The 266034-nt window shown below is 43.6% G+C and overlaps 5 protein-coding genes and 1 long non-coding RNA gene across 18 annotated transcripts; 3 read left to right on the forward strand and 3 right to left on the reverse strand.

Annotated features, from left to right (window-relative positions):
• The first annotated feature begins 7245 nt into the window (after positions 1-7245).
• RASSF6 (Ras association domain family member 6) lies at positions 7246-29458 on the forward strand. 5 transcript variants are annotated; one of them, XM_054203871.1, is made up of 12 exons: positions 7246-7423; positions 7667-7744; positions 15525-15614; positions 20558-20636; positions 21545-21696; positions 23590-23681; positions 24131-24315; positions 25458-25559; positions 26317-26368; positions 27217-27335; positions 27422-27519; positions 28124-29457. In XM_054203871.1, exons 3-12 carry the CDS (start codon positions 15544-15546, stop codon positions 28197-28199), a joined length of 1026 nt encoding a protein of 341 aa, XP_054059846.1. In that variant the 5' UTR covers positions 7246-7423; positions 7667-7744; positions 15525-15543; the 3' UTR covers positions 28200-29457. The 5 variants fall into 5 exon arrangements, with proteins under 5 accessions (XP_054059846.1, XP_054059847.1, XP_054059849.1 ...); XM_054203872.1 differs by lacking the exons at positions 7246-7423; positions 7667-7744 and adding an exon at positions 10638-10662; XM_054203869.1 differs by lacking the exons at positions 7246-7423; positions 7667-7744 and adding an exon at positions 10683-10821 and having other exon boundaries at positions 28124-29456.
• A 3084-nt stretch (positions 29459-32542) lies between these two features.
• LOC128910082 (alpha-fetoprotein-like) lies at positions 32543-44205 on the reverse strand. The gene is made up of 14 exons (XM_054202919.1): positions 44091-44205; positions 42596-42656; positions 42270-42405; positions 41096-41298; positions 40405-40552; positions 40109-40206; positions 39426-39555; positions 38602-38816; positions 37554-37686; positions 36826-36923; positions 35531-35669; positions 34542-34765; positions 33584-33716; positions 32543-32587 (listed from the first exon to the last, which is right to left on the reverse strand). Exons 1-14 carry the CDS (start codon positions 44173-44175, stop codon positions 32543-32545), a joined length of 1848 nt encoding a protein of 615 aa, XP_054058894.1. The 5' UTR covers positions 44176-44205.
• A 13059-nt stretch (positions 44206-57264) lies between these two features.
• Positions 57265-69856, reverse strand: LOC128910510 (albumin-like). 2 transcript variants are annotated; one of them, XM_054203843.1, is made up of 15 exons: positions 69700-69856; positions 68164-68224; positions 67220-67352; positions 66182-66396; positions 65351-65483; positions 64380-64477; positions 63190-63319; positions 62048-62262; positions 61381-61513; positions 60481-60578; positions 60183-60321; positions 59426-59649; positions 58773-58905; positions 57706-57759; positions 57265-57458 (listed from the first exon to the last, which is right to left on the reverse strand). In XM_054203843.1, exons 1-14 carry the CDS (start codon positions 69782-69784, stop codon positions 57709-57711), a joined length of 1848 nt encoding a protein of 615 aa, XP_054059818.1. In that variant the 5' UTR covers positions 69785-69856; the 3' UTR covers positions 57265-57458; positions 57706-57708. The 2 variants fall into 2 exon arrangements, with proteins under 2 accessions (XP_054059818.1, XP_054059817.1); XM_054203842.1 differs by having other exon boundaries at positions 57703-57759.
• A 909-nt stretch (positions 69857-70765) lies between these two features.
• Positions 70766-90239, reverse strand: LOC128910541 (uncharacterized). Its single transcript, XR_008466753.1, has 3 exons — positions 90037-90239; positions 85654-85818; positions 70766-71281 (listed from the first exon to the last, which is right to left on the reverse strand). It is a non-coding gene; the product is annotated as an uncharacterized LOC128910541 (long non-coding RNA).
• A 184-nt stretch (positions 90240-90423) lies between these two features.
• Positions 90424-178705, forward strand: ANKRD17 (ankyrin repeat domain 17). Of its 7 annotated transcripts, none has more exons than XM_054202930.1 (34): positions 90424-90976; positions 132888-133041; positions 133650-133806; positions 135814-135961; positions 136265-136412; positions 137508-137741; positions 138317-138411; positions 143442-143679; positions 144232-144423; positions 144795-144904; positions 145713-145800; positions 146840-146967; positions 147438-147581; positions 148145-148247; positions 149796-150551; positions 157344-157489; positions 159213-159324; positions 159501-159646; positions 161598-161740; positions 162490-162703; positions 163175-163350; positions 164155-164317; positions 165105-165200; positions 165780-165896; positions 166716-166887; positions 167671-168118; positions 168524-168679; positions 168913-169062; positions 169471-171119; positions 172692-172889; positions 173952-174200; positions 175827-176002; positions 176346-176510; positions 178120-178705. In XM_054202930.1, exons 1-34 carry the CDS (start codon positions 90617-90619, stop codon positions 178177-178179), a joined length of 7791 nt encoding a protein of 2596 aa, XP_054058905.1. In that variant the 5' UTR covers positions 90424-90616; the 3' UTR covers positions 178180-178705. The 7 variants fall into 7 exon arrangements, with proteins under 7 accessions (XP_054058905.1, XP_054058906.1, XP_054058904.1 ...); XM_054202931.1 differs by having other exon boundaries at positions 133692-133806; positions 157341-157489; XM_054202929.1 differs by having other exon boundaries at positions 90425-90976; positions 157341-157489.
• A 1888-nt stretch (positions 178706-180593) lies between these two features.
• LOC128910090 (cytochrome c oxidase assembly protein COX18, mitochondrial) lies at positions 180594-185952 on the forward strand. 2 transcript variants are annotated; one of them, XR_008466599.1, is made up of 7 exons: positions 180594-180908; positions 182232-182332; positions 183079-183242; positions 184126-184238; positions 184742-184849; positions 185416-185508; positions 185621-185719. XR_008466599.1 is itself a non-coding variant. In XM_054202937.1 (6 exons), the coding sequence occupies exons 1-6, from the start codon at positions 180597-180599 to the stop codon at positions 185792-185794; spliced, it is 972 nt and encodes a 323-aa protein (XP_054058912.1). In that variant the 5' UTR covers positions 180595-180596; the 3' UTR covers positions 185795-185952. The 2 variants fall into 2 exon arrangements, 1 of the variants encoding a protein (XP_054058912.1); XM_054202937.1 differs by lacking the exon at positions 185416-185508 and having other exon boundaries at positions 180595-180908; positions 185621-185952.
• The last annotated feature ends 80082 nt before the right edge of the window (positions 185953-266034 follow it).

Consider the following 266034-nt stretch of genomic DNA (forward strand, 5'->3'; position numbering starts at 1 on the left):
TTCTCCCAGGAGCGCACTCTGGGTTTCATCCCGCCCTGTCTCTGCTGTTAAATAAAACCAGCCTTAGCAAGTCCCGGAGGGTAGCCCTCTTGGCGACTGCTTTAGGCTTTCTGTGGGCCCACACTTCCACCTGGTGGCCATATCTGATACAGCGACCTCTTGTCACAGAGCTTGCTCTCAACGATACCGAGAGACAGTTCAACACCAAATCCCAAATCCGTACGTCTGGCCCTGCGCTTTTCATGCACCGAGCTGGTTCCACCTGACCATCACCTATGTGCAAGAATGCTTTGCTGTTGCCCTGGAAGCTACCGCTGTGTTGTGACTGCAGCTGTTCCCCGGTTATCCCTGGCTATAATCACATCTTAGTATTATTAGATGGGATCAGAAGGTCAGTGATGGGAGACTCGATTGATAGGTGCCATACCATACTTTTATTGTATGTGAAGAGTTTTAGAGGACAAGGAGAATCGTTTCCTCGTTATGTGTAACTCAGCTCTTGAAGATGGAAGTTTTCACCTTCCTGATTCACTGCACGTCAAAGAGCAGGGGTCCCAAAGCAGTTCTGTCTGACTCAGACCACCGCTCTCCAATAAGAAAAGTAAATTTAGTCCTGCCTTCTGTTTCTAACCTTTTGTTCTTCTGCGTAAGTCATCTCTCCTCCCCTCTCGAGGAATCTTTGGTGCTGGACATTGTTGACTCCCTCCAGGGAGCCAGAGCATCCCCACCACCTGGGTCCCAGCTGCCTGCAGGCATCCTACCATGTCCCAAGCCACAGTTTTGCCAACAGAAGCTATGTGAACCCTTCTCCAATGTTTTACGTGCAGTCCTTTGTTCATTGACTCTATTCTTTATTCTCTTTTCTACTCATTTGCCTGGTAAAGGCATCAACTTACTGGTTTGTAGTTTGCCAGATATTCAGAAGACTTACCTTTAAAACCGGGCCATTTTCAAATCTGGCACGAGGGCAGGTGTAAATGAGAGGTTTGGCATCATTGGCCAATCAAAACATTTGGTGTTTTATCTCCACGTGTAGCACGCTAGAGTCAGTACTCCTTTAATCTTTTCTCCCTTTGCCCATTCCTTAAACCTTGGAAGCTACCTTCCATTCTAACAGCCTCCTTGACGCTGTTTAATTCCATGGGCCCTTAAAACATCTTTCCAACACAGATTTAACAGTTATTTGTTCTGCACTCTGGAGTCATTGGAGCATCCTCACGAGTGGAAACTCCAATAGACAACTGCTGATGGGTCTGACGCCCCCTCTGCCAGTGGGACAGTAAATTCATTTCCGCTTTGCCAAGTTAAATAAAAGCTTTTATTGAGAATTCTGACAGCCAAATCGATGCGTCCTTGAGCTCCGCCACCTTGTGGTAATTCGCTCCCCTGCACCCTACTTGTCCCAGAGTTACAGGGCAGGCACTACTCGAAGGTCATAAGCGTTTTCCTTTATTACGGTGTTGTTGACTTCAATTAGATGTCGTTACTAGTGCTTAGGTTGGAAGGGTGATTTTTTTTCAGTTCTTTAGAGACCAGGAAAACGGCTAACAAGTGTGTTATCCGAAACATTCATAGTCTGAAGAGGCAAGAAAGGTGAAGTACTAAGGAACACGCCCAGTGTAAAATAAACAGCTGGCATATCAAATAACTTTATTAGTATATCATCTTCACATACATCTTTTGAATGCAACATCATTTACTCAGTTTATGTACCAGGGAAGGCTTGCAATAACATGTTGTTCTGGAAACAGACTTGGTAGAAAATAAAGAAAATCAGTAGAGATCAAAATAGACAAAGTACATGAGCTGGCAGAACTTATTCTTGCATTCATAAGAACTTGTAACAAAATCCAATAGCCATTTTAGTTTTGTTTCAAATGGTAAGTTTAATACAAAATTATACAGTTTGCAAGACAAATTTAAAGTTAAGAAATTTATTTCCTAACATCAGTGTTTGGACAGATACTTCATTAATTTAAAAAATTACTCCACTTTTGTAAATATTTTAACAGCATATGATGAAAATTGTTTTTACTCCGCAGACGCCCTGGCAGCTTGTAAAAGTTAAGTGCTGGAGTGACAAGCACAGTTGAACCACAGATCTAAGTTCCTGGATATACAAAACATGAGGATTTGAGTGTCTTAGTCTTTTTTATTTGCCATGATGTTTGCTTTCTGTGATAAAATAAAAAAGCCAAACCCCCAGTTTAAATAAAGATCTTTGAGTAGGTATGTCTGGGACACAGCATCTGGTATAACAGCCCCAGGCACATGGAGCAATGGTAGCCAGGACTCTCGCTAGGTTTCTGGTGCACATTTTGGTGCAGGAGCCAGTAGGGCCAGCACAGGGTCCCCACGTTAGGCTGCAGACCACCTACAGCCCAAGCCCAGCCAGCACCAGCAGGCACCCTACCCCACCGCTTCCCTGGCAGATGCTCAGGGCAGCCCTTGGTCATCTCACCTGCTAAACATCTCCCTTGGAACCTTAGCAAAGCAAGCTGAGCAGAACCAGAGACTGCAGCCACGCTGAACCAAGAGCCCAGGTACCAGACAAGGTCATAGTAATGAAACAAGACCTAAATAAAACCCAAAAAATCAATTCTCAAGTCCCCCCCCCGACCATCCAATAACTACCTATCAAGCCTAGACAGACATAAACACAATCCAGCCTACCGATAAGGATGAACAGGGTCGATAACCAAGCATAGACATATTGACCACTAAGAGAGAGACCAACACTCCTACAGCACAGCTCAAAAAAGAGAAGCTTCTCCAGGCTGAGCTTAAATAGGGTCACAGGCCCATGGGTGTGGGCCAGGGGGTGGGGAGGTTCCAGGTGTGGCAAATCAGGATCATTAAGGTGAACTGGTGCCCTCAGAGTGCAGGCACTTAAAGAGATCTTACTTTTCATTTTGCAGCATGGAGTTATGCGTGTGTCATTGCCGTATGAAGTCTGTTTCGCTGAAAAAAGCACATCCTGCACCTGGCAGGGCCTTCCCCATTGCTGTGGGGTAGAGGAAGCAGAAGGATCCACCCCCAGAAGAATGCCACCCCTGATGAAATTTCAGGTAAGAAAGGCAGCTGTCCGTGAACAGCAGAGGCAAAGGACCGTCCCTCCTTGAAAAACATTGTCATTTAAGTGCAAATGTGTGGTGTTCAATGTCAAGAGAGTGGTGCCAGGCTTGAACATTCACACCAATCTTGTAAAAACAGTTGTTGATCTCTGTGTCTTCAGTTTCAGGGTATTTCACTAGATATTCCTTCATTTTCACAAAGGTGTCTGAAATTCTGGAATTTATTGCTGTAAATGAAGGGTTGACAGTTCAACTGCCGACTTCTGCAGCACTACTGAGCTGCCTGCTACAGCAGCGCACAGGGGCCAGAGGGGATCTCTGCGGATAGCAGGTGCCCTGGGCAAGCAGCGTTCAGCTCCCTGGCCGTGTGCCTCCAGGGACAGCTGGACACGTACTGCTCAGATGCGGTTCCTGTTTCTGCAATAACTTTTGCATAAAATTTCACGCCTGGAATTGCTTCCATTCCTGCACCTGTTAGAACCTGTGCTCTCCGCAGACCTGGGCGAGCATACCGCCCAACTTACAGTCCTAAAAATGCTCCTTTCTCTACAGCTTCGTAGCGGGTTGAACATCCTCTTGTTGGAGACTGCCTCCCTCACCCAGCAGCCCGTGGTTTCCTGCGGTAAGGATTGCCTCCTGCAAGCGTGGTACGTTTCCCCCATGCGGCGTGTGCTCTGGAAGCTGGGACAACACCGTCCCGGAGGCTGAATCTGCATTTCCAGTGGGCAGCTTGTTCAGATTCTTCACTTGCAAGGACATGTGTACTGGCTAGAAGCAAGGTATCGCCTGCAGGGCTGAGAATAATGGTTTCAGATGGATCAAATTCCAAACTGGAAGACACACCCTCCCAACAACTGTGCAGAGAAGAATCTTTCCAGAATTTCAGCATCTCCCAAACAGCTATTGACTTGTTCACGTTGCCTTACACAGGAACACACGGAGCTCATAGTCCAAATCAGATAGTGATTTTATAAACCGCTGTGTTCCATATGCCTCCGTTCTCATCTGGCTTTGGTTTTCCAAAGCACTTCTAGACCAGAAAGACATTCAGATGTCCTCAACGATGAGATCAGGTTTTAGCCTTGTTAATTCCCATGAAACCTAGCGTAGGTTGTAAATGAGCTAGCCAAGCACTGAGGGAAGATTCAGCCCTTCAAAGTTAGAGACACCATTGTTTCATCCAGCGCCACTGAAATGCCACCGCCTCTGCCATCGAGCTGACGCGTAACTGCCAGCCATCGCACGCAGCGCTCACGGTGCGCTAGCGCTCTACACAGAAGAGTTCGGGCCTTGGATATCTGAATGAGAAGAAAAATGTGATCCATACAATCAGACACTCGGGAGAAAAATATGAGTATGACACAGTAAGTACAGAAACGTATTTACTCTTGGTAAAATATGCTAGACAGCTGGGTGCCCAAAGGGGTTATTTGATACTGTAGTAGAAAAGCAGCCTTATGGAGGGACAGGAGCGATCCAGAGCAAGCAGTTGCAGTGTCTGTGGGGTGATTTTCAGCAAGAAGACTGAGCACGCTTGAGGAATGTCTCAGTGTCAGAGGGTGAACTGTCTTAGAGAGAACTGGGGAGTCACAGAGGCCTCTTCAAACCACCAAACCCAAGGCAGAGCCTCTGTGAGTCAGCCTGATCTGGTTTGCTTTGCGCTTGCTCCTTTGCAGCGCTCTCTGTGCTCGTGTGAGATTTTCAAGAGCAAATTAATAAATAAATGTTACAGACGCTTATAGATCATCTGCTCTACTGTCTGTTTAGATATCTCATGCAGCACATAATTAAAAAGTCAGTTCTCTCTCAGAACAATTTTTATGAAGCACTTCGGCAACGGTACTTGCTTACACCATCAATAGTCATTATGGAAATGGGTTTAAGCCTCAGATGTCGCTGGTTTTATGCTGGCTTCCCAGCAGTTTGATGGATCGCTCCAGTTAGTTGTGCTTAGCAGCATACAATGAGAACTGCATGCCATGCAGAGACGCCGGGACGCAATGTGAGGAATGTATCGCTGCGCAGCGACCGCGAGCGAGGGAGCGTGGGCTGCTCAGAGACAGGCGTCAGTTGCCACGCATTCCCCCCATGCCCACCAGCTTCTCATTGCTCACTTACAGGCCAAAAATGAGAGTACTGTTTCTCACGCTATTCCTTATCAACCTGAACACTTTTATTGCGCAAAGATTTATATATGTAAGCATAAATGAAACTTATTTCAGTGTGCTTTGCTGCAGTGACAAATGACGTCCTCATCTGTACAGGAGAAGCTCTGATGTCCAATGGCTCTTTAAGGAAATCGGATTTTCTTCTAGAATGGATGCTAGAATAAATGAGGTGGCATAAGTGCGAGTGTGCTCTTTGTACTGTTTGTCTGGGCACCTGATATAAGAACACATTACAGGAGCTGAGCTCTTGCTAGGTGACTTGTGGGTCAGTCTCCTTGGTCCCCTAATGACGCTATGTACACTAAAAGGTTATTTTTCTTCAGTATTGACAGCACTTCATCATTTTATGCCATCAGGAAACTCGGTCCAGTACAGTCATGTAAAATACAGTGATGTCACACAGTTTTGTATCACACGTTCTTTCCTAAAATGTCTTTATAATCTCAATCTCAGTAAAACATCTGCTAAATCCAGTTTCCATGTCCTCTCTCATCCTTACCATTTTCTTGAAGTTTGTAAGTCGTAGCAACGCTGGCTAGTGCGGGCTGTCATTCTTTCTTAAAGCGTCTTCCCTCTAGTGCCCCAGAGCAGAATATTGTGTGAAAAACTTGTACTTTCTGATGGCAAGTGTGAGGAGAATGGTATCTGGAAATCTGGGCTACTTTTTTTAACCACTGAAGTGTTTACATAGACAATGGCAAGGTATTTGCATGAGCGCTCTTTAACCAGTATCCAGCCTAGCATTAAGCTTATTTAACATCAGGAGGGTTTTGCTTCATAATTATGACTCGGCGTCAATTGCTATGAAGCAGGAATATTCGTCTTAGTTTAGTAGTACATTACACTGCATTTAGGTAGTACATTGTAGAATAGTGACAGTCCTGAGGTGCCGCTTACTTCAAACTTTTTTTTCAAATATATCTTGCAGTTTGCACACAAAAAAATTTTGCTGCCGAGCTCTTCTCCGAAATTTGCCAGAGACTTGCCCATGCTCAGAGCATCTCAGGATCTGGCAGTGTGTGCATTTTCAGAAGAGGAAAGTCTGATGCAGAAGAGAGAATATCTTTGACAGACCAGTAGGGTAGGGAACAGCGAGAGCAGGTCAGTAAACAGCCTCCCAGATCCCCTTGAATTCGGTAACGCAGGCACGTTCAGCGGGGCTGAGACAGCGCTGCAGACCGTGTGCTGGAGATCCTTCATCATTTCATGACACAGCGCCATGTACTGCAGCAAAGGCAAGACAACAATGTCTGATTTGCATTGTGTTCATTAGAAATTAAACTCAGACTGATTACTGGTAGGCTTTTTTGTGTAAAGTCCAGGTATTTATAATGTGACTCGAGGACTGATCTTCAGTGGAGCCGAGACGTTTCCCATTTTTTCACTGAGATCATGGAGAAAATATAGACTTGCATACATATTTCTGTGATGCAAATTATATTGCAATTAGAGTTATTGCTGACGTTTGCTTTACAACTTAGGGTGTCTTAAAATGAGAAGAATGGGGAAAATTTTGGCACAACAATTGTCCCTTCTCAAATAGTTCTACAACACTTTGCAGATCGAACCTTCCCATTTGTACACAATCTAAAGGCAAGCGTAGAAATAACAGGAAAATAACTGGTTGTTCTGCAAGAGCAGTTCCAACTGCAGCAGGCGTGTGCGGCTTCAAGGAACGATGGCAATAGCTTCGAGTCAGAATTAGGATCTGAAACTCCCTCAAAAGTCTAGTTTACATCCAGTATGACCTTTTGATTGTGGAGAGTACTGAACCGGTGTTTTAAAAGGGACAGAAAATAAGAGACAGACCACATTAGGACTCAGCTGCTTTAAGAAACAAGTAATTAAAGAAAAATCATTAGCATATTGGGAATGGGAGTCAGGTGCTACAGTCACATGTCCCTCAATTGACCATTCTTGAGGAGTGGCCGGGGCATAAAAAGATCCTGTATTGCAAATAGGATGGTTTTGTGCTGGGGGAATGTGAGAGGGTTTTGATTGTGGCTCTCCAAGGAAATAGGGACCAGGGAGTTTGCGCTGTGAAAACAGGGGAGCCCTGATACAGAGCAGCACATAGAGAGAAATTGAAGGAAGCAATCTTTTATGGAAAACCTTGAATTTGAAGAAAAATCTGGGTCTGGAGACCTGGAGTGTGGAGGAATTAGGGCTTATAAGTGCTGTGTAAGGTGGCTGGGTGTGGTGAGGTTGTGATTTTACTGCTGGCTGAGCTGTAATGGGAGGGAGAAGCTGTGACTGTAGCTCTTTGGGACAGGGCAGTTCCAGCTGGTTCTGCCCTTTGTAATATTTTGTAGCTCCCGGCAATGAAAATCCTTGTATGGGTTTATAAAGCTTCTACGATATCAAATGGATGACTTCATGGGCGTATCTAACCAATGTGTCACTAGCGGTGTTTCACATGCTTAGGTAGGATCTGTCCCTCTGACAGTGGCTTGTGAGGATAAAGACAGTGATATCTGCAAGCGGCTTTTCACAGAGGCAAAGGTCAGTACTTGGGAAGTTCCACCTCTTTAAATGATGTCAAAAACCATAGCCTCTAGCACATGTGCTGCTGCAGACATCAGCCCTGCTTCTCTTCTATTCCTTAAAAAACTGTGGCCTTCAAAATTCACACAGTGGTGTGTGTGAGGGGTGATGGCCCATGATAGATAACCAGGCAGTGTAATGGATGCGTACAGTACATATTTAGGGATTTGGGCTTGTCATCTGTTTCCTAGTTTCTGTTTTCCATGCTTATCAGTTCTGTCTGCAAAACATGTCCTGGCACACGAGGTTTGCTCTTGGCACTTTGGTGTGGTGACAGAAAATAATCTTACCAAAGAGTGGGAGGTCCCTTGCAGAGTAAATCCAGTTGTTTTAAATTCCTTGATTTGTTGCTATTATCAACACAATCCTCTTGGTAACCTGTGTAATCTAAAGGAAAGAACCGATCACTTGCTTTGTGTTCATTTCAGATCTTGTCAGCCAAGGCTCTGCCTTTGCACTGCAGTAGCTGCCTCAGAAAGTCCAAGAAGGATTTCCCGTGTTTGGAGTTAATGATCTGAAGCTGTGCAGAAACAGTTCTTTGCAAACAGTGTTAGGGATTTTCCTTTTCACTGTAAAGCACAGAAATCTGTTGTGAGCTCGTGTGTATCCTGTTGTGTTTATCAAAACACTTCCACTGAGCTCCAGCATGCCTGGATGATCTTGCCATGGCCAGGTGACCGTGTACTACAAAAATAGAACAGGAATCTCTTAGTTTTTTCTGTTTGAGGTATTCTTCTAGCTTTAGCAATCTGTTAATGATTTGAGACCAAGTTATTCAACAGCTGAACTCCAACTTCCAATTATTTATTAACTTAAAATTATTTGAATATTAATCATGCAAGGAGCCTGAAATGAAAACAGCCTTTAAAGACTCAAGGATTGTCACATTCCCTGCCTGTTTGAAGCAAAACATTATGCTTTTACTTAACAGGTGAAATAATATAACCAAGTTGTGACTTGTTCTTAGCCTTCCAGGGCATATAAACTATGCCTATTATGAAAGACAAAAAAATAACGCTTCCTGTGCATTGAGTATTTACTATGAAAGGAACAGAAGCATTCTGTTTCTTGGAATTTCCAGTAAACTTCCTTCTGCTATGTGGCCCTAAAGACATCTTTTCTTTTTGTGATGTGGTACCCGTTCCTAGTCTGCACTGACAGGTCTGCTCGTGGTACTTACCGGGTAACTGTGTGTGACTGAAATGAGATCAGAACTAGGCCTTTGGTGGGAGTAGTGCAGCTGTGAGAGTGAAAACTAGAAACCAGCCCGAGCCACGCTCCGCACGCCAATGTAAAAACCAACGCACCTGGTTTAACTGGGAATGAGAACTACACGCCTTTACTACATCCGGGTTTTTTACAGCTTTATTGTATTAATTTCTTACTGAGATATCTTTGCATGAATCTAAGTAATTTAAGCATTGGGTTTTTAAAACTTGCTTGTAAACTTAAAAAAAGCTATCCCTAAAAATTTAAATTAATCTTAAAAAACAGACAAAGACTCAAAACTGTGGAGTCAGGATGGAGCTTGAGATACACTGAAGGGTTAACGTTAGATTGCCCTATTGTAAGCTAATAATGTGGTCTTCAGTTCTAAAAATACTCCATACTTTCTGGTATGGTAGAGCTTTACAGTGTGAGTGTGCAGCAGCGGAGCACAAGTGTCACCAACAGATTAGACGTTATCTCGGTTTAGAGGCTGGCAGGTGCCAGGCTGTGCCTGCTCTCTGCTCTAGCCCTCTCATCAAGCGTCTGAAGCTGTGACAGGAAAAATGAAACCTCTGGTGTTAAACGGGTTGGGAAGTTGTATGGGTTTGTGTTAAACAATTGCAAAAAAGATGGAGCAGCTCCAGATGTTGAGCTTGGCCTGAAGCTCCAAGCCCACCACAGCACGGAGCTCCTCTGAGAACTGAGCAAAAATCTCTTATGTTGACTCCTTCCTGTGGTTTGAAAGGCTTCTCAATGTTATATATACCAAGGAAAGCTTTATTTAAATATTTTTTTGGTGCAGAGGTAGAAACTGCAGCATAAACTGTAATCCCAAATACCGAGTATGTTGTGTTGTGCGTACAGCAATGCGTCCAGCTCTTGAGAGGAAAACCACCACAGGATAACGATGTGATCAGGAATCAAATATTTATGGGTCTGTTCTACCTCCCCTTAACATAAAATTATATAAAGCAGAAATAACTTGATGTAAATCACAGTACAATAAGATGGGTATAAAGGCAAATTCAGGCTCAGTATTTTTCGTGCTCTTCTCTCTGTGGCCCAATAACTTCCAGTTTTAGGGTTAATCATGTGAATAAATTGCTTGCTATAAATGGATGGGCAAACAGGAGAAACTTGGAAGGTATGTGTGGTTCATATGTTTTTTTACAGCTTAAACATCTGCTTATACAATTAGCTACTGAGCAATTAGGCTAAGCAGCAATGCCTTCTCTCTTGCCCAATGAATAATATTCATAAGTCTATTAGACAGTTAAGCAAGAAATTGAATATACAGCTGTATGTAATTAAGTGAACAAGTTGCATTGTCAGAATTTTTGTCATAATGTTATAAATCCATATATTCATATTTAGGCATGATCTGATTGTATGTCTTGGTTATTCCCCTAAACTCCAGTGAGTATCTGGAGAAGGAAAAATGTCCTAACCCTCTAGATTAGAAAACAGACAAGAGAAAAGGTTAAAGCATAACAGTGCTTTCAGCACAGGATGTTTCAGGGCGCGTCCTGTCAGCAAATAATTACTAAGAGTCAGCAGGTTGCCTCTCATTATAAAGTTAGTGATTAAAGTGTTAACTGGAGCCTCCCCGTAGGTGTAACCGTGACTAAGGGAGCGCTCCTCTCAGCCGCTTGGAGGAAGGAAAGTGGGTAGGTAAATATTCCCGACATGCACCGAAATGCGGGGAGTGTCCTGGGCTTCCAGCACTCCCAGTTTAAGGCAAAGAGTAATTAACAGCTCTGTGGGTTCCATGAAGTAGCTGTCAGCCAGTGCCATGCTGTCATGCCTCGTCCAGGGCTCAGTGAAAGGTACGTGAAACTCCTCCTCTGCTTCTCCGTCTCTGCTGAGCTGTACAGGTGAGGGGAATGGCAAGCCGGAGCTGCTCCCCTGCTTGCCGTGTAACCTGCCGTGTCAGTAGAAAGCGAGGTCCTTCGCAGCCACCACAACTGCAGTCACATTCCTTTCGGGTAATTAGGGTGCCGGAGGGAAGGAGACATATTCGGTCAGAAACCCTCGTCAAAGTAGTTCCTAAATCTCAAGGTGGCTTTGGGTGAGTGGGTTGTGACTAAAGTGGGCAGATAATAGGTAGTGCTGCTGCTCTGTGTGTACGTGGGCATGAGCCTCCGCTGCCCTTCATTCAGTGCCGGCGTGATTTAAAAGGTTATGTCGGTGACCTTGTCTGTTCTTTTTGGCGGGTAAAAGCTGTCTAAGTGACCTGAAATAGAAAGTAACTTCTTTTCATAGTAATGCATCCCTCACTGTCTGAAATACATTTGGTGCAAGCCCTGCTCTGTCATCGTTGTTTGTGTGAAGGGAGCTTGTGTATCTCTGTGACTCGGAGAGTGAAGGGGCCATATTCACAGATAAATACCGACTTGCTTTTGGTTTCGGCAATCAAAGCCCATTCTGCACCTGCCTGAGCAGAGGGGTGACGCTGTGTTTTGTATCCAAGTCGTGCTGTTACTGCTCTGTACTGGAGCAGTTAATTTTTAAAATGAAGTGTAAAGAAGTCTGCAAGACAAAGAAAAAAGCCCCCTTGTTTGCAGTGGGGAAAATGCAAGTGTTTGCAATGAGTACTTCCTCCGGATTAGACAGTTGCTTTGGTGGTAGCACATCTAACGTACAAACCCAAACGAAATCACCAAAGAGAAACCCAGCGTGAAGGCTCATACAACTACAGTGTCTGTCTGGGTAAAGACCAGTAAAATTATTCTGCTGATCCTGAGTTTCTTATGCATGTGAATAAATCCTAAACTCATTTTTATAGTAACAGATAACGGTCCAAAATTTTGCTAAACACCAGACGCTTCCAAGTTTAGCAAATGCCTCAGGTACCTGTGCTGTTGTGCCGAAGCTCTTTGTGCTGTACAAAATATCAGCTGTGTAAATTGGCAATAGCTAATTCAATAGGCAGCTAAGCCTTGTTGCTTCTGTATGAGAAACTGAGAAGCTTCACCCCATCCTGGCTTGCTGTGTCTTTGGAACAGCTCTGGGAAGCACTGGGCGAAAATAACTGGAAATTTTGGGGCAGGTTTGGGGTTTTAGTTTTTCCTACTGCTGGTAGGAGCTCTGGGTAGCACACTGCTCACTCTGCTGTCCCCACCTTAATGTTACATGGATGCGCCAAAAGGCACATCCAGGCTGTTACATACAAATAAAAATGCTGCTGTGCTGCTCCTGCTTGGCTCAAGTCCAGGTGCTGAGCGTCCCTCTCCTTCCAGCCCTCCTCTACAGTTGCCTGCTTTCATCCGTGTGTAAAAATCTGCCTGGCCTTTTGCTCTTACCTTTGCTTTGTCATTGCTGCGCCGGCCTGTCCCTGTGCTGTCCCCTTAAGCAAATAACTTAAAAATCACTCTGCTTCATAAAATTAAGCAAGTCCTGTCATCTGCCTCTCCACTAACACTTTGACTTTTTCTTGGGGGGGGGACAACCAACCAACAAACAAACAAAAAACCAAACCCCATTTCAAGTAAAATATAAATCTTACAGAAAAGTAAAGCTCGCTACTTCTGCTAGATTTGTCTTGTGCCCTGATGTGGCTATTGATCTCTCGCAGCTTTGGGCTCGTGCAGTGCTCTTCTTTTTCCCCTTTTCCTTTTCCCAGACCTCTCCAATAGTTGCAGTCTCCCTCTAGAGCTGCTTATTTTGCGTTTGCCCCACTTGTGATTTACTCCTGTCTTGCCCTTCTGTTTCTTTTCTTCCCTTCCAAAAGTCCTTTAGGCATCAGTCAGTCTTCCTCCAAGCACCGAGTGTCGTCTTGCTTAAGTTTCAGCCAGGAGGTCAGTCCAGCCGAGGTCCAGCTTCCAAGGTCTTGCCTGCCCGAGAGAAGGCTGTGGTTCCAGTCCAGTTTAGCGTCATGCTGAAGACACCAAACCAGTCAGGAGGCAGCTTTGAGTAGATGGCCACTACCATGTGCTGTTGGGAGAGCTAGGAAATTAGCACGTATTAGTTCAAATCAAAGGGAACAATGGAAAAACCATGCTTCTCCTCTTCTCCTCTTTGGTTCCTCAAAAGAGCTACAAGGAAGTGACATGGGAAACAATAAAATACTGGGAGGTGATAGGAAATGTGCCAGCTTTGTGGACTTCTGGAGCGCCAGTGTAAATATACTGTCATTTGGGGTGTCACAGAGTTGTGCTGGGGAAGTCACTGGGTGGTCCCAACCTGCAGGTGTCCCGGTTAACTAAAAGTACGGGCTGCGAGATTGCGTAGCCGGTATGGGCTGATGGGAAGGGTCCACGGGGAAGTGTGTTATCTCTGGGGTGAGCTGGCAGGGTGGGAGTGTTTTGTACCAGCCTGATAAGCAGAGCTGGACACAACTGAGGAAAATGTAACAAGCATTTTTTGTGCTTCTGTGGCAGCTGTAGGAGAAAAGGCCAGTCTTTGTCCAGGCGCGTGGGCAGCCAGGGAGAGGGAAGGGGGAGGTGTTGGTGAAGAATTGTTCCCATCACCAGCTACTGCTCCAGTTTTTGTTGTCAGCATTTTAATGGCGTCCGGCTGATTTAAGATATGCTCAAGGTTTTTAAGGCAAAGAATTTAGTAAGAGCCATTCACTGTATAACAAAACAGGTAGTCCACTGGTAATCTTTTTTTTTTTTTTTTTGCGTAAAGATCACTTCTCTGAATCTGTAGAGATCAGCTTTTTCTTTCACATGAAACATTTTAAGGTCAAATTATATTGAAGAGAATTCAACCACGAGCAGTGAAGCGGTGCTGGAGCTTGCCAGAGTCGCTGCGCTACGTTTAACAGTGGTGACTTGGCTATCTGCTCTTCCTAACGTGTTGTTTCCTGACAGATGGGAGGGAGCTTAAGCGTGCATCCAGTTATTCGGGTGCCAATGTACATAAACTCCTCTGCGGCTTTTGAAATTGTTTTGCAATTCCATTGGCATGGACAGAGGATTCAGTCAGAGGTATTAGTAAATCACATCAGCGCAGATTTCAAGGTGTGGCCAATGGTTACTGAACTCGGAGGCAAAGAAACACCGCTGTTATACTGCCGTACCGCCATCTCCTCCTCCTGTACAAACTCATGTCTGTACAGAAGTCCCTGGGCCTATTTGGCTTTCAGGTATGTTTTTTACCTCGATGGATGTCACCCAAAGGACAATGGGTATGTGGGATCCTTCCTGCTCTTCGCGGTGCGCTGCTGATCCAGCTCTGTTAGGAAGCCCAGCTGCTCACGTAGAGCTTATTTTGGTAGTGTGCTCTGGTTTTAGAGGTTGTGAAATAACTTCCTATATGCTTTGTAGGTTGAAGATAATGTATTTTTATGTAAAACTTCTCTTTTGTCCACATACATTTTTTTAGAAGTTGTTCATCTATGTGGAAACTTTATGCAACTTCTGCTAAAAAAGAATCCCGGTAGTGAAGGATCACTTGCGCAGAAGCTAGGCGCTAACTCGCTAGCTAGCCCTGATCTTTTCAAGCTTGAACTTCTTTTCTAAAGAGATTTCTGAAGGCTACCTGTCAGTACTGTAGACAATAAACTGCTTTTCAGATGTCTGTGACCAGGGTCTGTCCCATGCAGTCTGAAATCAGACTGGAGTCAATCTCCTCGCCTAAGGGAGGATGGACGTCAAGTGCTGTTAGGAACGTTCCTTGGTCGTCATGCCGAAGTGAGAGAGAGAAATAAAAGTGTAATAATCAACTTTCAGTGCAGTCCTTGGAGATTTTACTGCTTTCCACGGGATTCATTTTTTTCTACCCATCTGTGTGATGCCACTTGGGCTGAGACTAAGTTTTTTCCAGTGCAGTATCAGTTGTCAGTCTTGAGTCTGAGTCTCTTCTCTTACTTTCCTCAGTCTGCCTTTTCTTCTAGTACCTGAGGGGGAATGGAAGCAGCCAAGACTCCATAATTAAACTTATTGAAGAATGCATTGTTGGAGTCTCGTGGGTCTGGCTCGTTGCCTACATAACATGCTGGAATCACTACGTGGTGATCTGTAAATTATATTGCTACATCACTTTAATTATAGCCTTGTTCTCTCTTTAATATCTCAGCTGCTTTCTTTGTGTGCTGCAGGACTCTGGTGAGGATCAACGCTTCTTCTCCTGTCTAGTTTTATGAACCTGGTTTAGGGTGGTTTGCTGAGTCACTCTTTTTTTTTTTTTTTTTTTTTGGTGACCCTGGGCAATGCTCTATCCATAATTAACAAATGAATCCCAACCAGTAAATGGGTTGCAGTCGCAGTGTACTAACAAGTGAAGCATAATCATGGAGTTGTAGAGTATCTAAAAACTACTTGGAAAGTCCTGGTATATGTAGTACTTGGGATTTAAGGTACTGTGATATCCTTGGTGGGAATGGCTTATGGCTTTTTTACTAGGAGTGGGAAATACTTGGGTATTAGAGCTAAATATAAAGTAGTCAAAATATGGTGTAGTTAGCCCTTAGCTTGAGTGTCTGAGCCTGTTTCACTTGGCAAACTAAGGCTTTGTTGTTGTGTTTGCCATCTAGTCTTTCTTAGTGGCATTAGTGGATATAATGATTTTTTAACCTTTTGCTTAGATTCATCTCTTCTGAATAAATGAAGAAAGTGACTATGAAAGCACAGCATCTGCCTTCTGTTTCCATCAATGAGGAGAAGTTCATAACCAGGTAAATTATTAACGAAATTGTTTATGACTTTGATGCTTTCATTCAAGTTACTCCATATTTATTCATAACCAGGGGATCTCATCTCGTAGAGAGCTGAGCCTGTAGCAGCAGCAGTTCCTGCCACTTGCTTTCTGCAACGTGTATACAGAACAAAGTTACTGTTTATATGGATTTCACAGAACAGAGCATTAAACCTTTTGGTCTTTGTTCGAGGCACGGGGTCTGGCCTCTAGTCCCGGATGGCAGGGTTTCTTTGCAGAAGGACCTATGGGGCTGCCAGCTCTTTCCTGTGGAGAGCGAAAGGGGTTCTTTAACCTACTTGTAAAAAGCTTGGAATTGCAGTCAAACTCTATTTCGTAGGCTGCTTTTCCACAGTTAAATCTGCTGGTAGGAATTTTTCCTGATGCTGCCATAAACCCTGAGCCTCCTGGCGTAGAGCTCCATGCCTTTTTCAGGGCATTGATTTTCCCCTTGTTGTCCAGAGCACAGGAGCTGGAAGAGGGGGCTCTTCTCTCACTTCATTTCCATCCCTCTTGCTGTTCCTGTGGGAAGCAGCTAGTGGTTAATTCCCCCCGGGGATGGGGCCTGTGATAGGATTTCTCGTGCTGCAAATAGGTATTTGCATCTGAATCCTGATACTTTGATATGTGGCTTGAACAGAACTGTTGATTTCTCCCTTTCTAAGGAAGGGCGTCAGAGCTTTGCCCAGAGCACACAGGTAATAAATGCGTCCCTCTCCTTCCCTGAAGAGCTGTTCCTTTTGTACTGCTACTAATTTCGGACGTAGTGGTTTTGTGTCAGAGGTAATTAATCTGTGTGAACTTTCATATACTTGGCATACAAAAGCATTTGGAAATGTTCCAGATGAACCAGTGTCTCTGGGGTTTTATTCCCCTATATATTTACCTGTTCCAGTGGTGAAATGGGGATCCTGGTTGAGACACCTCTGCATCAGTGTCACGGTTTCAAGTACTGTTCAAGTTTGTGTGTTGTTTTTTTTTACCTTGCAAAAAAAACCCGAATAAGCATTTCAAATATCACTAACACAGTCTGCATACATTCAAGCTGCAATACATTCATTGCTTCCAATGCAATTTTCAGAGTATTGTCCCTCATCTACACCTTGAATCTGCTGTTACGTTACTCCTCTTTCGGTTGTATCATGCAGGTCCTGCTGACAAGGCAAGCCTGCTGCTGGGGAGTTGCACAATGGCGGGATCAAAAGGCTGACCAAAACGTGTGGGATTATTTGGCTGGCTGAACTATTGCGTCTTTAAGCATAAGTGCCATAGATATCTGTGGAGAAGTGTGTAGGGCTCAGGAGAGGAGAGGACACAGGTGAATTGTCCTGGGTCAGTGTTTTGAGTGAACACCATCTGGGCTTTGTTGTGGTTTACCACTGGGGCGCTGGACCTTACAGCCTTCATTACTGGACAAAGTGGTGAATCTGCAGTAAATGTTACCTTTTTGGAGTTTGTCTCTAAGTTGTTCTACCAGTTACTTGGCTCTGGCTTCCACGACTGGCTGCTTTTGGCTGTTGTCACAAAGGCGAGCTGTGAGGAACTGTCTTGCAACACAACAGAGCTGATGATTTTCTGTCAGCATAGCTCTGCAGAGGTGGCCATCTGCCTTTGGTTAGGGTGGTCTTTGGGCCTTTGTAGCGAAGATGTGCAACGCTGAGACTCCTCCTGCAACTGGTAGGTTGGTGCACGTGTTACTGCTTTCTGAGGATAAAAGAAGAAAAATTTTCTAATTTTTTTTTCTTATGTCTCTCGGCTACATAAGGACAAACAAGTCAGTGAGACCTGCTGTTAAATCTCTCCCTCGGGGCTTTTCTAATGGCTTGTGTGGTTCGTCATCTTTGGCCACACTGATGCGAGACTAAAACCCAAAAGATTTATTTGTGCAAACTTCTCTGCACGTTAATGGGAAGTTTTCCTAGACAAGGCAAGAAACCAACTGCAAGTCTTCAGAGCTTGCTCTGAGAAACTGAGTCTGCCTCGGAGACAGCCCTTAGCACAGCACTTAGTGCTTCTAGCCTGCGATTTTAGTTGCCTTTGCAGCCAACACGGACTAAGGGGAATAGATGGGCCTCAGAGCGTGACCCGAGTCCTTATGTATTCCTAATCTCTCTGCAGGGAACTGATCTCCCCAGTTTCCTACCTGGAAAAAGCTTGCAAAGTAACAGCTGTCAATAAAATGATTGCCAAAGGTATTAGGCTGCAAAGTATAAAAAGACTTATGTTAGAAGCCCCTCGCAAGCAGGACCAGCAGGTCTGTCACAACACCCGTCAAACTAAATGAGGTGTCTCCTACTTGTGTGTTAATCTTAGATTGCATCTGGATTTTGCCTGTGTATGAGGCCAGGACGTGCTTAATCTTGCTTACCTTTAGCCAGCATGAGCAAACTTTTGCTTCTACGTGATTCATATCTAAGTCTATTAAAACTTTGCCTTTTGGTGGGATGACCTGAATACAATCCCTCATAGCTCAGGAGGCGCGAAGGACGTGGAAGGAGCTATTCCAACACGATGCAGAGAGAGGCGTTCACCGCCTGTATTACCAGGATTTAAGAGCGGAGCTGAAGGAAGTCTTGAAAATGCTGGTTTGGACCCCAGCACTTTGTTGATTAAGACACTTTAAAAATATTTGGGGGGGAGTTGCAGTAAGTTAACAACATAAATAATTTACAAGCAGAGTTTCAGACAGGAATGCAGTTAACCTTGTTGAGTTTAGTGGTGCGGCCCTTGTCCTAATGTTACCCGCTGAGTAAATCTTTTCCCTTCTCATCATGGGAAAAGGCTCCCCAAGCATCAGGACACAGCTGAATTCTGGTTAAGTGGAGCAAGGGAGGGATAGGTTATGCCAGGGAAAGCTTTTCGCTCGCACACTGCATACAGCAAATCCACGTTTGCTGCCCTCCCTGCTCCCTCCGAGCAACACTGACTTGGTTATTTTTCAAGTTTACGCAGTCAGCTGTGCAGCCCTTTGAACAGAAGTCTGAGTAAATTGAGTCACAACCTGATCAGAGAGATGCTCTGAAATAGCACCCGTTTCACCCCTGCACGTATCCTTCTGCACTGCGGTGATGGACAAGCTGATCCTGCTGCTCAGGGAGAGATCACTCTCGGGTTTGTCATCTCTGGTGAGGGTGCCGCTGTCACCACTGATAATGCCCTCGCCTTCTGGGACGTGGGTGTGTTGTGACACAACGGTTTAAAGTTCTGCTGCCACTATTCATGCCAGGGTTTCCGATGCCCCACGGCTGTGCTCTAAAGTTCCTCTCTCAGAAGGTGGAGTGTAAAACTGTGCGTATGCTCTGGATCCATGTATTCCTGCACCTCCCATGTGGTTTCTTTGATGTTCGTGGTGAACTCTTGACTGCTGAAATAGTGAAACTTAATTTCTACTGAGCATTATTCCTATGTGTGATTTGGTTTTTCAGTGACGGTGCTAGAATCCAATTCTTGGATTTGGGGTAGGGTTTTCCTTTTGTTTTTTTGGGGTTTTTACTGAAATTGGTGTCATTGTAATAGAACTTCTGATGGTACATGAGTCTTGAACAGTTTTGGTAGGGCTAGGGCTCTGTGGAACTTAGTGTGAGAAGAGCTTGCAAATGCTGCCTGTTTTGCCTGTGGTTGAGCTGTTGTAGTATCTCATGCTAGGCAAAAACAAGGAAATAATAGGCACCATTTGGAAACAAACGTGGTGTCTTCACTCACCACTGCAAGACCGTACGTTAACCCGTCTTGATAGTCAGCTCAGTAGGTGTTTAAAGATGGTCTGTGAGGAAGAATGTGTGTGCTTCCTTGCAATTGTTGCCCATGCTTAATTATCTCTGCTGGTGGAAATTGCTTTCTCGGTGTGGGGAAGAGCCTTTCACTCTTGATGTTCCTGAAATACATTTCACTTAATTCTGTCTTTTTTTCGGTCCTCCTGAGCCTGAGCTGCGAAGTGCTGGCTGTGCCCCTGCTGGGGTCTCGGGGTGCTGAGTGGCCCCGTCTCTGCTGACATTCCCCGGGAGGTTTGGAAATCACCTAGTTAAAATCCCATAGCTAAAGTTTGTTCTTGCCAGACAAAGTTGCCAAAGGCAGGAGGTGGCGGCTGTGGCCTAGTAAATGGGTGTGTGGTAGCTTTAATTTGGTTATTTTGAGATGCCACCAAATTTGAAACTTTTTCTGAAACGCTCTTCTCCTGCAGTGCTGTGAGTTTATCAAGGATGGAGACAGGTGTAGTTGCGTCTGGTGGTGGTTCTTAAATAGTAAGTTTTAACCATCGTTAGCAGCAGTGTGCCTCTCGCTGCCTTCCTCCCTCGACGCAGTCAATTCAAAGCGCAATGCTATGCTGCTTTTTAACTGCATCATGAATTTTTGTTTGAAACCTGAGACGATGGGCCCGATTATAATCCTCGCTTGTTGGCAGAGGTTCTCTTCATCTCCATCCTTTCTCCTCCAAGCAAAGATTTAGTGCAAAGCTGTTAGGTTTCAAGCAGAAGGAAACTGAAATGTTTTGTCTAGGCTTACTGTAGAAATTCTGAAGTAATAAGAGTATCTGAAAACACATGAAAACCCAATGAAAACCAGCATGCAGGGAAAACACAGTGTAAGCTAACTCAACTCATCGGCCACGTTGGTGCATGGGAGTGTTGATCCTGTTTGCTTCCCCCTCATGACTACAACACGAGTCCAAAGTACAAGTTCTGGGGCAGTGTTAACGTCACATCAGGCCATGCCTAATTAATTTCCTCTGTGTATCAGGTCTCTACAGAAGCAACCTGTGAGCAACCCAGAATCCTGACAAGATTTTACTCAAAGAAAATGATGCGTTAATCATTAACGAACCTGTACACAGATACAGGCTGGTACCCTGCTACTTAGTACCTGGATTTTACAGTGATCGAGAGGCTTAAAAATGATTCTTTTCATTGTGATCTTTTGTTCTAGGGAGCAGCTCACTTCTCTTCTGAAGACTTACAACTCTTACTATTCTGATCAAGAAAATCTCCAACTGACACACAATCAGGTAAGGATCGTGTAAAAATAAACCCAAAAGCACAACATAATAGTAGGAAAAGCACTAATGGGTGATGTTTAATGTGGCAGACTGAACCACGTGGGATACCAGTTCTGTGTCAGTATATTAGATGGAATATATCACTGTAATAAAACTGCCACAGCAAGTGCTGGAGTCAAGTGCTGTGAGAAGAGGTGGCTGCTCTCTGCTCAAGCGTGACCCTTTAGTGCAGAGAAAATGCTCGTATGCGTGGCCCCAGGAACACATCCTCTTGGAGACCGGAGGGGCCTAAAACATGAATCGTGTCTCCTACCAGAGTCCCTGCTTTAGAGGTCTGAACTTCCTTCTCCTTCACAAGCTGGTTTTGCTGCTATCAAGACCCAAAAGGCCATCAGAGCAATTCTGGGCAGTCCCCACTGCTCTGTCCCAGCCCATTCTGCAGTGACGGAGTTCTGTGTCGGCAAGAATGGGGACTGATAAGGGGGTTTGGACTGATGCAGCGCCCTGCATCAACAAGGACCATGAACTGCACCTTCCCCCTTTGCCAGCAGCTGGTCTTCCCCTTTAGCACCTTCTTAGCACACTGGTTTCAGAAGAGCTGGTCATCCAAGTAGAACAAATAGCATTTGATGTGTAATTGTATGGAATTAGGGACGCATTGGTTGGAAAACCTCCTGGTCAAAGTCAAGCTAATGCTGACACAAGACCAGGTCAGCTGCAGCTTTAGCTACCTGTTTTGGAAATATCTTACATACGGAGATGACGCAGCCTCTCTAGGTGACCTGTTTCGGGGCTGTGTTAAGCCTCGGCAATTTCAATGTATTCCTGTGACTCTGAGGGGAAATCAATTATTATTACTTGATTATTATTACTCAATTATTATGCAGCACTCCTTAGTCCTTTTTTTTTTTCTCCAGCGAGAAGGAAGCAAACCATTTATTGAAGGAATCTTGTCAATATTTTGGGGAGTCCGGCATCCTATCCGATTAAAAATTCAGGATGAGAAGCAGATACCCTCTTTTGTAACCCTGAAGTCAACAGAGAACGTGGGTTTGTTCCCTGGCAAAAGGTAAGATATTAACGTCCCGAAGGAGGAGGCAGGCCAGTATGTCAAGACAGCCCATGTGGGTGGCTGCAATGGCCGTGGCTGGCTGTTTATCCCCGGTTGCCCAAAGGCTGTGGTGGCTGCTTGCCCGGGGGTGCTCTAACTGCTGTGGTCTTTCAGCAGCTGCAGCTGGGCAGAAAGATGCATCTTGGTGGCATCTTTGGCTTTCAGCTGAAGAACAGTTGGGAAGGTAGAGGAGGCTGCTCTTGTCTCTATGTATGGAAATGTATATATAAAAACGTACACCCCCCCATGTATGTCCATCCACCTAATAATGGTGGTAGCCCCCAAAAGACCTGTGTCATGCACGTTCTCCAGCGTGAAGCAAAAAGCTGGTAGATTGGTGCTGAGTGATTGTCTATGGCATGTTACCTTCCTGGGCACTCCAAGTGGGACACCGTGGCTTCTCGGGGCAGAGTTGAAGCCAAGGAACGAAGACTGGCTGTGTGCAAGATGTGGTATTAGAACCCCTCATAAATACAGACGAATCAGCTGCTCCTTCAGGCCGCTGCCTGCGACGTCTTGTATCGGAGCACCTTGTGCTGATCTGACTCCTGCTGGATTGGCCATATCTTTAAAAACTGATGTAGGTTCTTTGAGTGTTTCTTCTTTCTGTTTTGAAAGCTATTTCCCAGGCCTTGGTCGGTGAATTCGGAATTGTATCTGATGAGCTGAAGCCGAGTGATGTGTAATATGGAGGCTGAGCCAATACTTACCCTGAATGGCTCCCTGATAAATTCTGTATTTCAGAGCTCATGTTCTTAATTTTCTGTTGTCTTAGATTGCATGTGGTACATGTTTGATTTGTCGATTTAATGCTACCGCTGTTGCAGCCATGGAGTTCCAGTAAAGTCAGGGACAGTCTTGCTCCCTGTCTCTGGCCAGGAGAAACCAGCCAAGAACTCGAGTCTGAGGCAAATCTGGTTCTCTCGTTCCCTTGGCCACCTCTGCTGGTACGGGCTGTGTGTGGCCAGTGGGATAGGCTCCACTCCGGCAGTTAGTTGTGCTTTGCCTTTTATTTCTTGCAAAAACTTATGACTGGTGGAGATCTGAATCTTAAAGTAAATGTTAATTCATGATCACAGCCATGCGGAGCTGCCCTGACATGCTGTAAGGTATGCACAGCAGCTTCACTGTTTGATCTTAAATGAACTTTTTAAATGCACGGAACACAACTGAGAGCGTCGCTTGGCGTGTTCATTGGAGTTAGTTGTATATTGTTTTGAATATATGTAGGAAATGATTTTTTTAATATTTTTTCCTGCAAACTGGTTTATTCTCAGTCAGAGCAGTAACTGGCCAAAGACTTTCTGCTGGAGAGTTTATGCAATGACTTGTGGAAATAGTGGCATAAAGAAAGTTGGGTTTTAAAACAGGCTGGGCTGAATTCCCTGCTCTCGTACAGCAGGGGGTTGGGTAGCGCCGGGGGTTTGTGTGGGAACTTCATCTTTTATGTCTGTGTAACTGACATGGTGCACCCTGTGACTGTTGAAACCACAATATGTGTGTTTTCTATACGCCTGCCTGGTACCCTCCACATGATTAACCCAGGGCATTGCTATAAAATAGATAAACTACCGCAAATTATTTAAGGGACATCATGGTTGTTGTTCAACAAGGTCTAAATAGTATTATGTTACATTTTGGCATCCCTAGTCATACCACGTTTTACTAATTCATTTTATTATGACATAAACTGAAGTTACTGACTGTATACCACATTGAAGCCTGTCGTCGTGTTCTGCGAAGTTTTGAACGGGGATAGGAATGTATTACATAAAGCCTGGCTACAGGAGAAATTGAAATCACTGAGTTAATGAGGAGTAATCAACTAGAAATGTGTGCTTGGCATTTCAGGGGAATGACGCGCTGGGGAGAATTTGATGACCTACATCATATTAGTGGGGAGACACTGAAATCTACTGAAGAAAAGCCAGACCTCGAGAAAGGTGAGCGTTGGTGCTTTTACGTTAGCTAAACGTTCTGTGTTCTGGGACTGTGCACAAATAATCTGACGCATTAGGCCTTCCCTACCAGGGAAGGGAAATCTTTTTCTGTCTGTTCAACATGCATTACGTGCTGGTGAAGCACTCCTGTATCACTGGTTAGGGAAAACATTGCTGTGCACGTTGACTTTGCAGATGGCCAGTGCTAATGGGCTGTGCTTTCGCCAAGGAATCCTTCCCAAAGGGCGACCAAAACAGCAAACTGTGGCCTCTGCAGACAGCCTGCTGCTCTTCGTCATACGCCCGTGCCCTCTCCTCTCCCACTCCTCCCACCCACCCAAAAAATGATTAAAAATATAAATCCCTGCACGGAGAACCTTCTTCCTGTGGGGGTGCTGGCAAGGAGGGGAGAGCAGCTGTGCAATACGCTGATGTGGTTTTGTTTTGCGCAGGTCATTCATGTTACGAGAGCTGCACTCTGAAGCCCGTCAGCGAGCAGGACCACAACTGCGCTACCCTGCCACGGGCCGGCAGCCGCGCCGCGGACGTGCCCAAGGGGACCAGGCTGCGCATGATAGCCAGGACAGAAGTGGAAACTCACAGGTTTTCGATTAATGGCCACTTCTACAACTACGAGGTAGGAATGTTTGTGTTTGCCTTTCATCCCCTGAGGTTGGGTGCTGGGACAGGTCATGTGGGGTGAGCTTCTGGCCTCCCCCACACCCCTGTAGCCGAGGGGGGGCTCCCCACCGGCCCCCTGCGTGGCCAGGCCAGTGTCATAGAATCATAGAATTGTTGAGGTTGGAAGGGACCTTAAAGATCGAGTCCAACCTTTAGCCTACCCTGACAAGAGCCACTTCTAAACCATGTCCCTAAGTGCCCCATCTACCCTTTTTTTAAACACCTCCAGGGATGGTGAATCCACCACCTCCCTGGGCAGCCTATTCCAATGTTTAATAACCCTTTCAGTGAAAAAATGTTTCCTAATATCCAATCTAAACCTCCCCTGACGTAACTTGAACCCGTTTCCCCTCGTCCTATCACTTGTCACCAGGGAGAAGAGGTCAGCCCCCATCTCTCTACAACCTCCTTTCAGGTAGCTGTAGAGGGTGATAAGGTCTCCCCTCAGCCTCCTCTTCTCCAGGCTAAACAACCCCAGCTCCCTCAGTCGTTCTTCATAAGGTTTGTCCTCCAGACCCCTCACCAGCTTTGTAGCCCTTCTCTGGACACGCTCCAACACTTCAATGTCCCTCTTGTAGCAAGGGGCCCAAAACTGAACGCAGTACTCGAGGTGGGGCCTCACCAGTGCCGAGTACAGGGGGATGATCACTTCCCTAGTCCGCCTCACCACACTGTTCCTGATATAGGCTAGGATGCTGTTGGCCTTCTTGGCCACCTGGGCACACTGCTGGCTCATATTCAGCCGGCTATCAACCAACACTCCCAAGTCCTTTTCTGTCAAGCTGCTTTCGAGCCACTCTGCCCCAATCCTGTAGCGCTGCATGGGGTTGTTGTGACCCAAGTGCAGGACCCGGCATTTGGCCTTGTTGAACCTCATACCATTGGTCTCAGCCCATCGGTCCAGCCTGTCACCAGGATTTGGGCTCAACCCCGACCGGGGCTGCTCTTCTGAGGACACCCTTTGCTTTGGGGCAGTGGTGGCAGACACCTGGCAGCGTGCCGTGTCCCCGAGCTGGGCTGGCTTATCCCCTCTGAGTGCCAGCCATTGGGCACAGCAGTCCTATGCTCATGCCGTTTCCCTGCTGTTTTTGTCCCTAGACATCAGTTTTTACTCCAGCTTTTGGATCCGAAACCAAAATAAGAATAAACAGCCAGATGAGAACGAGACAAGTGATAGAACAATTGCTTCGGAAGTTTAAGGTAACGCTGCGTGTTTGCAGCAGCAGCTGCAGCTGTGTTGCAGGAATGCTAACTCCGTGTCACACCAGCGTTGTGTGAAGGACAGGAGGCACCCGGGAGGGGACAGTGCATAGGATGGAGCATGGAAAAAATCCACACAGGCCTTTTTTAAGGAACAGGTTGGCATTATTTCACGAATGTCTCAGGGCTGTTTGAGTCTAGAGAAGGTGTACGGGGTGTGCAGGGGAGGAAGAACTGCAGAACGGCTTCTCCCTGAGCTCCCGCACGGCAGGGGAACGCTGCTGCGCTCCCAGCACGTCCCAGCGCAGGGAGAGGCAGTTGGGTTCATGGCCATGGCCGGGCTTCCCTCTAGCGACCGGCAGGAGCAACCGGGCTTTGCTGCAAACAAACGGGAATTCTCTCCTGGCCTGGGGGCTGGGACACACGTCCTGTTTGATCCAGGCACACAGAAAGCTCTACGGAGTCAGAGTTAAAACTAGTGCTCCACAGCAGTGCCATGCTGTCTGAAACTACTTTTTTTTCCTTGGAGTTTCTTTGGTACCATCTGCCATTAACTTATGATTATACCTAGTCAGAAACATATTTACCATTGCTGCTGTGTGCTTCTCCAGTATCTTTATTCTACATAGCTTCTTACTGTACAGTTTTTTATCATTCTCCACTCGACTTCTCTAGAGGCTTTGCTCTTGCGGAATTAGCTCTGCTGCTACCGAGTACCGGTCAGTCTGAGGAGACTTTTTCTGTTTGTGTGTCACAGATAGAGAACAGCCCACACGAATTTGCACTCTACATTATCCATGCCTCCGGAGGTAAGTGTGGATCGCTTCCCTGGGAGTGACGGGATTCATGGCGGGCATCCATCCTGTTCAGACAGCGGGGGCTCAGTGGGGCAGTGGAGCTTTTCAGGAGACCCCTTAGACATGTGGTATGTTCTGATGGAGGGCAAAAACCGAACGCTTGTGTTCTGGGCGCTTTCAGCGTGCTGCCACATGGCTGGTTCAGCTGAGCAGGCCTCCGTTCGTCCTGTAGTTAAAGGCCATGTTTAAGATGCCTTTCTGCGCTGACTCTTGCTCTGCGCAGCCGCACTGCACCCGGGGGATGCCGGGCTCCCGCTGGGAGCGCTGTGGGATGTTTTAACTGCCAGGTTGGGATGGCAGTCCTGAGTCACAGATGCCTAGTTGAAACTGATTTTTCAGTGGAAAGTGTTTAGTTCTGCAACAGAGTGTCTACTCTGTTCCTTCAGGAAAAAAGAGATTTTTATGTTTATTGAAAGGAAGAGCTGAAAGAGTGGGAGAGAACTGGGGGGCAAATACCGTACATGTCAAGTTGTGAAGTTGAAATGATTTTTGAGAAGTATAAAGGTTTTGCTTTAGGAAATCGTGGTTGAGCTGATGGGCCTGGGCTGAGTCTCCTACATGCTTCCTTGTTCACCAGAATTGCAACTTATTTGTGTTGCATCTACCGATTTCTTTCAAAATGCATCGTGTGAGGTGCCACATCCTTCTGCAAATGTGCCGGGGGGACTTGTTAGGTCTCTAATAATTGCCCGTCAGTCAAACACAGGAGCTCTAGACAGAAAAAAGACTTCTGATGGTGTGAGGTATCTGGAGGCACTGTTGTGTGTTCTGTGCACCACGACGTTTCTTTCCAATCCCAGAAAAGAAGCAGCTGAGGAGTGGAGACGTTCCCTTACTGCACAGGCTCTTGCAGGGGCCCTCGGAGAAGGTTGCCAAGTTTTTTCTGATGGACAGGGATGTGGAAGAGATTAGCAGTGATGTACGTATATCGGCAATTCTAATGATTCGCAGTATTTTTCCCAGTTGGCATTTCTCGCTAATGGGCATTTCTTGTCTCTGTGGCAGGTTGCTCAGTATATTCAATTTCATCTTCCCTTTTTGGAGTCAATTCTGCACAGAATAAATGAAGAAGAAGAACAGGAGATTCAACAGACAATTGCAAGGTGAAGAGCAGTAACATGAGGGGGGTCCCTTTGAGTCCAGGAGAGTATTCACAGTTACAGGTTGGCTCAAGAGGTGAATGCGTTGGTGTAACGAAGTGGAGGTAGAACACGCTGGGATTATGTCAGTGAAACCAGGTGGGATTTATAACCCTTCTATATGCTGCTTGCCCAGATGAGCTGCTGCTGTTGAAGAATCCCGAGTAAATACCGACTACATACGCCACATTCTTAATGTCCCCGTAAAATGTCGGTTGTGATAAATGGCGAGTTCTGACAGCAGCTCAAAATGCACAAACGGGTACAAGGTAGAAACACTCCGCTATTTCTGAACATAGAAATTTGAGTCCTGAGGTCAAGAGCCGTGAGAGTCTGTACCAGCTGTGTATCTGTTACCAAATGACCATCTGATAATCACTCTGGATTGAAGTGGTGGGGAAATGTGAAGAAAAAAAATAAATAGCAATTGCCATTTTCTATCAGAAAAACTTTCCTTCAGACGTTTTTCAGGCATTCAACTAGCACAGTAGAATTTGGGTTCAAGTTTTGCAGGATTCTCTGTTACTTACATGCATTCTCTCTCTCTTCGTCTCTCTCTTCGTCTCAGGTACCTGAAAGAGAAGAGTTTGATACGCCAGCACCTTCGGAGCCGAACCGTTAAGAAAACGGAGACGACAGTTTGATGAGAAGGGGCTGCTGCGAATACCCCGCGGCCCGCCTTGGCCCAAGGGAGGTCGGGACGTTTGCTTGAAGGTGCCAGGACTGGAGAGCGCATAAAGCCCGGGGGGGTTCAAAGAGCTGAAGTTTCTCGTGATAATTACACAGCCCAAGCTGAACCCACTCCTCTCCAGCCCTTGGAATCCAAGCTGGGCACCACCTACGGAAAGGCACCGGATCCCTCAAAAGACAGATGCTGAATCTTGCTTGAAACTTAGGATAGGGAAAAAAAACCACCTGTGAAGAGCACAAGGCTTTAAAACCTACAAATTTACAAACTATTACCGAAAGTCTAGCATATAAGAAAAATATTGCAATAACCAATGTGTTAATCATTCAGAAAATACTAAAATTAAGTATATGGTTTTCCTTCTATTAGAGAAATGTTGAATTCTATTAGGAGGAAGCTCTTCAGTAGAGGTAAGTGGCAAGAAGTATTTCTGTATCTAAGATTGCAGTTAGGCCTATCACTTACCTTAAATACCTGTGCGAGAGACCTGAAATCTCACTTGCTCTGCATTGCTCGGCGCCCAGCTTCCTTCGGCTTTGAGCTAGCGTTAGATCTTGCTCCGAAATACCTCCAGAGCTGCGGAGTCAGAGCTCTCACTAAATCCTGCTGCGTCTGCTCGAGTGGGTCCTGGGAGACACCTGGGCACTGGTGATTGTTGGAGGAATGATTTGGTGTTGTTTCCTGCGGTTTCTGTGTGCAGAGGGAAATGAGGAGCGTCCAGCGAGGGCTGGAGCATAGCAGCCCCGGCGGGGCCGGGCTGGCCCTTCCCGCGGGGGCTGTTTTGGGACAGTGGCCCCAGCGCAGCGTGCAGTAGCCACCTGTCGGGTCCTGTCTGCTTCAGGCCTGCTGAATATTGAAGCTCAAATTGTAGAGATGTAAATAAAATCCAAATCGTGCACCATTAGTTGCCCTCCTGTATTAGTTCGTCATCTTTACATGGTATCTGCGTCTCGCCCCGGCTACCTTTGGCTTAGGCAGGTGACAAGATAAACACCGTGACAGGGGGGAAATCAACGTGCAGAAAATATTGCCTGGAAATCAAGTGGAATAAATCGAATGTGAAAAGCTTTCCGTTCCCCGAGATGATGTTACTTGGATGGTAATTAAAAATGAGAAGTCAATGTGCTAATTGAAGCTATTGTGGTTGGGGCAAGGGGTTTATTTTAATGTATGGTCTGTTATAATCCTGCCCAGGGAAAATAATTATGGGTGAGGGAGCACGGAGGGCAGAAAGTAACTGGGCAGTGAAGGCGTGTGGTGTTAAATAAGAGGTGCCTCAGGGGCGCGGATCGAAGCTCCTTGAAGCAGGAGCAGGGAGTGCCCAGGCTGGGGCTGGGGGGGCACTGGGGGATGGGGCTGCGCTGGGACTGGAACAGACCCCGCGCTGCGCTGGTGGCCGCCTTCTGCTTCAGCGGCTGTAAGGAACCCAGAAGCCTTTCACAACGCCATGTTGAGGTGGCTCAAGTTCACGAGCAGGGAAAGGAGCTGCTCTGGGCCCACTAGGAAATGGTAAGTATTTTTACGCAGAAGAGGCTGTTTCTGTAACATTCTGTTGTGTAAAATGTCTGAAGGTGCAGTGTGAAAATATTGCAATATGAAATAGAATTCTTTGGGCTGTGATAAAAAGACAAAGCAACGCACAGACCGTATGGTAAAGGAAATGTTTTCAAGTACCTTTATGTACACAATTCCTAAACTGAGCCATTTTTTGCCACCACCTGATGTTAAATCCTTGAATTGTTTTTATTTCACTTGTCCTGCTGAACTGGGGCTGAAAGATGCTGGAAAAGAAGTATGGAGCCTGGCACGGGGGCCCGGAGTCTGCTGGGTTTAAGGGCTACTGGAATCAAGCGGTGCCTGCCGTGGCCTTGGTTCTTGTGAGCCCCGTGCTCGTTGAAATGAGTTGTTTCAGACAAATACAGCCACGAACAGGGGAAGAATTTATTCCAAATCATTATCGGGTATTCAATGTTACACAGCAATGGAAAACAGAGGAGACAGAGGAAAGGGGGGTTGCATTTGAGTTCAGAGCCCAAGCCATGGACCACAGAGACAGGAATTGGAGTACGGATCTCACCTGAGCTTGTGCTGCCCACCTCCCCCAGGAGAAAAATCTCACCTCAGCACAGGGTTTCTAAAAACAGCTGGAAACCCAAATCACCCCCCAAATTCCAGCAGACCGATCTTAATCGGAACACAAACTCCTGAGAAAACCCCGTGCGGAGAGAAGCCCGTGGTGCCCCCCCAGCCCTTGGTTTGGCACTGGAGTCAGCGCGGCTGCTCGGGTGCAGCCTGTTGTGTGTCCGTGTGTCTCCGGCAGCTCCCCACCTTGCCCCGATGCATGATCCTGGTGTTTTGTTCCCCTTCCCAGGCACCCACTGGCTGCTGTTTGCCCTGGGATCAGTGTTTTTTGGCATATGAAGATTTCCAAGTCCCTGCAGCCTTGCTCATGATACCAGGCACTCCCAATCTATTTTAGCTTTCTTTTTCGTGTTTTCTGGATCGTTGACTGTTACCCTTGTTCTCTTTTCACTGAAATGCTCTCCAGGTACCCGAGATTTCTCCCAATGCTCCGGCAAAGTCCTTAGCAGAGGTGGGGAAAATGGAACCGTGACCCGTGTGTGACACAGCTCCTGATTCTGTTTTATCTGAGGTTGTGCTTGTACCCCCGACACACGAGCACGAACTCGGACTTTAATTGTCAGCAAAGGGCTGGCGACGCTCTGTCAGTGTGTGATTCGTTCTGAGGGTGTTGTTACCGCCCAGCTCCCTCCACTGGAAGGGCGCAGCTGCTTCGTCCTTCCTGCGGTGTCTGGCAAATTCGGCCTCACAGAATGTAGCTGGTTTTTCTTCTAGGCAGTTTCTCTAATTTGCCAAACTGTTTTTGACACAGAAATGCTGCGAAGGGATTCACAACGGCGTGTCTCCGTCTTGCTGGCAGCCACCCGTCTAACGAAAGGTTTTTCTTCTCTTTATTTATAGCCTTAATGAAAGCATTGCCCAGCCGTGTACACAGGACAGGTTCTGCTGGGACTCGGTTTGGTCAAGTTCTCCAACCTGACTCTGAAACCTTCTCCCTGCTGGTCTGATTGCAAGCTGTTTGGGCAACGTTTCTTTTATCGTACAGATATTAACAAATACCTCGTGGATAATTGCTGCTCGGTTCGTCCACTGAAGGAATCGGGTACTCGGGTGTCTCTTCCTTCAAGCCAAAGGTTTCCAGAAAAAACATTTCTTTATTTTAGTACTGGTTTTGACATATGATTTTTAACATGCCTTCTAATTTCTTTTAAGGTAAAAAGAAAGTAAAAACCCAAAAGCTGCTTCTGTGTCAAGCCCTGGAGTGTGGGTCTGGCAGCCTCCCGGGGCTTTCTCTGAGCGTTGCTCTGCTGAGCCGCTGTGGCAGCAGCTCCTGCTCTGCCCTTTCCATCGCATTTTGCTCATTTTTCATCTTTTTCTGTGCTTAAAGGCAACTCTACAACTCCCCAAGAGCAGCCCAATTACTGAGTACGTGTGTTGTCTTTCAAGGACAGTGCTATAAAAATGCAAAAATAATTATTTGGTGATTGAAAAATAATTTAGAAGTGGTTACAGGCAGATTTTCTTAATTTGATCTCATTTGTGCTTATGGTTCATAAGCTTAAGATTTAAAATGCCTGCCTTTTTTTTTTTTATGTGTGATTATTTGGTATAAGCAAAATAATATTCCATAATGTAAGACGGTGGCCACAGCTCAACCCTGAATTTTCATCCATTGAACTTATTCTTCCAGTGGATTTCTTTAAGGTGCTGCACCCCTCGCCCCGTGCTTAAACTGGCTTTGAGTTCAATTGGTGTAAATTTTGTGTTCTTGATCATTTTGAATCAGCGATAGGAGCCAGGAAGGAGGTGTTTGCCTATGGGTTTCTCCTCCATTGGGATAAAATGAGCGCAGACATTTAATTTGCAGGTAAGCTGAGCGCTGCGCGCATCTGGGTTTGCAGCTCGCAGTCCCAGTGGGGTCCAGGTTCAGATCCGGGCTCAGCGGATCCTATGCGGGAGTTGGATGTTTCATTGGGAGGCACCGCGTTTACCTTGTTCGCGGCGGCAGATGGGACGGTGGCAGAGCTGCAGCTGGTGCAAACAGTCGGGACTTGGTTAGATTCGTGAGTAAAGAGCCACAACTTTGTTTTCTCCGCTGTGACAAATCATCTGTTCCTGTTTATATGTCAGGAACTTTTAGCAAAGATACGCTCCCTGTTGAGTTTGTGAGACTTCCCGTCATTCAGCAGGTATCTTCCACTGTGCTGCGAAAGCGCTTTATGCCGACAACAGTTTTTCACTTCTTTTTATAAGTTCTGGACCCTGTGGGGGGAAAAAAAAAAGGCAAAATATGTGTGAGTGATAGGTTCAGGCGATGGCGTACTTGTGAACAAGGTAACGGAGTGTGGCAGCAGTGGGTGGTGGCTGATAATCTTTGCAAGTTGTGTACAAACAGTGTATGTGTGGAGTGCGTAAGTGCATATTGCTACGTTTAACAGATGGGTCGCTTTCACTGTTCAGCTCAGATGGCCTTAAAAGATTCGGTATTTGTCAGAAAAAATCCCGAAATAGTTCAATTGGGAAGAGTTAGTAGAATGGTTCTTTGTAGGTAGGCTGTTGGGCATATTCAGAGGTGGAAATTTGTCACTAATAAAAGAGAGAATTGTATGTAATTTTATCATTTAAAGCAAAGGGAAGACTTGGGAAAAGAGAGAGCACGGCCCAAGGGTTGTGGGTGGTTTGTTGAAGTCCAGTTAAGGAATATCTGGGAGAGAGCGAGATGAGAAGTAGGCAAAAGCACGTTTACTGGAGGGTACAGAGAAGCCAAAGTAGCTCTGCGGCATGAAGTTCAGCGAGCTAAAATAATGCAGGAAAGGCGAGGTAGGGAGAATGAACAGGGAAAATGCTTTGACCTAGAATTTGAATATCTCCTCTCTCCCTGTTGCAGAGGAGCTTTTCAAGAGGGATTCAGTCAAGAGGTGTCGGCCAGGGAAAGACCTTGGCCCGCGTCCTCCAGCTGGGCAAGTGCCAGTCACTCCCCAGAAGCAGCAGATGTAGCTGCCTCTCGGTGTACAAACTGCTGCAGGTAAAGACCAGGCTAATTAGACACATGCTCTAGTGATCACTCAACCGGTCACAGATCTACTTGTGCGGGCAAGAAAGTTTGTCTTTGGAAATGTGACGGCAGGAATTCTGGCTTAGCCCAGGCTTTGCGTTTGCTGCTTAATAGAGACATTTACGCTCCTGCGTGTACCCTGTTTTTTGATTTTATACTCTGCGTTTTGATTCAGAAAGTGTGGGTGAGAACAGACACGCTACCTCTTGCCCGAAACACGCCTGGCGGTTTTCTTCTCTGCAGCAGCGCTCCCTCATGGCAGTGAAGGCGGCCGTGACGGAGGTCAGCTGCTCCTGGCTGATCTGGGGCTTGTATTTGATGAGGGTGACGAGCATTCTGCGGGAAAAGCACAGCCAGCCCTGTGAAGCTGGGAGGGGAGTGCAGGGCGTAGGAAGCACTTCCCAAACGCTACTCCTGCCGAGCCCCTCTTTTGCTACCGCACACTGCAGTTTTGCAGCTTGGTCACTTTTATTCGCCACCCAAACACCTATTTGCAGCAGGGAGCAAAGATGCGCCCCGTTCCCCTCTGACATACATCATCACTGCTTGTTTTTGGAGTTGCTCCCCCATGAATAAACCGCGCAGATGGTGTCTGTGGTGTGCACCGCTCCACAGGCTCCAGGACAGGGTGAGTTTTCTTTTCTTGAAAGTTTTCCCTGAGCAAGGCAACCAAACCCCCAGGCTCGTCAGAGACGGAAGGAGTGCACGGGATGAGGGAAAGCGTATGGGCTTTCCCGTTCTGGGAAATGAGCCCTAATTAAGCCATAAAGGTCATGCCGTACTTGAGGCAGCAGCTTCCTTGTTCTTCTGCTGTCTTTTATGCCGAGCCTCCTGCGGTTCCCGTCCAGGCCGGTGGGAGGGCAGGGGTAGCAGACCTGGCTTTGGACACCTATGGCTTCCGTTCTGGAGGGGCGTATACCGTACTTCCTTCTAACCCAAGGCACATAAATGTAGGTTGAAGCAGATAGCAGACGAAACTGGGACCAACGTGAGCGGTTTAAAAAAGGAGCTTGGAAGAGGGGTTGAGGGGGGTGTGGCTGTTTTTCCAACGGCGTATTGCTGCACAAGAAGGCCAGCCAGGGTGGAGAGGGGAAAGGCGAGCATTGCCAGGGTAAGAATAGGAAGAAGAGGGGCAACAGAGAAAAAACGGGCATCTCTTACTCCTGCTTCTTGTGCTGTAACTTCTCCTCTTCAGTCGTACACAAATCTTCATGGAAAGTGAACAGACCAGGAGTCAAGGATAAGGGCACGTAATTCTCATCCACTTCCAGTTTCCCCATGCACGGCCTCCGGAAAGCATAGGAACTGCTACAGCACTGGCAAACTCCTGGGTTTATGGGGTCGGTCAGGTGTCTTCGGCATATTTCTCCAAGCACGAGATCCAGCTTTACCAAGAGAAGGGAAAAAAACAATTTCACATTATTTTTCATTTTCAAAAATCCCTGAAATACATGCTGCTCTTAGTAAAGTTATAGAACGTAACTGAGAATTTAAATTAAACTTTGTTCGTAAGACAGACAACAGTTTGTATTTCTGCCGATTGCTGAGTGCTGTCAGTGCAAAAACGGCTCAGACTGTTCAGAATCAATATGTATATGCAGTTTTAGGGACTGTCCTTTGGGCATAGAAACGATGAGATTGCTTCGTGAAACCACGCCTGTGTTTGACTTGTTTTCACTGGCAGGGTTTCTGCGGGTATGGGCTGCTCCTGGGAACCTGACGTTGTACAGATGGGTGGCTGCAGAACAGGAGGAAGCTTCTGAGGAACTTGGGCTTACGGGCCTGGAGAATTCTTATGGAAGAGCTGTACAAAATTGATCCTTTTCCTAGAGCACTATGACTTCAGGCATCTAGAAAGGATGAACTCAGACAAGAGATTGTTGGCTTCAGAGGGAGCAGAGTCGGTGGCCCGCGCTGCGTAACCCTTAACTGCCGCACACTACCCTGTCCATTTCCTGATCCTCCTCTAGTTTAATTCAAGCTTTAACTTCAGTGATGCCGAGTTACGCTCACTTCAGGCGTGGGAGTACATCTTCAGGCCAGCTCAACAGCTCAGTGAATATTTTCCTCATTTACCTTTACTGCAGGCAGCAGAATTTGTGACACTTTCAAGAAAAAGCAGGACCAAGATACAGAAGAAAAACACTCACGTTTTCCTCGGCGCAAGGCAGCAGCTTGTCCTGGCTTAACTGGCAGCATTTGGAGCCGATTGTAGTCATTTGCTTGGTGAATTTTATCAGCTCTGCGGATGTCAGCTGAGGCATCTTCTTGGTGAAGCTCATGAGAAGCCTGAAATGACAATTTCTTTGATGTTGGTGTGTGTGTTCCAGCTGGCAGCAGTGAGCGAGCTGCTGCGCAAAGCTCCAGCTGAAGCCCACAGAAGGGCAGGACTAAGCCTGGGGTCTATAAACTCACGGAGGCAAGTGTAAGCCTGCTCTGTTTGCTTGAGCTCTTGCCTTTTTCTGACCAGTCTCTTACCAGGTTAAACAAATAAAATGAGGGATAGCATGGCCAGTTACGTGTTGGTGCGCCCTCTCACCAGATGGTACGCATGTCTTCCCTTTGTTCATTTCCCTGGGAGCGTAGGGAGCTTGTCTAACAGCAAAACTGAACCCGAGCGACTTCTTGGCAGAAGGTAAGCTCAAAAAAGTTCACTTGTTTGGTTTTTTTTTTTCTTTAAAAAACCCTGTGCTTATTAACCATCACGGCCAGGAAAACCTTAACAACTGATACAAAAGGCGGCATCAGCCCACCAGGTTTGTTGGAAACCTCTAGTCCCAAAGGTCTTTTAAAGATCAAACATGCATGGGAGAGCAAAAAGCCCGATATACCTCCCCAGAGGAGGCTCGCTGAAGCCTGACTTTAAGTACGCAAGCAGTTTAGGGGTTTCATTGAGATTGCTCACATGCTTCAAGTTAGGCATGTGCTAATTAACATTGCAAATCAGGGCCAAAGTTCCTCCAGGAGGCTTGTGCCTGCACGTTGCATTTAAGCATAGTATATGGTTCAGCTAGTCGTGTTTTTTCTGTCTGCTGGAGTCAGATTTTTGTTGGGATTGTTAATGTTTACATCTGCTGCGGGAGCTGGATAGAGCAAAGTCTTTTGCAAAAGACACAGCAACTGGCTTTTGGGCAAATTTATGACTCTTAAGTTACAGCTCACAGCTGAAAATGCAGCTATAAAGTAAGAACATCATAGGAAACATGGACAGGAAGTTGATCAAGTTGTTGCTTTAACGCTTCATGAGTTGAGTTAAGGAGAGAACTCATGAGAGGCTGCAACATTGTCTTGGAAAAGAGGAAAAAAACCCTAGAAGCTGTTAATATATTGATCCAACATTCACGTGGTGTCTTTTAGCCTAGCTTTTTTGAGACGCTGGCTTGACTTCAGCCCGGGTTGTGCCCAGCTGGTACAGGAGTCGTGTAAGGATATAAAAAAGTAATACTCGTTTTGGAAATAGTAATCTCCTTTCTCCTTGTAAATGTCACAGCTTGTCTTCATGACACTTTCAGTTTCATAAATATGTTTCTTCAGTTCTTCCTCCTGAAAAAAAAAAAAGTTAATTTGACGAGTCGTTGTCTCAGGGGAAATGCAGAATGTCCTACTGCCTCTTGATAAGGCCTGGGTATCTAGAGCTTCCTCTCACCTGACATATACCACCCGTTTTTAATTCCATTACAAAGTCTTCATCTGTCTGAAGCCTCTATAAACTGCCTGAATGTGATAAATGTCCACCTTCAATCCCCTTGAAAGATTCAATTTTGTATAACTGACGGAGGGCTAGGCCTGAGGCACAGGGTGGCTCCTAACTTCACATAATTACAGCGCCACTGTGTCTCTGGGACAATAACCATAAGCGCCTTTTCCATTTGTAAGGGGGCAACTGGCAGCACGAGGGAGCCCAAACAAGAGCAGGGCTCACAGAACTGTTAGCTCCATTCCTTTCCCTGGCATTTCTGTTCATCCACGTTAAATTGCTTCGCAAAGGCTCTGCTGATGTTTTTTTCCATACGGGAGTCAGTCGGGCCTTGTAATATTTTCAGGATTTGTTACAGGAGCTGTGGGTGCCCACTATAGACCTGGGTTGGGGATGTTCTCTGTTTAGCCAGAACCAGCTGTGTGGTCACACGCGTGAATCCACGGGTGCGTTGTGTGAAGCCGGACGGCACCCACCCCTCTGCTGCAGCAGTTGTCTGGAGCACCGGCTTTGCAGCACTCCTTCAGCAGGTCCTCGTATCCTTTACCAATTCTTAAAAGCATTTGAGCAGAAAATTCAGGGTGTCTCCTGGAATATTCGTACAGAAACCTGCAACAGGCAGAGAATCAGGAATTAGAGATAAGCCAAAACAACTGCCCTCCAGAGGTGGGGGATGGGAAGGACGGCAGGGGTGCTTTTGGGGTGGTTTTGTCTGATGTCCGGTGGAACAGAGAGGATTTTACAGCATCTGAACCGGAGCAAGACGTGGCTGGCTGAGCACAGCAGCGCCTGAGCACGTCCTGTGCCTGTAACACTCCCAGCTGCTGTTAGCTTGGGTCAGGCTCGGCCTGCAGCTTTGCAGGGCTTGGGGTTTTGCTCCTTTTGTAATCCTATCTAAATGATAATGAAATCGTTTCCAGTAACAGGCCCATCTCTCAGTGGACGCTGAAGGGATTAGCTCAGCTGGGGCAGCCACCCCGCACAGCAGTTGCGCCCATCGATTAGCTGCACTTTTCATAGAGAACGGGAGTGACGCATGTTATTCGAATGAATTCTCTGTCTTTGGGACTCCATGCTGTCTCTGTTGCAGCCTGTGGCATTCGTTCCCAAGTTCACTGCAGGTAGGATCAGGGCTTTGTTGCACAAGGGAACGCGGCTAGAACAGAAGTGGACCGATCCTGTTTGAATCAAGACATGAGCCTGACTTAAATGACTGTTTTCCAATTCCCGCTTAAGAGGGGATCAAAGGTATATTTTGGGCCTCAGAGCAGAACTGATAGTAGTTACATTTCACATGTGTTTCTTCAGTTTTGTCTGTGACTCTGTGTTTCTCTCCCTGTGCCCTCTTCGGCATTTGTTCCCATCCCACGCTTCCCGAGATCGACTTGCGCGCTGTCCCGCGCTACGGGCTCACAGAGCAGACAAAGCCGAGGCTGAAGACCTGGGCTTCAGCATCCAAACTGTCATCTTCTGACCCAAGTATGGAAACCGGCCAACTGAAGAGCAGAGGAAGACCCACGTTACCTGGCTAAGTGCATATCTCTTTCCTGGGCAAAACGTTCACATATTGCTTTGTCTTCTATAAACTCCCTGACGTGGGGGGACAAGCCTGCAGGTTTGTCATCATTTTCCGCATTAACTATGCATTCACTTCTCTGTAACAGAGGCTTTTCACAGCACTTCTTGATTTTACTTGATAGGATGTCTTGGTTGGTGCAGACATAGTGTAGAATCTCTTCCTGTAAAGCAAAAAAGGGAATGAAGGGCATTGTACTAGATTTTGGTCTCTTTTTTTTTTTTTTTTTTTAATCACTGTTTCTATCTCCATTTTACAGAGAGAGAAGGTGACTCCCTAAGAGCGGAGGTGGCTGGCAGAACAAGGAGGAAAGCTGAAGGCCTGGTGATGTGTTTGCTGCAGTCCCTTGATAGGTGCTTCCCCTTTGATAGGTGCTACGAGGGAACCACCCAAACCAAGTTCGCTGTCTCGCTTGAAACCACAGGCAGGCGGAGAGATAAATGGATTTGGTGTGCGAGACAAAGGCAAAAAACCGAGGAGGGGCAGACGCTGTGTTCTGCTGAAAGTTGCCCGGAAAATACATGGCACAGCGAGGAGCTGCAGGCAGATCTGGTGAAGCGGTATTAAATCACTTCAGTCGCAGAGTGATCTTTCTGCCCTTCTTGACTGACACCAGGAAAAGGCAAATGGGAAGATCAACCAGGTTTTTAGACTGAAGAGTTAAACTCCAGTTTTGGAGAGCAATCAGTACAGCAGAGGAGAAAAAAGAAATTTGAAAACAACAAAAAAACATTCAGTTTCTGCAAACATGTAACTATTAAATGACTTTTACCCGATCGTGCATACAGTCCAGCATATCTCCACGACAGCAGTCCTTGTGCATGTTAGCAATGTCCATCACTAGTTTGTTAACAGTAGCAAAATCAGCTTTAGGGAATTTTTGGCTTATCTGAGCAAGTTTCCTACAACGAAGAAGAATAGTTATTGTCTATATTCACAGCGTGAGACCGTGATGGCTACCATCATTTTTCTGGGCAGGGGATATCCAAACTGCTCAGGAATGGTCTCTTCCCTGCTCCCACTGAAGTTAACAAATAAACGTCCCTAGAAGCCAATAGCTGAGGTTTTCAGAGTTATCTAAGGACCCTGCGTGAATTTGGGTGTGCGATGGTGGAAAGAAATGTGATAGGTGAGCATGAAATTACAGGAGCAAGAGAAACAAGTTGTATTTTGCTCACAATCTCTTGAACTTTCATCAGAGAGAGATGCGTTCCTTTCAAATTTTGGGCTTAGATTTTGAAAGCTAATGGCAGCTTGTAAGGAAACGGTGACTGTTGTCATGCATAAATTTCTATTCTGAATCTGTCTTCCTTATTAGATGGTACTAGTGACCTGCATACAAAAAGGACACGGCTGGTATTCCGGGGTACTGTGTGTAGGTGTGGAGCCCCCCACAGCTAACATGCAACAGCCACGCTTGATTTCAAAATAATAAACAACACGGGGAAGACTCACAGAGCCTTTAAGGTCCTTTCTCCAAACTTCTTCAGGATTCCGCATGTGTGTTCCTGCCTCAGGCCGTCTTCTTTTACTGGCTTCATCACCTTTGGTGCCTGGTAGAAACAAGATGCAGACCAGGAAAGTGCAAGAAAAGACAAGACAACGCTTTATGCTAAAGCTACTGTGATGGTGTTTTTCTGCACAGGGATTTTTTAATAGTGGAAGAAAAACGCTGTCTAAGCTGCGCTATGAACTAACTGTTGTGCTTGTCACCAGTGACATGAATAAACTAAAACCCTGCCCTGGAGTACCTGTCTGCGAAAGCATTCCTCCAGGTTACGAGTGGGGTCTTCAGCACTTCCGCAGCAGTTCTTCATCATCTCATCGTACCGGATAGCGACAGAAAGGATTGTTGGGGCATAGAGGAAAGGATGCCTTCTGGAAACCTCGTAGATAAAGCTAAAACCCAGAGAAAAATGTCTTTAGTTTCGCAGTAGGCCCCTACATGCAGGGGGCAGCAGTGTTACTGCAGCATCTGCCGTATATTAGAATGATAGCTGCTATTAAAATGATACTGCTGTCGTAACAGCAAGCTGTATAGTGTGGCGTTTATCTTGGAAAATTCTGATGGGGCTGACGGTTTCCAGGAAACCGGAAGTCTCGAATCCTGCCGGTTCTGGCTTAGAGGCAGCAAAACTTCTGCTTGGCTTTTAAGGACTAAAGGGAGGCCCTTGGTTTCAGATGAGTCCTTTACATAGATTACAATAAGCTTGGCCAGCTTGTTTGTCATTTGGACCTATATCCAGAGCAGGAGGTGGCGGAACGGGCTTCACATAGTGACAATTACAGCTAGATGAATGATGCGAATAATTCACGTTAGGAAGGAAAACAAGTGGGAGATTACAGAGAACCTGAGACTGAGCTTTTTGGTTGATACTGCGTTTGCTGTCTCCAGGCTCGTATCTTATACCTTGGCAACGACTTTCTGATATATTTACTTACTATCCTGTTAATGGATGTTGATGCTGTGAATGATTTTTGCAGGCAGCTTCAGCATTTGGCCTTTCAAAAGGAGAAACGAACCCTCTTGATGAATTTTTAAGGGAGAGGAAGCAGTCATTTCTTTCAGGATCCTTTTTAGCACAGCAATCAGTAAACCTGGGAAGATTTTCCTCCTGGCATATTGTATCAAGGAAAATCCTGTCCTGTGAAGAATGAGAAAAAAATTAATTTATGTGTGGATTCTATGTTACTTCTCTGTGCCCTCTGAGGAGGCTACTTTAAGCCAACAAGCCCCAGCTTGTGTGAACTCCCAGTTTCTCTCGTTATTACCTCCTGCTTTGACTGCAGTGCAAATCAGAGTGACCTCTCAAACCTCTAAGTGATGACTTCTCAAACTCTGATACCTACTGTTATGCCAAGGCAGACTCCGAAGTGGAATGCCTTTGAAACCCTTGCACCTTGTAACGTTACTCAGACCCTTTTTCTTGATAACAATCACGATGATTGTGCACACTGCAGGTTGCAGCCCGGGCAGGTCTGTGCTTTTCTAGCTACACTTGGGTTCGTACAATGTAAAGCATCTTGTTTCTTGTTCATCAAGTGGCAGCGCTCAGGGCGAGCTGCCAGCCAGGCCGCAGCTGGGGACTGTTTTAACTCAGGGTTTGTTTCGGCGTGCCTAACAAATCAGAAATGAGCCCCGACACAGACTGATGTCCATGTTTCACAAGCCAATCTGCCAGCTCCAAATCTGCCAGCGTGTGGGAGCAGACACCATCGAAACCCAGGCCTGTGAGTTAATGCAGTGGAGGAAATGCCTAAATACATCACATTTGCTAGAAACCCCTAATTTTTCTTCTCATTAATTTTGTTACACCAGCAGTAAAAGCACAACTTTCTGAACATCTTTTACAAAGATACAGGTCAAGGATTTAAAAAGATGCTTTGATATTTGGGGTGGGGGGAAGAGAGGGCCTTTTTTTCCTCCTCTGATCTTGAGATGCTTTATAGACGGGAGCCTGGCAAACGACAGAGTCAGTAAGGCCAACGATGCATCCACAAAGCAGGCACGTCTCTCAATGTATTCCTGCCTCTCTGGAAAAACGCAGACCGGGGCTCTGAAATTACAAGCCACTTCTGGAAATGTTTGCCACACTGGAGGCATAGAGGTGCTTACCAAAGGCTTCAGGCAGTCGGGGCTGTCCCTGGCGGCGGCAGCGCACCTTTTGGCGAGGTCTGTGACGTCTTCAGCCATTTCCACTGCTCTTCCGAACGTGCCTCCTGGCACGTACTGAGCAAACATGATCATGGCACTGTGAGAAGAACACACAGCGTTAAACCTGTTGCTGGCTACCTAAAAACTAATTATTTAATGTTTACGTGCGACACAGTAAGAGGGCCCATATCATGCCGGGCTGACTTGGGGCGGGCTGGCAGAATGGCTGAGTGCTTGACGTACCGCGCGGCAAATTTGCAAATAGACGCTTTACCTGGACAACTTACATGGCTTTAAAGTTATTCTCCTGCAGCTGCGAAAAACGCTGGCCAATGCTGTTTTTTTCCTCTGAAAAACAAGATAATTTGAATAAAAAATGTTTACTAAATGCTTCATCAAATATCTTTGTTGTTGTTACTGGAGTCTTGCAGAAAGACTGGGGTACTGGCACTGGGAGTAGGAAGACGTAAGATTTAACCTCCTACTTGACTTAAGCCTGCAAAACTATTTGTTTCTGACCTACAATACAATAGGGCCAATGCCATTTCCCTGCCCAGGTGAAGCGTGGTGGGGAGGAATACGCTAGAACCTGGAGGGCATTTTGAGCTGCTTTGATGATGCACTTCACATAATTAAATAAGCAATAAGCACCTTACAAAACACCTTTTAACCTTGCCTTAGCTATTTAGAGATGTGCTTGATCACTCTTTAGCTACAGATGAAGGATTTTCTCTGCAGAAAATGTGTGATAAACTGAGAACTATGTCGGCAGGCAAAGTTCCGCAAAAATTCACAGAGCTGCATCCTTCTGTCCATGTTGTAAGCCGGTCCAGAGGAAAACAAACGTGTCCAATATTTTTCCTTTGCCACTGTGCCTTTATTAATGGGCAAACCTAAACACAATGACTTCTTGTGTCCCTTCTTTGTCAGAGAATATTCTGAGAGATTAATTTTAAAATAAGAGTCCTGTTCCCAAATCAAGATGTTACTGTCTCACCCTTGTGTCGGTAGGGCCGAGATCAGTGTAAAAGCATCAAATAAATTAAAGAAATAAGCCAAGTTCACCCTCTGAGCAATGCGAGGGTGTCAACTGAGACAATAACATGAGATAAATAACACAAACATAGGCTCTCTTTTACACTGTTGGGCCATTTAGTGCATTTGGAAGTTATAAAGATGAAAAAAAGTTGATTAATGATAACAATATGTAATGTGAAGGAATTACGTGAACCACACCCTGTTGGAGGTTTTCACTTGTCTCCTTTTAGGCACTTAACCTTAGTGAGAGTGTGGTCACCGTAGGCTCCTTCAGTAGTCAAAAAAGAGAGTGAAACCCCTCCAAAGGATAGTAAGGAGCAATAGCGCAACTTGGTGACTCTGAATAGCCACCCGGAGGTAGCAGCCCTCTTGGGAGGTCTCTGTCTCCCTTCCTCATGGACTATGGAGGGAGGCTGGAAGAACCACAGCCTTTACTTCAGCAGTTTTTGGAGCAACTAAAATCAGTGTCACAACCCCATCCCTGGGGATTAAATTACCCTTCAATAGACGGGCCGTCCTGCGCTCTACAGAGATTCTCAAGCCATAAAGAAGCAACACTTATAAGGTTGATCATAAAAAATTTCTACAGATATAAAAATTTATACAGATGTATATAGTTGTATACCTTTGACCCATAAGAAAATACCGAGTGGCGATGTGACCTGCCAAATAACCATGCATGCTAAATTGCAGCCAGCAGTGTTATACAAAAGAATAGAGTAAAAATACAAGATATATTCTTACCTATATCCCGATAACTTCTAGGCAGGGCTTTGACTACATTAAGGCTCACCAATAAAATAACATAAATTATTGTTCTCCAATTCATACTGTCAGATTTTGGCAGGGGCCTGGGGTGAGCTTCGTTCATCTGTGAAAGGCAGAAAGAATTAAGGGTAAAGAGTTTCTTTTATACTCTCCCAAACGTTTTCTGGTTAATCGAAACCCTTTTACTGTCATGGCTAGCATTAGCCCTTTTGGAATATTCCCACAATAATTAGACATGCCATTATTTGCTCAGTATGATGAACTGACCAGCTTGTTGCAAAGGAAGGACCTTGGAGATTCTTTTTTTTTCCTAAAATTCAGACTTACAGACATTTTTAACTTATCGCACTTCAAACAAGAAGTTTAAACAGTCCCTGGGCTTTTTGTTGTGCATACTGATCTCATCTACTTACACATTTGTTCAAAGGTGGTTGCTGGGCAGAAGATGCCTTCGTAACACATTGTTGACTAAGAAATCCCAAGTTCAACTATTGACCTGGTATTTTGCATCCCTCCTTGCTGAACAAGCCATCTCTTGCTCCCAGCTCCCAAGGTGCCACGGTGAAAAGGCTGAATTAAGCACCCCCTACAATATTTTTGCTGCATTAACAATTACCATCAAAATGTCTCCGAATCTTGAAACAAAATAATCTCCAAAACTGTAGAATGAAGGGGAAAATTCCAGTTAATACAGTTATTTTACTGACATTAAGAAAGGTATGCTGTAAGGATAAGCATGATAAAAAAAATGTCAAATTTTTGGAGATAGAATGGCTTTAGAGAGCCGCGGATGTTTGTAACAAAGCAGTAGGTGAGCAAGGACACATGTATTCGGTCTGAAGGAAGAGGCAGAGACAGACTTTTTATTTCTTTAGAGCAAAAATGGCAATACTCATTGTTCCGTGCTGCAGGAAGACGATGAGAGTTGTTACCGCATGAGATGGTATCAAAAGGAAAAGGAATTCTGAGTGGGAAGATGGGAACATGGTCATCAGAGCAGGTGTGCAATCTAAGGTGAAAGCACATCTGTTGAGGAAGACACAAATATGCTCTGGCACTCTGATAACTAAAAGCCCCATGGGAAATAGGGAAATCTACTTGGAAGAAAGAGGGCGGGAGGTGACGGACCGCATTCCTGCATGTATGATCCTCATTAAGTGCACAGGAGCAGATCAGAGAAAGCTTTTCTCATCCAGCTGTTTCAAAAAAGCCAATTCCGCCCCGCTCTTGGGGGCCAGCGCTACCTCCCGCCTGGTAGCTGCGGATTCCTCCCTCCAGCCCCTGGGCTCAGCAGCCCCCTGTCCTGAGGCTGCCAGAGCCTGGGGGACCCCCTGGGGTGCTCCCGATTCCGTTTCCCTGGGTGGAGCGGGCAGAGATGCAGACTGATCCTCTCCTTTTTGGAATAACACCTTCATACAACCTCGTTACTATAAACTATAAAAATAAAGGGAGGGGGTGTATTACTTGAGGTGGAGCTGCAGGAATAGCTGAGGCAGTGATGTCAGAGACTCTGCATAGCAGGTTCTCCTTTGGCTAAGAAGATTGTGTTTCAGAGATTATGTATGTGTAATGTGTTGTCCTAACTATTTCTGGAAGCTGCATTTGGCTGCTGCACTTAAAAGCCTTTAAATTCAATTTCTCCCCTGCCCTTTTGCACGCTCAGCTGGATGGTTAACTGCGTTTCACTTTGCTTTGAAAACACTTGCCACTACTTACAGTGAACCCGCTCTCATTTGCAGGAGGAAAATGTATGTACAGTGTTTAACTGGAAAGACAGAGTGTGGCAATCACTAGAAATGAAGAGCTTATGTCCTCGTTAAGAGTTCCTGTTGTCTTTCAAAGGATGCAAATCACGTTGACCTGTTCAGTTTTACACCTAACAAGGGCCCAGCTGTTTCCAGAACCTCTTAGAAACGTATCTTGCAAGGTCCAGGTAGAGCCAAAAGCAGCTGATGGCCCTCAGGGTGTGGAGTTGTGAATTCCCATCACCTGGGGGTGGCTGGTGGGAGATGCCCAGAACACTCTTGAAATTCCCCAGCAGTTGTTCCTTGGGAGTTTTTTTGCTGGCTCTGATATGCAGCAGAGAGGTGAGGTAGTTTTTACTGGATATTTCTTTTTGATGAAACTCACCCATTATAGGGGAAGGTTCCTGTGTCTTAGGCTGGTGTATGTTCCTGACAGGCTGCAGCCCTTGATTGTCTTTTTAAACTAGGCCCACAAAGTGCAAATGCATGTTCCCGGAGCTCAGCTAGTTTGTTTCCATTCTTACTCATGAGAGCAGAATTTGTGAAGTCCCGTTTTGCTTGGGTTGGCTTCCTCATGATTGTATCAACCCTTTAATCCTTTTTCTTGAAAAAGAAGTTGGAAACTTGATATTGAGGTAAGTTGCATGTTATTAACGCTTCTGTAACTCCCAGGGATCCATCTCCACAGAAAGTTGCCCGGTATGATGAGTGTCTCTTAAACCTGGAGGTTATCGAACCCTCGTTATTCAAACCATTTGTCTGCACAGCCAAGAAAAAGGAGGTTTAGCTCATACTCTGGGGAGATGATCTGTTTTTCCCAGGCCTGTTAATTCTCTGGGTCTATGTTTCACTCCTGAGGTCTCCCTACTTTGACTTCCTGCTCCATCGAGCAGGAGTGAGACTCTTTTGCTGCTCATGAAAGCTTTATCCATGTTTAATTTAGTTCTGCCTTTGCGGGACTGAGCCTGCTGCTTCCTGTGTTCAGTAAAGGCTTTGAGTCCTGCCTTACCTTACGTGCTATTTTGGCTTTTCGAGGAAAGGGAAGAAAATCATAAAACGTGACCATTAGAGAACGAGGGGTTGCTGATGCAGTTCTTCACTGCCTTCCTGGAAATAGTTGTGTCAAAAGACAAAAGTAAATAAATACTTAGACACACAGATGGATTTATCTGTGTGTATACATGTATAAAAGTCCTAGCTCTTGTAACTCTTTACTCTGACAAGATTGTAAAGCTGAGGTGGTTACAGATTGCCCTTGAAAAAAATCTCATCCATAGGGAGTTTCCTTCTGCATTATCGAAAATAAAGAATCCAGCTGGTGCGGAGGTTGGTTGATGTGTATGGAAACAGCCTGTGTTGTCTACAAGGCATCTAGCACTGCCGGTAAATATTGTGATTGGCTTGTCTGTAATGACTGGAGCTTGCACATACCCTGCTTGATCAAGAAATACAGCCGATGTGCAAGATGCAGCTTGTACTTGTCGATCTGTCGCGGTTGGGCTGGGGGTGGGAGCTCTTCTGCCCCAGCAGCAGAACCCTCTGCTGTTTAGGAAATGACAAATAATTCCCTGGTATGAAGAATGAGAACTTGTAATGACCAGTTTTAAAAATAGAAGGATAAAAGTATTGTTTTAAGTGCTAAAAATGCAACAAAGAAACTCCGGTTCATTTTTGCAGGTTTGCTTTGTTTAGTTTCCATTGAAAACCCTGACTTCTTTCCCCCTTGTCTCCCAGTAATTGCTTTGTGGTTGAATACACAGAATTTTCCATTGAAAGCCAAAAACTATTTCAGCTTTTCCATGTTATTCAGTTAGTTAGCTGCAGATTCCCTAAGAAAACTCAATTTCATAGAATGTATTTGAGTCTTTCCTGCAAATATTTAGCTCAAAAATCAAGAGCAGTTCTGCTCTTGCACGTGTGTGTGAAAGGCATTCCGAGTGCTCTGAACTGGGACGATGCTCAGCTCCTCTTGCTAAAATGGGCCAAATTTACCATGTGTAGGATGGCAGTACGGGCCAGATCCAGACGAATTCACCTGAGAGCCTTTGGCTGGAGTGTTCCAACTCCAGGCTTACTGAAGGCGAGCAGAGTTTTGTACTTGGCACTTAGGGTCTACTTTGAACCTTATGGAAGACAGTGGAAGGGTTTCTCTTAAGATCCCTTGCGACAGTATGACAACTGGCACTCATCGTTGAATCTGTGCCTCAAAACTTAAGGTGTGGCATGGGCCATGTTCTATAAAAGCTTATTAGCTGTATATTCAGCAAGTCTCTTGCAGTGTATGTAGCCTGGAGGCAATACAGGGAGGAAAACCGAGTTGCTCACTTCACCGATGCCAATGATTTAAGAGATTATTTAGCAATGCTGGGAAGTCTGATGGTAAGAATTGCTCTTTTCAGCCCCTAAATGACTAATTATATCAAAATCACTTGTGAACTTCTGTTTGACCTGGAGATTATTTCCTGAATGGATATAGTTTGCCAAAAATGGATGTCTTAACCTGTTTTCTGACTACATATGTAATCTGGACCTTGTTATTTTTAAAAGGCTTTATAAATTCATGGACTATCAGTACATGGAGGAGTACGACCTGTTTCATGAAAAACAGGCAATTTTTGACATGGTATTAAAGTATTCTCTTGCTCCCCAGTCATGCCTATCTGCCATTAGATATTGAAAAGGTATACGTGGTGTAACACGAAGCGTAATTTGTCTAGCTAAAGGGATCCCATTCAAATTCTTTTAACTTGAGGGAATGAAAAGATTTCTATATTATCCTTTTTTTTTTTTTTTTGAAGTCACTCTCAGGTGCTTTGTGTAGCCCCTTAGTTTGATATGAATTGATAGTTTTTTCCTTGATTCCTTGTTTTTGGGAGTGTTTACCCTGTGGGTGTATAAGCATGTCGGCACAGGACACAGGATAACCTCTTGCAGTACCGGTGGGAGCATGCCCAGGCCACGCACGCCTACGTGCTGCTGTAAGCTGGCAACCAATTCCTCTGTCCTTTGGTTCCTTTGAGTCACTTGGCTGGGAATGAAACAACTTCCCTCACCTCTTTTCTGGCAGTGCTCCTCTCTATCCTGTTTGTCTCTGGGCTTGCGAGGACACATTCGCTGTGCGTTTTAGGTCAGAGTGGCGTGTGGGTGGAAGGTGCACAGGGTGCTTTGCGTGGTCCCAGTGTTGGAAACAAACCATGAGTTGTCCCAGGAGGACTGGTCTGTGTGGGTGTTTGTAGTGTAGGTCTCAGTGTGCCAACGCAGGAGAAAGTTTTGCTTTTTTTTTTTTTTTACAGTCCAGATCTGTTTAACAAATCTCCCTTCTGAGAGGCAGAAAATGGCATAGAACAAGGTGCCAATCGCAGGTTACTCCCAAGAGGGGGGCTCCGAGGCAGTCTAGTGTTGGCAAACTGGGCTCTCCTCCTTTGTCCTGGTGCACCAGCTCTAAGACCTGGCCCATTACGGGGGCTGGAGAATCTCACCAGACTAGTGGGCTGCCAGTCACACTGTTGGTCCTTCGGTGTTACTGCAGCTAAGGTCAAGCACTAGAAATCCTGCCTTGTCTGCAACTTATTAGATTCTGGGAAACTTTTGTGGAGTACTATAAAGAGATATAAGAAGGAACAAAGCCTTTCAACAAAATGACAGACAAAATCTTCATGTACATGATATATTAACTTGCTTCAGACTCTGTAGCCCTTTTCACAATATAAATTCACACAAAACTCACAACCTTTCTTGCTGTGTGGCTTCTCTTTTCATTCATACCCCTTCTCTTCCCCTTCACTCTTGCTGTGACACTGACGGGATGCTGGAAGAGGGATGGCGGCTCTCCAGGATGTCTGCAGGCCATGTAATACCCTGCGGGTAGCAGGATGACAGAGCCATCTAGTCTTCTTGAAGAAGTTCCGTCAGTGACCGATATGCCATGAAAGGTCACCTTATCGCCCTAACAGATGTGATCGTTATTTAGACATGGTGAAGGATTCCTGGGTGACCTGTTCTTGAGGGAATTACTCCTGAGCTTCTAAGAAAGATCCAGGTTTCATCCATACTTTAGGCTATTGTCCCAGCTTCAGTTGTGTGAAGCTGAGCCTTTCTCCCTGGCATGTTGTTAAGGGGCAAGAGGGTAAGAGAAAAAGCAGCCATCCCACCACACAATGAAATGGCCTCATTGGCTATAACTTTACTCTGGCTTAGGTGAGGATTATTCCCAGGAGAGGCTCTTCCACTTTGTGTATTCTGTCCTTCTGGAGATTCTGTACTGAAGGAGTTATCGCCTCCTAAGAGGGAGGAAAAACGTAATCGTTGATCCTGGGTATTGGGAGGGGGATCTGCAGCCCAGTATTTAGTGTGAAAGCTTTAAAGGAGTGTTGCTTGGTAGAGTCTGCTACATATATGTTTGTTACCAACACAAGATGCCCTTTATTGGGAAGTAAAGCTTATAGATTTATTAAAGATTTATTATGAGAGCATAAGATGAACCTAAAACATCTGTAATAGAATAAGTAAGAAATTCCTCAAGTTAAAATCCTTGGCCCCAGACCCACCCTCCCCTTAACTTCCTAAGCAAACCATTCCTGCTTTTATCTATGTTCCAAATCCCACCGTGGGTTGATTGCAAGGGAACTGGACACAGCAAAGTACAAAGGGTGATATTTACAACTTGTCCTTGTCTTTATCTGACACCTGTAGGCGTGATGGTCTAGCCAAGTGAAACACCATCGCTGAATGTCAAAACAAGTTATCTTAATACAACAGAATCACTGTTATCTTAACACAACACAAAGTTGGGTTGCAGTGACCTGCTTACATAGCACTTCTGAGTAAGGCAGGGAACTTACTATATCTGCCCACAGGTAAGGAAACAAAATGCATGTGCTTTGGAGAAGGCCCCAAGTAATTCCTTGCAGCTGCTTTGTGAAAGGCACTGCTCCTAGGACGTACAGCTCACTCTGGATCTAGTGGAGTTTTAATTTTGGGAGTATAAATTCTCCCTTGACTCCTGAAGTCAAGTGTCTGGCATTGCCTCCTCCAGGCTTTCTCTTCTATCAGTTTTCCTTTAGTTATGTCAGGTTTTTACACTAGTAATTCTCCTGAGATGACTCCATTTGCTGCCCACCCCTTGTGTCTGACAAACACAACAAACAGAAGTGCTCAACAAAACCAAAATACAATTTGTTTTGGATGGAGAAAACTATAATACCTTTAGATTCAAGTAAAAGCTGGGAATAGGCTGTTTGCAGCACTTCTCAACTGCACACTCATAGTCGATAACCAGAACAACCGTAGGAGCATAACGAAAAGCAGACCTTCTCGCAACCATGGGAATATAACTGTAATGAAAAGAAAATTTAGAAGCCATTGTAATGCTACTCAAAGCTTCTAAGAGCAATATTTTACCAAGAAAATAAACAAGATCTATTTTTGCCTCATCCAATGGCCCACATTAGTCATGAAAGTCATCATATGTCTCCTTGTGTTTTCAGACCCAAATGGTTATCCATGTTCCATATTTTAAAACTATATATATATATACACATAAAAATATGATGACAGCCAAAGATTTCAAACTGCTTTACAGTTTACAAAAATGCAGTTTCACCAACACTAGACAGGAGTGGTACCATTACCTTCAGCTGGTATAGCACAAAATGTTCCTAAACGTGTCATAAAATGTCATCCTTTTACTGCCTGGTCCCAAGGCATGCATGTTTGTTACCTCGATGTCTGAAAAAGGAAAAGCTCAAGCCCACCCTCAAAATGTTTATAATACAGTTACAGGAAATAATTGGTGCAGGTCAGCAAGGACTGTATACAAGTATTGGTTTGGGTTGGTTTTGTTACTGTTTTTTTCCACCCAGCCACCCCCCTGTGCTATTTTAGCCAATAGTGTCAAATAAACTCATGTATCCACACTTCATTTGGAAACCACGGGTAGGCTTTTCTTTTTGGAGATCCTGAAAATAAAGACCTATCAGATTGGAATGTGGTTTCATTTGGTACAAATCACCACTGTAAGCCTTCTGTAAGAGAGAGGATCAGCTGGAAGTTTTCAATTTGTGTTTAAAAAAGGCAGGTCTCTGCATACAGCTGCGTGTATCTGTATGTAAATTTGTAGCCCTTTAGCATTCATTGAAAAATTTGCAACGTGTAGAAAGCAATAGCTAGACCTTGTAAGTTAATGATTCCCATAGGCTGAAAAATGACATTTAAAATGATGCTATTTAGGGGTTTTGTTGATTACTGTAAACTTTTTTTACTTAAAAACCCACTTGTGTCTAGAAGTAGTGAATGTTTGTGAATGTTTCATTGAAAATGAAGATTCTTACATTTAGCTGATCTTTTTTCTTTTTTTTTTTTTTAATGCAAAATCAGAATCTTTAAAGTACAGATTCCTCCTGTTTTTTGGGGGGAAAACCCAACAACAAAATCCCAAACCAAAACCCCCAAACTATAATGTTTAATTCATCATAGTTAGCATATTGTATGTATTCCAGTAGGCTGAAAATAAGGGTGTTTCACTTCATGTTCATTATGAAATTATGCAAAATTAACTCTAACCATTTATTGACCCAGCTGTAAAGCTTGTAAGGACATCTATAAGGAAAGCCATTTAACTAGAATGTTCTTAACTGCATCTCAATCTTTTCTGATTTTTGCATGTAGCAAAACTGTAGAAAATAAAGGAAACAAACAGTATCTGCTTCCTTATTGTAGATTATTTGCAGGTGCAGACCATGCAGGGGAGCTTGGAAACCAAGAAGATTGAAGGCAATGAAATCATTAGCATGCTCTTATCAACCAGTGTCTGTAAACAATTAAGCGTACAAATGTAAATGGCTGCCAATTTCCATTAAGACTTGGCGAGGGCACCCAGACTGAGCCACCCTTGCTAAAAGGGAGTGTGAAAAAATATTAGGTTTGTGATGCAGAGGGGGCAGTTTTGAGAAGACCTTGTAAATTCAGATTTTTGCTTTGCCCAGCTACATAAGAAATTGTGCAAGTTAAGAACCAGGTTACAAGACTTGATGTAAAATATAACTTGATTTAATCTTGGAATTGTGTTCTCTTCCTTCCCTCCTTTTTTTGGGGGTGTGTGGTGTGGTGCCAGTGATGAAGACAGTATTTGTTGAATAGTGTTCTGTATTAGCAGTAAATGGTTGAGGCGGAGGTGAGAACTGCTGTCACAGTCCACTTAGGACTGCAAATCATTAGAAAGTTAATTTACAATTTCAACTGCTTTAGGTGAGCTGAGGAACAGTTTCCTTACCGTGTTCCTGGTACTTTACATGCTTCTACTGCAGGAATTTAAGCAGAGATTCATTTTTGTTCCCGGGGAAGCCCGGAGGAGACAGAGAATGCGCTTGTGGAGCTCGTTCAATACTTGCATCCAGTTAAATTGGGCAGATTCAAATGAGCCACTGCTGCAACCAAAGCAAAATACCGTGTGCTTTAATCCTGGTACCCCTGGCATGGAGTAGTTCTCTATTAGTTGAAGTGCAATTTATTTTCAGTATTAGGGCAAAGACAGTAATACATCATGAATCAGGAAACACCAAAACTGTAGGTCTTTAGATGGCATTGACTACTAAAGTATGGTCCTCTAATTAACACAAAAGGCACATCCCCTGCTGGCAGTGAGGGAAGTGATACCCTTCATATAAGGTAACAGAGAGCAGCCCTGGGCAGACACACAGGTGGTGGAGATTTACATAAAAAAAATGTACTCCCGAATGCACTAGTGGACCTTCTTGTACATTTTAAAACTTTGCATGTCTTCAATCTGAGGCAGTCGGAAAGGTTTCACAACACTTATCTGACAGCAGAAGAACACTAAGCCCTCAAATAACCAAGAGGATTTTTTTTGGAATGCCAGGAATATGCCCTGGCCCAAAACCCCTGCCCATTCCCAAGCCCTGGACATGCTCTATTGTATTTTTCCTAAAGCCGAGTGCTGTGAGATCGGCATGGCAAGCTGGTACACAGAGCTGGAAGAACATTCTTGCTGCCCGATCATTTTTGTATTTGCATTGTCATGAACCGGATATAAATGTTTCCACATGTTCAGGTGAAAGCTGAAGCTTTCGTTGAAGGAATTTTTGTTGAAGATTTCGTTGAAGGAATTCCCGTAAAGGAAGACCACAGCTAGCACCCTTACCAGAGACGTGATGCCAACCCTGGCTCCCAAACACCAGCAATGAATGCAGAGCAATGGGGGCCTAAAAGTCACGGCATCTCATCAACCTCAGAGGGACCATGAGAAACCAAGGAATAACATGGAAATGCCACAAGATCCAGCTTACCGCGGGGACCTAGAGATGACAAAACCTTTTAGGGATGCCCCTAAAAACACCGTTACTAATAGCCACTGTTTTAAAAGATGTCGGAAACTGTGCTTGCAGACAGGACAACTGTCACTTTGTGACTCAGAGCGTGGTAGAGGAATGGAGGGGAGAAGGTGGTTGAATATTCAGGGATGAAGAAAGCACGGAGCTGAGGACAGGTGGGAGGGGAGTCTGATGGATGCAGAGGATGTGTGGTCAGCTGAAGGAATTAAAGACTGAAGGAGAAGGCAGAAGGAAAGGGATGTAGCCCCTTTCACACCAGGAGCAGCAGGATAAAGACCTTGCATTCTCATTGCCTGAGAGACAAGTAGCGCTTTGAACTTCTGCATCTAGCTGATACTTTGAAAACTTCGGAATCCGCAGGAAGACCTTCTTTGTCTAGCAATGGTAGGTTTTGCATTTGTTAAGAATGAATGTTTTTGTGTTTGCTTATTTCTCTTAGCATAAGAAATCTACATATAGCAAATAAGTTAATTTAGAGGAGTTGAGTCTGAGGAGATTTTTATCAGTTACTGTGAATGGCTGGTGCTGTCAAAATTGTGATTCCTGTAAAGGATGGGTATGCAGCTCCCATTGGGCTTTCTCCAAAGACTGGAAAACTTGATTTGTAGTAGTAGATTTTGTGAGTATTGGAAGTTCAGTGGTCATGGCTTTACTAACTTTTATAGAGGAAATATGAGAAAGACATATGGGCATACAAAAAAATGAAAGCGCGAAAGTAAAAATTAGCTTGTGTATTACTGAGGGGTACAAGTAGATGACAAACTACAACTACATATTCATGATGTTGTGCTTTAGAGGAAAGGGAAGGTAAATGGGGCACAGAAACAGGGGCCTTCAAAAAACTTGTGTCTTTCTTCAAATTCCTGGATTTTCTTTTGTTTTCCCCCTTGAATGCTCAGGAATTTACAGTGACTTCTAGGGACTAAAGTTGCAAAAGAAAGAATATAAAACCTAAAAGACCCTTGAAATAACCTAAAAAAAGCTTCTGCATGAAGTCAAGTCACAGGTGTCATGCTAATAGTTATCATAACAGGTGGCCCTTCTGAAATTTGAAGCCGTCATGCAGGTTTGGTAGCAGAAATTTAAATCTGTTCCAGGTAACTAGGGGGAGGTTTCCCTACCTCTTTAGGTGACGCTTAAGTGGTTAAAGAATACTTTTGTACAAGTGCAGTCTTAGTTACAGCTGCAGGTGTGCTTACTCCTGTTCCTTCTGGACTCAGACTCTAGGAGGGAAAAAGTCACCTTGTTACAAAGAAACCCAGATGAACAAAAACATATCAGCTGTGGAAAACCAGAGCCCAAAAGAGAGCCCCAGGAATACAAGGCAGATTGCTCAGTGTGGCAGCAAAAGCTCTTAAGAAGTAATTTTCAAGACCACACCAACATCGAGGCTTAAGACACTTCTTTAAGCGCTGCAGCTTGGCTGCATTGCTCTATCTTTATGCAAACTGAAAGACAGTGACACCCCAGAATGAAATAGGTGGGTTCCGATGAATTGTAGAAATGGGGGTGGTGTGGAGGGTACTCAGTTCTTCTCACATATTTTTGGTATGTTGATGTTTGACTTGACTCCAGTCTCTTGACACATTACTCTTTTCAGCGTTGATAAATGGTAACTGCAGCGTTGATAAATGATAACTGATATATATTAATTCTGTGTCTCTCTGGAGCCAGCAAAATTACAAACACATTAATTAGAAACACATTTTCAATTACTAAATCTTAACGGAATCATTAACCTGCTTTGTGTTTGGAGTTATTCAACATGCAGCCAAAAAGCTGCAGCAGATGCAACAGGAAGCTAACCAGCACACCTGAGCATCGTGCTGTGGTACAGTGTGGGGATTAGCTGGAAATCTAAGGAGAAACCCCACTTCTTGATAGATTTGTGGCACTGGCGCTGATTTCTGTGCCTCAGAATCTTCACCGAACCTCTTCCTGCAACAAGCTTAACTTGTCCTAATGAACTACAGCTACACTGTCCTACAGCAGGTTCATTTTAGCTGCAGCGAACGGCAGCCAGCTTTTTGGACAGTGAATTAGATAACGGCAATGGTCTCTATAAGGACTGTTTGTGCTCCCTCAAACTAAGGGAAAAGGTGCTTAACTGCACCTGATGCTTGCTCCAATTCACAAAACTTTAAATCTTGAACGAGATGTTTTTGAATGCCTTGAGGGTCACATAAACTCTTCTAAACCAACACATAACTATGACTCACAGGCATTGAATGTTCAAACCTTTCAATCCTAACAAGACTGATGATTCCTCCTTTTAAATTTTTGACGTGCTATCTCTGAACGTTTCATTCTGAGTGTACTTCTACGGTTATGGAGAAGATTCCCAGTTCGTGAAGCATAGGCACAAAGAGTTTCAAGGCCAAGAAACCTGCCCTTATGAAATGCTTTATTATGCAAGGGCTCTTATAACGAGGCAAGGGTTATGCAAGGGTCCTTGTTAAAGTGTAGAAGATTCGGGGGGTTTTGTGTTCATGGACTGAAACTAAACAGGTACTAGAAAATCACACTGCTTTAGTGGTGTAGAACGGAAAAGTTTCTCTCTTAAGAGCTTCCTGCAATGAAGGGCATGATTTAGATGGTGGGCTTTCCTAGAGACATCTCTAAAGTCAAAAACTGTTGTAAAAACAACTTAAGACATGAAAAGAACTGTCTAAAAGCAGATCTGTTTGCAACTCTTTGCAAGCGAAGAGATACTCACTTGTGGCTGATGTAAAAAAAAAAAAATCTTTTTTCTTTTTAGAAGAGCTCATTACTAGTCATCTTATTTAGACTGATCAGTTCCTTTGAACGTTCTCTTAATATGTAATTATAATTGCTGAAGTAAGGTGTAAAATGAACCTGTAATTGAATTGGAGCACTAAAGTCTAGCTAAATGTCTTGTCACCTCTCATATTCTTTCATACATATCTTGCAAGAGCAAGAAACAGAAAAAAGTCCAATGGAATCCCTGACCATATATACTACTTATAGCAACCATTTTGTGTAGGGAGCGCTGCAGAGCTTTGCCTTATGGTAGTCACCAGCAGACATGGACAGATGGAGATTTATACAGCTTTTATTTATTATTCATTTTTTTTTTCAAAGAAATAGAATTGAAAAGTTTCTGGAAAAGTATGTGGTTTGACAAAACACTGAAGATTTACGAAATAGTCATTCAATACCAAAGGTAAAAAGGTAATGGGCGGGAGCAGTTACACGGAAGTATTTTTCTTCATATTTTTCCCACTGGCATCCTAGATTAGAGAAACAAAAAGGATAATTTTATAAAATGGTAGCACACTAGCAGTACTTCAACTTTCTGTGTGCTAGGTAATGGCAGATGGTGAACCACCCGTTAGAAAAAGCAAACGCCTGGTGGTTACAGGGAAGCAAGATGCATTTTTGAGTTGAAGGGGTTAAATGGGTGGAAGGGCGGGCAGATGGGGGGAGATAGATAGATAGATGACCCAATAAATAGGCGTTATTGCTGTTACCTACCACGTTTTAAGCACCAATTCCTAGTGTGGCTCTGCCCTGGACTATTAGGTTTGCACCCTAGAAAAAGGAATACAAACAGTTGTGAGAGAGAAACCAAGGGAGCAAAGTATGTAGCGCTTGAGCAGGAATTTTTATAAACTTGTGTTTTATAAACATTGTGGTTCGAAGGATAATTCTAATGGTACTTTCTAACCTTAGAATCGGTGCGCTCCTGTATGTTGGGTATTTTTCAATTTTGCAAAGGTAGACAATAAACTTCTAGAGTGAGTTAGAGACAAAATAATTCTTTCCTAACTCTTCCTGATATACTTATCTATGCAATACTTTGGACACAAATAAAAAAAGGATTTGATCAATAAGCAGTGTAAGATATTAGTAGTTCTATGCTTCAAGTGATGAGGTTGCTGTTGGAAACGGTCATTCATACTCCTGTAAATGCTTTGCGCTTGCTCAGCAATACGGCTACAGATAAACTTCTCCCGTGGTTATTTCACAGACAAGTAAACGTTGAATGAATGAATGAATGTATTTGTGGTTGATAAGTTTGAAAAAACTGGAATGACTGTTCACAGGACATAATCACCTGGACTCGCCCTGCCAGTATATCTATATTTGCTAGGCATCTCTGATAATTGATCCAGATGCACTTTTTTCGGGTAATCTTTCAGACTTCTATAAGAATCTGTAGCACATCAGGAAGTTTACATATGCTACAGATACAGTTTAAATTCTACACATATGTATTTTTCAACTATGGCTTGTAGATATTCAACTCTTTTGGACAAGGTCCTGAAGAACCTTACTGACCTAGAATTTAGCCGTGCTTTGAGTAGATGACTGGACTACATTACCTCCAGACAACCTTTCCACACGAAATTGTTCAATGACTATAATCTGTACAGTCAAGATATGTTATGCTCTGCAGGCAAATCTATTGTAAGCGCACATGGACAAGTAACTGTAGCAGTTTGCAGAACCACTTCCGTAGCGCGTGGTTTCGCAGGGAGTTTCCAGTTTCCTGTATATGTTTTTTATTTTGATTTTTTTTTTTTAAAGGAGATAGGAAATACCTCTTCCCCAAAGCATGTCTCGATATCTGATTGCTTGCAGCACTTGTCTACCATGGCAGTGAAACCATCAGCAATTGTCTTGATTTGTTCTTCTGTCATCTGGGGCTTGCGTTTAATGAGGTTGATGAGCAATCTGAAAACAAAGCCACAGTACACAATTAATGCTACCTGTTGTAGTTTGATTCCCCAATTTAAAATACACCATTCTATGCAGGTACAGCTTGTTTATGAGTTTTTGGTGTTTTTTTTTTTTTTTTTGGTCATATCTAGAGGAGTCTGTGCGTATTTGTGGCTCTAAACTCCCAGTCTAGCACAAGCATCTATTCGCTTTTTGTTATCCTGGTTACAGGTGGGAAAAAACTTATTTAAATGATCTGTATGTTGTCTTCATTAAGTACATCGTAAGACTTGCAGTGGCAGTGGACCTACATGAAACTGGTCAGCTAACACACTGATTTTATTTGAAGGAAAGACCCTATTTTGCCTCTTCCAAAGTACGTAATGTTATGCACTGACAAGCTCAGTCCCACCTGGTTTTCTCTATGTCGCTAGTGAAATCCCAGTCAGATGACAAAACAGGGGGATTTTAGCTTCCTTCACCCCCCCTAAAGTGTTACGCTTCAGAATTTTTTCTACAAGGTATTCTAGCTTACTTCATCTGCCCTAATTCCTGTTCAGCAGGAGGAGCAGTGCACAGTTTTTCATCAAAGCTGAACATCTCAGGGTCAAATGCTGGAGGCACGTATTTGGTATCTACTCCCATGGCAGTGAAACACGGTCTCCTGTAAGCGTAGGAGTCGCTGCAGCAGTGTGAAACGTTGTCATTTACAGGTGTGGTCTCCTGTCTCCTGCACATATCCTGAATCACAATGCTCAGCTGAAAAGAGAAGGAAGGAAGGACAAACATGAGTCACACCTTCTACAATAACAGAAGAACTATGTGATGTTTGTGTGACAATAGCATAGCTGGAAGTAGAAGCTGTCAGATCTAAACACCTGCTCAGAAATGGCATGGTCTTAAATTTTAAAATAAATATGTATCCACGATGCTTGGTATTTCTTAATCTGCAAACACTCCGCCCATTGGGCTGCAATCGGTAATTTTTTGGGGGGGTTTTCTAAGAGAGCTGTTGAGCTTTTCCAAATGCAAGCTGCCGCAGACCCAACCAACTTAGTGTAGCTTTCTGAGGGACAGTAAAGTTTAGGTAAAATTTTCACAGGCTACCATCAGACAACTCTTTACGTTCTCACATCCACTAAAAATGAACAGACTGTGAATTCTGTTACGCAGATGTTTAGTTTTGGGTTTATGAAAAATCACTGTGAGTTTACCATCTGAACAGAATTCAACATTTTTGAGAACAGAAGAAATGTCTGAGAAGAGCAGAGAGAATAAACAAATGTACTCACGTATCCCTCAGAACAAGGTAGGCGCCTGTCTTCAGGAAGCTGGCAGCACTTAGTACCAACGGCTGTCATTTTCTTGCCAATTTCAAGCAAGGTATCGGTTGATACCTGAGGCATTTTCTTGGTGTAGCGGATCAGAAGTCTGAAAAAGTCATATCAAAATGACTGTCTGCTCACATTGGAAGAATGCTCTACTGAGCTGCACCACGGAAGGGAAAATAGAAGTGAAGACCAAATAAAGTGGCCCAAAGCACCCTGCGTCACACTTTACGCTCAAGAATATTTATCAGCAAGTACTTACGCTTTAAGAAAGTCTGCCTCGCCGTGGGTAGTGAGAATCTTACAGTTTGTCTCTACGACATCCTGAGTTTCTTTGATATGTTTGTTCAGTTCCTCTTGCTGCAAGCAAGTATAAAGTTATTAGTAACGTTAGAGCAGGACATCCCGGTAACAGTCATACAAATATACCTTTTGACCTCTTCTAAATCTTACTAGCTGTAAGATACCCATTTTGCAAGGCTGGTCACTTCCGTATAGCCTGGATGGCGTAGGGAGGATTTGATTCTCATGTGACTCTTAAGTTCTAACAAAAATTCTGTTAAAAAGGCAGCAAGATTTTTTGACATTTAATTTAAATTAATTACCCACTGGACTTACTTTCTAGACAATGGGGTATTTGTTTGTTTGTTTTAATCGGGTGAATATTTTTCAAGTATAGGATTATCAACCGCGAGGGGAACATCATCTGTCTATCCCTTGGCCAAACCTGTCAGTGACTCAACTTGTGCTGTGACTTGCGTGCCATTCAGTTGAAGGTTAGGAGACCTAAGTCTAGGCATCTCTACGTGAGCCGGCCATGCAGGTTCCCTTCATAATCCACGAGCAGCCATACTTAGTACAGGCAGTGGAGCCCATGGAATAATTCATCTAACCAGCTATTAATCATCTTCAGGATAAGCGGACTCCCTTCTGAGAGACAGAGGCAGGAGACAGGGAGCTGAGTCAGACTAGTCTGAAAACTCCTAAAGTGACAGATGAGGTTACTCTGTGATGGGAGAAAACTCTATATCCTTGTCATGGGTCCTGGACTGCTTCATCTCCCATCAGAACACTAACTTTCCCTGGGATTAGTCTCTCAAAATGCTTTCTGTCTGCAAAATGCTCTTCTGTAGGACCTTCTCAACCCAAGCTTTGCACCTACAGCATTTCCGTAGCACTCAGCAGGGTTGTCTGTTTTGCAGCACTTGTCCAGGAGTGTTTCATAGCCCTTAGTAATTCTCAGAATCAGCTGTGTGGAGAACTCGGGGTGTCTTCGTGAGTATTCATAAACAAACCTGAAAGACATGCAAGCTGACAGAATTAGAGCTCCCGAATAACATGCTGCTTTCTTCACGCACAACAGAGTAATTGACAATGACAGTTCCTCAGGTGAGATCAAGTAAGGTGGACGATGAGCTTGGAACGCTGTTTACTTGTTTTGGAATAATTTTTTGGTCATTCTGTCGTCTTCCATCAGGGCAAATGTGTTAGGAACAAAATAGTTGCCCAGGACAGAATATTTCTTAAGGAGATAATGTACGTGGGCAGGCACAGAGCCCTCAAATAAAAGAAAGGCACTGACTAATTCAGCTTTGATAAGTAGGACAGTGCTGAACAGAAACATGAATGAGAAACTAGGGGTTCAAGTAGGGCTGAAGCTACATTAGATACATCAGATTTCCATGTGGTCATCTCTCTTCTCCATAAGTGCTTGAAACACCCAGGAGGACAGTTTTTGCAGTGATGCAAAAGGCTGTAGTCCAGAAAAGACAGAGGATGATTTGCAGGAACGTTCAAATAGAAGCAGGCATACCATTGGCACTACTTACTCTGACAAGAATTCGTCATGGCCTGCCTCGTAGCTTTTACACACTTCCTTATCTTGTATGTATTTTTCAACTAGTGAAGGAAGATCTTCAGGTTTGTCATCGAACTCTGCTTCAATAATGCACTGGCTTCGTTCCACAACTGGCTTCTCACAGCAGTGTTTGATTTTACTTGAGAAAACATCTTGTTTAGAGCACATATAGGTGACAAGCTCTGCCTGTAAAATTAAAACATATTATCAGACAAGCAATGAAATAATAACTTAAAGATAGATTAATTCATGTCCTCTCTCTTTTTCAGACTCTTCCCTTTTCATTCAGGCCACCTATTTACCTAGCACTTTCCTGAAGAAATGCTATCCCCATACAAAAAGAAATAATCAGAGGGACGGGGACATCACGTGCATTGCATGTTGAGCACGATGTTCACAGGCACGTGGGAGAATGCCGTTCCCTCCCTGATCTTAGAAACTTTGAGAAGACAAACTCTGGAAAGCCAAAGCAAGTCGTTGAGTGGTCTGTGACAAGGATGCCTGATTGATCTTGTCAGTCCTGTGAGGTGCCCAGCTTTGATAGCTTTTTCATGATAGAGACACAAAAAACCCCAGAGCTTCAAAAAGCCAGCACTGGACACCAGCTGTATAACAAGTGTGTCTAAGTTCCAGCCAGGCAATATTTAAATTGAGTCACTATTGCACAGTTTTGCTAATCCTGCCATGAAAGCTGTTTTCTAGAGTTCATTGGCACTACGGGAAAGCTGGCTTGATGGCAGTACACACAACAGGACAGCAAAAAAAATGTGGCCTTTTTGCCTCTGCTTTCTTCTGCTTTGTTTATGATGGATTTGAAGTGAGTAAATACCATTAAACAATCTCCCTGATAGATGTTTTGATTTCAACCATACACACATGCTATGCTATAAGTAACAGCTCCGTGTCCTCATGATCATAAAGGGCTAGATCCGAAACCGGTCCAAAACCTAGTTCCAGTCAGCTGAGCTTGCCATGAGCTCTTCTGTGGCCAAGGAACCTTCCACCAGCATTGAGTACAAGTTCTCGGGACTGTGGATGACTAGCTGCACAAATTATTGTCTTCCTAAACAGTTTTCAAGTGTGTAAACATTTTTGAAAAAATACTTAGCTTACCCTGTCATCCATACACTCTAGCATGTCCCCTTCACAGCACTCTTTGTAGATGCCTTTCATGTCACCTAGAATTTTAATAATTTCTGAGAATGGAGCCTTGGGATATTTCTGGCTCAGGCGAGCAAGTTTACTAGGTAGAAAAGAAGAAAAAATACACTTGTTTTAAAGCTTTGTATTGAACAGAAACCTTGCAAGTCACTAACACTTATGATACTGTAGATCAGCATTGTTTCAAGTAAATTCCTTCGTTCTTCTCATCTAATTATTGGCGGCTAGAAAAAAACGTCATCGACGCCTGCACCAGAAACCCAGCGCTCCTTTAAAGTGGACAGAAAACAAGCCTGTGATTTTTCTGTTCTGAGCTGTCTACGTAAGAAGCACACCCTAGAATTCCCCATCGCTCTCGAGTGACTGTAAAGCATCTCTAGATTACTTAGCACAGGCGTATAAAGTTCTAATTAAACCGTTAAATCAAAGCTGACTATATCTACTAAGGTAATCCTAGTCAATGTTAGTGTATTAGACTAGCTACAGAATGAAAGCAGTTCTCTGTGCTTGGGCAGCCGATCCACTTATTAATTGCAAAAGTATTTTTTAATGTCAAAGAAGCACCTTTGACAGGAAATGTGATTCTGCAAATTTGACTCTCTGATTGCTTTAAGGTCCAAACTAACAACTTAGTTTGCTGATTGCCGCTGTGCCTATCGCTAAAAGCTGCGGGCATCAGAATGGGGCACAGCTTTGGCAAAAATATAGATTAAACACACTGGAATGTCTGGTTCTGAGTGATGCTCCACCAGTTAACTCTGCATCTCCTGGATTGGTTCTAGAGACAGTTTCATTTCTCTCTGACTCTCACAGCTGATCTTTTTACTGCTACTCCCTATCAGCGTGGAATACACAGGTTCCCCTTTGCGTCTAGTCTTTATACAGAAACCTGACCAGGATTAAATTCTACATTTAAATAAACAGGCTAAGAAATCGCTGTCAGCCTAGTGTTGAAAGACTGACCCTGATCTCTATTTTGTCAGACAATGGTCCTCAGTCAAAAGTATGCTAGGAAGTACCGTGAGTGCCGTTTTCAAACTCAGCATATAGAGATGAATTACATACGCTGATATTTTCCTCTAGAGTAGTTTCAGGTTTAGGTTAACAAGCCTACTTTTTATAAAAAGCTGATTGGAACTTACTTTGCTTTGAAAGTTCTCTCGCCAAACTTCTTGAGGATTCCACAAGAATACTGCTGCTTCACACTTACTTTCTTGGCTTTTTCTTTGATGGCAGTTGCCTATAAGAACAGGATGCACGTTGTCACGTTAAACTGATTACACCTAATGGACTGAGAAATAAAGCAAATCTGAAAATCCCACTTCAGAAACACAGCAGGTTCTGGTCCAGTTAGCTCTGATGAAAAGCCAAGCAAACTGAGAATTGCTTAGGCAGTCCTAACCAGGTCGCAATCCAGCATTTAACTTCTAGTCTATACACTATACTTTATCGCAGGGTGCAGTTCTTCTACAGATATGCTGCTGTCCACCGAATACTTCAAATTCATTGAAACCTTGTGACTTAAAGGAGCCTAAGTTGTCTTTCAAAGCACCACAGTGACTACACAGAAGTCACTGGGACTGCGTTTGAGACAAAGGGAAAGTTTGCCTCATGCCGTTCTCAAGGTTAACAGGAAATCTTGGCTTCAGTTCTCTAAAAGGCAAAGCTACGAGGAAGTCATCTGCTATCGATTCATAGGGCTAACACGTGATTAATCCTGACCCTTCTCTACAAGTTCTTCAGACAAAGATTTGCATGAACAGGAAGATTCTACCCATTCCTCACTCTTTCTCCTCCACTTGCTTGGGCAACGAATAGGGGAAGAATAGGAGAGATCTCTCATACACCTACAGGTTGGATATGGAGGTGGCACGTTAGGCTGCCAAGTGAGATCTGTCTTTCCCTAGCACCTCTTCGGTAGCGTGCCTTCTCGCTATAGTTTACCACAGACAGAAAATCCCAAGTGCTACACCTTATTTGGATTCTGCACAATACTCAGAGCTGCCTGATAAGGTATTAGCAAAGGGACAAAAAGACAAGCTTAACTATCCACGCTTTGAATCTTTTGTTTTGTTGCTTAAAAAAAAATCAAACAGTGAAAAATTTGATATACCTTTTCATCCAAGCAAGCACCGACATCAGCCTCTGCGCAACAGCTTTGAAGTGCATGTTCATAATCAGCAGCCAGACCGAGGATCGTTGGGGCGTACAAGAAGGGGTTTCTTCTTGCAACAGAATAGATGAAACTAGAAGGAAAAGGAAAACATAAGTTACATATTCCAATGACAACAGCAAATGGCCTTAAATCTCTTTTATAACTTCTATTTCTGGTTTGGAAATATAATCTACTTTCCTAACGTAATGCCTACCACTGGTAAATGCTCTGTTAAACCCCACTGTTTCCAAAGCGGGACTCAATAACAATAACGGAAGGATGAACTCCTCGTATTGTCATCTGCTTAGTTTGATGTTCATATGCTTTTTTAGAATGTGTTATCAAATACGTGAAAATTCTGGTTTTGAGTGTGAAAAAAATTAACCTATGGTCATTTCACCGACATTTTATTGCAAATTTCTCTTCTTTTTACTGTTATCTTTCTCCATCCTTTCAAATTACAGACGAGGTAGTGGGAAGCCAAAGCAAGTAAATTATTAAATCGATATTGGAAATGCTGTGGTCTTGCAGGGCTTCTGGGGCAAAAAAAAAAAGTCCCCCAAGATTTATAAAACGTGATCCCTTCAAGTCCATTTTCGAATGCAAAAACCTGCCCAAAAAAGGATTGAAAAAATGTGATCAGAGCAACTGTTTTATATATGCAGATATGAGGTTGAATACTTGCAACTTTTTCAAATGTCCTGCATGTCCACAAACTCTGTATAGCCTGGGGATCCCTCTTCTGCACGACTAAATACTTAACCAGTAAAAAATGGCCATTTTTCTTACTGTCCCAAGAATGGCACCCGGTTGTCCTGGTACTCCTTGCATATCACATCAGAAGCTGGTCTTTGGTACGGCTGAATGAAGTCTGGTTGGGGAACTTTAAATGACAGGAAACACTCGTTTCTTTCAGGATCAGCTTTACTACAGCAGTCAGCCATGGCTCCATATGAGTCGCGGAGCTTTTCAACTTGGCAGATTTCATCCAGGAAAATGGAGGGCTGTAAGGGAAATGCTGAAGGTCAGAACTGTTGTTTATAGAAAGTGTAATGTACATTCTATTTATCTGTAAAAGAAAACCCAGATTGAAAAGTAAATACGTTTTTACTGGATAAGAAAAAAAAATTTAATTATAATTTAAAATACTGTGTGCAAGATGGTGATCTTTTATTTATAATCTGGCTAAAATGAATTTTCACATGAATTGAAGCAAGATTTGATATTCTACCTGATGATCAGCTTGGGAAACCTTTAGGGAGAACTACTGCAGTCCTGTCATTTTGTCTGAATGTTAGAGCTCATAAGAACACAAGCACCTAACTTTCTGAAGGGCCGGGCTGAACCTGCTGGACATCCCAGGGATCTTATGTACCTGCAAACTTCTTTTGATACCTGATCTTAGAGGAGTTTTAAAAAAACTTCTTAAATTACCTTAAATTAGCACAGATAATTTTTCAGTTCACCCCAGTGTGAGTGTGAAAACCCACACGCTTTGGTCTTCAATACTCAGAATTAGACCTGTATTTTACAGCTGGGGTATTTGTACTAAATGCTAACGTCGATTTCCAGGCAATGCTACATGTAATGTGCCAAAGTGTGGTGTTTGGGCTCCAATATATGGCTCCAGGGATCATTTAGGCACTTCTGAAAAGCAGAGTTTCAGAACCTGACAAAAACAAGTGCTTTGTTTCATCACTAAAATCTGCGCATTGGCCGATGAGAAGAGCAACACCTGAAAGGATCAGGTATCAATGCTGAATGAGGGTGATTCTGGTAGCTGCACAGAACGAGGAGAAACACAATCCCAAAGGATTCGCTGCCTACCAGTGATTTTGAGCACTCGGGAGCATCCTCATTGGCCACGCACTTCTGTGCCAGATCAACAACATCCTTCACCAGCTTAGACAGTCCGTCATAAGAACATCTCTGGAGATACTGGGCAAACGTGATCATGGTACTGAAACACAAAGCACGGTTTGGAATATGGAGATAAGAAACGTAACACTCAATATTTTCAAAGGTGCTTCTGGATTCAAATTGTTTGTTCAAATGACACGCACAATTGCTTAACCAGACTACCACGAAGAGCACAGTACCGGCTCCCGTATCCTTCCTCTTCTCACGTTCTTTCTGAAAAATGTTTGTAACTTTACTTCCCAAGAACAAAGGTCTTGAATAACGGATTAGAAACAAAACAGAAAAGACTGGGATTTGAGTTTTCTGCCACTTCTGCCAGCATATTTGCAAATGCCATGAACTAAGCAGGTTTTTGCCATCGTTACAAATGACGATCTTCAGGCTGCCTTCTTTCAGAAGTAGTTATGTTCCTGTCAGGGCCCTCTGCCATTCCCAAAACCAGTTTCCAAAGAAAACCATTGAACTGTCTCAGAAAACCTGTTGCAGGTTTGTTTTTTGAGGTTGGTGGTTTGGTTTTGGTTTTTTTCATATGTCTCAATCCAGCACAACTCCTCTCAGTCCTAAGGTTATAAAAACTGTCTTACTCGTGCCTATTTTCTTTTCACATAAGGAACACAGGTTTTCTCCTAAGGTTTGCAGGCAGTTGTATTCCCAGAGTGAAAGAAAGTCATCGTGACTTCTGCAGGTCTTAAAATATTTCTAGGCTTTGTATGCTAACAGCAAGAAGGCTAATTTCAGTGAGACATACACACTCTTCACTAGTTCATACACTGTGTTTTGGTTTTCCTTTTCTATCCAGTATCAACAGAGATGGAAAACAAGGAGAAAACGTAAGCTGAATATCCACTTACACTGCCTTGAATGTCTCTTCCTTCAAATCATTGTAGCGATGGGCAATCTCACTCTTGTGCTCTGGGAAGAAAAACAAAGAGAACAATGATGCTCGCTGTCACGATGGCTGTGCTAGACCCCTTAAAGAACACATTCTGGGCACCACGGGCCAGATTTCCAGAAGTGTTTGTCATTCACCTAGCTCTTATGCTTAGGGGAGTAATATCATTGCTTTGAAACAGACCAAGCTAATGCTGAGCACTTGTAAAATCCCACTTTTGGGTACACCACCCTGGGTAATCTCTACTGCTTTTCCAGGAACTTCAATATAAAGCTTTCTTCAGGCCACCTCGAACTCTTTGTCCCAGATGACCATTCTTGTCATTTGTCAGTAGATACCTAACTCTTGTGCACGCTCATCTCTCTGAAGGGACGCAAGCATGTGATTTTCAGGATTCTAATACAATATTTACCTCTGTAAGCACATATTTAATTCAAATAGTCAAAATTACTGCTGTAGCTTACTATTAAGGGTTAGCAAACATGCCTACATTACAAACAAAGGAATTCAGCTGCAGTTTGATTAGAGCATGCATTAGAATTTTCTCTCTTGGAACACAAAATTATTAGCTTGGCAGATTCATATTCTCGTTCCACCCACTGCATATCATCTGTGCTCTTCCTGAGAAGGAGAGCAGATAAATGCCTTCACTTGGTTGTGAATACAGGTTGTAGTTATACCTCGCTCTTGGCGAGAGGACTCCCACAAGATTTTCCCAGCAGATACCGAGGCATATGGGCACACTAGTGAATGAGCTAGAACGAGGCAGTCCTTTGGTTCTAGAAATAGCATTCAGCACCATTTAGAAAACATGAAGAGTAATTCTTTTACGTAATGGAATATACCTTCTTTGATAATAAGGGTTCCAGTGCAGAAAAGGGTAATTTAAAGATTTCTTTTTGCTGCTGTTCACTGGCATTTCCAGTCAGCTCCTGAAAGCTCAGTTTTGTTAAATTTGGGTATTTTCATGTTTCAAATAAAAAAATATCAGTGGAAAAACTTCCAGGACTGCCTGCAGAAATATTTGTTTGACTAAAGTCTAAAGTTTTGTAGTACAAGGAGAAATGGCACAATGAGGAGTTTTCAGCTAGCCTTCTTATAGCCCAGACTGAGATGTAGATTTTTGGATTTTTGACCTACTGGTGTGAAAACCGCTGCCTTTAATTGGTGAGGAGCTCGCTTCCGAACTACCATCCAAAAGGCAGCCTGTCCAAAAGCACAGTGCAGCCGCTTCCTCCATGCTGGAAACTAACAGATTCTGAATAGTCAACATCTGTTCATGCACTACGCTGACGTTGCAAAGGGACGTCGCCCAGTTAAGTTGTCTGGAGCCTTCCACCCATCTCCTCACCACTTCATTTAGTTTCTTTTCAAGTCAACCCAATTTTTCTGTTCTCTTTGGATCAGGCTTGCAAGAATTGTTCGTGGAATTGCATTGAAGTCATCAAATTGATATAACAAAGACTGCAAAGACAGCCAATTAGCGCTTTCTTACCTGAGTCTCGAGCAACTCTTTGCAGATTCCTGGATGTAGCGGAACTAAAGAGGAAAATAAATGAAATTAATGTTACCCACTTCATGGTTGCAAATTATGGTGTGGGCTAAATTATTCAGAAATGCTAGGAAGATTGAAGGGAAAGCATTTGCTTATATACTCTTTACTACTCATGTCTGTAAAATATTAACAATAGAGCTGGCATTTGTAGATTTCCATTTGGTCTGAAAAAGGTTACAAAACTTGGACTGTCCTTGCCAAAAATGAATTTGATATTATTTGTTTATTATGTGTTACTCGGGGCCTTTTTGTCCTGAAAAAGTCGAACCTTCCAGCACCCAAATAGATAAAGTTTTGCGTAAATTTCCTTATCAAATGACAAACAAGGAGTTCAAGGCATCAGACAAAAAAGTCATCAAGTCTAATCCTATAGCCGTGCTTCTTTTTTTTTTTTTTTCCTTTTTTTTTTTTGGCAAATATTTGTCCAGAAGCAAAGCAGGTTGATATTGTACAGTAAGAATTCACCCAGATAGGACTCAGTCCACATACATGCTTGCAATGAGAGAAGTTTAATTTTAAATCACTTTACAAAGTTGAGATGGCTTACCTAGACTTTGGTATAAAAAAATAGAGATTGGTAAAACACAGCCATGAGCACAAAGATACAGGTAAACAGGATCTCCATTTTCAACTGGCTTCTGAATTCATACAGAAACAGAAGGCAGAGGTGTGGAACGGGTACCAAGGAATCTGAATCTCCCAGTACCTGTAGCTCCGTAGTGGAACGATTTCATGCAGATTTCATGCAGGTCTGTGTCAGTAAACTGGAAGTGATACTTCTATGCTGTATAAGACTGTATCTCACTCCAAATTTTGGGATGCATACCTAGGGTAACATCCAAGAGGAAGGCTGCTCAAGCGGCCACGGGCTGATTTGAGCGCCTTACTTGTTAGGTTCCCTTCTGGTTTTCTGTGGGTACTGCTATTCACCAGGATTCAGAAAACTGTGTAAACATTTGCAAGAGCCGTCATTTCATAATTTTTGCAATTCCTCATTTACGCTGACGTCTTCCTGAGAATAATCTCTTAATTAAGCACCGTTCTCTAACAATTTTTTTATTGATTTGCCCATAACCTAGGAGATCAGACACAGGAAGAATTGTGAAGTTTGCACAGAGTGCCAGGACATGGAATAGAACTGTAATTATTTTCCAGAACCTGGAAATGAGGGGCTTAAAAAAAAAATAACAAGTATAAGTTTGGATGCTTACTGAGTGCGAAGTGATGTAGTTCCACAGTGGGGAATATTATGATTTACTTTTAAAGAATTTCTCTCTCTGGTGGCTGGATGTCAACCCACCCAACTATTCTCAGTGCGTTGCTGGAGGTCGTGCTCTGCCCTGCAACACGTTGCTTCCAGTAGCAAGTACCCACCTGGTATAAGTTAGAGAGAGGTCTTCTAACACTTCCTTAGTCCTTAAGCTTTCCTTTTCTACTCTGCTTTTTTCTCAAGTGGGCAGTTTTACTACAACTCTGTATTATTCCTACTGGGAGTAGTTCGAATAATTCATTTTTCAGTTTTCTGGAAAAGTGACAAAACAAACAAACTAACAAAAAAGACTTCACTTTGTGTCTGAACTTGAGTTTTTAAACATGTCTTAAATAAATTCAATGAGGTGTCAAATATTTACAGGCAATTTTTATTTAGAAAAATGTCAGGGCAATGCATTTTGTCTTTCAGAAAGACCATTCTGTTCTCCATGAATAACCACATAAAACTTAGATAGGTTTACAGAATAGTTTGATACAATGAAATTTGTACTTAGCTGCTGCTTTTGCAAAGAAGTTTTGCATTTTCCCAAGTCTGCTCCCGTTATCTTTGTAGGTGAAACACAGCCTTCTTGTTAGTGATTTAAAGGAACAAGGCTCTGTTTTGGCAAGTAAAGGTTATCTGGATAACTCTTACATGAAGCGTGGTGGGGAAAAGCCAAACTTGCAGAAAAACACCCCTGTTTTGTCATAATGTTAGAAATAGGGATTATTTTCAGGTGCTTGTAGCAAAATCCCAACTTTCTGGAGAACAATGGGAATTGTGATGACACAATCTGGACCTTTCAGAACTGTGCTGCTTTAGCCTAACAAAATCCCAGGGAAAAGCTGGTTAAACACTTGAGTCTGTAATTGGCTTTACTGACCATATCCCTCTGTCAAAGAAGAACCCATGGCTACAACACGGATCTCTTGATTAACCTGTAACCTTCAGAATGCCTGAAGATTGCCTAGCATTTTTTCGCGCAGTCCCTTAAATGACTGACATTCGGATACATCAGTGTTCTGAGTTTGCAAACTTCAGCAAGCATTTTGTGTTGATATAAATGGTGATATAGGGAATGGTGGATACAGGGGCTTAACAACACTTTGTCTAAGATCTCCGATAGAAGGGATGCAAAGAGCTAACTCAGGAATCTGGCAAGCACCTTCTGACCCAATGAAAGCTACTGTAAAAATGGAATATAACTTTCCTACCAACGTCAGCTTGATTTACTTGTGTCTTGAACCTGTGTCTCTGCAAATCTTAACAGAGCGTTCAGTGAGATATAAACACACATTCAGGTGTCTTGTTGATAACCATAAAGTGACTGTAAAATGCAACCAGACATTGCCCAAGCCAAAGTGGTGAAAAAAGGTGGTAGTGGTAAATCATGCCTTAGCAGAGGTCTTCAAATGCTTTCGGCTAAGGACTGGGAGGGGAAAGTATTTTCTGTTACACTGAAATTTAGCACAAGAAAAAGTCTTGATATAGAACGTCGCATCTTGAAAGCTATCTGGAATTTTCCCCTGCAGCATTGTGCAGTGTTAGCAAGAACACTACTGGTCCCCTAGAGTTAATATGTAAGTTTGTAATACAGGGTCCATGTTTATTTCTAGATATCTTCTGTTGTCTGTCCTGTACTTCATGCCAACATTTCATATAACTGCTGAGAGATCTGAACTCCAATGCTGATGTTTGTTTAACGATATTAAATATTATACTGGGCTTCCTGTTACTCAATTCTTCCATACCGCATTGAGTACACTTTCAACAAAGTTGTCCTGGTATTACAGAAAGGGACATATCCGTTGCATTTTAAGATGAATGCATTTTCACGCACATGTATGTCTAAAGGTACAGATGGTAATTAGTGTTATTTCAGATGTGGAGGACCAAAGGACAGGAATTCCAAGAGTAACAGACCTGGAAAAAAAAGGACGCATCATTTTTAAATATTCCATCATACAATGCTGTGCAAAGTGAAAGAGTTGATACAAAGGGAATTACTTCATTCTCAGACCCCCACTGGAGAAATACTTTCAGAGACACCTCTTTAACTGACTTCTGTTTGCATATGGCCAGGCTTCATTTTGTGCTGTGTGCTCTCTTAAGCTGGATGCAACGTAATCAGTAAGGATGAAGAGATGCCATGGTAGAGCCATAGCTCTTAAGGAATTTCTGAGCCATGAATTTCACAATAACACCTCCTTTATCAGAAAAAAACCATCCATTCACCTCTGTGTTCAGGTGGCTTGCACTTGAAGGAGATTGCAGGAGAGTGGAAAGCATTCAAAAATTGAAGGGAAAGCTGTTCATATTTCATGGGAATTCATGTTCCTACTGAAAGTTACACATATGTGGATCAAAATGTACTAAAATTGCATGAGACTTTGGAGTAACAAATTTGATGTATGTTCATAAGAACAACTGCCAGAGCACTTTTGGAGAGTAAGTCCTCTTCAAAGTGCTCTCTCAAAAAACAAAGACAATTAGTAACCCTCTAATTTTGCGGCCCCTGATTTTATTTACTGCTGTTTCTTCTTTGTTTTGAAGATCAAAAGTTTGTTTGCATGAATGGACCGTGACACATACACCAAACCTGGAGACCTTTACGTGCCAGGATCACACCCGCTGCCAGTAACCACAGTTCTGTTTGGGGGGTGGTTTTTTCTTTGTTTTTTTGGCTTTTTAAATATCTAATGATAACACGAAGGAGGGCAGCCAGCTAGCGATTTTTTTTCTTCCTCAAAATGAAAAATAGCCTTCTGCCAAAGTGGATGGAACCAGCAAAAAAGCACTACTTCTCTGCATCTGTCTGCAGGCGCAGGTGAGATAATGCTGAAAAAAGTGTCGCCGCCTCCTATTTCCAGTCCTGCGCCTACAGACATGTGGCTTAGCTGTTATTTTTTCCCTTTGGACAGTTGCTCTTTTTTGAAATAAATGTAATAATCACTATATTTCAAAATAATTGTCTGTATTTCTGGACATGTGGTCAGGTACCAGTCTTTTCCTGCCCAGGTGCATTATGTTTGCTATTCTTATCACTGATGTTTGGCTCCCATGTAAAACAAGTCAAACATCTCAAACAGACATATGCCTTTTATTTGAACAGAGATGGACCCATAGATATAAAATGAGCAAGAAGGCCCACCTGATGGGCAAACATAAATGTGGAAACGATGCGATCGCTGTAGCTGAATAGGCAGAGACCTGCTAAGGGGTAGCTAACAGCATTCCAGGACAGGGCATATCTTCTGGGCACATCCTCAGTTCTGATGCTAAGCCATGTATCTGGGGTGATGTGCCACTCCTCCAGAGTTTTACGGAGTTTTCTCTCATTAAAATAAGCATTTTTAAATCGGCCAGAATGACTGTCCATTGAAATGCTACGTTGCTTTGCCTGCAGTAATCACTGCAGCAGTAATCACTGCAGCAGTATCTGACAATATGTATCACTTCCAAACCCCTAGATAATGGTTTAGGATAATGAGAGAATTTCTGTGCGTTCCTAATGTATACTGAGCTCTACTGGGAACGTTGCACGTTTCCAATGTCTGGCTCTGGATGTTCCTATGTATGACATAGCTATTTACCAGGTCTTTCATCTCTCTTATAGTTGCCTGCATATGAGAAATCAAAATGGCTCTAATGAATGTTTTCAAGAATAACTTTTCTGAAGAGTATATGTTTAATAGTATATTGCTTATATATGATGCCTCTTTTGTTTATGCAGATTATGCAGATCTTCCAAGTATCCTTAGGATGCTAGTAGCAATTGTGACCCTCTGGTCAGAACTTGTTCTTTTAAGTTCCTGCCTTCAATTTCCTATATAGTTGCTTTAAATGATGCTTTGCCTTAGGAAGAAAAATGCATTTTTCATAGCTTTCTCGTCGCGATTGCTGTGTGAGAAATCATCTATATGCATCTTGTAGTATCTCAGTTTTAGCTCTGCTATTCCAAGAACATCAGGTAACAGTGTTCTGGGGGTGTGTAATAGGGTACTTCATAAATATGCCTTCTAATTATTTACAGTAGTTTCTGAAGACTTTCCTTCCCCGCTGTGCTGGTGGCGCTTATTACACATGCAGGTGATGGTAAGATACTTTAGTTGCGGGGAGGTTTTTCTGTGGGTATTAGTAAGATTAACGTGAAAGCTCCCGGTTGCCTTATTTCTAGAAACAATGTCCCAATCCCCATCTCGGCAGCAACATGCTGTCTGCTCGTGCACGCTGCAGAATATCACTGAATTTCAGAATGGGCTACCCCTGCTCTTTGCTTTATTGTTTAGATGAACTGCATCTCTTGCATTTCCATCTTCTACTCACCCTGGGGGTTTATATACACTAGTCTAACTTGGAAAAAAACCTACGTTAAATATTTTTTAATGAAGGCTTTGATACGATGTAATAATATCTTTTACATGTGGCATATTTTCTCTGTTGGTTTCAGCTGTTAAAAGCAAGCTGTGGGTAAGTCAGCAGGTAAATCATGGATGGTGCGGCAATGAGCCAGAAATCACCTCGTTCTTCCAGCTTTCCTGCTTACGCTGATAAGAGAGAGGAGATCGAGTTCATGCCTTGCTATACTTCTTGCTATACTATCTTTACATCCAAAATATTCTCAATATAATTTCAACATTAATCTATGAAGTGCTCGAGTCCTGTTAGTGAGTCTTGTTGCCTGTCCTGCTTTTCAAATCCTGTAAGTTTGATCCCTGGGGCATTCTACCATCCTTACCAATTTGTCTCAGGAAATCCAGAGTGTGGTGATGGAGCTGTTGTCCTTATCAAGAAACAGCTGCCAATGTCGTCCTTTGGCAGCAAGTACAAGAGTGGTTTTGTTTTGCCGTGTGAGGTAATACCTTACTGATAGTACGTATTTCATATTGACTCCTCTATAATGCATTAAATTGCTTGAATCTATCCAAGTATACAGCCTTCAGTGTTTAGTAAGGGCTATCAGCTGGCAAATTTTCTGACTTCTCAGAATTAGTCTCTTTTTTTCATGTCCCCATGCCTTTTTTTTCTGTCAATACAAGTAAGTAATCTGCAAAGCAGATGAAGTACTGGCTTGATCATTTTATCCATTTCTAGTTATAAGGTTCCTCAAAAAACCATCAGAGTGATGTTTTGGTCTCAGTGAAGTGCACATCTAATTACAAAATAGTTGTAGGAAAGAATTACCCTGGGTGCAGCGTTACTCAGTTCATGCAGTCCTTACCAGAAAGAACCTTTAGCTTCAGTACTTTTAGTAAATTTCTTTGCTGTGCCATCTGGGATTTAAATTGTTGCGGTGGTGTGACTGACGTTTGTTTCATGATACAACTGTTGGTGGTGATCTTTTTTCTTCCTCTTACATAATTCTCTGGAGGCCTTTGGAATCCAGTACGTTCACTTGTGCCCTAGAAACTTTTTGGCACTCAGTTTCCAATCTCCATGCTGCTGCCTGAGCTTTGCGGCCTGTGTTCTTCTGAGTTTTATGATCCACCTATTTTTGTTGTTTTGTATCCTGCTGATGTCGTATCTCCACAGAAGCTCACGTTCTCAGCGGCTGCTTCCATTCTTCTTTAAGGTGCCATTTAAAAACAGTTGGCATAGCTGATAGATGTGGAATAGCATAACAAGACATAACATAGCACAACAACAATAGCATAACAAGAACTGATTTTGTTTAAACTCTATTTTAATTTCTGTTCTTCGTTTCCCACCAATTTGGATGTATTTTTCATGTGTTTTCTTGCTTGATAAACTATTGTTCAATCTGTTCTACTTATGCTTACGTTTAGCTGCGAGCTGCTTTGTCTGTTTCTAACCATCCTAACAGGTCTGCTGTAAGTTCTCTGAAAATTCTCACTGAGAGTCTCTGGTTCATTCTTTTCCCCAGTCTGTCTCCAGCATGGCTATTTTGTTTCCGATAGCTAATAAACAGCATTCAAACCCAAAGAAATTGTTGGTGGCACTGTGCCTGGAAAAGTGCAACTGCAGTCCAGTGTAGCTTGATGGTCTTTGGCAGTATGGGGGAACCGCTCAGTGAACACAGTTCAGTCAAGAGCCAAAGTTGAAAGCTTTTGTTTGGCAAGAGATTGTTAATATTTTTTTCCTAGTTTTGACATAATGCAGAAATGTTTGAAGGTTTTTTTTTTGTTTTGAATTCCTTTAAGTTGTTTATCTGTGAGCTCCAATTTATAAAAAAACACAGCTACAAACTTTTTGTAAGTGTAAGCAGGTGTATTTGCTAAAATCAGAAGAAAAGCATGTTGAATCTGAACCAAGGATTCTGGGAGCCATTGATTTTGTTCCCAACTTGAAACGCTAAGAGTTGAAAAAATTGCTTTATGTCTAGTGGGACTACAGGACTTCTGGAAAATTTCCGAGATTTTACAGGGACTCCCCCATTCCGCAGCTGACACGCCCTGATGTTACTGCATCACTGACAGCCTTTGCCCCTCGGCAGTGCTGACACTCTCACTTTGTCTTATTTTTCGTTTAGTTTCATCATGAACTTACAGTTTTCCCATTCCGGCCTAAGAACTGCAGAGTTGATAAATATTTTCTCTTTCAGGTCCATCCCCATAGAAACAGATTCCGCGTTGCTTCTATAATCGTTCTCTGATTTGTGCCTGTTTTTCTGTTACGGCTTCTGGATTTTTTTTATGTTGTTTTGTTTCTTGGAAAGATACTAGTTTATCTATGTGAGACAACTTGTAAATGTTCAAGCATTAAGAAGAAAAAGACAGCGATAAAGAAAAAGACATTCTCATTCTTTCCTCCATTTCTGAGTAAGCAATTCCTGAAGGGAAAGCTCTCACAACTTTGATAAATGGGAAGATAGTTATTTTAAAAGAAGCCCTGGAGCAGGAGTGGTGTTTCCCACTTCAAATATCCTCTACTGCCTTTGGAATGTCCTTAGCTAAGAGTCAGGGTCTGAACTGGCACCTGAACAGGAGAATAGAAGTTTGTAGAGCCATTTTATGTCCTTGTCAATGGGGGAATGTTTATAGTGCAAGAGAGACGGATAAACATGTAGAGAATAATCCTTTCAGTCCCATATATGCTGAGCAAAGCTCTATCACGGTTGTATTCAAAAATATTGCTCCTTTCATCACTACTATCAGAACCCAGGTTTTCAATTTCCCCAAAGCCAGTATCTGGGTAAAGGCAGGACTCGCCTCCTGCCGTCACAGCAGGGAACTCTGAAACTCTGCAAGCAGAGGGGTAAGGATGAGGAGGAAGAAACCAGGTCCAGAGCTCTGCAGCCCGCCAAGCAGGCCTGCTCCTGCTAGCACTGAGCCTGCTCCATTCTTTCAAAGCAAGCAGGTTAATAGATTTTGAAAGTTGGCACTGTCATTTACTCACTGACATAAAAAGATAATCCACTTCTGCATATTATTCTGCTATAATGAATTCTGAGGCTCCATGAATTAAACGTGAAGCTTTCTGTCCCCACAGGTGAAATCCAAAAACACAGTGAAATATTTCAACATTTTTTTCTTAGACTCAGAAGCAAAGTTCAATTAGTCAAACCTAAGCATGTGTACTCTTCTGTCTGAAAAAATCAATTGTTTTTAACAGCTAAAAACTTTTCAAGCAGCATTCAAACAGACCACATTTATTAGGTGACCTCTGGCTTGTAGTTCCAGGTCCAGTACTACCTTAAACGTGAATCAAACTCCCAATGACATTATCGGCATGTAATGATCTCTTAGAAGACAATTGGATTTGCATCAGCAGCAAGAAAAAGTTGTCTGTCTTCTGGTTGCCATTTTCCTTCATATGGTCTCCTTTGCCTGTATCTGTTACAGGATAGCATGTAATACTGGAAACCTGTGATTCCCAATGTTAAGGAAGTGACTAAAAGTAGTATGAAACTGAGGAAATGTTGCTTGTTTGGTTGGTTTTTCTTTAGAGTAGTGCTTGCAAACTCTGATTTTCAAAGGAGACAAGTGATTTGGGGTACCTAACTTGAGAGCTTTCAGGAAGACTTGATTTCAAGAGAGGTTCCTCGGTACATTCCAAGAATCAAAAAAATTTCATCTGAGAAAAAATGTGATTAAGCTTAGCAAAGATCTGTATGGTTCACATAGTACATTTAAATAAGTAATAAAAAGATTGGTCCAGTCACATCAAAGAAATTAAAAAGAGGCACCAGATAGATCTGTGGCTTTGCAAAGGCTGAATAGCTGTGTTGTTTTTTTACTAATTTGAATGCTAACCCGAGAATTCTTCTCAAGTCATGAAAAGAAATATTAACAAACTCTTTGGACATGAAGCTTTTAGTGTTGTCTTTTGGATCAATTAGCTAGTGACTATACTCGCTAGGCCATTCCTCTATACTGCCCTCCAACCCCATGCTGACAGTCCTTGACATTTGCTTTCTGTTCAAATGCCTTCTATTCTAATAGCAACAGTGGTTCAATATTGCCAATCAGGCATACTCATAATCTAGCTATAGGTCTCAAAAATAAATCATGACATTAAATGTCAGGAATTAATTTAGAATTACCCTTATCTGGCTCCTGCGCTTTTAAGTGAACTTAGGTTTCTGACTTTTCTCCATGGCTATGAGTGCTGGAAATACAGAGTGGGATTTGTTTTACTAAGCTTCAGGTGTCTACAACACAGACACGCGAGCTATTCTCACTGCAAAGAGACGCTGGGCTTCCTTTAGAGTTAGTGCAGGTCTAGTCAATACAGCCATGGACAGAAGGACTCACAAGTAGGTGCCTGATTTAGAAAGAGAGGAACCTGCCCTGTGTCCCTTGAAGTAACAAGGGGGATCCCCCCGTCCCTGTTCATAAAGAGCTAGTCATGTTACCACATTTGAATGTTATATCTGCCTCCTGTGTCTTAAAAAGTATTTTTCATGGTTGCCTAAGTCTGCCAGATTCCTGGCTCCCTGGGAAGGGAAGTTGGAAGCTGTGCAAATTATGTATTGAACCAAATTATCACAGTTCCTTCTGGCAGAGCGGAGAGCCCGGTGCTGAGCCAAGACCTAGGACTCAGCTCCCCGTGTAAGAACAGGAAGCCTGAATAAGTTGAGAGCCTGACATGAACACAAGTCTCACGGTCTCCAAGGTCCTGCTGCATGGTCGGGCACTGTAGCCTCATTGCTGTCAGCACTCTAAGAGTTTTGGGATGGATGTTTTGGTATCGCAGAACACTGATGTTCTTGGCCCATTTGACTGGGTGCCCCAAAGCTAGAAATCCTACAAGCACAGGGTTTAACCCGCAGGTTTGTTAAAGCCAATATGGTTCTATAGGAAACATAACCTTTCATGAAATCCAAAGTTATCAGAACTCTGATGCTTCCAGTGCAACATTTTGGATTCAACTAATTGACATTTTACGTGAAAACTGTGCAATAAATAGGTAGACGAGGTCTAGTTTATGTCATAATGGTTGCTTGATCAGAAATATCATCAGTGCATCTTTGCTGCTGCTGAAGACAACAGTAAAACTCCTAACAGGAGTCTGAGCTATGGCAGCACCGAATCCATGGGAAATGACCCTTCTGAATGCATTTGTTGTCCCCGGGGATGGTGTTTTGCGATCTACAACGAAAGCAGGTCAAGAAAGAGTGACCGTTTAAAATGTTCAAACCCTTCAAATGACAAACATCTTTTAATCTGCTAACCCTGACCTATGCCCAATAAAAATTCAAAACAAATTAACAAACTACAACGCTACTACCCTAGAACCGGTACTCAACTATGAACTACACGGACAAATGCCCATTTCTCAGACTAGGAATGACAGAGTCCAGCTACTATGCCTGACCTTGATGTCTCTTCTTAGAGACCAAGACTGGCTCTTAGCCTTTTAGAGTGATTATTTTCCTCTTCAAACTTCTAGGAAAGCGCAGATTAGATTGTATTAGCCTCAGTGACACTCTCAGACATGTAAGCCCACTCCCACTCATGCACTTAGGTCATTTTATCTTGCCACCCACAAAAAGAAAACTTCACCATCAAGCTGGTCGTAAAATTCAATACAGAACGATGTAACATTGGAACTAAAAATTATTGTGTGGAGAAGGTGGAAAATTAGAGTAGGCTTCCCAAGGAATTTCTGTGTAGTCTTTTTTTTTTCCCCAAAGAAAAAGAAGATTATTTTATTTGATTCCTGGTTATCAAGTAGGCAATCTACCTACTTCCAATTCTGAAAGAAAAATCAAGTACTTCCTTCCTCCTTTTAGTACCTAAGTGCACTTTAAGTTGGGCAAGGACAGATTTAAATGAGACAAATCAGAGACTCCTGTCTATTGGGCACTGATATTGCCTAAGCAGCTATTTGACAACTCAATAAGGTTATCAGGTCCTCAGTGTAGGACTTTGAAATACGTTCATCATTGGCCTAATTCAGATCATGTCGAAGTCAGTGCTAAAACTCGCCTGACTTCACTGGAAGCGGAGTTAGATAAAACTGTGTGCTTTCGAAAAGCTCATTGCTTATTTACCCCAGTTGCGACGAGAGAACTGGATAGCTAAGAAAAGAACATGAGAAACTACTGAATAATCAAGCAATAATCAAACTTTTTTTGAGTAAAGTAACATCTAAAATCACAGCTTCATTCCTGTCAGGTCAAAATTAAAATCAACAATATATGCAAGGTTAAAATCCAACAGAGAGACTGGTTAGCAGGAATGGCGCAGAAACAGTTTATTTACACAAGTGGATACGACTGCAAGTGGGAAGCTGTTCTTCATGCAAAAGGCTTTTTATTAGGCCCTGGTTTTGGAAGGCAGGGGCTTAATTTACAAAACTGCCACGAGATATCATATCTTGGATCTTTCCATACAGACTTTAGAAACTCTCTACAACAATTTAAGGAAGTTATTTCACACTGAATGACACAAATATATTTAGTCTGGTTAGAGGAAGAGTAGGAAATGTCCATGTCACACAGCAAAGAATTAATATGGGTTTATGGGTTTAATTACCTCCTGCATGTGAGGCAACCCACTCAAAACTGCAGATGAAGAACAGGTGAAAAGGCTGTTACAATGAGCTGTGGGAAGAGTACAGGCTGGGAGGAGCTCTGGCATAAACGCAAAAGGCACAAGTATGGACACAAGCGGGTCTATCTCCGGTCAGAGAAAGCTACTATGTGTCCTGAAGCACACAGGTACCAGCATTGGGTAAGAACCAGTCTGGATTAAGATGCAGCAAACCTTTTCAAAGTCCTCAGGCGGGAGAAGCATGCCACCTACCGTTACCTGAACTCTTCTGCACAGAGAGGCCGTGGACTTCAGTGTTAAAAAACCCGTAATGTCCCCGAGGGCAATGAAAGGGCTATTCTTTCAGCTAATCAGAGACATCATTGCTACAAGCTATTTCCATTTAGTGACTAACTATTCCAGGATAAAAAGCCTGTGAGGTGTTTCTCCTTGGAAGAATAAGAACGCCTCAGAAACATCTAAAACCATCTAGGTATCAATTATTTGTGCTAGTTTGATGGTACTGCAGCAGTCAGGCCATACTATTACAGCAGGATACGAGTTTGCTTTCTGTTAATTGTACTTTCTTCCCTCTTTTATTCAGGCTGCTGTAAGTAGAAACTACTGAATCTATAATTGCACATTACAGGCAGCTCGAAACGCTCAGACCAATACTGCTGGAATAACCCTGCAATATTTGTGGTCAGGACTGCCTATCAGAAAGGATCTGTATGGTACCAACAGAGAAATCCAGAGGTGCCGAGAATGGCAGTGTTCTCAGGAGGCTGAGCTTTTTTATACTTTCTTCATTTAAGAATGTTGCAGAAATGTTTGCTACTTTAAATAGCTAAATTCAACAAGCATCAGACGATGATATTAGGAGCATGACATGTCAATGAAATGTATAAAGATGGTGCATCTGTGCAATTTCCCTTTTCTTATTGGGCTGGCAGGACCTTTGTCATTCTGCTGTTCACCTAGGAGCAGCCTGACGGAATAAGGCTCCTTGAAGAAATGTTGTCCATTCTTCAGTATAAAATACCACTTCAATATCTCAGGATTTTATCCATTTTTTTTCTTAGGAAAAAGATTTAAAGAAATGTAAGCACTGTTACTCTATCTGAGCTGCACTGTGGCTAGCAACCACTGATTTTGCCTGTATTGTTTTCTACAGGTCTGCAGAGCCCGCGATTCACAAACCACGCGGCTCTTACCTGTCCATTTCTGTGAATACGCACGACACACACAATATACAGGTAGTTAATGTCCCTGTCGTCACAGCATCTGTTAAAAATGTGTTCACTAAGGGACTAAGGGATATCTTAAATGAGAGAAGTGGAACAGTGTGTAGTGAAACTATCATTCATATCCATAAATCGCCTGCATTCACTCTGGTAGCAAAAACACTTAGCTTCCTCTTGTTTGGCATTGGGGAATCCACACAGCAGAAGATATTTGTTGAACATTGAGGAGAAACCACGGTACAGGGAAGCATATGATTTTTCCTTTAGCTCTGAATCATCACAGTTTCTTTTACAGTTTTACTTTGTATTTACTGTTCAATGGAAAAAATATTTTTAGGACAGATATGTTTAAGAATCAAATGCTTTAGTAAAATTTCATTTCCAGAATGTTAGGAAGAGTAAGAGTTTTGTCATTCATGGCCCTCAATTCTGACTAGTTTTAGAGGAAGACGGATTCTGGCTCCCTCTACTGTGTCAAACCGAAATAACAGAAAGATTGATCTTTCCTCTTTTTTATAAAATCTGTATCCCAGCCTCCCCATAAAATAGGAGATCAGGAATCAGCAACATATAGCTGTTGAAAAGAAGTGCACTGAAGCGAGGACAAAATGGCAAATAATATGAGCCAATAAGTAGAATACCACAAGGCAAAAAGGCAGGGAAGGTTCTGTTTTGAAAAACAGAGGCTCCAGAAGATCCTAGCGGGGGTTAGGTAATTTTAGACGACTGAGGGCTTTTAGACAATTTTTCTAGTTATCATTTGAACTCTGCAAAAAATGTTTTTCTTCCACTTTACACACCTATTTGAGAAATCAAAGAAATTTCTTACATTGCCTTCACTGAAACCAAGATCTTACAAAGTTTTACACAGAGATTCTAACCCCCTTTCTTGTCTAGAGATAAACTAGCCTGGTAGTATAAATATTTTGTAGGCAGACTTTATATGAAGATAGAAAAGTAACAGCTTGAACCTTGTTGTTCTGCATGCCAGTGAAGGCTGCTTGCATTAAGACATCCTGAGCGGCACAAAGAAAAGCAATTTCAAGGACTAATTTCAGAACTAATCAATTGTTTACTTAAAAAGTGGTTACTATAGAAATTATCATTATGGACTGGCAGGACTCAAGCAAAACATAAAATGTAAGAAATGTTTAACCTCCTAGCTGATTCTTGTGTAGTCTACAGATGATGCTGCCTTAAATGTTAGTAATAAAAAAATCCCAAAACATTACTTTGACAAGTAAACTTTGATACTCAAACACAGGTGGTTTTGGCATGAGAGGCTGCATTCACAGTTTTGGATTACAGATCCATTATACATAAAATACACAAAAAAACTTCTCTTTATCTTAAGATTTCTCTTGGGTTTATTTTATTTTTATTTTCTACAGCACTTGCAGAGACTCAGAAAGAAATCCAGGATCTCATCCAGATGCTATTTGCCTCAATTGGCCATGGTATTTTTCAGTTTTATACTCAAAAAGGGTAAATGTTTTTAAAACACGTGAAGCAAATTAGGAACCTGAAACCCACTTTCAAAAATCATTTATCCATGTGAAAACGTAAGTCTCGCAGAGTACTAATAAGTTTTAGGATTCCAAGTGCTTAAACCATTTCTAAAATAACATATAGATTCCCAAATGACTAAATATATTACAGAATAAACATCTTTCTAGCTTAACACTTTAGGTCAATTGTTAGATAATCATCCCTTTAGAATTTCAAGTTCAAAATACTATTATATGTTGCGTAGTAGAGAAGGGTATAATACAGGGACTAGTTTGTAAAGCTCACTATGAAAAATACAGAGTGCAAAATTACATCAAAACCTTAATTTTAATACAAAAGTTATTGCCTCCTGTTGTCTCATGAGGCTTGGGATGCCTGCCTAATGCCTGTCTGGGGCCATCAGTGTTTCAGCCCAGTCTTCTGTCAGAGTCAATCGTCTCGTGTCACCTACACTGTACACAGATTTCTCAAGTGTTATTTGAAATTGTAGCCTTTTGCTGGCGGTACTCTTACAGGAAGACCGTTTCCAAGTCTCATATCTCTTAAGTAGAACTCTGAACTTCCATCCCCAAAATAGTAGCAGTGTATTATATATCACTATTTACTCTTGTGCTGTTATTGTAGTTTTAACAATATTTAAAAGGTATTGCTTTCTGGACCTGTTTTTACTTTCCCAATCCTCCCCGGGAAGAAGTGGTCAAAGCTGGCACGATGTATTACGGTTTAAGGACAACTATCATAACATGTAATATCAGTATCTGAGATGGAATACAAATCATTTTGAAGACATTCAAGCAGGATGTATATGTATTTCAAACAGACACTGATGTGGATAAGCGTAGAAAATGCCAAAATCACCTGGCTCACCATGCCAAATAGAGGCAGAAGTCACTCCCAAATGGGCCTTCATACTGAGTGTATTTGAGTGTTAGCATTAATGTAAATATTTTACCTTCTGCATATATAGAGGTGCTGTCCCTTGATGATCAGGGCTGCTGTAACTCTAAGCAGTTCTTCCAGACTAGCACCACTCTTGTTACATTCTGAATCTGTCTGGATTTCCTTAATTTTCTTCATTCAAAAGGCCACACCAATTGAGATGCTCACAGGAAACTTGCTGTAATGGAGAAATACAGATACTAAAAAAACGTAATTTTTTAGTAATGCCACGGCTGCATAAAAACATTTTTTAATCATTCTTTTCCACGTGTAATTTACAGTTATTAAAACTGAGTGTTTTAGACAAATCTTAAAACATGTCACAGAAAACGGTACTTCTCTGAATGCAGAGACGTTTATGTTCTTTTCCTTCTTTCTCCCTTAGACTTGGTCAGCAGTAGCTGCATAATTGCTGAACAACTTCAGTTTTATTTTTTCTGTTTAAAATAATTAATGATGGCCTAATTTTAGTTTATCTGAAGCAGTTCTATTCACAAAAAGAGAAAAATTGATACTGAAACTGCCTAGAGGGAGACAATGGGAAAAGATGGCCTTGTGGCCGTTGTAGCAGTCCTGAGTTTGGGTTAAAAATTCAAGAAGTTTTCAGAAAAACAAATACAGAGAGAAAATACCTTCACCTCTTCTCAAAAAGAAAAGTATTTCAGGGATTCAGAAGTGTCATTTCAGTGCATTAACAATAAAAGCTATCAAAGTTAAAAGCTAGATTAATTATCTTTACACATCAAGAATGAGACACCTTCTCTAACCCTTTTTTTCTCTCCAGCCCTCAACTGGTAATTTCAGAAGCTCTGGTTGTCATTCAGGAGCTCATAGAGAAAAAAAAATACCTAAGAACTAAACGCTGAGTGCGAACAGAGTGTGTTTAGAGCTGCTGGATGGCATGGCAGAGCACAGATGCGCTGAATTAGCTGACACATGTATGAACTGGGAGGGAGAGTGTGCACATGTAAAATCAGGGCAGAAGGGCAGGTGGATGCAAAAGTCAGACTTCCGGGGTGTGAAAATCTGCACGTTACATGTATGTGTGTGTGTGTATTGGAGGGGTTACTAAAACTCAAACCAGCAATAACTTTTTTCAGTTCCTGTACTAGTTATACTTGCAAACAAAAGTCAATATCCCCGCTTCCTGACTTTTGATGATGATACTGCTTCCAGCAGTTATAAATGAAACTGAAAGCAGATCCACACAGATACTTACTCCACAGCAGAGGTTTAAATGTGTGAATTGTCCTGTAGAACTTCTTACAGAATCTGGCTCACACGAGCCAATTTCTGAAAGCATTTGCTGGATTCAAGCCCCAGGTTTTCCCACTATTCATATCAAGTGTTTGCTGGAGTGATCAATAACCGGAAGGGAACTGAATAAATACTGAAGTAGCAGTCACAGATCAAAAGAGATAACGAAGGATTATTGTTTTTCTCAAGATTTCCTGCTGCTTTATGCTAGCAACAAAACCAAATGTCCAAAGTTAATCAGCCTCACAGACTCCCAAAAGGAAATGTATTTGTTAGGTATCACTTCCCTGACTCAGGGCTACACTGACTTTCCATGGCTATGTAATCCATTACCTAAGAGCCCTATGGGTAGGAAACACAGCTTTGGTTCATGCACCCATATAGAGACTGGGATACAAAAAAAAAAAAATCTTAATTATTTCCTCTTTCATTATAAGTCCATCTTGATGATTACCATGGTATCTGCAAGAACGTTTCATTTTGGGTTCCTGAACTACAAAGCGCTCTTATGCACCCTGAAGTTTCACGCCTCCCCAAGGCGTTCTCTCATTCGAACCATCACACAATGGACAGCTGACTTTGGTTAGCAGCTTTTGCCTGTGACAAAAACAAAGCTTATAAGCCCAATGAATCTAACACCAAGTTTCTTCTCTAAAGAGCAAAAGTACTTTTATTGCTGTTGCGCTCACAAAAGGCTCAAACTAGTGAGGCGGGTAGGGAGAGCAGGTATAAACTGTATGTTATAAAAATGGAGGAAAACGACTGGCTCTACACCGCAAGATTAGAAGGAGCAACTCTTTGATCAGAACAGAGGTCACCATCATAAAAGAAACTGAACAAATAGTCTGATAGGCCATGCTGCCTGTGCCAACAAAAGTGGTGTTTTGTAACCACTCTGTATTATTCAGGCCTTGAGAATACAATGCAGACTGATAAAATAATACGTCTGCTTTCATTAGCAAGAAACTGCACTGCATAGCTCAAAATACCCTTTCCAAGCCCAACAACTTAAACGGATACTTGAAGTAATGTGCAAATGTTGGAGCCCAGTATTTAAACGCAGATTTGTAACACAATTGAACTCGGCATTCCTGCAGCCCGGCCTAGATCAGCTCAGCGGCGAACCGACCCTTCGGTGCCATTTCCCAACCTTGTGCTGCACCTCCAAGGGACAGAGAGGGCAACTCCTTTCTAACAGCTTAAAGGGTAAAATCCAGCCCTGCAACTGCCCTTCCTGGATCCAAGCTGGTGAATTTGCTGCACTAGGACACTCTGTTCCTCTGCTGGGCTGCTTGTGCAGCCAAAGAAATCTGAGACGTGTCTTGTTTAAAGACATCAGTCACCTCTTGGATCAAACAACGAAGACTAGGTCACATTTCCAGGCTTATCACTTGAAAAAAGTGACACCCTTTTCACACGCACACCATGAATCTCAGGTGGTAAGGCTGAGGTTACCTATATTCACTTACAATTCTGTTTTCTGATTGTTGTGATTGCAACCAATAACAAATACTTAATTTGTGCTTGTATCCTGCTATAAATCATTAAAAAATCAATGTATTTGACATAAGAGGACAAAGGTGTTGTTCTCGTGAATGATCTGCCGTCATGCATCTTGCACTGTTTTGAGATTTTTGTGCAGTCATACCAGGAAGTAGTAGTAGGTAGGTGGCTGGAAAATTCAGTTTATTCCTCCTGGATCACATCAAACTGTCATCTACAGAGGTGTTTATAAATGTATTGTTCAGTTTAGACCTCGTACCTGAAGATCAGAGGTCAAGAACTATAGTTATAGCCAGGTGACTTAGAAATAATGTAACTTAATAGTGGTGCTGTTCCGACTTACGCAGTCCGTTTATTAAGAACATATAGAGGCAGGTAAGAGAGGTAGATTTTGGTGGGATGTAAGGAACACAAAGATTTGTGGAGAAACTGTGTAAACTTGCTTTCATGATGAGCGTTAGTTCTTGGAGAATTTTTTAAAAAACCAATGTTTCACTTCAGAGGTGCTGCAGACATGACTGCTGCTTTCCAACATTATCGAAGTAAGACAAAAGACAAAACTTAAGAGTAAAGTAATCAAATCATGACAGGCTCTTTGCATTTCTTTAAAATATAAGTGGAATAGACGCTATTGGCTTGAAACACCAATTCCAAAACATCCATAGTGTACCAGCGCGTTAGAGCCATTACCAGTTTTTACAATCATGTGTTTCTGTGGTTACAAACATTTTCCTCACTGATGTCCGTCGGGTCGAAAAAAGCCTGCCTACATTTAACTGCCACAAGACCTTTGTTACTGCAGGACCTCACACGCATCAATGTTCCATCAGTGTTTTTCCAGACAAAAAACCCAGTTCACAGAATCACAAAATAGTTAAGAGTTGGAAGGGACCTTAAAGGCCATCTAGTCCAACCAGGGACACCTCCCACCAGCCCAGGTTGCTCCAAGCCCCATCCAACCTGGCCTTGAACCCCTCCAGGGATGGGGCAGACACAGCTTCTCTGGGCAACCTGGGCTCACCACACTCACAGCAAAGAATTTCTTCCTGAGATCTCATCTCAATCTCCCCTCTTCCAGTTTAAAGCCGTTCCCCCTCATCCCATGGCTCCCCTCCCTGCTCCAGGGTCCCTCCCCAGCTTTCCTGGAGCTCCTTTAGGGACTGGGAGGCCGCCATAAGGTCTCCCTGGAGCCTTCTCTAACGCAGTTCAGTATTAACATCCCAAGTACACGTTAGGGATGAAATTTTGTCTGAGGTGGGGGGTCTGAGGAAGGAAACTGGATATAGTGACACAGTTAAAGAACGTAATTAATGTGTATGTTCAAAGCAACACAGGCATCTTGATGTGTCCTACTTTTTTAGTGATACTCCACTAGCTTTCTTTTACAACAGGCCTCTGGCTGTTGCCTTTGTGTGCTCAGTGCCCAGCGAGCACGCCTTGTACGGAAGAACATCACTTGTAATTGGGAACGTGTGTACTTAGGTGCCAGGACGGTGCGAGGTAAGGCCGTAGCCGCCCGTCCGCCATCTCCCGAGGAGATCACCGCGCCCTGCGCCCGCTCCCACACGCACCCCCAGAGGCCGGCACGGCAGAACTCGCTCCACAGCGAGCGGTGCTTCACGAGGCCCCGTCTTACCGCTCTCCCGCCATTTACTTTGCCGAAGTAACAACCTCGGCCAGCAGCCACACGAGCGGCCCGCCCGCCGCTTCGCTCTGCCTGAAGCCGCCCTACTCTCTTCCCCTAGGGGCGCGGAGCTCCCCCTCGCTCGTTGCCCCCGGCCCATCCCCGCTGAGGGCCGGGCCCGCCTGAGGGCCGGCGGGGTGGGGCGGCGGCGCTGCGGAGAGCTGAGGGGGAAGCGGCCGCGCGGCGCCGCTGCGGCGGGTGATGACGTCGGCGGCGCTTCCGGCGCCGGGGCGGTGACCGAGGCACGCACGGAAGAGGGTCGCCGCCGGGAGGCTGCCGCGACGGAGCGGGCGCGGGCGGGGCGGCGGAGCGGGGCGGGGGCCGCGACCACCGGGCGGCGGCGGCAGGGCGAAGTGGGGGAGCGCGGGGCGGCGGCGGCGGCTGAGGAGGGAGAGGCGCCCGTTGCCGCTGCTGGAGGCGGCGACAAGTATCGCGAGAGGTGGCGCGGCGCCGGCGCTAGAGGTGACCGAGGCAGCGGCGGCGGCGGCCCCGGGTGCCTCCTCCTCCTTCCTCACCGGGCGGATCGGCGGCCATGGAGAAGGCGGCCGGCGCGGCGGCGGCGGTGGTAGTGGAGGGAGGCGGTGACGGCGGCGACGCCGGCAGCGCCACGGCCGGGCCCGGTCCCCCGGAGGGGCTGAACGGCGGCGCCGGTACCTCACCGCCGTCGTGCCCACCCGGGGCGGCGGCGGCGGCGGCGCCGCGGGGGCTGGTGCGGGTGTGCGACCTGCTGCTGAAGAAGAAGCCGACGAAGGCGAAGCGGAGCGGGCGGGCCGGCCGGCCGGCCAGCAGCAGTGAGAGCGGCGGCGGCGGCAGCGAGAGCAGCAACAACGGCAGCGAGGAAGAGGAGGAGGAGGAAGACGAGGAGGAAGAGGAAGAAGAGGAGGTCTCCGAGGTACCCAGGGGGGTCCCCGCGGGGGAGGGATGCGGGCAGGGGGCCGCTGGGCCTGGTCGCGGAGGGAGTGGGGGGCGGGATGGGGGGCCGATGGCCGGGTGGCGGGGCGGCCCCGGGGGTTGCCCTACTGATCCGGTTTCATAATTCCTCGCCGCTCCCGCCTCCTCCGCCCCCGCCTCCCGCCGGGCCCTGCCGCAGAGGGAGGAAGGGGGCAGCACCGCGCCGCCCGGCCTGGCCTCATGGCTGGGCCGCGCCGGGGCACGGCGGGAGGGCCCCGCCGCCGGGGAGGCTGGGGAGGGGGCGGCCGGTGTGTCCCCGGGGCGGCGGGGTCCCATGGGGAAGGTGTGGAGCGGGCCCGGGGGCTCCCTGGGAGCCCCAACCGGAGGGCCTAGTGTGGGGCACGTGTGGGGTTCTTTTGGGGGCGAAAGGCCCCAAAAACGGTGCAGGCGGCCCTCGAGGCCGTGTGGTGTGTCCTCACGTGCCACGGTGGAATTGGGGCGGGAGGGCGTGAGGGCGGGAATGCCGCCGGGCGGGGGCTGTGGAGGCAGGCCTGAGCTCCGGGCACGCTGCTGGAAAGCTGGGTGCCCAGGTGTGGGAATAGATCGTCTTGGGGAAAAGCAGGTGGAGTTCGGTAAAGTGGAGGCTGCCTCAGAGCCCTGGGCCTTCTGCTCCTTCTTGGACACCTTCTCTGAAGCCCGCAGCAGCCACTGCTTCAAAGTAATCCTGAAACAAGCCCAAGGAAGCGTTCTTAACTCGTGCTTGTTTAATGTTAGGTTTTTCAGGTAGGTATGGCTGGAAGACGCCGAGCAAGACTTGAAGCCCTTTCCTTATTTGCATATATATTCACACCGAGTGGCTTTGCTGAGTGCTTTTAATTCTGTAACCTTCTAAGCTGGATGTTCACTTCTGCTTTTTTTCAGTAGCGTCTTCAAAAAAAGTCCACTTCAAGTTCATAAGCTTTGCTTTGAAGTTTATTTCTTGGCAGGTTGTTTTTTACATGGTATATCTACTTTTGTGTTAGAAAGTAAATTGAGCAGGAAGAATGGGAAGGAAGAGTCTGATATGTTTAAGGAAGGGCTGGGTTGAGATGGTGATAAGTTTTTCCACAGTTAAGAAGCACTCTGCATTTTATTTCTGCAGAAGTTGATACGAGAAGTATTTTATCCAACTGCTGCGAGATAAATTGCACACAATGAATGTGTCTTAATTAACAGTTGTGCCTGGCGTTTTGGTTCTGTAGTGTTTATTTTTAGGAAAGTGAGTGTTATCAGCTAGGTAGAAGTTTTTGAGGTGTAAAACTTGTGAGATAGGCAGCTGTGGTTATGTGCTGAACTGTGCTAACTAGCAGTCCTACACATACTTGAAGAACTTGCTCTCTTAGATGGAGTCCGTGGAGTTTTGCTATGGTGGTGTGTGGCCAAGGGATGGAGGCTGTCCAGTGACTTAGCAGATGCATCGGTTGATAATTGAGCATTGAGATGAGCCCTGTGTGTGACAGCAGCCTTCATCAGGATTTGTGTAAAGTGAGACTTAATGGCAAAATAGTAGGTGGATTTATTTTGTGGTCCCCAGCCGTTCTTCCAAATGGCTCCTTATCCTGATAGCTTTCAAACAGTACAGTGGGTATGGCATGATGGGAAAGGCAACGAGACAACGAAGGAATACATGTCATCTTAGGTGAGCTGAGCCTTTGCCTGCACACTGTGCCTTCCATAGCCACCTATTTAATATGCTTTGAGACCTGCAGAGAGATAAAAAAGGAAATGATCATTAAAGTATCATGAGGCACCAGAAGAATACTTGACTCTTTTTTTTTTTTCATAGAATGACATGTATTGTAGATACCAATAGCTGGGAATGCAGTTTTGGCATCTGGAAGTTTCCCTGATGTTTTCATCTTATACATCGTAAGTGAAGGCCTTCCCAGTCTGGGTGGGCTGGGATTAAAGATTAAGCAGGAGTAAGTAAGTGGTAAACAAGGTAATAACATTGAGTTTATTAAGTTTGGCATAGCATACATTCTGTCATATATTAGCTTTATTTATAATAATTCTTTTGCTTGATCATTCAGGTTGCTTGCAAAAAACTGTTCTAGTCCCACTGACTTCAGGATGAAATGATGCAGCTTAGTAGAATATGCACAGCTGAAATCACAGTTTTTAGGAATGTGAGCATGAGGATGGCCTGATTAATGGAGCAGAGGATCTCACTTCAAAGTAGTTCCCAGCAGCTCCTGGGGAGGAAATGTGTTTTGAATGTTCTCAGCAAAAGGGAGTTTTCTTTGTCTGAAAGCAACCTGATGTTTAATTTTGGCTTTAAAAAAATAAAAAAGTTGGTGTTTCTACTGTGGGATTTTTAGTTGTTTGGGGTTTAAAATTTTCTTTAGTTTAGACTTTCTTGAGATGTGCATAGTTTGTGTGGCTTTCAGCAGTTGGATTGTGGTCTTCTGACCACTGGCAGTCTGGAAGACACATAGAATGAAAAACACAAAGAAATCTAAGTTTATGGTTTTGCTGTAAATGGAAACTGTTGTGGGAACACTGCATAAGATGTTCCCTCCCAGCCGTTCTCTTCATTATCTCTGTAGACTTAGGACAGTTTGTCTTATGTTCTTTTTTGCCCTTCCCATGCTTAATACGTGAAGACTTCTCTAATCTGAAGCAAATTGCTTCTAGATCTGACTACTAATGAGACGGCTTCTAAAAATCAGGAGTACAGTAGCAACAAGTCAAAGGAGTAATAATCGGAAACCTGGCAGATACTAAATCACAAAAACCCCATGAGTGGAAAGACATTGTTTGGCTCAGTTGTTGCTGAGCTGATGGAATGGAATAAAAAGTAGTAATCAGATGTTTTCATCTCAGTCTGTTTCTAAACTCCATTAGATCTCAGTATGGAAATGTAGGCGGTGGATAGAGCTTTGGGAGAAGTTCAATTGAAATCTCATACCAACAACTTAAGGAGCTCCTACTACGACGTCCATGGCAACCTCCAAAGTTGCTTTTTGATATTGCAGCAAATTGCTGCATGTCAACAAACCCCAAGATTCTAGGTAGCGCAGTCCAGTATTGTCTCTAAATGGCAAATTGCCTTTTCTCTAACCACCAGCTAATTAAAAAAATGGCAACTCTTTTCAGTACACAGGAAGAGATATTTTAAGGTAAGAGAAAAATGACAGTAGAAGTTACATACCAGGGAGGTCAGCGCGCATGCTTCCTGGCAGAATTCTGGTCTTAGCTTATGAGTGATCAGGTACAACAAGCCAAATTGTTCATTTTTCATAGAGATAGTCTCATAAGCTGCTTAAGGAGCTGGGTTGTGGTTAAATAGGAGTGCAGTGCCATTTCTATCAGGTGATAACTGACAGAAAGTGCACATTCAGGTAAAAATCGGATAGGTGCGGTGACACACGTGGGAAATTTAATGGGTTGACATGTTAGATGTTGAAGGGTGAAGTGAAGGTGCGTCTTGGTTCTTGATCAGAATTGAGTGAGGAGTGTCACTGAAGCAGACTATATACTGGGGCTGGTCTGTTCACCTAATGGGAAGCTGCTCTTACTTTTTAGTGGGGCTTTGTACAGCGTGCCTTTCGTCCCCCATTTAACGTGGCTTATTGTTGATACGTAAATATGTGAAACAAATACGAAGAAAACTGCCTGACGAATTTGTGCCTTGAGTTGAATCAAAGGTCTGTCTTGCAAGCTTCTTTAGAGGATGATTTTCAGGACATGAGTCAAAAAATAAAAAAAAGGGGGGAAGGGAGCAGGTTAGGCAAATGAAAGCTGACACATGTGAAGCTTGGGAACATCATTATTGTTTGGGAGCTTTATTATTTGCTCTCTGGTTTGGTGGTGGTTTTTTTTTTTTGTGAAAACATGGTTTAGCAGTTCCTCTGAACAGGCTCACACAAACATAAATATGTAGGCTTCTTGAAAGCGTTCGTGTATGTACCGATTTTGCTAAACGTTTGTCTTCAACCAATAGTGAAACAGTACAAAAGATAAGCAAGTCTTAGTAGGAAGTTGCTATGTAAAAATCTGCATTAGGGCTTCTCATTAAACACAGAAAAGTTTAATTGTGTATTAAAAACTCTGTTTACAAGCTTATTTCAAGTCTCTGTACTTATGGGATGTTTGCTGCTGGCAGTGAAGTTTATAATTGCTTTTCCTAATATCATATCCATTTTAGGAGTTTGTCAGTTCAGTGTTCTCCTTGATCAGAGAGTCTCGTGATGATTAGATGTAGATCAGTCTTGGATTTGTGTGTGCTTCTTCCTGTTCTTCCTTTCATTTTTCTGACTGATGTAGTTTGTCACTGGATTCTCATATGACGTGTAAATTAGCTTTCCTAGACATAATCCTCAATAATGTTAACTGTGCCTGAAAGTGTTGCCCTGTGCAAAGGATGTTTTTGAGATGTTTTGGCTGTTCCTTACGCATTCACAGAATCATGGAATGGTGTGGGTTGGAAGTCACCTTAAAAATCATCTTGTTCCAACCCCCTGCCCTGGGCAGGGACACCTCCCACCAGACCAGGTTGCTCCAAGCCCCATCCAACCTGGCCTTGAACCCCCCCAGGGATGGGGCAGGCACAGCTTCTCTGGGCAACCTGGGCCAGGGGCTCACCACACTCACAGCAAAGAATTTCTTCCTGAGATCTCATCTCAATCTCCCCTCTTCCAGTTTAAAGCCATTCCCCCTCGTCCCATGGCTCCCCTCCCTGCTCCAGGGTCCCTCCCCAACTTTCTTGGAGCTCCTTTAGGGACTGGAAGGGGCTTCAAGGTCTCCTCGGAGCCTTCCCTTCTCCAGGCTGAACCCCCCCAACTCTCTCAGCCTGTCCTCACAGCAGAGGGGCTCCAGCCCTCCCAGCACCTCCAGGGCCTCCTCCGGCCCCGCTCCAACAGCTCTGTGTCCTTGTGATGTTGGGGACTCCAAAGCTGGACGCAGTACTCCAGGTGGGGTCTCCCCGGAGCAGAGCAGAGGGGCAGAATCCGCCCCCTTTCCTTGCTGCCCATGCTGCTGGGAGTACAGCCCTTTCTTGTTTTTACTGGGGCCTCATAGCTGCTGTTAATAAAAGTTCATTTTTTGTTTTTTCATCTGCAATTGAATTAGTAATGGAACTGAACTAGTAAGATGAAGTAAATAAAACAACAGAACACCACTGGTCCTATAAAATTTCTTCATGCAGAGGAAGCTACTCTTAACTTTTTTAGCTTCAGATATAAGGTGTTAATCTGACAATTTGGGCTTACTGGTGCGATTTCAAGAGTGTCACAGGCACACGGTTGTAGTACTTAAATTGTAAAAGGTTTTAACAGCTCAAGTATTAAAGCAAGCTGTTGATTTGAAACGCAGAATTTAATTTATAATTTTTTTTAAATCCCAACTGTCTTAATTAGCATCCTGGAATAAGACCTTTGGATCATGCAGGGCTGCTAAAGAGCCAGTATGTCTCGCTTGACCGCTGCATGATACGTTCTCTGTACTACCATTACTTTCATCTCCTTGCGTCTTCAAATACGTGACTGAGCATGCAACTAATTGAGCTCTGTCCTTGTTAGTGTGTGACATCCTGATGTACAGCTCGATCTCACACGCTGCCTCGTTGTTTATGCTGTAATTCTTTTCTTTCTGTCAGCTTTGGCAGTTTTTTTGCCTGTACTGTTTAGTTTCTTCCCTTCAAAAGAAGAAATAGTGAAATCCCTTAGGAAAAAAACCAAACTCGTGCAAGACCTAAGGTGATTTGGGCCAAGCCATACATTGTAGTAACTATAATGATGAGGAAGATGCCCAAATCAAAGTTCTTAAATAAGCCTTTTTTGTCTGCTCTATGTAATTGAAGTTATTAGTGAATATCTGGGTTTAAAAAGAAGCCCCCTGCATAAAATGACTGCGGCAGAAGGTGGAGTTAGGTATTGGTGACGCCGCGTGAATTTGTTTACTTCCTCAGATATTTCTTCAGGAAATGTCCCTATAAACATAATTCCTGTGTGCAGGCTGGAGCCAAACACCCCATATTGTAAGTTAGTAATTTAGTTCTTTAAAGAGAATGATTTCTCTGGAAGAGATGGAGCTGAGACGATTTCCTCATCTGTCAACTTTGAAGGCAAATGGGATTATGTATGTTTGGGTTTCTTTTCTCTATCCGTGTTTTAAAAACAAAACTATTTGTGCTTGTTTAGGATATAGCTGCTTTGGCAACTGGATTTAGGAATTGAAAAATCAATGCTGCAGATCCAAGATAAGTTAGAAGACTTGATTTTCGGGTTAAAGAAACAAGCCTTTCTAACTTTGCATTACAAATAAAAACTACCCAAATGCGACATTAGTGTTTTAGGCCATTTGAACAGTATGGGTGGATGCCTTGGTAGACTTTTTTTCCTGAAATGATGTGCTTCTGGTTTCTTGATGGTACGGCATTTTAGGTGACTAAGTTGAAATAGCATCTTGAAGATGTGCTCTATCTGTAGGGCGTCTGTACCCATGTGCAACTCTTATGTCAGTAACTTTTGATGTTTTAAGAAAGAACGCTAATTGTGTGGGTGGGGAAGGCCTTAATGCTGACAAATGGTTTGGATAAGGTCATTTAACTGACACGTGTACTTAGGGGAAAAAAAAAGTCTTCCTTAATGTGTGGTTAGCCTTACCAGTGAATGTAAATACGTCCTGGTGTTAGTGTGTGAATTCTGGTGAGCTCCGTGCGGTCATTGTGCCGTGTCAACAGGAATATTTGAAAAAAAAAAAAATAAAAAATCCCATGCTTGACCAATGAAGGGCAGCGTTTCCTCTCTGTTTTCACTAAGCAGTTGGTGCTTTGTGTTAATCGGTACTCGGAGAGGTTATCTCGCTATTCCAGATGGTTTTCAGCCACATTTTTCCCCCCCCATGTGCAATCTGAAGCTCATAACTATCTGAAGAGCTGAAGCCGTGTGGAGGCATTACTTAACTGTTGTGTCACCTTATTTTCACATTAGATAATGGTTGTATACCAGGCTAAAAATCAGCCATGAAACGAAGCATGTCTTTAATATATCTTTGTTTGTGCTTGCAGTATTTTCTTTTAGGCTGAATGCTGTAATTAGGATGATTTTGTTTGCATTACCCAAAGCAGTTTTTGACAAATTCACATTATTGGTGTTTGATGTGCAGGTGTTTTTCCTCTATTATATTTTAGCGGAATCCTCAAGTCCTAGGAGTATAATGGTGTATTCTAGGAAATGAGATGAAATAAACCTTGATTTTATTTTATTTCCCTGCCCCAGCCCGATATCTTAGGTCCTTGTGGTGTTAATCATCAAGAATGGATAATGTGTCCAAATACGCAGCTGTTCAGGTGCTAGAAAGCAGTGCTAGAAAGAAGTCTGCAGTATTAAGAAGCATGATGAAATGTCGCTCTTTAGAATATCAGTTTGGACTTCTGGCCTCCGTTCTCCTCAAGTTCAGCTTGAAGCCGCCAAGAAGTGAAGTGTCTGGATTCTTTTTTTCTTTAGGTTAAAAATGAAAGGCATCTTTCACACAGTGATATGACTTCTTTCTACTGCAAAGGAGACTACCTTGTAGTTGAGCTCAGGTTTGTTTCCCCTTGCCCTAATGAAAAAAGAATGATTCTTTCTCAGCCTCTGCATCTGTCCTTCTTTGCAGGCACTGTTTTGTGGATACAGCCTTGGCAGAAGGGGAACATCTGAAACCTCTCTCAAGCGCAGGGAGGGATTCGGAGATAAGAGGAGGCAGGTCGTTTCTATCCTCCCAGTTTTTCCCACACACAAGAACAGAATTAAACACTTTATTTATCAAGAAGCTGGAGGTCCCCAGTACATCTGTGCCTGGTAGGGATCTGGTGGCTCACGTGTTTTCCTGTCCCTGAGCTTCGCCATTGCAAAACTTCAGGTATTTCTTGCCTTTTGTGCAGTCTTGTCCTGAAACGCTTTGCCAGAGGAATTTTCCTTTTTATGCTGTTCTGCAGGGGTGAATTGTTCTCCTCCACAGAAGGGTGAACAATGCCTTAATGAAGTTTAAAATTTAAAATCATGATGTGGCTTCGGTTGGGTTTTTTTTTTTTTTTTCCCCCCCATCAAGTGCTGAGTGTTGTTCATCCACTGTGTCAGCGTGGGTACTGATCCCACTGAAGGTGGGGGAATCGGGTTTGTAGGAAGGTTGCAGTGAGCACACTGCTGCCAAAAAAAAAAAAAAAAGGGCGTTCATTGCTCCTCCCGGCCACTTGGGAAATGATCTCGTTGAAAAAAAACCTCAGCAACAGAAAAAGCATGTTTACAGTCAATCGGTTCCTTGATCCAGATTGTCAGGCGGTCGCACAAGAGCTTGTGCTGACACAGCCAAGAGCCCAGAACTTGAGCAGGGAGGAGGGATGGGGACTGCTTTTTTTGCTTCGTTTAAATGCCTGTCAAAGAAACCTGCATTGTCTTTGAGGACTTGAATTGTTAAGAATGCTACAGATCTGTGAGAATTACTGCGTTAAAGGGCAAAGTAGTCCTCTTGACACTTCTCTTGGATCTTCTATTTGAAAGTGTCTGGCACAGTCCTGGAGAGAGAAATCGGCAGAAATTTTGCTGCTTGAGATAAAATCAGCACTGACTTTTTTTTTAATCTCTGGTATTTGTTGAGGTTCTTGAAAGCAGCATGTTAAGGATAGGGAGGAAGAGAGGAAGGAAGAAGTATTTTCTTAAGATGTTGCCGCATTCTGAGGATCACCATCACTGCTTTGGCGTCATTTAGCGCAGCATCGGAGTCCCTTTGTACACTGCCAAGCATAAAAGTCACAAAGCATGACTGTGACCGGTATAGTGATTGTAATACACATAGCCAAGCTATTTTAAAGAAAAAGAGTGCTTTCAATGTAACAGTCTGCTAGATAGATGAACATATGCCTTCTGTCCATCTCAGTCACGAACAGAAGTGGAAGTTGGCGTAACAGCGTGCTGGCATTCTTGTGAAGCATCAGCTTGATAAAGGAGCTCCTCAGGGATAAATATAGTGGCTAACTTCACGTGCTAAACTTTGAAGAAGGGCTTTTCTGAAGCCTGCATGTGGGGGGAAACGTTTGTGTTTCTACACGACTTCTGTGTAAAATCACTCTAAATGTACTTGTGTCTTTGAGTTGACAAAGTGTACTTGTGTTGTGGAGTTGGGGTGGGCTTTTAGGAAGATGCTGGCAGGTGCACCGAAGCTGGATATGGGATGGCATGATGTGATGAGTTGATATAAAAGCTTAACTCAGCCAAGAGGGGGAAATCTCTTCCCTCCAAGCTGTGCTTTTGCCCTGCTGATTTATCCCAACTCTCTCTAGCAGGTCACGGGCCTGTGAAATGGATGTAGATGCTGGTTCCTCCGGTGCCTTGGAACTGGTGGGTGCTGTTGTGTCCCAGCATGGCTTAGTTATGTCAGTGTATGGCCAAAACCTCAGCTAGGTTGCAAATCTTTTTGCCTTTGGTAATTTTATCAACATTACTCATTATGAAGTGTGTGTGAAGTAGTGCCACCTAGTAAGCACTTCCTTGAGTGAATTAGACTTATAATAAGGTTAGTAGTAGTACTCTGAACAAGCTTTAATTTTAAAAAAACTGAATTTTTACACCTAAAAAAGACCCCAAATGTTTTCAAGCAGGTCTTTGGTGGTGGTGGCTTTCATCGTAATCCAGAGATGGGTACTGCAGAGTATGCAGTCTTTCCAAACCATTGTAATACTTGTTCACAGAAATAACTTGAGCAATTGATTTTGTAACAAAAGTATTGTGCACACAGTCTGAGACATATTTAAATGATTTTTTGTAACGTTTTGTGAACGTCCAATGCACTTACTAAATTTTGTCATAGTAAAATAAATCATACACAGAGAGCCTAAAGGAGTTAATTTAAATAGCATTGGAGGGGGAGAGGTTCTGCTGTAGGAGCGGGGTGCATGTAGGTTGGGCTGCTGGGGGACCTCAGCTCTCAGGATGGTGAGTAGTCTGGCTGTGCTGGTGAAGGCTGTTGGAGATTGGTTTGGTTTGGGACTCTTGAAAGCCTTCAGGGTTAGTCTTGGGCTAAAATCGGGCTCTTACTGTGAGTGCATCTTGAATTGAGAAGGGCAAATGTTTGCAAGTTAATTGTTGTGTCTTTCTTGTGATAATCTGAGATAAACTGAACCTGTGATGTATATTTTTGAAGACTCAACAAAGAAGAGATGGGGGACGGGAGGTATTGGATTCCAGAGAACAAGCAGCGTTCAGCTAGAAGGATTGCAATCTGGCGGCGGGTTCAACTATACTGATAATAAATGCTGGGAGTTCTGCTTTGTGGTCCCCAGTCTGTCTTGATCTTCCAGGTAACTTCAGATGAAACAAGATGTGAACATCCGTATTAACAGAATTTAGAGAACACAAAAGTCTCTCACTGATTTTTATTCAGTTTATGTATTTTTCCTTCTTTAGTGTTTTCTAACAGCCGGCTCTCTGTTAAATTCCGGGCTTGGTATGGCTGTTAACAAATGGAGTAGATTTTCTAGCCAGTTCAGTCCGTGAACTTGAAGGTGCCAGCTAAGTAACTCTGGTTATTGGGAGCTTTGTAAAAGAAAGAAACATCAAATACGTTGTTAGGGCTCCTGATTGTTTCTGTAACAGTTAGGACAGGCTCAAAATTTCATACTAACTAAGTCCAAATTCTTTACGAACAGCCTACCTGAATGTAGAGCATTGATAGCTGAAATGGCTGTCACGTTCAGCTGGGAAAAGGGAGACAGGGACATCCTGATCCAGCTGATCCTGGATCAGAATTTGATGTGGAAATACGTGATATCAGTGTTCTCTTAATTGGATTAATATGCATAGAAGAAAATGATGGCCACTTAAAAAGGAGGAGGATGCTTTGTTCTAAAAAGTGTCTTTTTCTGGTTGAAGGTTTCCTAAATCTTTGCGGGGAGTATATTTGCACTTAAGCCACTGGAAGTTCCCGAATAGTTTGCAGCTGTTAACCTGCAAAAAGTTCTTAGTTTTAAAATATTAGACAAGTTCTGATATATATTCATTAATGACTGAAGAACTGGAAAAAAGGAGCCAGCCTCCTCCACATTGTATTCAGTGCTTTTTATACTAAACATTATTATTTGATAATTGTGTTTTGTGAGTGCATAGCCAAAATTGCCAAAAATACATTGTGTTACAGCAGGTATAAGAGAAAGCGTCTATATTTGGGAGCTTGCGTGCCGATATTAACCAGAAGAAAATGAAGAGCAACTTCTTCTGAAGTAGGCATATTCTCCTACCTGCATATCGAGTAGGGGGCACAGATAGAGCGTATGTTAAATGAGGATGGCTTTGACCTTGTACTCAAATTTTCACGTGCTAATGTGAAGAAGCCTTGGATTAGTACCGTATTTTAGAATTTGAGAGGTGTTAGCGTGAATGTTGTTGGACTCTATGGGACTTGGACATGTGAAAAATTATAATCCTTGCTTTGAGGCTGTTCAAATGCTGCTTACAATATACGCAGCTTTCTTGTCACCAGTATTTCACATGTGGAATGAGAAAGGAATATATTTTAATTTGTTGGAAGAAGGATCCTCCCTGTCCCAAATGGTTGTCTTTTCTGAATGTGTTCCCTATCTTACTTGTGTTTAGCCCAAAACCAGATTTCTTTACTGTGTTGAGAGTTCCCGGACTAGAGGCTTGGAACACAGTGTTACCCGGTGAAAACACGGACCGCTTAAAGCAGAGAACTTAAAAGGAAGTTCTCTTATAGAAAGCTCTCCTTAGACAAAAATTTCTGCCAGTAATCTTACACTTCTGATGAAAAACACTTTTAAAATGCTTATGTAATGCTATGTAATTTTTGTCTCACTTTGCACCTTTGCATCAGTTTTGTTTGACTTTGCATTGGGCAGTTCCTCCACAGGAAAATTGTAGGGGCTCCTCTAATAAGAGAGAAAATGCACTGGACAAACAAGGAGGCAGAACCGCAGGAATGTGTCTTGACACAGTTGCTTTTTAATGATGTTCTGGTTTAGTTCATCTTCAGGGCAGTGCTATGGATGAGTAAAGATATTTTCTTTCCTCCTTTTTCCATGCTTACATTTGTCTCGCAGAATTGAAGTCCAAAATAATAGGGCTGATGTAAGCACTTACTGGGGAAGAAGGCTTTTTGCTGATTAGAAGGGTTTCTCACTCTGTGCCAGAATGCTGCTTCCTTGCTAGGCTATAAAACTCTATTTAGATGTGTCATTTGGGCATAGATGAAGACTTATTTCAGAAATATTTTTATATTGTGCATCTACCTCCTGCTTAGAGATTGATGGTGTAAGAATAAGAGGCTGCTAATAGAATTTAGGACTGTTAACTTATGGCTCTTGCCTTGAGTGTTGCAGTCTCACTTCAGACAGAGCTAGCTTTTGACGGCCCTTGTCTTAAGAGTTCCTGGAAAAGGTGCTATAAGCTGAAGGCTCTTGCTTTGAGCCTGTGTGTGCTGTCGCTGAATCCTTATAGCTTCCTGGCATTGTGTTGCTGACTTGTTTCAGTGGTGGAAGTGAGGTTTTAACTGAGAACGAGATATCTTCTATGAAATGGTAATGCAGCGTGAATGTTGAAGTCTCTCAACTGTTACTGGGAGGAGATAATAGGCATTTGAAAAGGGTTCTCTGGGTGCGGAGTCTTCTTCCCTGATCCCACCAGAACCCAATAGTTCATGCAAGCTGCCGGGTACAGTTTGGTAGCATAGTGCTTCTGTTCAGGGAGGATGGCTCAGAGAAGGGTTTGTGCGAAGGGAATCGGGCAGCTTTATGCCATCAGACAGGTCATAAATGTCCCCGTCTGTTGTCAACAGTCAGTCCTTAAACCTTTTTAGTTTTATGCAGTCTTAAATTGACATAAAAAGCTCAGCATGCGTTTATCTTGGCACTTCCAAAGGTAGTTAAGTACAGATGCCTTTCATAGATACTGGTTTCCTTGGAGCTGTGGAAAACCTAGGTCTCAAGAGTACCATGTTAAGGGCCCTTAAGGACTAGATTTTCATCCTCTCCAGTTTTATATGTTTACCAAATCCAGTAAAACTAAATGAACAGCAAACACTGAATGTGGCAGAAGGGTCTCGAATGCCTTGCTGCTGCCCTAGGCCAAATGAAGAATACACTGGACAGAAATGAATGATCTCAGGAGAAAGCTTGTTTTTCGAGTGTGAAATCATCCTGGTCAGTCAAAAAAGTTGCTACATAGTTGTTAAGAAAAATATGTGGATTCATTATGGAAGTGTCCTTATTTGTGGGAGGTAATGGAGGCGAGTTGAGGGTGGTGTGATGTAGTAAGGACGGGCAGCAAGGGTCATCTTGGGATTGGGAAACTCAGTGAATGCTCCGCTGCGGGTTTTGGCAGAAGAGTCTGAAATGCTTAGAGGAGACACTGAATTATAAGGATAAAGGAATGAAAAGAAAGTACAAGAAAAGTATGTGTTTAAAATAGTAGATTTTATCAGGTTAAAGCCCATCATCCCTGCATGCCCCCACCCCCAATAATAAAAATGAAAGGAAGGCAGTAAATTTCTTTGCTTTGAAATTCACTAAAGCACCTACCTGAAGGATGCCAGAAAGTAACCGGGCTGACAGCTGTGGAGAGGTGATTGCTCTAAGAAGTGAAGAACAAGAAAATAATATGTTATGTGAAAATAGAAAAAGCAGATGAGGGTCATGACTTCAGATGGTTCCTGAGGTTTGATTTTGGTCTGATTTGATTTTATGTAATCACTAACCACTGAGGATCAAAAATGAGGGGCATCATAAATCCAGCTGGAGAAAGGAGGTGGAACAGTAGGTTTAAAGCTCTTCTTGGTATTGACATAGAACTGGAGGAGTTTACAAAATGCACCAAGTGATAATTCATGCAAACTTATACGAAGTAGAGGTCACACTTTTGTGGCATAACAAGATTGTTGTGTTTTAAAAAAAAGATATGAGAAGTAGCACAGAAGAACGTGTTTGGTGTCTTAGCGGCTGTCTGAACTAGCTACCGATACGATGGAGTGAGGAAAGGTATATGTACAGGTGGGGATGTAGTTCCTAATGAAGCTTGATAAATACTATGAATTTACAAGGCAGTGATCTTATTTGAAGCAGTGTGTACCCTTAGGTGTGTCTGTTTGGAGAAACATTCACTTCTGACTTAGTTGTAGAGGATTTTGAAAAGCTCTATTTTTATTCTAAGAGCAGATAGGCAAAACTTGGCTCAGTCCAGCCAAAGGAACGTGGGTAGGAGTATCATCACTCTAAAAAAGGAAGAAATGGACCCAACACGAAGCTGAAAGCTAGCATTAGCAGGGGGAGGGGATGTACATTAGGTGGTGGATAATTGTAGTTTGTCATTTGGAGTTGTTTGCCCCTTAGCGTGTCTCCCAATTAAGTTAGGTTTCTTGCCTTTTTTTTTTCTTTTCCCTGTTTTTCATTTCCCTATCTTTAAGATAATTTTGGTGACTGCATATTCTTTGATACAGAATAGCTTCAGCGACTGCATCTGCTTTAGAGGGACACTGGCTTCCTAGGTTTTTATGAGGCTGTTGCATTCGAAGTGCTGTTCTGGTGATCCACTTCTGCAGCATTTAATACAGAACAAAGAAAGTCTAGACTACAAAAAGTCATCCCTTCAGTGGGCGGTGACTTGTGAACACATCTGGTTGATTTTCGTTGAGTATTCTGTAGGTGATCCTAGTCTTCGACATGTTTTTGGCTCTCTCCTTAAGCAGTAATAGGAGAGCTCTCCCCGTACCGGTGATAAAGCCGGGAACAGAGTCTATAATGGGTTGAGTTTCGAAGTATGACCCCACCGTATCCACCGCTTTACTGGTGCGGACTTGGACGGGCTTCTCACCCACGGAATCTTTCAAACACAAGTTTGAAGCAGCCTTTGAAAAAGCTATTGGAATATTCCTTGCACATTGAATGTTTCTCCAGCATAGAAACAAGTGCTCCTGCATCTCACCTCGTGATGCCTTCTTGTTTTGTGTTGGAAGAGGAAGCTTGGTCGTCTGAAAGTTTCAATGATGTGGTTTTCCCTTTTGTGGATTAATTGAGTTTTCTGATTTCATGAATATCTCTAATTCATATGAAACGACAGTCTTCTCTTTGTCATATTCAACGTGTTCAAATACATTTCGTTTGTGGTATATGCCTCAGTTTGCAAGGTGTTTCCTATGACAAGGGTGTGATTTTTGCCTCTTGATGCTCTGCACTTGGCAGAAAATCAGAATGTCACAAAATTTTGGTGGAAACCCACCCTGCTTTTTGGTCTTAGCTGTCTCGGGAACTTTTTGATTCTGTCTGAGGTCATGTCGTTAGGACTGTCTGCCTGCTGCTGGGAAGAGAAGTACTTGGTAAAGCCACACTAAAGGGGTCACTGAGGGGTACTTTGTACTCTATTGAAGGGCTATTTTCAACTCTTTAATTTCAAAATGATTTGTTTTTTTAGTGGTGAATGCACATCTTGGTTCTGCTGAGTAAGGTGTTAGCATCCGCGTGGGACACGGTTTAAACACCCCAACCTTGACACCGAGCTCTGTGACTCTGAAAGCACACAAAAAAGTGCGTTGATATGCTTTGGGACGGTTGGTGACCAGTACTGCTTGATCAGCTGTAAAGAGATAACAATGTGCTTTTGTGATATAAGAGTGGGAATTGTCCAATCAGTTGTTCAAATGCTTACGTTTCTGGGTGACAGAATCTCTCTCGGATCAATTGTTAAAACGCTTGTGTTTCAGGGTGATGTGATCCGAGCGATGCCGGTTCTGAATTCCTGGTGGCCTGTGTGGCTCTAAAAGGCTGAACTACGAATCTTTTTAAAAACTGCCCACTGTCTAGTGGCCTACTTGGCCCTAGCTTTGGCTTTCACAGGATTCCCTTTGGTCCAACGCGCTTCAGCGTAGCTTGAAGTAAGACCTTTCCCCCTGCTTTTAAGCAGTTGTGCGCTAAGTTTGTCTCCTCAGGCTGCACTTAGGATGTTTCCTCTCCCACCTTCTGTGTGGGGAACAGAAGGGCTTTTCTGTGTGTTGGGCTCGCAGAATGTAAGGGACGGTAATAAGAAAGATGATGGATGTGCATGATGAGGGCGGCTGCGTTGTTCTGAGGTACCACTTGTTTAGAAGGGTGCTTTTTAGTAGCAGATAGTAATAGATGAGAGCACTGATCAGATCATGCCCTTCAGAGTAAGGCAAAGTAAAGATAACAAGCTTTCAAATAGAAGCGTAGGTGTTTCAAAAAGATGACTCTTTTTTTTCTGTAAACAGCTATTTCAAGAAATTCATAGAGCTGGACTTGAAAGCAAGGAAGAAATGGATTTGTGTTCACCTTTGCAAAACTTCGAGATATGTTTCCTGACCCATGTTTAAAACCTCACAATAGCACAGTAGAAATATGAAAGAAATTAATCCTGGACATCTAAGTAGGGGTTTTTTTTTGTTTGGTTGTTTTTTTTCCCCTTGATACCTCTTTTCCTTGCAGGAACAGAATGGAAGCCTGCATTAAAGCCTTTACATTTTACTGAAGATCTAATAGTGGTGCGAAGTGTTGGGAACGGGTTTTTTGGAATTTGGTATGGCAGACTATAAACGTTTTTGAAGTATTAAGTGTAGTAGTGGATGTCATTTGGCAAACAAACGCTTCTCCATAAGCCTGCACTAGCGGGCTGCAGGTGAAGGTGGGATGGAGGTGAGGGAACAGGGACATGAAGGGGACTGGAGTATCGTGATTTTGGGCGTGAAAACAAAGAAATAGTGAGTGTGACATGCTTTCTGTGGAATATTAGCTGGTTGGGTGGCTTGCTGCCCTCACTGCTCGCACGCAGAACCTGGCTCCTCCTGGTGTTTCTGATGGTGTAACACAACTTGAGCAGCTCTGAGTTATTCATTGGGTTGTGGTGGTGTAAATGAAGTTCTGCTGTTGCAGACAGAACTCCCTGTTGTCTTCCAAGTGGGAGAAGAAATGGTTCAGGCTCTTGAGGTGAGCTTGTTTCTCCTTCATGAAAATCTTGCACTTGTTTTGTAAAAATGGAGAAGATGGCGCAGTTCTTGCTTTGTATGGAACAGACAACTTCTTTTGTTCCTGTGTTATGCTGCCTTTCCATTTGAAAATCTTTTCAGTGTTGTCATATGTAAAACATCTTAATCTCAGCACTAAGTTGTGTGGTTTATGCTTTTTTTTGGTGTGATATAAGGTATCCGTTAATTCTTTCTGATGCTTGAAAGACTGAAGAACTAGTCTTTTGAGACATGAGTGTTAGGTGGGAGGTGGTGGCTGGTTGTTTTTTTTTATATATATATATTTCAAGGAAACCTTCATGTTGGCAGGGATGGCTTTGTACTTGGGCTAACATTTATGCGTGATCGCTGAATTTCATGTACACAGGATCAGTTGCAAGGGGCTGCTAAGGCTGTTAGCAATGCTGACCTAAAAGCACTAGTCAAGAGGAACCATGGAATTTTGTCCTGTGATACTTTGCCCGAACAACAGTTTCCGATGGAAAATAGGCTGTGATAATGTAGATCTTCGTATGATTCATTTCCCTTGAGGCCGCTAAGACTTCTATGAGTCTTCTCGTCTACCTAGCTTTAGCTGGCCCAGCTTTCCCTTCCGTAGGTCCGCGTGCCCAGTGAAGCTGGATACGAAGTCAGGAAGGTGTTACTAGAGGGGATCCTGCAGCAAGTGCTGCTTAGAGAAACCAAAGTGGATTGAAGTCTATGGTAGATGTTGGCAAATACTGTCTTGTCCTCAGAGTTAACCTCCTGTAAGGATAAATCATTAGATTTTTTTTAAAATGTTGTTTAGAAGTTTAAAGAAAAAACAAAAACAAACCCCAAAAACCCTGTCTGAAGAGCAGCCGAAATAGTAATGTCTGGATTTATCAGTTAACTCTTCCAGTACAGTACCTCTGAGAGGAAACCTCAGCAGCTGAAGAGGCGAAGTTCAGGCAGGTATTTGATGAATAGCGTAAAAATTCTTCCATGACATGAATTATGTAGGATGCACTAAGTTCCAGCAACAGGCTGGAGACAAGTTATACAGAGTCAAAGATGAACAGCTCGTGAAGGAGGTGCTCCTTGAATTAATTCTAGTAAAACAATGGAAAATCTGGGGTGTTCCCTAAAGTGGAAAAATAGTAGGGGCTCCCTGAGCAGGTGTAGAGTTTGTGTAAAATGAGGGACTTTCTGATAGGTGACTAGGATGTATTTCCTTTTTTTTTTTTTTTTTTTGGTTAAAGAACAGATTTCTTAGCAGAAGAACACAGCTGTGCCTAAAATTCACACTGATCAACTGGAAATTCGCTTTGTGATGTTACTAGTTGGCCAGGTAAGATTATTATTGCTGTTGTTGAGAGTATTTGTTACAATTAGAGCACTTTTTGGAAAAAGGTGATGTTAATTAAAAGGAGTGATTAGTAGTGTTTCTTCAAGTCAAAATGTGAATTTAATTCCTTTGGCCTCTAGACCCTTTTGTGCCCTGCTAAAATGAGTTCACGAGAGAGGAGGCTTTTGTGGGGTTGAGAAGATTTAGCATGCTGTATTTTTTTTTTAACTGGAAAATTAAATACTTTGAGAGCTGCAGATACGATTGCTCTGCGATTCTGACCTCCTGTGTGTGGAACGGATATCACTGTCACCTCGTGTTTCAAGGAGCGTGTAAAATTTCATTTTTCTTAGTCCAAGTTCCCACTTGATGTGTTGGGCAAAGCAGAGGAGGAGCGTGGAGATGGTGATGGTTCTCAGAACTACCTTGTGGAGACCTTGCTTCACTTGGTCAGTACCTTGTTATTGGAGTCGCAGGCGGCGTCTGGAATTCTTTCCACCCTGCGTGTCCCTGGTGCGGTGGAGGAGGAAAGGATGGAGTGGTTGGAAATGCAGGAGTTGGCAGTGCAGCCCTTGAGGTGGGTTAGTTGGCCTTAGGAGTTTTTGCTGTAATGGGAAGCCAGAAAAAAAATGTGGGCTATGGCGTAGATCTGCTTAATCTAAGGGTTTGGTGGTTTTTTTAGATTTTTGAGGAGTGTGCTTTGTTACCAAGAGCGGTCAGGGGAGGATGGGAATAGGCTCGAGGAAAACCACCCGAAGTGAACTTCAATGGGTCAGGAGGAGTGTGTACCTCAAAGTGTTCCCAGAGTTGCTGGTGTGCACCCAAAGGGTTTGTCAGACCCTCTCAGCACGGAGAGGATGGCAGCAGGCCCCTGTCCTGGGAGGGGACCTCCTGGAGCTCCCATTGGGAGTGGGACGGGATCCTTCTGGAGCTCCTGTGGCGGGGTGAGACAGGGATCCTGTTGGAGTTCCTGCTGGGAGGAGACCTTTTGGAGCTCCCGTTTGGGGGGGACAGGACCCTCCTGGAGCTCCTGTTTGGGGGGGACCCTCCTGGAGCTCCTGTATGGGGGGGACCCGGGACCCTCCTGGAGCTCCTGTATGGGGGGGACCCGGAATCCCCCTGGAGCTCCTGTATGGGGGACCTCCTGGAGCTCCTGCTGGTGGGGGCCCTCCTGGAGACAGCTGTGCGAGCCGTTGCTCCCACTGCTGGGCCCGCCGTGTGTTCCGGCGGAGGCCCGGGAAGCTCCCGGTGCTGCGTGCGAGCCGGGGTCCGGGCTGGGCGGGCGGGCCGTGCCGGAGCCCTGCCTGAGGGGAGGCAGCGGCCACCGCGCTCCCGGCCGGGGAAGGGCGGTCCCGGGCCGCCCCGCCCCCCCCCGCGCCCCGGTGGTAGGCGCCCGCCCCGCGCGGGGTGGAACGGTCCATTTCCTCTTCCCGTGCTGACAGCGGGAGGGGAGCGAGCGTGCTGCTGCCGGGCGGCCGCCGGCCCGTCCGTCCGTTCGTCCCGGGGGGCGGCGGGGAGGGAGCTGTGGGGGCATGGCCGGGCGGTGAGGCGGGGCGGCGGCGGCGGCGGCCGCCATGGAGGCGTACGTGTTGGAGGACATCCTGGAGGTAGGGGCGGGAGAGGGCCGCAGAACAAAGGGGTGCGCGGGGTCGGCGGCGGCGGACGAGCCCTCAGGGAAGCGCCGGGACGAGAGAGGGCCTGCCGGGGCGGCGGGGGGCCTGCCAGGCCTCCCCTCCCTCCCTCGGGGCAGGCGGGCCCCGGGCCGGGAGCCGGGTTGGGCTGCGGGCCCGCCCGCGGGGCCTAGCCTCCCCCCACGGCCGCCTGTGGGGCCTGCACGGCACGGGGGGGCTGGGGGCCGGCGGGGCCGAGCCCCGAGGATGGCGGGGTTTGGGGACACACACCCCCAGTTCCCGGGGTGCTGCCGGCGGAGGAAGGAGAGGGGCCTCTGTGCGGTGAGGGTCGGCGAGGGTGTGCTGGAGCCCCTGGGAGCTGGCCTGGCGGTGGGATTGCCGGAGATCTCGGCCCTGCTGCAGAACGACGGCTCCTTGTCATAACTCCCCCCCCCCTTTTTTTTTTTCTGCTTTTTGCCAGTGTTCCTGGTTCTTGTGCTGAGTATGTATTAGGCCTGTGTTAATTTCTATTACTGTGTTTCCAGTCATCTGAAGTATAGTCCAATTTTTACTTCCTCTGCAGAAGTAGAATCCTGCATTATGAAATAAATGACGTTTTCCCTTCTTGTGAGCAAAGCCTGAGAATGCGATTTCAACAAAATGAAGAGAGGGCCGCCTAGGAATCTTAACAGTGAAACTTCTGTTCAAAGTGCCACAAATATCTATTCCACATTATATTTGCTGTAATAGTTTAAGTAAATATCTTTTTTTGTTGTACCCATGGTTTTTCTGATTTTGCAGGCAAAAACATGATTTCATGGCCAGATGACTTTCAAAATACTTGAATACATTCTTTATTGTAACGAGGAGCATCTGCCTTACTAGCTGCTGTCAAAATATAAACAAAACAGAGGTTTCGGTGATGCTTGTCTTGTAGGTTTTTTCCTTAACAGCCATGCTTACGTTATTCTGTATGTTGCTCTAAAATTTTAAGTCAATAGAAATACTTATTGCTGGTGTTAACTTCCTTGTAAACCTTGGAACTGTTTAACGTAATTACACCAGAATGTTAACACAACTGCTCGGTCTGTGCTTAAGAAACTGGGGCAGATGTACGAGCAAGACTTTGTTAGCACTGCCTGCCTGTGTGGCTGGGCTTCTGCGGTGAGGTGGGAAGACCAAAAGTGAACTGGGCTTTTTGCCATCAGACAAACGTTTTGGTATTTCACTTGTCTTATTGGAGACTGAAAGCTTTTCCTTTTTTTTTTTCCTTTATTTTTTTTCCCTTCCTTTCTTTTAACTGTAATTGTCATTTGCAGCTCCATAATATGTCAAATGAATAAAATGCTTGTTGTTTATTAGTATTCTTGTTTGGAAAGGCAGTTAGCATATTAATTGTGTCAGCGTAGCAGTATTTTGGGTTTGTATTTGTGAGCTAAGCAGTTAGCTCTTGCTTCTCAGTCTCGGATGCGGCGACTTTTCTTTTGTTAGTTTCATCACACGTTCTTTTCCTGGTTATGAGACCCACTGTGTCCAGGTGAAACATCTTTAAAAATCAACTATGTCTTGTCTGACTTTAGATGGTGGCTGACTCAGTTGTTCGTGAATCTGAAATACTCTGGTAGCAGTGGAGGCTGTTCATAATTTCTTAGTGCATCAGTAGAAGCAATGTAATTGTCTTGTGTTCCCTGTATGGGTCCAGAAGTAACACTTGGTGTTGGTGTAACTTTGAACAGTGTGTTTATGGCGTGTGTTTTATTTTCCCATTTTAGGGCTTTTTGTCCACTGTGGAGCAGTTTGTGATGCACGTTCAAAGACAACAGTGTGAAGATTGAGAGAAGTGCTCTTGCTTAGGCAGCAGAATCTATGGCTGGTCTTTGTTTTATTCAGTAGACTTGGTACTGCTTAGTATTTAGTTAAATTAGGAGGGATCAGTCCTTGCTTCTTGATAAAATCTTCATGAATGTTTTCACCTCTAAGTTGGTTATAATTTAAAACAGGAAAAAAAAAAAAGGCATTTTCTGTAGTGTGCTAGCTATGTTGATGAGGTAGCGTAGAGACCGAGGCTCAAATGGTGTTAGAGGTCCTTACCACAAGAAGAAAGTGGATGCTTTTGGGGCAAAAATCACTCCTGAGTTAAAAAGGTAGATAATAATCAAGTAATTCATAGTTCACATGTTCTAGCTTGCCCTAGTGCGAAGACTACTTCCTCGGGGAGAGGAAGAAGCAAGATGAGGTGAAAGCATAGTATCTGCTTGGTTCATTGCTGAAGTTGCAGGACTCTGTTAGAAATCATTTTTCCCAATACTTCTTCCCTGTCAGAGGATAAAACTAAAATAACTCTTCAGCAAGTTTAGTGCAGCTGCAGGCAGAAATGGTCATGAGCCTAGAGGATTTCACGTGGCGTCCTGCCGTGCACTTAATGCAGAACTTGAGCTGGCTTTGCTACTGTCAGATGAAGAGGAACATTGTCTTGGCTCTCTTACTGGAATCTGGTATGGAAAGTGCTGTGTGGGAATGCAGTTACAAATATTTAAGTACCATGGGGTTAATCTGCAGTTAGCTTCTGCACATTTGGTTCTCCTGATAGGTGTATCTTGGCCATACTTCTTAGTTGATGTATGACCTAACTGACAACAAGGCTTTTTTTGTTGGTGTAACTTTTCAGTTTTTGGCTCGTATGTGCTGGTGAAGGAATGGTTATGCTACAGGAGACCTGACTCTGGTATTCAAAGGGAGACATAAACCCATAGTTTTGTTCTTGATGCTTGAGTTAATCAACAGAAACATCTTTTTGTCCGGGAGAAAAGGAGGTATGTGTTGTCCTGACAGATGAGGATGTGGTCTGTATTGTCGTGTGCGGAACTCACACTGACAGCACAGAAAACCGCTTAGGAAGCTTATGACAGTACAGGGGTAAATCTATACTCCCGGTGTTGATTTGAGACTTTTCAGAAGAAACAGCCATGTGTTTTGACCTTCAGGTTCTTTGAAAGCTTGTTTGTGCTTGACTTAAGCAGAGTGGAGTATAACACAAGCCCATCTGTGGATGTTTCCTCACATTCTTAGTAAGTACATTTAAAAAAAACATCTTTAACTTTCTAGCTTAAGGTAAGTATCTTTAACCTACCTGAACTACAACTGGAAATCATTGTAAACAAAACTTCATTTCTTGTTGTGACATTGGGAGCATTTCCTAACTGCAGACATTTTGGTAATTTTGTACCTGAGCTATGGGGATATTTTAGTAACCCCTAAGATCCTACCTCGGTTGCTTTGTATGTAGGTGACACGGATGTCAGTAAGAGGCGAGGTGATACAAAAGGATCACCTGTTACACCTTCAATAGCCTCGTCGAGCCACAGTGCAGGCAGTGGAGCATAGCTTATATGGCGACCCAGAGCTTTATATAGGGTGGAGACTCCCCTGCTTGAGTGCACGGGTACTTGATGAAATAACAACAGAAGAGCAAGCATTAAATAGAAGAGTAATGTCTATAACGCATGCTCAGAGTTCAGGGAGGCCTCTGCAATGCAATTTTTTTTTTTTAACAGGCTAAGGCTTTTAATATTTATAAACCTTGCAGTCTCCTAGTCTGAAGATTAAAATCTGGGTTATATTACAGTATTTCTGTTTGGGGTATTAGTAGCTTTTCCACGTTCCAACTCTTAAACAGGCTAATCCTTTCCCTGTGTTCTTTCTCGTAGTTTCTCTTGGTAGTCTTGTCTGTTCTCCTTTCTACCTGTTCTCCCATCTTACGAAGACAGCATTGGCTACTGATGGGCTCTGGCGTTTCCTAGTGATTGGTTGCAGTTCTTCATACGTTGTTTATCCGAACAACTTCTTCATGTGTTATTTTCGTACTGCTGTAGCATTCCTTTTGTTAAGGCATCATTGCCAGTCCCAGCCCCAGGTGATGAATGTTAGAAGCTTATGTTCCTGACTGTGTCCAAGGCAGTAGCGTTTCTAAGGGTTTACTCTTCAGAAATATTGGGTTAATGTTAAGAGGACCCCCACAATGATGTTGGAAAGGTTTTGTTGAAGCTGGTGTCAGGGCAGGAAGAATGCAGCGTGGAGCATGGTACATATGTCAGGAGCTGGACTCGTACTTGCTGCGGAGCTGTATAAGTTGTGCTGTCGTTCGATAGTAGAAATGAACTTTTTATCAGGATGCACGTTCTGCTGAAGAGTAGGTATGACCTTAAGTTTTGCCAGTCATTGGCATCTAGTGAGTGTTGGTGCACTCGTCTCAGTCAGTAGCTGGCTAATGATGCCGTAGTTTGCCCAAACTTAAAGAAAAGCAGATGGTTTTGGTTGCTGTTCCAGGGTGTGAGGCTAAATTGTTCTGAGGTGAACTAATGTTCTAGGAGATCACTGGGTGAGAGAGAACTGAATGTAGCTGGACGTGCCTTGTCTGAAGTACTGTTCAAGGCGGAAGACTGGCGTGAAGGAAAGTGAGCTGAATGTGCTAACAGGAGAGGCTAAAATTCATCAGTGCAGTGAAGGTGAGTAGGAACAGTCTTAGTCGAGTTCATCCTACAAGGAAGACCAGGATGCTAGAACTTGTGCCACGGCCTTGTCTGGCTAGTAGTATCACATAAGTTTTAGGAATTTTTAGAGGAAAAATATTCTTTTTTTTTTTTTTTTTTTGCCTCTCTCTTGAATCACCCGGAGGAGAGGGTCTTTCTGGGCTGAAGGCTTTCTGGGCATGCTGGCCGAGATATTTATGCACCTTACTGATCTACTATGCAGCTATTTGTGTAGTGAAAAACTCATCGTGCTGCTGCCTTCTTCTGCTGGCTGGGTGGGATTGACAGAATGGTGTCAGTCTGATGGAGCAGCAGGGATGGCAATCACCTGGGCTGTGCCAGCTTGTCTCTTTGCAGCTTCACCAAGGTGAGTGGAAACTCGAGTGAAGCGGCCTGGCTGGTTCCCAAGGGCTCCTTCTGTGTCCTTGTCTAGTGCTTTCAGGCAAAACATGGAGAGGTGATTCCCCTTGCCTTGAAACTGCTCTCCTGTAACACTGCCTCCTCTGCCCTTCTGCCTGTGGTGTGTGTGTGAGGCCAAGAGCTTAGCACGAGCGTGTGTCTTGTGTCTTCTAGAAAAGCAAATCCTTGATTTCTGTTACTTTCCGCCTTCCAGGTTATTTGGTGAGACCTTTTTGCAGGGCAAGGAGCTAATTTTCAGCTGCTGGACATAGGTCCCCTTCTGTGACAAGCAAGAAGTTAAAGCTGTTCTTTGGGTCTAAGCTGTTTCTCCTTGACTGGCAGGAAGAGGTTACAAGCTTGATGGTACACTTCGAAACCATTCTTGTTTTTTATGTTTTATTGCTTTATGTTTTTCGGTAACGGTTTGTTCTTGGTACAGTAATATGAAATTGCAATTATTGTGTGAGAAGCCTTTAAGGCAGTATGTGACTTGGTATGTGGGTAAATGCTGTTTAAAAGGTCAACATTATTCAGTGGTGGTGTCTGCCAGTGATGGTCTTGCTAATTGGGGTAACTTAACCTCTTAACCGAGGCTTTGACTAGCAGGTGGAATCAGATGATCTGCAAAGGCCTCTTCCAACCCACACTTTTCTGTCTTTTAAGCTGTTTGTTCAAATCAGATACTTAATTGAAAACAATCAAGAGAATTGAGAGAGATGTTTTAGACAGGTGAATTTATTTAGATTTTTTTCCCCAATGTGTCCTGTCTTTACACTTCTGCAGAAATGTGTAAAAGGTTCTTTTCACAGCTAAGGTACTTGTCCCTTTTTTCCTGCTTGCACATAAAATCTCTTCAGATCTTTGCCTTGCTGGAATTTGCTGGCTCTGTTGACTGATAGGAAGTCACATGCTCTGAAGCTGTAACCCACACTCAAAACAACCTGTTACAGTGCCTCAGCATCAAAATCATGCGAGAAGGAAAACGGGATAACTGGCTAGTATAAATAGTGGTTTCTGTTACTTGATGGCCAGCACTTCCTGTGCTCCACAGTTCTTGCACAGTTTCTTCAATTGCCCTGCTCTTAAACCAGCAGCATCCCTGCTTGTAGGTGATGGACTCAAACACCTTAGATGAAGAAGAAAGGTCTTAGATGAGGAAGAAATGTCTTGTTTCTGTCTCTCACTGTGGCCAAGCGTGTTGTAATAGGAAAAGGAGCTTTGTACTAGCAGTTTTATCAGTGAATGTAGTTTTTGCTCAGGGCAGGGAAGGGGAGGAAGCGAGTCATGATGCAGCTTGTCCAACTGAGAAGCTGATATTAGAGCTATGTTCATGTAAACATTGAATAAATGTGCTAAAATATCTTTGTGGAAGAGATGTGATCGTAAGCATTAAGAGGGGAGTAGAAATCAAAATTGTGGTAGTGATTTGAAGGAACCGGGCACATAATTTCTATATCTAGCATGCGAAGAAAATGGCGAAAAGGAAGGACTCTACTTAAAATTGCTGTCTTCTCCCTTAAACCTTGATATATTTTTCTTTTAATAGGACCTCTTTCTGGCAAGAGGCAAAAAAGATATAGAATTACAGAATTATAGAATGGTTGGGGTTGGAAGGGGTCTTGTGCATTGCTTTAGTTACCTTCACAAGTCTGTAAATGTACCATATGTAAAAACTGTTCAAATCTGTTCAATATGCAGAAGCTTTCTGTTCGGTGTGCCAAATAGAGTAAAAAAATCCTGTAGTTCGTTTATTAGGTATGCCTAACAGTAGTTTGTATTGAAGGAAGAACTCAGTGACTCTCAAGGTTGTCAGAATTGCAACCAAATGAGTTGAAATTATTAGAAATAATTCCTTCTGTGCTCAGTTCTCCAGGCGGTAACGATTGGAATTCTAATCACATACTGAACTCGACTCTCTCCTACTGTAACTTTATCCTCTCACTTCTCATCAGAAGAGAAGATTGGTGAACTAGGCCATTCCAGTTCCTTTATTGAAAAAAAGACTTCAATTGTAAATGCCAAAAAAGGAAAGGAAATCCACATTATGTTTCAGTCGGTTCCATTTCACTTTTTTGTTGGGGTCAGTTTCTATGTCTGTAAGCGTGGCTGGTTACTTTGGGACATTAACTGTATAGAACAAGAATAAATACCAATAAACAACACTGGAATGACTCAAAGTAATTTCAAAGCTCTTGACCTAACCAGTCAGAGCTTCCCAAACTTTATTTTTTTTTGTTAATTTCGTAAATGTCTCTACATAATACTTTGAATTGCTTTTGCCATGTGATGAGAGAAACAAAATGCAAATGTCTGCTGTGTCTCAGTCTTTTTGTTTTTATTAGTAGAGAAATGTTTGAAAACTCTGTCCTCCTAGTAACGTAATTTTCCATGTATTGTATAATTCTTTTTGTTCCTAATGTGCATTAGTGTCCACATCTTTTGTCTGTTGGGCACTTAGTGTAGTGTGGCTTGACTAAAGGAGCTACCACCTAGCGTCAAGAAAGATGACTTGTGGGATGTGCATGATGTTTCTTTGGCTTTTTTAGTCCCTGGAATAGCATTAAACTCTGAAGAGAGGTTTGTTATCATCTTGTACTCGTAGAGTGTCCTGTGCAGTGGACTGATGCTCTAATCGCTTTGATGATGGCAAGGGAAAGCTGTGACTAAGCTAAGCTACATGTTATGTTGCTTGAAGAGAAAAAATTGTTCTAGCATTCCTGCATTTCTACATCTCTGCACACAAGTTGATACTGTATTGCCATGAACAAGCCCCTGCGCACATCAGTGTTTCATTCATGCCGAAGGGAATTCTGAGTTGGTCTCCAGCAGAATAGCTGTTTGTGCCTTCATCCTGTCCCTCCTCCACACATCCTCGGTCCCTTCTGCTGCTTCGTCCTTCCTTGCAGAGCACTTGCTTGCTATTGTGAAGAACGCCTGCCCAAAACTACTTACAGAAAAGAATGATTTCCTGCCAAATTTGTGTTAGAAAACATGTGGGCAGCTTAAAACTATTTCTGTTTCAAAAGCAATTGGTGGTATGCAGTTCAGGCCACTTGCTCACTGCGTTTTATGCTCAGTAGCCACAGTGAATGATAGAATAAATTTGTGTGTCCTTTGGGTGACTGTGGACCTGATGCCTGAAATACACGTTTTGGGGTATGAGCAAGAGTGATCAGAATTGGGAATCTGAGAATAATTTGTTTTTTAACAGCAACAATGAGGAAGAAGTGTGCAGCTTAAGGGGAACAGGAGTGGTAATGCTGCTGAGCATCACTCATCGATTGAGGGTAGTAAAAATACTGTCTATCTAAAATTGTTATCTTTAATTTTTCAAATATATTTTTTTTCCCAAGGCTTTTATTCCCTGGTGTTGTCTTACAGGAGAAAAATGGTTCTGGGAGGAGTATAGGTTATACATAGTGGGCAAAACAGGCAGACTGGAGTGGGAGGCAGACAGCTTTTATTTCTTGCTGTGCTGGGAGAGATGGATGTCTGCCATTGACATGCCTTTTCCTCTAAAGTAGATCTTCGTTTTTCCGAGCGCAGGCAAAGAGACAGTCTGCCGCCATGGAGGGGACAGACTGGGGGGGGGTTGGGAGTGTGATGTGTGACAGTGTTTTTTGTAGTGCATGACAGCGTTTCTTTGATCCCTGATGGTGTTTTGGACTCCTCGTTTGGAACTGTACCCTCTCTGATGTTGTGGCAGAGAAGGCAGGGAGGGAGCTGGTGGGCCCTGTGGCTGCGTGCCTCACCTGGGGCTGAGAAGGCCTCTGCCATCCCTTGTTCCCTTTGCTTCATTAACTGGCTGTGCTGCTGCCACAGTTCTGCTGCCCCGAGGTTGGTGTATCATCCTTTATTTGGCAAATTTCAAGTTGGCTGTTGTTACTGAAGCATTATGCAAACTTCCACGTCGGCTTCTCTTAAAAACAGAAAATGAGATGCTTTGAGGGAGGAAACTTAAGTTTTTTATTGCTCGGTATGTTCCACTCAGAAATGCAGTTTTTCTTAGGCACATTCACTTCTGTGCGAGTGATTGGGTAAAAAGTCTGTGATGGTTATGTACTGTGATATTGGCATAACTGCCACAAGCTTCTCTTTATGCCTTTTAACAGCTGATGTAATAGAAGCATGTGCTTTGTGATTGGTGTTCAGATAAGCCCTAAGCACTTTAACCAACGTTTTAAAGTGTAAATAATTGGAGTTCTTGCAGCACAGTACCACTAGTGCAGGCTTGTGAAAAGCATATCTGAAGAAGCCGATTGCTCCTGGAAACCCCCAGTGCGTAGAGATGCGTTGTGCCTCCTCCGCACAGGTAGCATGGCTGTAGTGCTCCTGGTTCTTCTTGAAGGGAAGTTGGTTTCAGGCAAGACACTCTGAAAAAACTGCGCTTTTGCCATGATTTCTCCAGGAAGCAGTTCATGTAGATGCCTGCTATATATTCTTGATCCTGACTAGAAGAAAAGGAGGGGGAAAAAAAAGAAAGAAAAAGCTGTGAGTGTCTTGGCTTTTTCCTTGATGGTAGCCTGACGTTGTACAGGGGTTTTAAAAGCTTTAAGCCATAGCAGTTGACAGTGACGTTTTGGGGACGGGGAGAGGTTTCATAGAGATGGGAGACATGGTGTTTGAGTTAATGAAGCAGTGCATTAGGAGATCCGAGGGTAACAGTAACTTGTTGTGACACAAAACAAACTATTTAATCCTTTATTTCCCTTCACATTATTTTGTCGTCCCATGGGCTGATCAGTCTATATTTCTCTGTGTTTGGGGATGGAAAAAATCTGGACAAACACGGGTCTCTTGCTTTCCGATAGTGTTGGAAGTGAAATGCTGTTGACTTTATAGCTTGACTGCACGTTAAAAGCTTCAGGGCATGGAGGTCTTCCTGTGCGTGTGGAGTAGTCAGTCTGCTGTTTGGAGGTGTTGTGGTATAGATGAGCATATGAGCTGCCCTCTGTTTGGGGGATAAGTGTGGCTTTGAGATCAGAGTTGGGAAACATGCAGAAATAAGTCAATTGACAAGAGTTAGGGAAGAGGAGCAAACTCCCAGTGGGAATGGCAGCTGATTTACCACCACTGTAGTGGCTTGCAGATGCAGGGAGGAAGGAAGCCAAGCTGACTAGGCTAATTGCTGCAAGTCGTGCTGACTGAGAAATGCTTTCTGGCAGATTCAGCGTAGCAAATCTGAAGCGTCTCTTCGTGAAGACTGGGAAAGTCGGTGGTTTCCCTCTTCTTAGCCTTACAAATGGAGCACGCTCTCTTAGTGGAAACTCCCACATAGCAGTGTTTGTGGAGGCTTTCTTTTTGGAAATGTGTTTTGAAGGGGCATAGGATTCTGGTGGTTTATATCACAGGTGTTGAGAGATAGGAGGGTGGTCTTGCCTGTGATTGACATGAATAGCTGTAATTGACTGTCCTCTTTTTCCTCTGAATCTGCATAATTTGCTAAGCTGGGCAGCTTCCTTGGCATGGACTACAGAGAAGCTGCTTTGGGTCATCTGAGGCCTGGCCTCATTGCACAAAATAAGCGTGTGTTCAACTCTGAGAGAAGTGCTCTTGCATTAACAGACTTAAACTGCGCTGTTAGAATATCTGGGTGAAGGCAAGGCCCCCAGCACTGTTTGTGCATGGAGCTTTACTGCTGCTAGCTTTGTCTATGTAGAAGTTATGATGTGGTATTTCCATTGTTCAGCTCTGCTGATCTACGATCCTTAGAATAACAACTTGCTTCAGCTGGAAATGGATGGGCGTGCACAGTTCTGATCTGAAACTTCAACAAAGTGAGTCGAGCCAGAGTGATGGAAGAGGTGAAATTCCAGAAAAAGCGCTTGCGAGAAGTTGGGCCACCTTTAGTTGTGACTAAAGCTGCTCTAAACTCCCTTCTCAAAGTATTAGTTAAGGGTCTTGATCTGTTACAACAAAGCCCAAGAGTGACAGAGAAACAGCTGCTTATTGAGCTGTGAAAAGAAAGCTCAAGATAATTCTCCTTGCGGACTCTGCAGGCAACAAGCATGTGGACAAGCCCTGGAAAATAACGAGTGATAAAGATAAGAAATTATCATTGGGATTTCAAGCTTGGCTCTTCTAGAGATACCAGAGTTGGAACAATGCATTTGTGCTTTTAACAGCTCAGGATTATTTTTTAAGTTTTCACTTATTCCTCAGGTGTCTTTTAAAGGGAGGATGCCTCAAGGTTTTAAATGAGTTGACATGGGTCTGTCAGTGTAGCAAGGCGCTTCATTGCGGGCTTGGAAATGCTTGTATTGAGAACACATCCATTAAATCCATCCTTGGAGTGTGTAGTCGAGGCAAAAGGTGAGTCCAGTGGAAAAGGAACGTGACTGTTAGAGAAGGATTTTCTCTTTCTTGTGAGCTCACCTTCCTTAAACAAGGCTTAGGACAATAATTAGTCCCTTGAAAGTAGGGCAGTGAGGAATAGGATGTAGCAGTGCCCAGCGGGACTGCTTAGTCTTTTTTTCGGTAGCACATGCATTGTTCAGAGATGCTCGCCTTGCTGTGAATGGAGGTGCTCTTCAGGTAGACGGTCAAAACCTTCTGGTAAGAGCGGAGTTATGCTTAGTGTACTGCCCAGTTTTTACATATTGAATGACAAAACTGAGAAGACTTTCTTACAGCTATGTTGTTCTGTGCTCCTTGTATTCTCTCTATTCCTTAGTTTTTACTACTAGATCTGTCAAAGCTGGCTGTGTCATGATGAGGGGTCAGTCCCAGTCTGTGGTCATGGTCATAAAATCATAGAATCTTTATGGTTGGAAAGGACCTTTGAGATCATTGAGTCCAACCAAACAACATACAATCTCTGCCACTAGAGCATGCCCTGAAATGCCACATCTAGACGTTTCTTGAACACCTCTAGGGATGGTGACTCAACCCCCTCCCTGGGCAGGCTGTCGCAGTGCCTGACCACTCTTTCAGTAAAGTAATTCTTCCTAACATCTAATCTAAATCTCCCCTGCCACAACTTCACACCATTTCCTCTGGTCCTGTCATTATTCACCTGGGAGAAGAGGCCAACACCCACTTCTCTCCAGCCTCCTTTCAGGTGGTTGTAGAGGGCAATGAGGTCTCCCCTCAGCCTCCTCTTCTCCAACCTAAACATGCCCAGCTCCCTCAGCCTCTCCTCATATGCCCTGGTCTCCAGACCCCTCACCAGCCAGGTCGCTCTCCTCTGGACACGCTCCAGCACCTCAATGTCCCTCTTGTACAGAGGGGCCCAGAACTGAACACAGCACTCGAGGTGAGGCCTCACCAGTGCCCAGTAGAGAGGCACCATCACTTTCCTACTCCTGCTGGCCACGCTATTCCTGATACAAGACGGAATGCTGTTGGCCTTCTTGGCCACCTGGGCACACTGCTGGCTTACATTAAGCTGGCTCCACCAGCACCCACAGGTCCTTTTCTGCCGGGCAGCTTTCCAGCCACTCTTCCCCAAGCCTGAAGCGTCGCTTGGGGTTGTTGTGACCAAAATGCAGGACCCGGCACTTGGCCTTATTAAACCTCATACAGTTGGCCTTGGCCCATTGATCCAGCCTGTCCCGGTCCCTCTGTTGAGCCTTTCTACTCTCAAGCAGATCAACACTCCCACCTCAGGATGAGGTCCTCAGGATACGCTTTAAGTGCAAGTTTATCCAGAGACATTTAGAGTCCTTGAGCCACCCTTCAGCAGGAGGAGACGCGGGAAAACTCTAAAATGCCACTTAGATAGCTGAGAAGGCTTGTCTTAGAGAGCCTGCGATAGAGTTTGGATGGAGAATTGGCTGGGTGGTCAGAGGCAGCATAACCCCTCTAAGCTTTTTCCAGCTGTAAGGAGCAGGCTCTGGTTTGTGTGGCCCTATAAGTAACTTGTTAAGTAGCTTAAGTGATGCTTATCTCAGGTATGTGAGAGAGTCTTAGGGGCTGCAGTCATTTTTCAGGTGTGACATTGGGGAATTTTGGTGATACGGGGAGAGGGTGGTTCTGGGAAGCTCGGTCTCTTCTCTTCATAGTTGTTATGTGTCCTCTTTATTCTGTCTTTCAGACTGGTATTGCTTGGGAAGATGTGACAGGTCACTTGCTAAGGGCAGCAAAAACTGCCTGCATAGGGTCAGGCTGGCTGTTCGTACGCTGCAGTTGTCAGGCATATTTTGCAGAAAACCATTTCCGTTTTGCTTTTGCGACAGTATGGGAACAACCTTTGTTACAGGGCTGAGCTGTTAGTCAGTGGCTCAGATGTGGTGCAGCACATCTCTGGGCTGGTCTGGAGACAGCAACGGTCTGAGTTATTCATGCACTGGCAAGAAAGTTTTGCTTCTTTAGGCAGTTCTTTCAAGCCCACTCCAGAACGGGCTTGGAAGTGCCCATGTTCAGCTTTTTTTGTGGGGCTTGTGGGGAGAGTGAAGGTGCATACCTTGTTCAAACGGTTGGTTTGGAAACATGTCAGCTTTTTAATTTTTAATAAAAAGGCGTTGTATGAAGCTGAGCTTTCAGAAGCACGGTTGCAGGCAGTTTTAGGATAAGTGTTTTGCTGATTTTTTGGGGGGGTTTATTTTTACATCCTGTTATTCATGTTGGAGACTAAAGCTTGTATTTTTTTCCCCCCACATAAACGTGAAACTGGGGCAGGGAACTTAATAAGATAATGAGTTGAGGTGTTTTTATGTTGGCATGAAATTTTTCTCACATGAACAATTGCAGCTGAACACCAGTTAATGCATAAATTTGCTTAATGTGGAAGTAAGCCAGGTGTTTGGAATGAGGATTTGAAATGGAGAGGAAAATATTAAACCAAAGGTGTTTTCCCTTGTTGTTTCACAACCTTCTTGTAGCTATATAGGTGTCATTCTACCTGTGTCTCTATTGTTGTTTGTAATGCTGGGGATACGGACTCCAGAGGAGAGGAGGGAATTTTCGTGTGAATACATCAGCACCTGTCTCGTCATCAGAAACACACTGCAGTAATAATGCAGGTGTCCCTGCAGCAGAAACCCAGTTGGTGCCAGTCATCAGGACGGTCTTAGGCTGTTTCAGCAGCATGGGCTGTTACTCTTCTCACCGTTCTCCCTCCCTCCCCCTTCTTATTTTTTTTTTTTTTTTTAGCAGCAGCAAGAGAAATGGTGTGTGTAGTTGATGGAATAAAACGAAAGAAGATACTGTTGAGATGTTCCAGCTGCCGGACTTCAAATTTCTGCTGAGCCAAGGCATTTAGGTTAGGGGAGGGTCATTGCATGTGCAAAAGACAACAGATCTGATTATGTATCCCAGATAATTGGAAGCAATCCTCGCTGTACGGGGAAGAAATGCTGCTGTAAGACTTTGTGTCTGCGCTGACAGTGCTGCTGTAGTAGCTGGGCAGGGCAAGGGAGAATCACACGGCTTGTTCCTGTTTCAAAATAGATTTGAAGAGAAAACATTAAAAACTGCAAGGCTGAAATTGAGTAGGCAAAATAGTCTGCTTGACTTGGCATCAGTCTGTGCCTTCTTCAGGAACCAGGAAGCTGATCTTTAGATTAAAAAAATGGTGTCTTGTGTAAATATCCAGTAAACCATCTCTTTCACTTCAGAGCTGTCATATGAGGTGGTTGTCATGTTCTGGTTAGTCCCCACAAAACCATCAAGCAACGCCAGGGGCTTGTGTTCACTGAAGTTTTGAATGGAATTTTTAATATAATATATTATTAATGCTGTGAAGATCTACATCTTAAAACGGCTTGAAACCTGTGTTAACTAAGTTGTAATTTCACCTGAACACATGTAGCCTTAGGTGGAAAGGCAGAACCCTACCCTTTGCCTTAATACTTAGTTTGATAAAGTCAAAATCCATTCCCACTGTTTTATTTCAAGACGAAAGTTGATTGCTTTGTCTTGATGTTTCAGATCAGAGTATTTTTTCCAGTAAGGTCACTCTCAACTGAGATAGCTTAATGTATTTTGAAAGAGTAAGAGGTGATATCCCGAGGGCTAAAAGGTGGGAGGGTATGGGAGGGCAGGTGTGAAGTTCTTGCTTTAGTATTGGGACATACGAGGGGCTGAAAAATATTCCTACCTTTTCTTAAACTGAGCTGACCTATGACTAAGACGAACAAAAAACGCTGTGCGTGTGCGTAGTGTGGGCGTTAAGAAGTACCTTTGGAACAATGAGTGTTATGTCTTTCTAAGACTCCAGATGATTTCTTGTCACTTAGAACTGAAAGCTGCATGTAAACACTTTGATAGTCCCTTAAGGATAAAACTACCGTGGAATTACACATGGTAATTTGCAGAGTTTTGGGGTTGCCTATTTGTATGTTACATTGTGGATGCTGAAGTGAAAAAACGGTGCTTGAAATACTTGCTCCGGTTTGCCACGTTCCAAATATATCATTGCTTTGTTTTGAGTCACTCTTACCTCATGAAGCCCTTGAAGCGTGTTGAATGTTTAGATGTAAAGACGTTAAAAATACCTAGTGGTGTCGTGCAAAGAAAACTTGACTAGTTCTTAGTCAGAATTGGACTTTGCTCTTGCACTGGAAATGTTGTTTTATTTCCTCTTGTGTGTTCCATGTGCAAGGTAATAGTATAAAAGCTGCTATTTCTGTGTCAAACAGACTGATGGGGTATATTCGTGAAGGGAACAGTGGAACAATACTTTATTTTTAAAGACATGCTCATAAATGTTGTATGAAAGACAGAGATATAAGTATTTTCTTTTCTTTGGTGCAGTGTCTTGGAACAATTTCACAGTAGTCCCCACGGCTGGCGATCGGCAGATGCTCGGTGGAACTGATCAGCAGCTAAAAATACTTGGGGGCCATTTTTCATACAAGAACGGGCAGAAGAAATTCCTGATGGGTTGCCGGGGGAGTCTGTGATGGTGGAGAAAAGGTGTGTCTGTGCCCTGGCCTGGTGTCCCCTGCCTGCCTGGCCAGTCCTGCACCTTCTGTGCTGGAGGTCCAGCTCTAAACCTGTGAGTGACACTGGCGGTACACACAGTCTGTTGTCTCAGTGAGGTGAAGGACAGGGACAGAAATAATTAGCTCTCTGCCATTGGAGGTGTGACAGCTAAAAGCGTTCTGGAGCGAAAGCTGAGATTATCTTGGATACGAGTTGCTAGAGCACAAGAGGAACATCGGGCTCTGCTGTTTACATGAGGAGTTCCTCGTGTAAATTGGGATCAAAACTGCTCACTGTACGAGAGTCATTTTAGCTGAGAAAGTGAAGGATCTGAGGCTTCCTTACTCTTCGAATCAGAACTTGTCAAGGTAGTGGGACCAAAGTTTATTACTGACCTGGTAATGGTGTCATTTTGGTCTGAAGCTGGCTTTGCAATACCCGATGGACTTGAAAATCCTTGATAAATTTCATAGTGTCTTTATAAACTTTTTGCTGCTCTTCAAAAATTTTGGAGCTGGGAAAAATCAACTGTTAGAGTGGTTGAAAGTTGGCAGTAGGTCCTTCCATAAGTAAGAAATACCTCAGTAAGAAATAAGAGAAAAGGACTGTTGGTTAAGGCCTGTTTGAGGGGGTGAAGTTCGCTACATGGCAATAGCCACTAGCCCTTCCTCGTACGCTGGGTTTTTCGGAAAGTCTTCATTGTCATCGGCTCCACTGGGCTCCCTCTGGGTATCGAACACCAAAGGCCCAAGTGCCGAGGTAAAAATTTAGCAAGTTGTACAAATGTGATATGAGGCGAAAGTCATGGGAGTCATCTGACAAAAGTTGGGAACCGAATCTGCTGTTGGATTATAAACCGAGAAAGCAGGGGCCAGCCCTGAGAAGAAGAAAGAAAAACCTGTAGAAAAAAATAATTTTTCATGAAAGGTGTTTTTTGGGCCTTTTAAAATATTTGTCTGAGCTAGTGTGGTTCATCCAAATCAGGTTTCAGATGCCGTTGTTTATGGAGCTTAAAAACACTGAAGCATAAAAAAGGTTCATACTGTTATGTTAGGGAGCACAACTTGCTGTTTCACAGCCATGGAGATCTGTTGTTTGCAGGCACTTAAACTGTGTTTCACTGTTTACTTGATACTTTAAGAATTGTTTGCTACTTTTTCTGAGCGTGTCCTCATGTAAGATAGAGAAATGTTATATTGTCTGTGCTCTTACTATAAGCAATGGCTGCAACGCAGCCAGGAGCTTGCATTGGTACCGGGAAGGTGTTGCTGGATGTTTGGCCTTGGATGCTCTTCAGGTTCTTAGGAACAAGTCTTGGGGCTGCGTTAATGCCAGTCTGTGCCTAAATGTACCAGACAATTAAGCAGCTGTTTACTGCCCACCCTTTCTGTCCATCCGCGCTCAGATGCCACATGGTACGGCAATATCCTGTTAATTTCTGTATTTTATATGGACTGTAAGGTCTTGAATATTTACTCTGTGTTAATTTGTGACTAAACGCTAGAAAGCAGCTGCACATAAATAATGTGTGTGTGCAGGATGGCCTTCAAGAGAAGGACTAGGGAATGCAACGGGCAAAATGGGCTCTTGAGCTCTTGAAAGCAGGTGGGGAACCTGAGATAAGGAGGAGAAAATGACTTTTTATGGTCTTTTCGTAATGCCTCTGGGTTGTCCTTACAGCACAGCTGTGATTGAGGAAAAACTGTAAAAGTGATAAACAAATGCTAGAGATGCTCTGTAGATTAATGACCAGCGCTATTCATGGCAGCTCTGTCCTGATTAGATGGATAAATAATGGGCTTTTGTCATTCTGCATTAAGGGCTGTAGTAGGTGGTGGATGCTGGAAACTAATTGTTTTCTGCCATTGTTCAGAAATGAAATTTTAAGTAGTTGCTTTTGTTGTTCTTGACTATTGGTAAAGTTTAGCTAATCATAAAGCTCTCCGGTAATGCTTTGTGGGCGACTATATTGATGTAAAGTGTAAATATTACAAAGCGTTAGATATGCATGAAAAGAGGGAGTTCAGGCACTAAATCAAGTGACACTTTAAAGGTGCCAAAGTCACTGGTGTAACAAAAAAGCTTAGCTTTGCTCTTGGGTTCTTTGATTGCATGGCATCAGATGAGATGAGAGCTTCATGTCAGTGAAGTTGTGCAGCATCATCGGAGGTGAATCGTGTTGTGGTCAGGTGAGTTTGTTGTGTTTTGATGCATATGAAAAGTTTTCATGCCAAATGGCCAGTGTGTGGCAGGTGCTTGTGCTGAGGGTAAGGTTAGAATTGCTGTCACTTCAGGCTTGTAATGTTAACTTTAGGTGTTGTGTACCAGTTCTGGTGGTTAAGAGGCTTGACTAGCTTGATACCGTAGTTGATGGTGTGGTTCTGGAGTTGTGTGGTGTTGAGTACTGGATTTCTCTCTCCTAAGTGGAGAAGATGTGAAGAGACAGTTGTTTGTGGGTGGAATGTATCTTCCTCCCTTCCTGCCTGGCTTGACATAAAATTAGGAAGAGGCTAATTAGTACTAAAATTGAAATTGATAGGTGACTCACTCCTCTTCAAATCCAATTCATGGGGGTTTTTTTGCTGAAAGGGGTCCCTGAGGGAGAGGGCGAGCATGCAGAACCCAATTTGATGTTGTTGCAAAGCTTTAAGGAGGGATAGAACTTGTTTTTCTAATGAGAGGTGATAAAAGCACGTAATGTTGAAAATTTAAGTTTAGTCTAGTATTCCGATACTTGGAAAACTTAGAATGACTCTTTTGCCTAGAAAAATACTATTCAGAATGTACATATGCTAGGGTACTCGTAGCGTGAAATTTCCTTGAGGTTTGGATTTATATACATGTTAACGCCGCGCTTTTCAAGACCCTTTTTAAATTTTTCTCTACAGTTGCATTCAACGTGTCAAAACTGTGTGCTGTTCTGTTTGAGAGTAGTCAGAACTTGGTAATTTTGTTCTCCTAGCATCTTCCTTAATTGTAGAAACATCAGATACGCTAGAAGTGATTACGGGCAAAGGAAAGTCGAGCAAGTACAGAACATGAGGGTTTTATTGCAGAATGAGAGAGGAGGAGAAATCTTGTAAAAGGCCTTCTGTTGGGGACTGTCTGAACAATTGGATTATGTCAGAGCATTGTTTGATCGCAGAAATGCTGACTGAGAACCCAGATGAAATATTCTGATATGTAAGGTGGAGCATTAGTGTACTATTCTACACATTTTTTTAGTTAAGGGAAATAAAATACATCTGAAGACCATTAAAGGAAATGTCTGTTTACTTGGCCTAGTAAATGGAAAAGCTTTGTCTTTAGTTTGTAGCTTCTGTGGAGAAGGCAGTGTTTTCTGAGAAATGAAAATGGAATTTTGACTTCTACCAAAATGCAGTTTTATTCGCTGCTATTAGACACTGTGTCTTTTAACACTGTCACGCTGCGTGGTGTTCCATGTCACGTCAAACCAGACGAAAAGACAAGACTGATGAAACTCTTAAGCTAAAAGGCAATTGTGAGAATAGGGAAGAGTGGAAGTGGAGGCTCGATGGAAAGTTCTGCAAGCTGCGGGTTGAAGATGTATCTCTTCTACCTTGGAAAAAGAAAACTGGCGATATTGAATGTCATAAAATAGCCTAAATTTGTTACTTAATAAGTTCATTTCTTGAGATGTTTCTCTGAAATGGTTTAAGTGACAGCACATAATATAAGCATTTGCAAAATTCAATTGCAAGAGAAGTTTTGTCCTGAGAACTTGTGGTTGTCTTGGTGCTGTATTGTTTGTTGGTGAATTGCTTTTTCTCCTTGTTCACATTGAGTTATATTTGTTTTTTTAATCATACCACGCTGATATTCTTAGCTGGAAGGAAAATGGGAAGATTTTTCCATTTGAAACTTAAACTGCATACAAGACCTAATTTGAGGGGAGAGGATGTGAGTGTGGGAGAGACGTTTTCCTATTTTGACTTTTTTCTTAGCAAATATTTCATAGTGTTAAGAAGAACCGTGACCAGCTGTTAAATATCTCACTCAGATGAGATTTTTTTCAGTGAGTCTAAGTAGTAGGGATTCTGCATGAGTTGGGTGAGCCAAGAATCCTTCCGACTGCTCAGTAGTTTGCCTTTCCAGTGGGGAAATCTGTCACTTGGCTGCGGAACAGCGTTGTAGTTCCTCTCTCTTGCTGTATGCTACACCAGGCGCAGTCCTCTGGAAGAAGACAAATGGCAAGTCCTCAGATGAACCAAAACCGGCCTAAAAATGGCCTCACAGATGCACGGAGCAGCACTGGATGCTGGCGAGGCAGGAGTGAATTGTTCCTCAGGACTGGGGAGGAAACTAGGAGTTGCCTTCGCCGGTTTGCCAAGCTGGAAAGCTGCAGATACTGTGATTGGAGCCACTTTGACCAGAAGGTGGAAGTCATCCCCTTCAGCTTGCTGCGTCCCCAGGTTTGAAGAAGGAGGGCAAAGAGGCTTCAAAGGACTGGAAGGAGGCATCAGAGATGCCCCTGAGGTGTATACTTGTGTATTGCCAAAAGCTACCTGAGAGGAGATACTGTTTCTCAATGGTATTGTTGAAGTGATAAATTGAAGTATTTTTGAAAGTACTTCTCAGCCCACCTTCCTGCACAACCAGGTGTTGAGGTTCAAGCTGTCTGCTAGCACTGTATCCCAGTAAGCTTGGAGCTGGAGGCACACTGCAGAAGGAAAAGGTGTTGTGTGAGCTCTTGACTTGTGACAAGGGAATAGGTGGGAGGATGGAGGGAGCCCTTCCAGGAGTCGTTATCTAGTTTATCTGTCCATTTAGGTTCTTAGGGTATGTATCTGCAGGAATGTGAACTTGTGACTGCTTTTAAACTTTGGAGACACACATGAATGTTAAGAATAAAATGAATTGTATTTCTATCTTGATGAACTCTGTTCCGCGTGGAAGTAGACCGACTGTAGTAGACTACAGACAGTAGCTGCTTTTATCCAAAGATCACTGAAGGTTTTTAATTGTGTGGGTAACACGATTTAGGGGTGGCTGACACATGCGGTTCGTTTGTCTGGCAGACTTGCATTTGGACTGATTTTGGTTTTGGTTTGGCATTGGTTTTTATTTTTTTATTTCTTTGATTTTTTGAAGGTGTAAATTTTTGAGGCTGGTGAGCTTTGTAGGGGGTTGTTTAGACTTGGTCTTTCTAACCCCATAAATGATTCTATGGCTAGTTTATGGGCTGAGGGGTGTGTTTGTGGAACCCTTGGAGGACTGTCTTTTCTAAACTGCTTGTGCCAGTTTTCCTTTAACAGGCTGTAAAGCACAAACGGATACTAGGGGCTTTTCTGTCTTATGTGCTGATCTCTTCCTTACCTTCTATGTGTTTCACAACCAAAACCAATGGAGAGTACAGGAAAGAAGGATCTTTAGAAGAACTTAGACCACTCGGCATCTGTTTTCTGAAAAAGGCAGATACAATGGGTTACATATTCTGTAGGTAAAGTTTTAAATAAATGTGTTCTTGAGAGAGATTCTGTGAAACTCCTGTATGTTGCATTTGAGTTGATTATATCTGGAACATTTTGCTGGTCCTTTTATTTTTTCAGAATGTTGGATTAGGAGATGGCAGACTTGAAAGAAGTGAGATAGCTGAGAGAATTTTTCTGCAAGTCAGAAAACGACAGTAACCGCTAAAATAGTGATGAAGTAGTTTTTCTGGTTTTGTGAGCTAGTAGTGTTTAATGCCATTTGAGGCTTTCTTAGAAAGATGACTGGGTTGTGTGAAACGGAATAATTCTGTCTTTGTTATATGTATCTTTTATGCTTTGAGGTGGAAGAAAACACAGCAGACCAACAGCTTGCATAGAAACTCATGGCAGCCACTGCCTTCAGGCCTTTTGGAGCATTATGTATTCTTTCAGTGTTCCCTCTCTGTGTTACGTTGGACTTGAAAACTCTAGAGTGCAGTGTGGAGATGTGAAGTCAGTCAGAAACTTTCCTAGTATATTGTGTAGTTACAGGGCAAATGGATAAGATGATAAAAAGTACATTCTTTGTATGTGATCTTGGAGAATCTCATTGCTTCCCTTGATGAAATAGTGCCCTTTTGAGTCAACTGAGGATAGTTTGGCTAACAAAGTACTTAAAAAGCAAATGCTTAAGTGATAAGTGCAACTGTGGGTTGTTTTTCTTTTGTATTTTAAGTATCATTCTTAAACCAGTTTTGTTATTTTTCAGGTGGAATCGTTTATCTTGGATCAGGATGATCTTGAAAACCCGATGTTGGAAACAGCTTCTAAATTGCTTTTGTCAAGTACTGCCGATGGTGCTGACCTGAGAACAGTAGATCCAGAAACCCAGGCAAGATTAGAAGCTTTACTTGAAGCTGCAGGTAAGTAGTCGTGTCCCATGCAGGTTTAACCCCGACGCCTTACATGAGACCCTGCTGGAACTGCTTGCATAACTCTAATCCATATGAGCATGATACGAATGTAGAATGTAAGGCGGTGTGTACTTGGCAAGGTTGTGCAAGTCATGGAAGAGAAAGGAGTTTATGAAAGCATTTCAAGCTTTGGAAAATGAGTTTCATGAGCAGGCTGTGCTTCTAATCATATTCCTCCAACATTAGATTTCTAAAAACCTGAGTAAAAATTGACATCCGACCTTGGCTTGCAGCTTTATATCAAAAACTAAATTGCTTTATGTGGCGCTGTTTTGCAACAATTGCTGTATGAAAAGCTTTACTAGTTGCTTATACTAAGTAGTTGGCAATAGTTGAAAATAATGCCTTCTGCAGATTGGAGGGTTTCATTTGTGCACATCACATCTGAGTGCAGCTTTTAAATTAGTCTTGTAAACAGCTAATCCCTTCATTTTTGGAAGCTGTAGTTCATTATGCTTGGGGTGTTTCTGCCAACAGATCTCATAGGCTCAATTTCAACTTCTCTGTTTTCTCCTTTTCTGGCACGCGTACCAATTTGTTGTAAATTGGGATGAAAGGAATAGGTAAACTGTCTACAGCTGATGGTAAAGCATTTGCAGATCCTGAGGTGCTTCGCAGACTGACTTCCTCGGTCAGTTGCGCGTTGGATGAAGCTGCCGCTGCACTTACCCGGATGAGAGCAGAAAGCACAGCAAATGCAGGGCAGACGGACAAGTAAGCCAAATTTTCTACTGGATGTTTTTAGTAGTTTGTTACTTTTAGAAGCAGTTTTTCTTGCTGTATCACTTTTGATTACAGGATGGTGAAACTCTTACTCAAGTGGAATTAGTGCGAAGTTATCACCTGTGATTATTCTGTTAAATATTCCTGGACTGTCAGGTCTTGCAATGGGGAGTTGGAGCAATTAATACTGCTTAGAATTCAGAAATGACGCTCTGAGAAATTTCACTGTAGAAACAAGATGGCTCTGCTCTTAAATAGTATGGGCATTAGAATGGGCAAAGTCCCAGCGGGTCGTTTTGTGATAGCATGAAACAAGCTTTTGGACCAAAAAATACCCGACTCTGTTAGTTTTAGAGAACTTCAGAGTGCCTCTTTAATTGAGGAAGGAGAACTTGAGGGCATGGTGCCTTGGCGGTGGCCAGCAGATCCCTGGCGCTGGGTAGGACCTTGGACAGGGCCTCGGCGGGGGAGTCGCTGTTTTGTACTGGCCTTGCTGGCTTTGGGCGTTTTCATTTTACTGGGGGTTTTATGAGGGAGAGGAAAAGAAGGTTCCCTTCCAGGCTGTCCTAAGCTTCAGTACAAGAGTAACAGAGTGTTAGTAGGAACAACCGAGTGCTGCTGTGCTAGTTGGCCATTTGTTCCTTGTATACTGAGTAACTGCAGAGAGACTTTTCCTCCTGTGTAGATCGGGGCACACAAAGAGCAGAATAGTTCGGGGTTATGTCTGCTTCTATTCTATGTGTGTCCCTCTCCGCCCCCGCACACCTCTTTTCTTGTGAACGGTGGCTGTGGCCAAAGTTGCTCCTGAGGACAGAGGACATGGGAAATAAAAATAAAGTGGGAAATGCAGTGAACAGACACATTTGAGAAATAATTCTCCATATATTAATATTGTGTCTGGTGGCACAGATTAAATAGGAGTCCTGGGTACAATATACAGGTATAAGTTAGTCCTTGCTACACAAATACCTGCTTTAGCATCTTGAGTATTTTAAGAATTGCTCATATCTGCATTGGGTTATATGGCTTTCTGTCAACTACCTTATTTTTCCATTCACTTTTGAGTTAGTTCTGTGTTGATGGGACGTCCTAAATGCAGAAGAGAGGAAGGGGCAGGGGGTGGGATGAAGCCGGTAGTCTTGGATTTATTATTATTGATACAATTATTTGGAGGAGAAGAGAGAAATATGTCAGACTTGATTTTTTTTTTTTCTTTATTATTCTTACAAAACAATCACTGTTTTGGAATGAAGGCAATGTAGACAGAATCGGAGGGATTGAAAATATGCTTCCAGTATACCCTTCTTTGACTGAACCAATGATAGATAATACAAGTCAGTAACTCATAGAGTGACACGAGAACCACAAGTACTCTGACTTACAGCTTACCAAGTCAGGAGAATTTTACTCTTCGCGGCTTGGTTGAGTTAGGGCCACAATTGAAACGTTGGATTGCATTACAAGATCACGGACAGAGGGGAAGTGATTAATTTTGTTATAGAAGAGCGATGCAGGAGGTTTGGTTTAGTTTAATTAACAGTTACGGTGCTGAACAAAAGTTAAAGTGTTGTTAAGAAGAAAAGGCCGTTTCTGTGATTACCCAAAGAAGTTTTGTACTTCTGTAGGATATAATATTGTGCTGCATGTGTAGTGCTGAGACAGTAAATCAAGTCCACGATTGTGTCTTCTCTCAACATGTTTTCTGCTTCAGTTGTACATATTGCAGAATCTGGTAACCTAAATAGTCATCCTGCAGATGTTTCTCATGTAAACTCCTGTTAAAATTTAGTAACTGGAGTGGTTGAGTATGCACATTACTCAATTTTCAGAGAACTTATGTGGAAAACCTTAAGTGACACCTCTTTAACTAGCAGTTGGCACTTTTTTTAGATTGGGGTTTTCCTTTTTTGTTGGCTGCATCCTTGTGGCGTACTGGATTTTTACTCTGCACGTAGAGCGTAGTCCATTTTCACTTTTAAATGCTTTCTGTTTTACTAGCCGCAGCTTGGCAGAGGCTTGTTCAGAGGGAGATGTAAATGCTGTGCGGAAGTTGCTAATTGAAGGACGAAGTGTGAACGAGCACACAGAAGAAGGGGAAAGCCTCCTTTGTTTGGCCTGCTCAGCAGGATATTATGAGCTTGCGCAGGTTGGTTTCCTTGTTGGTTTTAGTATATGTGTATTGTATAAAAATTAAGAGTTGAATGATTGTATTCCGGTCTTACGCACCTGGAAGGTTGTGTTAAGGTAGCAGAAAAAGTCACAGTTAACTGGCAATGAAGACTTATATATAAACTGAATATTGGTAATGCATTCTTTGTGCTTACTTCTTTAAGTGGTTCTAACACAAAACTGTGTGTTGGTGAAGGTGGGGGCTTCGTGTGGCTTTTCAACCATCTTGACACACTGGTTTGTCACTTCCCAGTGTTGTTGATCACCCTTCTGTTCCCAGGTTCTTCTGGCAATGCATGCTAATGTAGAGGACCGTGGCATTAAAGGAGACATAACACCTTTAATGGCCGCTGCTAATGGCGGACATGTCAAAATTGTCAAGTTGCTGCTAGCTCATGGTGCTGATGTGAATGCACAGTCATCAACAGGTAAGTAAGCGTGTTCGACCTTGTTGAAAACGACTGAAAAGCTGAGATTTCCAGTGTGTGGGAAACTGTGTGTGGAAATTTGGTAGGAACGTCTCTCAGCCAGGCAACGCAGAAAGCTTCCTTGTGGTTTTTCTGTTTAGCTTCTGCCTTCTTTTTTAAATGAAGCTATACAATAGTAGTTGGTTGCAGGTGTACAAAAGTAGATAAGGTCAATTAGTAAGTGAAAGGTAGTTGTATACCGAGGATTGTTGTCACATAGTATTTTAAGCACAGTTTGGGAAGTTTGTGTGTACATACAAAATTATTTGGTGTCAGGTCTAGGAAATCAAGGGAAAACAGTAAACATAAGAAGATGGCCCCTTTTTTTTTGTTCCCCTCTCTCCCCTGCCCACTTTTCCTGTGGCATTGTGGTAGGCATTTGTGTTGAAGTGATGAAATTGGCAGTCGTCTTAGTTTGTGCAGCCTTGAAGTGGAGAGATTTTGTGTAGTCAACAGTCATTGACAACGCGAGTGCTGACCGTGAATGATGAAGAAAGTTGGGATACCAGAAAGCCACCTTGGTTTTTTAAATTTAATTTTCTTCAGTGAAGTAGTTCTGAGCAGCAATGCTCCTTTGACTTTCAACTTCTTTTCAAGGTATCTTTCATAAAAGCGTATTCTTTGACTGTTCTGTTCAGATACATGTTTTTGTAGTTTTTCTGTGGAGGTTGTTTTCATCGCCTTGTGAAGACTGTGGGCATTTTTGAGCTAGCCCTTTTGAGGTGTTTTAAGACTTGACGTGTCCCTGCTGATTTACAGGAAAAAGGATGGGGTTTTGTGATGGAAACTGGGATAGAAACAGCAAGAGAAGTACATCAATAGAGTCACGAGGCACATAGAGATCTTCAGTCTGTCAGCACTGAGCTCCTTTGAGCAGTTACTTGCTTCCCCCCCGCCCCCCCCCTCCCCGCCCCGTAGTGCTTGGTCTGTAGTCTGAAAAAAATCTGTTTCGTAAGGTAGCCAGGTAAAAGCGATGAACTGGGGCATAAGTTGAAGTTCCCAGTGTAGGAATGCTATCAAATGGAGTTATCAAACCTTTTTCTCTTCTGGCTTTAGGCAATACAGCCCTTACGTATGCCTGTGCTGGAGGCTATGTCGATGTTGTGAAAGTACTGCTGGAATCGGGCGCCAGTATCGAGGACCATAACGAGAACGGTCACACTCCGCTGATGGAAGCGGGCAGTGCCGGCCACGTGGAAGTGGCCAGAGTGCTGTTAGAAAATGGAGCGGGCATAAATACGCATTCCAATGAATTCAAGGAGAGCGCACTTACGCTGGCTTGCTACAAAGGTATAGAACCAAATTCCATACTTGATACAAAGGTGTGGACAAGTGAGCTGGGTGTGAAAAGTCTTCTCAGAAAGTATTTACTCTGCCTTGCTGTCCAGGGAAAAATTAATGTTAAGGCTCTGAGTAGATGCTTTCTGATGCTTTTATCCTGGCACGTGGCATGTATGTGCCATACATAAAATGAAGATCCGTGTGGAGAGTGCAAGTATCAAGATATAAACCTTGTGTCTGAGTCGTTACGATGCTTTAAAAAATTCTCTATTAAATGAATTAGGAGACAAGGAACTAATCTGCTTTGTCATAGAGGAAGTATGGTAAACTTTCTGTGTTGTAGCTATATTATTATATATTATCAGAAATTATATAATTTTGGAGGACTGGAAAACAAGCAAAAACTAGGGTCTTGCCTTTTAGGTGTCAGTGCTTAGGCAACAGGCCTTTTTTGCCTCCCTTGGAGTATTAGGCAGCTAATGATGTACGTTATGTACCTTCATTATGTACATTAGACTATTTCAGTGACTTGTGAGATGTGCTCTCCGAAGTAGTTTTATCTGTTAAATATTTTCTCCATACAGGCCATCTAGAAATGGTGAGATTTCTGCTGGAAGCTGGTGCAGACCAGGAACACAAGACCGATGAAATGCACACTGCTCTCATGGAGGCTTGCATGGTAAGAGCTGGACGATGTCAGCAGGGGAGGCGCACGTACTCTTTCTTTTCTTCCTGAAGATGAACAAAGTGATTCTTTTTGGTACAGAACTAAACTATGTGATGTTTCGGTTCTCCTGCGTGCTCGATTGCCCTTTCGCAGAAGAAATTGGAGGTGGACAGCAGGGGAATGCTTATTAAAAAACAGTCTTTCCTAAAAGAGGAAAACTGAACTTGTTCCTCTCATGGCGGACAAAGTTGCTGCATTCTTAAAAGCCACCAGGTGAAACTTGCATCCCGGGAGCATTAGCAGGAGAGCTCTGCTAACCCATCATTTGAATAAGTAGGTTTCTGTAGGTCCGGCTGCACTTGATTTTATTTTTTTTTTTCCGTAAGCGCCAGAGGTCAGCGAGGAAGCATGTTTGTTATCCTAAAGCAGCTTCTGTAGGCTGCATCTCTCCTCGTGTCACTTCCTCTTCTCATAATCACGGAGGCCTGGTTTGAGTCTCATACTTTTGTGACCTCAGTTCAGAGAAATTATGAACTTCGAGATAGTGAAAAGTAAATAATAATGATTTTTCTGGAACAGAAAATTTTTTTTTGCTTTGTGTAATTTTGCAGGCTTCTGAGTGAGAAACTTTCGGTTTACGATGAGAAAATCCTTTGTACAGGAATTGCCAAATTAATAACTTAGAGGAAGATTCTCAGTGGGTGTTGAAATGCTTTTAACAATTCTAATGTGCTAAACATAAGCCGTGAATATGGTTGTAACCTGACTGTTGGAGGCATTTAACAGACCTGTTTGCTGTTTAAGGAGTTTGTAAGCTAAGTTCTCTTTCAGTGGAGGTGGTTAAGTTCAGGTGTGCGTCTGCAGCGTGGCTTAGTACGGTTCACACAGCCACATTTGAAAGCACAGGATCAGAAGCTGTTTGGGGAGCAACTAGGAGATGAGAGGGGAAATCGTTAACCTCTTAGTAGTAAGAGTACTTTGGTGTTGCTGCTTTGCCTGTCTGAGGCAACTACAAAATGACACCATAGAATAGATTGCCTTTTTGTAAAATTTAGTAAAATTCTGAGAACAACTGATTTTTGGATAATAGTTTCTTGCAGTAGAACGCAAATATGTGAAGCTTTCCCTTAAAAGGATATTTATGGATACATTTTAATGCTGGAATGGTATAATTGATGCTGGACTTGAGATTGTTCCAGGCTTTTGTAGGGAAGACGACTTGCTAAATCTGTGTCTTCGGGTAGTTTTTTCTGTTTGAAGTGCTGATAGGTTTGAACAGCTATTCAAGTCTCATAGATCTGCATCTTCTTTAAAGCACATATCCTATTTGAAATCTTTTTCCTATGTGTTACCTGAGGTAATAGGATCCAATTGCTTTGGCCTTTTCCCTTGAAGATGTCTTTTGATGATGGAGTAAATGTGTCATTTATTCCCTTTATTTCTCCTGCAGGAATTGTTTAGACTGTGCTACTCCCTCTGAGAGAAATGAATGTGCTGCCGTGAGTTTGTTAACCCTGCACCCTACTGAGGGTTGGCAGGGTGAGCCAGCAGCATGAAAAGTCCAGCAGGCGTTAGCTTGTGTTTCTACAAATGAGAATGTTTTGAACTTCTCCTGCTGGAGAAAAGAAAATAAACCAAAATGGAGTAGAATTACGTTCAATTTTTAGGCCTCCCCCTAGTTTTCTTTGTGACCCTGAACGTTGGGCAGTGCTTCCTGCGGGGGTTTCCTCTATTTCAGATGCACAGCAGCAGCATGCTTAGGTAGCTCAGCAGTTTGTTTATACCTTCTGCCAACATATTCCAAATCCTCCATCTGAATATGGAACTGAGAAGTAAAACGGAAAACTTGTCTCTTGATGTTTCCTTTTTACCCTCCTCTCTCATTAGATTTCTCCTGAGGTGAGCTTTTCACGTCACTAGCCTTGTGTGGTGTCAGGTTGTGTATCTGTGGCTGGCGAGGAGTGCCGCAAAACCTTATTTAGTCTTCCCTTTCCTGAAATAACTGTAATGGTGCTCAAATCAGCCAGTTATGTCTATGCAAGGAAGTTAATGACTTGAGACAGGGGAATCATTAACAGAAAGCATTACACTTCTCAAGAAGTTGTTAGAGCGAAAGGCACATAGATAAACAGGAGTTCAGCTGGTGTTTATCTCACCCTGAAATCTTAATAGATCAGCCGTATAAATATCGTAGGTGCTGCCCTTGCAGTTCCCTGGGAGGCGACGATAAAATTCCCTTACTTGATGTTGCAGTAGCCTTCTTGTCAGTCCGGCTTTTTGACAGATGAGAAGTTTGCAGAGGAAGCTGCTATGGAGCCACGGGGCGAGCCTTCTTGTCCTTGCCAGCCTCTTCCCCTCCCCTTTTCCCTCCACCAACAGACTAACAACAGTCCATTGGACTCGCAGAAATGTTGAGACCTGTTTTTTCTTAAGATTTACTGAGAGGTAGGAAAAAAATATGTCTCCCTTGTTTCTGCAAGAAGCTGTTCCTGAGTAGGCATTTCCACGCTGTGGCTCGGGATTGATGGATAGTTGAGAGCCTCAGTACCTTCAGCTCGGCTTGAGAGGGAGCAGCTTTCGAAGGCAGGACTTGAAAAGGCTGCGGTCTGAAATAAAGCAGTGCAGGCGCTTCTCATCTCAGCGTGCTTTTCCTGCAGAAACAGTTGTTGCTCTTCAGTAGCAGAAGAAAACTCCTGTCTCTGGGATGGCATTGAACTTGAATATAGGTGACAATTGTTTGTATGTGGTGTAGCGCTTACATGCAAGCTAGTGAGATTGTTTAAATCTTGTCCTACGCGGCATTCAGGAAGACTTCTGACCCGAGAGCTTTCTTTTTTTTTTGTAGACGGTGGTTGACATGGGTTTAATGCAGGTGAGTTGTTGGGCAATGCGACTTGCCTTGTTGGAGCAAAAAGCAGGTTTGTCTAGCTGGCGCTTCCTCTTACTGAAGTAACTTAATCATTCACAGGGAGGGCTGAGTGCTGGTTGCCCACAGTGGTTGATCTTTAAAATACACCTGGTGTGCTTCTGCAGGTTGATCAGATGATTTTTTTTTTTTGGTGATCTAATAGCAATTGTGAGGCTTTTTCCTAGCTGTTGTAGACGAGCTGAATGGCACCGCCCCATTGCAAGGTTGGTTAAAGCCCAGATGAAGCTTCTGTGTGTGGTTAAACACCAGCAGTTACTCTCCAGGCCGCTTGGCCCATATAAGCAGGTTTGAAGCATCCCTTTATTCTGCGGATTGCCGTGCTTGTCTTGAGCCAGGGGTGATTAGTGAGCTGTCTTGCCAGAGCCTGACGGTTGAGGCGCCGTCTCTGCATTTCCCTGAGGAAAGATTCTTTATGGAGTCTTGGAGTTTTTCCCTAAAATAGTATTGTCATTTCATGTAAAAGGTGAATATGTCCTAGTTAATGTCCTAGATATTTTTTCTGAGAGGAAATCGTGTTTTGCTCCTTGGATATCAGAAGAAGGTGTAAAACACTTAAGAAAATGAAGTGCAGAAATGTCAGATGCAGTTTTGTGTTGTGTCTGGAGAAGAGGTTTTGTGGTTGTGGTTTCTAGCTTGGTGCGATGGCTGCAATTTGCCACTTATGAGTTAATCTGAGCTCAAGGTCTGCTTACCTTGTTCAATGACAGCCTTGGGGTCGCCTCCTGCTCCTGCTAAGCTGCTGGTTTTTCTACACAGCCTCCTGTGTTTTGTGTGTCAGACCTTTTCCCATTACGGTTACTACAAGCCTGACCGATGGCAGCTTCCTCATGGAGAAGACTAGCTTGGAGAGTTTGTGTGGTTGGTGGTCCATGGTGCCCAAGCTGGTCTCTGCTGCTGTCTCAACAAAAGGGGGATTGGATGGCAGTCAGATATGTCACCGTCAGGCCGCCAGTGTAAACACAGAGCTGAAAAGCCACTTCAAATCCTTCCTGAATTTATGGCATAAAAAAACATGATGAAGATCATATGCTCAAATATTTTCTTTGCTTCCAAAGGAAGAAAGCAAACTTAGGAGCTATGTTTTGGTAAAACAAGTTTGACAGCATGATAATGGTACCTGGAAAATCCTGCCAAGGGAAGGCTGTGGTTCAGGTGGCTCCTGAGATGTATGAGGAACCCCTGCCATGTGCTCTTGTCTCGGCTTTTCTCTCGGAGGGAGAAAGTAGGTCCTGACTCTGCTATTAAATTGAGCAGTGAAATAGTTTTGCAGGAGCCAAGAGGCAGGCAATGTCATTGTGCACGGCTTCTTTCCAAGAAAGGAAGGAGGCAAAATTGCTAAATCTGAACCCTGTCTTCTCTTCCACGTCTTTCCCCAAAAGCTGGGAATGTGCAATGTTAATACTCCGAGACACTAACAGTCTGCATGGACGTGAGGGCAAACTCTGTTCCTGACATGAGTTGTTCTTATAACTAAAATACACGAGGTTTAACAAATAATGCAACTGCATGTTGAATTTAAAACAAAATTCCCACTCTTAGGCAAAGCGGGGAGCATTGCTATGGAGTGACTTGTTTGCAAAGTCAAGGTTTTGTAGTTGTTAGTAAGAACATCAAAACCTATTCTTGCATCTGAGAGAAGATTTTTTTTTTTTGACTGAAAATTCCCTTAATACTCCTGTATTTATTGCTGCTTGTATTGTTAGCAGTAAATTTGTTGGCAGAACGCGAGAAGAAATACATTTGAGTGGTAACTTATTGTCCATCGGAACGCTTGGACTTGAGTCTGATAGGAAGAAGCTGACCAGCTTGTTACTTATGCCAGTGGCAGGAAAGTTTGTTGTGTGGTTCACAATGTTTTGGTTTTTGAATTGAACATATTCAGTAACACATGCTTGAAGCTTCTTCTTGTGCCTGTTTAAGAGTAGATCTTTAGCCTCAAATACTTAAGAAAACTGTTAGGCAAGTTACATTGTATTTTTTGACTTCTTCGCTCACTTGTTTCTTTCTGTGTCTTCTGACGGAATCTGACTTGGTGAGTGCTTGAAGCTTTGGAGAAGAGGAGGGATTTTTCTGTTTTGACGTTTCTTTTGATCTTGGTTTTTTGAATTCCTAGGATGGCCATGTGGAAGTGGCAAGGTTACTTCTTGACAGCGGAGCTCAGGTGAACATGCCCGCTGACTCTTTTGAGTCTCCCTTGACTCTGGCAGCCTGTGGTGGGCACGTGGAACTGGCAGCTTTGTTAATTGAACGTGGAGCTAACTTGGAAGAGGTAAACGATGAAGGATACACACCACTAATGGAAGCAGCTAGAGAAGGCCATGAAGAGATGGTGGCACTGTTACTGGGGCAAGGTAACTATTGCAGTGCCTTCTGTGGACTGTAATTCCGTAGGCCTCTGCATACGGTGGGGAGGTGGGGAGGAGAAGCTGAGTAATTTGATCTTGTTCTTCAACATCTTTTGAACTCGCCCCTCCCACTTTTTGGTAAGTTAGTGATTTTTGGGTTGTTTTTTTTTTTTAAACAAAATATCCTTTGCTTTACTCTTTTACTTAGTAAGTAGTTATTCTCATTTGTTTGTCACCAGGTTTGTGGTTTTTAGACATCGAATAGTGAACAGTTAATGTGGTAACTTGCACTCTGCACGATGGCCTTGGCCTATCCTGAGATGGTGTTATTGCTGAAGTGCTTTGAGGCCCTCAGAGGGTTTTCCAAACAGTTAAATAAAGTTGAAATCTTTTAGTTGGATACACTGTGATTTTTAGAAGGAAATTTCTGCAGCTCTAGAGATGAGATGTAATCAGAAGATGCCTTGTGCCTTAGGAAATGGCTTTGTCTGTCGATACTGGTTTCAGTAACTGGTGTTTTCTGATGTATCTGTGGTTTTGGTGTTTTGTTTTTTGAAGGAGCAAACATCAATGCTCAAACAGAGGAGACGCAAGAAACAGCATTGACTCTGGCTTGCTGTGGAGGTTTTTTGGAGGTTACTGATTTTCTTATTAAAGCAGGAGCTGACATAGAACTTGGTTGTTCCACACCTTTGATGGAGGCTGCTCAAGAGGGTCATTTGGAGCTGGTTAAATATTTATTAGCTGCAGGTATGGAGTAACTTTGTTAACAGTTCTGTAGAGTCTTAAAATAACTTTAAGAGAAAAATACCTTTTTCCGTATTCATTCCAATTTCATTAGCAGCTGCTTGAAGTTGGCAGCAAAGCTTTGTGGAACCTGAAGTAATCTGCTAGTTGGATGCTAATTTAGCTTCTGAAGGTTAAATTGATGTAAACTCGCTTGGAACTGAACTTCTAGTTTATTTTTTTTTATTCCTCTAAAGTATGACTAAGTTGTCAGTTTCATAGATGTTGGACTGGAAGGGGGAAGTTAAGAATCACCTGGTAAAGATTGTGAAGAGACTTGCATGTTTTCTGTGATGAACTTCATAACGTTTACTTCCTCGTTACTGCTGCTGCAGGGGCTAACGTGCATGCAACAACAGCAACCGGGGACACAGCCCTGACATACGCCTGTGAAAATGGCCATACTGATGTAGCAGATGTCTTACTTCAGGCAGGTGCTGATCTGGTAAGTCATCACCTTAACTTTATTTCCTAATTAATTTTTTTATTAATGTCCATTTACTTTTTTGGGGGGTCTTGTGTTCATTGCTGAAAACTTCTGAGTTTACTGTTAGTTGTTATAGTTGTATTTGAATTACCTTTAACCTTTTTTCTTTTAACTAAGTGGGAGTTAGTGATGCTTTCCTAATGGATTTTAGGTTGTTTAATTACCTGAAAGTGCTTAGGTCAGTTGCAGTACTTTGGCGGTTGATGTCTAAAGCATTTCCGAGCTGTTCAAGGTTGCTTGTACAGAAAAATCGGAGACTTTTTTCTTGTCATGTGCATCCTGAATGGTGTTTAGCTTAGAGTTGTTGAGCTGATGATGGGTTAATACTGGTATCTGCAAATTTCTTCTGTTCCTTAAGGAGCGAACAGTTGCTAGTTCTGTTCTGATGTGATCTATTTGGTGTACTGGAATGGAATTAAGATGATGGAGGTAAATCGATTTTTACATTTCAGTAGGCTTATACACCAATATGTTATCAAAAACTGCAGTTAAGCATGACATGTTTTGTTCAACTAAAATCCCCACCGGGTGCTTGAGTGCTTCTTGTCCAGGAGTCTCAGACCTGTGCAAAGGTAGCTAGATAGTTTCATCTGTCTGCAAAGTACGCTCAGTTCAGATGTTACTTCAGTTTGTGTCTGTAGTTTGTGAAACACTAAAAAGGGATCTCCCACGTCGGGTGTCTTTCCTTTCCAAAAACCAAAAGGCTGAATTGCCTCCTTTCACACATGTTAATGTTGAATTTTAAGCCTTTCCTTATCTGCTCTAGGAGCACGAATCGGAAGGTGGAAGAACTCCTCTCATGAAAGCTGCAAGGGCTGGTCATGTTTGCACTGTTCAGTTCTTGATTAGCAAAGGTAAGAGTGGGGAAAGGTTTTGGTTTCCTGCTGTTGGAAATGCTGCAAGTTAAGAACATGTCAGTACTAGTGTAACTTCCTTGGATCTGTTTCACATGTTTTAACTTTAGTAGCGATTCTCAAACTAAGCAGGCAACGATCACCTCTGGTTTCTGGTGGGATTAGTGGGAACCGCAGCTGCTTCTAAAAACAGTTCTATATTGCAGTCTGTAATTCCTAGTAAAAGCAGCGACAGTAGTAGTGGATTCTGGGTGTCTCCGTGCTCCTGGTGTTTTTGAACACTCTCTTTGCAGAAGTTTAATTTCAAGTGCATGTTTGTTTCAGAGTTTTGACTACAACTTGCTGTGTGTTGTCAGAACTGTCAGCTCCAGCCTTACATCGCTGTTGAACGCATGGAGTTGATACAGAGCTTGGAAGCGCTGTTTTCTCTCGCTTGAGCTGATACTGAGGGATTTTTCTTGTACCTTCCTCCTGTGGCACAGAACTGGCCTAAAGCTTCCGGGGTGGTTTAATTTCCCCTGTGTAGTTTGTAGAGGAAAGAAGCAGAGCTGCAATTAGTCTTGCTGATGCCAAGATGCATGGACCTGTGCGCTGGATCTTAGCCTTTGTTTTTTGGTTTTCTATTTTTCTTTTTTTAAAGAGGCATATCTCTGGCACAGTTGTTGGCAAAGTGAAAAAGCAATAGGTTGACCTACTATGTGGTGTTCCAGACTTGGCAACATCACTGTTTGAACAGAGAGTTTGGAGTGCTACTCCAGGCAGGGTTGCTAATCTTCTTGGGGCCATATATGCCCAGAGTTTAACTCCCTTTAAAGCATTAGGCAGCTGGCAAGACCTTGAGTTTAGTAGCTGTGATGTGTTCAATGGTCTCGTGGTGACAGTAATAATTGACTGTTCAATTTATTTATCAGTTGTAAGACTGCAGCCTTGGAGAGCTATGTTTTCATATTTAAGAAAAGAAGTTAATTTCCTGTCTCTTTTGGTAGAGGAGAATGGGTTGAAGTCTTTTTCAATAATCTTTCCCCCTCTGTTTTTGAAGGAGCAAACGTGAATAGGACCACAGCTAACAACGATCACACAGTGCTGTCGCTGGCCTGTGCCGGAGGTCATCTGGCAGTTGTGGAGTTACTGCTAGCTCATGGTGCTGATCCTACGCACAGGCTGAAGGTTTGTCGCTCAAGTACCGTATTTTCCTCTGAGCTAGTCTTTCATCTTAAAACTAAGGATATCTGAACGAATTTGGTCCTCTCGTGTTCTCTGCAACTGGCCCAACATGTCGTGATTTAAATAGGAGACCTAAGAGCTGGTATGTCCATGGAGAGTTATTATGCTCATGAGCATATTTATAGAAGTTAGAGTTAGGAAGAGTGCAGGTCTACTGATTACCTACCGTGAACGTAAAAGTTGCACTTGAGTTCTAAGTTCAGAATTGTGGAAGAGGAAAGAAAATTTTAACAAGTACTAGTTATTGTGGAAATACTTCAGAGAACATAAGTTTAGATGTGGGCTTACTGCAGACTGAATGAATATTTATTAACCCAGTCTTAATATGTACTGTGTCATGTCTCCCAAAACGCTTCAGTGTTGGCCTGTTTTGATGATGCTGTGTTCTAATACTGTGATCTTTCCTTCCTTAGGATGGATCAACGATGTTAATAGAGGCAGCAAAAGGTGGTCATACCAGCGTGGTTTGTTACCTTCTAGATTACCCAAACAACTTGCTTTCTGCTCCTCCACCTGATGCTACTCAGCTGACCCCACCATCCCATGATTTAAATAGGGTAAGAATTAAGGGCCGGGTATCTGTGGATTTGTGGGGCTTTTTTGCATTTCTTGTTGCAACTTACTCAGAGTTTAAAGAAGCATCGTACCATTTCGGTGAACACACTGAAAGTTACTTTGAGCTGTTTTGAAAATGGTGAATTCTCTTTGAGCATCACTGTGTAGTGCTTTCATCGTTCTTCTTACTGGTCTATAAATATTTTTGAAAAAAATGAGCAGGAAAAAAACCCCAGCAAGTGAAAAGGTCTGTTTTAATGAGGCTCTTACTCTGAGTTATGTTTGTGGCCCTTTTTGGCTTGTATTGGCTTTACCACAGTATAGCACTGTACCGTGCTGAGATGAGTCTTGCTTGGCAAGTAATTTCTTAGGTTAAAAATGCAAAGTGCGTACAAGTCAGATGATCTCAAATTGTTGACGATTGAACTCAGTGTTTAAACAAAAGTATTAAATGTTATTAGTTACCATGAAAGTCTGCTTTTCTAACAGGTTTTGTTTACCTTCTATTGAATAATAACTAGATTAGAGTATGAGAAAAGTAATCTGTTAGTATCCAACGTTTTAGGCTCCTCGTGTACCAGTGCAGGCGCTGCCCATGGTCGTCCCACCCCAGGAGCCTGACAAACCCCCTGCTAATGTCGCCACAACCCTTCCCATCAGAAATAAAGGTCAGTCTTAGTTCCGAAGCTTGTTTTCTAAATATCCTTCCCAAGTAGAAGATAGAGGGTTGCACTTCTAGCAGAGTAGTTCCTATGAAGAGTGTTTATGGATTCAGTCAACGAAACGGCAATTTAATATATTATTTTTTTTTAAGGATTGCTTATCTGCTAAATATGAGGTATCAGTCATCTAACCCTGTAATCATAAAGCGTCAAGAAATCTGCCTAAGTAAATATGTTAAAATATATGTTAGTCTGACGTAGTGGACTAATGCAAAACGTCACCCAGAAGCCTATATGAATTTGATAATGGAAGTTGTAAAAACAACTGTAATCTCCATACTGTAGTTGATTGGATAACTTGCATTTACTTAGGATAGTAGTCCTGGAGGAGGTTTGACTAATTTGATTGAAGGCGGAATTTCTTGTGCTATAAAACACTTAGTCTGATGTGGCTCAGGTCCTCCTAGGGCTAAATTTGCATCTATTTTTATATCGCCATTTTGACGCTTAAGGCTTTCTGTACTTAAGAATTCTCTTCCCAAACAATTTTTGTCAAGGATCAGCAGTAGTGCAAATACAGGCGTGCATGTCATAAAATTAATACTGTGTGTACACTTGTATTGTTCTGGAAATACAGCGAGGATGACTGGAAGAAACTGGGCACCTCCACTGCCTCAGACCCTGAGTTTTGATTTGCCTTTCGCCCTTCAAAATTAACCGATTGTTCCTTCTCCAACTGGTATGGCAGACCATGTCAGCTGTGTTACTGTGGACTTCTTCATAAAAGATGAATTGGATTAGTCCATCGCTCGTCCTTACAGGAAGGCTGAAATATTTGCCTTGCCTGGGCAGAGAGCTGAGTTTTGACACAGGCAAAATCATGTCTGCTATGGATAAAACGTAGTGGCTAAACGTACCCTGTTAGATCACGTTAAATATAAATGGCTATCCGGGGTTCTAGCGCTGTTTGTCAGCTGGGCAAAGCTGGATACCTGTAGCGAAAGGATTCAGTAGTCCTAGAAAGTGTAGTGCTTCCTAAAACGTACTAAGTTATTCACAAAACCGGTGGCCTAGAACAAGTCACCTGTCCCTCGAGATGTTTTTACGTCACTTTTGCTGTGCTTCAGGGCTGTAACCATACGTTTATGTCTTAACATGATAACAGACGCAAAACATCACGTAAAGAGGCAGCATATCCTTTCTTTTTGTTTCCATTTCTCGTGTAGCACCACTTGAGAACAGCGGCTCTTGAGACAATCGCTTCATTTGGCAAAAGTATAACGATTGTTGGAGTAAATATGTCAACATAGTGCAGGGTTATTTGGAATGTATGCGCAGTAATCCGTACTGTTAAATTGCAACCCGACTGCTGTGTTAAAATTGATAGCGAAAGATACGGTTTTCTTGGAGGGCCTTCACAGTACACGCTGACCTTCTGTGGGTGCTGTGTCTTGGTGCATAACCGGCCATTTAGCATCCCAACAGTAGCTCTATAATGAGGATGCCATTCGTATGCACTTCCATTGGTTCTGAGGGGGTTTCTTTTTCACACAGCTGCTTCTAAACAAAAGTCCAGCAGTCATTTGCCAGCAAACAACCAGGATGTACAGGGTTACATCACCAATCAGTCTCCAGAGAGCATTGTAGAAGAGGCTCAGGGCAAGTTGACAGAGCTGGAGCAGAGGATAAAAGAAGCCATAGAGAAGAACGCTCAGCTGCAGTCCCTGGAATTGGCACACGCTGACCAGCTCACCAAAGAGAAGATTGAGGAGCTGAACAAAACGAGAGAGGAACAAATTCAGAAGAAGCAAAAGATTCTGGAGGAACTGCAGAAAGTCGAGCGTGAGTTACAGCTGAAAACTCAGCAGCAGCTCAAAAAGCAATATCTAGAGGTAAAAGCGCAAAGAATCCAGCTCCAGCAGCAGCAGCAGCAACAGTCTTGCCAGCATCTGGGACTACTGACTCCCGTTGGGGTAGGAGAACAACTCTCAGAGGGAGACTATGCGCGATTACAGCAAGTGGACCCCATCTTGCTTAAAGATGATCCTCAGCAAGCTGCTGCGCAGACGGGTTTTGCACCAATTCAGCCTCTGGCGATGCCACAAGCTTTGCCTCTGGCAGCAGGTTCCTTACCTCCGGGGTCCATCGCAAATCTTACAGAACTGCAAGGTGTTATAGTTGGACAGCCAGTATTGGGCCAAGCACAACTAGCAGGGCTGGGGCAAGGAATACTGACAGAAACACAGCAAGGGTTAATGGTAGCCAGCCCTGCTCAGACGCTCAATGACACGCTGGATGACATCATGGCAGGTGGGTTTATATTGTTATGAGCAGGTATAATATTTGCTTGACCAGTTGAGGGGATGTCCACTTCTTTGTGTGTGTGTGTGTGCTTGTGTATTCCCGCTAGCTCAACAGCAAGTCCCACTAGCCTACTGCTCCCTGTCTTGAGGAGGTCAGGAAACTAGATTAACTTTTCAATTTGCAGGGTTGCCTTTCCTTTTGTTGAGCTAACCGGTGCTTGTTTGTCAGGTTGGTATGGCGGAAGTGGCTTTTTTGACTCCTTGATAGTTCGGGGGGAGATGCGCTAGGGTCTAACAGTTCTGTTTTGGCCTGTTTGTGGCTCAGGAACAACATCTTCATGTTACCGGTCAGTACTTCGTACTAACTGACTGAAACCTGGCTTGGAGGACTCACAATAGGCTTAGAGCCACTACAGCACCACGACAAGCCCATAGTGCGTGAGGAACCTCGTAGGCTTGTCTTCTGAATGAGAACTGCTCTAGCTGGCCTTGAATAGTCCGCCTATTGGAAGCTTTTACTTCTCTTTGGAAAAAAAGATGGTAACCCTGTGACTTTCAAAAATGTCCACTCATGAAAGTGCACGCTTTTCCAGTGAAAAACAAATTTAGCCTTACTAAATTCTTTTTAATTGTTTTAGAGAATTCCTTACCCTGTGACGTAAGTGCTTCAAGGCTTTAGGTAGTAAAATAGAAGAATGAAACAAGTTTTAAATACCATAGCAAATGAGGGTTGTTAGTATTGCTTTCCTTTACACCTGCTTCAGTTGCACTTAATACTCTCTCTGTGTAAGTAGTCGCTGAAACACTCATTTTGACTACTTAGCTGAATACAGATTAACCGTTAGGAAATAGTATTAAAAAAAATCATGTCACTTGATGAGAATTTGCTGAGGTGCTCTTCATGGAGCTGATGTACTTTCGTTGTTCAAAGTGCTGTCTGTTTTGACGAGTCCACTTGGTATAAGGTGTCAGGATGAGGTGCGTGTGCCGGAGAAAGGACAGGTCTCGGAGAAGGTCCCGCATATACTGCAAGAGATACTGGAGTACAATAATGGTACAGAATGAATAGAAGGTATGGTAATGGCTAAAAATAACAGGTGGTGATTGTTTAAAATACTTCCAAAATTAAGTACCTAATAAGTAACCTGATGTTCAGGTGAAGCCTTGTTAAAGGTCACGGAAGCTTATAGGAGCTACAGAGATTCTTTTCTGGGTATCTGGTGTGAGAGAGCCATAGCCTGGACATAGAGATTGGAAGCTGACAGTGGATAAAAAACAAATTTGATGCATGAAAAATAGATAAAACTACGTGCATCGGTAGTGAAGATTTGTCTCAAGTGGAGCTGCTGGGATCCATCCCAATACCAGCTGCTCAATGGAAGAGACGGAATAATCACAGTTCTTGGCTACGTAGGAGGAATCGGTGCAGCGCGCTTCACTTGCATTTAAAGATAACCCAAAATTTGAGTTATGACACTTGTTATGTGTTTAACTGCATATAACATCTTGAGAATCTGTAATTTCAGGGCATCTGCCGTGTTCCCAAGTGCTCGGTGTGCCTTTTTGGAAAGGTCAGGGATTTCCAAGTGCATTTGAGTGACTGTTTTTGTGCGACATGGTCCCAGGTGTCAGTAATGCATGCACACGTGTGGCTGGGAATGAGATCTGAGTTGGGCTCTAGGAGGCGTTTGTAGCAAATCAGTTAAAAGCTGTACGGATGCAATTCCATCTTTGCTTTTCTGTGCAGTGGCTGGGTTTAGGGTTTTTTCTAAGCGGGAGCAGACACAGAGCTGAGCATAAAACCTAAGTGCCAGCTTGAATCCACATAGCAGAATTTAGCGTGGAGGTGAAATGGGCATAAGGTAACACAAAACACTTAAGCAGCAGCTAAATCTTTTATCAGTAGCTTTGTGTATTGCTTTAATAGGAACCCTCTAGAGTATTCCCATGGATTTAAATCTCTTCCCGAGATGAGTTTAGTTCCATAACAGAGCTGTGGCTTGCAGCACTGGTGACAAAACCAAAGCTTCACCTTGACTGTGCAAACTTTATCTAAGGTTTACCTCGGTGCTTAATTAGTGGCAAACAATGAGTTTAATTTTCCCACTTTAAGTAGTTGTTTAAGACAAGGCCAGGTGTGCGAGTGCAGGTGTGTCAGAGGCGAGGACAAGACATGGGGATTGCTGTGGATGTCAAGTGGTGCTGCTGGGTCAGCTCTGGGACCTCAGAGCAGGATCCCTTGCTGATAGAGAAGCTAATTGGTGTTATCAGAGCCTTACACCATTTGCCTGGGAACACAGGGAGAAAAATGTACAAAATTAAGGGGTTTGGGGTTTTGTTTGTGTTTTGTTTTTTTTTTTTTTAAGAAAAAAGTAGAGTAAGTTGGAAAAGTAGTAAATAATCTTTCTGTTATAACTTGGGTCTCCTGTGTGGTCCCGCTGGAGCTGCTGACAAGCAGAAGCTCGGCTCTTCAGCTTCAGGCGTGGGACAGGCTCTGTGCTTGCTGCGAGGCCAGGGAATAGATGCATTTTTAGGGTTAGTTACGTAACTCTAGAATGAAAACAACATTAACAATTTAACATTGCGTATGTGAAATGGTGTGTTAAGGACATAAAGAAAAAATTATATCCCTGTTTTCAGTAGCAAACTTTTATGTCCAGTAACAGAGCCTCACAAAGAGCTTCAGGAATCTTGAAGCACTTGGTAAGCCGAGTTCCTGGAAGCTGCCTTGTGGGATGAGCCAGTTTGAACTGTAACTGTCTAAATTAATACATAAGAAAGAACAGGCATTGACTAAGTTCTTCACAGAAACTCAATACTGAAAAAATAACTGTATAGTTTGTAGGGCGCCCATATCGCAGAAAATCCAGGAGGTTCTGTCCCACTTGGGACCTGCGCAGGAGCCGCAGAGAAGTGAGGATGAAGCTTTTCTGCACTGCTCTAACTACAGTTGGTTGCAATTGTTCTTGCAAATGGGTGGTAAATGCATTGAGAGCTTTGTCCTTGGAATATTCAGGGCTGTTAGTGCACAGAAGCCATGCCCTGTGTTTGTATTGCAATTCAGAACATAACTTTGACTCTGGTAATTCACGGCATGTTACGCATCTGAAGTGTTCTCTGTTGATTTTAAGCGTGTGTGGCAGGAACACAGCTTTTAATAGCTTAAGAGGGTACAGAGAAATGGGGGGCAGAGGACAACACAAGAACAAGAAGACAAGAACTGGAACAAGCTTATTGAGTTGGCTTGAAATTAGTTGGAAAAAAGTGGAGGTATCTAATGTATTTCTTATAAGTCTTTTTTCCAGTCCCTCATCTTGACTTATTGCAATGTAAAGTGAAACAGATTTGTTTTTTAACACGTCTACTGTTGACGTTACAGCAGGTCAGAAATAAATGTGTAAGAGCAATGCTGTGCCCACACCCTGACAACACTAGAAGGAAACTTAATGGTCGACATAAAGATGAAATGGGATTATAAGGGTGCTTTGTTTCACTTAAGGTCTTGCACTTAGTGGAAATACGAAGTATTAGGGGAAGCGGCAAACTTGAACAGTGCAAACAACCCCGTGTTCCTTTTCAAAATGTCAGCCTTTTTTCCAGACATGCCTTTTGATTTAGGATGTAGATCAGGAAAGAAAAAATCCCATTGGCTTAAATGTTAAGTATCTTGTGCTATTTTTCAGGCTTTTTAATTTGTCATCTTGGCTGTTTTCTTTCCTCCCCTGGTAGCGGGGCTGCATTTGTAAGGCCAAATGCTTCTCTGGATGGTGACATGGTTGGGCTTGGGGGAGAAATTAGCAGCTGTGAGGATGTCATTTATTTATTTAAGCTAAGAGAAAGTGGAGATGTCCAGAAAGAAATCAATACGAAGAGCAGCTACGGTTGTAATAGCAGTAAGCACAAACCAGGTTGTCTAACATCCAAGCAACCACAAAAGCCTTTGGCTGGAGTGTTCAAACGGAGCTTGGAGTGACAGATTCCCACAAAGAAGCTTGACCTTGTTTCCTAATGTGATTAAGACTGCTACCTGGTCCCCAACCAAGGCAGGTATATACTAAAATATTCTAATAGCTTCATTCTAATTAGTCTGTTCCAGTAGACTTCATTATCCCAGGCATGAAGTAATGACATTTTGGTGTTGAAGTACAGACTTGTAGTTCAATTTTGCCACTGTCTGTTAGAGTAGATGGAGGGGAGAGGGGAAAGGTAAACCTTTGCCCATCAGTCCATTTAGATTGGATGATTGAGGTAGCGGGTTACTCTTTTCAGGGCTCGAGACTGTTGTGAAAACCTCCTGGCTTATTGAAAACTTTTAATATATTTTGTTTGGACACCATAAAGATTCTATTCATTGCCCTTGGCATGTCCATTAAATTTGAACTCTGCACAGGAAATAAATACAATCCAAGTCATTATCCATAAAAATAAATATCTTGTCTCAGTGAAATGCGCTGTAGGGATATGAACTATATTTTGTACATTTATTATTGCTGAAGCACTCCTGAAATATATTTAGTGTGAGAACTGTAAGTTAACATGCCTATTCCTCTCCACCTGCGTGCATAAAACCATTCATCTATGGGTTGTACAATAAACGTTTTCTTCCTTGTGGGAAGAGGGGTGTTGGCTTTTAAACATGTCTCTTTTTTTCTTTTTTTTCCCCCCTCAGTGCAACACCGTTGGTATAAAAAATAGAATCTAACTGAATTGAGACCTCCCTAACTGTCTTGGTTTGTGTGGGATGTTTTTTTTTTTTTTTTTTTTTAAGTCTAACAAATTTAATAGTGCTTTCTGTAATCTAGAGATACTCCCAAGCCCCCTTCTTGGGACTACAGCAGTAATTGTTAGCAACGGTTTAAAATCCATGTGCTACTGCCGCAGGGTTAACTTTTCACATGTTGGATTATTTGATGATCGTGCTTTTACATCATCCGAGTTAAGCGTATTTGGTTAGCTTCCAGTCCATTTTACCATCCTTACTGGGTTATTTTGGACTCGATGTGAGAGTCAAGAATCATCATCCTTTATAATTCCATTACTGTTTTATGCTGCTTTAACTTCCTTTTTGAACTTATAGAAAGAAGGTAAATGTGCTAGTTTTTCAAAATTGCATGTTATGAGCATGTATGTAAAGAGAAGAGCGGGAGTGGAAACAGACAACTTCATATCCTTCTATATGAAACCCATTTGAAGTTGTGGTTTTAGGTTATATCTGTAATTTACAATCAGAATAAGGAATGAGATGAGTTTAAATTAGATGCTGCACGGAATGATATTTGGTTATGAACTTTGGTTAGTTCTCCTCGGAACAGAACTCCCTTAGGCCAGAGGGTTTTGACTTTGGGTCAGAATGCTTTGACTTAGCTTCTGTATGTTTCCTTTAATCCGTACCTAGCGTGGTTTGTCTCGCAAGACGAGAAGGGTTTTGGAAAGGCACTCTGATGTAAAGATCAAGGGAGTTTGGATCTTGATTTACTCTTAAATATAAGGTTAATCAGACTTTTTGTGTCGTAAGTTGGGAGTTCTTTGTTTCTCTCGGTGATACTTATTAGCTTCTTTGGGATTTGGTGTAGGAAGTCTAGAAATTAAATTAGCAATGGAGGAAAAACATAGCACTCTTGCAGCGGGGGGGAGTACGCCCATTAGCATGTTGGGATACAATTTTTGTGGCATCTGTTGAAAAACTTATCACTTCCGATTAAGTATGGGAGCTAATTATCAATGGCTGGCAGTTAGGGACACGGCTGATTATTAAACCGTTTGACAAACGAATAGGCATTTAAAAGTTGGGGATAAAGGGACATTCTTTTGATAAGGCTACTCGGTGGTGTGGTGTGTATTAGGTGAACACTGACAATATGTGGAAACTACTTTTCTTTCCTTTTGCAGTTAAAGGTGCTCTTGTCCCCTTGCCAGGAGAAGTGAATGGTTCTTCCCTTTCTCCTTTGCTCAGCACACCTGGGAAAGACCTGGAGAAAAGGCAGGGAGACAACAACTAAGTTATTTTAAGGCGAAAAAAATCCCCAAAAAGTAGGAAAATGGGAGATTTCCCCCGAAGGCAGTTTAGGATTCAAGTTTGCTCTGTACTTCTAAACGTGATATGTATGAAATGAATTTCGAGGCAGTGTGGCAGTCGGTGCTATTTTGTGTTGTGTCAATCCATTGTCATGAACTGTAAAATGGTATTACCTTCCGCTTATCCTAACAACCGTGACCAAGGTTTCTGCAAAATGGCTGTTAAGAAGCTTCCACTTCTCTGGTTTCAAGCAATTCCGCCATGTGAGCATCCTGACACCAGCACTGTTGCTTTTCTGTTGTGTTTGTAGGGGCCGGGGGGCGGGGGGTCAAGGTTGGACAGACTTGTGTACAAGAGTCTTCTTTAAACTGTTGTAAGAAAAATTACATAGCTACCCATCGATTGGACTTGTTCTGCAGTCCTTCTAAAGGTATGGAACTCCTGGGCCAAATCATGGCTGACTTGTTATGGGAGACATCTTGGGTTAAAAAACAAAACAAAACAACTTTTGTGTGGTGGGCTTCCGGAAAACATGCCAATCTGATGCTTACCTATTTCTTTGCTTGAATACGCTTAACCTTTTTCACAGTTAATAATTCAAAGAGTTAAAGGTTCAAAGGTTGGGTCAAATGTGTGGAAAATACGTATTTGTGGAAAATGAAGTTTTTCGGGAGTTCTGTCTGTTGGTGGGCGTTCTGTCCCACCATCCATTAATTGTCACATTAAACTTAGGAAGCGAAGTGTTTTGCTGTTACTAAGTGTGATCATTCTGTTCAACAGCAGTGAGCGGAAGAGCATCTGCAATGTCAAACACTCCTACCCACAGCATTGCAACTTCTGTCTCCCAGCCTCAGACGCCAACTCCGAGCCCTATCATTTCTCCTTCAGCCATGCTCCCCATCTACCCTGCTATAGATATCGATGCCCAGGTGAGCCCGTGCTTGTCGCTGCGCCGCGGATGCCTGAAGCTATTTTGCTGCTTCATCCTGAATAATTCAACGCCCGTAAACAGCTCTGTTGTGTCATGAATTGGGGTCTAGAGACTTGATTTGCTGCTTTTAGAAAGCCTCTGCAGCTCCCCAGAGAGTTGCAACCCGCTTTGCTCTGTGCTCTCGCTGAACAAAAGAGAAGGCCTGTGAATGACTAAACACTTGCATTTCTTATTCCTTTGTTGTCGGAGAGATTATGAGAAACAGTGAAGTTGTCTTCGGACAGACATGAAATATTTTTCTGGGCTGATATCCTAAGACAAAAATAAGCCTTAAAATGTTGCACACTGTTTTTTCTGGTTGTGCTTGAATTCATTGGCCAGTGATCACCCAGCTTGACAGAAGTATTAAAGTGCGGAAACTAATGATTTCTGTAACTTTTTCAACAAGAGGAAATAACGCAAGCTCTCATTTCCACTAACAAAAAGGCATTTCTGTATTGAAAGTAATTTTAAAAAGGGCTACTTTATGTTGAGTTGCAGGTAGCTGGCTGTCAAAAGACCAGGGTGCATATGCTAAGTAGCATATGTATACACATAGCTCTGGACTATACGTAACCTGGATAAGGTGTGGGCAGTGTGGAGAAAAGGAAAGGCATGAGATTGTGGAGAAGGGGTGAGAAACCTCTGGAAAACCAATCTTGGCTACTTCAGCTTCTCGTGACACTGGGCTTGGTCTCTGCCGTGACTGTGTCCAGGAGCGCTCGCCATAACCTGATGGGCCTTGACGTTAGCGGGTAGACACCAGGGCAGATCACGGCTATGATAAGTTGCCAGCTACCCTGTCTTGTAACAGAGTAAACTGAAACTGAATTCTCACAGTAGCTAGGAAGTGTGGGTTTGTGGGGTTTGGGTGTTTCTGTTGTTTTGGTGTCTGTTATTGTTTAAGGAGAGAGATGTTGCTTTAGTCAGTCCCTGTGCTGTATCTAACAGTCCTGTGAGACTCTCAGTTGCTCTTTCCAATAGGGTGGTGGTGGTTTACGTGGGCCCTGGCAGCACTGAGGGATGAAATGCAGGTTGCTGCGTTGCAGGTGTTCGGTGGGCAGAATCAAGGGTGATACGGGCTCTGCGCTGTTACCGAGAGCTGGCTGCTGCTGGAAATGCTCACGTGGGGAGACAGTGTATGGGTGCTCCAAAGGGGGGAAAAACTTCCCAGCAGAGCGTAAGCTCTAAGACTTCTCTATGTTTTTGGTTGTTTTTTCTTTTCCATTACTGTGTTTGTGGGCTGACTGTAGCTGATTTCTGCTGTTTGGAGGCTTCAGCAACAGTAGTGGTGAGATTGCAGAATCTTTCCCTCTTTGGTTTAACCGGAGGGTTAAGAGTTAAAGATAGAATTCTTATCTTCATTATATTAGTCAGGCAGTGGTAAAGAAGTTGATCTAGTTAGCAAAGCACAGGTGAAATCCCAGTTCTTGAAGGATCTCAGTTCTTGTCAGGGGTTGTTCTCAAATCTCCTGGCAGAGCTGAGTTGAGAAGTAGAATCCTGTGATGAACTTAAACATGAAGGAGAACTGTGAGGTAATCAGCAGACATGCCTTAAGCTTGTAGAAGTTTTTAATTTTTCACAGGTGTAGTTGTACTTGGGCTAATAGGTGATATAACAGGGTTGTGCTTGAAAAAGGAAATATTTATCTTGTTGTGTATATGATGTCTGTTTCCTTTAGACTGAGAGTAATCACGACACCGCGTTGACACTTGCTTGTGCTGGTGGCCACGAAGAACTAGTACAAACTCTGCTAGAGAGAGGAGCTAATATTGAACACCGGGACAAGAAAGGTCGGTAGCTCCCTGGCAACACAGACCCTGCTTTTCCAGTGTGTGATGCTAAAGAAATACACAATAAGCCTAGTCTTTATGGGAAGCTTTTAGGCTTGCTGTTCTGGTGGTTTAACTGATGTCACTTAAACTTAAGCTATAAATGTGGGCTCTTCAGACATCCTTTTTCATTTCAGGGTTTACTCCGCTTATTTTGGCTGCTACAGCTGGCCACGTGGGTGTTGTTGAAATCTTACTGGATAATGGAGCTGATATTGAAGCCCAGTCTGAGAGAACCAAGGACACTCCCTTGTCTTTGGCTTGTTCAGGAGGGAGACAAGAGGTAAAGCAAAACTGAACTCTTCAAAAGCAGTGTGTAGATTACACTAACGAATGTTCCAGGAAAGCTACAGTACCTTAATTCACCATTCTGTTTCAGGATGCTGTGTTTTAAAAAGGATGCAGAGCGCTTCACGTTTTTTAAGCTACATATTGCAGCGTGTCTCCTGTAGATTGCTGCTTCTCTTTTTAAAAGGTGGACCAGTGCTGCATGGATAACCTCATGCCTGTAATCATTAGGGGCTCATTATGGGGCTTTTACCAGCATAATTAGATATAGATATGAAAGTGAATGCAAGGAGTGTTCTTGTTCAGAAGCCAGAGTTAAACACAAATCAGTTCCACATATGAGCCGAGAGGGTTTTCTAATGGATTCTGTCTAAGCTGTGGGATATTGGAGCACAGCAGAAACTTCAGCATCTCTGATTAAAAATACACAAAAACGTTTTTCAGATGATTGATCAAAAGTGAATGTAGGGGAAGTTGGTTTTTTTTAATGTTATGGGAAATACTATATTTTGTAACTTCATTATATAATCTGCGTCTTGATTTGTTTGTTTTTTCTAATAGTTGTTACAAATCTAAATTCTGTTAAAGCTTCTACTACGTGGATTGCGAAAGCCCCAGTAGAAGCTGTGTGACCTGGTGCGGGATTACCTTCCGCTGTGGCCATCTGGAAATTAGGGAGATGCCTCTCCTACTTCTGCAGGCTGTCTTAACAGTGCTCCCGTGGTGTTTAAATGGTGATGCCTTCCCTAGACAAAATCTTCCTGAAAACTTGAAGCTCTCCTGGCCTGTTTTCAATGCCCTGGAGAAGCTCTCGGAGGTTGGGATTTGGCTGCGGGGACAGACACTGACCTGTGCTCTGGTGAAGGGAAAAGCCTGCTTTTCACTGTCTCTCATAGCAGCTGTTCTGGACAGCAGCCTCAGGCAGCAAAGATGAATTTATGCTTGCCTTGGCAGAGACGTGATTGAGCTGTGTTTCTCAAGCGGTAGTTCTTGGAGGAACGCATCATGTATTTGGGAGAGAAGATGGGGAAGCACCCGACTCTGGGCAGAGGAGGTGATGCCGGGATGCCCTCCCGCCCCAGTTTCTCTATTTGGCACTATGTCCTGGGATTTCACAGGAAAACATCTGATTGAAAAGCCCTTCACTTCAGTTGTGCAGGTCTAATCTAAAGAAGTTTTATGCTTAGAAGCTGAAAGCGGAGCAAATGAAGCATTGCACTGGAGATAACACAGCAGGTTTTTGCATCAGTGTTCATTTTACGTTGCTAGATAGTTCAGTTTCTTGTCAAGTCTTCTGCATTACGGAATGTAAGCTTCATCTGGAATGTGGGGAGCTATGAATTGTATGGGTTGTGAATGAATCTGTAAGGAAGGAATAATGACAGCAGTACTTGTTTTTTGTTAATGTACATAGAAGAACAAGGGATGGAGATGTTAATTTTTTTGATGGCTCTTGCATGAGAGGTCTGCGTATGATCTCCACTCCGTTTGCTGTAGGGGTGTGAGTAGAGAACATAAGATAAAACATGCAACTGCTTTCTTGTTTGCTCCACAGCTTTGGTTTGAGGATGAGTTTTTTAACTTGATAGTGAACTAGGCGCTAAAATGGGTGAGGGCAAAAAGCAAGAGTACTTTGTATACTGTATTCAAATGGAATCTACAGTTTTTCTCGCTATATTATCCAATTAGGTATGAATGGTTTAAGCATACTAATGAGCACTCTTGATTGATTTTTTTTTTTTTAAAGGAAACTTTACAGTGGCTCTGAAACATGAGGCTGCAGCCTCATCTGTTGACGGGGCGAGGATTATAGGGAAGCAACGGAGTAAAATCTCTTTCTGAGTGTTGGAAGGTGTCAACGGTATATTTAGGCTTCAAAAATATTTGCTCGGGACAGATTTGCAAGTTCAGGAGAAAACCAGATGTTATTTCTTAAAACACTGCAGGTGGTGGAGTTGCTGCTAGCTCGAGGGGCAAACAAAGAGCACAGGAATGTTTCTGATTACACACCTTTAAGCCTCGCCGCTTCTGGTGGCTACGTGAACATTATCAAGATTCTGCTAAATGCTGGGGCAGAAATAAATTCCAGGCAAGTTCCCTTTTCACCCCTTCTCTAATGGTTTCTGTAGTATTCTTACTTTTTACCCTTTCGAGAAGGACTTCTTGACAACTATGTGAGCAAAACCTTACTTCTCTTACGTGATCACAAGCAATGTATTGTTTAATTTGTAGTAGGCTTCTTCTCCCCTTAAGTAAGACACCAAAGGTTTTGACTGCACGTTTCCAATGCTCTTTTAATTTCCATCTCCCTCTCTGTATTTTGTTCATTTCTTTCCCGTAGCATAGGATCAGTCTTCTTTGTCAAAGATATAAATCTTTCTTTTTGTCTGATTGGCCTGCTGATTGAAATTAGTGCTGGGTTACACGAAGAAAGCATGTGTGTGTTTATCCCTTTGTTTTCCCTGTGTAGTTGAAGGAAAGCTTTTTCTCTGTGCGTGTGCATGCATGTAATGCTTTTGCATCCATTGGGAGGTAGAAAATAGCTCAGCTGTGCCCCGCACAAGCCAAATGAAATGTCGAAGGAAAAGTTGAGCTCCTTGTAGGAGATGTCTTCAAATTTACAGCAATTAAGAGGTAACAAGCATAGTACCTCTGGGTAGGAATATTTGCCTAAGCACTGCTGCTGTGGAGAACCTTTTGTAGTTTCCTTAATAGTTGCTGCGTGGCTGATTTTTTGGTCTTAGATAAGTACTCTGCCTTCACTGGCCTTGTTAAAGTTATTTCGGAGGTGTGATTGTGGTTTACAGAGTGGGTTTTTTTTTCCTTTTTCTCTTTCAGAACTGGTAGCAAATTGGGCATTTCTCCCTTAATGCTGGCAGCCATGAATGGGCACACTGCTGCCGTCAAGCTGTTACTGGACATGGGCTCCGATATAAATGCCCAGATAGAGACCAACAGGAACACGGCGCTGACTCTGGCGTGTTTCCAGGGGAGGACCGAGGTGGTCAGCCTGCTGCTTGACAGAAAAGCTAACGTAGAGCACAGAGCTAAGGTAAGGAGCAAAGAGCTCAGCAAGTCTCCCAGAAGAGACACTGTTAGTCATCGCTTTTCTGTGGTCGTCTGATGATTTTCTTGCCTTTTGTGCAAGTTGACTTCCCCAGTTCGGTTAGCCGAACTGAACCATACATTGTAAAGAAAAATAATGACTGCACTTAAGGGCTAGTATTTTGTGAGTTACGCTGTTGATCAGAAGACAAGTGTGTCTTCTGAAACCTTAATTAATCTTCAGAGAAATTGAGAGCAGCGGGCTTTGAATCCCCTTTGAATCGAGCTCTAAGAGCTGACTGAAGATGAGCTAGCCTTAAAAATGTTGCTAAGCTGTTAGGAACTGACCAGGTGACAATTGGAATCTGCACGCCAGGACTAGAAATATGTTTCTAGAAGCTGAAATAAATCCTTGCTCGAGTGAAACACACCTCTCACCCCCAACTCATTGCTCGTTTTCCCCGCTTGCTTGCCTTAGACTGGTCTCACACCGTTGATGGAAGCAGCTTCTGGTGGCTATGCAGAAGTGGGCAGAGTTCTGCTGGACAAAGGTGCAGATGTCAACGCTCCTCCGGTCCCTTCCTCGAGAGACACGGCTTTAACCATTGCAGCAGACAAAGGGCACTACAAATTCTGTGAGCTTCTCATTAGCAGGTACTGTATTTGCAAGTGTGCTGCTTGAAGGAAAGCATCTTAAATATGGCCTTACTTAGACTGATCTTTCCCAATATACAGGAGTATTTCCCAGTATACGCTACAGGATAGGAATAGGGAAAGGTTCTGTGTCAGTTGGTCATTAATACGTGTTTTTATTTATCAAAAGTGATCAAACAAAGTTCTCTTCGGTGTTAGAGTGCTTGCTTTTGCCCAAACAGACTAAATCAGTTTTTCCTGTCCCACTGAATGTTAGAAATAAACAATTTTATGTGGTAGTCATAATGATGACATGGAGCTATTTCAGACGGTAGTCTTAAGTCCTTAAACAACAGATGATGTGCACAAAATATATGTGTAATGATTTCTTGGGGTTTTTTTGACATTGATCACGATGCATGTTCAATGTAATCGCGTTTCCTGGGTAGCTTTTGGATATGTCATTTTCCAAGTAGTAGCGCTGGTTGTTGGCTTGCACTTCAAATGTCTTAAGTGGTTGCGAGTAAACTAATGAAGCATACTGATGGATGGAGTTAATGAAGTAATTAGAGAAGCTTCAGAGACAGCTGACAAACAGCAGGAATTAGGGTATTAAAATATGTTTTTAGGCTGAGTTGAAGCTTTTGGCAGCATCAGAAGAAACAAAAATATAATATTGTGAACTGAAGCACTCTATGGCTGCTTATGTTTAATGTGAAAATGAGTATTGAATTTTACCCTATTGCCCTTGTGTTGCCTGTCCAGTTGATACATGAAATGAAAAAGCTGGTTCAGAGTTTTGATTGAAGGTGTTTGTTTTTGTAGAGGAGCTCACATTGATGTGCGTAACAAGAAGGGGAATACTCCGCTTTGGCTGGCAGCGAACGGAGGGCACCTAGATGTTGTCCAACTGCTAGTTCAAGCTGGAGCTGATGTGGATGCTGCTGATAACAGGAAGATAACTCCTCTTATGGCAGCCTTTCGAAAGGTAAAATACCAAGTTCACCTTTGGTCTTAGCTGGTATTGTCTCGATCATCCCTACATAGTTCCTATATATGGAACGTAGCTGACAGAAACTATGTATTTAAAATTATGTCAACTGTTAATTTTAATGCTTGGCATTGAATCTTCAAAAATAGGTATGTGTGTCACCTGTATAATATCTGTGTTAAATTCTAGTAGAAATTTGCTTTATAGGCACTTTGCTGAGGTGGGTTCTCCTGGGTCTGTCCAGGGGTGAAAGTTGCAGTGTGTTTGTGCAGAGAGGAGGAATGCGTGGTAGAACTCAGGGGAAATCGGTTTGGCTTCTTACGCAAGAGAAGATGAGCACTTTCACCAAAAAAAAAGTGTGGTTTAGCCTGATCTGACTCTAGAGATAATTGTTCTTAGGAAGGAAGCGTAGTTCAAGTGCTGCAGTACTGGAAAAATTGCAAATGACTGTAGGATCCTCTTCAGTTGCCAGAGCTGGGCATTTGAAAACTACCAAAATAAAAGGCAGGAGTATGTGACAGTGCAGCTGGAGTAAGGGTGGCTTGACAACCACTACTGCAATTGCTTGCCTTCTCTTCCAGCATACATGTGAAGAAACATCCCTTGCTAGTTTAAGAGGTGATAAAGATTAAAAAAAAAAAAAAAAAAAGGTACATGTTGAGAGCATCATTTGAAGGAGTTGGAAGTAAATATTTTGCAACGAGCGCTTGGACTGAAGTGTTCCTTATCAAACCAGAAGCAGCTGGCCTGATATAAAATGTCGTCCTTGAAATTTTTTTTCCAGGGTCATGTAAAAGTGGTGCGTTACCTAGTGAAAGAAGTAAACCAGTTTCCATCAGACTCGGAATGCATGAGATACATAGCAACAATTACTGATAAGGTAAGATTGTAAGAATAAAAATATTTGAGAAGGAATGGTGCTGTGACTCAGATTTAGAGTCAAGGTTATGAATGGTCTTTAGCTTCCTGGCACTCCAGATTACAGCCAAAGGATGAGTCCCGTTGGAATTTTTCAGAAAAAACATTGCAAAAAATGGGAACACGCAGCTACAGTAACTTTGTGCTCCTTGGTGCTGTGAGAAAACTAGTAAAGGTGGTGTTATTGATTATCTGTGCTTATTTTCAAGCGTTCTCCCAGTCGCCACCTCACTCTGCTCCACCTTCCCCCTGTTGAGCAAGTTTGGGCTGAGTTTACGATGGCTTTTGCAGTGGGGTGGAGATCACAGGATGAACTTACAAGAGTGTGTGTGAGCCTAAGTATGAAGTTTCTTAACTTTGTAAAAAAAGAAAGAAAATACAAAACATAATTGACAGTGAAGTGGTTTCTTGCAGCATATTAAGTGGACTGCTGCTCTTCCTTGTGGAGGTTCAGTGTTGTTTGGTTTATCTTCAGTCCAGATGAAAAGGGTAAAAGCTACTTTATCATTTTTGTCACTTATCGCTTACTTTATCGCTGTAGGAGATGCTGAAGAAGTGCCACCTGTGTATGGAGTCAATTGTTCAAGCCAAAGATAGACAGGCTGCTGAGGCCAACAAAAATGCAAGCATTCTTTTAGAGGAACTGGACTTGGAGAAGGCAAGTTGAAAGAGTTTGGAGCTGTGAATATTTATTTGATAAAATCCCGATTTCACGTTCCTTCGGGATTATAGGATTGGTGAAATTGCATATTAAAGTATAGGAGTATGTGTAATTACCGTAACTAGAGTGTCTAGAGCTGAGCATCTTGTTGTTCAGGTAATCTTTGAACTTTACTTTGACTATTACTCAGAAATTGGATCAAGAAACTCCGATATAACTATTTCCTCTGGAATAATACTGTACCAAAAGAAAGATTTCTGAGTGTAATTTTTTTGTCAAGTGCGTGATAGGTGGTCATTTTCCAGTCCACTGGTATGGATTTTAGGTCTAAAACCTGTTTTGTGTCTTAAATATTAAAAAAAATATACTAATAATGTTACTAGAAACCATAGTACTGTAGCAGAAATCTAATGGAAAAGTCAAAGTACAAGTATGGCGTCAAATGAGCGTGTGCTTTATATTCAGGCTCGCTGAAACCATTCCACGTTCTAATCTTTGAGAGGGAGGTGAGTGTTGTTAGGACTGTACCGCTGAGACTCGCAGCGTGACATGAAGAATCCTGAAAATCCATCTTGGAAAACTCTGACTTAAGTTTATAGGGTGTCTGTCCTCTGTTTGTACGCTAACCTTCCGTTAAAGTCAGTGAACAATCTACTTGGAACAAGTAAATACATAAAAGTATGGATTGTAGAGAATTTAGCCTCTGTTATGTAAATACATTAGTCTAAAATGCAAATTCAGCCTCCTAAGAAATATTTGCATTCCTTGAAATGCATGGGACACCTTGTGATACTGTTGCACGTGCTTGACTTGCAGCTGAGGGAAGAGAGCAGGAGACTGGCTTTGGCTGCCAAAAGAGAGAAAAGAAAGGAGAAAAGGAGGAAGAAAAAAGAAGAACAAAGACGAAAGCTAGAAGAAATAGAAGCAAAAAATAAAGAGAATTTTGAACTTCAAGCTGCTCAGGAGAAAGAGAAGCTAAAAGCTGAAGGTGATTTAAAATAGTTGCCTTAATTTTGCAACAAGGCCTTGATTTTTACACCCAGTATTAAAAAATCGCTTTTCTTGTCAAAATTTGAAGACAAGCTTTCTTGTGGCCTTTGGTTTACCTTTTCTATTAAGCCTGTGGATTAGCGTGATGGCTTTTTCAGTGTCTTGCTGGGGCAAGTAACTGGTGCCAGCAGCTTCAGTGAGAGTTATGGGTTAACTTCACCGTGGGGATGGTGTTGGCTTGGTGTTGGTGGTTTTTTTTTCTCCTTCTTCCGGGCCCCAATACTTTTAATACCAGGTCAACTTTTATTATTTTATTTTTTTTAGCTAACAAACAGAATGATGATAATGATTAGCTGAAAAATATGGTGATAAGGAAATTCCAAATACCTAGTGTTCTCTTCTTCCCCAGCGAAACCTCGCTCTTTTGTGTCTCGGGCTGTCTCGGGCAATAAGTGTTATGTGCTGTACTGAGAAATGCTTTTCACTGACCATTCCTTCACTCTTAGATGCGGAAAGAAAAGACGTGACAATTTTTTTATGTTGTTTCATACGCTAGTTTATGTCCCCTAATTACTTGCGTCTGTCTTCCCATGCCTGAATTGAGTTTCCCATTTGTTAAATTGCTACTGCGTTTGTTGCAAGAGAAGAAGGAAATTCTATACGAGTTAGGATAAACGAGGGGAGAGGCTCCAGGGTATGACATATATAATAGTTTTACAGATGTCCGCACAAGCTTCCTCAAGCCAGCTAAATTCGCACTCCTTTTTCACTCTTCCATCAGATGATCCGGAGGTCCCCATGGAGCCTCCCAGTGCTACCACTACAACCACCATAGGTATATCTGCAACGTGGACAACGCTAGCAGGTTCCCATGGGAAGAGGAATAATACCATCACCACGACAAGCTCCAAAAGGAAAAACAGGAAAAACAAAGTGACCCCTGACAACGTTCAGATTATATTTGATGATCAGCTCCCGATTTCCTATAGCCAGCCAGAGAAAGTGAATGGTGAATCGAAGAGCAGCAGTACTAGTGAAAGTGGTGATAGTGACAATATGAGGATTTCCAGCTGTAGCGATGAAAGCAGCAATAGCAACAGCAGCCACAAAAGTGACAATCATTCTTCCACAGCCGTTACTAACACACAGAGCAACAAAAAGCAGCCATCGGTTCTTGTCACTTGTCCAAAGGATGAGAGGAAAGCAGTCACTGGCAAATCATCCATAAAGTAAGTTGCTGCGACTGTGAATGCCGCTTTAAGGTGGTTGTTGCCCTAGGTGTGAGCGCGTACCTCTGTCATCATGGACTTGCATTCTTAAATCAGTTGTTCGGAAGTGGACGAGGCAGTATGTCCTTGCTGTAGTGTGTTTGAGGAGCGTAAATATTGTTGCAGTATGAACTTCAGCTTAGTAGTAGGTTTGGAAGCAAGAACCATCATCTTGGATCTGGAATTACAGAATTGTTGGAGTATTTTGAGACGTAAGCATCTCAATTCAAGCAGCTTCTTAATAAGATAGCGCATTGGTGCTAAACCAGAAAAATTCTTGGGGGGGGCTGGAGAATTGGGGAAATACAATCCTTCCTTTCCTTTTTTTTTTGACTGCATAATGACAGCATTTAATTTCTTTCAAAGGTTGTCTGAAGTTATAAGTGAAGTGACAAGTAATTCCTTGTCTACTTGCACAAAGTCCGGTCCTTCTCCCCTTTCTTCTCCAAATGGAAAGCTAACCATTGCTAGTCCTAAACGTGGTCAGAAAAGGGAAGAAGGCTGGAAGGAAGTTGTGAGAAGGTAAGCAAAATATTCCCCGGAGTACCCTCGTTGATGTCCTTTTTCAGAATGTTTTGTCTATTGTACCTGCTCTGGAGTTACTGAATCACCAGTTTCTTAGCGGACCTGATAGATTTCACAAAATTACTGCTACATTGGTTGACTCGTGCATTCTAACATTGTTTTGCCCCATCTGCTCACCGCATCACGCCATAGAAGTGTTTCCCAGTTAAGACTGTTTCTTTTTTGTATAGATCCAAGAAGGTTTCTGTTCCATCAACTGTAATTTCCAGAGTCATTGGCAGAGGCGGATGTAACATCAACGCGATCCGTGAGTGCACGGGAGCGCACATAGACATTGACAAACAGAAGGACAAAACTGGAGATAGAATAATAACAATAAGGTAAGCCGGCTGCTTGATTTGCTCGTTCCGATGGGGATTCTCTCATTGTGGAACACCTTCCTGTATAGAAAAATGAAAAGGCTTGACCTCATCGTCCCATGAAAGATCACGTTGATACAGTCGGTTCTTTGAGGCAGGGGAGATGAATGGGGTGGGGAAACCAAGAACAACTGCTAGTCTGTACCAGCACGTGTGTACAAAAGATGATTTGAGATACGGTGCAGCATAAACGTTAGGATTCTGTGTTCAGAGTTGTTTAGACGTGGCTAGATATGTAGTGTATTTGGGGAGGTAATTCTGTCTGTGTTAGTATGACGGATGGCGGGCTGGATCGTGCGTTGGAGGTACTTTGCTATTACGTGTGTAAATGCTTTAGATGCACTTTCCCTTTTCCATTCAATTTTATAGGGGTGGCACAGAATCAACGAGACAGGCCACGCAGTTGATCAATGCTCTGATTAAGGATCCTGATAAAGAAATTGATGAACTTATTCCAAAGAACCGTTTGAAAAGTTCATCTGCAAACTCCAAAATAGGGTCATCAACACCTGCTACCACTACAGCTGCTAACAGTTCTCTCGTGGGCATCAAAGTGACCACCGTAGCTGCTTCGTCGACATCTCAAACTGCCTCCGCGCTCACCGTGCCTGCAATTTCTTCAGCGTCCACTCACAAAACCATTAAGAACCCAGTGAACAACGTGCGGCCTGGTTTCCAAGTCTCTCTTCCATTAGCATATCCTCCTCCGCAGTTTGCACACGCTTTACTCGCTGCTCAGACTTTCCAGCAGATCCGTCCGCCTCGGTTGCCCATGACACACTTCGGAGGTACTTTCCCACCGGCTCAGTCCACGTGGGGTCCGTTTCCTGTTAGGCCCTTGAGCCCCGCAAGAGCTACCAACTCACCGAAACCTCACATGGTGCCTCGCCATAACAGTCAGAACAGCAGTGGTTCTCAGGTGAATTCAGCCAGTTCTTTGACAACTAGTCCAACAGCTACAACAAGTTCAGTGGCTTCTACTGTGCCTGGTTCTTCTGCAAACGGCAGTCCAAGTTCACCTTCGGTCAGAAGACAGCTTTTCGTCACAGTGGTGAAGACATCAAACGCCACAACGACCACGGTGACAACCACGGCAAGCAACACGAGCACAGCGCCTACAAATGCCACGTATCCAATTCCTACTGCCAAAGAACACTACCCTGCATCTTCCCCGTCATCTCCTTCGCCTCCTGCGCAGCCAGCGGGTGTTTCCAGGAGCAGTCCATCCGACTGCGTAGCAACCTCTCCGAATAAAGGTGCACCTTCATCTGATCCGGAAGCGGGTAGCCCGCCAGCAGTGGAAACGAGCAGCTCGACCAGCAGTAGGCAGCCCAGTTCTGGTACTGGCAGCTCATCCGCGCACCCTGCTCATCAGCAGCCCCCGGGAGCTCCTCTGCAAGAGGCACGACCCCCACTTCAGCAACCTCAGGTTCCTGCACCAGATCCTCGAATGGTCGTGCCTCCAAATTTAGCGGCGACGAGCTCAGCTGCTCCTGTGGCAGGTCCAACAAATGCCCCAATGACCTATCCCATGTCTCAGACATCCATGGGGTCTTCTCAGCCCGCAGCCAAGATGGAAACCCCGGCCATCAGACCACCTGTCCACGGAACCGGTAGTGTCCATAAGAATCCGGCTCCTGTGCAGAATTCTTCTGTCGCAGTCCTCAATGTTAACCACATCAAAAGGCCCCACAGTGTTCCTTCTTCGGTGCAGCTTCCTTCTACCTTAAGTACACAAAGTGCTTCTCAGAATTCAGCCCATCCAGCAAACAAGCCCATGGGTAACAATTTCAGTGCTACTTTACCCTTTGGGCCCTTTAGTACGTTGTTTGAAAACAGTCCTACGTCTGCTCATGCCTTCTGGGGTGGTTCCGTCGTTTCATCGCAGACAACACCGGAATCTATGCTATCAGGAAAGTCTTCATTTTTGCCAAATTCAGATCCTTTACATCAGCCTGATACTTCCAAAGCCCCGGGTTTTAGGCCACCGTTACAGAGGCCAGCTCCAAGTCCCTCAGGTAAGTCCCTGTTTTGCCTTCATACCTTAAAAATATTCTTAAATATCCACCTCATGTTTTTATTTTGAACATGTAACACTTTCCGCCTCAGCTTTTGTGACCACTTATAGTAAATCGCTGTCTGCCCTGCAACGAAAGGGCGCTGTAATGGATTTTATTGTTGATTCTGTAAGCAAAGTTGAGTTCAGTTTCCTTTTAAGTGCCACCTGTCAAATCCAGTAACGATTTGGCAGCTGATGAACTTCATAAAAGTCGAGCCGAGACATTCTTTTTGGCATTCCAGTCTACTCTTTTGCGATAGCTGAGATAGGGAAACACTTGATTGCTGTTTCCACCTCCCTTCCCTACCACCAGCTAACAGCTATTCCAGTTGGTGATAACCTGCTGCTTGGCCTGAGGCTGCAGAGAAATACGCAGCATCTTCAAAGTGTTAGGAAGATACAAAAATGTGTGTTTTGATGTGAACTTGTAGTAAGAGGGGTGTTCTCTTAACTACTAAACTTGATCAAAAAACTTAATTTGATTGACTTCCTGAGTTCTGTTGGGAGTTGTTCAGCCCTCTGCGCAGACAGAGGCTGAGGAGTTGTCATAGAACTTGTTCTGTAGCCTCCAGAAAGTACACACAGAGTTTGTACCAGCTGTGCCTGTTTTGGTAGGAGCCCTGAGTTGTTTACGTAGCTTAGGTTTATGAATTAAAAGATAATTCAGCTAGTTTTTTCATATTTTGTGGATATCATTATTTTGAGTAGATTTTGAGGCACTCTGTGAATTTTGTCAACTTAATACACTTCTTAGTGTTTTGATTTTGGCACGCTCTGCACTGCCTATCGCAGTGAAATCATAAATTAAACTCTTCTGTCACGTGCTTTATGAGCAGGAGAAAGATGCAAGTGCCACAGCAGGTGGGTGGTAACAAGCTTCCTTAATAGTCTTTGAAACTTAAAATCCTAACACTTTATTTTTTCCCTTTCTTCATTGAGGAGAACATTCCAAGGGTAGTAATTCTTGTATTTTGAATATCTGGGCTAATCAGTGCCACCTGGTCTTAATAAAATATCATTTTCTTAAGCAAGTTAAAAAGTATGCCTGGATTGGGAAAAAAACATTTCAGTGTTGATCGTGTATGAAGACAGTCTGTAAAATAAAAAATGAAAGGAGAAAGTCCTCAGATCTTCAGTATTATTTCCACCATTCTTGGTGCAAAGTGATGCTTTCTAAACCTACAAAACTTCAATTGCGGGTTAATAAAATGCTCAGTTACTTTTCCAATGTCCAGTTATATCAGAACATGGATTATATTCCCTAAATTTCTTTGAATTTAAGGTACCTGTGTGATAACCTAAGAGTCATTCTTGATTTACATACCCAGCACAACTGCCACATACTGTTAAAACTCGCAGAGTATGAAGCTGAAGGCTCCCAGTTCTCTTGGGGAAATAGTAGCACCCCCCACACACCAACAATTGATTGGATAAAAGTCTTCCTTCCTCCTCGATTATTTCCCTGAATCGGGCGACCTCTTCACAGAGATCTTGGAGTGCTGGGAGTGACTTGTGCCGATTTCTCTCCTAGGTATTGTCAGTATGGATTCACCCTATGCTTCTGTAACACCCTCTTCTACACACCTGGGTAACTTCGCCTCCAACCTCTCCGGAGGTCAGATGTACGCGCCAGGGACACCTCTTGGCGGAGCACCCGCAGCTGCTAATTTCAACAGACAGCATTTTTCCCCACTCAGTTTATTGCCTCCATGTTCATCAGCATCAAATGGTGAGTTCTACTCAGTGGGAAAGGAGTTGAGAAGCTATTGTACAATACACTGGCCTCGTGCGCTGCCTATTTTAGGTAGGCTTTTCTAGTTTGCTGTGTTGTAAACATCAGGTTTTTAGATATGTTTTAAACCTTTATGCAATCCCAGATTTTTGAGATTAAATTTTCTTGTGCAAGTTCGGATACCTGGTGTGGGTTTTTTACCAGGTAAGGTCATGCTGTTGCGGAGTTCCTTATTCTTGCTGCAGTTAACTTTGGCTTGTGAACGTATGTCATGTTCTTTTAGTCATTTTGCAAAGAAAAGCTTGGGGTTTTTTGGTTTGTGAAGGTTATACTCCAAGTGTGAGTTGTGTAAACCTTGTAATGATGTTTTACTAAAGCTAGCTCGACAGTGGCGATGGCTTAGTTTTTCTGATGTCCTTAAAACAGAACTGTGTCCTGTGTTTTGGGAGAAAACGCTTAGGGCAAGTTCTGGTACCTTCCTCCACGTTTAGCCCTGCAGTTTTGGCTGTGTAGCAGAGTTTTTTTGGACAGGAAACAACTAAACTGTTGAGTGCTGGTTTATTCAGGGAACAAGTTAGTCTGTCTCACTGGCAAAAATAATGACAAACAAAAGCCACAAAAAAAACCCCACATAGAACAAATCAGGATTAAAGAAAAAAATAAAACAACAAAAACCCAAATACTACCCAACCCAACAACAACTTGGGTTTATTTCAGCTATGCTTTTGCATATAATCCTCAAATAGGCTATTGCTGATACACAGCAACGCTTAGTTAAGATTTTGAACCGTCTGTTGTCATCGGTTGTGGTGTGTGTCCAGTAGCTGAGCTGACGGGGCATGATAATCATTTTACGTAAGAGACTAAATCGATGGTGAACGTCTCCCTGGTCTGAAAGTAAAACTGTTAAAATGATGCTGAAATGTTTGCTATATGAATCTGGCAGTAAACTACCCGTTTTCACTTGTTTGATGTATGGCTGGGCATTAAAGGATGGTTGGTGGTGACTTGAGAGGACGTGGCTGCCGTTACTAAGTGCTCTCGTTGCTCTTCTCGCAGAGTCTCCTGCTCAGTCGGTGTCTTCTGGAGTACGAGCACCATCTCCCACCCCTTCAGCAGTGTCCTTGGGATCAGAAAAACCCAGTACTGTTTCTCAGGACAGAAAAGTTCCTGTTCCAATTGGGACTGAACGGTCTGCACGTATTAGACAAACTGGAACTTCTACCCCATCTGTTATTGGGAGCAACCTAGCTGCTCCGGTGGGACATAGTGGGATCTGGTCCTTTGAAGGTATAGGTGGCAATCAAGGTATGTGGTGTTAATAGATGTCCCTGTGCTTGCAATTGACCACGATGTTGAGTTTTCCTAACTTGCCTTTGGAGCTGAAGGAGGATGCCAAAGCGAATGCCTCAAAACGTAGGAGTGCTATTGGGGAAGGAGTTGGAGCAGGGACTTCTCTTTGCCCTCTTGTCCACTTAATTGTGATTTAGCAAGGTCTTGGAAAACCTCAGGCTGCGAAGATTTGTTACTTGAAGCAAGAAATTTTTGTTTCTTTTGAGTTTTCTTTGTTCTTTCTAGTCATACCATTTGCGTTTTACTAGCACAAGGCTCTTGGTTCTCCTGTAGTCACCTTGAATTCAGTATTTCATAATTCATTAAAAACTCAAGTTACTGATGGGACAGCTTTTCTCAGCAAGTGCTTCAGGAGTCTTGGATGAATTTCTTTTCCCAGTGTTTTTGGGGATTTTCATTTGTTTGTTTGTTTTGTTCTTGTTTTTATCCTCGGGTTGAGGGGGAGGGAATGGTGAGATCCCGTTGGATGGTACCTCTGGAGGTCATGTCCGCCTCCTGCACAAAATGGGATTTGCTGTGAGGTCAGATGGGGTTGCTCAGGGCTTTATCCAGTCTGATCTTGAGAACCTCGGAGGATGGCAAGTGCTCAGCCTCTCTGAGCAACGTGTTCCACTGCTTGAGTGAGGAATCCAGACCGCTTAGGGTTTTAATAGGCTGACTGTCTACATGCTTGGCATGCGATGAGTATGCTGTCATGGGGTGGTTTTCCCCAAATATAAACCAGATAGGATGTATCCAAACCTTTTTCACTTCACTAGTGATCTTTTCCCCATAGCGAGAGGCTATTCATCATTAAGGCTTTAGAAATTGAGTGGTTTTATTTGCGTTGTCTAGGTGTAAAAGTTGCCCTTTATGTCTGCCTTGGCTTTCAGAATGCTGCTTTCTTCCTATTTCATTCAGAACGGGATTGGCTCTTCCCTTGTTGGGTTTTAGGATGGCTTATGAAATGTTTCTGTATTCCTCTCTGCCCCTCCTAATATAATTTCCTTATGTTTTATTTTGAAAAACTGGCTTTCTGGGTGTCTGAGGTTTGGACTGTAATAACAATACCAAGCTGCCTCTAATGAATTCATGTAATTAGAACATGAGCACATGTCTCCAGCTGGTCATTTTCTGGTTTAGCTTGTCAAAAGTACTTCTCTGTGTCTTAGTTCATTAAATAATTCTTGAAGGAATGGTAATGAACAGGAGCAAATAGTCTTCATAGGGTACATAAGCATACATACCCCTTTCACAGCACCAAACGCACACGGGATTTAGGTTTTTGGAGGAGGAAAAATTAGCACAAATGCCAGCTTTCCCTTTCGAATGAAGGAATACTGCAGAGGTGGTGCTTGGGTTGCATATAACTGCTCAAAACTCCTTGCACTGGCTTGGGGTTCCTGCCGGCGGGTGACTTTATGTGCAGGTGCCATTCCTGATGCTCTCCGTCCCGCACGCCCCGAGGTTTTAATGCCGGTAGATGCACAGGAACAGCAAGCTGAGCAAATGTCACTTGTAGAAACATTACAGCATGCAAACAGGCTGGAAAAGGGATGATTAGCAGTTGTAATGCTGTTGCTGTGTCGTCTGTGCTGTTAGATAAAGTGGATTGGTGTCACAGCGGGATGGGGAGCCACATGATCCACAGGCCCATGTCGGACCCAGGGGTGTTCTCGCACCAAGCCATGGAGAGAGACAGCACGGGAATCGTAACGCCTTCCGGTACATTCCATCAGCCCGTTCCTGCAGGATACATGGACTTCCCAAAAGTCGGGGTAATAACCTTCTTGGACTTGCTATGCACGGTGCCGCCCGATTGCCATGTCGGCGCGTGGGGCAGGTGAACAACACGAAGGTATCTTTCACTGTGCGTGTGGGAGCTGAAAGGTTAACTAGCCTTCACGGTACTGCAGAAGCCCAGATCTAATCAAAAATACCTTGTCTGCAATGTAATAAATACACGCATAGAAGGGTTTTTCTTAAATTCAGGTGTTTCTTTGCTGCTTTAAGACTGAGAGTTTAGTTTCTTTAACGTGAATCCCCTTTTGTCATTCTGTGTGTGCAATAGTAGCAGTGTTGATGAACGCACCCTGATTCTTGCTTTTTCCTCCCCCGAAGGGCATGCCTTTTTCTGTGTATGGGAATGCAATGATGCCTCCTGTAGCCCCCATCGCAGATGGTACTGGAGGCCCTATATTTAATGGGCCTCATGCTGCTGACCCATCTTGGAACTCGCTGATAAAGATGGTTTCAAATTCCACAGAAAACAACGGGCCTCAGACGGTAATCTTTCGATTTTTACATTCACAGTTTTGTTTCAACTTGAGAAACAGCGTGGTGAAGATAAGACCTTAGCTGTTAGAAAATACGGAAATGCAGTGTATTGTTCCTTGTTTCTGCTGCTCTCTAAGGAGCTGATACAGCCCCGCTGCTCACTATGGCACCGAGTGCTGTACCTGCCTACCGACAACTTCTAAACGTTAGTCATCCCTCCAAAAATAAGTCTAAGTTGCCCTGAGAAGAAATGGGCATCACTTGGTTAATGCAGTTCAAAGGAATGTGCTGCAGTGACTTCTGTCAGCACGTTTGTGCTTGAGAATTGGGAAGCTTTCTTCCAGCTGAGCTCAGAGAAGCTGCCTGTTTGATCCGATGCCTGGTTACTTACTGCAGATCAGCTTTTTTTTGATTGTGCTGTAGGCAAGCCTGGATACAAAAGATAGTTTTACGCCATATGTTTTACATGATTTCTGTCTGTGCTGTTCTGCATTTGGGAAAACACAAGCAAGGACTAAAGGATGGTTGCTGGGCTCTGGAAGGGATGATGTCTTCCCTGTGTTAGGAGCTCACCTCGCAAAGGAGCAAGTCACTCTGACCTTGCCTGGGTTATAGGCTTGGCCACTAAATATGATGTAGGTACTGGGATTACATTCCCCTAAACCTCTTGTTGGTACTCAGTTGCCTTCGGCAGCTAATATTATAATGGATGATCAGTAGTTCCTGTTATGTTATATCCGGTCTTTATTTGGAATTATTCAGTGAGCTCTGCTATACTCTTATTAGATAAAGATATTCCTGGACTTAATTTGCTTGGGAATGGTCCGGGCTGCACACAGCAGCTCCCAGCTCCGTCAGACCAGAGGTGTGCAGAAGAAGAGGTGGTCTGTTGTTTGGCCACAGTTCATGTATTGCTCTGAAGCAGTTCAGGACCATTCAGAGGCGACTTCTGGTTTAGTGAGAAAACTTTGCCCCCCAAAGGAAGGTTTCATTTGTTAGACTTGGGTTTCCACAGAGCTGAGGGTGTTGGTATGCACTGGGGGAAAATAATTCAAGGTGCCAGAAATCAAGTTCTTGATTGTCTGAACTTCCTAAGGTAAAGACAAACTCCTGCTCTGAAAGCTGGAGGTCTTCAGATGCTGTCCTTCCAAATAATTTTGGACATCATACAGAGTCCTCTTAATTCTCCTTGTCAGCGGACCTGGCATGTTTAGAGAGAGTGCTTATTTCCCTGGGTCAGAAGGGATACATTTTTCCTGTGGAAAAGTGAAACGGATATTACATCAGTGTTGCTATGATGGAGGAATGAGTGAGCATAAATGGGGCTGGTTTCTCTTTGATTCAGCTGTGAAGCCAAGCAGTCAGGCTGGGTGACAGTGTTGTTTTTGCACTAAGTAGACAGGAGGAAGAAGATGGACCCTTTGGCCAAGGTGAAAAAGTACAGGCGGAGGGACTGAAACCCCATTTCCCTCTTGTCTCACCTGAATTACAGCAGGATAAACAAGTGCTGAAAGGAGCTTAGTGTAGTTTGAGGATTGATTGCTGTGTTGTAGTTTTGACTTTGGAACTGTATCGAGCAGCCCCGAAGCGTGGCGTTAAATGAAGCTTTCTCTTGCAGGTGTGGACTGGAACTTGGACACCTCACATGAACAGCGTGCATATGAACCAGCTTGGCTGAGTGGGATCAACGTGCGAGCCTTGAGATTCCTTTTTTGCGGAGGAAAACACAAATGGCAGAAACAGTTTATGTGCTCCCAGATCATTCTACTGATGTGCTTGACTGAAGTGTGTAGGCTTTTTGCAGAAGAACTTACTAACTGACCTTTTTCTGTGAACATTGTGACCGCCCATTCCCCACCATCATACGTTTCAACTTAGTTAGCCTTTATTCTTTCCTTTCCTTTTTTTTTTTTTTTGACATAACTTTCTGTTGAAGCTGTTCTTTGGCTGGTTGGTTTTAGTACTGTAAACTGCTTCTGAGCAAACACAGAAATTTAGCAAAATTATGTAAACTTGATCCTGAAGTTTTAGAATGGCAAATAAATGTACAATTGTTTACATAACAAATGGCTAAGCAGAAAGTAAATTTCAATATGTCAGTATAGAGGCTCTACTTTATGTAGACTTAAATTAATGTGAGATATGTACCTTCATATTCAGAAATCTGGATGTTTCCTTCATACATTAAACTATTAATAAGCATACCTTTTCTACTTGTGTAATTTAAGTACATTATAAAAAAAAAACGGGCATTATCAGAGGGCTCTTTTCCAAATGTGTGGTGGATTTCTTTGAGAAGGCATACATCAGTCATAACCAGATATTAAGAGTTTCCATTTTCCTTCTGCGAAAGGCTTTTCAGCAAAAAGTGCCTGAGAAAACAGCCTTTGGGCACATTCGGAGTCGCCTCCGCACTGAACTCCTCCCCTGCTTGCCCAGTGAACGTGGTAAATGTGTCACGTCGCAGCATCTATTAAAAATTATTCTTACAGTTGGGTCAGTGCAGCGAGGTCTGTTCTGTTCCACGAGTGCTCCCGGAGCTTCTGTTCCTCTGGTTCCTTCCTTTGCCTACAAAAGTCACTTCAGAACATGGATCCTTGGTGTCTGTTAGTTCAAGAGTAAGACTCTCAACTTGCAGTTTTAGCAGAGCTTCACTGATGAAAAGCAGCTCTGGAGGAAGGCTTTCATTTTGGTGTAAGTGGCTTTGCTAGTAGGCCATGTCTTGCTCTGAATTGGGTCCCTGCCCTCTGAAGGTTTATTTGGAAAAGTCCAAGTGAGAATTTCCTTGTGGTCACCTTCTCCACTTCCAGTTGCACGGGGTCAGTAGCGGGGCCAGGATGTGAAGTCTCGGGGTCCTGTGAGGCAAGGTTGGGATCCTCGTGCAGGTTGTGTGCGTATGGTTTAAGGTAGACAAGTATGTTTAGTATGGTTTAGAGGGACAAGTTGGATGTATTTTTGTGCGGGACAGGGAGGGTCGTTGTGATGTGTTGGTGGTTATTTTGCATGGAGGAAGGCTGAAGCAAAGCTTGTTTTTCTTGTGCTGTGTCACTTGGAGCCAAGCCTTCTGTTGGGAGTTACTATGCTGAGAGATGCAATCTGGGCAAGAAATGCCCCGGGTGAGTTAAATGCTCTGCTATTCGGGCTAGCTTTTAACAATGCTGGTTTGTACCTGTTACGGTCCTCCTTTAAAAGCCAGAAGAAAAAAAACCACTTGTCCAAAGAAACCTACTGCCTTTTACATACCGTGGTGTCCAGAAGGTTTGTACACACGGGTGTCCACAGACATGCCCTTCTATGATGCTCTAAATAAAAGTCAGCTCCCTTTTCCAGCTGTCTGTGTAAAGAACTGGTTATAGCAAAAGGGATATCAAGCTGGAGAAGGGCAAGGAAAAATGATGGAAACTCCATTTCGGTGCGTTAGTGTGAGAGGGGAATAGCGCCCTTCCGCTTTGCTCTGTGACCCCTTAGCCCTCCACTAGACTTTTTTGCTTAATCTGTCAGTGTTATTAAGGATTATTTGCATTCTTATTCTGGAGTAATCTTACTGAGAAATACTGCTCAGTATTTATTACGACCATGAATTTTGTGGGTCGAAAGAAGAGTTTCTTAGCTATATTTCGTTGACTTGGATAACCCAACTGTGGCTGGGGACACGTTCAGTGAAATCCCGGGGTAGGGGGCTGGGGTTTTTCCTTAGAGACTTTTTTTTAATCATTTCATATGTAATGCTTTTTATTTGACCAATAAAAAAAGCAACATACTCCTGTGAGACCTGGCAGGTCTTGTTTATGTAAGAAAAAGGAACAAAATGCTGTTTAGAGCTGTTTTGGGGATCCTTGGGGGAGATGGGGGAGCCCCCACCAGCTGCAGCACCTGTGTTCCAAGGCGTTTCCGTGCCTCTTCGCGCCGCGGCAGAGGCGAGCAGCCCCCAGTCCCGGCGCAGCTGTTTGCGATACCCTCGGCGCCCGGCTGCTGATGAGGAATGGTTAATTGCCCATGCCGCCTATTAAGAGGCAGCTCTGCCCTTCCCCCTGCCCGCAGCCAAGATGGCGGCCGCGGCGCCGGCAGGGCTCGCGGCGCCTGCGCGGCTGGCGCATGCGCGGCAGGTGGGGGAGGGGTCGCGAGGCAGAGCCGTTAGCCATGTGGCGGCTGGCGCGTGGCCGGCTGTTAACGGTCGCGTTCGCGCGGGGCCGGCCGTTAACCGTCCCGGCGGCGAGCGGCGGCCCCGGCGGTTGGTACGAGTGGGTGGCGCAGTCGACGGCCGTGCACTGGGCCGAGGAGGGGCTGGTGGGGCTGCAGGCGGCCGCCGGGCTGCCCTGGTGGGCCGCCATCGCCTGCGGCGCCGCCCTGCTCCGCACCGCCGTCACCTTGCCGCTCGCCGCGCACCAGGGCCGCCTCCTGGCCAAGGTGGGTGCCCGGCCGCCGGACCCCAGGGAGGGAGGAGCACGGCCGTAGCCCGTCGGGGTGCCCAGGGCCGGCTGCCGTGTGGGCCTCGCGGCGGTAGGGCGCTGGCTGGGGGGAGAGCGGTGCTTTGCCGTGAAGGTGGGGGAACCGCTCACAAACCGCCGATATAGGGCCGCGGCCGCCGGTTCCGCGTTCGCCAGGGGTCTGCCTGTATGTCTGCAGCGACCTGGAAGGAGGGCGTAGCGAGGGGGGGGGCGGTCTCTTCTCCCAAATAACAAGCGATCGGATAAGAGAAAACGGCCTCAAGTTCGTTAGGGGAGGTTTAGGAGGGATATTTGAAACATTTATCTCACGGGAAGGGTTGTTAGGCATTGGAAGAAGTTGCCCGGCGCAGTGGTGGAGTCGCCATCCCTGGAGGTATTTAAAGCCGGGCAGACGCGGTGCTGAGGGACGTGGGGTAGTGGTGGCTTTGGCAGCGTGGGGTGAGTAGTTGGACTCGCTGATCTGAAAGGTCCTTTCCAACCTGCACAATTCTATGAATTTTCCTGGTAACCCTGTGATAATGCAGTTGGTTTAGTGAGAGTCAGAGGCGTGTGCAAAGTACTTTTCTAGGATTTGCTGTGTTAACTTAAACACGGCTTTTCCTAAAGCTGCTCCAACAAAATCTAGAAATAAACTAGCCTTCATCAGCTTCTAAATATCTGCTTTTTCTCAAAAGTGAGTAAAACGGTTGAAGTTACTAAGGAGGTTCTATGCTGTGCCTACGGTGGCAAAGGAGCCTTTTCAGTGCTGTGGTACGAAGTCAGGTGTTTCTCCTCCTCTGTGCTGTTTCTTTGTTAACTAAGGGGGACTTTAGGGTGGTGCTTCACAGCTGCCAGAACTCGGGTCTGATTGGGACTCGGTGGGATTTTTGTACTTCACCTGTGTAATGGTCACACTGGTGAATGCAGGTGTGTTTCTTGGATGGGGTTCTTCAGGGACCAGCATTAGTTCTTTGAATCTTTTTCAGATGGCATTAGAGGTTTTTTTGTTAAGTAAAGCAGTTGGTCACAATTCCTGAACAGAGACAGATGCATATTTAGAACAAAATATAAAATCTAATTTTGTATTAATTTAATTTAGTAGTAAGACAGTATGTTTGGTTGTTATTGTAAATACTTCTCAGTAGTATCTTCATATGGCTATTTTGTTAAAAGACAGAAGGTGTTCACAGGTGTGTGCCGCGTGCTTCAGGGTTGTTTTTAATATCTGTACAGGATCAGGTGGGGAGAGGAAGCGGTTGTTACATGTGACTGTGCGTAAACAGTTTTCCTTTTCTTTAGCTAGTTGGAAAATTTGCAGCCTGAGATTAAAAAACTAGCCGAGCGTCTTCGCTATGAAGTTTCTGTGCGTGGAAAGCAACAGCATTGGTCTGAAAAGGTGGCCAGGTAAGATGGTGATTGTACATCCTTTATAAATCCATTCCAGACTGGGGGAGTAGCAGGAGGGGAAGTCCTACAAACAGCAGTCTTGCAGAAAGATTCTACCGTTGTCCAAAGCTTAGATTTTCTTACCCCTGCTGTGACTTATTTCTGTTTGTTATATTGCTCTTCAGAGTATATCTGTTTCAAAGCTCTGAATTTTTCATAGGCTTATGAGAACAGGGCCAAATCCAGGACTGCTGCTGTTGTGTTTACGTATGATTAAAGTTTCCCTATCTCTTACAGTATTTAAATATTGCTGTCACTTGAGGTTTGAGCGGTTGTGGTCCTGTTTGTTTCATAGTGCAGTACCGCACCCCATGTGGTAGCAGCGTGTCCAAGCTGGGATGCTGAGCGTCCCCTAAATAGCTGATTGCTTCTGCATTGAGAAAGTTATACCCTAGCTCAGACAACAAGCGCCGTGAAATAAAATAGTGGACAAGTTACTGGTAGCTGCTAATGACAGTAGGAAATTTTGTTGTGAAAAGGTGCTTATAATAACAGAGCTGAAAGTTGTGAGGGAAGGGGCTGGCATAGGAGAGAGGCATGTTTGAAGAGGAAGGATGTCTCAGGTTTTCCAGAGTTACACCTAAAGAAGCCAATTGGACATGCACAGCTGTAAAAGTGTTATTTCAGAATTTGAGAAGTTACTCTATAACAGGTATCGCGAGAGCTTTTTTGGTTTTGTTTTTTTTTTTTTTAATTTCTAAAAGGTTCCACTTTAAGAAAAACCTGCGGAGGATTATTACGGAACTGTACATTCGAGACAACTGCCATCCCTTCAAAGCCACCTTACTGGTGTGGGTACAGGTTCCAATGTGGGTTTGCGTGTCCGTCGCTCTACGCAACTGCAGCGTTGGTGCCAGGGGCTCAGAAGGTGATTAATCTGAACACACACTTAACAGTCATTTTTTGCTTGGTTACTGTTTTTGCAGATGCTTTGCTGAAAGCTTCCAGAGCATCACAGATCTCTCCTTACGCGCTCTCATTATTTCTAATGGCGTTGTGAGCTTTGTGGGATGCCTCTTTAAAAGCAGTATTGGGGTCTGAGCGCTGCAAACAATGTGAGGCATTTTGTTAAGCCCTGTGAGCATTTAATTACTTTGTGGTTTTCTGAAGACCGGGTTAATAGGAAAAAAACCAAAAAACTGTCTTGGGATTCTTCTGGTTCACCAGATAAGCATATTTAGCAAATAATATTACCTGTGCCACAGTATGCTCACTACTAATCTGTATTTTTTTCTTCTGTGTAAAGTTTTACATGCAGTACTATAGACAAGGTGAATTTCTCATTATTTTTAAATTAAAATGCTGATATTTTGATATTTTAGAAAAGAGTTTATAGTGTGTTATTCTAAACAAAAAAGTGCCAAGTTAGTTATTAAGATAAATGTAGTGGTTTCAAAACCACAGAATACGTAGTCACTGTATATTACTACATGCGTATTTTCCTCGTTGGCTTCTAAAGAGGTGGTGGAGATCAACCTAGTTTTTATCGCAGGTTTATGTGAATCAGCGGCTGTCATGAGCTAAGCTGTGTCTCAGCTTCTGTCTGCCACTGTTTTTCACTTGTATTGATTGCAGACTGCCTTGGCATCTGATCTGCTAAACCGAAGGTTTCTGCGTTAACGTCATTTCTTACGTAGATAAAATGTGTCTAGAAAGTTGGATGGTTTGATAGCAATCCATGGTACGGTTTTGACTAACCTGAGGGAGAAAATCGTACTTAATTCCATATTTTCTTTAAACTATTCCTGTAGTTCAAGAACAGTTTTCAGCAGGCGGAGCGTTGTGGTTTACAGACCTCACTGCCCCAGATTCTACGTGGATTTTGCCAGTTTCCCTTGGGCTCATGAATTTGCTGATAGTGGAGGTACGTTGGTGGAAAAAACAGCATGATTGCAAAAGGATAATTCTTTTTATAGAGTTGTAAGACAATATTACCCAGTTGTAAAACATGATATCGTAAGGGTAGTTTCAGATTATCAGTGCTTTAAATGCATTGGGCAGAACTGAAAGATGACTTAATTGTTCTCAGCGTTACATCCCTGGTGGCAGCCTTTTCTCACGGGGCTGGCTTCAGGCTGAGGCGTCAGAGCTTTTCTGTGCTAAAGTGACTGTGTGCAATTACGTTACCTTGAAGCGATTGTTAGCTACTCAGCTAGGTTAGTACAGTATTTTCTACCAAGGACTGAACACATGAAACATCAAAGTTACATGCAGGATTGTAGTGCTATGTTAATGGAAACGGAGGATGCAAAATGGAAGTAATGGATGAACAAGAGTGCTGGGTTACAGAAACCCCGCTGTTGCCTTTTTTTCTCCTTTTAGTTTCGAGAAGAACTTGTTTATAACTGGAGGTTTCTCCCCTTTCAGATCTTTGCTTCACAAAAAATGGAAGTTTCCAGGTTCCAGAAGTTTGCTACGAATTTCTTTCGAGTGGTGTCAGTAGTGATGATCCCTGTTGCTGCAACAGTCCCCTCGGTAAGCACGGAGTCTTAACGGTGCGTCCGTTAACCTGGGACTGTGGTATGTTTCCTCACGCTTGAAGAGCAGCCTAAATGCCTGCTGGATTTAAATACTCTGGATTACAGTGAGCCCTAAAACAAATAAGATGTTTTGTCTATGTATACTTTAAATTCTTGCCATGTTTGGAATATTTTTGTCTAAGAGGGAAGCATCTGGAAACTTAATGTTTCTAAACGTAATTTTTGCAAACTAGGGTTTGGAAGGACATTCAGAGCGGGTTAGCATCCTTTTTGTCGTCTCAAAAATGAGAGGAAAACTTGATTATAACGACATATAGACAAAGGTTTGCTAAGTGTTTGCTTACTGTAACAGGAAAGCAGTGTAGCTCTTGGATTAAGAAATTTTCCACAATCTTCTTAAAGCACTTTTCATTTTCACCAGGTATTCTACTTCTGAATTTTTTTGCAGTGCTTAGCAAAACCAAAGTATCTAGTTGTTTGGATCGTCAACTTATAGTCTGAAATGTAGAAGTTTAAGCAAGTTTAGTATGAATTAATTGATGAACTGTTGTCAAACTTCAGTGTAGATGACTTTTTTCCCCAGAAGAGTTGAGAAAAAATGAAAAATACATTTGAAATGGAAGCCATTATTGTTATTGAGAGGAGTGGTTTTAGGTGAGTTATTTTTTTCCATAACTGGGAGTAGCCAGTGGTTGTGGTTCGTGAAGAGCTGCCTAAAATGGTCGTGTTTTCATTGCATCTGAACTGGATGTTTGTCTCCTTGCAGTCCATGGCGCTGTACTGGCTGTCCTCGAGCTTCATGGGACTCTCGCACAACCTCTTGCTGCGTTCTCCCACCTTCCGTCGACTGTGTTGCATCCCAAGGACCAAATCTGACTCGGATACTCCTTACAGGGATATTGTGGCTGCCTTGATTACCAAATACAGCTTTAAGAAATGATGTCATTTGAACTGTGGGAAGAGCTGTCCAACAGATGTTGCATGGTTAATTAAGTAGTGCTATTTTATTGAGATGTACTTAATTTACTGTAAAATGTTGCAGCTGGAATTATATTTATTTTACAAATAAAGCATTGCCCGTCTGGCCTTAAAGAATGATTGCTCAGCACAAATGCGTGTTTATTGGGAAGTTTCGTTTCAAGGGAGGTGATTTTGCAGTTAGAATAGTCCAGTAATACAGGTTTGGCTCCTGTTTGAAACTAAATGTTCCTAATTTTCAGTCCTGATACCGCATTTCTACTTGTCTTTCAGTGGGTGTATTTTCGCGAACGGAATGCGAATATATATTCCCTTGTTGCTGCGTGTAGTTTGATTCTAATTGTGTATTAATTGGTACTTTAATACTTCTCTGTAGCTGTAAGGGCTGTGCGCAGACTGACCCAAAACAAGACCTGAGCTTCCAGTGTAAATTGGTAAGGGCCGAGTAGGCAGCTGTGCTTTGCAGGCACCCGTTGTTTCAGCGGCTAACAGGCTGAGAGCAGAAGGCATATTAATGGTTTATTAATACCAAGACAGGAGACATTCAGCGTGAGGAATAGCTGTGTGGCACTGCAAGGCTGAAAGCAGCATTTTAGTCTGTAGCTTGCTTGTTTTTCCGTAATTTTTGTCCCTTTCTTCCAGAAATCTATTAACTGTGCTTCCTGAAAGTATCTGAAACCAGTGATAAGCTAGACTTCTGTGCTTTCTGTAAATACTGGTCTCGTCTTAGAGGTTTTTTCTTTGTTTAAATGAGGGGTAAGGAGTTAATTATTTAAGCTCTTAAAAGACTTCTCATTACTACTTCGATGTAAAAGAAATCAACAGAAAATTGGGAGCAAAATTTTTAACACACAAAATTTTTAACAAATTTGAAGCATTTATTTGAATCGTGTTGATGGCTTAGTGAAACGCAAGAACTAGTTGCACCATAGGTTTACTAATTCCATTGTTGGTATGTGTCAATCTTGCCACTGTTTTCCTGGGTCAGCCACTTAATGGTTTGTTGCATGATGGAATTGTAGAATCCTGTTTCTCCTACGGCTGTGCCGAACATATTTATTTAGGCTTTTGAAAGGGTATCGGAAGGCAGTTTTCCATACGAGGATGTTAATTGGTACCACTAACAATGTTGTGCCAGCTGTCCAGATCTATATTCACAGAGCTGTAACCAGAGGTCGGAAGAGAGGGGGTTTCTGACTGAGAACAGCAATTCTGGAGAATAAGTGTGGCTGTCATCGTACAGATAATGCACTTGTACAGATCTGGCTGGTCTACCTGCTGTCTGGTTATGAATCTCAGAACATCAGTGATACAGCTCCATCTGTATGCTGCTAGGATGGTCTTATGCCCAAAACCCCTTCTGTGTGTGAAACTGCAAGTTAAACGTGGCGTCCAAAAGCATCTTGTCTCACAGTATCTAACAACTCAGAAACCACAAGTAAGGAGGTGATGGCATGGGCTCAGAATTGATGCGACAGAGCACTTTGCAGGGCTGCGTCAGATGTAGGAGATGGTTTCTAGATGTTTAGAGGATGTTACAGATCTCTGACTGGCATATTGTCATTCCGGCTGGGCTGAAGGTCCTGGGAGCAGAGTCGGGGCGAGGATGGGGGGAGTTTTGGCTGGCGAGGTGGCAGCAGGGGGAGCTGGTACTCCATGCAGTCAAGGAGTTGGGGTTCCCTTCGCCTCCCTCAGCTGGGCTACTCTTGAAATGGGGTCACCTGAACTGTGGGCCCTTGACAGGGCCTGAAACCAGGTACGACTGTATTTGTCATGAAAAATAACCCGTCATTTCTTGGGAAGCTTAAACTGGTTGCTGAGAAATACCTCAGAAGGTTACCAGCTCTGTCGGGACCCCACATGTTTAGTAGGTGAAATGGGCGTTGTTGGATTTGCCATTCTTTTTGGTGTATTTGAAAGCCCACGGCTAAGACTTGAGTCGCCCTGAGGTTTGGAGGAAGAAGCAGCTTTGTTTTCCGTGGTATTATGTCTCTGCTGGAGCAAGCAGTATGTGGCATATATACATGAAGAGAAACAGCATATTTAGTAGAGTTACATACAGATATATAGACACGTGTGCACCATATGTTTTCATAAATATATATTCCTGTGTGCAGGTAATCGCGTGTATGCTGAAGAGCTAGCACGTACCCGTCAGGCACTGATTTAAACGTGGGACTCCGTTGTCAGCAGTGATAAGCATTCATATTAAACGCTTTGTGACAATTAATTTGATATATGAGGTACCATTCGACTGTTTCTTGTTTATTTCTACAATCCCCGCGAATCCATTTGTGGCAGAAGGGTTGCGGTGCTGGACTCAGGCCAGGTTATTCCTAGCCTTTGTCTGTGATTTTTGTGAACTGTTTTCTCTACTGCAAATAGTTGATTTCAGGTCTAAGTAAATTGTGCACCGTAGGGAGATGTGGGAATTTGCATGCAGATGGAAGTTTTTGCTTGCATAAAACTATAGTGTGAACTTTGCCAGTTAGTTTCAGCGCTTCTACCATTCGAGCAAATTTTCGGGGCTGTTCTAGCAGTACGTGAGTGCAGTAGTCTCTTAATCTTAAATACTCATTTCTCCATTTCTTCATGGTCGTTTTCCACCCTTCTAATTCTGCTTACCTCATAAAATTGTACCCAAGGTCTGCTAATGCAAGTTGAAAGAGAATAAGGTTCCTCTGATGAATTTATTTGGAGGTGGATTTCTTATAGCGTTATTTTAGGTGAAACCCGGGCCTGGAAGAGAGTTGTTGAAATAAGGCGGCTACCTCGGAGGGAGACTAAACTCGAGGAACTGAAATCAGTCAAGTCACGTTCAACTAAGTACAAGTTCCCGGAATGGGTTCTGTGCTGATAGAACTCAAAATCACTGAAATATCCTGGCACGGATCCCATATGGAGTAGAAGTTGGAGCCTTCAGTGTCTGTATTGTTTTTCTGCTCCAAAGCCATAATCCAGAGCTCGCGTGGAAATTTTCCAAGCCATTGTGAAGTATTCATTAATACTAATGCAACACAGAAGATCATTCTGCAAAGGCAAGTTTAGAGGAACGTAGGGTGAAAATGAGAGCTAATAGAAAATCCTGTTTTGTTGGTAATATTTTCAACGTACAATGCAAAATTAAAAAAAAAAGGCCCCATTTTAAATGTGCTTTGCCCCTGCGTAGCCAGTGCATGTGGGTTTTCCTTTATCTGCATAGAGCCGGGCGAGCCTACTGCACACACTGCATACTCACCTGCTTAGTTTAGGATAATTAATGATATTGAAAAGGATATGTTCTTACAGGTCATCTGTGTTTCATTCTCTGTCTTGAAAATACAGCCTGAACTTTGAAAATAGAGCTGCGATGCTTGTTGGCTTTAATAGTTCTGACCTGGAAAAAAGGCTGTGTGCCCAGAAGCTTACCTCCTTTCTCAGCCGCAGTAATTACTCCGTTAAAATATATTGTCTATACTAAAATCTTTGTCTTGATGGTTGGTGCCGTTTCTAGTAAAGAGGATCAGAGCTTTGCTGTTTCCCTTGCTATGACGCGTGCCTGTGGGAATGTAATTCTTGGGGTTTCAGTCCGTGTTGATGAGACAAGGATGGAGCAAAGAGGACCTTGCAAGCCGTCGTGTGATGCTAGAGGCTGCGCTTTCTGCAGATGAGCAGGCGGAGGTGCATTTCTGGTGGAGAAATCAGAAAAACGGTTGCTGTGTTTTCCGAGAGACAAAACTGAAGTGTCTCGGAAAAGTCTGTATAGCGTTCTTCCTGAAGCCTGTATAGCATTTTTCCTGAATGATACCACGTTGTTTAAGTTATGTGAGATACAGCTCTGTTCGGCTTAACTGTTTCTTCACCTATTCTGCATGGTTCCCATTCTGGCTTTACTAAAAATGAAGAAATTGTAAGTAGATTACTAAAACCTGCTAGCAATAAAAGATTTGAGAGCTTAGAAAGGAAGGGAGACTTTATTCTTAACTCCCCTCTGCTCGTTAGCTTGAAATAGTGTAAGAAAGAGGAGTTAGAATCCTAGAATAGTTTGGGTTGGAAGGGACGTTTAAAGGCCAGTGTCACATTCAAGACGCAAATGTCAGTATAATATAACACCATTTATGGGGTGCCAGAGGGGAGTGCTGTTGTCTGCCACAGTAGCTGATACTTTGCCAGTCCACCTGGTTGTTCTTTGTGGTTGTTTTAGTGAGGAATCCAAATTCCTAATTGAAAGCTGAGTTACTAGGGTGGATTCCTTGAAGCGCAAGAATTTTTCCAAGGGCAAAGCGTCATTTTTGGCACTTCAGTTCCATGGTTTCTGGAAAGAAAAAAGTGCTGGAGTATTTTTGACTATGCTGCTGTACACACGGGGGTGCTCAAGCTATAGCTGGTCTCGTTAGCTGTCAGGGCTCTGAAATCTAGGGCAGGCAGGCCTCACATCAAAACCTTTTTTCTTCTCCTGTCTTTCATCTTGACGCTGTTTCAGAACTTAATCATCCCTTCCCTTTGCAGTGTACACTGCTTTTCCACCTCGCTGCCGTGTCCCTTTGAAGTACACCAGCGTTTAACAGTGCTGATCTTGAAAATAATGCCAAGAACTTTGCTAGCTGCTCCTTCTTTGTGGGCTGAGGATGCCAAATGGAAATTGGCAGGTGTCAGGACAATCCCTCTTACGGCCCAGTTGTCTTTGCAAAGCCATCCATTTATGCAGCCAAGTGGCCAGCTGGCAGGAGAACTCTTTCTTTTTTTTGCTTGTTATTGTTGGACTACCTGTATTTAATTGATGTGACTTATTTCTAACGGTAAATAAAATACTCTTGGTTCCTTTGAAGCTCAGCGTGGCGCTAAGAGTAACAGCAGCTGCTGCTCTCAGAAGTGAGGGCTGTTGCTCTATTTTTAAAGTCTGAGGGATTGCAAGTTAATATTATCTTAAGAGAGAGGGGAACAGGCCAACGGGGAATTTGCACCACATAAAAACTGGCAGAGAGAGTGTCCTTAATCCCTTCCTTTTTTTTCATTCTTTTTTTTTCTTCCATCCTTTTTTTTCCTCCCTTTATTTTGTAGGTTTAGGACTAGCTTAGGCCATGATTTCATAATATTACAACTAGACGTTGCTGGATCTCTCAGCAGTACAACCATGGTCTGGATGAAGCTGGACTATGCAATTGCATTTGTGTCAGATTAGAGGACACAAATAAGGAGTTTATGCTGACGTCAGGGCTTTTTCTTGCCAGCATCCTGCCAGCTGCGGGAGGACGGTTAATACTCAATCTAGCAAGAAGTAAGTCACAGACAGACACTCTGTGCTGCAAGTGACAAAGTTAACCTGCCGGAAACTTTTGAACCCATGTAAATCAGCAAAGTGAGTTCATAATAAGGGACTGGTGCTTTTCACCAATGTCGCCATGATGGTTTTGATCAATTCTTGGTGCACAGAGTAATCCTGCGGTGCTATGGGCTTTTGCTGTGGGTAGGGATTTTTAAAGCAGCCTGTGTAAGTCAGGTGCCTTAGTGCAGATTAAGGTGAGCCCACGCATCCATATATTCCTTTATTTAAAGAGTTGAGCTTTCTAGACTCATAATTTGAATGCCTTAATTAACTTTGCAATCAAAGTAACAGTAAAAAACGTTTTTAACCTGCTTTATTTAATATAATCCCCTAACTTTGTTTCAAAGAAAAAAAGGTGGGAGTACTTCAGGAGAGACTGCTGCTGCTTTATTTATAGGATTTGGGCTTCTGGATGAGGGTCATAGCTAGTTACGGAGCCCAGATGGCTCCCCATGTCTGGGGAAATGAGGGTCCCCTCTGGCAGTGGGGAGGATGCCTCTCTGTAAGGTGTGACAGATAAGAATTTGCTGCCATGCGTAGGGTCAGATACTTAACCTTGGTAAGCACCCTCTCCCTGGCTGTCCCTCCCAGCTGCAGTTACTCTGGCAAATTCTTCATTGAGCAAATTATTCGGTGTTCTCTGGTTTTGACCAGGAGTAGATAGAGTGGTAATAAAAATAATGTCTCTGCTTTTACTTACTTCCATGGTAGAAGATAGCAAAGAAATCTGCAGAGTTATCAGCTGCAATGAACGAGAAGTGGAGTTTTAAGCCTGTGATTTTCATCTGATTTTATGCTCGGACTGGTAAATGAAGACTATCGTCATCCCTCTGAAGCAGTTAAATTCTGTTCCACATAGCACGGACAGGGGTAGGCTGAAGACCATGGAGACTGTGGTAAATCTAAAGAAACTACTAGAACTCACCAAACCCTTTTCCTTTGAATTATAAGCATTGTGGTTTGAGCCACTGTATTTTTTTTTCTTGCAAAGTAATCCCCAATATTTGTTTTGCGATTATTATTTTTTTCCTGCGTACCATGACAAAATACGCTGAAGTTCATTGTCTTATTATTTGATTATAAACATTTTAGCTTTGTTTGCAGCCTATGCGATGAATCACTCAGACAAAAAGTAGTTTGTCCTGGATCAATTCAATGAATGTGATTTGAAGGCCCTGGAAAATGGGAGACAAACAATACTCATTTCCAAGTTTTCAGATGGACAATTAATGTTTTTACAAAAAGCCAACATTCTTCTGGGGATTGGCAAACATTTTTGTAAAAACAAGTAACAAAAATAATTCCATACTCCTGGAGCAAATTGATATGCAAGTGATGGGATATTAAATGCTGGGGAGCTAGTTTCAGTTAAATAGCGTACTTGGAACTTACGCAAATTGTGTGCTGGGGATGATTCCAAAAGGTCCCTCTGCTGTTCATATGTCACAGAGTTACAGAACGATGGAGGGTTTGTTTTTTGGGTTTGGTTTGGTTGGTTGGTTTTTTTTAAAGGATCACAATTCTCCCTAAGTGATAGATAATCTTTTCTGTTCTGAAAACTGCTGTTGTTACAGTCCTCAGGTGTTGTGATGGTTGGAGTGTAACGACAACCGAGCAAAGCTGGTGGTGAAGAATTCTCTCTTCTCTTGCAGATTCCAGGGGAAAAACTGAAGGTATAACAAATGGTCCTGACTGGCCTGGAAAGGAACCAGCCGTCATCGACACTGCTAAAAGCTAAGGACAGAGGAAGGTGAGGATGACAGTCCTTGCACCATCCTTCGGGATGGAAGGATTTGTGTGGGAACTGTCGGGCTTCATTTTGCCTGGAAGCCTGTCCCCTCTGTTCACCCACGTGCATCTTTCCACCCCTCTCGCTGCAGTCCCGTTTCCAGATTAACGTTCTGCAGATGAAGCCTAGAAGGCATTTAAATTCTGGAATCTCCTGTTCTGACTTCATGGGACAAATATGGTGCGGGCAAGAGTCTCACTTCTTTGTGTACATCCCCAAGATTGAAGCAAGGCTTTTATCTTGTGCTTGGAGTGTTCCTCAAGCTCTGAATCTTCTCCTACCAACAGCAGATACCCAAATACAAGCGTGTCCCTGCAGATAACAAAATCTTCGCCAAGGCAAGCATAAAAGCAATTAAATATTCCCAGCTCCCAAGCACTCCTGGTACTCACATTCCTCTTGAAAAAAATGGGGTGTCGTGTACTGTATGCTCTGAAGCTTAATAGTACCTTATATCCGTAAGGCACCACATGGAATAGCATTCTTGTGGCAGTGTTTCTGGAAACATGTGACTTGTAAAATGTTTTTCATCCTAACTTCCAGGAGAAACATGAAGAGAATGTCCTCTCTTGGATGGCACTGTATTTCAGCTGGAAGAAGAGAAAAGCAACCATCTCCTGCTCAGAAAGTAAGGATCCCAAGCTAGAATGTACGTCCCCTTACTTGGGTATTGCCCGGGATATCTGAAGTCAAGGAATGCCATTGTCTTGACGAACAGTAAGGAAAAATGGATTGTTACTCTGCTCCTAAATCTTCTCACCTTTCCTCACTGTGTGTCTTGCCAAACCTATGGCAGCTGCTTCCCAGGGGTCTGGTGAGCTCCATCCAGAGACTCAGCAGGGAAGAGGAATTTCTGCAGCCTGATAATTCATCTTTAATAGGAAGAGACGTTACTGCCGCTGATTTGGATACAGCCTTCTGTCAGTAGACGGAAGGCAGGTGTAGGAAAGATGAATATCCCCACCAGAGAATACACCGTCTTGCTTCACTGGTGAATGAATGCCGTTGATTTTGAGGAAATCACGCTTTTGCATCTGCACTTCAACAGTAAAAAGGGGGTTTTGGTACTTGTTACGAGAGTACAGCTGAGCACTTGTGATGCTATCACAAGCTTGATGTTGGCTTTATGAGCCTGAGGCTCCAATGTGTTCAGTGGAGGGGCCAGGAAGGTTGAAAAGCCATTTGGCATGTTGATGGGTACCACACACGTTGTAACGGGAAGAATGTTGTTAATTAGAAACAAATGCCAGCCTTCAGCATAAGGCAGTTTGGAGGAAAAGGGCCTGTCAGATCCAGGAGTTTGGGCCTCACTGTGTTTGTTTGGAACTTGCCTGGGGACTGTTTCTCAGCGCTGACCAAAAGTGGTGTGCAGTTGTTCTGGAGGGGACAGAAGGCAAAACCGTGGTAAGTGATTGATCCTTGGAAGTGTAAGAGGGTGAGAAGATCTTTGGATCTTAGTTAAAACTTGCAGCCAAGTTTAGAGCAAGCCAAGAAGTTGCTTTTCCACTCTAATCTTTTAAGATGACCTGTTTTACTTGGCACTGAGATGGGCTAAGGATCTTCAGGCAGAGAGATGGTAACTTTTGAGGTACCTGAGTGGAGCAGAACATCTGACTGGATTTGTCGTTCCTATTTGAGGGCTGTGATGGATGGCCATTTGTCATTTTGTGTGTTTTTCGCTTTGGGAATGTGTTTTAGAAAATGGTGACCCGTGAGCTTTTTCTGACAGGATAACATTTTAAATAAGGATTTTGCCTGAAGTTTTGGAGAGGCTGAAGTGGATTTGAGAGGTCTAGCTGAGGTACTAGGGCGCTTAAGTCCAGTGATTTTCTTTCAGCACCTGAGTTTGAACAGACAACTGACCTCTGTACTGATGGGGGTTGCTGATGCAGGTTTTTCAAACACGATGTGTAACGGATGTTAAGGACAAGAGGTGCTTCAAGACTCTGAAACGTTATTGTTCAAAACAGTAATGGCAGGATAGGCTAGTTGAAGCAGACTGTCAGAAGGATTCAGAGATCATTTTCTCTCCATGCAAATTCCGTGTACAGTTTTAGTTTCATCGCTGTTGATAAAAAGCCTTGCCATGATGAGGGCCTTTCCTAACATTTTTGGTTAATACAGCTGCCACAGAGGAAAAAATAGTCATAAAGGTGTTTTTTGAGCTCAAGGTGGTGAATTAGCCACTAATTGTTTGCCAGTTAATTCATAGTGTGCATAGTTAATGACAGGAAAAGGAGTTTGTCTGTGAAGCTTCTTAGAGAGGATCCCCCCCCTTTTGGTCAAGTTTCATGTCACTGGTGGGCATGGTGAAGGTAAGAAATGTGAGATTTTGCAGGTGATTATCTGATTTGTACTTGGATAAACCTGGATAAAGTTGACGTACTGGTATGCAAGGTAATTATTTCCAGAGTCTCCTTGCAAAGATGGCCATCTGCATCACAAATATACTGTTAAACTGGGGTGTGGGGGGAGGGGGAGAGCAGAAGGAAAATGCTGTTACAGTTTCATGTGCAGTTTGGAAAATTTTCCAAACTTTACTGTTAGTGTAGTTGCTTTCCCGACACACTGCGTGTTAGTAAATGCACAGTTCAGCATGGCATAAATCGAAATCCTTGTGGAACTACTGCCTGGCAAGTGGCTGTAGTCTGGCTTTTTTCCACCCTAGTACTTGAGGCAAAGTGCAGTTACTTCCCCTAGACCGGTTATCATCAGAAGCTGGGAACTGTTTGAGTAGAATAGCAGGGTAAAGGAATTCCTGTGGCAGTGGCTGCAGCATGAGAATCTAACCGTTTGTCTCACTAGGTATTTTGTAATGAATGAGAGCGTGAGCCAGTTGTGAATGTTTCTGTATGCCGTATGCATTATGGACCGTGATGAAGGCAGAAATGGCAGTCTTCTAGCCGGGAGCGAGAGTGGGTTTGTCTTCTCAAAGGCTCGGAAGGTGCTGCAGAGTCCAGTGGCTCCAGTTAGGGTGAGGGACCAGCAAACACTGGCAGATAGTGCAACCCATTTTCCCATGGAATAATACGCACAGGGATGACTTGTTCATTTAAATATGATTATATGTTACAGAAAAATGTGGCGTTTGTTTTAAGACTCAAGTAGCTTGAATTGAGCAAACATGGTAGGAGTGTAGCAAATGATCTAAGGCGATAGAAGCTACTGATGTGCTTGAATTGCCGTGGCTAGGACAATCCTGCGTTCTGTGCTGTTTCCAGCAGCGAGGCTCATGGCAGAGCTGGCAGCCGAGTCCTGAGATAGCAGGATTGGTTTGTAGGTACCTGACAGAACATCACGCTGTAGGCTGAGCATACGTCTTATGTTACCTGGCGTGGTTTGTTTATTTGAGTCTTGTATTTTGTGGCTTTGTATTCGCAATAGGTTCTGTGTCTACAGGGTGGGACTGACAGCCGCTGTCTGAGATGCCGGTGCTTGCCCCAGGAAGAGATGCTAAGGTATGACTTCCAGCCCGCTCTTACGGAGAAAATAAAAGACCACTTGCCAGCTCACGAGTCCTCTCTTACTCAACACCTGTGGGAAACCGCAAGTGGCCAGAAAAAGAACAGCTGTATTCCAACGTCATCCCCGTCGGAAAAAAGTTGAGATGCAGGAATGCAGTTTTGAATAATAGACATAATTGCCCTTAAGGGTCCAAATTAAAACCGAGGCCCTCTTTGTTTTACACGCTTGACATAAGCAGATGGAAATCATATTGAGCATAACTACAGATTTATGGAACTCAGGAAACACACTGTGTTAAGGGAGTGAGAGTCAGAGGGACTGCACTGTAAAAACGCCCCGTGGTCTAACGGGGGCAGCTAATCATGTACTCTAATGGGAGCTGCTGCGGGCAGACAAAATTCTCTTCTCTATTAATTTCTGAACTGTTAAGCTAGGAAAGCGAAAAGAAACATGGAACTTGAACTCTCTTTATGGCTGAGGACTTGAGCCCTTTTTGATTAGAAAACAGTTAAATGATAAAATCTTCCAATAGGGAAAGTAAGTTGCTTAGAAATGTGTCTAATAAAACACAGGTAGTGGCAGTGCTCTTTAGACACATGATTTCTGCTTTGAGGAAGAGTTTGAAATTGAAAGTTGGCAAAGAGGAACTTTTTAGAGGTGTAGCTTAAATCTTGTTTTTTATCCTGTGGATACAACTAAAGGGATTTACTTTTTGTAGCGCTTGCATTCTTTGTGTTTTGTTAAAGTCTTGCTGGCCAGTCAATGTAATGAAACAAGATATTGGTTTTTTGTAAAGGCTCTGTAAAGTAAAGGAACTTAAAACTCGGGACAGCTTCTGAAAATGTTTTAATTTATGCCTAAACATGACACTGTTATTCAAACTTAAGAATCGTTTTTCAATCACGACGCCATCCTTCCCGTGAGTGACTCATCATACCCTTGTGTTGGGCCATTTTTTTTTTTTTCCAAAAAGCCAGCCTTCTTTAAACACTTCTTTAAAATTGTTTTTTTTTTTTCAAATCTCTTGCTGTTCAGTGTCCAAGCCAGGAATTGTGCTTTTTACCTTTTCTGTATATGCCCATGTGGTTCACATCATTTGCTAATTAAAATACTGTGTGCTTTTGACACTCAGCTGTTTGAAAATATTTCTGTTCCTTATTTCTAGGAATTTCTTTAATACATCGCGAGAATGGGGTTGAGTCACTAGGTCCTTATCAGCTGTTGTAAATGGAGAAGATGCATCTCTGTCAGAAGGAAACCAGTGAGGGACTGGGACCAGGCCAGTTGATCCTGCAGTGGTGCCATTTGCAAAGCAGCGGCGCTGATTTTTCAGCTGTAATCGCTGTGCAGTTTCATGGTTTTTATTTAGTTACTGCCTGGATAAGTGCTTGCTCCAGAGAGTGCAACTAATAATTCTCTTTTATTTTACAAAGTAAACAACCTCAGATTAATTGGATAATAAAAGTTTTGCTGTGCTTGCTTTTTTCCACTTTTATATGCTATTACTGGAGGGCTGAGAGATAAGCTTTGTTTGGAGATATTTAGAATAATCGTTTCAGCAATAAGTCCCCAGAGATTGACTATTCACATGACTGCAATTTTTAAAAAATATATGGTGACCTTTTCCCCTTCAGATGCGGATTATCTAGAATGAACTAATTGCAGAAATCAGGGGAAAATAGCAGCACCAATGCTTTAAAATGCTTGATTGCAGCATACCTGCTGATTACTAGCTCATCCTGCAGGTACTTCTGCTTCTCTTCGCTACAGCATGGCGATGTTGACATGACGATGTCCAAATGGAACAGAACGTAGCTGACAGACTGCGAGAGCTTGGAGCTTCGGCGTGTTTACTTTCCCAGTGCGGCCAAGCCCCTTAAGGAATGGAACTGAAATAAGAACAGTCTGGCTTGGCAGTAAGTATATATCGTGTTATTGGCTGTCACAAGCTATTTGCTCTTGTGACAAATCAAAGTTTGGATTGAAGGTCTCTGTGGAAAATCAGGCTGAAGTATGGGAGGTGCTGAAATGCAAAAGTGAGGACTTGACCACAAAATAGTCTTTTAAAAATCCTAAAGATAGGGAAAAACTAATTTTGATAGTCTGGTTAAGTGACATATGTTTGGTGTTTTGGGCTTTTATAATATTTCTCCAAGCCGTATGAGCTGAGGTGATGTTCTTCTGGTGTGAAGTAATGCAAAACACAGATTGCGGTGCAGGCCTGAGCAAAGAAGCTGTTGGGTTACTGTGCTGGCACTGGAAAGGCTGTCAGCATCCCCGGGTTTGTGCTGGTTTCTAACTCTCCTCAGTTCTGTTTGGATGAGCATCACTATGACCTGTTTACGGGCCTGTGGTCAAACAGCATTTTCTAGTCTTAGTTCTGAAAGCTTGGTGGTCTCCTCTCAAAAAATTACCGTTTGTTTTTTTTTTCTCCTTACTATTCACTCATTTTCTGACCTGAAAAACGGAGGCAGATTGCCCACATGAGCCTGCAGCCTCACCACCAGTTACTGCGTGGCCTTTAATAAGTAACTCGGCTGCAGAAGGTGCGATATAATCTAACGCAGTTTCGCTTGCAGTGAAAGAGGATGGTGAGGTGACGGTACATTAACTTAAACCTTTTCCCCCATGTACGATTGCAGACCCTTTCCTTACCTAAAGTGGTGCATGGAAATTGAGCCGAGAGCCAATTCCAAAGTTTTCCAAAAGGATCTTAGCCAAGTCTGTTGATTTTTCTGCTTCACTTGACCAAATTCATCCTTCCAGAGTATTCTCTGAAATCTTGAACCTGCTGATGCTAGCAGGAATTTTGCGACCGATTTCACTGGGATAAGGATTTTGTTCTGCCCCCGCCCCCCCCCCCCCCCCCCCCCCCAATTCCTACTAAGACAGGTTGAAGCCAGATGAGTTTTAGCCCCCTTGGGTGGTGGTCCTCTGTGGAATGCACTGGTCTTCTAAGCTGTAGCGCTGGGATGCTGAATTGGGCACTGAGCGATGAGGACATGACCCCAGACTTCGATACTGGTGATGTGCTGAGAATGGCAGATGGTTTATGAAGTTTTCTGTCAACTGCACAATACTATATGTGCCAATTTACCTAGAACATTGGCTTGAATTTCTGCTCTTAGTGCATAAAATTATCTATTATGTTACTATTGAGTAGTTTTGAGCAGATTAGGCTATTGATTTTGAGTTATTTTAAAGTCATTTGAGGTGAAAGAACTAGAGACAAAATCACTGGACAGCAATATATGAATTTCCAGAAGAGCGGGTTTTACAAGATAGTAAGTGATTGAGGGTCTCAACGTGTTGAATACTCACTGCGAGTTATATTTCCCAGTAAAATTAAAAGCGTTCAAACAGCTTGAAAACCCTGGGAAAAGATGATTCTGCCTAAAAAGTAAGCAGAGTTGGACTATTCACGGGACATGTGAACGTTACAGGCATTAGGCTAACATCTGTTGGCTTTGTTTTTTGAACATACAACAAGCCTGTAATTGGCTCGCTTGCTTTATCAAAGAAATTTGTAAGAAATTAAGCCCTTCTTTCTTGTTGTCATTCTTTAAGCTTTAGATCTCTACAGGTGATAATAACAACACGAATAGGAATAATATCCCAAGCACCGGTCAGTATAACACAGCGGAATGTAAAGGGAAGGGAGGATTATCTGGAGGGCAGCGTCTGGGGCGGAAGACTGATATTTGAAATGCTGAGTGTGGCGAGGAGCCGGCATACTGCTTCTACTGAACTCTTTCCTTCAGGGATAAGTATCGCCCTCATTAATACATCTTTGGTTTTAATACTTACTGGTACTAAAAAGCCCTCCATGGAGCAACTGAACTAATACTTGGCAAAGAGAATGAATCCAGCATCTAAAGCTCTGTAATGATACAAAGCTTGTTTGTTTTTTTCACGCTTTTGATTATGCTATGCTTTGGAAGAGTATATGGAAAAGAAACATATCTGTATAATGACTGCCAAAAAAATTGAAATGATTTCGCAACAAACACTTATTTTTCTCTGTAACGTAAGGTTTATGGCTAAGCATTCAAGCATTCTTGGGAGAATCCTTTCTTACTGTCTCCATATATTTCTGTTTTACGCAAGGAAGTTGAGCAAATAGGCGTTCACTATTTAAAAGCCTATGTCAAAGGCAAGATTCTAATGCCACAAGAGCTTTGTGTAGGGTGAGAATAAACAAAATGAATTAAGGAACTTGGAAATGCAAGTTTCACTTACGGTTTTTGTGCTCTGTCACACCATGAGGACAGCCATAAGGCAGGTTGTTCTATGGCACGTCACAGGAGTCCCCTGAACCCTGGAAACAGAATCTGACTCCGAAGAGCTGTTTTCTTAAGTACAGAAGACAGTTTTGCTCTAAGGAATTTAGTCAGGGAACTCCATTAATGTTATATGTGACATGAATTCACCTCCTGAGACGTGTAACTATCACCCTGGATTGGTGCGTCTGTCTGATTGCAAAATGATTTTATAATGTATTAACGTACACAGCTTAATCTTGCCAGAAGAGGTAACATGAGCGACAAAAACTGGATTTAATGCCAGGGAGAGTTGTTCACTGGGCTGAAGCAAACATTTGAAGTTGCATCACTCAAATCACTGTTGACATGATGGTTCCCTTCTGTGTCACGTTGGGCTTAAATATAGTTTCAGGCAGGGTATACCCAGGCTAAATCCAGGCAATGGTACTTTGGGTATTAAAAACGTGAATGTTTGAACCGAAGCAGTGTATGCATGGTAATCAGACAGCATTTGGAATTAATCCTAGGGATATGGCCATCCATGCTTGGGTGGTGTACTTTTGTGAAAACACTCAAGATCCCAACAAAAAGCTGGCTCTTTTTCCTGACTGAAGGTTAAGGTCCTTCCATAAATTGCAATTAAAAAGGGATTTGTATCAAAGTAAGAGATCCCGCAATAGAAATGGAAGAATCCTGCTACAGTAACTGGAATTTAAACTGTCTTAGTAAAAAATATGTGCACAAATGAGACTTAAAGCAATTCTACACAAACTACTTAATCCAGAAGAACAGCATCTCTTTCCCCCTCCCGTGAGTTATTTCCCTGGCCTATAAAATCTTCATATATAGAAAGTATAAAGTGAAGGATCAGTGAGACCGCCGGTGCCTGCAGACATGACGTGCCTATATTTGATTATTTCTGGATTGCGGTGTCAGTAGAAGAATAAATTTACGAATACAGACCCAGAGCGGCGGGTAGCAGAACATTGTCACGTCATTAGTTCATCCACCTCTTTCTCCAGATAAAACATCATCCTCTGGATCTAAATACGATCTGGCTTGTGTGCTGTTCTTGGGCAAATGAAGATGTTGGAGGGAACACTGAGGGATTTGTGGCTTATGTTCATTCTAATGGTAGTGTACCCTCGAGCAGAGGCATAAAGAGGTGTCTTACCTAAACTTGTCTCTAAAGTCCCTCAGGCCCACAGGACACCGCCTCTGGCTACAGCGTCCCTCGGTCCGGCACTGAGCAGAGACAGCAGGAAAAACTGACGACTACAGCTTTTCCCAAGCCCTTTTCTGGTCAGAGAAGCATCCATGAGCTCACTTGCCTGTTTGGTGGTGATAACGGCTGCCTGGCGCAGTTCAGTGTTTTAGCCCATGGGCAAATTCGTCCTTTTACACAGCTGTTATTGCTTGTTGGAGTCGCGCTCTGCATTGCTTAACCACGGAACACCGCTGTTGTGCTCACTCTCAAATGGTACAACCTCCAACAGTGTTTGAATCAAATGTATTTTGATACGGTTGTTCACAAAATAAGCAAATAAGAAGGAGATGCTAATAAAAATGAAAGATGTGGTGATTATTTTTTTGGTGTAGTGATTAGAAGCTCTTCCTGTCTTGAAAAATCCATGTAGGTTTTAATGTGAGGCTTGGCCGTCACTCAGTTTTGGTATGTTTACGATTGATCCTGGTACAGGTTGTTCTGGTGCCGCTTGTTTTGGTTTTTTTAATGAGAGCATAGTATTCACTGGAGACAACATTAAGTTGGTATAAAGCTTCCTTAGATTCCTATTCCTTAAGCTTTTTCCTTTTGCCAGCCTCGCTCAAGATACTTTGGCAAAAGGTCAGTATTGAATCGTTTCCTCTCTGGCTGATGGCAGGTTTGCTGATAAAATAGTAGTGTGGAGGTTAAATGGCGAAACTTCTGTGTCTGAGGCTGCGACTGGCGCGTCATAAAAGAAGCCTAAGCAATCCTGTTTGTGTAAAAATGCCCGTCTCAGCATAGCTTATGCTTTGATTGCCCCCACTGTACTATTTAAAGGAAGGGAAGAGGTGATTTTCAAATCATGATGTAATGACTACAAATATATTTTAATTTTTTTTTTATTTAATAGAATATATTTTGATATATAACTTATTCAAGACCTGAAGAGGAAAAGTGTTAAAATCTCCTTGGTTTGTAGAGCTGAGTATTTAAATTGCAGAATTTAAGCTGTCTGTGCAGTGCTCTTTATCCCTGTGTGTGTGTATGTTACAATGCAGTGTTAAATGAGCACGGACTGTTTTATTCTTGGCAGTTCTGCCTGGGTGCACAGGATAATTGATGTTCGGGGGTTTCTGTGCTGCGTGAGGCTCTTGGTCGTGTGACAGGGAATGAAGCTGAAACGAGCCTGGTGAGTAGGTCAGGACGTTGCGGAGCAGAAAGGGTGGGTTCGTGCTGAAGGTGGCCGAATGCTCCCTGGCTTTGGGATTTTTTCTGTGGGCGGTTCAGAAGATGGTTAGAATCTGACTTGGAAGATGGAGCATATCTGCGCAGCGCACTAATAACATGTTATAGGACTTCCTGCAAAGGAAGAGGTTTGGCATACGCTTATGTTCAAAAGGATCTCTGAACTCCATGTAATTAACGCTGTTATGCTGACGGGTATGGCATTTGTCCTCTTGGCTGTTCCTGAGCTGTTTGTGTATCTCTGTGTGTTGCTCTATTATATAATATTATTGCTTTGTATAAACAGAAGAGCACTCGCAATAGGCACGCCTTAGAAACATGGGATGAATCCACAGCATCCACGTGTGCTGATACCCAGATTGGGTTGTAGAATGGCTTTTCTTATACTCTCCGACTTGCTTGAGGAGCGATAGATTGTTTAGCAGTAGTCTGGACTGCGTTCCGTACTTGAATTAAACTGAGCCAGCAATGTGCCCTTGTGGCCAAGAAGGCCAGTGGCATCCTGGGGTGCACCAAGAAGAGTGTGGCCAGCAGGTCAAGGGAGGTCATCCTCCCCCTCTGCTCTGCCTTGGTGAGGCCACATCTGGAGTACTGGGTCCAGTTCTGGGCTCCCCGGTTCAAGAGGGACAGGGAACTGCTGGAGAGGGTGCAGCAAAGGGCTACCAAGATGCTGAGGGGACTGGAACACCTCTCTTATGAAGCAGGGCTGAGGGATTTGGGCCTCTTCAGTCTGGAAAAAAGACGGCTGAGGGGGGATCTTATCAACGCTTATAAATCCTGAAAGGGTGGGTGTCAGGAGGATGGGGCCAGGCTCTTTTCAGTGGTGCCCAGGGACAGGACAAGGGGTAACGGGTACAAACTTGAGCATGGGAAGTTCCACCTAAACACGAGGAGGGACTTCTTTCCTGTGAGGGTGGCAGAGCCCTGGCACAGGCTGCCCAGAGAGGTGGTGGAGTCTCCAACTCTGGAGACATTCCAAACCCGCCTGGATGCGTTCCTGTGCCACCTGCTCTGGGTGACCCTGCTCTGGCAGGGGGTTGGACTGGGTGATCTCCAGAGGTCCCTTCCAACACTATGATTCTATGCTCCTACAGAGGCTTTAGCTACATCTTACGTAGGACTTGTACTTTAAATTTTGACTCAAAACTTGGGGACTTTGTGGCATTTATGTGCATACATGTGACAAGTGAATCTATAGTATTTGGACAAATACAATGCTGCTGTATCTCGCGCGTGTCTGTCTTGAGTGGTACCTGTTGTTGATGGTCCTTCTGCCTGCGCGAGGCCCGGCTGGAGACAGCACCGCCTGCTCTTCTTTTGGCCAACACTCTAAAGTTTCTTTTTCTTGCCTTTTCAAACTCTATTCAGAATCCATTAGGCTACGACGTATGGGGAGATCTTTGTCAAGAGGAAGAAGGACCTATGGGTCCTTATTGTTAGGCGAGATGGTAGAACGTTTTGGTGGCCAGCTGTGAGGGAACGTGCGAGGAGTCAGCATGGTAGGTTCCAGTTCTGCTATCTAGATACTGCCAACTGCTCGCCACAAGTTTATTGGACTCATTTAGACCCAAACAGGAAATGCTAACTTGCCATTTTCACTCTTGGAGTTTTCTTTGTGCCGTGGAGAGAAAAATCTGATGCACTTGGCTAAATGTTGTATTTGCTATGGGAATTTGCTTTGGCTAATGCAGTTTTTAAGACCTGTTGGTTCATTCAGAGGTCAAGGAACTTTTATGTAAGAGAGTCTTCAATAACATTCCTTTAACTTGGCAAGTTGAAAAAGCACAGCGCCAGTTTTTCTCCTCTTTTGAGTATTAAAGTTGTGCATGCATCCTTTTGACTTGCAACCAAACAGTGAGATTGCTTTTAAAATCTGAAGACGGCATCGTGTAAAGGCAGAGAGATAGGCATTACGAATTTGTTTCCATTGATTTTTACTTTTTTCCCTACCTCCCTATAAATGAGGGTTATCCCAAAGCCCAGCACACTATCTGAGTTTTCAGCTGAAATAGTTTACAAAGGTAAGATTTGTCTAAGCTTGCTTACATCCAGCTGTCTGCCGTAATGATTTTCCATGCATCCAAGCATTCTGGAGGTACCAGATGTGGGGGATGGCTCTGTATTCTCTGTGCATAGCTCCTTCTCTTCCCTGCAGAGTCCGTAATGTTCTGGTGTTTTCTGTATTTCCTCTCACACTTGCCATCTGTACAAATGCTCGAAGCATTTTCTTTCTCTCAAGTCCGTTAAAAAAAAAAAAAAAAAAAACCAACACACACAAAAAAAAAAAACAAACAAAAAAAACCAACACTCTTTGGAAAAGTCCAGATTAAAAGCATCAGGTTAGGAAACATTTGAACTGATTTATTGCCTTAGAGATACAGAGGGACTCTTGTCCCCTGCAGCGAAAGTGGGCTGAAGGGTGTTTTACCTGAGCTGCCTCATCTGACTTCGAGGAATAGAAAAAGTCTCCCCACAGAGTTGTCTTATACATTAGTTGCTCTTCCTCCCCCTCCATATGCAGTTATTTCATATGGTGTGCACAGAATTCGCGTGTGGCTTATGTAGAGCTGAAGGAGGGGGAAAATTGGGGGGACATTGGGGAGCAGCAGGAGGAGATCCCCAGCCGCCTCATGAGCTGCTGGTTAGCAGCAGGATCTCAGTGTAGAACTGCTTGAAGGAAAACTACTCTTCTTCTTTTCCTCCTTTTTGCTATTTCCCTTGGGACAGGATTATATTGGGTGTTTTATTATCCCTTTGTCTTGACAGGTCCCGTGCTCTGCAAATGTGAACTGTGCTTTAAAAAAAAAAAGAAAGGGGGTGTGTTTCATTATGGAATGAAATGCTTAATGTGTGTTGGCTTTTTTTTTTTTGACCCTGGGATTTAAACAGCAGTAACCCAGTCCCTGCGTGCCATGCCTACTTACACCGCCTGGCTTGTGTTGCAAATATCACCAGAAATCTTACCAGCTTATCTTACTGCCAGGATTACCACGTGTTACCTGGATTGAAACTCCAAAAACCAGCCCTGCCACAAAGGGTGATCCAGCTGGGAAGGTAACAGCCGTCGGCTGAGTCGGTGCGTTAAAGAAGATGAGCCAGATACAGCTCCTGGGCTCTGAGGCTGGGTGTCACGCTGAATGTCACAGCTTGGTTTGCATCCATGCAGTCTGTACCCAAACTCCTCTGCCCCAGAAGAGAACGGTTGTGTCAGAACTGCCTTGATAGGAGAGGTTTCCTGAACCGTGCTGGGCTGTTATTGGGTAGTGATAGCTGGGGAGGGAGAAATAACCAGGGTGAAGGATCCCGAAACTGAGAGCTATTCAGTGCTTAATGGAAGATGCAGCTTATGACAGGGAATAGTCATACTGCTCAGAAACTCATAGGCAACCTCTAGAAGAAGGTGCCTTGCCTCTCCTAGGGCAGCAGCGTAGTATTGCAGCTGTGGTTTTTGCTATGGCTGGTTGAAGTCAAATCAGGATTTCCATCTGGCAGAGCTTTAGCTGACTTGCCGTGTCCCTTGCTGTTGCTTTTCCAAACTAGCCACCACATCTGCAAGTGGCAGATACACAGAAAGAGGTCAAGAGTGGTGACTGTGCAGAGTTATATCTGAGGCAGAAGAATGCCTCTAAGGAAAAACCTCCCGAAATCAGACGTTGAGTGACCGCAGCCATCCATGCTCCACAGCACAAAGTTGCGGAGACAGGAAGGCCACAGAGACCTGGGGCTTGCACTTCTCGTCAAGTCCGTGTTAGCATTTCACTTCTCTGGGTCAGCACGCTCGGACTCCTTGCTTCGTTATCCCTGTACCTTTTACCTGTAAGCGGTGTATTTTGGCGGTTGTTTGGAAAAAAAAAAAAAAAAAAAGGAGAAAAAAAAATCAGAAAGACAGCAGGTGTTGTCTTTTTGTATGAGAGAAGCCCTGGGTGGTGGAAAAAGTTGTTTGTAAAGCTCTGAAAAAATCTGTGTTGACCTTGAAACACGTTTAGCCTTTTTTATGTTATTATAGTTCTTGCAGTTATACCTGGGGTGAATTAATCTCTTCATTAGCTACGTCTGACTGCTCAGGCAAATGTGGCGTTCAGTTGGGTGAACATTCTGACATTCTTCTTACGTGAAGAGATGTCACCGTTTTTAACAGTACATCCCAGGGGACGGCTAAATCTTTTCGCTGCTGAGAAAGACATGGTTTGGCTTCAAATGAAGTTTAAAAACATTAGTGTACTAAGTCTATCCTAGTGCCTAAATACAGACACACACCTTTATCTCTGGTCTCCTTTGTTCTCCACCTCCCTGGGGAATTCTGAGGAGTTAATGAACGACTACTGCAGCCTGTCCCTGTGTTGTGTTTGTGTGTGTCGGTGATTCTGCCAGCAAAATGAAATCCTGTTAGAAGTGATTGGAAATATTGTTAGAGCATTCAGCGCCTTTGGCAGGAGAGGCAGGAGAATAAAAGGCATTTAGCAATGACGAAAGAGCCCACCAAGGAGTATTTTCTGCACAGGATGTACAGAAGGCAGTAAACTGTTGGGCTCCCTTCCCTCTGTCATCTGACGGGATGGCCTGAAATGTGCTAGTTGTTATGAAAAAAAACCCTCTAGCTCTTGTTGACCTATATATGTGCTAGCTTTAAGAAAATCTGCTGATCTGGTCGTGATTTCCTGTCTGTCAAAGGAAAAATTATAATTTTTAATTGTACCGTAGTGGAAACTCACGTTGATATCACATGTGGCATTTGTTTGCAGATTTAGGTTTATTCTGTCGAAGTTTAGGGGTAAGCGTTGGCGACCAGAGTACCTGCCAGCTGCCTCTGCCTTCTGGGATTTCACTGGGCCTCACAGCGCGTCTTTCTTCATTGAGTTCACTTTTCAGTTACTGAGATCACTGTTCAGCCACGCCGGATTTGTACTTCATTAGCGAATAACGCTGCCGTACAATAGAAACACACTGTGATCCCACAGATTTATGATAAATCGCCTTTCTGTAATTCCAGACCATTTTGTTGGATGCTGTAGATGGTTTATTCGCCTGTCTGATGTACTTGGAGTAAAACAGGCGAACTTCTGTCATTTATACCACCGTCAATCTGGAGCAAGGCAAAGAAGAATTCAGAGCAGCTCCCGGGAGTTTGTGTTCAGCCGAGCTGCCCGAGGTGTGGGCCAGTGAAATCCACGGCGGCTGCGTGCTGTGCTGCCCTTCGCAGCAACCTCCTCACCCGGGGACAGGACACTCACCGTCCAGAACCGCAAGGTACGAATTGTAAATAAAGGCAAATCGCAGCCTCAGAACAAGTCCTACGTTCGTGCCTTTTTTCATTCTAACATTCAATTTTTGATAACATTTATTTTCAACCTTTTTCTTAGTGCTTTTTTCAAATGAGTCTGAAGTGCCTTCTTTTTAAGACCTTGTAAACAACACTTGAACTGAGTATTTCACTGGCTAGGACAAATAAATCTAGATTTCCAATCATCAGAAAGCATTACTGATTTTTTTCAGATTTTCCGTATTGCTAGTGTATTGAAAAAATGCCCTTTTCGTAATCCATTTTGATTTTGGGCCCTAATATAACGCTGTAATAAAATCCTTCAACTTCGTTTCTAGATAAGACTTCATGTGCTTGACTTGTGAATTTCAGACAGTTCTTTGCTGAAATTGAAACCAACCTGAGAAGAGTATTTTGGTGGGTGGTGGGACTTGAGCTCACGGGAGGGAGGAAGGTACTGTGCTTAAATGTTTTCCCCGGGTGGTGGTTAGTTGGCTTCCTAAGATTACAATTACATTTGATTTTTTTCAAAAGTCAGCTCAAAGTTTCTTCTTAGAAGGGAAGGCTTAACTTGTTACTAATCATCTTTTCCTAAATATGTTAAATGCTAACTTATGGAAATGATCTGATTTTAAAATTACTGTGATGGTTCTTGGCTTGCTCTCTGTTGTATTTATTGTTAGAAGAACAAAGTAGGTGAGTAAAATTGTGTTGAAAAAATAACCTACTAAGTAAATATCTATTTGTATCTATTCAAGTAGAAGACATATGCCACCCACGAACAAGCGATGGGCAAATCTCAAAAGATTTTTGTGGTCAGCACTTTGGTAAGAAGTGGAATTTTCAAGTATTTCTCCAATTATCCAAATTATCACCCGGATCTCTTTAACCCTCATGTTGAGGTGAGAAGCGGGAGAATAAGCGTGTTGCAGAAGGATTCCGTGCTGCCTGCTCTTCAGCTGCGAAAGCAGTGCCGTGAGTCCGAGTCTTGCTCTGGAGATATTTTGACGCATCCAAGATCAACTTCCCATCTGAGCCACTCTAGACAAGTAGATAAATCGAAGATATTCTGACGGTTTCCAGAATGAAAATAAATTATTCTGGCAGAAGTTTGTCCCTCTGGAAAAGGGAAGACGGAGCAGAAGGTTGTCTCAGGTGGGATGGAGTTAGGAGACAGGCGGTGGCCAGGCGAAAAGTGGGCAGTGGGGCAGAAAACACGTAGAGGTGAAGCACTTGCACTGAGAGCACGGGCTGATGTGCTACCAGAGGTGTTGGATGGCATTATCAGTAAAGCAGGGATATCATAATATTGGCGTTTGCTCTGTTTCCTCCCTGTTGCCTTGGTTTTCAGATGTTCACCCATATCCTGCAGTACAGAAATGTCTGTGCGACTTAAGTGTTGCTTTAACGATTTCTCTCTGCCACTGACTACGCGTGAAGTCATGGCTTGCGAAGCCATCCCTGGCTGTGAAGGATGCAGTAAAACTGCGCTGTCTCTTACAGTCGTGGGAGTAAATCTAAGCATTGGTCAATTTTAAATTGCAGGTTTGATTTCTCAACAAGTAATGTTTCATGTGTTAAGGACATAAATATTTTTCTGATTATCACGAAATGATTGTCTTTACCTAATGTCTCTTAATTTAGAGCGAAGTTTCCAAGCCGTTCCAAGCAGTTTTCGAACCTCTGCTAGGACATTCAGCAAATGTAGTCTACAGAAGCCATTGGCTCAGCTAGAAAAGATATTTTCATCCTGCCACAGCGCAGTGTTTTTACCGCTCTCCAGCAAGAAGACAGCAACTAAATCTTGTTGTGAGGAGGCAAAATTATCCTGGTCGAGCAGACAGCCCAAGTTTTACCTTTCTGTCTAGCTGATGTTTCTGCACTAGCGATTACTTAAAGCACTGATACTTTACTGCCAAGGGGACACTTTGAAGTGCCGTAATTCATGCGTCTTTGTAAGACCAATTAATATCTTGGGAAGAAGCTATGGCAGCTAATAAGGAAAGACAAACTTGGAAGGTGACTTTTAGTCAGTATATTTCTCTAACTTCAGTTCAGCAAGGCAAAGAATCTGCCTGAGTATTAGCCTTAGGGATTGTATGAAATGGCCAGAGCAGGAAAAAAAAGGAGGGAGGGGAGATGATAAAAATTGGAAACAAAGAACAGCAGTTTCATATGTATTGGAAAGGGAGAGAATAGATCTCGAGTGGCTATAAGGTGCTCTGTATTTCTTCTTACGTATGATGATGTCAAGCTTAAACCACTTCCATACCTCAAAATTGTATAGAATACAGTTTGAAACTTAAAATTATCACCAAAAAACTGTGTGCCTATTCCAGATTTTTGTTGAACTTCAATTAGAATTAATGTAGCAAGTTTTGTTGGGGAGGCCAATAGCTGGCATAAGCCCATATTTGAGTGAAGATTTCAGGGAGAGATGTTTTGTTAATAGCAGGAAATTTCTGTAGTTTGGGTGGGAATTCTGCTTCTGAAAAGTTTGGCCATGTGTCCGCTTTGCCTTGTGCACACGCAAAATTAAAGGTGGTTAATTAAAGGTGGTTACTTAACCTTCTTTATGAGGCTGCACTTAAGAATAGAATTTGACTGCAGCTTGAGGAAGGAAGTTTCAAAGCCTAATGCATTTTACCCACTGAGTTTTAGAAGGATTTTGAGCACCTAAGTTTTGAAAAATTCAGCTTAAGCCTTTAAATTGACTTCTGTAGCCCCTACCTGCCCCCACCCCAAAAAAAAAAAGAAAATTTTGAGTTTTTGAGAAATAAGGCCCTTTGTAGTGAAAATGTTCCTTATCAAAACCTATGCTTTGCACATATATATTGGCATACGTATTTATTTTTTTCCACAGTATTAACAGATTTCGGATTAGCTAAATCCATTAAACGATGGATTTAAAGGTGGGAGATAGAGCAACGTAAACTTGAGTGAAGTTGAGGATTATGTGTAAAAGAATAGTCTACACAAGTTATCATTTATAAAGTGGCTGGCATAGACCACTTCTGGTGGAGATGACTGACGTGAATTCTGTCTCTGGGACTGAGGTGATGAAATTAGAAGATGTATTTAAAAGGGCTAGTGCTAAGTGTCCAGCGGAAATGGTGATGAGAAGGAGAACTTGCTCTTTGCGTAGAGTATCGTAGCCCAGAGATACTGGTCTCGTGTTTTGGCAGACTGGGGCAAGAACGTGTGCAGAATGACGTTGATGGTTTAACTAACCATGAAACAAGATAAAGCAAGAAATGAGACCTGGGGCTTTAAGTTTTGTCTCTGTGCTCGTGAAATGGCGGTGTTGAGCAGCATACTGGAAGCTTTTTGGAAAGTTGTTGTTTGTCAAATGGTGCTAAGCAGAATTATTTGGAAAGGCAGCATAAAGTAGTGTTCTGCAATAGTTCCTGTCTTCCCTCAGTCGTGGAAGCTGATGTTTCAAGGTGTGAGAGAACCAAAGATGACATACAGCAGCGTGGCTGTATCATGAACGAATGACACAAATTAACATCAGCCTGAGAATTCACTCAGTATCTGAAATAACCTGGGAGGGGGATGAGAGAGAGAATTCTTCTCTCCACACTGGGGACTTGGCTTGATTGCTGGAGCTGGCTCTTGGTGCTCTTGCCAAAGACAGCAGATGATTTTTAATGGCCACACCTATTTAGGATTGCTATTTTATGTCTCATCCAATAAAGGATAGAATAAATGATGCTCTGTTTCAGAAAAATACAACAGGCATGGTGAATGCTTCCAAAACTAACGATATTTTAGAAGAATAACAGTGTTCTGGGGAGTAGCAGACTCGAGCTCTTTATTAGTCTAATGCTTGCATAACATGACCGCTCTTAACTTCGTTAGTATTTATTGTGCCAACTCTAGTGGTAAAGTGTATATCACCTGCTTCTTCTGTTTGTTTTTGGACTTGTTTTTTTTTTTTTAAATATTTTTTGTAAACGGCCTTATATTCTGTTTAAAAATTCCATGCGTCTGTGTAGTGACACTGGAGGGTGTTCCTGGCTGGTTGCTGAGACCAAAGGGTGCACCAGCCGTGCCTCCCTCCGCGCATTCTCGGGGACAACGCCGTTGTCCTGCCTGGAAGGGTGGTAGGTACCTGGCTCGGTGCCACCACGGCGGGATCCTGGCTGCCCCTCTGCTGACCCGACCCACCCTTTGTGTGGGCACAGGTGAGGCCGAGGCCAACCCCCTTCCTATTGTGGAAGATGCCCTGGGAGGTCCTGGCGTTCAGGGGGTGTCGGTTCTCTCCCACTATTCTCAGATCCACAGCCAGTGGACTTGATCTTGTGTCCTGGTTCCGGTGGGGATAGGGTTAACTTTTCCTGGTATTCCATGCCATGTGAGCCACGCCCACCCTGAGCTGCCGGGGGAGGGGGCAGGAAGTTGCCGCTTAAAAGCGGGCTGGGGCGGCCCGGGTCCGGCCGGTGAGCGGCGAGCGGCGGGGGAGCGGCGGTTCCGTAATCGCGTTTGTATATTCCCCTATCCGTGTTGTTGTTGTTTGCCTGTTCCCTTTGCTGTTCTATTAAACTGCCTTTGTCTCAACCCAAGAGTCTTGCCTGTTCTTATGATTCTTCCTGTGTTTGGAAGGCACGAGCGAGCGGCACGTGGTTCTTTGTTGCCGTCTGAGGCTAAACCACGACATCTTGCTAGGTGTTATTTTTCAGTTCCTTTATTCATTCGTGATGTGGGTGCTGAAACAGCAACTTACAAGGAAATGCAAATAGTAGAACTGAAGTGGCTGCTTTGCTTCCCCCCAAACCAGAAGTTTTCATTTTTGGGCAAATCTAATAGAAGCCAAAGAAGCAAGGAACAGGAGACCTGGAAAAGAGTGGTGCCTGTGCTACTTCCACTTTACATCCAAGCAGATAGTAGCGAGGCTGTCGCTTAGGAGCTCTCTGCTTCTTACGCCTACTTTCCTGTGTCTTATAAACTGTGCAGAACTAGCAAATACTGTCTGAAGCATGGGTGTATTTTTAAAAAACCCAAGGCTGTTCAAAAAGCATCTGTTTGCTTAGGGCCTTCCATGGTCTTGCCTGAAGAACCTTTGTTAATCACTGAAATTGTCATACGTAAACGGCAACTTTTATGCAGTGTTTCTGCAGTTTATATTACTGCTTAATTAAGTTTGAGTTTAGATTGGTTGAATTTATGCCATTACTGTATTAAAACTTGCAACAAGGAGGCTTCAGGAGTGCTTTCCGGCACTTGCTCTAGAATTGCACTAGCATTTCTAATCCTAGAGAGAGCCTGAATGCAAACTGGCATGCACAGCATTAATGAAAGCGTTCTGGATTTTTGAGTGGTTTGGTTTTTTTTGTGAAAGAGTTTCTGCTTTGCAATAGCCATCTTTATTTGGGAGGCATGCGTGGTTGGAGGGTTCTTGGTGTCCTCGCAAGAGCAGCCTCAGAACCAGCCAGCTGGCTGATTTAGAGCCTACGGTATGATTGCTGTCCCCAGCCTCCAGCCAGCATCGTGAAACCGCAAGAATCAAACAAACAATAGCATTTGTTTGGGAAAAAAGATTTTTTCCTAACCCTGAAAGATGCCTTCTGTTGTGCCACAGAGAATGGGGAGGGAGGAGAATTCCTCTGCTTTGAGTCCAGTCTCAAGGGAGCACAGGAACGTTCATCTTCTGTCCCGGGCAGGAAGATGGCGGTGTGGTGTGACTTCAGCTCTTCAACTTCGGAAACTAATTCCTGCCTGTCCTGTGCTCATCTAGCGCACTGGTGAAAAGTTAACGTGGCGGCTTTCCAGTATTGCGTACATTTAATAGTCTACCATATTCTCTGTAACCCAGAACTGCTCGGAGGTTTCCAAAGCTACTAGGGTATCCTAGCAAAGTTTTGGGTTACACGACGTTATTTGAATATTCCCCAAGCATTTTTCTGAAAATGTTTTTTCAAACAAAATAGAAGGAAGCAGATATTTATTTTGTGTTACGTAAAAGAATATAATTTTCCCAGAAGCAAATGCACTTTGAAAATTCCTGTCTCATTTTATACAAAATTAAAGGCTAACATTATTAGGACAAAATCGAACCGGAGTCTTAATGAACCATACTTTAAGTACAGTTCAAAAGATGTATTGCATGTAACTCTTTTTGCAGCCCAACATCCAGGAAGAATTTAAGCAGCTGAAAGAAAACTGAAAGTTTTAGTGTTTGGCTTCAGTTTTGTTTTTTAAAATGTCTAATTGCTCTTTTCACTGGTCCAAAATTCATGGAACGTGGAGGAAATAGGTGACAATTAGCAATAACTTCAGTGAGATGACGCTTAAAAGAGTCAACTTCACTGCAGCTTTTCCTCTCTTAAAAACGTGGAATTGAAATTTTGAAAAGGTTTCTGTTAAACGTTAGGAAACAAGGGCTGCAGTTGATTTCCTTCTTATCCAGCGCAGGTGAGCCGTCGGGAGTCTGTCAGATCCATGTTTTCCATTCCTACCGGGGTGGCTTTTCCCTGGTAGTCTCTGGGTAGACAGTGAAGCTGTTAACAGTTGCGCTGCCATATCGGACATTGAGTAGAGTCCAGCAACTGTTACGTCACGCAAAGGCTGAAGATTGTACAACCTGAAATACTTCAAAATAACGGTAAAACATTGAAAACAAACCTTTCAGTGCCGTAGAGGAAAAGTCATTGGCAAGGCATGCTCTCTGTGTTACAAAAAACTTCAACATTTAAATGTACCAGTAAAATCTTTAGAAAATAAAAAGAAAAGAAAGAAAAGATTGGCATAGGAGTCTGGTGTGGAACCAGCATTTCTTGGCCGTGTACAAATTCTTTCAAAGAAACATTTGGAAAAGTTCTTTGCAGCGTTTTTATTGTGTTTTTCTTCATCAGTTTCACGGCCAAAATAATTTAATGTGGGTTGAATACTTGCTCTCTTCTCATTCTCTTTAAGCTCTTTGACATGAGCATCTCGTCTCAAAAAAAAAAGGCAGCTTTTATCTGTTAGGCAATTCAGGCTCTTTATTTGGAGCACAATGGCCGCAACTGTCGTGTGCTGTAGCCCAGCGAGATTTCTGAGGCTCCAGAGCAAGGCTTACGTCTGGTGGCTCGGGAATCTTCCTGAGGGCTAGGCTGCGCCCTGGTGAGGCAGTGGCCTTGGGGAGGGTGGCAGAAGAGATCCTGGCTTTGACAGATCCCAGCAGCTACAGAACATGGTAAAAGCGCTTAAATATCAGTGGTCTGAGTGGTTAGTGATTCCTGTGGCACCACACCCAGTAATAATTTAGCATTTCTCTTGAGCAATGGTTAGATTTGGTATATTATTCTTTTTTAAGAGTAGAAGAGTTGCGTTAGAACAGATGATTGTCCATCTGGCCTAATACCTCAGTTCTGGATGCGTTAAAGGAAGGTGTTAAATCTTCCTTTCCGTAATATACTGTTAATTATCTAACACTGTAGCCATGGTGGGGTTGGAGCAGAGGGGATTTCTTTCTGATCCCAGCTACTGATCAGCTTATGCCTTGATGATAAGGATTGATAGCCCAATAATTCTTATATAAGCAAACAGCAGTTGATATTTATTCCATTTCGTGATGGAAGTTGTATTTATGTTTTGCGGACATCGAGCAAATGAGGTGGAATCTTACAAATATTCTACTAGCTCTTTGAAAATTGCAAACTCGTTTGTCTCAGCAGTCTAATTCACTCTTCTGCAAGTCCTGGAAATTTGCTTAAACCACAGCTGAACTCATCCTCTCCCATAACGGTAAGATCTGAATCTTTTCATCCATAATGAATAAAGTCCTATTATGTCTAACAAGATTGACCCCAGTCCTCCCCCACAGGACATGCAGTGCTCCATCTGTACAAATTTCAGGAAGTAATACTCCTCTTCACTCTAAAAACTCCCTAACTTTCCAAGTATACTCAGCTCTGAAGTTTTTGTCGGTAACGTCAGCAGCCACCATGAGCACAAGCACTTCTTTTATTTGCTGGCTCAATTGAGGAAGGACACAGAGAAGTTGGGATGGCCCTTCGCTGGTCTGCAGAGACTACAGGTGTTTTTTGAGAGGTGCCTCCCACGGTCTAGAAGGGCCATCGGTAGTTTGGATTAAAAATTGTGGTTTCCAAGGCTGGGATTTCTTTGCAGAAGCAAGCTCTTGATCTCCCCTTCTGATTTACTAATGCTCTCACTTCCTCCTGTCTTTTGGATTCCTTCCAGTCTGGTCTCAGCAGCAGCTGTGACCAAATGTGTATCTTCATTAAGCCCATTTTGTAAATCATTTGTGCCGTATCCCTTTTTGAATGCTGAAATGGCATTCTGATCGCAGTCATCTGCTCTGGATTAACAGGCACTATGTCTGGAGATGGAGTTTTCTTGTGCTCGGACGTGAATGAGCAAACAGAATTTAGTTCTGTCCCATTTGTGCTTTCTTCCTTGCAGTGCCTTTGGCTGAAGCTTCTGGGCAGTTCCCTCTGTAGTGTTTGCGAGCCAAAGTCAATGTCTCCCTTATCTCCGAGGGAATGTAGGGTTGGACAGGGCCATGTGTCGTTGGAGTCTAGCATTGCCCTGAGAAGAGGCGGGAGAAAAACAAGGTCAGAATGTTGCTTTGCAGCATTGGCAGCACCCACAGCGCTCTCGCCTTAGGTCTTCAAGATCAAAAGAAAGAACTGTCAGGGACAACCACATCTTTTGTGTCGTTACGCTTCACAGGCAGGCTTCCCGCTCTCTAAAGGAGATCGAAGAGGCAAGAGAGAAACCTGGCTGTCCCCATCCTTGAAACTCGGCACAACTGGGACCATGTGGCTGCGATGCCTGCGAGCCAGCCCCGTGGCACTCTGGTGCCTGCCCTTCGGAGTAAGCATTTGGCTTAATGCAGCCACGCTACAAACGTGCCTGGAAAGGAACGGCGCGGTATGGCGTGTTTTACTGTGCCGTTCATTGCCAAAGCAAGGTGGCTGCCTGCAGGAGGCTCACGGGGAACACTTGTGTTAAAACAGAGACATTGTGGGAAGAATTTAATGTCAGGACTCATAGCATGCACCCTCCTAGCTCATGGTAAGTGCAAAGTAAAACCTGTTTGCTCAAACCACACTCTAGATAATGGAGAGACTGAAACTGAGGATGGTTTTAATTTTACTTTTAGTTTTCTTTTTTTTTTTTTTAAAGTTGACATTTGTAATGATCTGAGAATGTCCTTACTGATGGTTATCATGTCTCAGCTGTGGGCAGTACCTTCTTAGGATGTCCTCATTAAGTTCCTTGTAAATATGCAGTAATCCCGCCAGACTTGTGTCTGTAAATCTTACGCATCTGATTCTGAATCAGGTGTTTATTTCTTGCTTGTAAATAGTTGCAAATGGACCTGGTTTTAATTCCCGTGAATGTTGAGAAACTTGTCTGACAGGCGTTGCTTGGCTTTTTGATTTAAAAAAAAAAAAAAAGTTACCATTTCTCACACCTACTTCTCATTTTCTCTAGTTCGCTTTCTTATATTGGAAACTCAGTCCCAGGCAGCCTGATCCAAACCCTTGCAGGGTTTCCATCAGGGCCCAAGTCCATCTCCTGTTCTTTTCTTTCCGTGCTTCTGGTGAAACCACCATTCCACAGGAACTGTAGGATCCATGGCGAATGTGTGCCCTGGCTGTATGGCCCTGTGCCTAACACCGCGCACAGCCGCGCGGATGGAAGCAGTGGACACTTTGGCCTTGAGTATTTTCCCGCTCTGCTACATGCCGGTACCAAATCGTGTGGCTACTTCAGTCATTGCCAGCGTGACACCAGTGAAATGACATCAACTCAAAGGTTAGGTGACCGAGTCGAATGCTTTTCATCTCTGCAAAATACTCCCATCTCCAAAACCACTAAACTCAAAATGGGGCCTAGTATTGCTAGTAACTATTTTTTCAGTCCTTTGGCTTCCATTCTATCTTTTCAAATAAGAACAACATGGGAGGCCTTTAATTTTCTGCGTCAGAACTGGCGATGGGATAAAATCTAAACTTGTTTGCCCTTTTCCAGCATGCGTTGCATTCACAGACCATGAAGAAGTCTGTGTTCTACCAGGGCCATGGTAACCACTACCAGATTTTGACTTGATGGACCAATTTTCATTTTCACTGCTGTTATCAGACTGAAAAACAATCCTTTTGTATGCCAAACCTGGCCCTCACTCCGATTGCTACTAGGATTGGCAAACATTCCAGGAATCTCATGTTCTGACTTAATTCCAGCATTCCCCAGTGATTCAGTTATTTCTTAGAAAAATATGTCCCATTTGAAATTAAACACCGGCCATGGTAGCGTGCGTTTGTGTAGCAGCTTTCACCCTGAAAGGTCCCAACTGATGTTCTGACCATGTGTACTGGATCCCGTCCTCATTAGCACAGCAATTAGGGTGTGAGCAGGGGTATTTCCCACTTCTTCAGTGCAGCCATTGGGGCTGGAACCAGCAGGACAGTGAGACTGCACAGCGCCTTGCGACAGGGACAAGGATGGGGGCGCTCAAGGATGACCTCTCCTTCCTCTCTCTGTTTGAGAAGTTCAAGATGTCCTTCGGCAATTAAACGTGATGAAAATGGCTGTTTTATCTCACCCTGAGTCAGCAATCTCCCCCTCTCTCTTTAATAGGATGTACGGCTGGTTTAAGTACTGTTTAAAATAAAAACCTAAGCTTTCTGAACTTAGCATCCTCCAAAAAGCAGAGTGGAGCAGAAGTTCAGGGCTTGTTGGGAACGTGACCTTTAGAGAGCAGAGTCAGCTCTAAAGGAATACGACATTCCTCCAGCACAGTGAGCAGGGCCGTGCCTTCCAGCGTAGATTCATCAAACCCGGGGCGCTTGTTACCCACCTGACAGCCTGGACGGTCCGTGTGTGAACTTCGCATCCAGGGAACACGGCCCTTGTGTGCAGAACCAAGTAGTGCAGCCTCTCCATAGCAGCGTTCAGCAATACGGGGCACTGGTAAGGAAATACTGGATCAAGTGACTTGGGGGTTGTTATTCTCTGTTGTTTGCGTGATTGGAAGTTTGCCCTCCTGAGCGCTGGAGGCAACCTTTTTGGGTTATGTCATGCTTTGCGAAACTTCTACAGATAGTAAAACATCTCCAGGGTAGGAGACAGGGAAAGTGTTTGGGATTTGTTGGTTTTGTTTTGTTTTGTTTTTAAAAAAAGATTTAATTCTCATGCGTGGGTCTGCTAGGAAGCTTTGTTGCCTTTTGAGGGAATGTTTCCGTTCTGTTTGCTGGTATATTCAGCGTGTTCACTTGACTTGGGCATCTGCAGTAAGTCCTGAAAGGCAGCTAAAGAGGCTAACTGACAGAAATTATACACAGGCGTCTTATTTTGGTCTGCGCCCACATAGGATGGGCACATACTAACAGTAGGTACTGAGGCGCTGTTCTTCATTTCTTCATTTTGCTTTCTTTCAGGTATACAGGAAAAACGCCTCTTGTCATTTTATAAATAGTAATTTCCTTGTCAGCCTTCGGCTGTAAAAAACCGCAAGCTTCTTTCAGGCAAACTTCTTGTATATTTATGCAGATTGATGCGCCTGTTTCTCATGAGACTGACACCAACGTCAGGTAAAACATTAAAAAGTTTATCGCAAGTTGTGCCTTTCTCCTTCTCAGATTTAGATGAATGACTCCATCACTTAAATGCTTATGCTCTCGGTTGTACAATTTGCAAGGACTGGCAGCATACAAAGACAAAGTACCATTTGTTTTATGTGGAAACTTAGCTGCTCCCAGAATCAGCTACAGTAAAGCTGGAAAATATGATAATCATATTTTCAGAGCAGAGTTAAAACTGTGCCAGCCCTGGTGGCACCATGCTTTCCTGCCCGGTGCCCAGAAGCACGCGTTGCCAAACGGTCTGGAGCCCGAGCTCGCTGCTGGAAATGGGCGGAAGATCAGGGCAGAGCTGAGGCCAGCCCTGGCGATGCGCCTGTCGCCTGTCCACATGCGCCCGCGCTGGCTCGGAGACCACCTTCGAGGTGTGATCTCTGATGAAGCTGCAACAGAGCTCTGAAGTGGCGAGGGTCTTCAAAAGTGTTTCAAGACCAAAGGGTCACTTTTTATGTATCACACTCACGTTATACCCTTAATGGCAGTGGAGTTTGTTTACAAGTTAATACAAATATTTTGTTTCTCTGCCACTTTAGAAATTCAGCGTGGCTATTCACCAAATGAATTAATAATTTCCCATAAAGCCACGGTGCGGAGACTTTGCATATTCACGTTCCTCACACGGCATGGAGACCCAGCGAAGGCGGCGGCAGTTTGTGGGAGGGCTACAGAAGCAAGCCTTTGTGCACCCAAGCCCAAAGGCGCCGCCGGGCAGGTGGATACTGGCAGGCAGAGCTGCGGAGCAGTCGGCGTGGCAAGCTTCCCACCAGCAGGAAGCTTTGACCCAGAATGGCGTTATTCCTGTCCCCTTGCTGGGGTACGAAGCATATCATTAGTATAGTCTCCGTCTCCTCTCCCTATAACCAGTCTTTGGGGTTTTTGCTATGCTTGGGAGAGGTTTCTACACAGCAGTCACTTTATTTGTATTTTATTTGGACTGGGTAGCCGGAAGGAGGCTTGGTTCTGAGTACGGAGAGCCACGTTAGAGACATATGTTAGCCTCCAGCACCTACAAACATGTTGCTTGTCTTCGCTGAAACCACATCCCCAGCTACTCACTAAAAGGCCCTTTTATCAAAAGTATTGCAGACACGGGAGCTGTCGGCGATCCTGCTCTGCTCCAGCACTGGCCCTGGAGAACCAGCAGCCTGAATGGCAGATCAAATATGGACAAAAGTGTGGTCTGCCCCTCTGCCGTGCGTGCTGCTATTGCTCTCAGACCCGCTATCTCCTCATAGGCTTAGAATATTTCACAAAGGTGCTCTCTGAAACATAGCCATCGCGTGTTCTATATGGTGAACACCATATGAATGAATGTGTTGAATAAACAGGGCATGGCCAAAAGTTTTGCAAAATTCTACAGGGCTGGAGATTTTTATGTTCTTTTCTGTTTTGTTGTAATTGCTATTTTCGGTGAGCTATGAAGTAGATAGTAACCTGCTTTAAAGCTTTCTTCTATGGAACGTTATAGTTACAGCTTTTGGTCTTTTTCTGTTTGTCTTTTATGGGATGTTAAAAAGCATTTCCTAGTGCTTGTAGCAGACTAGATGTCCTTTGAGCTGCCCTTTGGAGGTTTCTCCTTGATGCACAAGATCATCAAATCAGACCTTACTCATTCACAGAACGTGATAGTGAAGAAAGAACGCCATAGAGGAGTTCCAGCCTTTTGGTGTACTCGAGCCAGAGGTCAGGGACAGGTGACAGAGTTGTAGGTGAGTCTAGCCTTGTTACTTTTTTGTATCTCATTAAAACTGTTATGTGTTTATCACATAAGCCTTGTGGTTGAATTCAAGTTGACCAGAGCCCTCTGTGAAGAGTAGCATTTGAAGCGGAGAGGGGGAAAGAAGCTCCTACTGGAGGGATGCGGGCAGCACAGCATCCAAGGATGGAAGCCGCAGACTTCCGTCTCCTCTTCTCTGAAGGCGGCGCGTAGTTGAGACCCAGCTGCCGCTGTCTGATGGGCTGTGAAGGCTTAAGTTAAAGGCTCTGAAGGGTATGTGGCCTGCGTGGATAGATAGCTGCTGCGCTGGGGTACAGCATCCCTGCACGGGAGAGAAAGACCTCATTTATCTCACTGAAGCCACTGCAGCTGCCACCATCCGTAAGACAGGCCATCGGGAGTGTCCGCCAAAAGCGGTTACTGAAAGGAAAGTAGTGGTGGTGATGGAACAGGGAACGGACTTCTTGGGGCCACTGGCTCGGGTATGAAATGGCAGCTGTTAGCGGGCGCTCCTGTGGCTGCCTGTAAAGCTGCCCTGGTAGCCATCTCATTTTCTTTGGTCCTCAAGAAAGGAGTTTGTAAAGTTTACAATATCATCCTCCCTAAAAAATGGCATTGCCTCAGTTTATAACATATTTCCTTATGGATTCTCATTTGAGAAGGCTTTTAACATTCAGAGAAATTGATAGTTTTTCCTACATGCGGTCATTGCTAGAGCAAATTTAGTAGGAAATTAGATTCTTAGGATAAGGTTTTGTAGAATCGTGTTCAAACCTGGCACAATCTCATTTATTATTTGATTTGTCAAGGTTTTCTAATTTCTATAGAGCTTTATTAAATCTCACTAAGAACATCTTGCTTTCGTCCCTTTTGCACTACATAGGTCTGTTGAAATCATCTCTGGTCTTATTGTGCGTTTCTAATCATGATGGTAAAATGAGTTGATCTGTTCGGACTGCTGTGCATTGATGTTGGCATTTAAAGGCAACAGAACGTGACAAAAGTCCTGATATTTCATAGTTTAAGCAACGCGTTTTCAGATTTTAATCCTGATTTTTTTGCATATTTTGTTCAGATCATCTACATTATATTATTAATGAGAATCATGTTTCAATAAGTTGTTTAAAAATAATTGTGAGAAACAGCCGGAGCAACTTTGATTAACCGGCTATAAGCATATTTCTGAAAAGCTGAAAAACGCAAACCTGAGGTTCTTCCATGCTTCCTTACGTGAAAAAGACGGACCAATTCTAATGATTCTCTGAGTTGCGATGAGCTGGGTGTCCAAAGGGATGTCTTGGCTTTAATGGGCTTCCTGATTGCAGCCCCCTCCGAGACGGTGAGCTTCCTGCTTCAGCAAGAGTTGATAACAAGTTTATAACGAGCCAATATTTGGTCTTTTTTGCTGCTGGGGAGTTCTTGCTCTGAGTAGCTCAGGTAGAACGGAGCTGTGTTGCCTGGAGATTAAAACATACGCAGAAGATAAGAGATTTTTAGGTGACTTCATGAAAAACCATCCAGAGGTAGTTTTTTTTGAGTTGTTTTTAAAATGCGCTACAGCCGTTGGCATCCTCCCCAGCAATGACAGCGGAACGTTCCTGTAGCTATTGCATGGGGCAGGATCCCTTTTCAAAAGTGCTAGAATGTGCAGTCGCTCCAGACATCTGAGGCGCTGGAAAAAAAAAGCAGGGAAGTGTGTGATTTTTATTATCTTTTTAGATTTTTTTTCAATCAAAATGCTCTGTATTTGTGGGGTCAAAAGCGTTTGGACACCCTGCAATAAGCAGATGATTTGTAATTAAAGAGATTAATGCGGATACCAATAGAATGGAAAGAGCAACCCAAATGTTTCGGTGTAGATGGCAAGAACACTTCACAGCCCGTATGAAACTCTTAGAGAAATATTGCAGTCAAAATCCTTTTCCTTGTGCTCTTGGAGTGTGTCAGCAATCGATGGGTTGATACAATACGTTAACACTGTGAAATCTCATTATTAAGACAGGATTAAAGATAATCTGACTTTGACTGAAGCATTCTGCTTTGGGTTTTTGATCATCAGATAGTTCCAGGCTTTCGGGGTTAATTCTAAATGTCGTATTTTGCCACTATTCATTGACGGTTGCAAATAGCTAAGTTAAAAAAAAAAAAAAAAAAAAAAGGAACAAAAGAGGTTTCAGATATCACAGTCTATTCCAGGAAAGCCTGCCAAGTCTCCAGAAAACTGAACTTAGTAACTGAAACTATTAAAATCGTAAAGTTTTATAGAATTTTCATTGTATTATGCGTTCATCCTAAGGTATTTAATGGACGAGGTTACACACGGGATGTCATACCCTTCTCGGGCTGTATGGCGAGCTCTCCGTTGGTATGAGTGACAGGGGTTTGCACAGCAGAGCTGGCTGTCGAGGTGCTGTGGTGCCACCCCTCTGGCATGTTCTCTGTGCCACACCATGTTTTCACCCTCCCTACATCGTGAAAATGCCGTGCTCCCAGTGGTGTTCTTCCTCCTGCAAAAGCTGGGGGAGGGTAACAAATAGATAAAAGAGCTTCTTGTGGGACTGCAGATGGAGTACGCCACACGTTGTTTTAATAGCAGTTAAACAAAGGGAATGAAATAGTTTTCCAAAAGTTGACCTTACTCTTAGGGCTTCAATTAATGCTTTCCTTTTGTGGAAGAAGAGTGGGGGACAAGAAAGGAAACGGTCCCCTTAAGTAGGGCGTATTTTTGCCCACTAGCAGTTATCTCTGAAAGTTAAGGGTAAAGGAAGAGGCGATATTCCATAAAAAATCAAAGGCAGCAGTGTCATAAGAAGAGGGACGGGCTGGATGATCACAGCATTGGGCAGAGAGTCCTTATTTTTGGATTCTCTTCTCTCTCTCGGTCAGTTAGACCAAATCCTGTCCGTACTGTGTATCTGGGAGGTTTAGATTGGATATTAGGAGAAATTTCTTCCCCGAAAGGGTTGTCAAGCATTGGGACAGGCTGCCCGGGGCAGTGCTGGAGTCACCATCCCTGGAGGTATTTAAAGCCGGGCAGACGCGGTGCTGAGGGACGTGGGGTAGTGGTGGCTTTGGCAGCGTTAGGTTGATGGTTGGACTCGCTGATCTGAAAGGTCCTTCCAGCTGAGACAATTCTTTGATTTTATGGTTGTATCCCTGCGAGAAGCACTGGGGGCATGCTGAGGAGGATGCTAAGCTGTAGTGAAGCACCAGCTCTCCCGAGCCAAACCTCCCTGTCCCCCTCGATGGGGTGAGAGGAGCCGGCTGTTGCTGCATTCAGTGCAGAGACGGGCCTTTCTGTGACAAACTGGCAAAAAGCAGAAAGGAGGGCAACTGGTGGTGGGGATCCAGTTCCCTGCAGCAGCATGCTAATCCAGCTCCAGAGCCAAAAATGCCATTGGTGCCACTATACCATGTCAATACTGGGGAGCATTGCTCCCAATGGGCATCATCGTGTCTGCTTGTTCCCATCCCTGCAGGCTCCACACATCTCCTCGCAGAAATCCGTGGACAGCATTTCAGCCGGATCAGCTCCCGATCAGGTTGAACTGGTGGTCGCCCGGTGGCTGGAGTGATGCTGTGAAGAGGCTGCAGAAAGAGAGGACCTGAGCAACAGTGATGGGGGCTGCTTAATCTGGCGCTTAGAGATTGTAGAGAGATGTTCTTCATTAGGCCTTGGATTGTGGCAGGGGATGATTTTTTCCTGTTTGCCCAGTGTCGCTGCCTGCCTGGGGCTCACTGCAGCTTTCCTCGCAGTGCCCCAGGCGAGGGGGACGTGCTTACGGCTCTGGGCAACCCTGAAAACATGGAACTCGTTCCCTCTGGAGTTACGAAATGTGGACAGACTCCTCTTTTTTACAGTGGAAAAGCATGAAATCATAGCCGCATTGGCTGGAGTTGGTATTCATTTAACAGTTAAACTCCCATTATGTTTTACTGTTCGCTACGTGCCATTTTTATGTGCTGCAGTCTTATGTATTTTGCAGTTAACTGTTTGAAAGGAGAAAGAAGTGATTTACCAGGACCGTGCCTTTTCTCCCCGCTAACTCTGTGCTTTTCTTGTTGCTTGGATGATATCTGCTTCGTATTGCATGTGGGCATGTTGGAAAATGTAAAGGTAGAAAGCTTTACTGTCTCATCGTTCAGAAGAGACCCCTAGAAAAACACACCCGTACGTGTGTTGGGATGAATCATCCCTGTCTGTGGGTATAACCACAGCTATGAGTACTGGTACTTGTTGCTTCGGAAGGCAAGTTACTGAGAGTGATGTTGTGTCTCACTCTTACTCTTCAAAAATGCTCGAGGCATGATGTTTGCTTTTTAAATCAGTAACTTTTATGTGTTAGTTCGAGAAACTAAAAGAAAAAAGAAGCTGATACTTGTCATTCTTTGAAATCAATAGCCGCCTTTCTGTTAACTTAATTAACCTTGGCCTGTGCCCGTTGTCTTCTATTTATTTGTCAGGAAAAGTTTCCTTGATCATGTTTGCTTTGGCTTAACTGGAGATTTTGTTCTTTTTTGCAGTAGTTCTGTGCTGCGTGGTGAAGTTCTTCTCTGAGAAACCCCTTTTCTGAAAGAAGCTCGGTAGAAGCAGGTGAGTGGACACCGTGGCTTTGAATCCGCCCGTTGAACAGGAGCTCACGCTAAAGCGAGTGGGTTCTCCTTACTGGAACCACTGCCCCAGCTGGTGTGGGCGCTCATTTGAAATCCGTAGCACTAGCTTTTAGTTAGGTAAATTAAGATTGCCTGAGGGACAGAACCGAGTGGGGAGAAGGGCGTGGGGTCCTTCCTTAGCCCGTCCAGCGCTTGAGTAAGATGCTTGCAAGAGGGACCTCAAGCCACAAGCTCCAGAAGTTGTCGTTAATTCCAGAGTACTAGAATTAGCAGTTGTGCAGTTTTTATCTGGTGAAAATGTAACCAGATTGACTGCTTCTTACTTAACATGGTTATTATTTTATCTATCTAAAATGATCTTGAAAAAGATGGTGGAAGCTCTGCGTGACTTGCTGTCTCACTTCCTTGCTGTGAAGCTTGTTTTGCTGCTGAGATGAGTCTGCGTGCTGGGCTTTTACAGTGAAATTGTACCCTAATCACACAGTTTTTTAGGAGCAAAAACTTATTTTTAGATCTCTGTTTTTGAGATTGCAGGTTAGGGGTTACCCTGAAGGTTTCAGGCTTTTGGTGGTGTTTCCCCAGTTGCAACAGGGACATGGTCCCCCTAAAAATTGGGCCAATTCAAATTCATGCCGGTAAGTTAGATGAGAAGGTAAACAGACGGCATTTTATTAGCGCCTGCTTTGTAATGTTTGTTGGGCTCCATGATGATTTGCCACACGGAGGTCCTAGAGAGTGATGAGCTGAAGGTGGGCCAGCAATGCATGCTCGCGGCAAAGAAGGGCTGGCCGTGTCCTGGGCTGTATTAGGAGAAGCATCACCAGCAGGGCAAGGGAGGTGATCCTTCCCATCTCCACGGCCTTGGTGAGACAGGCCTGGGTGTGTTTTCTCTCCTGGACTCTCCAGTACAAGAGAGACATGGACATACTCAACGAGTCCACCCCCGACTGGAGCATCTGTCAGGCGAGGAGAGACCGAGAGAGCTGGGGCTGTTCAGCTGGGAGAAGAGAAGGCTCAGGAAGGTCCGATCACTGTATGTAAATACCTGACGGGGCAGTAAAGAAGATGGAGCTCTTAGTGGTGACAAAAGACAGGACTAGGGGCAATAGGCATAAATTGAGATAGAGGATATAAGTCTAAATGGAAGAAAGAAAAAAAATAAAATATACTGAGAGTGGTTGAGCACTATCCCGGCAGGTTTCTTGAAGAGGTTGTGGAGTGTCCATCGTCAGAGATAATTCCAAACCCGACTGGACACGGTCCTGAGCAACATGCTCTTGTTGATCCTGCTTTGAGCAGAGGGTTGGAGTGGATCATCTCCACCCATCCCTTCCAACCCAGGTCATTCTGTCATTCTGTGTCTCAGAATTTGGCTTGGGCAGTGCTACATTCATCTAATATTAATGAAGATTTTGTGGTTGACGTTTTTAACTGTTGATTAAAGTATTGTGCTTAACGAACGTTTTGTAAAATACAGTATGCATTGAATTCTCTCTGAATTCCCAAATGGCAGTGCGTACTGGAACAGCATTATTTTAAAATATTCCTTGTCAAGAGAAAAAGCGCTGCCCACCACCTTCCCTGTGTGCTTTTAGCCACAGTTGGTGCGTGACTGGAACTCCTCGCGGGGCGACAGCTACAGGCTCCAGCTTGGGACGATCCCAAACCCGGGTGCAAAAAGTCCAGAGGAGGCTCCGTGTGTCGTGGAGCACCACGAAGCGACATTCTTCTCAGGGCAACCGCTCCATCAGTCGTTCATGCGCCGGGAATGAAGGGAGGGAGTGGGAAGTCGGGCCGTTTTGATTTAAATGTCAGCTTGTTTTGAAACGTAGTCTGCACAGTATGTAGGTCAGCACTGAAGGGCCAGACTGTATCTGCAAAGGTGCTGAGAATGATTAATTTCCCTGGACAGAAATCTAGGGTTTTTTGTTTTGTTTTTTTTTAATGCGCGCTCAAGCAAAGCTGCACATTCTCATTCGCGATGGGCTCAGGTTTCGGACCGTCTGCCCAAAGGGGAAATTTATCCTGGCAGCTGCTGAAAGGGGAGCGCTTGTGGATTGGCACCAGTTTGTGCAGAAAAAAAAATTGATTTTTTTTTTTTTTTTCCTGCATTTAGGGTAGCTTTTCAAGGATGGTTTATTTACGTTTCCTTCTGTGCTCTCTAACCATTTGCATCAGCGAGAGCTGATATTTGTGTGCTTCCTGGCCAGGCACCTCCATCGCCGTCCTGCCCGGAGTCCGGCGCTGCCGCTCTGCCGAGCCTTTTAATGAGGTTCTTCAGTCATTATCTCTTCATGCCACGCCTAGCTGAAGTCTCTATTGCCAAACAATACATGCTGATGGTATAGTAGTATTTGAAATGTAATAAAATCCGGTCTAATGGAATATTTAGGGAAGACTTAAAATCTCATCAGCAGTCCTTCGTATGAGCACCAGCCTTGTTTCCCTTCTCCCCCTCGTTCCCAAGCAGTCTGAACTCTGTCAGGGCCATACGGTCTCAAACAAAACATGTAAAACTTGGCTGATGTGAAGTTTTAAATGACAGTAGAACAAAGTCTGGAAAAAATATTTGATATTCAAAACCATTAACTTTAATTTATTGCTTATTTTTTGCTACTTATTTTGGTGCTTGCATATGCAGGAGTAGATTTTTAAAACAGATTCTGTCGTTGTCACACAGCATATCTTCTCGTCCTTTACAGATTGATAGCGGTCCTCAAATTATAACGAAGGAATGTGTCTGGAGGGCCTGGGTTTTGATTGCGATTGCCAAGATGCCTGAACACAAGGGCTGCGTTAGCTCCTCTTTGTTCTTTCCTACGCCGTCAAATGCGCTGAGTCCTGGACAGATGAGAAGCAGGTGGAGGACGGTGCCCAAGACGACACTGGACGTATTCTGCGCAGCGTGCTGGGAAGATCGCTTCAAGATGGCTTTGCTCAGTAATTGTGTCAGACAGATGCCCTAGCGCAGTTTGGCGAGTTCCTCCCAACACTCCTCCTGGTACGTGCATGCATAACTCGAAGAGTACGACTCCATCGTTTAAAAGACGGCTTGCAAAAGGTGCTACTTACTGAGTTAAATGTGTTTTCCTGGAATCCTGATGGATCGATTTATTGCTTCTGCAGTTTTTGCTGGAAGCTGCCACACCGGTGGAATTGTGCCTTCTGGGTCAGAGATGAAAGGAGCTGGCCAGTAACACAGTGGAACTGAAACAATTTTTTCCGAAGGTACAGTAAAATTTTAGCTGTTGTGTTGAAACTCACTATTTTGCCTGATGAGTAAAGACAACTAATTCATATTTTTGCAGCAAAGAGAATACTTGGATTCTTTGTTGCAGGCATCTTTTATTGCTGCTGGATTTTCGAGGCACGTAAGTCAAAAAATACTCTATTTTGACCTCTTTTTCATGAATCGTGAAAAAAACCAAGGCCTGGGATCATGTTTGTGTATAAGCTTGTGCTAAAGAGCTTGGGTCCTTTTGTCCAAACGTGTCCAAAATTTATTTGTGGGCCGGTCAAAAGTGACGATTCCTTACCAGAATGCTCAGGCCGGAATTTGTTCCCAGAGCTCGCAGTCTGGAATAGGTGAGGAAGATAAAAAGAAAGGAAAAGCAAAATCAAGTTACAGATTAAAAATCCTAGGATCCTAGATAAAAAATCCAATGAATCCTTTGTGATTCATACTCTATGACCAGCTCTTGTTTTTCACAGATTTAGAACTGTGATACGGGACGCTGGCCTCTCTCGGAAGCCTGTGCTTTACGTCAGGGCAATCCCAGGCTTTCCTCGGGACGTGCTGAATCCCAGCCCCGTTCGAAGCCTGGCACCCTCCTGGGAGCTCCACAGGCGGAGGGAGGGGAGGAAGGAGTTGGCGGGGCCGAAGGAACGATGCGTGCGCTCTGACCTCGCAAGGCTCCTTATCTTTTGAAATTTCTATGCCTGCTGGAATGGAGGTTCGAAGGGGGACAACTCCAGAAATGCCACACCGGACATTGAGAACTTGGCAAACATTGCAGTTCTGACGCCCAACTGAAATATTACAGATGCTAGTATTAACAAAATGCAAATGGGCTGGAAGTCTTAATGAAATCAAGTTGAGATACTGATTCCGTTGCTCAAATGGCAGCATTTGTAAGATTCTTAAAATGCTTTATTTGAACGAGTGACCATCAAAATCCCCAAATCCCCAGAATGTTATTCCTACACAGAATGCAAGAAAGCAGCCAAACCCATTTCACAGTGAATTCTGCTTCTGCACAGAAAGAAAGAGCCTAATACCAAAAAAAAGCCTACGAGAGAGATGTAAATAGCTCCTTCAGTTCATCGCATTTCTCACATCAGTTGATCTACAATACTAATTCTCTTGACTAGAAATCAAAAGAAACTCTGGGTCTAAGCAGAAGGTGGGGAGGTGAGGGCTTTTGGTTTCACCAGTCTGTCTGCAGAGAATGTACAGTAAGTATATTACTGGAATTAAATATTTTAATATGATAGCATATAATTTCTGAATAATTTCTTCCGACTCAGTAGAATCCTGTTTTTTGAAGGAAAAAACCAAACCAACCACTATTAAGGGTATTTAAAGAAGTTTTACATTGAGGACTGTCAGTTTTCCTCAGACCTGCCTTCAGAGGATTGTCATTCTGCTGATAGGTCTTGGGTTCTAATGGATTTTCAGCTTGTTGAAAGAATTTATGGTGGGAAGTGGCATTACAGAGTTCAGGTAAAAGCTTTGCTCCTGAAGCATAGCTTGGAAGCTAAGTAACAGCAACAGGAAAAAGTCCTGGTAAATAGTTGAGTTCCTTATGGTTTTTGCCGCTGCTCGAATCACACCCAAATCCAAGCGCTTTATGATTTTAAAGCAGAATTTTAAAAAGTCTGCGTATGCTTTTAAAATTCCAGATTTCAGCTGAAACTCAAGCTCTTAAAACAGTATAATAAAGAGTCTGTGCTGGAGAGATTCCCAGCCGGGCTGAAACACAACCAGTACTGGAATTTTCATTTGGAAGATCTGATCTTGCAAAACTGCTTTGTGTACTTCCAAACCGTTAAAGTCTGGACAATGGAAGATAAGCAATGAAACTCCGTGTACATATTGTGGCTAAATCTAACTTGCAGAGACTCCCTCGCACCACAGACGCATCTCCCTTGTTCAGAGGCGTGTACGGACTGGGGGTTGGCAGCCTTTGATCCTGATTCACGATTCGCAATGGTGATTTTCCAGACTATTAAGTGACCCAGAGGTCAAAGATGTACTTAAAAGATAATTTTCAGTTTGGTGGAGCAGCTCCTGACTCCTGCATGGAATGCCAGCTTCAACAAGGTGGATTATCCATATGTGTAAAGTTCACAGTCACAGGAAAAAACTGCTGCTTCCTTATGCCCACGTAAATGAAGGAATGGGGGAATTAACAGGGTCTCTGCTGCTAATTTTTACGAAATATATCAGAACTTTGAGACTTTGATTCCACCTCTAAATTTGATTAAGATTGACCAGTGGGTTCCAAAGGAGAGTGGGAACAGGACCCCGGGCAGACCAGCAGCACGATCCACAAGTGTCATTCCTTTTGGAAGAAGACTAGAAATAATGTGAGACTGGGAGTCTCCTGTTTGGGGAGAAAACGTCTTGGAAGTGAAACATGGGACTGAGCTCTTCTATAAACATGGAAGAACCGATTGTGAAAGAGCAGAGGGCGAGCACTGCCAGTGAATCTGGGACCCATTGCCGAAACACAGGAGAATTTCAGGATTCATCGTTGCAGGAGTTCAGTCCATGGGGGTGATTTTTGAGCCTTAAGTGCATCCTGCAGGGATGCCTTTTTCTCACTATTTTGCAACAAAGGAATATAGAGAATCCTGATTCCATCTTCCCGGCTTGTTGTAAATTAAATCCGCCTTCTACAGGGAATCTGTATCGTAAGTTCAGCCTGCGTGAAATAAGAGTTCTTAGGAAATAAAGCGTGGTAGTGGAATTCTCGCTCCCGCAGTGAGTAGTCGGTTGCTGTCTTCAGGGCCGCAGCGAAGGCACGGGAGCAGACTGCCTGACCTCGCAGCCGCTGCAGCGGCCCCTCGCAAGGGTTAGCGTCAAGTGATAGACCTGTGTGGAGCAGCAGGCTGGGGAACGTGGGGAATCCTACAAATAATCAGGTTATTTAGTCCAACAGAGATTTAAGTATTTATTTTGCATTCTTTGCTTGAAAAGAAGATAAATCAGCCTGCAAAAAATCTCATTTTGAGTGATGGATCTCTTGCTCCTTAAAAGAATAATCACTTAAATTTAGCCAGAAAAAAATTATTATTTCCTCCTAAGGATTAGATTCTTGAGATACTCATCAGTGAGTGCAAGAATATTACATCACTCCGCTCTGGGAATAACATTTCAATCTTTTTCTGCCTCGTTCTGTAAAATGGCCTGTGAGAAGGAACCAATTCCCTGAATGAAATCTCATTTTCTCGGTCCTTTTCCCTGATGAAGTACCCTATAAACACTGAAAAGAATTAAAAAGAATAGAGGAAACAAAGTTATACTTTAAAAAAAAAAATTAAAAATCCATCACTTGCTCTTTACGTGGCACTCAGTACCTAATTTCTTATTATCAGCTAATTTATGAGCAGTGAACTGACATATATATTTTGTAGTGTAAATAATGTTAAAACAAATGCTGTCAGGATTTTCCAGTGGTTTCCCGAGGCGCCGTACAGCAGGTTCCCATGTGCGTGGCAGATGGTTCCCAGACAGGAGGGACCTTTGTGGTTGGGCACCTTGAACGGGGCATAAAACACAGGTTCCACCCCATTGCCGCTGGGTTGACGTACGGAATAGAGAAATAGTCTATTAGAGAAGGGAGAGAGGGAGGGAGAGTTCACTGTGCTCACTGTTCTGTCCTGGTATCTGTTGGAATGGGTTATCGAGAGGAGATGGTTTGGGGTTGTTTTTTCCCCAAAACCAGGCTACGGTTCAGCCAGGTTTGCTGAGAGGGTTCCTGTCGTGTAGGTGATAGGCAGCTCTGCTTAACTGTTAGCGATGCATGATCAGGATTTGACTCTTAATGCAGTGACCGTTGTATATTACAGTGAACAGTCTTCGCAATTAGCCATAATCAGTCATTTCATGGAGATGCAAATATTACACGTGTGCATGTGTGTGCCGCCTTGGTCTGTGTCACAAGAATCATCAGGAGGCTGCAGCCTGCTTTGTGTTGCCCAGAAACGTCAGCCCCTGCAAATATTTTAAATATACTCAGGAAGTTAATGGCTGTAGTATGGGCGTTGTTTGAATTAAAGTTGTGAATCTTATTCCGAGGTCGCTGAAGTCAGTGGGAAGCCCAAGGTCTGGATTGGCAGTGACTCCCGTTGTTCTGCCTGCAATGGTAGCTAGGGGGTGAGATTTGTGGCCTTGTGACATTTGTTTGAAGCCACAAATTGTTTTTCTGATAGTAGAGTGTCCCCATTGTGGCAATCACCTACTGTGTTTGGCAATTGGAAGAGAAGAAAACCCCAGAAAAATGATTTGGCTTGTAATATTAGTTATCCTCCCTCCACGTGTCCTTCGGTGAACGAAGGGTGGGAAGAGCAGCGATGACAAGGATCACATTGACACTGTCACATTGGAAGGGGTCAGACTTCAGAGGTTTTTATAAGCATCAGCTTGACTTTTAAAGTGCCTTCAGACACCAGAGACTAACTCTGTGGTCTTAAAAACTGCAGATGAAGAACTGCACGTTCTTTTGGCGTTGGTGAGCGTCCCAGACACTTCTGCTTGGGCTGCGCTTACTCAACGGATTCCTCTGGCGGTACCAGGGATGGGAGTGACGCCACGGGTGTTGGCTCTAGAGACAATGTCCATCAAGGGTGTCTGAGTGAATGTAGCCATGAGGCAGTGATATAATGTGCCCTTGTAAATTACCGAGATCTAGCAGATATGTAAAAGGTGGTGGTTCTTTCCTCGTCGTGGCTTTATTATCTCATGCTATCAATAGAGTTACAGCAGTAACAGGGGAAAGCTCTCTTAGAAATGAAACTTACAGTGTTTTATCCAGCAGCAGAGTAAAGTTTGAGCAACAACATGTTCTGGACATCTAAATATGTATTTCATCTACTGATTGTACCAGTTGGTTAGAATCTTCATTTTAGAAAGAAAAGCTATCCAAAACCTATTGAAAGGAAACGCGATGTGGTCTGGAATGGTAGTTCCTTCATACGTCTATGTATTGGGGGTCACTCTTCCCTCTGATTTATACCTGGAAGAGGACATCATTAGAAAAGCTGTCATATTTCACCTTGTTTAGTTGGCAAGAAGGAAAAGTTGTTGGTTTTTCTTGGGTGCATGCTGTTGAGTAATGCTGATTAGAGTTACTAGCCGTGGGAATAGCAAAAGAAATGAGAAAGTGTAGTGAAAGTGGAAGATGACGTGACCAGGTACCGCTTTCTAACGGTCAATCCCATTAACCTTTCCACAGACAGAACCCTCATGTCAGTTGTTAATGAGTTTTGGATCAGAGCTAGGCTATGGTACCAGATGAGATGGGACGTTTTGGGAAGAAGCAGTCATAGCAGTTAGATCTGAAAAGTCAGAGTCAGGCTCACTTGGATTCCCAGAAGAGGAAAGTATGGATCCTCCAAGGCGTACATCTCAAAGTTGCGATTCTTTGTTTAAAAGCCAGGCTGCTTGAAGTCAAAAATAAAGAGCTTAAAGCATTGGCTTTTCAGGCTAACATGAACTCCAGTTCTTAATTTCCATGAACTTTTTGTGTGTCCTCAGGGTTGGTTCTGTTGTAGAGAGCTTGGAGGATTTCTACTTAAATGAGTCCTCTTCTGTCCTTTCCTTAATACGTAAAGATTATCCGGACCTTGTATTATTTCAGGAACTTTGATGTAGAGGATAGTCTATGAATGACTGAATACCGGATTACGGTGAGACAGAGACAGAGAATTTTAGTGATGTTACTGGATGTTTTTGCCCAGGAGGAACATGTGGATGAAAAACATGTGTAGAAATGTGTGTCGTACGTGCAGCTTCACTATTGTACCGTGGATGCCAATGTAATTTTTGATGTACAGACTAATTGGAACACATGTTTTGAGAGTGTCTCTGTGTCCATTTCTGAAAGGACCAAGGAGGGAAGAACGAGGGAGCTGCCCTGGTCAGAGGGAGAAGAGGTTATGGAGAAAGCCTATTGCAGAGGTGGCTGGGGAGCTCCAGGGACGTTACAGCTGGCCTCTGTCCTCCCTTCCCCTCTCGTCTGTCTCGGTCTTCAAAGTCCTCTCTTCTCTGGCACCATGTGAAGCGTGATATTTTCTTCACCGCCCATGCGATGGGCAGTCGGGTAAGGCCGGTGTGTGCAGAAAGGGGTGTAGGACATCTTTTCTGGTTGCTTTCTTTTCTTGACTGTATCAGTCATTATGTGTTGGTGCCTGAGGGCAGGGCAGGTGTGAGTGGAGCCCACGGTACTAGTAGAAGAAAGGAGGCAGAGTCTGTCCTAAAAGCATGAGAACAGCTGGTCTGGAGAAGCTGTCTCTTGTGGCCCGGGGTGAGCAGAAAAGCGTGTAAGTCTGAGAAAAGTAGGTATTGTTTCCTTAGGTTTGCTTAACTAATTGCTTAACTAATATACTTAATTTGCCAATGGTTATCTTTAAATTAGAGTTGCAGTCCTTCGGCTGATTGCTTCAAGATGTATTTTTTCTTTTTCCTGCAAGGACTCTTAAATCCCAGGAGAATCCCTTTAAACGTCTGTTCTGGCTTCACTAGAGATAGCGACGAGTGCCTGCAGTGACACGGTAAGCAGAGATGGCTGCTTGGTCAGCCAGGACCCCCGTCTCCACCTGCTGCCGTCGTTTTCATGTGAGCAGCTAAAGGCATCCCACAGGTGAGATAAAGGTGTCCGTTCAACACTCTGCAATGGGATTCAGGGCTTGTTTTCCCAGCAAGTTCTGTAAGTCTCAATCTGAAAAGCTTAGAATGTGCATAAAAGCACTGAACTTAGTAAAATGGTCCCATTCAGGGCACAAACACGGCCATTAAGACAAAGCACATTAAATACACGCTTTTTATGTTAGATACCCTCATGTGTTAAGAAAGTTGCAGAAGCAGAGACCCATTCACCCCAGCTCTGCTTCGTCTGTCGCCAGGCTGTGGCCACCATGCTGTTGGGGGGGACAGGGAGGGTGTTTGTGGTTTGTGTAGCTTCAAAAACAATATTCTATCTGCTTAAAACCCTGCTGTTTTCGTGCTTAGAACAATTTAGTTTATTTCTAAAAATGTAAGACTCATATTTGTAAGAGCTATTTTTTTTTCCCCTACTTTAAACACGTGGATTGTAAAGGGCCTACTGTTACCTTAGTTTATGTTGTAACATCTAATTGCTTTTAGGTAGAATCTTGGGAAATGGTCATGGACGAAGTTCGTGGCTTGGTGCAGGTACAATGAATTATGTGCATCCAGTGAAAATTAACTGCCTTATGAAGGATAAAATTCCAAAATACTCGGTGCTGATCTAATGGTACTCTATTAAAATTGCCAGCCTGTTTGCTGCATGTTTGAGTGACAGGACCAAAAGCTGCGTTTTGAAGCCGTGACTCCTTTCTCCTTTCCAGATGTCCTTTCTCTGCCCTCTCCTCTTTTTCAGGTTATTTTGAATGTTTTTCAAGAATGGGCCAGGATGGCCCTCCAGTATGGGTCACAAGATCATCTAATTATTTATGTTTCTGTTCCTTTCATTCCTTAAATTTACATGCCTGGTGGCAAGAATCAAGTACGAGGAATAAGTAAACGGAGATGTTTCTTTTATGAAAGCTTGCTGGTGATGGGCTTCTGCCATGGATTTCAGGTCTGGGCCTGACTCAAACCGAACTTCTCTGGTGATCATTAAATTGGACTTGGAATCATGAGAAAACGCGCTGGAAAACTTGCAGTTGTGTCTGAACTCTCCCAGAGAAGAGGTGCAATTCAAGCAATACGTGTGGATAAAGGCTACCACATATTCCCCTTTGATAGTCACATTTTTGCTTTGCAGGTGGAATGGAGTGGGTGCAGCTCCCTGGCTCAAACGGAAGCACGGTGCTCGCGCCAGTGGCCAATTCCTCAGATAAAGAAAGAAAAATAACACCCCAGCGTTATCTCATTGCTGCTGCAGGTAGGGATGAGGGTAGGGGGCAGAACCTTTCGCCGAGATAGGAAGCGAGGGAAAGCAGGGGTGGCACTGCCCCACGGTGTCCTCCAGGTGCCTCGCTGCAAGGATGGGGACAAAGGAGCTCTTCAGTCAGCGACCGTCTTTTCTCTTGAAGAGCCTCCCCTGTGCAATGAGTTGGAGAAAGGAGGAAATTCTTTGCTACTGGCAGAATCCTTTGTGCAGGAAAGCTGGGCTTGTAGATGAAAGGACTGAGGTTTTATATTCAGACCCTCTCAATAAGACATTAAATACGCAAGAGGAGCCGTGACATATGGGCCGTGTTCCACAATTTCGGAGCACATTTCAGAATTAATTATGCTGACAAAATTTTATAAAGAGCAGCTCCAGACTCCTCTCTTTTTGGCAGCAGTCGGTTCTGGCTGCCGTGTAGCAGATGAACACATTTTTCTGGTTTTATTATTTTGGGCTTGGCTCACATACTTACTATACAGATGATTTGGGGGGGTTGGGAGAATTACCTACATTCATTAACCGGCTTTAAAAGTCCTTGCCACAGTGCCCAGGTTTTGCTGCGTTGCCCAGGGAGCTGGGGGGAGAATGGCAATGGGAGTTGAGAGGGAGAGGTGGGAGCGCAGCCTGGAAGGGGATGCCGGCAGCGGCGTTTGCAGCCAGTGCCGATGGCTGTCCGAGATCCAGGAGGCTGAGGTCTGGTCTGCGGAGAATTCCAGCGTGGTTTAGTCTAGACTAAACATTTTTGGATGCACTGAGCCTATCACTCTTGCTCAGTCTCCTCTGCCAGGGACTAATTGGAGCTGATGATCACCTACCCACGAGAATTGTGAATTCCAGTTAGAAGGTGCTTTTTTTTTTTTTTTTTTTTACTTTTCCTTTTTCTAAAAAGCATTTTACAGGTTTTGGCAGGAGGATATTTTTGGCTCTAAAATTACAAAAATACTTTCAGCGTAGATCCAGGTATAAATGTTAATATTCTCCATATTCCTTCATTTAAAAATTATGCCAATTACCAACAAACAAAAATCCACCCCTCTTTCCAATTTGCTTAACCAAGTTTACTTTCTATTCCTTTCTTTTCAGACTTAGGAAGCTCTTTCCTTCAGGCCTTGTAATATGGAATTCATGCTTTTATTCTTGTTTGGATAGGCGACCGTTATATGCTTCTCCTGCGGAATGTGTATGTCGTGCTAGAGTGAGATGGGTGGGATTCCCAAAGCTCTCGCCCTCCACCTAATGCTCCTCTCGCTCAAGTTGGTGGGATCAGTGTTTGGGGCGCGTTTGGAACCTCGTTGTTGCTCAGACAGTTTGTGTTTGTCCATTTATTTCTTAATTTATTTCTTAATGCACTCTCCATGGGTGGGCCTTGAATGCTTTTACTTCATACTGAGTTTTCAGCATATGCTGCTTGACAGTGTGAACAAAAGGAAGGTGGTATATAGTGTAATATAATTAATTTTAGGAATTACTGCAGATTTTCTTTCAAATTTTATGAGGAGATTCGAAGCATCTCCTCATCCCGCCTTCGAACTTGTCAGGAAATGGAATAGGAAGAAACCTTAAGGACAGATACTTTAATGGTTGCCGATTGAATAAAGGTTTTTTTGAAGAAGAGATATCAAAAGGTAATCATTGTTAAAATTTAAGGGGGTTTTAATGAGTTCTTTTGTGTAAGTTTACATAATGCTAATTCAGAAATAATAAGTCATGAAGTTTTTAATAATGCGATTTTAATTGGTATACATTTCCAAATTCTTCTTAGATCATAACCAGTTCCTGAAGTGGCAGCGAGGTCACCGCAGAACCGGTGGAATGTGAAAAGCAGAAGCTGCACAAAGGAAGACGACTCATCACATGAAGATCTTCGGGCTGCTGCCCCGGGAGATGGTGTTTCTAAGCATGAGGTAGCCTTGCTCTGCCTGGGACGAGGTCACAAGTTGCTTTGGGTCAGGTGTTTATTAGTGATATTAAAGGCAACATGAAACCACCTGCTGTTAGTAAAAGAATTGTTGGGTGTCATATGGTATTTGGGATTTCAGGAGCCCTTGAATTGGAAGAAGACCAGTATTGCTTTTTAAAGTCTGAGTAGTTTTCTTTGGGATGACCAATCAGGCTTCTCAATATACAGATCTCTCTGGTTGCCAAAATCCACCTGAAACTGGTAAAAGTTAAAGTCCTTGGAGTTAAAAGATTTCATAATCACCGTTGCATACGTTATGGTACGAATCAGAAGACGGTTGTCTTCTCTTTGTGGCGGCGCTCATTTCAGTGCTGCTTCTGACGGTCATAGCTCAGCTGTCTGGCTGAACAGGAAGAAACGCAGACGCCAAGGGAAGTTCTCCTCACTTACTCATGGCTTCATAATTCCTATGGTAAAGCCCACGTTGTCCTGAGTTGGTTAGTTCTGGCTCCCATTTTGTTCCAGCTGCCACACAGCTTTGTTCTGGATTCATCTGTCCTTCTGAGGGGAGGAGGCTCCCTGCGGGGCATGGCAGCGAGTCTGCTCACTTGGAGCACCGTGAAGGAGCAGGGAGGACGTGAGGCAGCACTGGCAAGGACTTTGTCGTCAGCCTTGCCAGTAAGAACTCTGTTTTGTTGGTTGGGTTTTTTGTTGAGAGCCCTGCCCCTCCACTATAGGATCTACAGACCAGTCCCCTAATACCACCAGTCGCTTTCAGAGGAAGGTGCTCACTGCTGTTGAGGAAATTTCCATCTGTTTTCTATTAATTGTGAACAAGCTTTCAGGAGCAGTTGTGGCAAGGCTTAAAATCACAAGGAGATAAAACTCCCAATGTCCCATATTCCTCTTGTCGTAGGTAGAGCCTCTTGAAATCTTCTGAACTTATTTCAGATCTCCTGTCGAGATTTCTACAGGAGTCTTTGGAGCAGTGCGGCGGCTCTTGCAGGGAAATCTTCTCCTGGAGGGTAATATTCCTGCTTACTCTGCCTTCTCTGTGCCCTCTTATTTCGTGGAAAGACTTCTGAGAAAGCGGCAGCTACCGACTCTAATGGGATCAGCCGCCCTCCAGTTCTGTAACCATCACCAGTTATTTGAGGAGGGGTGGACGAGGGCTCACGAGCAGTGCCGTGTTCTTTGAGACAGTTACTAGATTTTTTGAGTACTCTTCAGCAATGCTGACCGTATGATGCTGTCAAAAATGCTGTGGGACCCGGCAGGAATGAAAGAATTTTTTTCAACAAGCCAAGCTAATTGCTTTCAGTGAGTCCCCAGACAGTTGTGATGGTTGGTTGCCCTGTCTCCTGTAAGGTTTTTTAAGTGCTGAGTTTCACAAAACTTAAACTTGTCCACCCTATTTGTTCAGTTTCTTTGCCAAGCCTCCAACAGTGATGTTGAAATTATAATGCTAACTGTATTTATAATGCTCAAAAACTTGTCTTTTTTTCCCCTGGGTCTTCATATAGGAATTTGACTCCTTGACGTTCCTTCCCCACGTGAGGGAAGTTGTTGAAGGTCAGTGCACACAAATAGGAAGTGAGATACAATGAGGATTTTTTGAAAACAAATGCTAATTCCAGTTTCTAGACTGCCATCTGCCAGTCCAGACAGCAGTTCCTCTTGAGTCAACACCTCTTGGTCTTGTGGTCTTTTGACTGGCTTTTTGTGGCTAGATTGCAAATGCCTGCACTCACCACGACGGTCTTACCACACAGCCGAGATCTGCCTGCAAGAGTGTCTGTCGTTTATCCGCCATCCCCTGCCTCTGGAATTTCTGCTCTCCTGCCTGTGTCCCACCAATGCTGACTCCGTAGGTCAGCAGGAAAAAGGATGACGTCTGGTGTTTGATGGAGGTGTTCAGTGTAGGGCTGGAGAAAGCGTCCTCGTATTGTCAGGCCTTTACTGCTGCCTAGGAAAGGGATTGCACGGTGGCCCCGCAGATGATTGCCACTCTCTTTCTCTGGGATTAAGGCCACACAAAAGTCTTCTGTAGCATTAAATTTGGCCATTTACTTTTTGGTTTTTATCCAACACCAGGCGAAAGACAAGGTAAAAGTAGTAATGGAACTTTTAAGATTATTTTTAAGAGTCCAGTGCTGATGTTTAAATAAAGCATTTGCACTGCCGGTTGTGTGCCCTCTCGCTCCATCAGCTCGGGAACAGCACCGAGTGTCACGGGAGCTGCCAAGGCTGATGTCTTCCAAGCACGGATACGTATCTCAGCCTGTGCTGGAGTCAAGATGCATTCTAGCACTAATTCATTCTCCGTTGCGGTGAGATTTCAGTCGTGTCCTTCTCACAAGCAAAGTGGAAAATGCTGGAGAAATGCCACATTAAAATACGTAATGCCAGGGTGAAAACTATTGGGTTACGAGGATATAAAAGACCTGGAACAATAACGCAACGATAATTTCTTCTCAAATAGTAGAAACTATCACACAAATAATATATATTAGCATCACTCCATTAAAGTCAATGAATTTGTGTTGATTTAGACCAGCTGAGTGTCTTAACACATGTACCGATTCCTGTTGTATTTACTGTTGTACTGGTTTATGGAGAGACGGCTGTCAAAAATGCAATAATGTTGAACTTTTCACTCATCCTAACTCTTGTGCATAATTCCAGTTCACCAATTAAACATAATCATAACGTTAATCATAGTTCATCAAATTACATATAATACATTCAATATACGAATAATATAGAATAATAAAATAATTCTTAATTTAAAAATGACCTTTTTTGGTGAACTATGCTGGTGAAAAACCACATTTCTTCCACTAAAGTGAGCTGTACTTGGGAGATGTGCAAAGCATTTTTTCTTAGATAAACCTGGGGTAAAAAAAAGAAGCAATAAAATGCAGAAGGGGCCTTGTCACATGGTTTGAGTTTACCTGGCCCATGGCCAGCAGCTATAGGTCTGATTTGTATCGCAGCAGGTCACTGGAGACTGTAGCATTTGTAGTAAAATGCACTTAACTTTGTTAAAAGGCAGCATATACAGATAGCGTGTGATCAGTTACCAGTTTTAATAGAATCACCCTACAAAGATTGCAAGAAAACTGCTGCGTGCATCCATGTTTTGCTGTTTCTTCTAATACTTTTTTATTCATTTTTCTGTACTTAAACACATTGCCTATTCTTAATTCTTCCAAAATGGAAAAAAGACGACATTTTACAGGATTGTAAACTGAAATGCATTGCACCAGGATTAGTCCGTTTATTAGAAAAAGATTTTAAGGAATCAGTAAGTATAATTATTTTAACTAATTCCATAAAGGAAAAAGATGAACGTGCTGGAGACTATTCATTGGCTCATGCTTTTGACTGACTCCATTACGTTTTGCGTTGGAGAAACATACAACTAATTTTAATAGAAAACACACAAGTAGATATTTTTGTTGGAGAAAATTTTGTAATGGGTGAAAACAGACAAAGACAGATTCCCCAAACCAGACATGGAATTGAGTACGTTTTCCTTGCTTATAACCGACAGCCACTCTCTAGCAGGCGGTTTCTGAGCGGTAGTGGTGCTGTGCCGTGGCGGGCAGCGGCAGCATCCAAGGGATGGAGTCAGAAGGAGAATTGCCAGGTGTAGGAATGAGGGGGAGAAAACTGTAGATGGCTTTTTTTTTTTTTTTTCCATTTACAAAACAACCGCCAAGTAGTTTCTTGACTTAAACAAATACTCTGAAGGGCCCAGAGTGAGCTGTTTTGGGTACGTCCTCACCTTAGTCCATGGACTGGGGTTTAAGGACAAAGCTGTGCTTAGCAAGCTGAAATAAACTACTGTGCCTCTGAGAGACACCAGTGTTCAAAAATTGTGCGAGTTCTAATACATGGACCAGGTTTTATTTTTTTGTAGGCTGAAATATAAGGAAACGAAGAAGATGGAATCGGAGAGCAAAACCTTCCACTGCGGGATTTCGGGACGTCGTTCTCACCGCGGGAAGGGAAGGCTGATGGTCCTCTGCAGGATACAAGCTCACGGTACCGCTCCTAGTGTCTTTCTGAAGAGACCCGGAGGGAAGCCACGCGTAGGTGGTGATCCCTGTCCTGCCATCATTCCCTGGGCCAGGCAGGGAGCCCAGGTGCTTGGCTGCAAGGAGCGGGAGCCTGCCACTGGCAATCACTGATTTGGGGTAGCTCTTGGATTTCCTTTATCTTCTCTGTGACAGCATCTGTGCGTGTTATAATAGCTTTATTTGCACAAGCACTCAGTTAATCTTTTATTTTAGGTGGATGATTTCCCCTTTTACCCATGTTCCCTTCTACCTTGCTGTCCCAGGAATTGATTTCTCCCGTTGAAGCAGGGGTGTGAGAATACCGGCCGTTGTCCCTCTTAACTCAGAAGCCAACGTTCCCTTCTTCTCTTTTTCATCGTCTCCTTTAACATGCTGCCGACGTGTGTGTCGTTTCCATCTGCTGACACTTCCCTGCTGCACGTTCCCCTTTAGATAAGGTGGAGGGAAGCAAAGCAAGCAGGAGCACTGCCACACTGCTTTCTCTGGGCAACGTCATCTCTGAGCAGAACCGTGCTCCTGCCAGGCTGCCACGTCACCCACGTACCCCGCGCCTGGGAGATTGATCTCCAGGTCCGGACCGGGGATTGCGTTTCACTTCAGGGGACAGAGGCTGGGAGGGGAATAGTCTAATGGGAGAAAGATGGTAAAAGAGGTTGGAAGCGGAGAAGAGAGAACGGACAAACCTGGGAGAAGTGGCTGGAGAGCAAGGGGAGGAAGAGTGTGGGAGCTGATGGAGGAAGCACAAGGATAATGAGGCTGCAGGAAAGGAGTGGGAAGGGAGACACACGGATTGGGAAACAATAACTTTACAGCAGTAAAAATGCTAGAAATGGTGCTTATCTGTGATCCCTACTGTTACAGTACTTCTCTCTGTTATCAGCACGGGCTGCTCCTGAGTCAGACCCCCTCCTGTCTCTGCTTTTGTTTTGAAAGGCGGTATGGGGAAGAATCCTCGAAATCTAACAAGATTAATCTCTTACCTCAGCTAAGTCAGAACAAGTAATCTCTTTTTTTTAAAAAAAAATGCTTGTCACATTAGTTATTTATTGGTATTTCTGATTTTGTCCATGTCTTTAGAGTTAGAAATCCTTCAGAGTTTTGTCCTGACTTTCTGTAGGAGAGTGGTTAAACCTGCTGAAAGCAAGCAGTGGTATAAAAAAAGAGCAGCAGGCAGAAATTAGCCTCCTGGGAAAAGGAATTCCAGTAAGGAGCACTCAATTTCAGAATATCATACAGCCTTCCTTTACATTGGGAAGTTCTAATCTTAAACTGCTGAAGGTCTTGGCCCTGCCTCAGCTGATCAGCTCCCCAAGGGCTTTCTCATCCTTCCTGCCTGTGACTTTTTTAAATTGTTTGATTCTGAAGGGAAACCTTAGAAAAACACCTTCTTAGATACGTTTATACTTAGGTAGCATAATATTTTTCCACAAATTGGTATTTTTCCACAGTTGATGATAATTACCAGATAAGAGTAGCAGGAGCACGCTTGATTTTTACACAGCAATAACGCATTTCAGGAGCTGTGAAAATTGAAGGCTGATGACAGGATTGTTACAGCGGAAGAAGGGAGGTGGCAGCTCTGTTGCCCCTATCAGACTGGGAGTGAAATAGCAATTGGGGCGGTCATTAATGTATTAATGGAGAAATAATGTTTCCCTGTCTCCTCGCCCAGCTCTGTCCCTGGCTGTGTTTAACGCTGAGACCACCCAGGCTCCGAGACGATCGCTGCAGCTGAGGTCTATGCTCAGCTCCAGAGCGTGGCCAAGAGGAGCGAGAGGGACAGAAGGAGCTACCAAACCAAAAACCCGATGGAATCTGAAGAGGCTGCCACTGTGCCTTATTCCTGGGATGCAGCCGGAGAGCAGGTGGGGAGAGGGTAACCCAGAGGTTACCTACCTAGTCTGGAAGGGTAAGTACTAGATGGGATGCACGTGATTATGTATAAAGTGATCAATACTTACTTTTTGGTTCTTCCATCCTTTTGTAGGTGATGAGAACAAAGACATACCTGACAGAGAAAAAGGGCAACGGGCTTTGGACAGATGCTGACTAAACTTCTGTGAGATGTTCAGGAACTGACTTAAGCATCAGATGATTAAAGGAAGTGCTGAGGTTAGGTTTTCTAGTGGGTTACATGTTTTGATGCTTGCTAACCGTGTGTGTAACACTGGGGCGTGGGGGACAGCTCGGTCTCGCTGTAGGGAATGGCTAAGTGACTTCTGCGGTACGTGTGTTGAAGGGTGGCTGTCGTCTTCCTCTGGAGTATACAGTGCTTAATTTTAGCAGCAGGTAATGTTGGTAGAGGACTAGGAACGTAAGTTACATGATTCAGCTTGGCAGTTTCTGAGTTTGTGTTAATCAAGGATACAAATTGTTTAATGTAAGTGATTTTGTGGTGTTAGTGGGATGGGAGTTAGGGGTGGGACATGTGAAATTTGCTTACAGGTGCTTTAGAAGGGGCACAGGGACATATTACCTTGGGAGAGAAAGCCCTTTGCCATGTTATACTGCAGAACATTTAAGTCGTGTCTGGGACAGTAAGAGCGGGGGCTGCCTTCCTGGGCTTTGTGGCTACTCATTACCAGTGCATGCGTAGTAAAATTGACCTCGGGGGGGTGGAGGAGGTCAGCCAATTAGAAAAAGATCCAGAACTTGCTGAAGTTTACTGGATTGAGGCCATCAGATTCGGCTATTGGTGTCTTATCAGAAACCAGGAGTGCAGCAATGGGGAAAAAGGGGGTGGGAATTGCTCAAAGTGGTGTTCTCTTGAATTTTTTATGAGCAGCATCTGATCTAGTTTTGCAGAGCTAATGAAGGGATTTCTGAAGTAATCATCCCAATGCGGGGGGGAGCACCCCAAAACATAGTGTGTGGTGGCAGTCGGCTGGAATCCATTCTTTGGTGGTGTAAAATCGGAATTGACAGAAAGGTTTGTCTCTTATCCGAGTCACCTAGTGCGTTAACGCAGAGCTCCGAGGGTTTGTGTGCGATCGCCAGTGAACTTTCAGTTAGTCGGGAGAGTGAATCATCGCAAACCAGGAACACTGTCATCCTTTACAGAAATAGCACCAGCATTGCCAGCCTCCCTGCGCTGCCCTCAGAGCCTCACATCTTGTAACCTCACGCAGTCTTGCGTATACAACCCTTCTATTCTTCAAAGTTCAGAGCTGCTTAGTTAGTGGAAATTGTGACAGTATCGTGAATTCTTTTGAGTGACGTCCAATTTGAATGGCATGAGTTTTTCATTAAACGTTCCGTTCACTCTGGATTAAGTTGTGGCTAAACCCAATATAATATATCCCTAAGAGCGAGCAGGCCTTTGCCACATGAATGAGAATGAAGAAGGTCCACTATTGCCATTTATAGTCCAATCTTGCACTAGTCTGGTATTGCCATAAGCAGACCCTGAGAAAAGCAGCCCGTATTTCAGAGTCTTCAGCTATCGGTACAGGAGCATCTAAGCTGGTTCAGCCTTTTCTAATCTCTTTTGATTTGGAGTTGCTGACACAATGTCTGTGTTTTGGTGGAATATAAATAAAGTCAAATATTGAAGGCTTAAGAAAATCCTGCCCAAGAATCGTAGATTTTGCTGTAGAGGCTGCTCAGACATTTTGAATATATTTACTTTTGGTATTTTCAGTATTTGGGAAATACCAGCTGTCTTTGTCTCAGTTTGTATTTTTCTATGGACTTTTTATTTTCATCTTTGCATTTAGATTCTTACCTTCTAACTAAGTATCTCTGCCTTTTTAAAGCCAAATTAAATGCTTATCTTGTCATGATTATGTGTTACTCTTCACAGTGACCCCAGTCTATTTTTTACAGGAGAAACCGTTCTGTGACAGTAAGGCAACAGTTCGTAAACCTAGAAACAAATGGCTAGTTGGATTAGCAATGATCAGAAAAAGTTTCTGTTTCGTCTGGTTCGTTCAAGAGGACAGAGTGAAGAGAAGAATTTCATTTTATGCTTGGATGGCAAGAGACGAATTTCATCTTTGTGCATGGATGGAAGCAAACTCAGCTTTGTGTCACTGGCCGAAGTAGCGGCAAGCGGGTTCCTGGCATGTTCTGTTAGGTTTTGTAAAGAACTTGTGGCTACGTTCTCCAGGGCTTGGCAAATACCGCTGGGGCCAGAGTTTTGAAGGTGCTGTGAGCCAGGCTGCTCCCAGTGGGACAGGTCAGCCTGGCTTCCCCTGGAGGTACGGCCCGCACTCTGTTGATAACTTCCTCCAGCTGTAAGATGCAATTAGCAAATACGTGAAAGATTTCATATTCCTTCAGTAAATCAACCTCCGTGGACACATGCTCTTAGAAACCTTTGGTCTCGTTATTCCTTCTAACAAAACCCACTTTTCTTCCTGTAATAATTTCATGCAGGTGAGCAGTGGGAATTTAAAATCATATCTCGGTCTCCGCTGTGAACCATTCAGGATGATGGAAAGCACAGAAACGAAGGTCCAGAGCAGTCTGGACTGTGATTTTGAATGCAGTCACCCTACTGTTCCTGGCACAAGCTGTTAGGTAAATGTTCCCAAAGAAAATAGTTGCTTTGTGTAAACTATCTATATACTGTCTGCTTTAATTATAAAAGCATCAAGTGGCATTTCCTTCCCCATAAAATTCCCTAGCCCTGTATTGCCAGATGTGGCAATAAGTTGTACAGCTGTAAATCAAACCAGTCCCTTCCTTTATTATGCTAAAAGCTACGATTCTCAAATGCTCATTGCTATTGCTTCCCCCTCAAATTAGAAGGTGTTGTTACAAGATGATATGTAAACTTAATCTTCGGTTCTTTGTCCATTTTTCAGCCACTGATAAGCAATTTGAAGCGGTGATGTACCCCTGGCACTGCGCAGCACTCATTGGGAGATGGAACGGGGCCCTGGAACCAACTCCTGATGTCCTGGAACCGTGTCCCTGGACACAGGTATTAGTCTTCTGGCACCTCCTTCCTTGCAAAATCCGCTAGGTTTTTGCTTCTCTGTTTTATGACGTTTTACATACCGCATACGTTGATGGCATCCATCTGGTGATTTACTGTGACTGGGAGACGAATAAAGAGCTGAATATAAAAGCCGGAAAGGGAACTAATCCATTTGGAACCAGGCATCCACTTGCAAATTCAAGTGACTTGCCAGGTAGGGTCGTTGGATAGAGCAATTTCTCAATTCAAAATTTAACATGGAAGCTGCATTTCTTGTTTTCTAAATAAGGAAGTTATCTTTAACTTCTCCATAAGTCTGATTTGCTCATTCTGTGCAGAATATCATTGTTTCTTGCTGCTTCCTTGTGTTTTCTCCTGGGTGACAATTTGCAAAGTGCTCATCATAAAACTCAATTTATGTTCGCCTCTGAGTTGCTGGAGTCTTCGGGGGACACCTCACTCTTCGTAAGGAGTACGTCAGTGCAGATTTTCTCTTGAATTCCACACATTCATATCTTTTTACGTGAGGATATTTGGATACTCGGTCCTTCCTGAAGAAAACAACCCCTTTAGAGTTGGCAGTGTTAAATTCGGAATACCCTCCCAGTTTGGTTCCTAGAAAGAGCTGACGCTTGAATGACCTACAGGAGAGGCTGAAAGCTTTAGGTGGTGCTTTGTGAGCAGATGAGGATGCAGAACCCAAAGGATTGCTCCTACTGATCGTGTCAAATGTTGTCTTTTGACCAACAGGAAAACAAACCCAAGCTTTTTAAACAGCCAAATAATCCATTTCTTGCAGTGGGAGACCGTAGCAAATATTAGGCCCTTATCAGCCAGCGCTCTCTTGTCAAAGCCAGTTGCACAGTGTGTGCTAATTAGTAAGTGGTATTTAAATGTTGCCCTCTGTCTTCACATCCCTTGGTGCCAGAGGCAAGGGGGGAAGGGGGGAAAGCAAGAGGGAAGCTGCTGGTACAGAGTTGGGAGGGGGGTGTTCTGAGCATCAGCTTGAAGTCAGCGTGTCTCCTGACTTAGAGCAAAGCCTGTCTTTAGTATCGATAGATGTTTATATGCACAGAATCAAACAACCAAGCATGCAAATCCGTCGCAAAGTGGACTCAAGCAGCCTGTTGAGGAGGTACTGAGGGTATACATTTCTTGGTGGCACCAGAGGAGTTCTTGTTCCAGTGTGGACCGATGACTTCCTTTTCCTGTGGGAGGTTTAATCTGTACCAGCGCATCCTGCTATGGTTTATTTCTTTGTGACATTCTGCATGTTTTCTTCTACTCTACAGATGTTATTGATTTGGGTTTCACTTTGACCTGATGTAGTAATATAAATGGGAGCTAGGTAAAGCTCTACATTATTTTGTCCGAATCTAGGATTGGGTAGAAGACCCTTTTTGTAGGACACTCCATTAGTTGTGTTTCTTTCATTGTAAGGTTTTTACTAATAAACAGTATTATTTCTGCACAGTAGCTATGTTATAGTAATTTTTTTTTTTTTCAGCTGGGACTAACATTCCCATACATTTGTCTGTATCTCTGGTAGCATAGTGACAGACTGGAACAGATTTTTAATTTCTTGGGTGCCCTGTTCTTAAAGGATATAGTATTTATCTATTGTGTCTGAAAAAGCACATCATGGAACCGAGAAATGGCTGCGAGGGCTGACCTCCGGGAGCAGACACTGGTGTCATTGCAGAACCCTGCAGCATCACCAGTGAAGCAGAAATAGAAGGCGATGAGAGAGAGAGGAACCGCTCAGATTTTGCAAGCTGTGGGTCAGGTGCGTGCCCAGAGGGGTTCCGTGTGTGTCGTGTCGGTGGTTCAGGCACTGCCTTGGGAAAAGGGGTACAGCTCTACAGAGCAGCTCTGTAGCTTTTCGCAGCCCCGTCTTCCGTCTCTCCTAGGGTAACGCAGACACTTGCACGGGGGCTTTTCCAGGCAGAACACCCGCCTTCTGCTCATCTGGATTCTGCCACTCTCCAAGATGACTTGGTCCCAGCGATGAACCCGTCGGTGCCTGGAGCTTGAAACTCCAACTGAACAAAAAGGTGGGCACAATCTCTTCATACTGATAGAATAACTGCCCTGAATTTAATGGGGTTAGAGAGATGTGAAATTGAGTTAATGAGATCAGAATGCAGTTTTAAACATTTCAAGTGGAGTGTATTTTAAGTGGCTGTCTTAAAGTCTTTAAGCAATGCCTTTTTATTATGCAATTGTTTGACTCAATTTTGATGTATTAAGGCTATCTAGAAAAACACATTTGTTGCATTTTCTTTAAGTACTGTTTTGTACCGAATCTATATATTTGTTGAACCATGACGAGTTAATGGAGGGGTTTCTTCAATTGTATTTCATACTGTCCTAAAAAATGGTATCTCTTGAAGGGATTGATTCAAGTGATGCGCAGAAGAACGGGAAGGAATAAAGGTGCAGGCAAATATAATAATGTCTTTAGATTTTTATGTTTGAATGAAGCATGCTGCCGAGTAGGTTAAATAGCATCATCCCTCAATGAAAAAGCTGCTTGAAGCTGATAATTACAGTGCCTTCGAGAAAGCAAAGTCCGTTCGTTGTAAAGCAAATACTTTATGCACTATGAATCTTTCTTTATCTCATGCAAAACTATTTTAGATTAAATGTCTTTCCAATTTGTATTGTTCAAATAATTATACTTAGCTGGGGTCAGAGTCTGGATAATGCATTCCCAGCCCTTGGGACCAGACCACAATGTCAAGCAGCCCAAAGAGGCTTCCCATTTACTCTGTGTTTTGGCTGTTTTCAGCTGTGCCGCTCCTTCCTGCCGCAGTCTGATCGATGTAGGCGTTTGGTAAGTGCTTCTCCGGTCTGTCACTTGCCTTATTTGCTGAAGCTTTGCTTTCCAAACAGAAGCATCCACTTAAAATGCAGAGTCTTCGTTTAAGACTACATTCTTCGGTATGAACCACGTCACAGTTCAAGTAGCAAACCACAGTTAAAACAGTACCAGAAAGATGGTGTACACAGCAAGGATCAAATCTGGGAGTAACATCTGGATTTGTTAGTATGAGCAGTCAAAGTTTGCTGAAGTGTGGCTTTCCAAGCGGGGTTTTCTCTGCATTTGGCATTTCGGTCACCCTGCGTACGTGCATCATCCCCTTAACTGTAAAGGGGCTACTGCAGGGTAGCACGGTAACAGAGCTGGAATCTGCCGAGGGATTAAAGAGGACGTTTACAAACGCAGTTGTCTCCATATCATAGGCAGCATCCCGCAGGCGCCCCTGGCAGTTGCCTTATTGTGAAGTCTTGAAATGCCGGAGAGCTTCAGATTTGCCTGCGTGAGTCCATGTTTCACTTGTAGACCGCTTCCTCCAACAAAATGTCTTTCTGTGCCCTCTCAAATACGTGGAAGTTTTAAAGGCATTTCCTCAAGTCCTTTCGGTTGGGAAGAGAGGCTCTTTTCCTCTCCGGAGTTTTACGGCGACGGGCCCCCCCTCGGCACTGCACTCGTTCCATCCCTTCTGTGCGTCAGGACACCCTGATAATGCAGTGCCTTTATGGGCAAGATTTGCAGAAGCAGCTGCAAATTAGGTGCTTTAAATAATCTTTGGTGAGAAGTAAAGAATACTTAGCTTCTTTGGATAATAAAGGTAGGCTCTGATTTTTAGATTTTTTTAATTTTATTTTTAAAGACAGGGCTAGCCCAATATCTTTCTCTGTTGATGTCACTGGGAAATTGTAAGGTACGTGGCACTAGCAGACCAACCTTGTTAGTGATGTCTGCTCTGTGCACGGACTTCTGGGTCACGTAAGTCAGTGGTTGTCCCCACAAGCTCATACACATCCCTTCCTAAGCTTGCTGTAAGCCAGAAAACCCGAGTCTTGTGTCAGACCCTCCTGCTGGCTCCTGCCTTCGGCCAGCACGAGGGTCTGGCTGTGATGGCAGCGTAAAGCGGCAGCGTTCATCTTCAAAAGGAAGGCTCTGCCAAGACTCCCTCCTTCAACCACCACATTCGTTAGCTACTTTGCAAAAATCAGTGTTTTCCACTCAGGATTTTCATAAGTCACAGTCTTGGCACCAAATATGTTGTGGTAATTTTCCTTTCGTAGACTGGACTGCACCCAACGTTGTGACTATACCTAGAGTATCTGACACATCCTATTTTAAAGTGCAGAGCATATTGTAGTGCATATATGTGCGGCTTTGCTCTTAAGTGATGAAAACTAATTTTCTGGAAAAGTAGCTGTAAATTTTCTCAGACCTTGAGGCAGCAGAATATTAAAAAGCATCACTTCTGGGCATGCAGCCTTACGCTTACATTTTTGTTTCAACTCCTTCTTGCTAAACTGTAACCCTAAATTAGGATTTAATTCTAAGAAAGAGTTTTAACCAGTATTGAAATTAAAAAAAAAAAAAATCCGTCTAATTTTTAAAAATAGTCTGATCAATCTGGAGCCCGAGTTTAATTAGGAAATCCCTAGGACAGGATTTAAAATCAGTAAGACTTCCCAGTGCGGGTTTCTGTGCCCACCCCGGGGAGCGCAGGGCGGGGGGAATCCTGCCTTTTGCTCTCCAGCCTCGCAGCAGTCATCGGATGAGGTCAGGAGCTGCATTTGGTAATGAACAGCTTAATGTCAGGATATTAGAAAACGCAGGATAAATATTTAAAAGCCTGTGGTCTGCGAAAAATTGAGAACCACCAGAGATTTACTAAGTGATGGATGAATGAATGTCAGGTACTTGAAGTTACAGGTAACTTGCCAGACAAACATCTTTAACCTGCCGTTAAAGGAAGAACAGACACAAAAGCTATTGCTTTTACACATAGTGATCTTGATCCCATGCTGAAATGTTGAGCTTCCAGTCTAGAGCCATCACTCACCCAAATTCTCTATGTGTATTTCTTTATGCCCTTGTGGGTCCTGGTTCAGACATGATGGTTTGCAGCTCTGTCCTTCCATGTCTTGCCAGTGTCAGCTGCCAGCCGCAAATCCAGAATCCCGTTGGGTTTGTTTGGTCTCAAACCCAACATTATAGCTTTAAGGCAGTGTCTTTTAACATGGTTAACAGTTAAATCAGTCGTTTTTCTCACTTCCTGCTTTTACGCATGGAACTCAAATGGTTTGTGCGCAAACTGGGTTAGGCCTGCCCCCGCAGAGCACTTGAGGAGCTAAAAAAAATCAGAGCATGTCCATAGCAGTGTTTGTGTTTCACGTTCTTCACGTGCTTAAGTTTTTTTTACTGTAGCACGGGACTTCATAGATGCCCAAGGAAAACTTCTGACAAGTATTTTAGGGGTCATCTGGTTTATCTGTACCACAGGGAGTTCCTCTAGCGTTTAATCCAAAGTTATTATTCGCCGTGTACCTGCGTAGCCAAAACTGAGTCTTTGTAGTTTTCATTTGGGAACTGTTCTTGTGCATGTGGTGCCGTTCCTTCAGTAAAATACAAGTGCTTAGCTTAAATTGTATCATGGAAGTGTTAGGCATGTCTCCCGAGATTATCCAAAGTGCCTTCTGATTTTTAGGTGCCTGTTTTGAAATAACCGTCTACGGCAAAGAGCTTGGATTTAAGCTTTTCTTCACAGTGTCCCGAACTCTAGTTATGAATATTGATTTTACTTTATCACTCCAGAACGGAGGCCTTCCTGCTGGGCACCTGTACGCCTTGCATTAGCAAACACATTATCCTGGCATCGTTTGAGCCTCACAGCAGGTTCTTCAAGCCAGTTCTGAAGAGTGGAGTAAGCGAGGCTCCAAAACACGGCCAGCTTGTGCAGGTACAGGAGGAATTGTGGCAAAGTCCAGACAAATCTGCTCATCCCTCCTGTGTGGACACTGTGTGCTTACGGCCTCACCCGAAACATCTCATGTTCTCCACCTGCGTAGCCAGCAAGTTTGGAATTGTCCATCAGAAACGATCACTTAAAAAAGTCAAGTCTGATTGCAAAGTCCATCCCTTAACGAGGAGCGGAGTAAAAATGACGCTTTCTGACTGCCAGCATTTCAAGGTTTTAGCTCAGGCTTTTTTTTTACAGAGCTGACCTGCACTGCTGTCTAACAAAATGAAATAAGAGTGAAAAGTTCAAATATTAGACTTTCCCATGGAGCTGGTTTCACGGTAGCCTGACAGCCAACATCAACAGTACGACAGCGAGGAGTTCATGTTTCTGTCTGCTCTGCGGCTGCCTGCTGAGGTGGTGTGTGCCGGGAGCCCATCAAACCCCAGGGGGAGCACCTGCCTCGGACGTCCCATGGACCGCATCTCAATGCCGGACGGGCATTTTCCTCTTCAGTAGCTCAGCGTAGGTATCACTGCTGTGTCTGTGTGTGGGAAGAATGGGAAAGCACACCATGGCTCAAAAAAAAGTGTTTTAATTTGTTTAAATAGCTACGGAAGCGTCAGTCTTGGATCCTAAATTCAGTTCTCGGTCAGATGCAGGCTGTTGCCTTGAAACCCCTAGCTGGTAGGGAGAGCTGGGAACAGACGTTCCCACAGGCAGCGCACGCAAGGAGCATCTGTTGTTGTTAAGATTATTGTTAGGTTGTGCGTGTGCGTGTTGAGGCAATAAAAACCCCAATTTTTTTCACTCTTAAAAGGTGTAGATTTCTCCCATGGAAAAACAATGATATTGGATACGTTGGGGCTGACAGCATTGAATGTGGCTTGGCTTTGCTGCCTGCAGGAGAAGTAGCTCAAATCAAGATTTCAGAACAGAGGGGAAAAAAATGGGAAGGAATCTTTGTAGCAGCAGTCAATTAGAAAGCTTCCACTGGGCATTTTTATTTGCTTCGTGTTGTTGGGGTTTTTTTTAAGTGAGATGAACTGCATTTTCAGTTTGTCTGCTAAAAGTAGTATGTATTTTTCCAGGGAAGAGAGTGTCAGGAGAAACACCTCCTGAAGATCGATGAGAAAGTGCAACTTTACCAACTCCTTTAAGCATTTGACTCCAGTGTTTGAATTGTTTATGGCTATTGTCTTTTTCACAAGCAAGGCTTGGCCTCGCTGCCTGTGCTGTGGGAAGGCAGAAAGACCCCAAAACCAGGCACACGTGGCGCATGAAAATAATCGTGCCTGTCTTTTACGGACAGAACCTAAAGCACAGGTTTTGTGAAGGTGATAGCCAAGGGGAGAACCTTCTCCTGTCTTTGTGTTAGGTGCTAAATCCAGAAGAGATGTGAAGGAATGCAAATCCATGGGCATCATTCTGCGAAGTACGAGAGGCAGATGGGTAGAGTCGTTCCTATTCCTCAGCCTTCTGCCCCAGCAGGGATGGGCCCAGTTAAGTGGACACTGATTTCTCTTATCTGTTATTCAGCTACACAGAAGAAACACAAGCGTTGAAGAGAAAAGCAGACAGACGCTTCCCGAGGCAGCAGACACTCCTCTTTTTCAGCTCATTCCCGAGCTTTCCCCCTAAGCAACTAAAAGCAAAAATCCGAACATTAGATTCCTTTACAAGTGATCAGTAACTCAGCTATTTTCTTGACCGTTTTGAAGAAGCAGCTGATTCTAATCCTTGCAAGGAAGATAAGTCAATATTATTCAGAAAACCAAGATTGTGGTTTTCTGAACTCCTGTTATAAACTACTCTGAGCAGTCAGGGCGATACAGTGAGGGAGGGGTGTAATCCACAAATTCTAAAGTTTGTTTAAAATTAGCAGCGTGCTCCTGAACCCCGTCGGGGGGGGGGTTCCAAAATCTGTGTCAGCATCTATGTGAAGCAACCGCGCCGTTTTCAGTTCAGCCATTTCTTTTCCTTAAAGGAGGTTGTTCTTTTGCTCAGAGAAGAGGTAATAAGGAAATCCATGAGTACAGATGAAAAAGGGAGGTGTGTGTATGCGTACAGCGCGGGCTGCAGTAAGATCTCAGGGCGGCGTGTACCAGAAGCACGCTCCCCGGAGGGGAGGTGCAGCCCTACGCCGCGAGATCAGCACGTGAACCGCGGCTGCGGGGAAATGTCTCCCCAGTTGTGCTGTCTGCGAATCTATCCCCAAATGCCTACTTTTGTGAGCACTGCAAAGCCGCGTTTTCCAACAGATTTGTCTCGCTGATGACCGATTTTAGAGGCTAAGAAGATAACGCTGGAACTGAAGCTTTTTCAGGGTATGTGGCATTTTTAGGACTTCTTGCCCAGCGAGGGTGATGTTGCAGCTTTTCTCTTAGGACACTTGGAGAGTCTTCTCCTTGTCCTTCCTGCCTGTATTGCTAAATTGGCAGGAGCCTGGTTATCTTGGAGATCTCCACCCATTTGTCAAATTGTGTTAAAATTGGACAGCAAGACCAAAAACAAAACCAAAAGGAAGCACATACATATACCCAGTGGCAAAAGAAGCCTTGTTTCTATAGTGAATTAGAAAAAAAATAAAATTGTTTGCACTTTTCAATCATTTATCTTCCATTTTATCTATTTTCAAGAGGTCTTAGTAGCCTATATGATGACTTCTAGTAACTGGTGGCAGTGGCGAAGATGAAGAACTTCAAAATTTAGGCCATAGTGACAGATCTTCTCTACCTTTATTCTTAGACAAAAGCGTATGCTGTCTAATCTGTTAAACGACAAAGTAAGGCCAAAGATCTTTTTTCTGCTAACTTTAGACAGAAGGAAGCAAATTGCTTGTCTCGATGGTGAGTTCTTACAGCGCGGCGGTCTCGGATGCTTTCTTGTGGCACACTTTGCTCCCCGCCGCAGGCCACCCCCAAAAAAGGGACAGTCGGACAGAACAATCCCTCCTGTAATAACTGTAATAATCCCTCCTTCCCCTGCAGGACGTGAGTCTGCCCTAATAACTCCCATGGAAAAGGAAAACAAAATAATATATCTAGAAAACCATTTTGTGTGTCTGCGTTTTGTCCCAGTTAATGCCCGGACAAGAGCCCACGTGGATGTGAAATCCAGTGGAAAAGAGGACTGGGAAAAGGAATGAAGAATTAAGGTTGGCAACAGTGCATGGAAAGGGATGAATAGGAATGCGGTAACAGCCACCCCTGATGTGAGACAGAGACCTCTTCAACTGCAAATAATGAACACAAGTGAGTTTCCCCCTGAAAAGATGTCGAAGGCAAAAATCGTTAACTCAGACAAATGCTGGAGCTCTGGGGCTTCTGTACATATGTTTTGAAGTTTTCCAGTCACTGGGAGATATTGGAAAAATATTTTCCTAGATATTAATATTGTCCTTGTTGTAAAATATATTCCTAGACCGAGTATTCATTTTAGAGGACTCTAGCAAGTCTGCATTTTTATTAAAAAGCCAAACAAACAAAGACCTTGTCTCTATTAATGGCAGATGGCAGGCAACACATGAACCTGCAGGAACAGGAGGGCCCCGGCTGCGCTATAAGAGTTTCGTAAAAATACACCCCAGGTTGGCAGGAGAGCTGCTTACTTTAAAAAGAGATTTTTTTAAATAAGCAGTGAAAGGTTGCTCATCTTATCAGTGAGACCGAGGGCCTTTTAGCAAGGAGGTGCAGCACTCAGTGGGAGGTTTTCCAGACGTGCCAGCTTGGGCTCTACCGTCTTTAACTTGACTAAAGTTAGTTAAAAGTCTCCTTTCCTACCATACTTCTTTTCACTCGGTGCCTCTTTGCCTTTTGTTTCTTCTTGCTGCAACAACATCCCGTATTAATCTTTTTCCAGGGTGCTGGAGACCTGTGTTATCCCTGTGACGTACTTACTCCTTGGTGAGGTGGGATACTCGCCTGGTAGCAATCCGTCGTTTTCTACGGAACCGCACAGAGGATCTGTCCTTCTATAGCACTGCATAAAGAAAATGCTTCGGTATAGGTGTAGCGGGATTAATCTAAATAACTCAAGCCCTATTGGGAGGAGTAAGGTGAAACGGAGCGGCAGGTAAGCGGTGAGCTGCTGACTCACGCGGGGCGGGCAGGGAGCTGTGGTGGGGCCAGCTGGAGGCAAACGCAAGCACAGATGGATAACATCAGCGAAAGCCTGGCTGAAAAAATAGGCGAGGATGCTGGGCTGGGACAAGAGAAGGACTGGGAATGATATTACAGCACAAATAAAAATGAGAATAAAACATCACTGCGCTGTCAGCACTTCAATCAGGAGAGCGAAGTCAGAGTCCAGGGAAGTCAACAGCCTGCTGGTGCCTGCAGTGGGCTCTGGGCTGGGCCCACCGGCTGGGCTCGATTTTGCTTCCAGCGACTAGGTATAAAGGCAGCTCTTCTCCTTCAGCTATTTTAGAGGTTATTTGGGGCAAAAAGACAAATATTTTATTGGACAAACGTGATTGTCAGTCCAGAATGTTTCAGGATATTTTCAATGCTGGTTTCTTCTTTTTTTTTTTTCACTGTAGCTGGTATAAAGGATAGAGTTTCTGCACACAGTCACAGAGGGGCGTTTTATGTTCACCGCTTACCTTGATGCCAAACCATAACTTTGTTTCTTTGGGGTTTGGACTGGCAAGTGAGTAATTTGCAGTGGCTGAAGGGAGTAAGTGTGGGCAACGCAGGTGGGGACGCAACGTGTCAAAGCAAGCTGTGCTGTCAAACCCTCCTCAAAACATGGGACGGAACCGCCGGGCTCTCTTTGGAACCATTCAGGTGACTTTGCTGGCTGGGAGGTTTGAGCCGAGAGAGGAAAATCAATGGGATGCTTTTCCAGGAAGATTTAAGGTAGAATTTAATTTTACATGGAGCCTCTCCTACTTGGGGTATCCCAAAGTGTTTTATACAGCGATGTGTTAAATACGGAAAGGTGACTTGGTGGGCAAAACAGAGCAACCACTAAATCAGTTCACACATACAACCCTGGAGAGTAAATGAAGGGCTTGAGTAGTAGCAGGGCTGGGGTTCCTGACCTCTAGCAGCTCCTGCTGGGGTGGTTTTAAGGAGTCCCTGTTCAGTGCTTTCCACTCTGCCCCTTCTCAGGGGGTGACAGCTCACTCCTGGCAGAGACGACTGAGGAGGAGGTACCTTTGTTCACTGTGAGTGTGACGGAGCACTGAACAGGTTGCTCAGAGAGGTGGTAGAGTCCCCCACCTTGGAGATACCCAAAAGCCATCTGGGCACGGTCCTGGGCAACTGGCTCTAGGTGGCCTGGCTTGAGCCAGGGGGGTTGTACAAGGTGACCTCCAAGGTCCCTTCCAACCCAACCATTCTGCGATTCTTGTGATGGGCACGTTTTGTCAAACTTAGATGCATCTGTTAACAAGGAGACTGTAGCAGCTTTCCCGAGTTTGGTTGACATTAGGGTCCTTAAGCAGTAACTGGGTCTCCTGCTCATCGCTTTTACAAAGCTGATGTGCGTTCTTTTCTTACCATCTTAAGGATTGGTGCTTTCCCCAGCCCCAGGCAGGTACCATTGATGTTGTACAAACCTGCTGAAAGGGATCAGCCACGTGAGAGAAAAGAAATATCTGCCGTGAGAGGCATGTGAGGATTTTCTTCCCTCATTTCCTGACCCCTTAAACTACCAGTTTTGGCTTTCTCAGTTGTGCAAAGAGCGAAGCTGACACTTGGGCGGGTATTTAATTACGTAGGAAAAGCAGAGAGAGTTTGGGGAAGGACACTCATGCAATCTATGCCCTTCTTTTTGCTAACACGGTAAAATTAACAACCCTCTTGAAATTTACCACTAGGATCCGAAAGGTGCAAGAGGCAATTGGTAATTCATAAAATATGCTCCTCATAGACTTTATTCCTGAAAGAAAACAAAGATAAACCTCATGGATGAAAATAAGGAAATGCAATAGGAGAGGGTTGTCTGAACTGGGCCAGGAGTGGGCTCGTGGCTTCACTTGCCCCAGGTCGTGCTACGACAGTTGAGGGACCTTGCGGATGTGTGGGAGAGAGAAGGGAAGGGAAGGGTATATACGCTTTCCTTCCAGGCTGGTGCAAAACCACTTCAGACTTCAAGTGGAGCCAAAGAAACGGCAGGTTCTGATTTGGGCAGCATTGAGGGGGGGCTACTGACCTGTGCCGGAGCTTGGTCACAGTGGTCGTTCTGCATTCAGGTGGGCAGCCGTGCGTGCATTTGTCTGCTGATTTTGTGCACTTCGTGTAGACAGAACCCACAATTCCATTATCTGTTACTCATCCGGATCTCAAAACTCGTACTTGGGCAATCTTCTCAAGAGCCAGCGTCTCAGGTAACTATGGACGTGTTTCCTTCTTGTATTTTCAGTGATCACACAGCGTCTTGTGCAGGGGCGTACGCCAGATTCGCATGTGCCCCATGTTTTTACACTAGCAGAAGTTGTATTTGTATATCGGATAGACATTCACGGATTCAATTCGATATACAGAGGTTGGCCGGGGAGTCTTTGTGTGTGATCGCAAGCCTCTCTGCGTGTAGGAAGAAGGTTTTTTGAACGCTTGTGTCTTCATATCTTCACGGGATCTGGTTTATGGAAAATGAAATGTTATCCTGCACCACTTGTTGGTAGTAGGTAGAACTACACAAAATGCTCACAATTAAACCACAGACCATATATACTTCCTTCAGATTTCATGATGGTCTCAACTGGGGGAAGCTTTTCTATGAATTCGGTCTAATGCTTGAAAACCTTTCAAATGACCTGAGCTGGTGGGTGGTTTTACTGTTTGAATCACATGAAATACATAGCTTTACATAGTTGTGAAGAAAAATAGATAAAATCCTGCCCTTTATTATTAAGGTGTCAGACTCAGTAAAACCTGAGGTTCCAATAAAGCTTGGTGGGTGCCCACTGGCGTGGATCACCACCAGAAGTCGGGTTTGCCTGACCTTGTGCAGGTTGAAGCGATCTGCGAGACGTCGGGGGCTGGTTATAGATCCGTTTCCCTGAACTGCTGTACAAAGAAATTCCCCGTGCCTGAAATGCGTGCTCTGTGGTACAGAACTGGCTGCAAGGTGCTGCGAAGATTCCTGGGCTGGTTCTAAGCTGGGTAACTGGGATGCTGTGAGCAGAGGTTGGAGAAGCAAGCTAAAAATTGCTGACAATGACCAAAAAGTATGTTTCCAGTCCTATTTTAATATATTATGTGTGCGCTTTTTAGGCTTTCCACCTGTAGGGTTTAAATACTCGAGTTGTAACACGTGAGCCTGAAGTTCAGAAAGTCTTTTGATTTTTATTTGAGGGAGGTTGAAAATCTACGTGCTCGTGTTTCATCCAGGGCCATTAGAAACACCGTGAGGCTTGTCCATGGTGAGGACGACGGAGCCGACTGTTTGACTGATGTATCTTTATTAGTGGTTGGTGTAAGTAGTAAGCGAAAGGGACCAGCCGATGTCCCGGTGCTGCTAGAATTAAGGAGCGTTTCCCACGTCTCGCTAAACAGCTGGGGCAACATTGAACCATGATTTCTCTTTTTTTTTTTTTTTTTTTTTTTTTTTACATTTTTGTCCCAGTGACTGTGTATAGGTCTGTAATTCGTATCTGTTTTGTAAGCCTGCCCCAGGCCCCCATGTTTGTGAGTTGATTTGTATTTGAATGAATGGAAAGACAGCAAACCTATGAAGAGACCGTGATATCAAGTGTCTCTTCCAACAAAGCAGCAAGGGAGCAAATAGCAAATTAATAGACTAGAAAAGAGAGTCGTGTTTGACACTACATGGCACTGGAGAAGAATCATGAGATGAGAGCTTTCCTAAGGCATTTTAGATTGAATAGGGCTTGCCTCAGCCCGTTTCTTCCTTTGAGATTTGACATAGATGTTTTTCTTTAAGATGCAATAAGAATCCAAGTTTAGAAATTCTACTTATAAGCAGACAGGTGGTTCAGAACAACAGTACATTTTGCAGGGAGCTCTGCTTTTCCTGGGAACCTGGGGCGAATCTCGCTTTCCTTTGGGCTTGGTATTTGCTTGGAACTCCTGGAGTGAAAAAACATCTGTTGGAGAGAGGTTTGAAAGCAGAAGGCCCACGATGAAGGAAGAAAAAGCCGCTTCCCCATCTCACTTGAGTGTTTCCTTGGTTTAAATGCCAGTAAGGACAGCAGAAGCCCTTTGCTTTTAATCTGTTCAGTCTTTAGTTATGATGCTGTATCGCTGCTTGGTCCTTGTTGGGTTGACTCTCTCCTCTAGCCATGTAAATTCATCAGAAACACGTTACTGTGGTAATTTCCCCTCTAAACAGTATACAAGTTATTGTGTCCTCTTGCAAAACCCTTCTGTTCCTTTTCCCAGAAGCAGCGAGCAACTGTGTTGAATGGATTTCTCTATAAGGTTATTTTCCAGGTCAGGAGGTTAGCTTACTTTTGTCTTTTTACTTGAACTGTTTCAGAAGAAATCCTGCGTATGTTATCCTGAATTGTAAAGGCCGGTAAGAATGAGAAGCTGAAGTCATCCATTAATCCAGGGGCAAAGTACTATTCCAGCAGCTGCAGTGAAAGCTCTCACACGCTGCCCTGGAAATAACCCCAGCCTTGACGTGGTTAAGACAACCCTAGGTAAGATCAGAAGCTCAGTTCTCATTTTCATTTAAGCTTGTGGTTTTTAAACGGTATTTGGAGTTGTCCCTTGTGGCTCCGTTCACCTCTTAAAGCAGAGGGATCGTCGTAGAGAGAGAGGGTGGAGAAGCAGAGTCCGGAGAGGCGGAGGTTTATCTGCTAAACGTCGCTACTCTCTCATCTCAACCTACAGTTGTTTTGGCGTAAATGTTTAATGACCGTGACCCCATGTGAGAGCAGCGAGTGCTATCAGGATTTTAGCTTAAGCCACTTTGCAGAGACAAAGCACCTGTTTTAATTCCTGCTGGAAATGGAAGTGATTTGGAAGCGTCCCAGCGAATTCAAGGCAAAGCGGTGACACTTGCTTGCCCCTGTGCTTTCCTGTGAGGCGCGTGAATCCCAACGCTCCGTGTCCGCAGCGCAGGGGATCGGAGCTCACGGCGGGGATTTTCGGGGGGGTGTAAGAAAGCTGGGGTGTCTCTGTCCTGACGGCCCGAATGCTAACTGAGCGTGGCACTGAAACGAGTCTGAGGTCAAACCTCTTTCAGCTTGTTTGAAAATCCTGCCTGTGCCAGCCTTCCCTGCGCGCCAGGATCAGCCTGCAGGGCAGAATGCCCACCAGAGGGACTTCAGAGGGTTTGGGCGTAAAACTGTCTATTTAGATAAAATACAACTAGGGTTAGACTGTGACTTCACCATCGGGTCCGAGTAAGCACCAGAGCAATGAGTAAGCTGGCAGGAAAGGAGGGGCGGTGCAAAAATCCGCAAATAGCCGTTTCTGTCCCTATTACAAGCCTGTCTGTGTTTGGGGTGTGAGGGGAAATCCCCAAACTCACCCAACAGTATGGAGGTTCTTCTGGCTTAAGGCCTGATATTACGGCTAATAGACCGTTAAGGTTTCTGCGGAGGGTGGGTATGAACCGTGTGTGAATATACCATACATGAATAATGATGATTCCAAAAGAAGGTGTTTCAAGAAGAGCTGTGCCCACCCCCAGCCGACAAGTAAAGCTTTCTGCTGTCTAACTTCATGAACTTAAGCAGTCTTATCCAAGTACCTGCAGTAACAACATCTAGGACGTCCCAGCAGTGTCACAAGCCTGCCTGTGAGGCTTTCTAAACAAAAATTAGCTATTTCTAATTTAGTCATGTATGTTCTGTAATTAAAATAGAGGCTTCATAATGTCTTCTGCCAATTAAAAGAGTTAAGAAGGAAGTGATTACATAGGTGCGTATGTGCAATACATGCATATCCTACATAACATCAGCATTTTGACTTTCTAGTTGCATCTACCGGTAAAGTTACTGAAGTTTCTTGTATGCCATCAGTATTTTCCTGAGTGATTACTTTTATCTGGTGTTTGTAATTCCTGCCCAGGTAAGCCTGCTGGGAGCAGCCACATGGGCTAGCAGCTCTGGAAACTTCCTTCTCATTTTGTTCCGATCCGGGTGGCATTCTCTTGTGTGAAACCTATGGAACGGGTCAGTATCCGTAAGATTTACTGAAAGCACTTCGTACTGTGGTTCTGGTATGTTTATTTGTGACAGGTAATTTTCCTACTTTCAACCAGAATTGGGGTTGTCTGGTCCTGCCATTGCATCCACTGCATCCACTGCAATGGCAGCGCGCAGGGATTGTTGTCGGATGGTCTAAATTCCTGATAAAGCCCAGGTTTCTCTTGGCTGGTTTTGTGTCTTCCAGATCAAGAATATAGCGGAAATTAGGCTACGTGTGCTCGAGGTTGAGCATCCGCTTAGTGCTTTGCTAGGTTCCAGCAGTAATGCCAAGTGCATTTAATGCCACGATAGCAGCCTAAACTGTTTGCCTCTTTTCTTTATGGGCGCTGCCAGAATAGAACACAAAACTGGCGTGTAGGGGGTGAGATACAGCCTGGGCTTCCACCCCGTGCCCTTTGGGCCAGCGGCAGTTTACAGGAACAGGGATGTCTCTTGGGTTCCAGTTGTGGTCATTACCAAAACGCTTACAAAAGGGACTACTGGGAACCATCCCTGAGTTGTTGTTTTTATTCTTGTGACACGGAATGACCTTTTGTAAGAGAATCAAGGCAATGGAAATAAGAAAAACTACTGGCATGATTGACTTGAAGTGTTTTGTGAGATAATCACATAACGCTGTAACCCTTTGGAGCAGGCAGCTTCAAACTGGAGCTGAATCGGCCGTTCTCATCACCTTGCTTAAGGAACAGCCTTTCAACAGGATATTATTGATTTTCACATTTTGTTTTTCATTTCTGTGGTGCAGCGTTTGTCTTCCCTGGTTTTAGGGAGTCAAGCCCAGGATAGGTGATCTCCATTATGTTGGAGAGGCAAGGGAATGCCTAATTACGCGACCTCCCTCCCTCCTTAGGGAAACTTTTTTTGCATGAATCAATGGCAGAAAAGGAATCAGAGCGCTGAAAAAGTATTTATACTCTCTCTAAAGTCATCCCCCTCTCCCAAAATTTCTATAAGATGTGAGTAAAACCAAAGCATTTGTTAACAGGTAACGAAGGGGGAGTGTCAAGCAGGCAAAGCCAACGGGAGGTGTACATGCACCAGGGCGGGATGCTGGTCTGGCTCGTACTGTATGCTGTCTAATCTTGGGGCTTGGGATTACTCCTGAATCGCGCTGCTTCCTGGAGGGCACGGCCATTATGAGGAGGCTTTACGTTGTCTTTGCTGTCAATTGACAGCTTGTCTGGGCTGCCATGGGTTAAACTGGCATAGCGTGTGCTCTGCAGTAGGCTGATGCAAGGCAGATGTTACACTGATGGGCACAAACGATCAATAAAAAGCTGCGGAAAATGGGAAGCTGGCGGTGAGGGCTGTGGACATCATCGTCTGCAGTGGGAACAAGTCTTCTCCGGACTGGTAGTGGCTGGGGGATGGTCAGCCATGTGTTCAGCACGGTTCTTTCGGCTGACCACAAACTGCTTCAAGAAACAGGTGTTTGAAGAGTTTGTCTGTAAGTCTGACCAGAATGAAACTTTAAATTATGTGGTGTGTCTCTGTTCTGTGACAGGGTGGCCATTACACTAAAAACCCAACATTTCCCAGTGTCATTTTCCTCCAGCATGAGCTAAGATGGATGGCACTGCTTTACACAGAAGACTTCTTACCAGGGACATCAGACCTTCTGATACCTTCCTCTTCTCCATCCCCTCTCTCCTTATGACAGGTTGAACTTTACCTGCTTGTGTGCCGAGAATTCATTCCCTGTTCTTTCTAGTAATTGTTCTATGTGCTACTTTTGTAAAATCACCTTTGCTTAAGAATTCCAGTGTCCTAGCATATTCATGGGTGTCTTGTCGGGCA

Source organism: Rissa tridactyla, chromosome 5 (genome assembly GCF_028500815.1).
Source record: "Rissa tridactyla isolate bRisTri1 chromosome 5, bRisTri1.patW.cur.20221130, whole genome shotgun sequence".
Lineage (NCBI taxonomy): Eukaryota > Metazoa > Chordata > Aves > Charadriiformes > Laridae > Rissa > Rissa tridactyla.

What these genes read in the sequence shown, in the direction of transcription:
- LOC128910082 (XM_054202919.1), bottom strand. Translation starts at nt 44,175, where the DNA reads ATGAATTGGAGAACAATAATTTATGTTATTTTATTGGTGAGCCTTAAT. An exon ending in GAGAATAACTTTAAAGCCAT is followed by an intron (nt 42,406 to 42,595) that starts GTAAGTTGTCCA and finishes TTCTTCTCACAG; the next exon opens with TGCCATGATCATGTTTGCTC. An exon ending in AGGCGTGTTTCGGGCAAGAG is followed by an intron (nt 32,588 to 33,583) that starts GTAGCGTGTCTG and finishes TTCCCCCCACAG; the next exon opens with GGTCCAGAACTTATAAAAAG.
- LOC128910090 (XM_054202937.1), top strand. Translation starts at nt 180,597, where the DNA reads ATGCGCGGCAGGTGGGGGAGGGGTCGCGAGGCAGAGCCGTTAGCCATG. An exon ending in AGGGCCGCCTCCTGGCCAAG is followed by an intron (nt 180,909 to 182,231) that starts GTGGGTGCCCGG and finishes TTCTTTAGCTAG; the next exon opens with TTGGAAAATTTGCAGCCTGA. An exon ending in TGGTCTGAAAAGGTGGCCAG is followed by an intron (nt 182,333 to 183,078) that starts GTAAGATGGTGA and finishes AATTTCTAAAAG; the next exon opens with GTTCCACTTTAAGAAAAACC.
- ANKRD17 (XM_054202929.1), top strand. Translation starts at nt 90,617, where the DNA reads ATGGAGAAGGCGGCCGGCGCGGCGGCGGCGGTGGTAGTGGAGGGAGGC. An exon ending in TAAATATTTATTAGCTGCAG is followed by an intron (nt 144,424 to 144,794) that starts GTATGGAGTAAC and finishes CTGCTGCTGCAG; the next exon opens with GGGCTAACGTGCATGCAACA. An exon ending in AGGTATAGGTGGCAATCAAG is followed by an intron (nt 174,201 to 175,826) that starts GTATGTGGTGTT and finishes CTGTGCTGTTAG; the next exon opens with ATAAAGTGGATTGGTGTCAC.
- LOC128910510 (XM_054203843.1), bottom strand. Translation starts at nt 69,784, where the DNA reads ATGAAGTGGGTAACATTAATTTCATTTATTTTCCTCTTTAGTTCCGCT. An exon ending in CCGAGTGCTCAAAATCACTG is followed by an intron (nt 66,397 to 67,219) that starts GTAGGCAGCGAA and finishes TTTCCCTTACAG; the next exon opens with CCCTCCATTTTCCTGGATGA. An exon ending in GAGAGAACTTTCAAAGCAAA is followed by an intron (nt 63,320 to 64,379) that starts GTAAGTTCCAAT and finishes TTTTCTACCTAG; the next exon opens with TAAACTTGCTCGCCTGAGCC.
- RASSF6 (XM_054203871.1), top strand. Translation starts at nt 15,544, where the DNA reads ATGAAGAAAGTGACTATGAAAGCACAGCATCTGCCTTCTGTTTCCATC. An exon ending in GCCACTTCTACAACTACGAG is followed by an intron (nt 24,316 to 25,457) that starts GTAGGAATGTTT and finishes TTTTGTCCCTAG; the next exon opens with ACATCAGTTTTTACTCCAGC. An exon ending in ATTCAACAGACAATTGCAAG is followed by an intron (nt 27,520 to 28,123) that starts GTGAAGAGCAGT and finishes TCTTCGTCTCAG; the next exon opens with GTACCTGAAAGAGAAGAGTT.